Raw genomic sequence first — 282,249 nt, forward strand, 5'->3', positions numbered from 1 at the left:
GCTGCAGCGACTCCATGCCCCAGCCAGAGGAACACTCACACCATCGGCCTTGCTGATTGAGACGTGAACACTAACTGCTCCATCGTTAATAATGTCACTAGGGGAGAACCAGCGCAGAGACTGATGGCAAACCGCTCCTCCTGGTGATGGAGGTGTTTTACCCCGGTGATAGAGGTGTATCCCAATGATGGAGGTGTTTTATCCTGGTGATAGAGGTGTATCCCAATGATGGAGGTGTTTTATCCTGGTGATAGAGGTGTATCCCAATGATGCAGGTGTTTTACCCCGGTGATAGAGGTGTATCCCAATGATGCAGGTGTTTTATCCCAGTGTTTGAGGCATTTTATTCCCATGATGGAACCATTTTAGGCACAAATCTAAAGTGTGTTTCCCCAAAAACCATTTTGTTCCTCTCCAGCACTCACCCTGCTCTCATCTGCCTTTATTTCCCCCTTAAATCACTGCACAGCAGAGATTTGTTGGTATTTAAAGCTATGCACCGGCCTCTTGCAGGCGAGGTGGGGTCCCTATGGTGCGCACTTCCCTGCCTGGAGGAAGAGCATCTCCCTGGCAGCCCCTGATAGCAGAAGAGCTCTGTTTGCTTGCACAGGTTGCACACCAAGCAAGACACAGGCGCTGCCGTGACTCCAATGGGAATCACCGTGCGTTAATCCCCGCGGCTCCACGTGCCCTATCCCTGATGAAGGCACCAGCACGGGAGAGCATCACCGGAGCCGGGAGCGTGGCCACGTCCCAGCCTCCGCTGCTCTTCCAGGCTTTACCTGCTGGTGCTGTGCCAAGAGGAACCGCTGCTTGGAAGCTGCTGTTATATTAAGAATGAGGAAGGGCTGGAGCTGTTGTGACACGCGGGAGGGGATGTTTCAACTTCCAGGTTTCCCAGGGATTTTGGATGCAAGAATCGCCTTCAAATCTCCTCACAGGAAAGCCTCTTTGTTTTTACCTTCCTTGGCTTTGCCACGGAAGCAGGATCCCTCCCGCAGGCGCATTCCCAGGTTGGGATTCATTGGAGAGCAAGGAAACAAGAAGGAAAAGCTTCTTGGGGCTGAGTTTAGGGAGCTCTGCAGAACCCCAGCCTCCAGGTTGGGAGGCAAAGCCCAAGGAACTGAGCTGCGCTCAGGGCCGGGAGCTGAAGGGCAAGTTCTGGGCTGGGAAGGGCAGAGCTGGTGCAGGCAGGAGGATGGATGGGGCAGAGTAAATCCGGGTCTATCAGTAGTAACAGAGGGCTGGGAGGAACAGGGCATCGTCAGCTGTGGGACTTGCACCTTGTGCTTCCCCATCTCCTGCCCCTGCTCTTTCCCGGCTGTGTTGGTGCATTTGGAGCAGGCAAAGCCTTCCTCTGTTTAAACCAACTCAAAAATGGGTGCAAGGCGATGAACCCTGCATTCTGGTGCAGAGCAGCGCAGCCGTCACCCGCTCTCAGCTGAAACCAGAGCCTGAGGAGCCAATTGCACCTCCAGCGCTGCCAAACCCGGAGAGCCACCCGAGGAACAAAGCCGGCCCTGTCCTCAGCTGGAACTCCTCATCCGCATCCGCATCCCGTTCCCCTCCCTGCACCGGCACAAAGGCTGCAGGAGCACAGAGCCAGGGCTGGGCTGTGCCAGGGAAGTCAGCGCCCTGCACTGCGCATAAAGACCCCGCCACGGTCCTGCATCTCCAGGGATGGAGAGGAAGGTGTCAGCTCCTTGCCGTGCTTGGTGCAGGGCTCCCGGAGCACGCACTGGGATGACACTTGCACGTTGCTGCGGTCGAAGAGCTGCTCTTCAGGCAGCTGCATTCAAAGGGGGCCTTTCCCCAATAGACGAGGTGCTCTCACCCCAATCACCCTCCGCTCAGAGCATCTGCAAGGAAGAATGGGCTGGGCAAAGGGAATGCTATTCACAGCCGGCACAGCCCTTGCCAAGAGAAATCAGATGCTGCTGCTGCTGCTGGGATGGGTTGTTTTGGCACGCCGGGGCTTATTGTTCCGGTGCCAACAACGAAACGTGCACTTGCATGAGGTATTTGTAACCTGCAGTTTAACTGCAAGGGGTTTCTCTGTGGTTCCAATGGCAATTGCTGTGCTTGATGAGCAGAAGACACGTTGGGTTCCTGGGTTCGGTGTCACCCCGTCAGCCACATCCAGGGCTGTGCACTCCTGTTCTCCGCACCGGTGAGCAATGGGAAAGGCGCTCTGGTGATTTAATAGAGTTATTTCCACCTCAAACCTCCCCAGTGAGGTACCCAAAGGCCGTCCAGCCACCACCTCCCCACCATAGACCTCTGCTGTGGCACAGTTCAGACCTCCTGCAGTCAGATCCCAGCCACGCTGGGATCCAAGGGGATTTGGGGGCTATTTCCCCAGCTCCTGGAGGAGTTTGAAATCCCAGTTCTGGAAAGCATCTGGCCTCTGACCCAGGTTCGAGCCGGCCGTGCAGCCCTACTTCTGCTCCTGCCAGCTACATTAATCCATCCTCTTCATGAGCAGTGGGCATTAAGCCATTCCCTTCCATGGAATGGAAGCCACTTGAAGGCATTTTTATGTCTTTCTAGGGACTTGGGAACAGCCATGGACTCGGCAGGTTTAGCTCCCTGACCCACAGGGGCTTTATGGGCACTTAGGAAGTATCAGCATCGAATTTAAGAGGGGAAGCCAAGGGAAGAGCCCTGCACGGGTGTGCTGCAGGTACGGCCGCTTCCTGGTCCCCCATGGAGGACAAGGAACGTTTCCTAGAGCTGGATGAAAGCCGTTTGTGCCTTGGCCCTGCGATGGGCACGTACAACACGAGTGTGGATCCAGCATAACAAAGCCATGACCCAGCCGGCAGCGACTCCGGGTGCCTTCGGCTGAGCCCTCAGCCCATGGCCACTCACAGCATCCCCGAGGATGTGAGGAGGGGACCCCCTGCTCCAGCCAGCGCTCAGGACAGTTGTGTTTGGTGGTAAAGATGCAAATCGGGCAGCACCTTCGCTCTGTGACAGCAGGGACCTGGCCTAGCACACAGCACAGGACTTGGGTCCAGCCAGAACATCCCTTCAGCTCCCTCTTAACCTTGGGACCGCTTGCAGTTTGCCGGCAGACCAGTGTACTAGCCACATCCCAACCATCCCATTGCGGGTCCTAATGAGTGCCAGGTTCTAAAGGAGTTCGTGAGATAAAGCATTATTTGATCTCTCCCTCCCTCCCTCCCTCATCCCATCGCCAAGGACCAGCACAGGAGCAGGTCACCCAACACTGGCACCACCGTTGCCTCCCCAATCACCTTTACATTCCAGCTATTCTGGGGCAAAGCTTCTAAGAAGAGGTCCATGGTGAGGCCAAAGCTTCTCATTTCTCACTCTGCGGACCCCCCATCACTGCTGCCATCCAACCGGCGCAGTTTGACTCTAACAAGCATAGAAGAACCTTGGAGTCTTGACTAACTTGGAGCTTGCTCAACGGGACCAGACCCAACCTCCAGCAGCAGCTAGCAGAGGCGGGCAGGCCCCGGCGCGTTCTCCATCGCAGCCTTTAGCAGCGTGATTAAAGCTAACAGTTTGGTGGGTGCCAAGTGCATTGATTTGAAAGTTCTTCTTGCATAGCAGGGTTTTCTATATATTGTCTCTGTATGTACTGTACAAGTAACTTATTTCTTGAGTAATGCAATTTTACCGTAATATAAAGAAATCTGCTCTTAATAAACTGTTTCTAGAACGTTGTTTCTCACTTTTTAGCCTCAGTCTCTCGAGGTGCCTGGGTGCTGTGTTTAACAGATGCTGGATGCTGAAGAACTCTCCCTTAGCTATGAAAGGCAAGAGGCAGCCTGTGTGAGGGAGCTGCTCCCTCCTAGGAGCCTCATTCAAGTCTGTGAAGGTCTCATGCCCCCTGCTGCCCACCTGAGCATTAATTCGTTCCACCTCACCGCACTGCTGACACGGAAGGAGCGAGGATGCAGCAGTGTCTATAGCATTCCCCAGCATGTTTTTCACCAAGCCACAACGTGCTGTTAACTGCTGTCCGTGGCAGTTTGTGCAGTTCATTTATCCTGCCTCCAAAGAGCTGCTCTGTCATCACCCAGTTTAACCAGCATCACCTCCCAGTGCCTAAAGGGGCTCCAGGAAACCTGGAGAGGGGCTTTGGACAAGGGCCTGTAGGGGCAGGCCGAGGGGAATGGCTTTAACCTGCCCCAGGGGAGACTGAGATGAGCTCTTAGGCAGAAGCTCTTCCCTGTGAGGGTGCTGAGGCGCTGGCACAGGGTGCCCAGAGAAGCTGTGGCTGCCCCATCCCTGGCAGTGCTCAAGGCCAGGTTGGACACAGGGGCTTGGAGCAAGCTGCTCCAGTGGAAGGGGTCCCTGCCCGTGGCAGGGGTTGGAGCTGGAGGAGCTTTAAGGTCCCTTCCAACCCAAACCAGGCTGGAATTCCATTATCTTTGGGCTCACCAACATAGGATGGAACTGCACACATCAGTGAGAAACACCACAGTGCTTTAGAAGCAGCTGTAATTACTCTGTGCATTACTGCAGGAGGTGGTAAACAGCTCCGTCCTCCAACCCTTTCCACCCCCTTTCCCAGCCATTTTCCTATGGAATGCTTACCCCAATTTCCTCCCTTCTCCAGCAGTAACACTGACCTGTGTAGCTTTCTCATCCTAAGCCCCAAGGCCCAGCTCCGACATCTTCAGTGTAGAGCTGAGGTTTTAGGGACTCCATCCCAGTACAAGAAACCTGCACAGAACCTCAAAACCCTCCATCACCCTGCACGTCAAATATCAAGGGATACGGTGCCATGGGGGGGGGACACGCACAACAGCCAAGCTTACCTGATGCTACCCAAGTCCAGAGGAGGCCACGAGGATGATCAGGGGCTGGAGCACATCCTGTACGAAGACAGGCTGAGAAAGTTGGGGCTGTTCAGCCTGGAGAAGAGAAGCTGAGTGGAGAGCTCAGAGCAGCTTCCAGTATCTGAAGGGGGGCTATAGGGATGCTGGGAAGGGACTCTTCATTAGGGACTGTAGTGATAGGACAAGGGGTAATGGGTTAAAACTGAAACAGGGGAAGTTTAGGTTGGATCTAAGGAGGAAATTCTTTCCTGTGAGGGTGGTGAGGCACTGGAATGGGTTGCCCAGGGAGGTTGTGAATGCTCCATCCCTGGCAGTGTTCAAGACCAGGTTGGATGAAGCCTTGGGTGCCATGGTTTAGTGTGAGGTGTCCCTGCCCATGGCAGGGGGTTGGAACTGGATGATCTTAAGGTCCTTTCCACCCCTAACTATTGTATGATTCTACCTAAACCACTCGCTCCCTTTGGGCTGGAAAGCTGCAGGAGGCGTTAAGGCAAAGCAGTGCTAACACACACGACACGCACGCTGAGGTCAGTTTTTAAAACTTTTTTTATTTTTTAATTTTTTTTTTAAGTTTTTATTTTATATTATCTACAAAGTAAAAGTTTTTCTTAACTTAAAAGTTACATCACTGTCTCACGATAGTGATCCTCTCATCAAACGTGATTTATAAATAATAACTCATCAGTTTGACGATTAGAATGCTGGGGTTTGGTGGTGGTGGGTTGGTGGTTTTTTTTTGTCTCTTTTTCTCTTTTTTTTTTTTACTGAACCTGTTTCAAGTTTAGTGAGAAGTAAAAGGGATCTCCGAGTCTTGATTTTTAGTGAGAATAGCAGCAAGAATCACTCTTGTTACTTCTTTCGCTAGCTGATGAGTTCGTAACTTTGAAGGGTCATTAAAAAATAAATAACTTCCAGTTTTCAGCAAGCAGAGTTGGGGCACTTGCAGGACTCAAAAAGATACAGTGCATGGGATTATGGAATAGCCCACAAGTTCCTACATGCCTCTACTCAGTCCGAATCTCTCCCACTGCAAGATGAACTGTTAGCATTCCTAGTGGATGTTACAAGAAATCAATTTCCTTTTTGTGTTTTGTTTTTTTTTTTGTTTTGTTTTTTTTTTTTGTGATGGTTTGGTTTGTTTTTTTTTTAAACAAAATAAAATGAAATTCTAGGTTTTCTGTGCTTCCAGTTGGCAGAAGCAGTAGAAGGAGGGTATTTGGCCTACAAAAGGTATCCAGCCTTTCAGTTATTCCAGATGAGCCTTACAACTGCTGTTGGTGGTGGGCTTGTACTGTAAAAAAAAAGTTCAAATGTAAATAATAAATTGGCAAGCCACACAACAGTTTGCTATTAAGTTGGTCACAGGACAACAACTGAGCGCAACTTTGTCTCTTTTCCTTTGCTTCCTTTCTGGTTTTGCTCTCCTTTTTGTCTTACATTAGAGAACCAAACAAAACCCTGCATAGCAAGATGTCCTTTGGATGGTTTCGCTTCCCTACCTAACCCCGCAGACAGCAGCTTTGTTCTGCTCACACATCCCCCAAGAAACAAGAGCAAGGTAACTACTTCGCTACAATAGTTTAGAGGCTGTTTGGAAATGAGTAAGAAAGAAACCTAAAGGTAAGGTTAAATTTAAAGCAGAAAGAAGTCATTCAGCACCTCCTCTTCCCCCAAAAAAGTAAAGCTGCAGAACGTTACTCTGAATTAAAGGTTAGACTTCAGCTGTCACTTTATTCAGGCTAACAGCTCTACCCCCAAGCAATGTTTTCACTCGCATCCTCACGGCCGATCCCTTTGCATTTAATAAAAGCTCAGAGCATTACAAACAGGCTACACAGACAGTCCATCCCCCACGGCCAAACCATGGCAAAACCTGGAAGAACTCATCCCACAGCGTCTGCAGTTAGCTTCTCTCTAGCTGGAGTAGAGAAGTCTTTGCTCAATTAGCTGCATCTCGTAACGCTTATCTAGGCTCACATTTGGGTTGGCAATGCACAAACGCAAACGCAGTCTGCCTTCAGCACTCTACCAGGACATCTTTAAGGTTGGTTTTTGTTTGTTGTTCCTTTTTCCCCACATCTGGTTTCTAACAGTTCTTTTCACTACTACGACCTGGCTCAGTTACGGTGCAGGTCTCCCGGGCACACACTCCTCACCTGAAGGGTGCGTCATATAGGGGAAATGTGTTGTTGTCGAGACTGGAATGGGCTGTAGTGCACTTTGAGCGATGGCGGCTTGGGGACCACCAGGTGGCTGTGTCGTCATTAGCATCATTGGAGCATGGGCAGTTGGGTGAGAAGGAACCATTCCTGACTGTACATGAGCCTGAAACAAAGAGCTCTTTAGTATAATGGTCACAAGGAGGCATCACTCCTGGCCACATGACTGTCAAGTTTTTCTCCAGCTGTAGCAGTAAAGCTGGAGATTTACTCCATTTTAACTAGATTAGCGACAGGGATTAAGTCAGAGATCTTAACACAAAAAATAATAACAAAACAACAACAAAAAAAGGGCTTAAATCTTTACTGCTGGCTCCGAGTCACAGTCTTAATTTTAGCCATTTGGACAGTGAGCGCTGGGAGAAAGTGCCAGCATTAAACAGCGGGGTCAAAACCAAAACACACCCAAACAAACAAAACCTCAGCAGCAAATCTTCAACACGTTTCTGTTAGTTAACCTGGATCAAAGCACTTCCTACGCAGAGAATGCGACGGGTACAGACACGAACTTCACACGCGCTGGGAGTCTGGCATCCCTTCCTCATTGCACAACTCCACATTCTTTGGTGGCTCCCTGCCCTGGAAACCACTCTCTCCAGTGACCTGTGCCCACGTTATCGTTCATCGAAGCAGTCCTTCTAAGATGATTTAATCCCTTTATACTGTTAGGGCAGCTTTGTTCTGTTTCCAGTTAAGCTCATCACAGTTAAAGTCCTTGTGTAATCTAAAGCAATCAGAGTTAAGTCTCAGAGGAAAAAAGAGATTACTCTTTAGGATGGCTGATCACCTCCTGGCAAACAAGTTCAGTAACTTGTCAGCTGGCTTCTTTAGCTCAGACTAGGACTCTAGAGGTCATCAAGTTTTTTGGTTTTAAAAGCTAGTAAACACTAGTTTCTTAAAAGCACAAAACATTAAGGAACTCTTACAGCTCTCAGGGGATTTTCTCCTGGGGGTGGGCGGGGGAAGCATTTATTATCTAAGGCTTGCTTTGTCCTTCTACCATATCCCATCAACAGAGCACCACGGGGCAGGAACCGCAGTCTCCCAAGTTTCACATGCCAGTAAAGACAGATAGCAGGGTGGTGGCTACAATTTTATTTCTTCAAGACAAAAAGGGTTACTTGACTCATCACAGACATTCCTCAAACTCTTTATCAGACTTGCGCTGGACTAGTAGCACTCAAGAAGCCTTTAAAGGCAGGAACTGCAATTCAAATCTCACTCTTGCTCTAAAAAAGGCTTAGAAGATAAGGCTGTGAAACAGAAATACCTTTCAGGATCAGCACCATTTTTCCTTTGACAAACATGCTATTATAGCAGCCATCGTTATAAAGCAGCTATTCATATAGCAGCTGCATTCGATACACACATTGGAGGAAAGTGTTCTGCTGTGGCTCAAAACGCTTTGCAAATTGGCAGCTGACAGGACTCTAATGAATTTTAAAGTACTGTTTCTCAAGTGAGATATCTAACAGCTCCAGATTCATCTGTTCACTTAAAGGGACATTCAACCCATCCCCTGTGTTAGCCTGACTGAGATTCCTACCACATGGTAGTTCAGAGTGGTGTTTGGAAGTTGGAAATGAGGCTGCTAAGGAACTATTAAATCCAGTGATTAGTTTCCCCACCATGGAATAATTACATGCATCTAAAATTTCTTAACACAACTGTAGTTGTTCCTTCACTAGAGATGTCTGAGGAAGCCACTTTGTTTGATAAAGTCAGTTAGTTTGGGGTCAATCTCATGGAGGATAGATCGTAGTTTTCATCCTATGAAAACTACAGCAGAAGAGACTGCGTAAGTCAAAAACCCAGGGGGAGGCAGGCATTCCTTTTAGCAGGCATTGCTAAAAATCCTGACTGAACAGACTAAAAGTTGCATCTGATTTGCTTCAGCAAGGTTTGCTTATTAAGTGCTTGGCACACAGAAAGGAAGGCAATGGTCGCATCCGTAGCGCAGGCACGGGCCTGGCCGCGATGTGTACCACTAAGCTGACCTTGAAACCAACATGTTTCATGTTGCAAGGCACAGCACTGAACATGCCACTAACCCAGGAGCTTGCAGCAAAGACCCTTCCCAAGGGTTGCATGCAGGGCACCCCGAGAAGCTCCTACAATCTAGGCATTCACACCAGTGTCATCACACCAGAGCAGAGAAAGAAATCTTGTTCCTGGCAGAAACCATAGCCTGGGAGGACAGGGCAAGAGTAGTCAAGTGTGGACATCCTCCTTATCCTCCCAGAGTAAAGAAGCAGAGATATTAAAAGCCCAACAGAATAAAAAAGCTCAAAACTCAACATCAGTAAAACAATTCCTAAATAACTAGAGGTTCATTGGCTTAATGAAGGGACCAAAGCAAAGACTTGATCAGAATTCTGCAAGGGACGGGACACCTATTAGACTAACCTCCCTAATTACAGTTAGTCATGATATCCCAAACTATTGTTAACCTGTATAAGAAGGCATAAGCCACACACCAAGTACCTGGTCTGAAGAAGAAACTGTGCAGGCAAATTCCCAATTAACTGTCATTCCTTGACAAAGCACACTAAATCCATGAGATTTAGATACAAAGAAAATCTTTGTAAGGCTGCTTTACGCAGAGCTCTTTATTAATCAATCATGTGCTTCCCTTCCCAAAATCCAGGGTTTTTTTTTCAGTGAGTTGACCACAAGGGAGCAGTTTAGAGAAGTGGGTTTCTGATCCTGAAGCAAGGACTGTCGCTAGGTTGCCCAACAAATACCAGGGATCTTCTGCCTAAGCAGGTCGTTTAGAACCACACACAGACATACACGCACACACACACACACACGGAGGCACACACTGTTTTCTCTTTCAGCAAGGATTGTCTTGCAGTCATCTGAACTGAATCTCACCTATCTCCCATTGCAGTGCCTTGCTATTCCCTAGAAATCCTGTGTTACATCCTTTACTGGATGTACCTGTATATATTTGACTACAATGCAGAGCCTAAAACTGCCACCAAAAGCAGCAATTCAGCCTTCCTCCGCTCAAGCTCTCACCTCCAACCTTTCTGTATGCCAGCTCTTCCTGTGCTCATGCAGTGAACCTGAGTAGTGAACTGATCTGACTGAGGAATAGCCTAAAATGGGGGCAGGGGAAGCACACTTCAGGTGAATCATGTCCCCAGTCTGGTTTGCTGCATGGCCAAAGAGTTCTGTGAGCAGAATGGTGGGGCAGGGCAGGGATGGGAGCCGAGTACTGGGAAGAGAGCTCAATTTCTTTCAGTAGCAGTGCCAGCTTAAGATGTCTTCATTAAACTACAGTTGTAGATGCACTGTGTGTTGGAAGCTGAGGTCCAAATCTCTTGTAAAATTCTAAATAAAAGGCAATGTACAGACAGAAAACCTAAATAACACAACAGGTAGTCTGTGCTGAGAGGTGACAGAATGGAAATCACTTCAGCAGGCCCGACTGTCCTAACTTTTGTGGCATTAAGACATTTAGTCTTGAAGGTTGTTAAACTGTGTTTACCTGGGGGACATGGGCCATGTGTGGCGGATTGGTATATGCAGGTTGAACATGGGAGGGATGAATGGTGAAGACTGTTTGTTGTGCTGTAGGAAAACTATTTTGTGGAGACTGCGTATTGGAGCCTGGCGTCATGGAAGGTGGGGTTGGAGCTAGACCTGCGTGGTAAATTGCCGACTGCTGCTGTGGGTTTGCCAGGTGGAGTGCCTGAGCAGCCTGGTGCTGATGATGCTGCAAAGAAAGACAGAAGATGGTTTAGCTGATGCTCCAGAAGCGAGACACATCTGTTCTGTTAACTACAGTAAGAAAGGTCTGCACAACCGCTCTCAAAAGTGGCAAAAGGGTCACCACATCTATGGGCATGTGGAAACTCATCTCAAATCCAAAAGGCTCACTTTCTCCTTGCACTAGGAAATCATGTAAGCACAAATCTGGGAAACAGAACCTACACTGCCAGGTAAAACCAAGGAGAACCTGCCACCACGGAGCTGGGTGTACTTCAGATTTGCACTCAGCAGCCCAAAGTCACTACCAGTAGGTAACTCAGGCATGCAGCACTATCACAAGGACTGTTTCGTTTTCAGCTGCTTGTCTTTGACAAAATACAAGCAAACAATTCTTAGCATTGATCTGCTGTTTCCCATTGTAACTCCACTCGTATTAAAGCTCTGACAGAACTCTGATCCCTCCTTAATGGTTAACACAGAAACAAGCTATGCCTCAGCCCCTGCGAACAGGGAGAAATGGATGCTTGGACTCTACGATGTTAGTCCTTACTAAGGAAAAAGGACTTCCATGAGTTTCCCTGCTGGCTTATCTAAGAAAACTACATTATAAGATAATCACCTTGCCACTGCAAGCAGAGAAAGATTACATTATACAGCTCTATTTCCATCTTTCAGAAAATAGAGGGGAATCTAGACAAGTCCCCCATGAGATCTGTCACAGGCAGTTTGTTTCCTACCATTTCTCCTCTCAAATAAATCAATATATCAATGCCAAGCATCAGATGCAATACCTTCCAGCAGAGCATGTCAAACACAATGCAAAAACATTCACTCCCTCAATTACCTGCACGGGGCTAGGAGCAGGGTGGCTTCCAGCATGTTGGCTTTGCTGCTGGCCAGTTGGTGTGGCAGAAGGCTGAGGATGCGGAGGATGCGGATGCAGGGTAGCATTAGGGTGGGCATACTGCTGAGCAAGTGAGCCAGTGGAAACTAGGATGAAAGAGAAAAACATTTAGCAACAGATACATGACATGCATCTCATCAAGCTACCATCTGCACTTGAAGGTTGCACTACAGCTCAAACTATAAATACTGTAAATATATTCCCTCCCCCTTCTATAAAAAGTATTTATCTTGCAAATAGCTGAGTTCTTACCTTTTGTGTAGTTTGGTTTTGCAGGAAAGTCTATAAATAACCATAATTAGACAGTGCATCTTCCCTAGTTTGACAATGTAACAGATACTACACAGAACAAAGCAGCATTTTGGTTTCGTTTAAAATATCAAATTCATCGTTTTCATACAATTTAGTTTTTCCTGAAGCAGACTTTTCAAAGGTCTTACAAGCCATTTTTATTTCCACCATCCAAAAAATTCTTTGGCCTTATACCTGGCTAACCTCACCATGCTACTCTTCTGGAACTTGCTCACAGTACAGTCAGTGTAAAGTATATGCACTGCATGTAGAAGAGCTACAGGGACACACAGTATATACAAGAACAGCTGAGAAAACTGAGGCTGCTTGAGCATCAAAGTTTTGCTGAAGCCAGTATCTTGTACTACAATAACGTATCTTGCCTTTCCCCTCAAGGCCAATTAGAGCCTGGTCTGGATCTTCACATTCTATGAAATCCTTAATTCCTTGAAACAGTAGCAAATAAAAAAGGAATAACACCACAGAACTTTCACACCAGTAAACGCACATCTGTCGCTACAGCCATACCAGTCTCCAACAACAAACTAACATCAACAAGCTCCTCCTTGAAGAGCCCTGCTCTGTTCTGCTTCGAAACGGGCCACGTTAGGTAGTTTAGGGTTTTTTTCTTGAGGGAATCTAAGTATGAAAAGCCATACTGATAGCAAGCCTTCCTTTAAACACAAAACATGCAACCAGACAGCAAGGCCCTAAGGAAATGAAGATGCTTTGCCTGTTCCCCTCATTGCTTTTAGATCTTCTGCACCAACCAGTCCAGTTTGCAACTACACTTCTGCACGTGACAATGCACGCTACCCTCTCCTATGTTACAGCTTGCCAAGACAGAGGCTGGTTTTACTGACAAAACAGTCCAAGCAAACTATCAACCTGCTCCTGCTACTCTTCTTTATTTCTTTTTGTAGTTGTGGCTGAATTTAATTACTGCTTACTACTGGGTTACAGCTTATTTAATGGGGTGTGTATTAGACGAGAACTTGATGGCCAATGAAATGCCTGTCTGTTGCATACCTTTAGCAGCAATGGGTTTTCTAGTGGTGTTTCCTTCCCCTAGTAAATAAACTTGAAAAGCAGGGCACAGGGAGAAACCTTGAGTTACGCTGCAGCCATCTGCCTGGTGTATTCACAGCTAGTGAGGTGTGGTTTATCTCCCTTTCACAAGGAACTGGGTGCTGCAGCTCCTGAAGAGTGTCACTGTGCTGGCCTCCAAGTTCATGAATACACACAACTGCCTGACTGCATAGAAAGGATGAAAGGCAAGATGGGTGGAGAAAATGGACAAAGATGGAGCTGCATCTGAAAGCACAATACTGTTCAGCAAAAGCAAGTCTCAAAAAGACAGCAACCCTACTGTGCTCCATTAACCAGCCCTGACACAATACTACCCTGTGCAAATACTTGTTTTCCTCCAGTTTGGTTTGCTATTAAGCATACAAATGCTACTTCTAACAATCAAACTTGCCAGAATACATCCAGACAGCATCTTTTTGCCTAACTGAGATTCCTCTCCCAGGCCATTATGAAAGTCTCTCCTTTAGGAAATAACTGCCTACCACATTTCACTTAATCCCGCCCTGCTGTCTTGAAAGCTCCATTAAGTCTTCACTGAGCAAATGGTCCAACAGTGATGTGCACTGCAGTTTCAGGCTATTAATGCAGATGAACTTCACATATATTTGTATCCCTAAACTCCTATAGTCTGGAGGTGATAGTAACATACATATGCATGAGCATGTAAGTGTACTTAAGCACGAGTGCACATACTCATACACCACGAGCACCTCTGAGAAGTGTTTGAAAACATCTTAGCGTTTTCTATGCATATTGTCAAAACCACCAATATTTTCTTCCACAGCACTTTGTTAAGCTTTCAAATGCAAGAAAAGGCTTTATATATATATATACATATCACTACTAAAACTTATTTTGCAGCAGCATCCCCACCACGCTTCAGTCTGGCGTTCAAACACTGCTCCTTACAATGACGGTGTGAAGATCATCAATGGACACACTGATCATTTTTACAGCATGAAGTTTTTGGTTTCCCAGAGCAGGCAAATTTCTCAACCTCGTTATTATCCACACTCTGCAGAAGGCCAGAAGTTATTACCTCTGCCGAAGTAATAGAAATAAATGCAGAGAGGGATTGACTTGCCTGCCAAAGGGCACTGCTACCAGCAATCTTCCTCAGCTCTCATCCCACTGCCTCAGCCACAGGCATGCCTGACTACAAATTGACTTCGACTCCATTCAAGAGGCTTTAAAATGTATATGAAAATTTAATTCCAAGTTGTAAGACATTCAAGGCTCCCCACATCCTGCCACATTCCTTGTTAAGAGCCACTGAAATAATGCAGTGCTCTCCTCAACCATTCCTGCAATTCATCCTTCACGTCTTCATAGCCGAGAGAATAATAAACTGAGTTACTGTGAAACAGATACATTATACAATAAAACTCCACAAAGAAGAACTTCCCTCTTAAGAAACCACTTAAACCTAGGAATAGTACCCTAAAGAACAGATACAGAAGCAGGGGGAGGATGAAGGTTTTGTCAGAAAGCAGCTCTTCCATAACCTTTTAACATCTTTTATCTATAGCTTCGCACTGGAAATACTGGGTATTTCACACTGAGGCATTTTTATTTCCTTAGCTTCTCCTCTCCCCCATTTTCTCCTTAACAAATTACTCCAATAAACTCTGCAAGTTTGGTTAAAACTACTTCAGATGCTGCTGCAAATCATGTTTTAATAGTAGTATTAAAAGTGCCTTTCAAAAAATGCTATTTGGACACTTATCTAAATCCTGGACTGAGACTGCATACAAATGAAGCAGGGCTCAGGGCGAGTGGCAGCAAGTCTGACATACATGCACGGATCTTTGTTAGCTCAGAAGCAGGGTTCAAACTTCAACTCCAGGGATGTAAAAGGGTTTCCACGTTGAGCTAGTGCAATTAATAGTTCGTGACAAGCCAGTGAGCTCTATGAGACTAGCAAGCCTGTGAAAGAAGCCCTGCAAAACAGCCATGAGAAATTCACCTGCTTAGCTGCAACTAAAGCACTTTCACTGTGACTCATGTCAAGGATTTTCGCCTGTTCATCACACCAGCTCACTACACGTATCAGAGAGCAAACAAGGTAAGACAGGAGGTGAAGAAAAACCACAATAAATCACCAATTATCCAACATTTTCTCCCAATTCTTAGTGCTTTGGACATTTTCCAAATGGCCATCTAGTATCCAAGAAAGTGCTGAGAAAGCTCTAGGAAAGGACAAAACAGCTCTGTGTATCTCCTTGCTGCAAGTAGCCTCAGCTCACTCCAGTACAAACACACTGTTTTTCTCACCCTTTCTGCCTTAAACTCCCTCTCCCCCTAAAATACTCCCTGGGCTAATAATCTGCTTCACTTTAGCATCTTTTTGATCAAGCTGTTTCCTACCATGAACTATTCAACTGCACCAACCTGGCAGGGGTAGATAGTGAAGGAAAGTGACTGGGTAATGAAGTGAGCAGAAACATCAGATGGACTGAATTACTGAATTCAACTCTACAAAAGTGCAACCCATTTCTCTGAGAGGCAAACAAGGAGCAGGCAGCCATCAAACCCACAGAAGGAGCTGAAATCAAAAGAGGTCAGAGCAGCAGAAATCAAGCAGAACTCCCAGCTACGAGGGTAGATGCAAAAAAAAACCAAAACCCATATCCTGTAATTTTGTGCTTGCCCTGGTAGGAATTTCAATGGTGCCAATGCTGGTCATCGTTGGTCATCGTCCAAAGATGCACTGAAGAGCCTATTTTCAAGAACTGACCAGTGAACAAACTTCAAAACTATTGCCAGACCCAGTAAGATGGTGAGGATAACTACATTTAAAAGACCTGAATGGTAGGAAGCAAAGAAATAGCAAATGTTTCTTTCATAACACAAACATTTCAAGAAGTCATTTTACACAGGTAGAGTGGACTCCACTTAAAAGATTACTCATGAAAGGAACGAGCTTAGTAAAGTTATTTCAGTGCACCAAACCAAGAGGCATGAAAACAGGACAGGTCAGCATCCTCCAACACCAGCTCACGTAGAACCAGGGCTGTACAAGAACCACAGGGAGTCTGTTCCAGAAGAGATTTTGGGAGAACAAGTGGTATTTCTCACATCCCTCTTGCATGAGCTAACTCAAAAACCCCCAGGAGAGTGCCTGGCATGGGCTGCATGGACTTGCAGACACACACAGCAACGAGTCTCACTGCAGGACAGGAGCAAGCACGAAAGTACCCTGAAACTGCAAGTCCTCCCTTCCCATGTTTCAGGTGACAGCGACAGCTCATCCTGCAATGACACCCCCAAACCCCAGCTTCCTCAAAGTGCCACGATGAACACCAACAGACAAGGCAGTGGGTATCAGTTAATCTGCCTTTCCCAGCATACGTACGTAACTGATGGCCGTGTTAGCTGTGGCGTACCATGAGCGTGGAGGACATCAGCACCTCTCCCAGTGCTCACACTGATGTAGGAACCACCACGCAGGAGTGCTGGAGCCAGGTAACAGATACTGTTCATCGGCCAAGGAGGAAGCATCTGATGCAAGGAGCCCTCATCTACTCACTCTTGTCACAATAAAGACAAAGTACATTGCTCACAGCTCTCCTTCCAAAGCAACTCTACAGAAAGCTTCCTTCACCTCAGCTGCAACTCAAGTTATTTCCTCCCTGGGGCTCTGAACTTGAGCCACAGCGTTTTAAAGAGATGAGGCACAAGACACTTCTCCTTTTAGGACGATGAATAACTTGTGAAGTTTTAAAAACCCCATTTGAGCCATGAAAGGAAGGGAGTGAGGCAGGTCAGTCACGTTTTAAGGAAAGGCCATCCACATGCAGTGCTCACTTTGGGTTGTGGATGAAAAGGCTGGGTAGTCAAGTCAGATTATTCAACATGCAAAACCAATTTTAAAAGCCAACAAATCAGCCTCCTGTGCTTGTATCAATCTGCTTCACGCCCCTGTCCATTGAAAGGAACCTTCCTGAGTTTTCCACACACTGGTTTGGTGCAAGGAAACTTGCTCCCTCAACACGTCCCATTCCTTTAACATCTGTTCTTTAGAAAGTGCTTTTTCTGTACAATCAAAATTAGTACAAAAAACCCAACTCACTGGCAAAGTAGAAAGAAGGGCCTGTCTCCTTGCTGTATGGTATTTTGGGACATGCTGAATTTGGGAAATAGAAAGGTAAATTAGCCTCTTGCCACGTGCATACTTCCCGTCTTCTGGAAAGGTCAGTGTCAATGCTTTAAGGTTTTCTTTTTTAAGCTTGTAGAACCATGCAGATATTTTTATTTACTTAGGTGCTATCAGAGGTGGATATTTAGTTTTACAAAGGAGTGGAGATGAAACAACACAAGTCTCAAGCAAAACTTCCTTAACTGTGACACTGAGGTCTTCAGTTCTTACGTCACACAAAAATCAACTTTATGTCAATTAATGGTCTATTACAGTCCACTGTAATAAGAAGGTTAAAATGGCATCACACTAAAACAGAAATTGGCCCCCTGCTTTTTCAGCTAGATCACTGTCATTCTTAACAGTTCCAAGACACCTTTGGTGACTGGTTCACTCTTAGTCCCTGGAGAATCCTCTGAGGTTTATATTATATCCACCATTGTACTATCAGGGTAATAGAATTTACTCTACTGCTGAGACAGAAACCAGATAAAAGTTAGAGACAACACCAGACCAGTAAAACATATGCAGAAAGGGAAAGGGGAAGGGAGAATGGGGACAGGAATGAGAGCACAAAAAACAGGGAATGCATCTGTATAAAACCAAGGTCTGGTTTTACCCAAGTTTGGTTTTAAACACAAAAGGTAAGCTTTTCAGAGGACTCCAGTTATCTGAAAACACAGGCAATTCAGCTACACGGTAAAACTAACACAAGGTCATTGTCACAGGAATGAACATATCCACCCTCTGCTGAGACACCCACATTTTCTCCTAACAGCACAAGACAAGTTTGGGTGTTTGTGCAACACAGACCACGGAGTCAAACTGCAAACCATGGCCAGCAGGCTCCAGCCCAAGGACATTGGTATCAGGGAGACCACACAGAGCCGACACTTCTGAGACAGACAATACATTCTGAAACCAACATGCAGTTAGGTAGGGTGAGAACAACAACTCCATGGCCAGGTATGTGAGTATGGCTGTTAAAGGTGTGTGTACTGCTCTGCTTCAGCAGTGCCTGTGTTTCAAGCTCTCCTTGGTAAGGACATCTAAGTGGCTCACGTCTCCAGAAGTTACAAGCTGAAGTGTGTAATTAGACGTGTTTAGCACCTGGCTGGTAGATGGGAAAATAGATGCTTGAATATTGTCCTTCCCAACTGTGTTTTGAGGGGAAAAACCCAATGGTTTATACACTCCTCCATCACAGGTTTAGGTGGGTCTACTGGTGACCACGCTCCTCTGCTTCTCTTGAGCTCTTGTCAACAGCGGGTTGTCAAACAGAAGCAGGACACTGTAACGACTGGCAAGGAAATCCCAGAAGTGCAGAAATATCCCATTAAACAGCATTAGACAAAAAATACTTTTTCTTTAAAGTGGAAGAGTGCTTATCAACAAGTGTAGGTCACAGCATGTGTTTTGGATTCAGCTATCTCTCGCCAGGACAGGAAGGAAAACAAAACCCAAACTCTGGCAGCGAGGGCAGTTCACTCAATGGATCAACAGGCATTTCTCTTCGCTGGCAGGCTGTAACTGCTTGCCACAGACTTGCAACTTGTCCCAAACCATGGGTGGAGATGGGAGTTTCAGGTCTCACCAGAAAACATTTCACACCTTTAAGAATGCTCCATAAGCAGTGCCCCCCAACCCCCAGGTCTCAGTAATGTTGTCCTTGCAGACCTCTTCTACCACACATGCAGGAAAAAAGGGGAACGTTCCAAGAGTCGTCTCAAAGAAAGCACTAGCACCTTGAAGGATAAAGGGGCAGTTATAGCCCACAGAATCCTGGTATCAGTGGGGGCAAAAATGAATTTAACCATAAATAATACATATTTTTAAAATCAAACACCAATTTTAAAGAGCCAAAAGGAAATCTGAGAACTTGTTGGAGCAAGTGCTCCAGAAATCAAAAGCAGTGGTTGTTGCTCCTCAGGAAGTTGTTATTCTCTCAGATTACGTTTAGAAGAGGACCAGAATCAAAGTGCATTGGTATTCTGAGGCCAAACATACTGTGGGCAAACTTAAGATTCCCAAAACACAGAACATAAGTTATGGATACGCTCTTACAGTCACTCAATCAGATGTGAATGATTCCAGCACGTTGTTCTTTAGCAGTGTACTCCACAAGCAGCTTATATTTATCACCTCAGGCATTTCTATGCTTTTCCCAAGAGTTCACATATTGATAAATGGAAGCTGAAGTGCATCTGTTACAGATGGACACATTTGGAGGAAACACAATCCATACAGGCAAGGTCTTCAAGTACTCAGCACATGGAAGACTTGCAAAAGGCTGAATTGAGACAGTGCTGCACTACATCAGAAGTCAGCTCGTGTGTAGCTAACAGTAAACCTTGTAGGTTAAGGGCACATTTGAGCCAATTCATGCTCACCAGGCAATAAACACATCTGCACATGGCAAGAACATACTCTTAAAAGTGTCTCATATGGAGTTCATGATCCAGCTGCGTTGAACGGTTTCAATAACAAGAATTTCAAGCACTTGATCGTTTACTGGGAAGGTTGGAGAACACTTAGAAGAGTCACCAAGTAGCTATTTGAAAGAACACAGGAGGACATGCAACTTCTGTTAAATTAGGTGCTCTTGGAAACGTAGTGTTTAATTACATGGCAGAAAATACCAAAGAATTCGAGTTTGACCCAACTTAGTTGTTTGCACTGGTAGGTAGTCACATACCTACAACAGACAAGCTGCAAAACCAACACAGAAATGAGATCTAACAGTTGTAAATGAGAGTATCAGTGATAAAACTATACAGACATCTACAGATCAAAGCCAACCAAGGGTGCTGGGCTTGTACTTCAATGCTGTAGAACCCACTGGCTACAGAAGAAAAGGATGGTGCACAATGAGAAATTGCTAGGAAGTCACATGCAACCATTCTGAACCGTATCTCAGATTATCTCATGTTTGGTTTTTATTTTCATTAGGATTTGAGAGGAGAGTTTTCACCAATAAAGGTCTGAAAGCCTTTGATCATTCACTCTATTTAATCTAATGAAAAAGAAGATCTGTTTACATGGACACCTCAAGCACAAGAGTAGAAAAGATCAAAGTTACACAATTAGCAAGGACCTGTGAAAGACTTAATCTCTACCAAGTAACTTCCATTTCAGCTTCAGCGCAAATGAGCTGAAATGTTCTTCCTCCAAGTGTCAGAAAAGGTTTCTCTCTCTCAGTTTGGCTTCTCAGCTCTATTACCATCCCACTGCTGAGATCTGACAGGATGTTTTCAGATGGGCAAGACACAGACTTTTTAAAATCAGGATTAATTCCACACTAAACTTCAGATTCTCAGCCTTTGTAAGTTTTCATGACACATCATGGACTTCCATTAAGCAGCAGTGTAAAACTAAGCACTGGAACACATACAATGATGTCTAAAGGTACAGAAAATCTTTTATTAGAATCTAAGTCAATAATATACGTGACCCAATAAAAGGCTTCTTCAGATGCTATAACAAGTATTGAAATGCCATGTTTTCAAGAGACCATCTGCTGTTTTGACATTTTATGACAATTTCCAAGCCTTCTAGCAACCTTGATTCTACCTCTTTCAATAGCATGTTTTGCAGTGAGGTTTTTTCCTCCAAACTGGGCATTGATTTATCATACATTTATAATGCTTTAGAAGTTCTTTCACATTTTACTCTGTAACAAGGTAACCCACATTTTCAGCACTTCACTGTATGTGAAATACGCCCATCTGGTAATGCTGGAGAATAACTGTCAAAGTCAGAGCAATACATGAGCTGTTTCATATATCCTTGACTTACCAAAAAAAAGAAAGGTAAGCAACACATGTTTTATTTTGCTTAAACAGCAGTGTTCATACTGTTAATAATGCTAGTAGTATAAGGACAGCATTTCACTAGTTGTCAGAACTAAAGTCAAGTTTTGAAACTGAGGTCATAGCCTTGCAATAAAACAAGTCCTAATTATAATCAAGAAACAATCAAGGGATGTTGTGTCAAGAGCATCAAGGGAACTTGAACAAACTTCTTTCGGCAGATATTCTTTAGCAGCTCCCAGGTTGAAATTTCATCTTGGTCACTGGCATCCTACTGAAATCAGCATACTTGAGTTTTCATTTTAACCCGGTGGCTCAGTTTTCAATGCTCTCTGCTCATCATCTTATGAAATATAAACCACATCTACTGGTGTAATCTGAATGAAACCCACGTTTGAAGCTTGAGATTAAATACATCCCTGCACAACGTTAAGAACTTAAAAAGTTACATATAACACAAAACGTTTCCTACCATACATAGCATGCGTCTGTTCATGCGCACCATACTGTGTTGCAGAAGAAGATACTAAACCAGGCTGTGCGTGTGTTGGTGGTGCCATCATTCTAGCGTTGCCCTGTATTACAGGGCTATAAACATGAGGATGCTGCAGTCAAGAGAAAGAAGAAAACAGTTAATTGGAGGGCTATTACAAAGAACCTACTGTCATCTGAACAAGTATGTACTTAGTAATAGCAATAGCTTAGCTTTACTAAAATACAGAGCAAACTACAGATTTCATACTAGCACCATTATCCCAGTTGTTCCTAAAAATTAAAGGGTATTTTCTGCAGTGGGCTAGAAAGTACCAAAACCCACTGGCATATCTGACTTTTGCTACTCGAATTATGTACTAAACTTATGCATCTAATTCTGTATTTATCCAATCATGTCTATTTCAAAGCTTTTGAAGTAAGAGCAGTACACCGAACTGCTTTAGAACACCTAACTAGGAGCTGTCCTGGCCTTGACCTGGAAAGAGCTAAAAAGGTAGGATCAGTAATAAATGCCAACTTCTAAACTGACCTTACAGTCTGTTACAGGCTTTGAAGCACACCATGACACCATCAGAACACAGAAACTGCTCTAAGTGACTTCTTATGACTGAAGACAACTTAGGACTGAGCCATTTAATTACTTCTGGTTTGACTTACCACGTAGAGTGAAAGGACTCTTACCTGAGATTGGTAATGTGGCACATGCTGCACAAGAGGCTGATTAGGAAACTGTTGGGGACTATATGCAACATATTGTGTTGAATAAGCAGGTGGCGTAGCTACAATTGGAGGGCCTGCTGCTGAGGCAGGATGCATCATGGTGCTCTGATGATGTTGGTCTTGCCGTTGCTGTGGCATATTTGGTACTACAAAGCAAACAGTGCCTCACATTAGAAACACAGGACAACGAATGACCATCTTCCTGAAGGGTTTTACATTACAATGTCACTGTGACCAAGTGGAACACCCTTGCCTCAGCTTTAACCACATATTAGAGCTCTATGAAAAAGGAACAGCATGAAAAGGAGCTCCTCCAACAAACATCTGATTTTCATCACCGCCTCTGAGCCGTGTATACATGCACAAGCCCAGGCCTGCTCTTTTTGTGAAGGAAGGAACAAAGGTGGAGGGAGAGAAGGACTGTCAAGAATAAGTAGAGAAGAGAAAGGTTATATCAGCATACCTACGTTATTCAAATTTGATCCTGTCCCCTTCAAAAGGCTTAATTCACCCTCTATGGGAACTACTCAGCAACTGTTCCATCAACTGGAAATCTGAGTCTGTTAAAATTGCTTGTGCTTATGGCTGAGGAGAGCAGAATGAAGGTCTCCACACAGCCACAATCTGAGCTATTCACATCTTTTAAGCTCTGTGCTACCCCTCAGGATAGCAGAAAGCAACTTTTAGGTCACAGTCAACACTGAAGGGGACAAATCAACCTACAAGAAGAAAAGGAGTAGGAATAATTAGAGGAAAGAAAGAGTAAGAGAGCAGAGTGCTGTAGTGTGGGACCACCTGGGCTATCCTGGTAAGACAATCAACCAAACCACAGCAGCCAGGCACTGAGCACAAACTAATTCAGCCTACTAAGCAATAGGGCATGAGAGTTCAAGGTGAGCTCCAGCTTGCTGCAGCGAGACTGCAACTAATAACTATGCTAACCCAAGCACCTGTGAACTCCACTGCAGTGCGCAATGTAGACAGAGCCCTTAGAGAGAGGCAAGGAGGGAAATGTTGAAGATGTCAGTAAATTCCCTCAGTGATGACTGTATTTACACTGAAAATCAACAACAGAGAAGAGTAAATACAGGATGGAACTGGGACAGTGTAAAGGCCCTGACCTTCAACCCATGCAGCTCCGTCAGGACTGTGCTGCACACAGGATGGATATCCAAAACTAATGGAACTTGAGAAAGGAATTCAGAACAGGAGAGCAGCCTCATGCAGCAAGTGGGTACCCAGCAACATATCTCTGATTAAAACAATCAGTGTCACCAACCAGAAGATTTCCTGGTCAGACCACAGTGAAGTTAGTGTGGTTTAAAACAGAATTACATTGTGGGGTTTTGTCTTCCCTCCATTCATAAAGGCTACTTGTTTATTTCCACACAGCAGAACTGCTCTTTTAAACAATTTCCTCCTCCAGTGACTGGAGCTGCAGCACTGGAACCTATCATCACAACCCACTGTATAAAACTGCAAGAAAGCATGCACTGTGTAGAATCAGAGCATTATGTGAAATACGACTATCAAAACAAGACCAGCATTTTTCTGCTTCTTCACTGCACTGCCCAGAAGAGAGTGCATCTCAGCACACATGTTCTCCCCTCCACAGCCACAGGTGTCACTTCTTAAAACCATGGCATTGTTAGTCCAGCTGTTCAGTTAGTGTTGCAGAAGGAATGCAAAGGAACAAACTGGAACCAGCAGTAAGCGCCTTCCAGAAGAGCAGCATCACATACTCTTTCTGAAGTATTTCCCTCTTACTCTGAATTTCTCTCTATACTCTGAAGCATGAACTCTTTCTGAAGAAACAGTGATTTTGCTTGTTGACCACAACAACCCCCTCTATTAAAGCACTACTGAGGGCTCTGCTGCAAATCAGTGGAGAAAACTGGTGCAGAAAGGTTCCCTTCACACAAACCCATGATGTTTATGAAATATAGGAAATGATCACCTTACCCTAACATTCCAAGTGAGAGAGACATTTTCCTGTTTGACAAATCAGATTCCAAACTAAGCAACTCCCCATTACTCCAACTTAGCATGTTTTGGCTGAATTAGTTTATCTAGATTTTCCACTTACTTCTCTTTATTAAAAATAGCATTTAAAATAGCAATTGAAAGCAAATTAACACAGATTTGAAAACACATAAACATCTGTAATGTATTCATGCTGCATGCAGACTAAGAACCAAACAGGCAGTATTATTCTCACCTTTACCTGCTCTATATGTCTTGGCTTGGTTCACTGGCATGGGCGTCATGGGAATTGGATACAAAGGCTGAAACAGAAGGAGGTGAAGCTGTGATATGCCTTTAAAAAGTGAATGTGTGTCAGGGTGGGGGCCCCACTCAGCTTTGATGTGTTTTACTCGGTTAGGTTACATGGTTTAGCGAACTCTGTCTAACATAAGGTATTTTCTTGGCTCACCGTGATTAATCTGTGTGTACAAACAACTAAGGGCATATGGTTTGCAACAACCACTTAAGTCATGCTACTACTGCTGCTTCAATGTACTAAACCAGTCTGCTTTATAACAGTTAGATTTGTTATTTTAGTAATCCCTACAATGACCAGAAACCAGTGGGACCCAGCTGGAAGAAACAGTTGCTTAAAATTTAAGAGAGCTTGGAGGAAGGGGAGGAAGTCTAGCTAAAACTTAACAACAATGCAACTGTGCCCGTATTTACAAGAGTATTATAAGCTGTACCATCTCCCTGTTTTAACTTAGAACTCCTAAGTGTCCTCGACTTGCTGACACCCATCTGAGAAGTGTAAGTTTGCATCTTACCTGCACGCCTGGACTCACTGGAACCGGGTACATCATATTTGGTGCAAAACAAACGGGCTGCGTGTACACTGGGGTTGGCTGCTGATGACCCACCATGGAGGGGCTAGGCTGAGCTTGTGGACGAGGGGAGGTTGGTGTAGTAGAAGGTTTCGGCTACAAACAGAGTTCAACAAGGCATAAGATCAGTTTGATTACCCTCCAAGTACAAGTTTTACTTAGAAAGCTCTACTCAAAAGCAACAATAAACAGTATCAAGTAACTTACTTGAGCAAAAGATCGAGGGTTGAACTCTTTTGCATTAGGATTAAGTGTTGATTTTCTAACTTGCCTAAACATAACAAAAAAATGACATTCAGCATTATTCTTCTATAAGCATATCTGTAAAACTCCCTAATGGTTAAAAATTTAGAGATTAAAAAAACTTCATTTCCATCTGAGAGTCAGATTTCTGAGAAGTCAAGCAACACATGGCATGCAAAAAGCCACCCTTGGTGACAGCACTATTACTATACTCATCCATAAGAAAGCTTTCCTGCTGTTGATACTACAGCTCACATGAGCCAGGAAAACATTCAAATAAGCATTTAGATATGAATTAGGCATCAAGAGTTCTACATGCAGCTCTGCCACTGACTCATCAGATGACTTTTAGTAGTCACTTCACCTGCTCTCTTCTCTGTGTAACAGAGTACTAGTATCAGTATATAAACAGTAAGATATTAAACATTCATCACAGCTTTATCCACAAATGGCTAAATGCTAATAACAGATGTGCTTATTCTAAAAGGCATAATTACTCACTCAGAAGTATCTTTCTTCTCCTCTTTATCCTCTTTATCTTGTTTACTTCCAGGCCCAGATGTCTGTACACCTTGTGAAGTTACCTCAGGCCCTCGCTTTTGCTCAGAACTATTACTTATTGAAGGAGAAATACTTGGACTATTAGGTTTGCTACTGCCACCATTAGAGTTAGTATTACTGCCAGTTTCTATGATAGATTCTTTAGGGGTTGATTCTGTCTTTTCTTTAACTACATCTCTCGCTTTTTCACCTTCTCGGGTTTTGTTTAGCAGCTGATCCACTGCATCTGAAGAGGAACTCGACTGTAACTGAAAAGGAAGAACCCCAAGGAATATATTCAGTAAATTGATATGCAAAACTAGGGAGAGACAAACCCAATGCTATCACATACACAGAGTAAACCACAGTCCCACAGGCCTCAATCATCTGGAAATGACCTTTTAAAGCATACATTTCCATCTCTACTAGAAAAGAAATCTATGAAGCAGGATGATGTGTTAAGCCTACACTGTGAAAGAAGCTATTCAGCTACTCAAATGACCTATATGTTGATTAGGGAGTGACAGGAAACCTTAAGAGAAACCTCTGGACTCATCCCCATGTGATTTAACAGTAACACTTGAAAAGCCAACCTGATTTAATAAACCAATATAACCATTTTCAATTTGCCTCAGCAAATCCCTTTACTTAATTTTCAAACAGCTCTTCCACACGGAGTTTAAATGTGATAATTATTTGCACCTAATAATCAAACAGGCTTCAAGTACTGTTTTCAGTGTACAGTCAATATGCACATTCACATGTATTAGGCAATTCTACTAGCAAGAGTCAGCATTGATTTTATAGTATCTAGCATGAATTCTTCTGTTTTCATAAATGAAGCTCAAGTGGTAAAGACCTGTTCTCCTGTTAACACATGCAGTTTATTCAGTTCATTAAAATAGTCTGGATGCACACGAGTTAACATCAGTAAGTTAACACACAGAGAGACTTACCCTAAAGTCATTCTTAAATTTCTTTAAATCATCAATCTGTTTTCTATGTTCTGAAACAATTGGAGATACACCTGCCAAATATAAGACCAACATTGTCCAGGCATTTCTAATACAAGACTGATACACAACACGTATACATTACTGAGTTTGCAAAAACGTTTCACATCTAAAAATGAAAGTGTTATCACTTCATCTGTAACTTGCTGTAATTCCATGAACTACGTGTATGAGCACACAAAAATACACTGCTGAAACCACAGCATTACATAACTGCCATATCTGTAGTTCTAATGCGTTGCACCAAGACAGAAGCCCTGAGGTGCAGGGACTGCAGAACTCAGCTGAACACAAAGCAGCATGCAGCAAAACCCTCAGAACATTAACAGACCAGAGTTTCAGATCATAGCAAGTAAAGGCAAACGCTGAACATGGTCAGGTTTACAGCTGGACTTGATCTTAAAGGTCTTTTTCAACCTAAATGATTTTATGATTCTAATTTCAGCATGAAAAGATGTTTTGGAGAACTAAATGAACAAATGATGCTGCAGAGAGGGACAAATTTAAGGCATAATAGGAAGAAGCACAGCTACAAAACCTATGCTGACCACGATGCTCAGGAGTACAGCTCTAAGCAGAAACACTCATTTAGTCCAGACAGCTAAAAACCAGCTTTGTGAGCAGCAAAAAGAACCACCAGAGGAAAAGAAAGCCCACCATCCACATGAGCATCTCTATACTGTGTTGATAAAATGAGTCAAGAACACCACGTAAAATTGCAGGCCTGCCACTTCACACCTGCATGACCAAGCTCTCGATGTAGAACACCCCAGTCAGACTGCCTCCAAGTCTTCCTCAAAATGCTAACTAAAGCAGTCAGTACAGCAGGTTTAGTGGGTGGAATTCCTATATTACACAAGAATAGTTGAAAGCTTGATACAAACCTTTGTTTTCAGGTTTAGAAAAACTAGGAGAAGTCTCACTTGGCTTTATATTCTCCTTGTTTCCAGTTGCTGAATTTTGCCTCTGGTCTTGAAGCCTAGTATCTTTAGCTAGGAAAGAAATTACCAAAGTTATTCACTTACACACAACTCAAACTAACCAAAGAGAGACAGCAAGATAGAAACAGAACTGAGATTTAACCATTTTAGCTTACAAAAGAAAACACTGGGGTCTGGAGGGTTATCCTCCCTCCTTCCCACTCTACTGCCTTTAAGCTGAAGAAGTCCCTGTCAAACACATCCCTCCCATCATACACAGAGCCTTAACTAGTCTGGGAAATGAACTATAAACTGAGAGTGGACTATTTTCACTAGTCCATTAGACAGTGCTAGAATGATTAGAGTTCTCAGACATCTTGACTGTGCTCTTGAGTCTTTAGATTATTCCCCTTCCTTCTGCTGTGTCCAGAATATTCCTTGAAACCAGCATCCCATGTTTCTTTAAACAGCCAGGAACTCAGTTTGAAGAAAAAATATAATCCTCAATTCAAGTCAAACACCTATAAGCCCATTCTCCTAAAAGAGCAGAAGAAATCAAGCATACAGACTTACCAAAAAGCTTTTCTCCAACCTTAGTTTAAAGCTAGCATCATGACAAAAGGGGAACTTGCTACACAGTGAAATCAAACGCATCAAAAGTTTTCCTATCATTTAGGAAGCAGCTCTGTTCTTGCAGAGGCACATTCTTTGTCAGGGAGTAAGGAACAGGAGCATTTGCAAGCAGCAAGGGTAACTTACCTTCACTGGAAGGGGTAACTGCTCTGTTGGATGCAGGGCTGGCAGGTGTAGGAGAGGCAGCTGGAACAGGCATGGCAACAGATTCAGTGGGAATAGTTCCAGGCTGAGGAGAAGGCAGAGCTGGTCCCATGGGAGTGCTGCTCTGCCTTGGAGACCTAGGCCTGTGTGTTTTAGGGGATAATCTCGGAACTAGAAACAAACAGGGAAAAAACAGTTATAGGATTAAGTTTCCTCATCTGCTCAGCAGTTTGCTTCTTTATAAATCACTAACGACATGCTTTAAAATACTTAGTGAAGCATTATATAGTAATTGAAAACCTGTTTACCTTTCAGGTTCATCTCCTAGTTCCTTACAATGCAGCATTGCAGATAAGTGGTGCAATTAATTCTGCAGACTGTCCCCTAATACACATCACTGTCCTGTAGTGCCACCATGAAACTGCAATATTCTCTGCCCAGCCCCCAACAGCTCACATTAACACAGAAAAGGTGGCCAGGTCTCCACACAAACAGCTGTAAAACGTTTAAAAGGGCTGAAAAAAACCCACATCCATTTTACAGCGTCCTCTTTTGGAGGTTTGCCAGCTGGAAGAAAAACAATATCCTATTGAACGAAGATGGTTTGATGTATGGTTTTGCCCTGTGTAAAGCAGTGAGGGAAGCTGTATATTCTTTGAATGGTAAGTTGTACCTCCTGCTCACCCCACCGTGGCTAGTTACGTGCTTTACATCGCATATTAACATCAAGTGAGCCAGGAGAAAGACAGGTTGTTTTAACAATCCTACTTGCATGTTAATAACATATAAAATGGGGAGGGAAGATGAATCAGACATAATGCCATGACAGAAGAGGTTAAATCTTTTCCACAAGGCAACAGGTCTGAGAGGGTCTAATTCCTCCCTTCTTGCTGAAACATGCATCCCCACTGCCCTCCTCTAGAACTCTAGCACTGCTAACGTGGACCAGCCCTCAATCTGCTGCTCACTTGCCCTTCAATTCAAAGAGAGTGCCCAGCTGCTAACAACTCACTAGAACACAGCCTCAACTACAAAAGCTTGAGACTAGGGCTTGTGTCATGAAGTATTTAAGAAACATGTTAATGGAACCAAAAAAGAAGAGACACTGACTATTATCTGCTGCTACAGCACTGAGACAAACACAGAATAGCCACTTAAAACCTGACCAGTTTTTAAAGGAAAAATACATCCAACTTAACTTGAATATCATTTCATCACCCTTCCAACACCAGCCTTCCTCTATCCAAACACCTCCTCCATTGTAAACCACAACTCAGTTACACTGCCATTAACCAAATTCAGTGATGCAATGGAACACAAAGAACTTTTCCTGTCTCCTTCAATAACTTCCCTGAAAACTGCTTTTTTCAACAACCAATTCCCACATTTTTCCTTCCTTTCATACAGCATCTGACTTACCCTCTCTGCCGTTAGGTCAATACTGCACCTGAAGGACCAACTCACCAACTAGTTTACTAAGCTACCTGGGAACATCCTTGTCCCACATCATCTGAACAGGCTAAGTTAGCAGACCAGTGTTTATTCAGAGGCTGAATTGTCTAGAAACGCAGTATTCTGCTTAGCATTCATACTCCAGAGTGCCCCTGGCAAGCCATCTGCAATAAGCCAAGCTTTACCTACCCCCACTGACAACTGATGACCACGTCCCACCTGAAGGGCTGCCTCGTGCCACTGCAGTAGTAGATGCTTCCCCTGGTGCATTATGAGATACAAATTCTAAGCCACTTGAAATTGTACCCCTACCAGTAGAGACTCTGTGACCTCGAGGGTGCCGTTGTGCCTTAGGAGACATCCGTGGAGGCCCTGAGGAAAAGAAGACAACCCCACACAATAAGTACTTCATGTCCACCACTACGAGTACCCAAACATACTGCTTTTAAAACTGGATTTAAGCTAATAACTCTCAGTATTATAGTCAAGCAATTTACACTGACATCAACTAGAACCAGGGATCCATGAGAGTAAAGAGGCCAAGTCATTGGTCCAGCCAGACTACCAACACTCATCGCCTTGCTCTGACAGCTCAAGTTCATTGACATTTAGAAGCTTTATCAGAATTAGAACAGGTATGCAGGTCCTGGATGTAAAAGATTTGAATCCAAGCATCCAATATTGCTTACTGCCAGACATGCCAAAAAGGTGAGTGGCCCAGTTCCCTCTGGATAAGCACAGCTCCAGGCTATCAAAGGTTTTCCAGAAAAGAACAAATATCCATTGCTTTTGTCAGGTGGTGATACCAACCATATATTTACAGTGCAGTCATCACTGGCTGACCAATGCTCTTGGGGAATTTCAGCAGAGCATCCTGCATTGAGGCTGAACTGCCTGCAGCACGTCGCAATTCATTTACAAGTCAGCAAAATTGCAACCAAACAAGTTATTGTTATCCCCAGGTTCAAGTCATGCATGTTGTAACGCCAGAAGCTAAAGTCAGAAGTGAATACAGTGACTCCGAACAGCTTATACCACTGCCACAGAACAGTTATGCTCAAGTCTAAGCAGCAATACAGTTCCTACAGCCTAAAATACATTTCTCTGTACAAGATGAGACTGAAATGTTGATACTTCAAAGGAAAAACGGTGTATGAACAGAAGACAACGTGGCCGATTACAGTTCACTTTTAATGTAGGTCAATAACAGTGAAAAGTTCAGATAATGGCTTTCTGGTTTTAGATAAAGTTCTAAAAGATCAAGTACCTCTTCTGGTTACATAAATCTTTAAATGACAGCCTCCATTTTAACCATGACTCTCAAGCACACTTCAATGCAATTTATCTACAGGCAAGTCTTTTAAAGAATACACACTTTGTCCAGCAATGCCCTAGTCCATGTTGTGCAGGCTACTTTTTAAGTGCACTTAAAGAAGATTAAATAAACATTTGAGAATGTGCTCCCTTCCTGTACCCTCAGAGGACAAATTTAGCTCCGATACTTCTGCATACAGCTATGGAGACTCATGGGTTAGCCTTTCCCTGCATATTCCTGGCTGCTAATGCAAACAGATCTAAAGTCTTCTACAGATTCACCTACAAAGCAGCTTATCCTATCCCATTCCACAGTGCACTTCTCCAAACATTGGTTTTTAACAAAAGGAAATTCAATGATTTAGTTCAATTTGGAACTGCTTTTTGTGGAACAACTGTATTAAAATATCTGATATGTTATATAAATTCATACTGCTAAGAAGGCCCTTCCAAGTTATCAGGTCCTGCATGTTGCTGTTGGTTAAGTTAAGACACTGAGCAGCGTTTACAAAGCTGAGTTGATTTCATACCAACTTGGGAAATGTCACAGCTTTATTTTGTTTTTGTAAAGCTCTTCAAATAAAAAGGTTAATAGAAATAGTCTGATAAAACTAAAGTTAAACACAAAATATAGGTTAAGTAATGAAGAGGAAAAACAATTTTGTAATTAAACTCACAAAGGAGTTAAACAAAGACAAACAAAAACATGAACAAATCGTGGTATTGTACCTTCTGAAGACATGCGTTTAGGCATAGTAGAGACAGGAGCTGGAGAACCATGAGCAGAGGGGTGAGACGGGGGCCTGGAGGGCCGCGAGGGGGGCCTGGAGGGCGGCCGTGTAGGGGTGGCTGCCCGAGGTGGAAGAGAGTTGGGACCTGACTGGTAGCGAGAAGGTGGGCGAGAGGAAGGAGATGGGCAAGGCGATGGCCAGGGAACACCTGACAGAACAAATGATATGAAGGAAAGTATAAAAACTAAAGAAAAATTATGGGGAAAAAGGTCAACAGAAAAAAAAAAGTAAAATATGACAAAATGATTTTTCATGTTTAACCCTTTGGGGATAGCTCAGTTTAGCTCGGCAACCGAGAAAATCGGTCTCTGCAAGGTTATTTCCTCCACCTCAGGTCAAATTTAACATCTGAATGTCAGAAACTCCCCAAAGGGTTAATTAGGATCTACAAATACTACTAAGGAATAGACAGTAAAGTTTGATCTGTTAGCCTATTATATATATGTTCTACAGTACGCACCACTCTTGACAAGGTCCTTAAATAGCTACTAGAGGTTCTCAAACAGCGGTTCACATATAGTATTGACTCTACAAACTGCTACTTTCAAACCAAATGATGAGCAGTATCAATTCTAGGAACTGTATCTTTACAAAAAGCAGCGGTGTTCAGTGTCTGAATCCTGCCATTAATGCTTTTAGCAGTTATCTGAAGTATTAATGTCGTATTTTAATCTAGGATATAGGGCTCACTGTTTCCAAATCAAAGAGATTTAATTCACAAGCCATTCTGAATATTTTAGGTATACGATGTTCATTCAGCAGACTAATAGTATGACAGAAACCACGACTACTATGAACAAATGTCAAGGTTCGCACTGTTTGGGCAAGACTCAGTTGTTCATCCTTTATACAGCTGACTGTATTTCAAAAGGAAGTCTCACTTACCTTTAGATGGTTCTCAGACTTTCTCTCCAGATAGAGGCACTTGAGTATTCGACATTTATCATTTATTCACAGCCACCTCTTGTAATAGCAGTTTTAACTTTGAAAAAGAATGCCTCTAGGATAGGCTACTGCTGAAATCCATCTCGGCTATGTGGCGTCTGGTTTACAGAACACCAATCCCTGCTATACGGTGACTATGTCTGTTTATAAATATTACCCATGTGTATAGCAGCAAATACTCAAATAGCTATTTGGAGAGAAGGCTTTGATTCCTCTTCCCCTAACACTTCTTTTGATTTATCCTTTTTCATGGGAAAGAGAACTGATCCATGCACCAGAAAGGAAGAAAGATGCCTTGTCGGCTGCCACCTCCCTTTCACTAGGCGTCAGCATTGCAGCATTGCTACTCCTCCACGTTGAGCTCAGCAGCAGTACTACACAAAGCAGGTTTTAACCTTTAAAACCTGATACTGCACCATCATCTAAGACAAAGGTGACTGAGAGGGAAAACAGTGACATTTCTGCTCTGAAAACCTTCGTACAGCGCAGCCAAATGCGTGTTCCATCACAAATTAAACCCAAATCAAAATCACAACCTCTGAGTTAAATGATGGGTGCTAATCTAGCTTACAAAATACACATCCAAAGACCACACGAGATGCAGTTGCAACATAATTAGGTAATTGACTGCAATTTTATAAAGCACATTTGTTTAGACTTCAGATACTTGCCTCCGTTAACTACTCTTTGATCTGCTCCAGAGTTAGGACTGAATTCTGAAGTATGGGATCCAGACCTTGAAATTGGTGGGCCTGATCCAGACTGGCCCATCCTTGGCGAGTTTTGTCTTCCACTTCCCCAAGACAGGACATCTCTGTTCCTCTGTCCAGGTGGAATGTATTTATTTTCTCTGTAAAAACAGCAAATTTCTATCAGTGTCAAGACAGAACAATGAAAAGGACCTGACCAAGTGCTCTGCTGCCATTTTCTGTCCTTCTCAAATCAAGCTAAAGGAAAATTCTAAATACTATCAGATGTTGACCTAACATTCACCTCCTGAATTGGCTTTTCATACTGACCACAGAGTCCACTTTCTATGAGCTCACAGACACTGAACGCTTTAGTCCTAATGCCTGAAATTCCCCACAACATACCATAACCACTGCCTTTTCCTGTAATTCGGTCTGAATTCACCACAGAGATAATACGGGCCAGGCAGAGGTGCACAAGTTAGTGTGAGTGCCAAAACCAGCACAGGACTGTTTACACAAGGTTCCTAACCTCATGAGCCCTGCTGAAAAAGCAGTTTCAATGAGTAAATGGTACCAAAACATGTACATCACTTAAACTACTATCGACAGTGTATGCAAGTACCTAGTGTTCACACCGTGGCCTTCTCGTTCGTTAGCATTTCTCTGAACAGCAGTGTATTTTTCTTCTTCTGTTCTTTCATCGTTTTCCAAGGCAACCCGAGCTTTGTATTGGGCACTTGATTCGATTTCCTCTGCTAATTGAGTTGCTCTGGCTTCCCGTTTTAAAAACTCTTCTGAATTATCTCTTTCTAATGGCACCCTAAAAGACAACGAAGAGAACCTCTGAAATGCATCCAAAAGCACAAAGGAGCTACAAAAATGACACTGCGTTAATTCTAACCAAGTCAAGAGGAAAGCAAATTGCTTTTAAGCCAGCAGACTTGCTGTCTTTTTTAGTATGTTGATATTCCTGGACTGATTGGATACTTGGTGTGAATTCAGTGCTATGTACCTGCCTGGAGAGCTGAGGTCAGGCTGCAGAGCTCTTCCATAGGACTTGCAAAATCCCCAGTCCCTAAAGCTATGCAAAAGCTCCAAATTTTCACATGGTTGAGTACATTAGTAATAAAAAGCCCCAGCCTGTTGTTTAGATAGGAAGCTGCTCTAAAAGACCACATTTGAATTTCTTTAGCTATTTACACATTCCCAATGGACACAAGAATCCCCAGTCCTACTGAAATTAAACAGTTACATTCCTAATCCTTTGATAATTCCAGCATAGAACTGCAGCTCTTCCTGTTACGAGGAACTGCAGAAAAGATGAATGCAACACATTAGAGCACAGGACCAGAAACCCATGACTCACTTGCCATGTCCTAGGACCTCAAACTTGTTCATTCCACGTATCTCTATTAGGTAATGGCGTGTTGCAAAAAGCATACGTAGGTTCCATAGGAAAGCCACCAAGTATTAAACACAGAAGCAATGAAATACTGAAAGATGACTAGGGATGGACATCACACCCTGCAACTCCTTCTGTCGACCCATGGTTTTGGTTTTTACCTCTTCTAATTTGTGTTTAAGAATCAGGATTTACAAAGCAACTTTGCACTTTTTCCCCAGTTCTAATACTGAGTTCTAGAAGTCATTTCATCCAACCTTACTTCAGAATAAACTACATAAAGAACACAGCTGAGGCTTGGACCACGCTATGCTGGGCATTATAGAATCACTACTGCACGTACTTGGAATAATACAAAAAAAGAACAAAGAACGTAGGTGGAGACACAAGCCAAGTATGTACTAACATATGCAAGATTACTCAAGTGTTGGTGGCACAACCAGGAAAACAAGTGGCTTTGCCAAATCCAAGCCAGCACTCAGCTACTGCATCACACGTTTTTCCTCATACACTTCTGGCCAGTCATCTGCCGGCCTTATCAATGGGAGCTTCAAGGATATGAAATAAACCCCTTACCCTTCAGCGTAAAGCTTTGGCTTGGCTCAAACAAGCTATGCAAGAACATAAAGCAGACAAACCTGAAGTCACAGGCCTTGCTTGCCCTGTATTAAGCTTACACTTAAGAACACCCAATACATCCTCATTAATTTAAAGTGACTGAAACAAATGAAGGGATGTATGGTAGCAGGGATTTCGACCTAACCAAGCAAAAGAACTCCTGATGGAACTTACGGATTTATGTTTTCTAATGGAGAAAAGCTGGTCTGAACCCCAGTGATGAGAGAAGCATGTACAGCAGGTGATGAACATGCTAATGCAGTACACTTGCTAGAACACAAACTTGCACCTTCATGCAGTTTGACAAACTATATGTGCTTAGCTCTAGGAAGGGAAAACAATCAAACAATAAATCCTTCACAATCCTTCAGCTGCACATATACTCATTTAGCTATGCTGCTGCTCATCACATACTTGGGAGAACCAGGAAAAGAGCTTCCCAGTTTAGCAGCCTGAGATGCAGAGCAAGTTGCTTGACAATGGCATTAATTTAAAGCCACCTTTGTGGTTTTAATCTCTTTCCATTAATATCCACAAAGCAGAAAGATGGAAGACTAAAGTTCAAAAGTACAAAAAGTACTTAGAGCAGTGAAGTATATGAAAGAGCAGCTTCTCCAGGATTCAAAAGTAAGCCGATTAAAGCACTTAGATGATCACCCTGTCACAGGTCAATTTTAACAAAATAGTAGAAATAGAACTGTTGAACCAAGACCTGCAGACTAGTAAAAATCAAAATATTCCCTACAATTCCTTGCCATTCAAAACCAAGTTTACACTTTGGGGGTTAAAAGAGTGGGAAAACATTAAAGACATTTCACAATGGCTGCTGAACATCTGCAATTGATTTGTTTTGCAGTTGCAGTTAACATTATAGCTGCAGACTATTGGGAACAGGTCCACGCTGCCGAAGTAGCCAGAGCAGGCTTTATACTACTTCTATATTCAAGTTGTTATTATACTGTAAGTAAAACTTTACTTTAGATCTGGACAAGTCTGCTAAACAAGTCACAGCACACAACCCCCCCCCCAGTCATCAGCAGCATTCCAACATCACCCAGATCAACTGGCTCAGTAAAATCAGGATTGAGTGAAACTGCTCTGTTAGGTTAAACACAAACTATAGATACAGCATCTATGCAAAGTTTCACAATTCGGTATTTTCCACCTTATTCATAAAGGGTTTTGTGAGAAGCAAGTATTATAGCATGCCTAACTTCAGAAAATGTTGCAATAGGAAGGAATTGTGTCCATTTAAGGGAACATATAATGATTACTACATCTAACTATTCACAAAAGGCTGGCAAGGTTTCTTAAGCACTATTCATTCACTGCATTTTCAGTTACTCGATTCCACAGCTTTAGAGAGTATGCAAAATTCTCTTCAGAATACAGTTTGTTGAAGCAGGGAGAACATGAAATACAAATCTAATAACAAAATATTTTGGAACTTACGTATAAGAAGATAAACTGCTGTCATAAGTTGATACTACACCATAATTTTCTTCATTGTAACGAAACATGTCATTGGGATCCCATCCATTAGACTAGAAGAAAATGATGTTTGTTTTTCAAAATGACACTGGAAACACAATTCCCTCAAACTTGAGGGCTGATGGCAGAAACGAAACCTTTTGCCCTTTTCCTTGGGCCTATAAATTCACTGTCCAGATAGCAAAGTTACTAAAGCCACAATTTATTTCAGAGACATTTGTTCACCAGATGCACAGATTTTACCTTCAAAAGCCAGGTTTTTCTTGTTTGTTGTGTGGTTTTGTGTTCCTTTTATGATGGGTTTTAAGTACCATGCTCACTCTGGTACCAGAAGATTACTGGCTAGCAGGGAATACATAGATGAATGCCTTTTCCCCAAGTGCAAACCGATGCTTCTGAACGTTAGAAGTGTCCTCTGCTGTGGCAAACGCTCCAGCTTTTCAAAGGCACTATTAATGCAATTATGTGAGCCACACACCCCACAGGCAGAACACCCCTGTTGATCTGCACAACTTCCCCACTTTAGTAAAATTGCTATTACAGCACTCAAAGCACAATGGTAAACGTTGTGAATGTTTTATAAAAGCACTGACAGTCTTAAGTATTCTAATAAATCTCAGCTGTACAATATGTACACTAAAATTGACAGGATAACTGTTCTACCCAAAGTTAATAAGCGACACAGTAATATGAGCAGATTCTCCTGTAATCAGAAATACCATCCTTTTTCTTTAATATATTGCAGTCTGAATACCTTACTAAGAAGAATGAATGGTTGAGTAAGAGCTGACTGCTATGGTGTATAAGGAAATGTCACTTGAGACCATACTCTTCATCTAACGATTCATAATCTACTGAGATTGTATCTGTGCTTATTAAGTCATGGGTCATACTTCCATCCATTTCCTTGATCTTAGCCCAGAGACAGTTAGCTAAGCACAATTTCACCATAATTTCCAAATGCAGTGATAGTCAGACAGGAATGCTCTGATTAAACGTAAATCACTTCAGTGTACTGCTGAATTTGGAGTCCTTAATCAAAGCTCCTCTTTCAGCCAGTCCATGAGTCAAACACATCCCTTACCACAGCTGCTGCCATTTGTCAATATTTGCCAAAACTGGCATTTGAAATCCAGCTATTCTTATTGAAATGGTAAAAACCTACTGTGGCAGCTGCCAGCAAAGACTGAACATCAACCCATACAATGGAGGCAGCAGTTTCAGTCCAAAGTTCATTACTAGATTAAGATTAAGGAATTGTTGCAACACATGTGCAGAGAATTAGCTGATCTACAGGCTGCCATACATGATAAAAAGCATTACTTACAACATCTGTCTCTAACGCCTCAAGCTCCTCCGTAGCGGTGTTCTCTCCTCCATCCCATGGTTCAAGATCCTTTTCCTTGTGTTCACCATTGACTTTAGCACTGATGGCTGAATCAGTAAAAGCATCTACAATGGAGAGGGGAGGGATGGGGGTGAAATTAATTTGGTTATGTACAGGAAACATACACATTAGTTTCTCTGAGGAACAACCAAATACAGCTGAATCACAAGCACATTAAGTATCATTCACCTTATCTTGTAGTTGCGGTATTCAACAGGACTACGTTAGAAAGGCACTTAATGCTCAGAACAGCTGTGAAAGTACAGGCTCAATTCTAATGTATCAAAAAATAGCAGTAATTACTTTCAGTTATTTCAAGAGGCAGTACACAAACTACATGTATGGTTTTTGGGGAAAAAAAGAACAAAAAAGATGACCTGAGGATCCCCATTCCTCTAGCAAACCCAATCCTCGTAGTAAGCACTTTCCGAACAGCCCAAACTGCACACTAACATACTATGCAAATGTCAAAGAAGCGTGAGTGCAACCCAGTCCCTCTCCCTTAAATGGGTAAATTACAATTTTCTCTTCAAACATCTGAGTTTCTTCTATTTCTACAACTCCTCAGCACACCAGCATGCATGCACACGCTTCTATTCCCTTTGCAGTGTAACTCAATTATCCATCAGCTTGGTGCACCATCCACTGTGAGGTGAACAGAGATGACTTCCTGCCTGCAAGAGCTTTCTCAAGCAGCAGCTTACCCAAATCCCACAGCACGATTCAGAAACTCTCCACCTCTTGTTCACAGAATCCCAGACTGGTTTTGGGTGGAAAAAACCTTAAAGCCTATCCAATTCCAACCCACAGGGATGCACACCTTCCACTAGAGCAGCTTGCTCCAAGCCCCATCCAACCTGGCCTTGAGCACTGCCTGGGATGGAGCAACCACAGCTTCTCTGGGCACCCTGTGCCAGTGCCTCAGCACCCTCATAGTGGTTGTGAATAACGTATGAAAATAAATAGGCAGAAAGGGTCTGCTCCTGTTTAAAAGTATATAAAAAAATAACGATCATGAGCTTTGATTTTCACTTGTTCACGTTTCATTCAAACCAGACTTAGGAAGGAATAACACTAGAATGTTGAAGTGCTGTAAAACACGTACAGAGCCATTCATCAAGGAAGCCAAGCTTTGTATTTGTAAGCAACCAGATCTCAGAGCTGGCACACTTCAAGAGAAGGAACTTTAGAAAACAATATAGGCTTGTTATAAGCTTATAAATAACAAAATAAGCCTAAAATAAGTAAGCCTGCAATCTACAATTTCCTATTATCATGCTACTGCTACAATAAGGAGTAAACATTTCAGACCTTTAGCAAGGATGAGATCAAATCACCAGGCAGTGCCAGATATAGAAGAATGTGGCTTAAATTAACTTTTGGCAAGATACAAAGATCTTACTAGGGAAAATGAACTTTAAAGCCATCATGAAAAGAATTCACAACATATGAAGCCGGCCACTGATGTTCCAGTTTTTAAACCAGCACAGGAGACTGCTGACATAGCTCCTTATTCCTGTTTTACCCAATTTCACAGTGAGGTTCTGCACATATATTGGTATGATCTGTCATTAACGTGAACTGTGCTCAGTCTGTCTAATGACATTCAGCACTGTCTCATGAAATGCTTGCTCAACACAAAGACCAACTATGGGTAAGGGATTAAGCACTGTTAATAAGCTCAGATGGAACAAAATGTTATAGAAGATGTATGAGAAATAAGGAGTTTATTAGCTAAGTATTAATTTCAAACATAGAAGAATCAGTAAAACAAGAAAGGCAAATGGAGGAAGGACACAAGAGGAGGCACAACACTGTTAGGGCTCACATGGAATTCCATAAACCTGCATCCATCACCTTGTGTGATGTGACCTGGGACAGCACCAACACAGCTGGAGGCCAACACTTTTAACTGAGATTGTATTTTAGCTCATCACTAAACGTGATGCCTTTAGCAGGCAAGTTCTGGGGTCACTTGTTAACTGTTCTGAAACAATCACTGTACCATAATACTGCTACCTTTGTGCTGATGCACAACCCCAATCCTTGTGTTTTCAACTGCTCAGAACAGGTAAAAGTCAAGGGTGAGAAGTCACCAACTAACTGCAGGATACTCTATAAACGATTCTGGGAAGTTACACATGCATGTTTTACAGTGCCATAAATGTGCGAGCAAAGACAGTGAGTTTCTGTTACGTATTATGGTAAGAAAAGCAGTACAAAAGGCAAAATGCAGAGACACAGAGTGACTGCCAAGAAAGTTACCTGTTTCTGAAGGAACTACAACAGATATGGAGAGAGAAAAAATTGGAAGACATCAGATATAAATACAGATGGGGTTTTTTCTTTCACATTATATTGCTGAATTCAGGCAATGCTTAGCTATTTCAGTCCCTCTCAGACACGTTTAAACCAATTATACATCTCCCACCCTGCAAAAATCATTTCCATAGTAAAATGTTCCCATCTATTAACAGCCCCACTTTCCTTCACAAACCACCCCCTTCCAAATAGCCTACAGAATTCCAAGATGTACCAACTCAAAAGGAAACATCTCTTGGTTACCTTCACACAACCAGCTTTTAAAATACTCTATATCATGTTTAAATGTCCTCTAAAACTACACAGCAACACAGTGCTACCTCATTCCACAGTTAAGGAGTAACTGAAGAGCGTAATTACCAGGAAGGTAAGGCACATGTATTTGGAAACTCTACATCTACCTTATCAATACCCCATAGCTCACGCTGCCACAACCCAGACAGACCAAGCTGCTGCTGTGCCCAACACCAGTGTTTCCTGTTTGATCTGCTCATGTTGGACACTTTACATCAAACGCAGGTTGGAGGCTGCTTATGTCACTCAGGGAACTGAAATTTGCTTCTACATTACTTCAACGAGAGCACAGGGAGCTCTTCTTCAATGAGATGAGATAAATATGAGTTCGAAGGACTGGTAACAGCACCTGATGGAGATAATCTGTATTTCAGCAGGGTGTTTCCTTAGTTTCTGTTAAATTACTTCAAACTCCACACAAAACTGTGCCATTTTGGATAAAGTGAATAAAATACCAGCTTAATAAGACACATCTACTCAACCCACTAATTTTCTTATTTTAAAAGCCACATAAACATTAAGCAGAGTGCTGTTAAAAATCATAGTGATACTGTGGGGAAAAAACCAACCCAACTCAAAACAAAAGCTCCACTATCTAACAAATGCTACCGATCTGAGTAAGACCTGTAGAGTCAGTGCTGTTTCCCAGCAGAATCCACTGTACCATGGGGCACAGAAGCTCCAGTGCTCTTCATTTCTCTCTCACTTCAGAATGAAAGCCACAAGAAAGACTGCAACAGCAGTTTAACCTCTACGACTCAAAGGAAATCCAGAAATACAAGCTACAAAGGCAGACTTCTAGTCAGACAATATGGTCTCAGGAGCACCCAGACAAAGTTTAAGTGAGGCAGAATGGTACCTCAAGGCACACATCCCTATTTTCCTGGAACGAACAGCCAGGTGGGGACATGGGACACTGAGATGAAAAATACTGGAAGTCAAACAAGGCTTTACCAAAATTCATGAGCAACAGAATTCGGAACATATGGAAAAAACCAAATCCTACAAATAATGGTTTCCAAGATAAAAACACTGCTCTTAACGTTAGTGGCAAAGTAGAAGCTAAACCATGAGTTGCTGCTACAAGTGCTGACTGGCGGAGTAATAACAGACAGGATACTGATTGCACAGGCTCAGCCTCTCCTTTATCTGGTGCCTCCTATCTCTGAGCTGTTGAATGAGCAATTCACAGGACACCTTGACATGGCCAAAGTTTTAATCAAGTCCTTTTCTACATGGTAATACCCAAGTTAAAGAGCAAATGAAAACTGGCCAAAGAGCTCAAGCTGTAACACTCAATCAGCCCCCCATCCCACCTCTGTACCTGCCTAATGTGACCTCTCCTAAGCAAAGGAATGTGATATCAAAGACCTCACTTCTTGTTTTAAAGCCTGCTGACCAGGGCCAACTCTGTGCAAGAGAAATTCACATTAAGGCAAATTAAACAGAAACACTGAGATAAAAACTCTGCTTGGGCAAAGTCTTCAAGTATTGAATGAGTTAAAGAAAAAATGGCCAGAACAGAGCAATTAAGAGCCTGAGTTTAATCAGTTTCAGTGGTTAACATGCATGTTTGCACAAACATATACTGAGCTACTAATGGTGAAGAGCACAACTATGTAATTAAGTGCAACTCTGCAGTTCAAATGCTATTTAGGCAATGGGCCTCACGTGTCAAAGGTGCTCGTGCAGCACACTGCAAGTTTAGGGTCCAAAGTAAACTGAGCTTTCATCTTCAAGGTTTCAACTGTAAACTCTCATCTGGTTTGTAACTGCTCAGTACTGATTTGAAACATTAAAACCACTTACCACCAGCCCTGCAGAGCCAACGTTTCCTTCCTTTGTTCATAATATGCCTACTGCTATTCCCCCTGCAACACTTTCCCTGGAAAGATGCCACTTTCAATGCTAATTCAAGGAAAAACTTAAACAGCCAATTCTCTTCTGCCTTTTTTCATTGGATTTGTAGTATTTTTCTCAGAGTGCAGTAATGGTGCCAAAACCCCAATAAAAACATTGTAGAAGCCTTTTACTTTAACAGTAGTTATGATGTTGAATTGCCTTGTCTTTAAAGAGAAGCCAGGAAGGCAACTCTGAAGCCTTACTCAAATCCGAATCATATGCAGACCAGCACTGCTGACTGATCACTGGTTAGGGCTAGAGGAAACACTGCTACAACCTTATTCTGCCGAACACAGGAGAAACAGAACCTCCTATTTCAATTACCCAGCCCAAGTAATCTACAACAACAGATGCAGGCGCTTCACCTTGGCTTCAGAAGGTGAAGCAGGAAGATGCTATATGCCAATGTACAGCTTCCACATGAGAGAGGGTTTTTAGCAGCCAATTTCCACTGCCACATGCAGAAGACAGAGCCTGTCCCTATTTAAATGCAGACAGAGTAGTCTGAAAGGGGGGTGAAGAATCTAACACAATTTCACCTGAGTTTCCCAACGCATGTTTCATTCATCAGCTTGCCTGTACTGCAGAAAGGCCTAATTCCACAGCGAGAGACCCTCAAGTGGCTCATTTCCATTCATTCCAAAGCCTAACAGGACTCTGCATGAGCAGGAAGGTCTGTGCAGGCTGGAAGAGTTGCAAATAAGGGCCCAGGAAGTAGAGACAGATTTAAACATAAAACACTCGGAACATCCCTATCTACACAGACCTACTGTTTTTTATCCCAGGCCTTCTAGTTTCTACAATCTGGGCAGGCACCACACTTTCACCACTGCTGTGCCTAAAGGTGCAATGTCATGCTTGGCACAAGCAAATCTAACACTGCTGCTCCCAAACAGGGTGTTTTCACCCACCCCGAGCCTATACTGACGTTACCTCCCCTGCCCTTGCAACACTGGTGTAGCTGCAGGATGAATTATCAGCTCAGCACTCCAAAGCTGCACAAGCATGATAGTAATGAAAGGCCCTTGGTAGACTATTTCAAATGGTTCTTTCAAACACAACTGTGTTTTCTACTCCTCTGAAAGAAGAATCCAACCCTCCCCTTTCTCCCCACCGCCTGATCTTTCCCAGTACTCTTCCAGTCTCTTCTGTCTGCAGTGGTCTCACAACGGAGTTAACATCTCTGCTATTCAAGTCAGAGGGCAAGTCAGAAGATCAAGACCCAGTCAGGAGCACCATTTGTCCACACTCCTCCAGCTCCACAGAGAAGCAAAAGCCAGAATAAAACTCCACCGAACTCCAGACACTTGTACTGAAGCAGGAAACCAGGATGCACTAGAACTTCCAAACCAGTATCTTATGCAGATAATAAGTTTGCTTCAAGACCTTCTCAAAGGCTGAGTAGCCTCCTAAGAGGTAGAAGAAACTACCTACAAAGACCCCAACAAGCCCTACTCTCTAGGTAAGCCTCTCTTATGGCAACAGAATGCTTGTGAAGAGCCCTTTTGTTCGGCTACATGCTTAAAGAAGCAAGAGCAAGCTGCCTTTCCAACCATCCATATCCAAATTGTCTATTAACTTGTCTGTGAAAGCCAAGGCCATTGAGGGCTAGGCAATTTGGAAGTATTTGGTCCTGAATAGGTGCAAGACTGTCAAACTCCTCTGGACACCAGACAGTGTCAGGAGCACCACCTCCTCACCTAGAAGTTCAGCCTCAGTTTTTACTGTGAATCACACAGGCTTACCATGAAGATTTGGGTTTGTTTATAAGAACACAAGGCAAACAGTTCTTGCACGCACATTCATGTACTTGCATTCTATTGAATCCTTGCTTATTTAATTTCCCAGGAAGCAGAAAGCCTTTCATTGCTCTAATTTGCAGGTGTGATCAGGGACTGACGTGCGCTTTCAAGTGTCATTTCAAGACAATACACTTTTGAGACAAAATGGAAAGCAGATTCATTTACCCACTACGAGTTATGAGTTTTGCAGCCTTCCAGTTTATCTTGCTCCAAGCCTCTACAAGCTTTATTTCAGCTTTCCTCTTCAGCTACTTACTCATGAGATTTAGATTCAAAGCCATTCCACCTAATAAAGGGAACCGAGTGACTGTTCAATCTGAAGCAAACGTTTTCTTCTAGAAAACTTGCATTGAGTAATTATTCCTGGAAGTAGCAGAATATTCTTCATTCCATCTGCTCCAAATCTATAAATATTGGGTAATGGAGAGCCCGGTTTGCATTTACATTAAAGTGATGTTCCTAGCAGACCCGTTATAAAACAGCCCTCGTGTCATTTAAATTCAAAGTCCCATCCAGAACCTGGGACTTATCTGCATTTCAATGCTACATTTGCTCTGACATTATGCATCTTCTTCTGGGAAAAGCAAATTCCTTGAAACAACAAGCCTCTCATTCTGCAGCTTTAAATCAGGCAAAAACACATGCACGTACAAACACAAGGTGAAAAGAGAAAGAGCTCATTAAATGCCCATCAGTCCCTACGCATCTCTACGTCACTGCTACAGGGGAATAAAGCACGTGTGTTACAATAACCACTCAGCTCCCAGGGACAGTTGCTGATCAGCCCAAAAATGCACACACACAGGCAATTTCACCCCATGGCACAGCAAGCTATGCATTTGCTATGTCTTTAGCCCAGCAAATTGGGAATATAAGCATAAAACCCCTTGAGATTTGCTGCTCCCCCCTCTCCCAAAATCTGCAAAGAACTAGGCTTATAAACCTTTTAGGTTCCTGCAAAGTCATTAGGGTGCTGAGGTCAAGCATTAGAAGGATAAGTGTGAAGACTGCCTGTAAAACTGCTTCACTCTGACAGTTTCAAGACACATCTTCAAGATCTCAAGACTGCTTGCCTGCTTCCTCACTGGGCTCTTCTGTAGTTTGTAGAGCTTTACCTACAGATCTGCACGTTGTAAAGCAGGAATTAAAACCACAAAGAGTGGATTTTCTAAGAATATTTAGCTCCATTTGCAGTACTATTTTTAGATTATTCATATGAATGCATGTTTAGAGACAAAAAGTTACTTAACTAAATATAGACTTTATATACATCAAGTCTGAACAGCAGTATTTTTATAAAGAATATGTGTATTCATGGAGTCTCATAGAACATAAAACAGATTAATTTAGAAAGACATTTAGCAAAAAAACCCCAACCTCCCACCAAATCTGTAAAATGTTTTCTAACACCAGTAGGGATTTGCTTTCCAGACACCAAAACCAGCCTCGCAAAATGCCCTCCCAAAGGTTCTGCAACCCACTTGAAATATTCTTACTAAGTTCCAATCCCAGGAGGTGCTGAGCATCCATCAACTTTAATGGGATATTTGCATGTTTCACACTCAGTCTAAATGTGAACTTCAGTTTTTGGATTCTAAAGCATCTACTTTAAGAAACCCTGACTGATCATTTTAAGATACAGACAACTTTAAACCCAAGTATACCTCTTCTTGCATAATTGGTATCCATATCCTTAAAATGCACCATCACAAAATCTGAAGACTTGAACAAGATACTCTCGAGTATGTCTTCACGTTTTGGCCCCAAACTGGACTCTGCTGTTTTCCGATGAGCAGCATCGAGCACTAAATCACACTGTTAGAGACAGAAAAAGAACACACTAACTTAATGCACAGTAAGCTCCTCTGTAACCTCATGTACTGGCAAAAAACAAACACTTAACAACAGTTTTTCTGTAAACCCAGACATGAATAGGCAAAATAATAATAAATATTAATATTTTAATCAAACATTAGGCTCTTTTAAAATAGGGACGAGTCGAGATGAACTTACCTTAGGACTGTAGGTTTTAAAAACTCCTTCATATATACCACCATTTTTCACCTGTACTTCACATTTGGATCCCTAGAATGCAAGAAAAACAGAAACAGAGCTTTCCACCAGCTTGACAAACGGCATTTGAGTGTTCCTCTCAAAGATGTATTTTCTATGTTTAGTACAATGTGTAAAACTACAGCTCAGTTTTTAGTCAAACCATCTATTCAACACTTGCCCATTTCTAAACATGCCACTGTGTTCTGCAGATGCAAACAGCTGGGTGTGCAGCACCATTTGTTCTGACAGGATCTAAAGATACTCACAGAAGCACATTTGGCGCTCATCAGACTCCTGACTAGTTAATGCACACAAACAGGGGGGTCTGTACGAAAGCAAAATCTGTGCCTCTGTGTGTGTACATGCCAGGATGAAAGCTTCTCCTGGCTCAAGCAGATGCAGGACAGTCTGCCTTAGTTAATTTTGGCATGCTGGGACTTCCCTTCAAATCTGGGGTTTCCATTCCTTGCACAGAGACTCACTTTATTTAGCCATAACCTCTATTAAGGCACAAAACCTCAAAATATGACCAGTGCACCTAAGAAACCTGCTGGAACTCTGCAAATTGTATTTGAACCTTTCCAAGCCACAAATACAGAACGGCTATTACTGTGCTTCTTTAAAGATCAACCTGGCAAAAGATACCCACTGTTAGATTTTAATATTCACTCCATTATATCACAATTAGTGGACTAGTTAACAATTCTATGTCTCTATGGCAACTGTTTCCCCCCCTTCTAAATAGGAAGACTTACAACAACTGATGTCAGTATGTGAACCATTCTCATGTTTGCATAGATGCCATCAAAAGAAATCTGAAAAACAGAAAAAGATATAGTCATGAATACAGGAGAAACACTTGTAACAACTCAAAAAGCAAAATACGGCAGCTTTTCATCAGTGTGTGCTAATCCCTAGCAATACTGGTCCCAAATCTTACTCAAGTCAATATACATAGAACTTAGGTCAAAGGAGATTTTGAGATGACTCTTACCCCTTTCTCTGATCAATTAAAGAGTTAACATTCTTCCAAACAAGATAAATAGCACAGAGTTTCCCTAATGTCACCCAATAAGGGAATTCTCCTGCTGGTTGAGTAGCTCATATGCACAGGCTCCTAAGTGAAAACCCTGCTAACAGCCCTCACTGGTTTAAGAGCCATCAATAGGATAAGGTACTTCAACTGCTGTAGAAGTAAAAAGAGGTGCTTTCAGGGCCTGCTGAAGTACATCCTTCCATCTAACTGACCTGGTCACATGCACTAACAGGAGCTGAAGTCATCAAACTGTGCAATACCAAAGAGCTGCAAACCCATCATGAAATTAGTCACAAGTAATTCACTGCAGAACCAGGATGTGTGGTCCTACACCAGGAGAGCTGACCAACTATCACCCAGGTTGCCAGATGATACACTCACACAGGCATACATGAAGTGGTCAGGATGTCTGCGTTCTGTGGCAACATCTGGTATCTGTCCTTGTCAAATTCCTGCTTGTAAAACAAGAGATGCTGAAACATGCAAGGACTCCACCACATTTTGAGCTTTTTAACCAGCAACATATCTTTTAAACTGTCAGCTGCTTAATCCACTTACTCCTCCTGCACCTTCCTGGTCTGAAAAGACATGTTTAAGGACACTCCTATGCTCAGCACTCGGTACGGAGGTGATGATTAGTGTTTGCATATGACTTTTTTCACCACCCTTCCTCAAAGCTTCTTTCTTTTTACTGAGGCGTCGTGATATATCCAATAAACATTTATGTAAGTAAACTCCAGTCCTTTCAAACCTTCCTACTTCTGCCCCATTCCCCGAAATTAGTCATCCTTGAAAACCAGGCCAGTAACATTAGCAAACATTTGATTAGTGCAGTTCAAAGATTCACATCTTCAGCTTCGATAAAACTATGTTCTACAAGTCAAGGCACACCTATACTTCAACAACATACAGCCTTGACAGTAACTACAGCTACACATTAGGTTACTGGTTACCTATTTTATAGTAAAGCTAAACAAAATTGTTATTTTTATTTGACTGAATGTTGTCTTACTGTCACCTATTTAAGGAAAAAGACAATGTTACAATCTTCAGATAGGAACTAATTCAAAAGCAGTGCCTTCAGTTCAATGTTACATTGCAATACATTGCTAATATATCGCTATATATTGCTATAACTGCAAGAAAATGCAGACAATTTATACTGGTGCAATGAAAAGTGGAAGTGAGCCTTCCCCCCTTCACCCTCCCAGGAGTTTTAAAAGAATGCAAGATGCTACATCCTTAGAAAATCATAAAGCAGTCCAAAATATTCATTATGGTATCCAAAGGAAAAATGGAGAGGATAACCCCGTATCTGCTATTCTTACACTGATACTTGGGTTCACTGTACGTTAATTGTTTCCTTATGTGTGTCTATATATATATATATATTCCTTATGATACCTAGAAGTGGTAGAATGAGGAAAATATATACTTACAGTAGGCTGAGGCGGTCCTTTGCCACTGCTGCGACCTCTGAAATTAAATACATACATGGGATATGGTTAAAAGAACTGCTGAAACCAGTAAATTTCTTAACAATTAAGAATGCAAAACCTCATCTTAATTTAATGTGGAGAAAGGGATCAGAGAAAAACAGAGCTCCCCTCCAGCAGAACCTGACAACTACAGGGCCCGCTGCATCTATCCTCCAAATTACTGACCTACAAGCAAGTAACACTGGTTAGTAGGCAAGAGGGTTACCTACAATGAATTAAAGCACAAATGAAGAAAATACTAACCCTGGGTCATTACAAAAACCTAAAAATATCATCTCTTAATCAGAATCATAGAATTATAGAATGGTTTGGGTTGGAAAGGGCCTTAAAGCTCATCCAGTTCCAACCCCCTACCACAGGCAAGGACACCTTCCCCTAGAGCTGGTTGCTCCAAGCCCCATCCAACCTGGCTGGCTGAATCCTATAACTAAAGCCAATTCCAAAACTTACTGGCACCAAGATCCACTTCCAGGCCCAACCCCTACACAGCCCAGGGTCCTCTCTTTAAGACCAGAGGCTCAGTACATTGTCAAGATCCATCTGATTAAGGGCCACCCAAACAGCAGAGCCCGGATGCACGCTGCAGAGAAGCCCTGACTGTAAGGCCCTACCTCCAGAGCTGGCTTGCAGCTACTACAACCCCAGTAAGGGAAGCTAATGGAGTCTATCCATCCCCTCAAAAACACTAACAGCTTTTAATAAAAATCAATGTGCAGCACTTGGGACACTTCAAAAGGCTTTTAAGTTAACCTATTTGCCCTTAATTCCTTGCAAACAGATGCAATTGTCCCCTCCACCTCAGACATCTGAGTCCCAACAGCACCCTTGCAGCCAAGCAAGTCCCCAAGAGCTACAACTCTTCAACCTCGTAGTATTTCTCATAGTGATTTAGATTTGTTATTGCAATGACTTCAGAAACGCACACCATAATGTGAGGCAAAATGAAGTCTTCGACAAAAAACAGACCCATCTTACAGATTAAGAACCATTTAATTAAAGCAAGTCACCAAAGAGTCATGGTCACATTTCATAACACCCAAACAACGCTGAAACCTAAATCCAACTGAATGTCAACTGCATTCAATGGCTTTTGTGAACACAATTCAGAATACAACCTTGCTCTCAAAACAACGTGCCCTTCTCAACAGGGCTCAGGGCTCAGTCAAAAAATCAAATGAACTTCTCCCATTGAACACAGACATCCCACTAAATCGTGCACAAATAAGTCCATCGGAGAACCATGAAAGGCTGTAAGGAGGTAAAAATGAAACCCCACTAAACCTTCACCTGACTTGCTTAAGAAAAGGAGCTTCTGAAACAGCACTATAGTCTCACAGAGCACCAGGCACCCGGTGACATTTGCTGATTGGCACTAACTGCAGATTTCGGGTGCCTAGCTGACATTTCAGGATACTTGCAGAGCACTCATCTCACAAAAGGGAAAAAACCCTAAAGCAAATAGCCTTTATTTAACTACCTATCAGCCTTAACTTCCCAACTTCAGGCTTGCTCTGGAGACAGGCAAGCCCCACCATTTATTACAGCTGCCATATCTCAAATGGCTGCCTATGGCACGGTGCTGCAGTGAGCCCTGCACCAGCCTGGAACATCATTTTCAGACAAATGATCTTCTTTCTGAGAGTCATTTCACCAGATGTGAAACGCCCAAATAAGAGAGAGGGGCAGCCCAGGTCTGATTTCTCCTTTTCTTACAAGCAAAAGTGCCAACAACACGGTCTTTGAAAGAACGGGCTTTAAGTCAAGCCATTTCACCAGCTCCCTCTGTTGCTCTCACAGATTTTGGAAGATGCTCCTACATCAGCTATAGAAATGGCCAAAAGTGAAAGAGTTCGGTGTCTTTGACATAAAAAGCCCTCCCATTTTTAGTGACCGGTATTCTTAGAACTTAAATAACTGGGTTGCTAGACTGGTCAGAAGGTTTGGAGTATTCCCTTTAAGCATCAACGTAAGTGTTCCGGATTTTCCATCTCCTACCCCATCTCCAAAATCACCGTTCCTACCCACATTTCTTTAAGAAACAATCAGATTGTGCTCATCCACGTTGGCAAAAGGTCTTAACCTCTACATCAGACCAAGAGTTAAGCCACTTGAAGAAATACTACACGCTGTTCTGGTCTCTTTACAGACTTGACCTCTTGTTTTCCAGCTACAAGTGTTAAGAACAAACCATTAAGAACAAAAGGAAAGGCATTCACTAAGATGAAAAGGAAAAGACATTCGCCAATCCTGCCAGTGCTATGTTCAATCAAAACCGTGTTTCTTCTGCTAAAATCAGGACCATCGACTTGAGGCTCGTATTCCTACAGGTGAAGACTCAAGTTCGAAGCACCCCTCGACACACCTCTGATGTATCATATGGGGAAAAAGTGGGACCTTTACAAGGTGGGAAGGAGATGGTCCTTGCCAGAAGTTGACCACCATTTAAAAGAGAGGTAACACTAAGAAACGGTGGGAGAAACCGGAAGGGTCAGCGGCAATTTGGTGCTGCCACCTAAAACCACATCTTGGAATACACCAAGTATGGTAAATAAAAACAAAACCCCAATGTTTTGTATTGCAGAAATGTGGTTAAAGGAGGTGGGAGGAGGCAGAGCAGCCTGGCAAATTCAACGTGTTAATCCTCTGCTTTGGGGCAGCAAAGCCCCAAGTAAGGAAGATGCTGCACCAAACAAAGCAACAACCAAGCAAGTAAACTTAGCAGCCAACTCAGTGCAGGCCAGCAGCTACACCTTTAGAGTGAAAGTCTCTGTCAGGACTTAATCCCAAATCCTGCACCATCAACATTCTTCCCCAGGAGCAACTTGCAATCCTTTTTCTATTTTTATGAGCATTTACTATCCTGCTCCTCAGCATCCCTCATGTTTACATGCCAAGCGGAGCATTTGTATAAGCAAAACAAGGTCACACATCTCTATTTTCCCAGTTAAGTGAAAACTAATGCAAGGTTCACAAATCTTCCCAGGATGGGAAAGGAAGTCTCGGGATTTCTCTCCAGCAGCAGCTTCACTTTGAGACTATGAAACAAGCACAACCACACTGCGATGTCTTGAGCAGAGGTGCAGCTACAAAGGCTTGAATTTAACAGCAGTGAAGAGATGTTTCTGGAGCACTGGTGGACATTACTATGGCTTTGGAAACAAACGTACAGGACACTTGAAAGGACTTTACAAATACAGAGAGCTGGCAAAGCTTTCTTCTAAGGGAGAAGGCAGAAATACAAGGGTTTAAGAGCAGCACTTGTCTGTACTAGTCAAACGAATCAAAGCAGCCAAATTAAGAAGTCCTGCAGCGTTGTTTTCTGTAGTTTCTCCCCAATACTGACATTAATAATGTCAACTCCTGTCTTCTTACAAGATGACAACTTCTGTAGCGTCTGAATATGTAAGTAACCTGACTCAGGTCTGACCCAGTGCACATCTGTAGCCTGCTGGTGGACTTAGTCATTGAAGATCCTTCTCCATATACATTGCCATGAACCAGTTGTTAAATTAAAACCTACTCCAAAGCACATCTATAATATCAGACTAAAGTGCATTAACGACAATAAAGAAAGACCTGCAGGTTACCCATTCATTTTGCTCAGCAGTTTAGCACTGCTGCATCAAAACCAACACACACACACAGAGATGTCAGAAAAAACTAGAAACCCTGAATGAACCGTGTTGATCAAACCTCCAGAACAGTCCTTTCCATGAGAGCAGAGTGCCTCGGCACGCCATATTCCCAATTACTTCTACCTGAGCAGAATGGACACTTCTTTTCTGCCCTTTCCTTAAGCCTTCAGTTAGGCTAGTGAAAAAGGATGTCAAGGGAAAAGGAACCTAAGAGTAGGCAAGAAGTGTTGAGGCTCAAAAGCAGCTACACAACATGGGATCATTTCAGTTTTAACTTTCTAATGGCCAGAGCCATTTCTAAAAGGACAGTAACTGAGACTACCCTTTAACAGACTTCCAAGTCCAGTTAGGCAAGAGAATTACCCAATAAAAAAGGAAAAAGACCTTCTGCCACAACGTGAACTACACACGTAACCATCCAAACCTGGCCTCTGAGGCGCTTTGCCTTCAAGACAAGGTAACAATGGGGAAAAACTGAGAACAAAAATGGATGCAGTGCTTGGAAGAATGCTGGGGCAGATGCACTTCCACCTCCTGTGCTTCTGGAAGGGCAAAATGGAACTAAACCCCAAAACGTAGGTACTAGATAACGTTCTGAGCAGCACAGCAGAGCAGGTCTGTGTATGAGGTCTACTTCTCCAATTGCAGCTCTATGTGCCATTGGCATCTCCCAACAGCCTCATTTCCCATCTGCCATATTGCACAGGCACTTGCTATTGCATGCAGTATTTCACTTAGGGCTTCTTTATAAAATGAGGTATTAATCCTTCTTGTTTTTCTTGAACACCTTTAAAGAGACCTTCATTGGTCATTTTACCCCTTTCTGTAAAAGAAATTGGTATCATGAAAACAAATACTGCAGTATCTTAGTTGTCGACACAAGATTTCATCTTTTCTAATAGGAAGTATGTGTACCCATCATTACAAAACCATGGAAGCAGATGCAGTGAGCAAAGCTGACCCTGCTCTCACTATCAGCCCTACAAGGCCCAGGTGCTTCACCCACCTCAGTCTTACAGTGCCAAACACATAGCAGAACATCAGGTCCAGGACAGTTCACTATCACTGTGTTTTCTACCCAAACCTGAGCCTTTAAAAGCAACTTAGCCATGAAACGTAACATTTTTTGCATCTCAAGACTAAAATGTTGGTGCTGCAGGGAAATTAACTGCTACAAAGCAGGCATGAAATTGAGATGCTTAAGTTTATATTCAATAATACAATGCTTCAATTTGAAGCTAAAAGGCAGGCCAGCTGAAAACCAACTGGATGTTTCAAGCAGAAAAACCACTTGGCTTTTCATTTCCATGGACACGTTTGCAGCATGAACCACCTTGGGATCTGCACTCCCCAACAGACCAGACTTTCCTTTAGGACAGCAACAGGAGCAGATCTCTGAAGGGGCTCCATGGGGCTCCAGCAGCCCAGGGGGCTGGGATTTTATAGACCCTTCATTCAGAAGTAAGTGGGAAAATTGATTAACAAACAGAGGGGAGCATGAACACCTCAGAGGGAACATGTCAGCTGCTGAGCAGCCCCACTGGAACTCCCCAAGGAGCTCTGGAGTGGAATTTATACAACAAAACTAGAAAGGCAACACTGGGAGGAGAAACCCAGTGGCTTTCACCTTTAAAACGCCAAAATTGAAGCCCACATCCTCTCCTGTGCAGGGCCAAGGGCTCACTATTGTACTGTACCTAAAAAGAAAGCTGTAGGTTTTGTTGCCCTTCAGGTTAACCTCTACAGTGCCACTGTGTGTTGGCAGGGATAACTGTTTAAGGAAGCACAGTAAAGATCACGTTCAGTGTAAACAACAATATGTAAAGATTAGTAAATCCCTGCAGTGAGCTGCTGGGGTGTTACTGGTATTATTTAAATGTATTTTGTCCTTTGCAACCCGACCAAAGCTTTCCTGCTCCCAGTTCCACAGACGGGCACCAACGTAAACCCCTATTTCCAATGATGTCCAACAACGGGAGCACCGTAAATTCTGTTTTATTGCCAGGGCACAAAACTGAGCAGAAGGATAAAAACCAAGTTAAAGAGCAAGATGAATAAAACTTGAGATGGAAGTGCTCGGAGTGCCTGTGACCTTCAGAACCGCTACCGTCCCGCTCTGATTGTTTGCCCTGACCCCCGCAGCACGGGGACTATTCAGAACGCTGGGAAGTTTATTCTTTCCCTTCCCTTTTCTCCCTTCAACGTGTGAATCCGCAGAGCCCGGAGCAGGAGCGGGATCTCCCTTCCCAAGGCGCTCTGAGGCAGCGGGGCCTCCGCAGCCTGTGCGGGCAGGGCGAGAGGCGAAGCGGTGTGGGGGGGACGACGGGGGACGGGGAGGGACACAGAACCCCCCCTCATAGCCCTCACCCCCCCACATGTGGGGAATAAAGCGAAGCCGTGCTTGGAGCCGCCATCCACCGGCGAGGCCAACGGGCGCTGCCGCGGCCTCCCTTCCCGCGAGAGTTTTATCGCGATTTAAATCAATCACATTTATACATCTATCGGGATCAATAAAAACGCGCCCCAGTGCGGGGATGGGGCTCGGCGCGGCCGGGACTCGCTGCTTCCTCCCCCCCCCCTCCCTCCCCGCACCGATCCGACCTCCTCCCCCCCCCCAACTCCCGGGGCCGGCCCCGCCGCCCCCCGCCCGCCGCCATCGCGGCCGGCCCCTTCCCGCCGCCGGCCCCCCGCACACGTGCGGCCGCCGGCTCCGGCGCCTCGCCCCGCCGCCCCCCGCTCCATCCACCACCACCACCACCACCCCCCTCCATCCCCGCCGCCGCCTCCTCCTCCTCCTCAGCAGGCGGGTCACGTTGGCCCGGGGGAAGCGGCGCCCCCCGCCGCAGGCCCCCGCCAGGCCGCGGGGGGCTTCACCCGCTAAGCCCGGCACGGAAAACGGAGGTCCCGCCGTGGCCTCCCAGCCCGTTCCCGGCCGCCTGAAGGGCAACCGGCCGCGGCCTGGCCTCGCGGCCTCGCCCCGGCGGCACTGCGGAACCGGCGGGCCGCTCGGCGGGCCTGCGTGCGCCCCGCCCGCCGCCATGCCGGCTCCCGCCCCGCCGGGCGGAGCCCCCCGCGCCGGACCGCGGCCCCCGCCGTGCAGCAGGCCCCGCTCCCGCCCCAATCCCCCCCCACCGCCGCCGCCCATGGAGGCCGGTGCGGGAGCGGCGGGGGGGGGCGTGAGGGGGGCGGCGGGGGAGGGGGGAGCAGCACCCGCGCCGGGCGCTCCGCAGCGGGGCCAAGGCCAAGGCCAGGGCCGGGGCCGGTCCCGGTCCCGCCGCCGCTGTCGCCGCGCACCCACCTGCCCATGTTCTGCCTCCCGCCGCCCGCGGCTGACGGGAGGCCGGGGCCGCCGCCGCCGCCGCCGGGGGGCTTGCGGTTGTTGCCGGCGGCCTGCGGCGCCGCCGCTTGCTTGAGGGACATGACGAGAGGGACGAGAGCCGGGGTGCGCGCCGGGGCTGGGCGAGGGCCGGTCCGCGGGACCTCGCTGCGCTGGCGGGGCCGGGGCGCCGCTGGCTCGGCCGGTTGCTCCCAAACAGTGCGAGCGGGGCGGAGGGAGCGGAGCGCGGCGCGGAAGGATCCGCGGAAAGAGGGGAAGGGGAGGGGGGGAAGCTGGGGAGGGGAGGCCGGAGCGGGCCGGCGGGTGAGGGTCGCGGCGAGGCCGAGGGTGGCAGCGGTCTCCCCCGCCGCCTCTCGGGTACCTCCGCGGTGCGGGCCGGGGGGGGGCCGAGGCGGCTGCGGCTGAGCGGGCGGCGGCAGCCGCGGACTCTTTACGGGAAGTCGGAGGGCGCCGCGGCGGTGCTGCGGCGGGTGAAGGGGCGGAGGCGGGAGGCGGGGAGGGGAGGGCAGCGGAGCGGAGGGGGACACGTGAGGCGGCGGCGCGGGACGGCGGCAGCTCCCGCTGCAGCCCCGCCGAGGGGCCGGGCCGGGCCGTGAGGCCTCCCGGGAGCCGCCCCGCAGCACCGAGCCCGGTGTCGTTCCCCGCCACCCCCCCGGGCTCACACCCCGCAGCGGGGAACGTCCCCTCGCACCCGGCGGTGCTGCGGCCCCCGGGCCTGGCGCTGCCTCCCCTCCCGCCCGAGCCGGAGCGCGGCGGGCTGTGAGGGCGAGCCCGACATGGAGACACCGAGCTGAGGGGAAAAATGGCCGAGGGTGCGAGAGGCGCCGTGGAGCGCCCCGGTCCCCCCCGCGGCCGGTAGCCAAGCTGCAGGCCGGCTCCTGCCGGCAGCCACAGAGCCCGACTGCGGCCGCTGAGCGCTTGAAGCCATCGCGCTCGGGGCCGGCTGAGGGAAGGCAAGATGGGGCAGAGGGCTAGCGCATCCCCCTGCTGACAGCCCGCCTGTACCTGTGGGGTGTTTTCCCCCCTCCTAAATCGCTGCAACCCAAAGGAATTATAAAATTAACACTGAATGTTTGAGCCCTGCTCTCGCATCGCTCCGTGTTGGACCCAGACACCAGAGAATCAGGTTGGAAAAGCCCTGTCAGATCAAGTCCAACCCTTACCTCAGCACTGCCCAGCACTAACCCATGGCACTGAGGGCCCCGTCTCCACGCTGTGTGAACGCTTACAGGGACGGTGACTGCAGCCCTGACCCGGGCAGCCTGTTCCAATGCCTGAGCACCTTCTGGGGCAGGAATTGTTCCTCAGCTCCATCTAAACCTGCCCTGGTGCAGCTTGAGGCCGGTTCCTCTTGTCCCATCCCTTGTTCCTTGGGAGCAGAGCCCAGCCCTTCCTGGCTCCATCCTCCTGTCAGGCACTTGTAGGGAGCTATCAGGTCCCCCCTGAGCCTTCTCTTCTCCAGACCGACCCCACCAGGTCCCTCAGCCGTTCCCCATCACACTGCTGCTCCAGGCTTCCTGCAGACATCCAAGCTCCAGCAGCTATCCAGCCCTGCCGCGTCCGCGGTACCCACTTCACGAAGTGGGTTTCACCAGCTCAGTCAATACACAAAAATAAAGCCTGGTCTCTCCTATTAAAAACCCCCACATTTATGTACATACAGGATTAGTAAAAGCAGATGTAACTTGAAAACCAAGAGCTAAATTGATTTATAGCCATGGTTACTCCAAATGCTCAGAGTTTCATCTATTCATAGAAATGCTCTAGAAATCCCACAGGATTCAAACGGAATAAAAAGGAGCGGCATTATTTATACACCTTGCTTGTAAAGCAACAGCTTTCCGTGCGGTCGGGATTGCTGTGGGTGGCAACGCACAATGGTGAAAAGATAACGTATTTAACAGCTTGCTTAAATGAGCAGGGTTTGCACCCTACACTTCGACTCAAACTGTTCTGCTTCACCTCACGGGCCCCAGTTGTGGTTAACATATCCAGAGCCAGAGGACAGCTATAGCCCAAATGGTTAACACATCCAGAGCCAGAGGTGTTAAGGACACTGCCTTTTCCCAATCACTTCAGTGAACTCGCTTTGCTATTCCACAGCTACGGAGCAGAGAGAAGAGGGTATCAAGGACTTCTGCTGTCCGAGGGATTCTGAAGGAGACACTACCACCTGCAGAGCTGAAGACAACTCACGCTAGCACCGGCATGGATTTTAGCATCATTTACTGTAAAAGCAGAAGTCTGCTTCATTGCAGATGATGGGATAAGTGACATTACCTAAGAGAAGCCAAAAAGACCTTTTATATGTATATAAGTGTATATATATACACACAGGCAATATATACCTAAGAAAAGCCAAAACAACCCCCTTATATACCTATATATACACACACAGAGACAATATATACCTAAGAAAAGCCAAAACAAACCCTTTATGTACATATATATACACACAGAGACAATATATACCTAAGAAAAGCCAAAACAAACCATTTATGTACATATATGTACACACAGAGTCAATATATACCTAAGAAAAGCCAAAAAAAAGACCCTTTTTATACAGACAAACAACAAACACGGAGGTAGTACACAAACACACACGCACACACACACATATATATATATATATAAAATGCACTAGCATAAAAAATAACCAAACTCCTTAGCGTGCTGTTCAGAAGGTTTCTATATTACTTTGTTGGTCTGCTAGCCCTCAAGCAGAGGGCCTCCAAGTGCTACCACATCAGAAGTACAGCAGGAAAGGAACTTGAAGAGCCAAAACATGCCTTGAAACTGAGATTTCTTACTCAACAAGCGCGCTTCATTGGTGGGGCTTGCATTTTAAACCCAAGTGACCACGAAAAAGCACAAGGAAGACTGATAAAAGACCGAGGGCAACGTATCCAGCTCACTTCATGGTTTGTTTTTCTTAAAAGGCCATTACTTCAATGCTTTTTCAGCTCAGAATGTTCACGGTGCACAGCCATTAGTCACTCTTTATGCGGCTAAAGGTTAAGAACTATTAAAGAGCCTGCAGCATTTTGAAGCGACAGCCACGCTGCAGGGTCCTGCTGGCAAAGACAGAGGAATGAGTGCCATGGGCAGAGGTGGCTTCTAAGGCAGGATGTGAACGCAGTAAACTACGTTTTGGGGTGATATTACACGCTTGGAAAGCAGCGGATGAATAAGACTGGTGTTCACGTCTGCAGTAATGACTCAAGCGCAGTTGCCGTTTGACTTGTTTTCTCCTTCAATGTATTCTTTGTTTTGTTAAGCTCTGTTTGGCTCCCATCGCACCCTCCCTGCTCTGTTTGTCCAGCATCTTCGTCAAAAACACATTAAAAGTACATAGAGAAGTGACCAAATGAAAGCAGCTCCGGCAGTGGTGACCAACGGGGAACCTGCAGGTTGGCTTCCAGACGGATTCCTCTGTGCCCACCAGCAGGCACTGCTCCTCACCTTTGTGTTCTGAGCACACTTCTGCAGTGGACTACCCACATTTCCAATGTAATGGGATTACACTGCGGTTAGAGCACGTAATTCCTTTTGCTTCTACCTGTATACACTCTGCTTTGATAGCCCATCGTTCCCAGTATTCCATATTTACTATTTTATGGCTTGGCTTTCTCAATTCCTCACTTTTTTCCTGCTGTTCCCTACCATTATATCTACTAATTTGGTTGCAAATTAGGTGGTGACAAAGAACAGCCAATGCAGTGCTCTAGCTGTAGCACTCAGAGCTATTCAGGATTCCAAGTGGCCTGCTCCATGGTGAAGAAAGAAAAGCAACAGAATCACATCCTGGTGTGCTCTTTCTGTCCATGTTCCAGGTTAGAGCTGCTCTTTTCCCCCAAGACATCTCTTTGCATTCAGATCTGTGACTCTATGTGCAGGCTCTATTTGCATGGGAAGATGGATGAGCCTGATAATACCATTACTTACCAGGAAGTGCTGCATGATGCAATGTTTCCTTGATCTAACCTGCTGTTAGGTGCGTGCTCTCTTCCTGGAGCTACCCAGCGTGATCCTCAACAGCGTTCAACAAGATAAAGCACGCATGTCCCCACAGAGGGACAACTGACTCAGGCACGCAGCATCTATTTTAACCAAATCAGCTGTTACAGAAGCCCTGAGCATGTGTTTTCCCTTCCCTTAAGGCTTTCGTTGTTCAGCCCCATTATCCTTAACCCTCTTCCCATAGACTAAAGCTCTGTGAACAGTGCTACGGGCACCAGGATCTCCAAACTCTTGGAGGGACATTAGGAAGACAAATGGGGTACTCTAACACACAAGAAACACTTCCCAGGGAGGGATGATATTAGCTCATCAGGAAAGCTGCCTTCAGTTCTAACTGGTGAACACACTACTGGGCAAACCAGGAACAGGTACATACACCACAACAAACCAAACCAAAGCCCAAGCTCCAAACCGACTAGATGGGACAATTGTTGTCTTCCCTTCCCTTCCCTTCCCTTCCCTTCCCTTCCCTTCCCTTCCCTTCCCACCCTGTGCTCTGTGTGCTGTCTCCTCATTGTGGGCAGCCCCTTGAATTCACAGCTCACTTCCAAACAGGCACCAGCTCCCATCAGATCCAGTTTGTGATCCACAACTTGCGCTTTTAGAGCTATTCCACCCCAGTTCCTCTCAGCCCACCAGCATCCCCCTCCAGCTCAGCTCAGACTGGGCATGGATGATGGATGTGCCTGCAGAGCCAACTGCTTCCGCTGCAACCAGGAGGAGGCGAAGGGAAACGCCAACATCCACAGAGCTCAGAGGAGAGCAGCAAAAGCGTCAGGGCTTGTTTTACCTATAACCAACCTAGCCACGAACCTTGCTCTCAATCCCCACTGGCCTCAGCCACTAAACAAGGGCATTTCCTTCCTCACACAGCAAAGCTCCAAGGCCGGTACAAGGATGCTGTAGCTCCACAGCAAGTGCTTGGGGACGGAGCTGGAACAGAAGACAGCACCTCTGCCCAGCAAGCTGCCAGGCAATCCAGCCAAGCACTTTATGCTTTTAGATCACACATTTCCAGAGCAGGAAGGGGGGAGCCCGGCCCTCAGCAGCAGCAGCAGCAGCAGCAGCAGCACTGCACAAAGCAGTCGTTATGCCAAGATTTAGCTCTTAAATCCCTCAAGATCTGGTGCTCACAGCGCATAAACAACCTCTGCCTCACGGAGCGGTACCTCCACGCTTCCCAGGCAGCCACACAGACCCACCAATACCCATCCTCTCCCCATCCCTTCGCTGAGGCAGGCGTGCCAACAAGGAAGCCAGTTGCCATGGCATCTTTTCCCCCTACAGACAGATGTCCATTAAAAACCAAGTCAGCCTCAGGTCTGCTGCACAGAGCAGCTTTCGGGTATTATTACCAGCCCACAAGGAATTTCCAGCGTGCCCCTTCACCCTGGGTGTTTCAATGCACTCCAGTATTAATCCCTAGGGATTAGAAGGGAACTACGGCAGAATAGGCACAGGTGTGTTCAAAGGACACATTTAGTGTTATGATCTTGGTTTATGCTTTTGGCGGATGATGACCCCATGACTACGCTTGGAAAGGGTTGGATTTGTTACCTCGGGCTCTCTTCCCCTTGTTCACTAAGGCTCGGTGCTGAAATCAGCAGTTAAATTGGAAGGGAGACACAGATCTCTGCCCCTCCGCTGCCACGGTACAGCTGGGGCCGGGAGTTTGGCTTTGGGAAGAACCTGCCTGCCCCAGCCAGGAGCATCATCGGAGGCTCCATCTATGGAGGAAGGATTGCCACCCCTCCACAGGGGAACCCCGGCAGCCGCTGGGAGCAGGGCCAAGTGCTTCCAGCAAACACACGTGTGAGAGGAGCGGTGTCTTCTTCCTTGGATACAAGACCACGGTTTTATTGTGGAACAAAAGCCTAATGGATTCCATACTCCCTCTCAACCCATCCTGCCTGCAGTGGGGCTAAGGGCTCCTCAGAGGTGTCCCACGGGAAAAGCAGGGGAGCTTCCTACTATATCAGTGCATCCCCAGCATCTCCACAGGACTGAGCATCAGAGGGAAGGGATGTAGATCTCCTGGATGGGAGCATGGGAGGCATTAGTGCAACTCAGAGCGCTGCATCCAGGCTGGCTCAGGGTGAGTTCTCCATAGGAGCCTGTGTCTTTCAGGGAGCCAAGTGCCACCGCTTCAGCCACAGGACAACTCATAGCCCCGAAGCAGGCAGGTCTGAGCACATTCCCAGATGCTGATCCCGAGGGAGCGCTCCCTTCCAGGCTCAGAATCACTTCCCAAGATGAAACATTTGGATTTCTCCTCCTGGATACCAGTAGCACAGCTGCAAATATGATCAGAAATATCCAGTCCTCTTAAGTGCTTCTGCAGTTTGACTCCCATGGCTGCAGAGGAAGAGCCGGGGATTCAGCGTGCTGCCTGCATTCCCACCCGGCTGCCCATAGACCTTGGCTGAGCACCACTCTCCATTCCTCCCCATTGATTTCTTGGAAGGAGGAGAAGGTGTTTGGCTCCTTGCAATGAAGCTGCAGGGGGATGTCAGCAAGGGGTGAAGGCCAGGAGCTCCCCAGGGCTGTGCTCACTTCTTGGTGCTCCTTCACTGAACAAGCAGGATCCAGTTGGGATTTCTCCTTCACTCCATTGAAACCAGAGCGCGTTTGAAAGGTGCCAAGGAGAATTGCTTGGGAAAAGTCCTCTTTGCTCCTCATGAACTCCTGCACTTGCAGAGGGAAGCTCTTGGCATGGCTGTGCTTGGAAGAGACCGGCTGCTCCTGCTGCGTCAGCACAGCATCCCCACCTCCTGTGGAGAACTGCAGCTCACCCATCACGCTGGGCTGCATCTCCCACTCAGCTCCTCCAGCCCTCACAGAAGGTTTTCCAGCTGGGACTCCGCACAGACCATGGATCCAGGCCAACAGCACGAGGAGTTTCTCCAGCCTACGTTAATGCTGCTTGGACTGAGCCTACCAGCAGCACAGAGGAATTGTTCTAGGGGATCCAGGCACCTTTTATGTGCTAAACAGATTTGCTGTGGTTGTATTGTAGAGCTCAGACACGGACACCATGAAGCCGGCTTGCAGCCTCATTCATACCTGTAATGGGAGCCTCCCACCACCCAGAGAGAAAGAGCCCACCAAGGTGGGCTTTATATGGCAGTGGGATGCACTTCTGCACCTGAGAGCATCACGCATCAACTAATATATATCACAAAATCACATAGAGAGACATGAGGCAGGAGGGAGGCAGAGGCACGTAACGTGTTGAGAACATCATCTTTGCATCCAGCAAACCAAGGTACGTCCTACCCTGACATTGTCCTGGCTGGTACCACCACACAGAACACTGATAACAGCAAGAAAACCAGACAAGTTGCTGTCTACCCTTAGGAAAAGCCTTCCTTACATGTATGAAGGCAGCCTGAATGCCCAGGCAGGGCCAGCCCAGTGGGGTTTGTGTTTTTGGTCGTCTCCACCAGCATTAAGGGGAGCCCCCACACCCCCCAGCATAACCACAGAGGCTTCACAGCTCGACTTGAGCACCCTGGGGAGCACAAGCACTGCAGCCACTGAAGAGCCATTCAGGCAAGGAGGAGCAGGCAGGGCCCTGCACCAGGGGCCAGCACAGCCCCAGGGATCTCAGGTGAGGAACAAGGCGCACACTTAACACAAGCAATACAAGAGCGCATCCTCCCCCTGCCCTCAAGCCCAGGTAACCTCTACAACCACATCATCACATCACCAAGAGACCAAACTCCCAGTGTCGGGGTGAGCTCGGACACCTCTGCTCATTGCACAGCCCCACCAGTGAGCAGCAAAGCTTCCCCCTGCTTCCCAGCATCAGGAAAAGCCCACAGCTACCCCAGAGCGTGCTCCAGCTCCAGCAAAGCAGCAACCCCTCAGGTGCAGCAGCTTTATAGGAGCTGTTGGCCCTGAAGAAGCATCAATAGGGACCGATTTCCTGGCGGGGAAGGAAGCGCAGCTCCCTCTGGGGTGTCTGATGGGTTTAACCAGCTTGGGGTGGAAGGAGTTTGGTTCCCTGCGAGGAGGTGGAAGGAAACCATGCGAGTGTCTTGGGGTTTGTTGTCTCTCTCGATGAACCAATTGCTTCCAGGTCAAGAAGGGGCAAAACTATAAATGCTGCTTGCTGCTATAAATAGTGTTTGCTCAGGGGTGGTGCAGAGCAGGAAGCTTTAGGTGTGGGGTTTAACTGGGCCTTGGAATGAAAGCAAACATCCCCAATTGCTTCCTGCTCCAAGCAAGCCCGCTGCTGCTCTGCTGCTGCCCCTGGGAGGATGAAGTGAACCGGTGCTCAGAGCCTTAGGACACGTATCCAAGAGTCCAGGCTGGGAATGGATGCACAAACATCCCCCCCGTGCTGCAGAGCTCCCCTCCAAACAGCGCAGACTGTCCTGCTGGATGGGGCTGCCTTTAAAATGCCATTATTAGATCAAAGTGCCCGTTTATGTAAAAGGAGAAGGGGGGGGGAAGCCTTGGAGAACCTGATGGGATTTTCTCAGAGCTCAAACGAGAACAGACAAGTCAGTTGGTGCAGATCAAGGCAGGAATTTTCCACTGGGCCTTAGGGAATTGGGCTCTGGTCAAAAGGCAAACGGAGCAGAGAAAGGGTGGTGGGACAGCAGCGTGGTCCTTGGAGGGACCATGGCACAGGGAACACAGCGTGGCCATGTGGTGCTCTAGCTGCTCGGATGGATGGATGGATACCCATGGATGTTTGCTTGTGGGGTGACTGTGTCCATCCACTCTGCTACAGGCACTGTGCAAGACTGTTCTAGGGCACAAAGCAGAGAGACACCACCTCATCCAGCACCTCAAAGAGCAGAACCAGTGTCATAGAGGGGATTAGTTGCTGTTAAGGGCCAAGTTCTCCCCAAAGGGCAAATTAGCCCACCAAAACATTAGTGAGTCCCAGAACTGTGTGAAGCAGAGCAACATCAACCAGGTGTCTAACCCCAAACTGTGCTACCAGGCTGCACGGGGACGGTTCTGCTGGGCTGGCCCAGAAAGGGCTCCTGGAGCCCATCAACAGAGGGTTTGGGGCTGCATTTCCAAGCAGGGGATCCCTTTGTCCACCCGACCCCATGTAACCACCTCTCCCCTCCCCTTGCAGGGAGCAGCTGCTGGAGTGAATCATTCCAGCATCCTCAAAGCTCGGGGGCCTCTGCCAAGCTTCGTGTGACTTCTGGCCGTCGCTCTGCTCCATCTGGGTTTGTCCATGGCTGGTTTGAATCCCAGAACCTTCCCTGTGGTCCCTCTGGAGCAGGTGGGTGCTCCCACCGCAGCGCTGCTGCTTCACAGCCTCCTGGGCCGCTGCCTCGGGTGGTGTTTGTGACCGTCCTGCCCACGTGTGTGCGATCACGAGTCACTGCTGTCCTGCTCCCTCGCTGCCAGCCTCCAAATCAGGGACCCTTCGCACAGAAGGAACGTGAAGTGAAGGATCCAGGCCCTTTGGGGGAGAGCAGGTGCCCCTTTTCTTGCTGCTGGAGCATCTCCTCTCCATTACTGCCACGTAGCCCATGCAGCAAGTGCCAAGGCAGGCTGTGTCCCAGAGCTCTCTGATGCTGCTCCAGCACCCAACGCACTCAAAGCCCGTTGCTGTTCATCGGGGGGAGGAATGTGCACTGCTTTCCTGATTTAACCAAAATAAAGTCAGGCTATTTTAAGGGTTTTAATCATAGCAGGAGCTTGGCCAATCTCAGCCGTCCAGTGCTCTGCTGCAACCTTCTGCTGCGGTGCTACTGAGTCATCAGCCACAGAGCTGACCTGCAGCTCCGTGTCAAAACCTGACCGCTTTTTCCAGGCACTTGGGTGTCCAGATGATGGCTTTGGAAGTGTCACGGATCAGCCTTTAGCAGGACTTTTCCCTTCACCACGAGCAGGCTCAGGCCACGTCAGCGCTGCTGCCGCTGGTCCCACCACAAGGGACATCTCAACCTGCCCCAGCAGCACTGGATGAGCACACTGGAGGTCGTCTTGGCTCCCTGGAGAAGCTCAAGGACTGATTTAGTTCAACACCAAAGCTCTCAGCAACCCTGGGCTCTCCTGCATGAGCTGCCCACGTCTCAGGAGGTAATTCATTGCCTGCCTCATCTGCTTACAGCAGCTCAGCTGAACCAAACTCCCCCCAACTCAACCGTGACAAAGAGCTTTGCCTTCCAGTTCTAAAGCAGAGAACTTAGTCTGAAGTTGCATGTTCTGTTCTCCCCGCTGCAGGCTCCTCCCTCTGCTTCCAGCCGAACGCAGACAGCAGTCCTGTGATGCTGGTTTAATCTTCAGTCACAGCTTGTGGAACTCCAGGGTTCAGCATCTCGGTGTCCTACCCAAGGCAAGCTTTTAGCCAAAGGCTCTTAGATGGTGTAAAAAGAGATCTTAAACGAAACAGTTTCTATGGGGGTGCAAGCTGTGGCGTGCATCTCTAGGTCCTGAGAGTCATTTACAGCAGGCAGAGGCTCTGTTGTACAAGCCACATACCAGAGAATAGTACATTCCCATTACAAAGTCAGAAAAGACCAAAGATGAATGGGGCAGATCTCCAAACCCAAGCAGGGGATACTGCGAGTGCACTGACCAGTGCCCTGTACTCTAGTGAGGAAGCTGCACACTCCCGGTCCATAAAGGCAGGAAGTGGATTACAGCGACCTTCCGAGTTCTTCTATTTATTGCACCTCCTTTCTGTTGGCCAAACCCAATGGCCTCTAGTAATAAGGGACCAGCTGGTTCAGTTCCCTGCTCCAGTTCGGAGCTGGGAAGGCAGAGCTGCTGTTAAGGACTAAGATCATGGCTGCTCCTGCAGTGTGAGCAATGAAGAAGGATGGTGCTGCAGTCTGCAAGGACAGACACAGGACGCCCCTGGCCCCTTCCCAGAGGATTTACCGGGGATATAGCCTAAGTGAAAAGCAACAATAAGAGAAAAACAACCCAGGTTTGCCCTTAGAATCCCCTTAGAGATGCACATCCCTTTGGGGCAAACACCACGGGTGTTTTGGTGGCCCAGCTTTGGGCCAGTGCCATGTTTCAGAGCAGGATGGGCAGCGCTCTGGGATCACAGGAACTGGATCCGGACCCCGGCACATCAGCCCTGTGGTAGCAACTCCTTCAAGGTCTGTGTACAGACAAGGGAAGAGGTTCTAAACTGGTGCGTTACTCCTCTTCCTCACCTCATGTTGGGAGAGCAGCACTGGAGCTTGTGAACACACACCCTGCTCCAGGAGGATGGGAATGCCTGACAACACATCTTCACAAAGGATTTATTCCGTCTGTCAAAGTGCCTGTAAAATAACCACATTAACCAGCACCCAGGATACAAACCTGATGCTTTCTGCCCCAAAGGCAGCGAGCACTGGCCTTTCAAAGGCCATCTTTGAAATGAAGAGAGTAGAAAAGTCCCTTAAAGCATTTAATACCCAGGCTGGAAGCCCTTAGGACTTGTTCAGTTTCTTACACCACTAAGAAGGTTTAGTTTTCCATACCTCACTCCTTTTTATTTCCAGACTACAGCTCTACCCCTGCACGAGCAGTTCTGCAGCATCAGGACTGCACATACTCAAAGGAGATAGATATCATCTCAAATTGACACTGTTTATTAAATAGAAATCACTTCTTAACTAAGAATCCTTTTAATCCAGGAGAGCTGGAGAAGCCTCACACACTGGGCCTAGCCTAGACCGCAGCATCCCCATGGGGAATGTGGTACTGCGCAGGTAACACATCCCCCCCAGAGCAGCCCACTCTCCAAGTGGAAAGTCAAATGCATGATTTCTGAAAAGGTAGGAAGGCAAAACGGGCACTAGGATCTGCCTAAAAACAGCTAAATAGTGCAGTGAAATGCTTTTAAATACCACAGACACCTCCACTGACCGGCAGCCGGTTTTACGAGCAGCTCTGAAGACAATTTTCTAGCTGAGCTTTAGTGAGCTGGGCATTCCCAGCCAGAGTGCCAAGGGGTGAGAGCCTGGCCTACACCAGCATGGCCAGTTTCCATATGGGAGCAGAGCATTCCAGTGTTCATTTGCCCCTCTTGCCACGGCCTCTCCTGGAGGAGGGTTTGCCTGTGCCCGCTGTGGAGGAGCTGGCAGAAGATGCCACGGCGATGTTGATCTGTCCTTCCTGAATCTCCTGCCGGGTCTCAGCTGGGAGGTGGTTGATTTGCTGCTGTGTCTCCAGGTAGAACATGACATCCCGCAGCTGCTCCTGGATCTCGGAGATCTGCAGGTCCTTCTGTTCACAGGTTTCCTTCAACACCCTCTCCTCCTCCTTCAGTTTGTTCTGAAGCAAGGCTTGATTTGCTCGCAAGCACTTGTTCAGCTCCTGCTCCTCCTTCAGCTCGTTGGAAAGTTTGGCCACTTTGTTATTCAGCTGAGAACACCTTACAAAGAGAAGCACAAGTCAGGAAAGCAGCACAGCACACAGAGATCAAACACTAGCACATCTTTTTGATTTCCAGTCCCTCAGGACAGCCCCAGCACCACCACCACCACCTGGAATTCATTTTCCTGGCAAAAAAATCATAGAATCCTGGGCTGGTTTGTGTTGAAGGGACCTTAAAGCTCATCGAGCTCCAACCCCTGCCATGACAGGGACACCTTCCACTAGAGCAGCTTGCTCCAAGCCCCTGTGTCCAACCTGGCCTTGAACACTGCCAGGGATGGGGCAGCCACAGCCTCTCTGGGCAATGAGATGCTCCCACAAGGGTATCAATAGCCTCGTGTTTCAGACAGTGCTTCCCTGCTCCTAACAACTCATTGCCTTTTGCCCTGAAAGTTTGCTGGCATCATATATGGACTCCTTTCCACTGGGGAGGAAAGGAGCCCCAGCTCACCAGCCTGGACACCCTGCTCCAGCTGGGATAGCTGGACAGGCAACAGCACTAAGGGCCTGGTGGGTGATGGGGAGTGGAGCACCCAGTCCCACCTATGGAGCTGGCACACAGCTTGACATCCTTCATCGAGGCAATTCCTAAGAGCCACATTTTCCCCTGTGCTGGGTGAGCTGCCTTTCTTCTCCCTGGATAAACCCACCAATTGCCAAGCAGCCTGGCTTCTCCTTCGGAGCAGGCAAGGGGAGGGATTACTGAATGCTAAATATGCAGACCATGTAAAAGGAGCCAAGAGCCCAAACGCTGTGCGCCACTCGACAGGCACTTTCAGTTTGTGAACACCTACAGAAATGAGAGCTCGGTTTAAAATAAGCTGCGTTCTCAGTCTACCAGTTTAAATAGCCCAAAACTGCCCAGGAATAGCAGGAGTTTTTTCTTGCTGGATGTCAGTGTGCAGAGTTTTAATGGCTGCATGGAACTAAACCTGGCAGCGGTACCCACTTCCTTTCGACAGACTGCTTTTCTTTGAGCAAGTCATTGAGCCTCTGTTCCAGACTGTCACACTTCTCAATGGTCTCTTTAAATTTGGTCTTCATGTTGTTAATCTGTAAAAACAAACACAGAGGCATTTCAAACAGATCAAAGTCCTCAGCACTTCCATTGGGACGCTCAACTTTCCGAAGCCCTGTCTCGACTCTGACCAATTATTATATGTAGAGAAGCAAAAGCTTCGAGCCAGGAGAAGGCTTCATTTTAATGCAGACCCTCCCCGTTACACTTTGCAGCACCCCAACAAGGAACCACGTTGCCGTGGGAGCTGCTCACACAGAGCAACAACTCGGGCTCTAAATCCGTGCCAGGCATCCCATTCAAAACCAAAGCTCCATTGGGTCCGTAGCTTCTCCCTGGCTGCCATTCCCATTCATTGCGCCATTCCCTCAGACGGTTTTGTATCCTCAGCAAACTGAAATTCCCATCTGCAGGCTTTGTCACGCTGGACTTTTGCTCAGGTTAAACCAAACCTCAAAGAAGCATGGCCAAAGTCTGAAAATGAACATGCTACCTTGCTCCACACTGACTCAGCAGCTCGCTGTCATAAGGCAGTGACCTACTGACACCAATATCTTACTCATGCAAAACACAAACAGAAACACGCGTCCATTGGCTTCCTCTTTCCCTTTACCTCACAACTCGAGGCTGTTACTGCTGAAGAAAACCAAGCTTATTCTCTCCGCACTGCAAAACCTCTGATGTAGGACTGACAGGATATTTATGGACAGAAACACTTGTTTCCCTTATATTAAGGTCAAAAGCTTGTGGTGGAGGCAGGAATTTAAAGGGAAAATGCTTTTTTGGAGGAGCAATCTGGACAAACGTCAGTGTCAGCACACATGGTGCCTTCACTGATGCCATAGTCGATGCAGAGCAGGTTTTATCCCTTCCAGCCCTAATCCCTGGATGTTTATGCAGCTGATGGTTGATTTGGGGAAGTAGCCTGAGCACTGATAATGGAATACACTGCATGGTGGCACTGATCCAGCCAAGACTTACACAGAGCAAGTGCCATGAATAAAACTGTAAGGATCCTTAAACATGAAATCACATTTGGGCATACCTGATAGTCCTTTCACTTTGAAGTCGCTTTGTGGATCATGTTTCCTCACCATGTGCAAGATGATTTTTCCTGCATCTTTTCCTTTTGTGGGGCCCTCCATAAGATTTCTGGACTGCTCTTTAGGCCAAGGTCAGTGACCACTACTTCAGCTTCACAGTTTCTACATTTATAATACCACTATCAGCAGATACTAAATGGTTAATTAGAACTCATGTAGAAAGGTGAGTTAAGGACTCAACCCTAAACCCTGACTCACTTTAAAACCTAGTTGAAAGGATCTACGTAGAGTGAGAAGCATTAAAATATCCTCACTGGACTTTTGCTGATGGTGTTTTGAAGCAGTCCTGCTTACAGGATGCTTTGTAGGAGAAGACTCTGAACTTTTCCCAAAGGGTGCTGAGGAGAGATAGGGGATCAAAACCAAAGGGCAAATCAATATGCATTTGGAGCAGAAAGACAGCTCCCACTTTCTGCAGCCCAGCAAATTAAAGTCATACTGTCTATGCTACACTAGCCTTCCCTGGAGACACACGTCAGCGTGAGACGGATGGCATCAGCAAGCGGGGATCCTGCAGCACCACAGACTTGTTTTCACCACTGCTGCAGTCTCCCCAGCAGCCCATTTAAATCAACCTTCAATCGAGGTGGCAATCTACCTACTTCTGCACCACTGAGCAGCAAATTGCTAGATCTGAGCATCGAGATAAGGGATAGAGCTCAGAGCCAATTTTCTCAGCTGGCAGTGAAACAGGCTGTGCGAGGCCACGTCACGCAGCGCTGGAGCTGTAGGAGACTGAGCAGCTCCATCTCCCATTGAGCACAACAGTGGCCAGGGGTCTGTTCTGGCAGTTTCACACATGCCCAGAGCTCACCTCCTCGGCTGTGTCCTTTTCTATCCGGACAATCTTGTTTTCCCAATAGATCCGTTGTGATTCCAACTGGCTCGTCAGCAAATAGGAGTACTACAAACACAGAAGATACGCACACAAGAGTCAGCTTTCCCTATGCTGATTGAGAAGCCCAAAGGGCTCCAAGATACAAATCAACTTAATCAAAGCCTTCAGAGCACAGCAACAAGGATCAAGTTCCACCCAACCATAGCCAGTATCATGTCAAGAACTTGTTGAAGACCTTCTGTTGTAGTAACAATAAATCCTTATCGGTTTTACACTCTGCAGGAAAATGAAGCATCAACCACCCTGTCATGAGAGTCTGAGATCCCAAAAGCTGAGCTCCCCATTCACATCCCAAAACCCAAGGCAGAGGGTGCATGTATCTGGCTTCGCTAAGAATAACTCTGGGAAAACACCCTCAGCTGTGTGTAACAAATCACAGCTATTCTTCTCCAACATGTACAGCCCATTCCAATGGTATTTTGGCATCTGAACAAGGATATGCCTTACATCCCTTCTTTTCCCTTCTGGCTCTTCAAATGAGTTATGAGAAGGGTGGAAAACGTCATCATTTCTTATCATCAGGCTAATATGCACCAGATCAAGCATTCACCATAGAATTAAACACTTGCAAAAAGCCTTGCACACTCAGTAATATCTGGGTGCTAAAATACACTGCCAAATTCATTCTCTCTAGGAACATTTACATCTTGTCAGCTAGATAGAGAGGTCTCCCACACTTTAAGCATCAACCTCTCAGGAATGGAAAGGGTTACAATTACCTGGTTCAGCATCGAAGTGTTACTCAAAAAATTCCTGGTAAGGCAACTTAAGTATTTATTCGAGCAATAGGCTTATGAAGTCTGGTCTCTGTGCGCTGCTCCTCCTCAGATACCCTTGTGTCTAATGCAGCTGAAATCATGCTGCAGTATTACCTGCTCAGTGGAGCAGTAATTTGGAGTTTCTGTCCTTTACCCTTCTGGTAAGGGAGGAGAAGCTGGTCAACAGGTACAAAATCCACCCCCAAAATCAGTATCTGCTCAAGAGAAGGGAGCAGAACAGGGCTGGAATCAGTGGAGCCTGTCAGCTTCCTTTGATAGCCAAGGAAAGCACACAGCTAGGAATTCTTCCATTCTTCTTCATTTTACAAGCTAAACTACTCAACCTGACAGCTCTGCACACATCCTGGCTCTTAAGCCAAGTCACAGACGCACTGGGAAGGTTCTGTTGGGTGAGTCTGGACATATGGACCCATTTCAACCTCCAGTGCCCCGAGTGGAGCAGCGTACCCAGCTCATCTTCAATCTAGTGGGGAACACAGGACGAAGCTGCAGCCAGCTTCCCCCGAGCTGCATTGGCTCTGCAGAGCCAACAAGAGCTTGTGCTTTTTTTCAAAGGAGAAAAAAAAAGGCAGTAAAAACATCCTGCTTGTGCCTGAAGATGATTGCCTCCACGCAGGGAGCAGGGCTGCTGCATAGGCTGATGTAATTGAACTGTAGTCGTATCTGGATTTGAAACGCTTCCACCCAGCAGCACAATGCAGAGTCCAACAAGGCAAAAATATTTACCTCTAATTGTAAGGCATCAATTTTCTCTTCCTGACACATATCTCCCTCACACTCATACTGAACTATCTTCCCATCAGTTTTACTTGCAACCAGGCGATGGACGTAGTTATCTGAAGAAACAAAATCCAACCACAGGGAGTTTTAGCTTAAGAACACCCAGGTTGACCCCAGTTATGCAGCACAATTAACCATGCAGACTGCTGCAGCAGCACATTAGCAAGGCAGGAAGCCAACATCAGATGTATTTGTTATTTAGCAGACTTCGCAGAGACACCTTACAGGATATTTATTACAACAGCCCGTTCCCATTCCTCAGGGCAAATAGATGGAAAGGGATTAAGAAATACATTCCACAGAGGCTCCAGGACCACCCCTGATCATTAGAGAATCCCATTCTCCCCCTTCCATCTGCTGCAGACCCATGAAAACTGCTATTAGAGAGGAGATGGATGTTCCCAAAAGACCAGGTATTAGTACAGATGCAAACTCCTTACTCTCCAAGCAAGCTCTGCCTCAAGTACTCCTCCTAAGGAGCCCCAAAAGCTGCTTTATAAACAAGGTCATCCTCCAAGGGGGGAGGACAGAGCACTTACCTCCAGCATAGTCCCAGACCCTGTGGTTGGTCAGCTGCATTGCATAGGTGTGCTGGGTCTCCTCAAAGTGCTTGTAAGCGTGTCTGCTCACGTACCGGCCGCAGCCGATGTGCCCACAGATTAAACAGATCCAAAGGTTCTGCCAACAGAGGAAGAGAGCTCTGTATATACAGTGCTGTCAAGTGGTGGTGTCAGTGCTTTGAGGAAGCGTGGTCGGGCACTGATGGCCTCCTGATGCTGGGTGCATCCAGTCTCTTCCTTAGAAAGCAAAGGCTTTGCTTCCCCCCAGCCTCCTTCAAAGCCTCGCTCAGCTGGAAGGTTAAGGAGGAGGAGGTACCTGCTCATTCGAGGCAATTATGAGGCTGCAGGCGCTGGACACGTTGATGTAACATCACAAGATGCATGGAAGAATGGCTTTGGCTAATGAATGAGGTGCCTCAGCAGGACCACAAAAGCAAGCTCTGAAGAGCACAGACTAGAAGGGACCCACAAGTTCAGTGTTAGCTTAGCGGCCTGCTATCAAACTCACCACACCCGCTCTGATCAGCTCACATGCTAACACCTTCTAAGAAAGGTTTGTCAGAACAGGAAACCTGGGAGCTGAGATTCCTTCCAGTACTGATTCCAACTCAAAAGGAAAGCAGATGCACCACTAACAGGTAAAATCAACCCCAAGAGCAACTAGAGCAGCTGTGCAGTCAGATTTAGTCTAGATCTCACTCACCATCCACCCACCTACTTACTTCTTGAACTCCACACTCAAAGCACTTGTTCTCTTCCACTGGCTCGGGTGTTTGGCAGTATCTGCAGACAGGACACCTAGAGGGCAATAAGCATCATGATGAGACACAAGCAGCTCCATTTTAATATTACAGTAATTAAAAAGAGAGCCAGCAAGCCAGAAGTCAATGCCTTGTGCAAGTGGGATGCTCCCTGTATGTGTGCATCTCTTAGTTCACGTTTACCCCACTCACACTGTCCTCCATTCCAAACAAGGCTGTTCTTAAGCCACTGAGTGACAGAAGAACAAAGAGCAGTTCTTCCAAAGCCATTTCACACTCTCAGCTTGATCTGGGTTTGCTGCAGTCCAACCGTAGAGAACATCTGCAACCAAGAGCACCAGTGGGGCTGCCAGCAACATCAGCCTCTGCCAGTAAGCAAAAGAGCCACGACCGAGCTCAAGAAACACATCCCTGCCATCCACAGACACTGCAAGAAGCACTTGTATAGATGTGTTACACATCTCTAAACATTGCTCCTCCAGGCTGCTGCCAATTGATATCTTCAGTTCTCCACCACCTGCAGGGTTTCACACAGCAGGTACATGTTGTTGTGGAAGGAGGCTGTAACTACACACTGCTGAGGACAGCCGAGTACCAAAGGGAGGTACTGCCTCTCTGCAAACATACCTTGGTACTCAAAACAACCCTAAGGAGGTGAGGAGACGCTTCAATTTCAACCCCAATGGAACCCATCTCAGGCCTCCCAGGCAGAGCATCCCATAACTGTACCCCAAAAGGATCAGTAGGAGGGACTCTGCTCTGATTTCTTTTGAAACAATACCAAAATGCTGAAAGAAAGACAGGAGACCCACAACCAGCTTCTGTCCAGACCCTAAGCCCTAGAAGTTCAGCCAGGGAACAGGGTAACTGAGGCTCAGCATTCTCTTGCCAGGACTGTTCTTATGCATTTTTCATTAGCTGCTGGATAAGCCACAGAAATATCCAAGGGAGGAGACAACTGGATTGCAGTCAGCTCCCCATACAACTTCAGGCACTTCCAGCCTCCGTGGCGCCAAAGCAAAGTGGACAGGGATTTTATCATCCTTCTAGACCGGGAGTGTAAGCTCTGCTTAAACTGTACATTAGATATTTAAGTGCTGTTTTGGACCCTGCTCCTACACTGGCTGAGCTCCACTGCTTCAAATTGAAACCGATTTTGGAACAAAGCAGCCCATACACTTGCATAGCTACGAATGGCATTAACCTACGTGAGGTTCTGTTACTTTGGCTTATAAATGATATAGAGAGGGGTAAACGTTTTCCTCACACTTGATCAGAGGGAATCAGGTACTAGTGATAAAGAAGAACAGAGCGAAGCTCAGCAGCAGCCTGCTACAGGATCTACAACTGCCTGATGTGCAGTAGAACGACGGTGTCCAGAGGATGCAAAACATGCACCACTGTGAGCAGCACCCAGGTAGCAGTCAGGGCTCTGCAGTCAGACACTCAGACACATGGAAATCCCCATCTACAGGGACGGGGAGGAAGGTAAGAGGAGGAACAGGACAGAGTTGGCAGAGCAAAAAGCAGAGCTGCTGTAAGGTCAGATGCAGATCTGAGCCCCAGCCCTGCCTAGTGCACTGGGGTGTCTCCCTGAGCCCTCTCCCATCACTCAGTCCATACCCACCTCGAATCATACAGCCTGGCTAGAGCAGCTCCCTCCCTGATTTACTCAGTGATTTTGCCATTTCCTCCTTTCTCCTCACTCTCCTGTCCTGTCCCCCTGCCTGCCTTCTCTTACCCCACTCCTCTTCATCCCCATCCAGTATCTAAGACAGGAGGACAGCAGGGCTCCCCAAAGGACTCCTAAGCTGCAGCCAGATGTGCAAATCTACAGCACACCCTCAGCTACACCAAGGAAACAAGTGACTGAACAGACACCTAAGGCTGAGCGAAGCATTCTGTCTGTGCATCCCATGCTGTTTACCCCTGTGTTTTTATCCTATGGTATTTTAAAACAATCAGCATTGCTCTACAACTCCCTCCCTGCCTCAGCAGCGAGGCCCATGGGAAACATTGTTCAATTACTTTTGGCAGGAAGATTTCTCTCTGGGAGTCCCTTAATGGGAAAAAAGCAGAGCATTAGAACTTGCAGTAATTCCTGCCCCCACACTCTGATAAGCAGAACCAGTCTTGTCAGCACACATCCACCACGCTCAAAACACGGAGCTTTAGATGTGGAACTAAAGCAAAGGCTCTTACGTGGTGTCCTCCCACCGCTGCAGACACTGGCTGTGGAAGCTGTGGTTACACAGCGTGGTGAGGACCCCGTTCACGGACTCATCCATCCTCTCCAGGCACACTGTGCACTTGGGGAGCTCTGTCAGGTCCATCACGGGCAGGCTGGCCCCCTTCAAAAGAAGACAGGGAGACAAATTGCTCAGCACCTTCCAACCACTGTAAGCAAAGCACCCACATAAGGAAACATCAAACTTCTCTCCCATTACTGCTGGCACCAACGTACAAAACCACTAAAAGTATCCCATGAGTCTACACAGTGGTTACAACTGCCAGGATCCTCTTCACATCACGGGCTCGGTACAGCTGCAGCACCTGCAGCCAGGCCCATTCCGTGTTCTGGATTCACTGGATCTACCCCCAAGGCAGGTTTAGGTTAAAGACACTGCAGCAATGAGGCATGAAGCCACAAAGTCACCAAACAAGCTCTCCCAAGTCACACTGGGATGGGATAAAGGGCTTGGGCTGACACAGTGAAGCAATTCTTGCAACACTCTGCCCAGTCCAAATGATCCTCTTAACGCTCTCTGCTGTGCAGGGAAACCAAGCCCAACCAAACTTACATCTTCTGATTTGAAGACTTCAGCCCTTTCCACATACACCAGCTGGCAAACATCCTCCTCTATTGAGTTGAACTGCCGGCCATTGCATGCCATGTAAAAGCTGTCTGCATCAGCCTGTGCACAAAGCAAAGGAAGCCAGTTAGAAAGCTCACAGTTGATACAACTGAGGAAGAGCAGTCTGCTGTAGCCTCTCCTCTCCCTGCCACCAAGCCCTGTAACACCAGAGGAGGGATTTCATAGCCAGCTCCTGCCAGCAGGCATTGCATTTTGGCACTGGGCTTAGCGTTACCACTTGAAGACAAGCAGTGAAGTTCACAGCAGTGACAGCTACTCTGGTACTTGAACATTCAGCAGGGATAACGGGTTTCCCTTCAGCATCTGTTTTGCCCTTTGTCAGCAATTTCAGCACATTTGCAAAGCAAATTTGGTCTCTGAAAATTTCAGAGGGCCATGCTGCAGGACACTTGTGTCAGGGGAAGGAACAATTCAAGTGTGGGCACGAATCCATGTCACTGGTCACAGTGGAGGCATGCTCTGGATGTACTGAAGTATGCTGGGAGCCTGCGAGTCACTTGCAAGCAGGCAGAACCAACATAAAACCTGAAAACGGATGCGTTTGACACACAGAAACCTCCCCAAACCCTTTCTCTCACAAACCATTGCATCAGATTGAGGTGAGTGAGCTGAGTGAACCTTCCTCTGTTCCTCGACACTCCAACCAGGAGCATAAAGGTCCCTAAGATTTCCTTTGCTACCTACAGAAACACATTTTAGGGGTCCCTGGGGAACAGGGCTTCAGGGAATGTCCTAGGAAACAGGAATTGCAGGGTGAACAGAGTACAAGCATATGGATTTGTGCAAGGCTCTTTAGCCCAGGGTCATTAGATGCAGCAATACACAAAATGCACCTTGGTAATTACTGCACAGAGCACAAACCACAAACAAGCATTGCACCTGCACAACAACACGGCAAGGACCTCACACAAAACTGACAGCTGGGGAGAACCCCTCCAGGAACCCAGAATGAGTCATTTTCAAGTGGGAGAAGAGAAGGTACAAGTGAGAGGGTCCACAGAGGAACAGGCAGGGGGCAAAATACTTATAGCTACATAGAAGATCTGCAAGCAGCAAACTGCTGTGTGCTTATCCATCCATCCCCTGGGCTCAGTTGTGGGGTGAGTGCCCTTTTCACACTGTGCTGGCAGTGGCTGTGAGACCAGCCAGCTCCTTGGAAAAGCAGAACAAGTCCTTCCCAAACTGCAAGCAAAGCCCAGCTGGCTGGGTCCTGTCTGCTCAGCACAGCGCAATCATGGAATGGCTTGGGTTGAAGGGACCTCAAAGCTCCTCCAGCTCCAACCCCTGCCACGGGCAGGGACCCCTTCCACTGGAGCAGCTTGCTCCAAGCCCCTGTGTCCAACCTGGCCTTGAGCACTGCCAGGGATGGGGCAGCCACAGCTTCTCTGGGCACCCTGTGCCAGCACCTCAGCACCCTCACAGGGAAGAGCTTCTGCCTAAGAGCTCATCTCAATCTCCCTTCTATTAGTTTAAAGCCAGGGAGCCCTTCTAAAGAGCAACCACATACAACAGTCCCTACAGCAAAGGGACTTCCAGCTCTTACCTGCGAGCTGAACTTTATCAGCACCATGTACTGGTTTGGAGTGGAATCCCGGATGATTTTCATGTGCTCGATCACTTCGTAGAAGGAGGCCACAAACTTCATGAGGTCGTGGCTGGTCATGGTAGCAGGGACGGTGAGGATGCAGAGCATGGCGCTGCGCCGCACGTCCTCCTTCAGAGAGGTCATCTTGCTGAGGAGACAACAGGGACACAGCCTCAGCTCCCTCCAGAGAGGGCAAAGGCACGGCTGGACACATTCCCAACAACTGACCCTGATAACTCTGTTCTCAACCTTGTCCTTCTTTGTATATATAAAGAGAGAGAAGCAAGGGAGTGGTGAGAGTCTGGTGTGCCCACACGGACCTGTGACTCCTTCCCAGATTAAACTGGGCAACTCCAAACGCCCATGGTTTTGTCAGGAATAAGTTGACATCTGTTTTCCTATAAAAACCATTGAATTTGGGAAGCCGCAAAGGCTCAGAACTATTCCTAGAACACGTGAGCAACATTTGCTACCAGTTTAAATGCTCACTTTAATGTCTCAGGAAAACCTGACATGGCACTTCTCATGTGATTATATGGGAATGGCAGGGAATAATCATCTCTGAAACGCAGGAGGAAGCCTCCTGCCCCGACAGCTCCTCAGGCCTGCTGCCACCACCTCAGAGCCCACAATTTACTCATGGGATCCCTTCAGAAGCTGTTTCCAAACATCATTTTATAGGAACCTGCATTCATCTTGCACCCTTACATCTGGAGCAGCATCACCCACAGCTGGTGGATGGGGCCAGCCTCCAGCTCTAACATCATCAGAGCCTTTCTGCCCTCCTGCTTTGAGTCACCTTCCTGTTTGTCCCAGCTCAGGAGCCACAGCCCCAGGGTGAGCAACCTGCCCTTCCGGGTGCTGGCATTACTCAGGAGCAGCATTCCCACCGGAGCTGCAATTATCCAAGCATCCTTACTTTGTTTTGTACAGGTGCATGATGCCATGGACGATTTCAACCGAGGGGTTCCCGCTGAAGAAGGAGATCTGGTCTGGGAGCTGTTTTGAAGGCGAGTCGGGAGCAGCCTCATGCTCTTTGCTTTGCTCATCAGGTTTATTGTTGTCCTCAGCAGATGCAGCCTCTGGAGCTTTCCTTCCTTCCACAGCAGCTTTGGTTTCATCTTATACAAATCAAAGGTTTCCACATTACTAATGGCGCAACAGAAGCATCTCCTGCTCCCCAAGCACAGCCTGCATGTGCACAACAGCTCGGAGAAGGCAAATTCCAACGCTGGAAAGCAGCAGAACGACACACAGCTCCTGTCTGCTGTCCCACAGGGAACTCCAGAGCTGCCACACACCCGACACAAGCCCCTGGCAGGACCCAGTGCTGTGGATCAAGCACAGTGAGTTTTGTGCCAGTCAAACCCCAACAGGCACCCATGTCAACAAAGGACAAGCAAGACAGGTTTGCTGAGCAAGGACTTGGAGAAAGCAGCTCCTCCAACAGCAGCCTGGACATTTGGCTTGGAGCTTCCAGCTTGAAATTTCCTCTCTGTCAGGGAATTTAAACATCTGCAGCACTGAATGCACTCACTGCTAGGGAGCAGCAATGCTGACAAGCAAAACGCTGACCAGCCTGTGGCACAGCCCAAAATAAACTCATAGAATCCCAGCCTGGTTTGTGTTGGAACGGACCTTAAAGCTCCTCCAGCTCCAGCCCCTGCCACGGGCAGGGACCCCTTCCACTGGAGCAGCTTGCTCCAAGCCCCTGTGTCCAACCTGGCCTTGAGCACTGCCAGGGATGGGGCAGCCACAGCTTCTCTGGGCACCCTGTGCCAGCGCCTCAGCACCCTCACAGGGAACAGCTTCTGCCTAAGAGCTCAGCTCAGTCTCCCCTCTGGCAGGTTAAAGCCATTCCCCTTGGCCTGTCCCTACATGCCCTTGTCCCAAGCCCCTCTCCAGGTTTCCTGCGGCCCCTTTAGGCACTGGAGCTGCTCTCAGGTCTCCCCTTCAGGAGCCTTCTCTTCTCCAGGCTGCCCCAGCCCAGCTCCCACACCAGAGGTGCTCCATTAAGAAATAAACCTTTATGGAGCAAGGAACGCTTGCCAGGAATACCCACCCCTCTCTCTGCACATCCCCCAACCTCTCTCCTTGTTTCCCAGACCACAGGAGTGCCTCCGGACCTGCACCCCCACACCGACAGGCACCTGTCACCCGCGGGGCCACGTCCCCTTCCCCCCCCCCCCCCCCCCCCGGAGCGGGGCAGCACAAACCGAACCTCCCCCCCCCCCCCGGAGGCCGGTACCTGACCGCGGCTGGATGGTCTCGATGATCACATCGGTCATCTCCCTGCGGCCGAGGTGCTGGTGCAGGATGGCCGCCCGCTCCCCGGGGCCTTTCCCCTCCAGACAGGCCGGGACAGCAGCCGGGGCCGCGCCGGTGCCCTCCGCCGCCATGTCCGGAGCTGCGCAGGAAACAACGGCCATTGGCACACTGCGGCGGGGCCGGGGCCGGGACCGGGCCCGGAACCGACCCCTCGGCCCCCTCCCCGGGCGCCTGCGGGCCTCGGCGCCGCTTCCTCCTCCCCGGGCCGCGGCGGGGGGGCACCGGAGCCACTCACCAGCCGCGCTGTAGGCGAAGGCCGCGGGCAGCGCCGAGTGCTCGGCCAGCTCCAGCCGGATCACCACCAGCGACACGCTCATGGGCCCGGGCTCCGGGGGCCTCCGCCGCTTCCGCGCCTCTCCCCTCTGACCCCGGCGCGGTGACGTCAGACGTACGACGGCGACAGCGGCGGAAGGAGCAGGGAGAGGAGGAGGAGGAGGAGGGCGCGGGGGGGGGGCTATGAGCGGTGCCCCGCTGCTTCTCGCGAGACTTGGAGGTGAGCTCTCGCGAGAGCGGGGGGGGGGGGCTGTGGGTGGCTGGCCAGGGGAAGCCGGCCCCTGCCTGGCAAGGGGCCATGGACCCCGTTACCATGGCGATGCAGCCGGGATGGAGGGCTCAGGCCGCATCCGCGTTGGCTACAGAACACCCCCATAATTAATTAAAACCTTAAACCCCCTCTTCCTTCCTTCCCCCCCTCCCCCCCGCACCCAGCACGTTGGTATGTTGCAGCTCAGGGCTGTGCTATGGTTCATGGTGAAGGAAAAGAAACGAAAAGCCCAGCCATGGAAATAAGGACTTTGCTTCATGGCACAGAGGTGTCCGTGAAGGGTGAAGGATGCCCTGGATAATCAAAACAGCAGCATCCTATAGCCTCTGTAATACGTCTTTGAAACCCTCCCAGCATTGCCTGGCATCGTAGATAATTAACTTGAGCAACACTGGCTTCATGGGCTGCTGCATCAATAGAGAAGCAGCAAGGATAGAGTCGCTTTGCAAAGGTTTGCTGTGATTTGTAATCAGTAGTGTGTTGGTGATGTGTGCCAGCCATTAGTCAAACCATGCTGTGCCTTTGAAGGGCACAAGGACCCTGTGTAACGCCACACAAGTGAATAAACACTTACCCCTGTAATTCAATGCTCTGTGTCCTATATCCCATCTCCTCGGTCCATACAGGCCAGCTGTAGTTTTCCTGCCACCCTCAGCGTGGTTCCCAGGATGTACCCATGGAGCGTCGCCCGCGCCGCCCCGTGCCTGCTGCGTGCTGGGATGCGGCAGCACCTGCAGGGATCAGTCCATCGGAGCCGGTCTGCTTGGTGCCGTTACAGAGCCGTGATCTTCCACGCTGCCGGCGCGCTCCTCCCATCCCCTTCCAAGACAGCCGCGGGTCTGTATTCCCATTTGCTCCTGTCGCTTGCAGGCGTGGAGGGAAAGTAGATTCCCGGTGACCCCGTGGGTTGCTGCTGGTTCTGGTGAGGTGCTCAAGAGCTTGCCATGACGATGATGATGATGGTGGTGGTACACCATGATGATGATGCTACCTCTGGTGTCACCAGAAGTACCAAAACAGCCACCGGTGACAGTGCTGACAGCTCCAGGTCAGCGCCTGAACCCATTTGGTGCTGAACCTGTCCTGTAGTGATGCTGTCTGATACCACCCAACGTTACAGCCCCTCAGCACGCTTTAACAGCTCCATGTTTTCACCCCAAGGTACCGCACCGAAAACAGAGGTGAGGTGCTTCAGCTGGGGGAATGTCCAAACCTCCTGTCTGTGTCTGGGTAAACTGCACTGGTCCACGTCAGTTCTCATGGGTGCTGGTTGGTGGATCAGACCCCAAAGGGATTCCAAGCTGATTTCCCAGTTCTGATGATGCCAAACCTGCTCTTTCCTGGCTTTCTTCCTATGTAGACTGGGAGGCCCGGGACTGTCTCCCAGCTGGCACCATCCAGCAAGCTATGTTCTCTGGAGGAGAGAACAGCCTCTCCCTGAAGTACACGAGAGGAGAGCTGACAGCTGTGGAGTTTCTGCAGGAACTGGGCCGGCAGTGCTTTGGGATTGTAAGCCAAAACCCCCTCCTCTCTTTGTGCTTCCTGACTGCAGGGGAGTGGGATCCAGAAGGGAGGGAAGAGCAGCTTTTTAAAGCAGTCCTTTGGAAGGGTCTGGATGTAGCATCCAGGAAGCATCGCTGTCTGCTCAGGGCAGACTTTTCCCTGCTGTCATCATTCTGGTACCCAGGCTGCGTGTTCAGCTGAATTTGCCTCTGCTTCCACCAGCCTCTTCCTGCATGTTTCGTAATGGTTTCATTTCACAACACCTCTAGAATCAGTGGAGGTGAGAAGTCGGGGCCAGAAACCAGCTGAAAGGCTTTTGCTGTTACTTCATACACAGACCATGGTCCTTAGGATCAGCAGAAGCCCCTCCAACACAGCTTTAGGAACCCTCTTTTGAACAGAGCTGTTCCAAACCAGCCCAGTCTAAAATGCCAGTTCCTTTCCTGCCTGCAGGATTTCTCTCTAACCCACCTTGATTCCATGGCAGACACAGCCCTGGTGTGTTTCTCTCTCCCCGAATCAGCCCTTGATCTCTGCTGCTGCTCCTGCAGTATGAGTAATGTGAGAACACTGCTTTATTTGGTCTCAGCAATTTAGCTGGGAGCTTCAGTGCCTGCCTTCTGCTGCCAAAGGAAGCAGGACCCCAAGATAAGATGATCGGGCAATCTACCTACCCAAGCACTCTGCTTTTCCTCCCTGCTTAAAACCAGTCTCTGGGTAATTACCATTCTTGGGGTTTGCTTTCTTAGGCAAACATCCGTGTTCCAGTGGACTCTTTGCTCTCGGCCTTAATCAGAAAGGAGATGATAAAACAGCTCCCCATAATGGCAGAAGCAGTACAGTGTATCCGTGCAGAAGGTCTTAAGACAGCTCTTCTGATGGACAACTTCTGCCTGCTGAATGGGAAGAGCTTCCTGCCCCTACAAAAGCACTTTGATGTGGTAAGCCTGGATGGATCCTAAAATGCGTTCCTGTAGGTTTCTAGGAAGCAGCAACTGGAATTCTTTACAGGCAGGTACCAAATGACGGGCAGCCAGCAGCACGTGTTAGCAGCTGTAAATGTAACTGCCTGTGATGGTGGTTCCTGGCAGAATTCATTGCAGTGGCTGGGCCTTGGAGAGGGTCTGAGTGAGGGGCAGGTACTTATGCATGTGAGAATTCACTGCACAATGCCCACACAACCACAAGTATCCGTGTGACAGGCATAGGGAGATAGAGGTTATAGATATAGATATAGATACATGTTTATATAGATAATAGGTTAATAAAGAGCTTAGGAGTTGGAACACTATACAAGCAATAAATGTCATTCCCCAATGTCTCTGCCTGCTTTATGTTTAGTCCTTTTAAAGCCTGTTTCATCCCAAAGAACTGGGAATCCCACAGCTCCAATACGCCAACCTGCCTGAGCTGCTGAGCAGGCAGAGGCCCCTCTGCCAGCACACTTCCTGCTGCAGAGATGAAGCAGATCAGCTGTGAGCCTCCAGCTGGTTCAAGGGGCTTCGCTTTGACAGGCAGCTATGGGGACTCAGCTCTGCGTGACAGAAAATTGGCTTCTTTTATGTGCCCCAGCTCAAACCTTCAAATTCCAGGAGTTTATTCATGACTTAAGTTTGGTTTATAGCCTTAAGACAATAAAATCTGCAAAGAAGGGTCACCTTGTCACCGTTACATCATTACACACTCAGCTTTCTATGCGGTGACACTGGTGCCTGTGAAGTTGTCATAGCGGAGTGATGCTCTGTTGGGATGCTCTGTGGTGCTTCTTTTCATCCCAGACTGTTTCAAAGCCCTTCACTAACCATCACCTATCTGGTGTCATCACTCATACAGCTTGGCTCTTCTGTAACAGCAGGCAACAGCACTGCACTGTAATTAGTAGGGGAAAAAATTAATTGAATGTGGATTTCCATTAGCATAGCTTTTATATCTATGTAATAGATTAATTTCTGTTCCTGGAGTGTCTGTCAGTGCCAGGGTGAAATACTGCTTGAATTGGTTATGGTTGGGAGGGCAGCATGAGTGTTCCGAGACTGACTCAATACTTTGGCCCCAATGTGAGCAGGTGATTGTGGTCAACATCTCTGCTGCTGTGTGGTCAATAGGTGTAGTGGTCAGGACATCACTTTCCCAGATCATTTGGAAGGAGGTGCAACCCAAGGCTTTCTTGGACAGCATTGAGCAATTGGTTCAGCATGGTCTGGGATATCCAGTCCTCTCTGGATATCTTCCATCTGAGGACTGGCTCATCCTGTTCAGCTGGTTTGGCCTGGAAGAGCCACAGCCGTGGCACCCATGCAGTCACTTGAATCATGTCCTATCCAGCCCTCCATGTCCTTTATTTCACATGCTAATTAGACTGGCAGTCTCCCACCTTCCCATCCTCCATTTCCAGCCCTGCAGATGAATGTGGTCACAGCAGGCTCATGCATAATCCGTTTGTTGTTGCTGTAGATGGTTGAATCCTACCGGGAAGGGATGGGCAAGGCAGACCCTCAGATCTACAAGCTGTGCTTGGAGCGCTTGGGCACTCAGCCCCAGGAATCCATCTTCCTCGACAACAACAGCCAGAACCTAAAAGCAGCAGCTCAGCTTGGCATCAAAACGGTGCAGGTACAAAGCAAAGCAACGACAGTGGGCTTTGGTGATGGTTTTTAAGTCCAGAAGCTGTGTTTGGCTCGAATGGCTCAGGATTTTCAAGTGGCAGTGGCAGACTCGTGTTGCCAAGGCCTTTTGTTTCAGCCTGTCCTTATTCCTGCAGGATGTGGTGGGGTTAAGAGGGAGGATTCCTGGCGGGCTGCACTGTTTCATTCACAGCTCTGAACCCTGCAGCCAGTGTAACCCTGGAGAAGTCACTTCCTTACAGATCTCAGTTCCCTATTAGAGAAACAGCCCCAATGTATGGTTGAGATGGGAGAAAATGAGACATGTTTAATGGATGTCTAGAAGCTCTGAGGCATCACGGATCTGTTAGTTGGGGACTGACTGGTTAACCTCCACCTTTGGAGACAGTGAGCAGGAGGGGTTTACTGCAGTGAGGGGACCCCTGGGGGAAGCACGGAACTGATGGGAAGAGTGGACTCTGCTCCCCTGGACTGCACACAGGGAATTCCAGCTCTTAGCCCAGCCCAAGCTCACAGTGCCTGTGCCACCATAACAGGTATGCCACCAGAGCAGAGACCATGGTGGGAGGCTCAGTGAGTATTAGCAATGGTGCTCCATGTTGGCAGGGAATGACCTGTGAATCCCCGTGTGTCTCAGTGGATCAGTGCTATGGAACTCACGGACAATCACATTGCAAGTGTGGAGAGCTCTTTCTTTCCCAGCCAATTTTATCTGCTGCTATCACCCCATGTTATACTCTCTCCCTCCTGCTTTCAGGTGGATGATCCAGAAGTGGCATTCAAAGAGCTGGAAATGTGTCTGGGTTTCCCTTTGCAAGGGTTTGTTCCATATACCCGTGCAGTCAGACCAAGCATGGATATCCCAAAAGACAATCTGCAGAAGTACCTTGAGGATGTCCTCAGTGACCACACCACAGGTATCACAGTGCTTCCTGCTCTTCAGCCTCAAAGCTCACCTGTTCTGGAGCCACTGGCTCTTTCCATCATACAACAGAAGGCTCCGAACCTCCAAGCAAACAGTATGGACACTCAGTGTATCCCAGAAATGGGAAATGACACTTTAGGACTTCCTCATCTGGGAGGGGTTCAGCACAACAAATGGATGCCAGGAGTGTTCCTGGCCTGTGAGCCATCTATGAGCTATTGCCATGCTCCCCAGGGGTTTGGGACACAGGTGCAGGGTCCTGATTGCAAGGAAGAGATGTAAACCCTATAGAAGCTCCTGGCTCTGCTGACGCCCTGCTCTCTCCCTGCAGGCCCGTTGGTGTTACGGCAGTTTGGCCATGGACACTCCTCCCAGACCTATTCTGTCAGGTTTGGAGATCACTTGCTAGTGCTGAAGAAGGAGCCCCCTGACAGCCCACATCCCTCAGGCTCTGCCGTCAGAAGGGAATACAGGTGAGAAGGAGTCTGCTCCTCCTTCCAGCTGAGCAGGAATGAATCCACTCCTGTGGATCCCAAACAACCCCATCCTAGGGACAGTGCTCCATTCCAGCCTGTTCCACATCAGACACACCGCTCTGTATCCCAGCCTGTGATCTCAGCAGAGGGTCACTTGTGTGGGAGCAGCTGGGCTCTCCCTTTGGTCTTCCAGAGTGTGTTGGATAAGGTCTCAGGGCCACATGAAGGTTTTGGTGTGCTTCTTTTGCCTACCTCCAGCCATGTTGCTTTAGTGTATTTAAAACTGAGGACAGGACTCTAATACCGTGTGTCTGCCTGGCAACACTGCTGCTCTAGTACCGATTCCCTAATGCCTTTCTGTGCTGACACAGCTCTCTGGCTCGCCCTGGCAGGTTACTGAAGGCTCTTGCTGAAGCTGGTGTTCCTGTTCCCTCCGTGCTTGCCCTCTGTGAGGACAGAAGGTAATCTTGTCCCTCACCTTCCACTCTGCTTGAAAACCTCAGCCAGATTCCTGCAAAGATGAGGAGAGAAGAAGGAGCCAGACCTCACCGAGTGCACTGGGCTCATTAATGTGTGTCCAGTCTAAGGCCAGAGGAGCCTCTGGAAGTTCAAAGGACAGTAACACTTTTGTTTGGCTTGGTTCAGGTGTGTCCTATTTAGCAGTTGAGCAAGTGCTGTCTTTGAAAGGCAGCTCTAAAGCAGTGGTTAGGGCTTCCCACTGACTCCATACACTCAGGGTTCCAATAAGGAGGTGATGTTTCTGACTGCCAGCCCTCAGACTTGCCCCAAGATCCCCAGCTGTGACAGCAGCAAGCCTGCAGGCAGGACAGCCCGTGCAGCCTGCAGTCAGCACAGCCACGCTCACATCCCTGCTGCCTGCAGCAGCAAAGCCTCTGCACTGCAGTTAAATGTGTGCCCATCATCTGTGTGCGGTCTGAGAGCCCAGCTCTGCAGCCCACAGCAGCCTAAACCCAGGTGAGACTGAGGCCTGGCAGGTAGCAGGATTGACCTCAGCCCTGCTGCTTCCCCTTGCTCCCCAGCACCCTTGGCACACCTTTCTACCTGATGGAGCACTGTGCTGGCCATATCTACAGCGACGTCTCCTTTGCCGCGCTGCAGCCGGGCCAACGGAGAGCTCTTTATGCTGCTATGAGCCAAGTCCTGTCCAAGATCCACAGCGTAGACCTCAAAGCAGCCAAGCTGGAGGAGCTCAGGGAGCACGGTGAGAGAAGCCTGTGTGTCCTCTGTCACTGTAGATCAGCATTTCAAGGGATGAGCTTGGGTACGGGGCTTGAGCTGAGCTTGGGGGCAGCTGGGAGAGTGCAGACAGGCAGCAGGGAGCCTGGATGCTCAGGAGCGGTGTGAGGGTGTGGAGAGCTGCTGTAGATCCTGCAGGTCTGTGTTGCCTGTCAGCAGTCCCCAGAGCTTCCTGCTATGAGCAAGGGCTGGGTGTGGGTGCAGGAGTAACTTGCTTGCTGCTGCCTTTGACCAAGCTTCCCCAGCTCCTCCAGTCTCTCTGCAGAGCTACATCAGTTTGGACTCTTGGAGCTTGTGGCAGGGTGCTGGATCTGTTTGGCCATTTTATGTTTTCTTCATGCATCTTCTGTGCGTCTCTTTTGAAGCCTCTTTGTGCCAGTCCCTTTCCCTCAGAGCCTTCATTCCTCTGTTACAGGTAATTACATTCAGCAGCAAGTCGAGACCTGGACGAAGCAGTACCGAGCTATGGAAACTCGTGTTATCCCAGCCATGGAGAGACTCATCGAGTGGCTGCCTCTGCACTTGCCTGCCTCTCAGCAGACAACAGTTGTGCACGGGGATTTCAGGTACTGCTTGGCTGCCAGCACTGCCCTGGAGCACATCCCAGGCACCAGAGAGGGACACAGAGTGTAAAGCAATATATAAACACCAGAGAGGTGCTGAGCTGGGCTGGCACAGCAGCTTCAGAGCAGTCCAAAAGGTGGGCTCTGGGTCAAGCTCAGCATCCCACAGGTGATGAGATCTAGAGGGCCACTGCAATCTTGTTGCCTCATGGGTCTTGCAGAGTTTCTTTGCCCAACCGCTGTAAACACTGCTCTAACACTGGGGGATCAACTCTTCTGCACCCTGGCAGGATGGTGCCCTCTCTGTTTCCTCCTCAGTAGGCTGCTGCCCTCAGTAGGCTTTACTACACTTCATCAGGGACATTCCAGTGCAGGGCCTGGAGTCGTTGTGTGCCTTGGAAACGACCAGGAAATCCCCTTGGACAGTGATTTGCCTGCCTCACTTTTTGGCTGTCCTGTCCTGTAACATCTGCTAACGCTCTGAGGCTCTGAAGAGCTTGGTTTCATTGTTCACAGCACGGCTCAGTTCATCATTAATCAGGGAGTTCACTATGGAGTAATCTCCATCCTCCCTGACCTGTGCCTGCAGAAATCAATGTTTCACTGGTGCAGCCTCCTGAAGGACTCAGCAGCTTGTGAAGAGCACTGGAAGCACCTACTGCTGCTGAGCACTGGGACCTTCTTCCCCGTCTTGAGACCTTTCTGATCTCTTTTTCCCTCTGATACAGGATGGACAACCTGGTCTTTCATCCAGACAGGCCAGAAGTCCTTGCTGTCCTTGGCTGGAAGCTTGCAGCTCTAGGAGATCCCATCTCTGATTTGGCGAATAGCTGTATGGCCTACTTCCTGCCACCTCACTTTAGTGCACTGAGAGGTACAGAGAGGGGCGAAGCCACATCTGACACACAGAGACAGGAACTAGAGTCCAAAACCAGATTAACTCTTGCCCAGAGATCTCAGCTGATGGCTGGGCTCATTGCAGCTGGGAGGAGCTGTGGGTCTTATACCATATTCCCTGCTCTCCCATTTCTCCCTTCCCTAAAGAACCCTGCAGGGTGGAAACATCTCTCTGCATGTGCAGATGGGTCACCCCATCCCCAGTTTGTTTCATGTCTGTCACCCATTTGTCCTGGTTGGTGCCATCACCCAGCCCCTGAGCAGGGACCTTTGTTGGTGGTGATGTCAGGGCCTTGCTCCACAGCTTGCAAAACTGCATTCAAAGCTCAGTTTGGGTTACTTTCCCTCTCACTTCAGCTGTGAAGCTGGGGAGCTGTGACCCAGGGCAGCCCAGGAGGAGTTTGTCCCCAGTTACACACTTGTTAACAGTATAAGGTTAACCCCAGAGGAAAACGATTCCAGCATTAGGAGGAACATCTGTCAGTCAGAAAACTGCCCCATCTGCACTTCACCTCCGTGGGCTGGTGCTAAACCCATTGTGTGTCTGCAACCAGGGCAGGTGTTGGATGGGGGAGTCTCCACAGCTCTATGCCCCTGCCACCAGCCTCACATCATCCCTAGAAACCTCGGAGCTCCTCACTGCTGACTCACTGTTGCCTCTTCGCACCTTCCAGGCTTGAGGAGGTGTGATGTGGGGCACGAGGGAGTGCCCACGGCAGAGGAGTATTCCCAGATGTACTGGGGCCACGTGGGAGCCCAGCGACCGGAGAACTGGAATTTCTACCTGGCCTTTGCCCTTTTCCGGCTGGCTGCAGCGCTGCAGGGACTCTGCAAGCAGCCTGGGGCAGGTGAGGAGCCCACCCCGCCGGCGCTGCACGGGCACGCACGCACAGGCAGGGCTGCTCTGACCTGGGTGCCTGTTTGCTCCTCACACAGAGCTTGCCGGGTGCTCCCTTTCATGAGGGGACTGAGCAGAGTTCAGAGCTCAAGGCTGTGTCCCACAGGTGGAGCTCCCAGACCTTCAAACTGAGCACCGCAGAGACCCAGAGGCAGGGGGGTGCTGTGAGCTCTCAGTGCTGTTTTATCTGCACACAGCAGGCCTGGCCTGGGGGTCTTTAGCAGAGAAAACCAAGGTGTTACTTTCATATTCCTTAGCAAGGAGTTTCCCCCGGTCCTGTTGGGCTGGGCCGGACCAGGGCACTTGGTGCTGCTTGGGATGTGACTACAGAACAAGGGCTCTTGCAAAGAAAAGTGTCCTATTCTTCTCTCCTCCCCAGGGAAGCCAGCCCCATGTGGAAGCAGCCCGCAGGATGTAGAGTTTGTGGCTGACCTGGCTTGGGATTTTGCCATCAAAGAAGGATTCCGTGTGTTTGACAGCCTCCCCAGCACACGACGTTACAGCACCTGGGCCAGGCGAGGGCTGCTCCTCAGCAGGAGCTATGGTACCTGCTCATGCCCCCAAAGCCCCCCTGGTCACTCCCACCACCCGTGTCTTGGGTTTGGCCCAGAGTCTTTACTACAAGCTGGACAAGATCATGGGCATCCAGTGGGGTTTGCTGATTTCCCAGCCCAGATGGACTCCACGTCCTCTTCTAGAACTGACGGTGAGACATCCTGCTTCCTAAAGTTGCTTTGCATCACCTGCACAAGGGCAGGGGATTGTGGCATGCCTCTGAGTCACATCAGACATGTGGCATTCATAGAGGCCAGTGACTTAGACAGAGGGGAATGGGTTCCTGTTGCTGCTATGCTGCAGGAACAGAGTTCATGTTCTGTGAAGCAGCAATTCAGGCGCTGGCACTCCCTTCCAGGGTGAGCAGATAGAACCAGCCCAGCCGTAATCGCTAGTGCTGCTCCACCAAGGTCCTGCCGTCAGTGAGGATAAGAGTCCATCCCAGTGCTTCTTTGGAGGTCCCTCAGATAGAGCAGGGACATACTTGCACCTCCACAGCTTCATTCCCTCCTTTGTGCTCTCTCCCCATGTCAGGGGCTGTCCCTGAAGACACCCCCATCAGCAAACAGTCCCTTGCCCAGGACTTATGACCCCATCAGGCGATAAGCTGAGGGTGATCAAGCAGTGCAGGCTCTGGGGCACCACTTAGACTTTGGCCCAGCCACTGTCCTGGCTGGGCTCTCCTGTGCAGAGCAGCTGCTGCTGCAGCCCTGAACCCTTGAATGGAAGGGCATGAGGCACTCCTGGTGTGGTGGGGAGGAAGCAGACACCCGCTAGAAAAGGAATTTGCCCATGGTGAGGGGGCAGTGGCAGAGAGGGGAGTAGCAACATCTCTCTCCCTCTGCCAGTGCAAGGCAGGTCAATACACGGGTATCAGGACCCCTGCGTGCCCTGCCCAGGCTCTGGTTTCTCTGTGCTTCCAGTGCTGGTGGCTGTGGCTCAGGAGCTCATGCCTCTGTTGGCTGGTGTTGCAAATAGATTTGCTGGGAACTGTGTCATGAGTAATTGCTCACAGAGTGTGTCATGAGAGCAAGCCTCCCCATCCTGGAATATACAGATTATACTCGGTGTGCTCTAGTGACCACAATCTCTACCACATTTTAGGGGATTACTCAACCACCTTTTAGCTGCCAGGAAAGAATCCCACCTGTTGTTTCAGCCCTTTGGAAGCATTTCCTTGTGCTCTGGTAGAAACCAGCAAATCCCAGCACTTGAGGGTGCTTAGGAGCTGATCCACTGAGGTGGTGGACAGGGAGGGGGAAGGAGCAGCTCTGGGGAGTTTGGAAGTGCTGAGCAGAGCAGATCTCCTCATCCTCCTCAGAAACACTCATCTTCAGAGCTGGGAGGGAATCACCAAGTCTCCAAGCAGCAGGACTGCCACGCTCCCTGCTCCATGCCTTGGCCTTGTCTGGGGGCCACAGAGCCCCCACCAGCCCTGCCACCTCCCCAGCTGTCCCATTGCTCTTTCCCTTGGCATTGCCCCTGTTGTGAAAGCCAGGGGAGGAGTCTTGCTGCCCGCAGCAGAAAGATAACACAGTTCAGTGCTGAACAGCCAAAGAGGCTGGGACTGCGAGCTGGGCAAGGGCCAAGGGGAAGGGTGAGCTCTCCTTGTGCCAGCTGGCACCGCAGGGCAGAGGTTCACCCCAGCACATTCACTCCCCTGAACAGGGCAGCATCTCAGCTAGTCCTGCCCCAGCCCACACAAGCAGCCAGCAGACTTTGGTCTTTGCCTCTTGGTCCTGGAGGTCGCCCTTCACCACAGTTTTCCAGGAGACCCTCTCCATAGGAGCAGAAAAGCTCAGTTTCTCTTTCAGAGCAAGCATAAATTTGTCTGGCCAAAGCACTGGGCACAGCATGGAGCCTGGGAGGGAGCCAGGGCTGGTTACTGGAGGCCAGCACCAGGGCAGAGGGATGCAGGAAGATGTGATGTGTGAAGTCTCATCCTCTTCCACCAGGCACAAAGTGGCAGGAGCCATGCAGTGACTGACAATGACCCTGCAGGCCATGGATTGGGATAGCCAGGTGAGCAGGCACATGCACCTAACATTTGTCCCTTCTCTGGCCCAAATAAAGCAGCACAGGGACACCTCCCTGTCCCTTCTGGGCCTCCTCCACACCAGGAACGAGTGGGGCCCATGAGCGTGAGGGATGACTTGTCCTGTCTGTTGTGGGATCCCTGGTGAGGCCATTTCCCCAGCACCACATTCCCCAGGGCATCTGAAAGGGGCTGGGACATTCTGCTGCCACCTCCCCTGGTCCTGCAGCCCCTCACATGCCCCACATGAGCTTTGATCCTGCTCTCACACAGGTCTCTGGAGCAGAACGTCTCAGCAGTGCAGCCCCCAGCCCAGTGCTTTGCTCAGGCCTGAGCTCCACGTTGGCTGAAGGTCCTGTATGGTTCACAGCACCCTGCACACCACGGCTGAGCCACCACCTCGGACCTGAGACTGAACCAGCCTGGGAGCTGCTGAATTGCAGTGGTGTTTGCTGTTAGCCCATGTCTGTATCTTCATTGCCAGGCTCAGGAAGTAGGCAGCAAAATCCATCCTTGGATCCTGAGGCTTGCAGGTCAGGAATGACCAGGCTAGGGGTGCAAGACTTGGTGGTGGGGATAAAGAGGATGGAGTAGGGTGACTCTCCTTCAGCACAGCTCCAGCGACCTGCAGACACTGCAAGAGTCCTTGGGGATATCGGGAACTGAATCAGGTCCTCAAGGAGCTGGGAGGAGCTGCGGCGACTCCTTGGGCCGATGACTGCAGAGGATCTCTCTGGGTTTCTCTGGAGTCCATGAGATGCAGACTGCATCAGTGGGGGCTTTCAGTGCTCCACAGAGGCCAACAGCAAGGGGAGAACTGTGGGAACAATTGTGCCACTTCCTGGGCTCTTTATGTAAAGCCTGCTATTAACTCAATATTAAAGTGATGGGCTCAATATTAATTCAATATTAAAGTGATGGGCTCAATATTAATTCAATATTAAAGTGATGGGCACACTCCTTGGAATCCTTCTCCAGTTTCCCCAGCGTGGGCACAACCTCACAGCTCACTTTCACACAGCCACATCCATCTGCCCAGCATCCCCAGCACATCCCTGCTCCCGGGGCACAAGGGGTGCTGCAGAGGAGCCGTGCTGGCTGCCCAGCACCAGGACCACGGGCTCTAGGGAGTCCTTGTAACCTGAGCTCCAGTTTCTCCCAGGCTCCAGGCTGGAATTCTGCCTCGGTAGAATTTCAGGCACTTGGCGCTGCTGCAGAAGGAGGAGAGCCTGGATCCGAGCCTGGATCTGCCCTGTCCACAGAGGGGACGATTTCCAAGCAGGCACCTGACCTTGGCACCTCCCACCCTCTCATCTCAGGCAGGCTCAACCCCAGCCAGCTACCGCAGGGCTGAGCATTGGATCTGCTGTGAAGGTGTTTCCTCCACTACACGTTTTAGTGCTGCTGCGTTTGTCTGCTGAGCCCCAGGGAAGGGAAGGGTCCTGCTCAAGAGGAGCAAAAGCATTAACACAGGTGAGCTAATGCTCAGTGTCACCATTGAATCCGGGTATCAGCAGAAGACACGAAGGATGGCGTATGGAGCTCAGCCCTGGGCAAGACTCTGCTGGAGCTCAGTGCTGAGATGTGCCCTGTGGATACGCAGCCTGACCCGGTCCCTCTGGCACAGACAGTGCACACAGGCACATCTCCAGTGGGTAAAACAGGTCTTTCTGGCACCTGAAAGTGGTTTAGCACGTGCAGGCCTGTAAGAGGAGAGAGATCATGTTAGAACAGGTATTTCACCGGAGGGCTACCTCCTGAAGAGCTGCCCAGGCCCCAGTCTGTGGGGTGACAAAGCAGAACCAGTCACCCTGCAGGGATACGGGTGGATGAGAGCTCTAACACAAGAGGATTTCTTTTTGCTGATGGAGGAAACACATAGCCTAATCCGAGCCCTGCTGGATAACCTTGGGCACTCCCTCTGCTTCTCTGGGCTTTGTGGCTCCTCCCTGCAAACCAGGGCTGGTATTCCCCTCCTGAGTGAAATACCCAGGCACTGTCACTGTGCTATCAGTTCCTTCCCGGGCAGTGCATTAAGCTACTTCTGAATTGACATATTCCATCTTTTTTCTGGCCTCTTTAATAAATCAGAGCTATCCACCCCCAGTTACCCTTCACCAACCCCTCACCAAGGGAGCCAGAGGTGCTGTCAGACACAGGGTTATTTTGGAGGTTAAAAACTTCATGGTTTTGGTGTCTGCCTTCCTCAGTGACAGTGATGATAACTTGAGAACGTCTCTCTTTCCTTCATGTGCATCTGCACTTGGACACACTGAAGCTGCACAAGGCTTCTTGTGCAGAAAAGGCCTTTAGCTGTTGTTGGGAGCAGTTTTACAAAGCCTCTCATTTGTATGCACCCAGTGATGTTCCTGTTGTCGGGGGCTCTGCTCTCTGCTGGTTTTGTTCCACTTCCCCTGTACACAGAGGTTTCTTTATTAGATTCCCATGTGCACACTAAGGGCATGTCCAGGTAACAAGGGGTCCCTGAGCAGTCCATTGCAACACCTTCCCCACAGAGCTAAGCAGGGACAGGGGCAGCCTGTGCTGGACATCCCCGGAGCACCAAACCAAGCCGTGTTGATGTGAACTGAGCCGGGCTGACCCGACCCGAACGGCAGTGAGCTGAGCTGCGCCCAGCTGGTGTGAACGGGCCGAACCGAGCCCATTCCATCCGAACAGAGCCACGCAAAGGCCGCCGAGTCGCGCTGATGGGGACAGAACCCAGCCCGGCCGCGCCGGATGAAGCCCGGAGGAGCCCTCCCGATGCCGGGCCGGGCGGTCCCTATGGAACGGGGGCGGACCCTATGGAGCAGGGCGGTCCCGGAGGAGCGGGCCCGGCCGGCAGCGCACGGGGCAGCGCAGCGCAGCATGTTGCGGGCAGCGGTGCTCGTCTCCCGGCTCTGCCGCGGCCCGGCCGCGCTCCGGGCGCCCTTCTCGGCCGCCGCCGCCGCTTCCCCCATCCCGGCGCCCAACCCGCAGCCCGACATCGCCTGCAACAAGGTAGGGCCGCGCCGGGGGCCAGCTGGGGCCAAGGCCCGAGGGGCTGCGCGGTGCGGACAGTCCCGTTCATAGCGCGGTGCGGACAGCCCCGTTCATAGCGCGGTGCGGACAGCCCCGTTCATAGCGCGGTGCGCGGGTTCGCTAAGGGCAGAGCTACACGAGGGGGCACCGGCCCCGCCGCTCCTTCGCTCCCAGCCGCCATGCCCGGGCTGTTGTTGGCTCCTGGCCGAGTGCTCGGGAAGGTCTCGGTGAGCACCACGCTGCTGACCCTGTCCCTATGGACCTGGATTTGCCCCTGCGCAGCTCCAGCCGGGCACCGCGGGCTTGCAGGGACCTCCTGAGACCGGAGCTTCCCGGTGAGGTGCTGGTTGCTGAGGGGTGAATTCTTGTTGTGAACTTGAGGGTGTGTCTGTTGTTGCTAAAGGATCTCCTTCGTACTGGTGCGGATCGGGAGCCTGCACAAGCTGGGTCCCTTTTAACGAAGCAGCTAAGGTGCTGTCAGATGCTCTCCCTGGCTTCCCCCGGCTCTGGTGCTGAGGCTTTGCTTGTTTCCGTGCAGATTTTCATCAACAACGAGTGGCACGATGCAGTCAGTAAGAAAACCTTCCCGACGATCAACCCGGCAACAGGAGAAGTCATCTGCCAGGTTGCAGAAGGGGATAAGGTAACGTTCTCTTGGGATTGGGTTGGCTTCAGTGTTTGCAGGTACATGGGGACGACAGGGGAAGACACCGATGCAGTGCTGTGTTTGCAGCAGTGTCTGAGCTGTACCAGTGTCAAGAGGTTCTTGTGCTCTTCCTCAACTGTTGCTTTCAACAAAACCCTCTGGCTTTGCCTCTCACCAGTGCCAGGCTGGGGCTGGGAAGGGCCAAAAGGAATAGATGAGTTGGGAGGTGTGAGGACAACCATGATTGGAGCTTGAGGGAGAGGGAGGGATGAAGGCAGGCACTGTGGTCCTGTGGGTGCTATGCTGGCAGCGTGAGCCGGAGCCACAGAAGCAGAGGAGATAAAGGGGCAGGATTCCATTGGAGAGCTGAGACCGTCCCCATCCCAAGGAAAACAGAACAAGAGGTGGTGGTGAATAGAGTCATGTAATCATTCCTTACGGAAGGCCCTCCGTGGGGGCTGTGGCAGAGCTGAGCTGGTGTTTCCCAGCAATTCTGGATTCTTTCTATAGCCTGGAAGCTTGTTAGTGTTCCCCACAGGAGGGGTGGGGAAGGGAAACTCTGTTATTTGCTTGTCCACGGTAGACTGGCTTGTCCTGGCAAGACCATTGCAGCAAGCCAGGACAGGGAACCAACGAGGAACCACTTAATGCCCTGACAGGACAAAATGATGGATTAGGGGTGTCTTATCAAGGACAAAACCCCTTTAGACTGTGCTGGTGCAATCAAAACCCGAGTGAGCGTGAGAAGCACACTTTGGGAACTTTTCCTTGTTCTGGGATGCAAATATTAACCCAGCAGATGACGTGGTGGAGATAACCTGGTGGGATTTGCACTGTGCGTAGCTGAAATAACAATGAGTGCCCAGGTTGATGCTCATGGGGTGAGCAGCCCAGGGGATGTAGGTGTCTTGCAGTGAGGCAAGTCAAGGCTGCAAGTTCTTGCCCCAGCAAGGCTGATGTGAGCAGCCGTGTGTGCCAGGGGCTGTTTTCTTCTGGAGACCAAGGAGAGCTTTCAGCTGTGTTTTGAAAGAGTGAGTGGGGGCTGGCTGCTCCTTCCTCACCCTCGTGCCTTCCCTCCTCTGCAGGCAGATGTGGACAAGGCCGTTCAGGCAGCCAAGGCAGCCTTCCAGCTGGGCTCGCCCTGGAGGAGGATGGATGCTTCTCACCGGGGGAAGCTGCTGAACTGTCTCGCTGACCTGATCGAGAGGGACCGGGCATACCTGGCGGTGCGTGCTGAGCTCCGGCTGAGCCCTCTGCTGCGAGCGGGGAGGGAGAGGGGCAGGGACGGGTGGTTTGTGCCACTGGGTGCGATGGGGAGAGATGGGAAGTAGTTTTGGGAAGCTGAAGGCAAAAAAAATCCAACACAGAGCAGATCCGAAGTGCAAACTGAGAGCTGAATCGAAATCTCTTTGTGTGACTGTCCCCACCTTCTGCTAATCTCACTGTGGTTGGTAGGCGCTGGAAACTCTGGATAATGGCAAGCCGTACTCCATCTCCTACCTGGTGGATCTGGACATGGTAGTCAAATGTCTCAGGTAAGTGTGGAGGCTGCAGTGACTCGTCATGCTTAGCTGGCCTGTGATAGCCAAACCTCTGCATGTGCAGAGGCCAGATGCCTCCAATGGCAGGGCTGCACTGGCCTGCTGGTCCCATGTGGTCCACAGCAGGAGATAAGACACCCATTGTCCTTTATTTTTTGCTAAGAATGAAGCTGTAATTCCTATGATTTCCCAAAGGATTTTCATTGCATGTATGTCTCTTGCTATATACAGGACTGGTGCTAGTGGAGGTGAGCTGTGTTACAGCACAGGGATGGCAGGATTTATGTTATGCTAAGGCAGGAGAGAGGAATGTTTCTATTTATTGTCCATTCTTAAGATCCCCTGTTTGGGAAATACTTGTAGTGGTGACTGTTCTACAAAGTGAAGAAGGGAGAAAGCAAATAGCTGGAGGGAGTCTCTCTTCTCCTGATGGGACACTTGTTATTCTAAATTCACTGACCAAAATGTTACTGTCGGTAGATACTTTGCAGGCTGGTCAGATAAATTCCATGGCAAAACCATCCCCTTAGATGGAGACTTCTTCTGTTACACAAGACACGAGCCAGTGGGAGTTTGTGGACAGATAATCCCGGTGAGTAAAATGCATCATTACTTCCTGCAGCATTCCAAGAATTGGGTGTTATCATGAAGAGTTGTCTTAAAAGCGTTAAAGTTACTATCTGTTGCTCACCACTGTTTCCTTCCAGTGGTAAAGCTATGGTTGCACCAGCTGGGAGGGCTTTTAGGTTGTCCTGGCATTGTAGAACTATTGATTTCATAAGCTCTGAGTAAGACTCACTTTGTATCTGCTGATTTAAAGAATTTAAACCCCTTTAGAGGAGTTACCTGGCTCAGAACCACGGTTAAGTTTAAACTAGTGTTTAAAATGCTGTGTGATGAGGAAATAGCTGCAAAATTCAGCTTGATGTACGTGATCTTTGGTAACTAGCAGCCAGCATCGGGAGGTGGTTGGTCAACAACCAAGTCATCGTTACGCAGTGACCCGTGGATAGTGTTATCTCTTTCTAGGAGCAGCCACATTCTGATTGCCGGGTGCTGTATTCGCCTGGTTTTCATGTTTACATTGAGCAGGAGCTGAATGTGAATGCCTCGCTGGGCTGCATGCGCTGCCACTGCAAAGAGACTTGCTTTCCAAATACCTCAAAAGAGGGTTTGATGGCTACATTGACAGTAAAGATTAATTTACATGGGGTTTGCAGTGGTGCTGAGACACCTCAAAGTAGAGTTTCCCTGGACAAGCAGAAGGCAGTGCTTGAAAAGGAGGCAGGCACTGGAGGGCAGCAAGAGAAGGGTCAAAGGCTGCTTCCGTAGGCACTGCACTGGTTTGAATGGAGCTTGCTGGTTACTTACTGATTAATTGGAAACCCTCAAGCTCAGAGCAGTAAATTCCTCCTTGTTTTTCAGTGGAACTTCCCGCTGTTGATGCAAGCATGGAAACTTGGGCCTGCCCTGGCCACTGGGAATGTGGTGGTGATGAAAGTGGCAGAGCAAACCCCTCTGAGTGCTCTCTATGTGGCCAATCTGATCAAAGAGGTGAGCAAAAGGCTGGGTTTCCACTGCTGCTGGGGTACAGCCAAACTGGTGAGCTGCAGAGCATGTGTGGCAGGAACAGAGAGGGGCTGTTTGGTCTGAAGAAAGGCCGGATTGTCTTGGGTATCGTAGCATTGGGTTAGCAGAAAAACCCTCTTGTCCTTATAAATGTGTATGCAGAGGACATAGATCTTGATTAGGGAAGGACTCTGAGGTTTAGGTTACAAAAACAAACTTCAGGGTGATTGGGAAGTTGACATCTATTGCTCCAAACTATGCCTAGGGTGTGGGGTGGGGAGCGGAGTTGTCCTGGTGGTTGCAAACTGAACGTTAACACTAAAGTGAGGTAGAAAAGGCTCTGCTCTTTGTGGGAGGCCTATTGAAATGTTACTGGCAGGGGAGGGAAGGGGAAATCCTTGGTTTGTAGAGGACTAATGTTGCTCTCCCCTGTGGTGAACCGGCAGGCTGGATTCCCACCAGGAGTGGTGAATATCATCCCTGGCTATGGGCCCACTGCAGGGGCTGCCATCTCCTCCCACATGGATATAGATAAAGTGGCCTTCACCGGCTCCACGGAGGTAAGGGAGCACCTTAACCTGCAAGCCCTTGGGATACAGAGAGTGTCTCATTGCTGTAATACCTTTTCTGTATAAAATACTGGAGGTGCTTTGCCTTCTAAAAGGAAAATAGAGCTGACTTCAGGGTGTGACATTTAGTTTTACTCTACCTAAGACTCTTCTAAGGTGCCTTCTTTAGAGTACTTCCTCTTGCTTCCTTTGAGCTGCTTCAGAAGATGTGAAACTGTGCAGGCTTCAGGTGTTCCCCGAGGGCCCTGACAAGGAAGGGATTATTGTTAAAGTGCTGACAGACCTGAAACCAGCCGCCCTGCTCGGTGCTGCAGACGTAGGAGTTAATTCCTAATACCTGTTCTCCTCACCACGCAGGTTGGGCACCTGGTCCAGAAGGCTGCAGCAGAGAGTAACCTGAAGAGGGTGACACTGGAGCTCGGAGGAAAGAGTCCGAACATAATCATGTCTGACGCAGACAGTAAGCACCTTTCAGTGTAGTGCTTGAGCTGTCCCTTTTGCATTGGCTTTCTGCAAGCAGAGCTGGGGGGGAGAGGAAACCTCTCCTGTGGGTGTGAGTCTCCAACTCTGACCATACCTGGATGTTGTCACCCAGTGAAGTGCCTCTTGCTGTAGCTGCTGTATTTGTGTAGCAGCACTTCTTCACTCCCACCTCTTCCCCTGTGCTCTGAAGTTCAGTTATCAGCAAATGAGAACTGGATCAGTATCTTCCTTCAGTCTTACTTCCATTTGGTTTTGTGTCTTTCTCTTGGTGTGCACCACTCTTTTCTACTCTTCCTCATCTCTTGCATGCAGACTTATTGTTGGTCTTGAGGAGCCAACACCTGTGCTTTTATATGGCAGGAAGGAAATTAGATCTAAACCAGCTTGTCCTTAATACCTCATAATGTCAAATGAGAACTGTATTCTGCCTCAGATCAGATTGGTTTTCTCTAGTGTGGGCTGCTTCAATAGACCCCCACACCAATTAAATCTGTATGTAACTTCTGCCCTACCAAAGCATGGGAAACACCCTCAGCTGAAAGGGCTTTGTGTCACTGGTCCTCCATCAGTCTGCATGGTGATTGTTCACAACACTGCTTGGGTTTGTTTGCTGATTTGTGTTCTCCCCTCTCTCCAATCTTAGTGGACTGGGCCGTGGATCAAGCCCACTTTGCCCTCTTCTTCAACCAAGGGCAGTGCTGCTGTGCCGGATCCCGGACATATGTCCAGGAGGATATTTATCAGGAGTTTGTGGAGAGGAGCGTTGAGAAGGCCAAGAACAGGGTGGTTGGAAACCCCTTTGACTTTAAAACTGAACAGGGGCCTCAGGTAAGAGCAGGAAATGTCCTAATCTGTTATCTCCTGAAATAGTCATTGTGTATCAACAGACTGGAATGAAAGGGATCCATGGGTCTCTTGATTAAATCTCCTTTGACTTGTGGCTGTTATCTCCTTGCTTGTGCAGGAGGGAGAAGTCCATTAACCCTTCTGAGGGTTCCAAACCCTCCACTTGAAGCTGGCATTTAAAAATTACCACCTCCCTTTGAAGCTGACTCTACAAGCTGTTGAAGTGAGGAATTGCTGGAGCACTGTCACATGCACAGCAGTTTGTAGTCAAGTCTTTTGCTGCCGGTAAAGTGAAGCTGATCTCTCTGTCCTGTGTCTCATAGGTAGATGAAAAGCAGTTTAAGAAGATCCTTGGGTACATTAATACTGGGAAGCAGGAAGGAGCCAAACTGCTGTGTGGTGGCAACGCCGCTGCAGACAGAGGCTATTTCATCCAGCCAACTGTCTTTGGCGACGTGCAGGACAACATGACGATAGCCAGAGAGGAGGTGAGACTGCAGCACCCTTCTGTCTGTCGGCTTCTCCCTTCTTGCTCATTTTGTCCCCTCTGATTCAAAAACCTGGGTCTGGGCATTTGTGAACCACAGAACTCGATGCTGCTTAGAAAGTGACCGCATTAAACTCCCTCCAGATTACATCCAGGGTTCTTTGTAATACAGGGAATGATACTTTGAATTTGATGCCCATGACTCCCACATCCATACAGTAACTCCAGCATCAACCACAGCCCTCTCCATGCTCAAAGCACACAGTTTCACAACCTCTCTCTGGATTTTGCAGATATTTGGGCCGGTCATGCAGATTCTGAAATTCAAAACCATTGAGGAAGTGATCGAGAGAGCAAACGACTCCAAGTATGGCCTAGCAGCAGCTGTCTTCACAAAGGATCTTGACAAAGCAAACTATGTGTCACACGGCCTGCGAGCTGGAACAGTCTGGTGAGCATCCACACTTTCTTCTCCCTTGGCTGCTGCAAGCTTCCTTGTGTGCTGCCGTTTCTCTATAAGCTTGTTCTTTGATAGCCTGTCTCTGGATCCAGTACTTCACTGAATGTAATGACAGGCCTTCAGCTGTTGGTAAAAATTAGGTCTGTTAGGCTTCCATGTTCCCACTGGGAATTAATGTATGGAATGGGGGGGAAGAAATCCAGTGCTGCAGCTGGGAATGAGAGTGGCCAAGGGCTGTGAGGGCCAGCAATGATCAGATCACTGAGCACATCTGTGTGGCTGCAGTTGATGTTGCTGTGTGTTCGGAGGCCATGCAGCAGTGCCAGAGTAAGTTCTTCAGCAGCAGTTTCCTGCTGCAGCAGGGGGGTTTGGAGAGCCAGTATCTCGCTGTCTGTTTGGTTTGTGATGGTACTGAGGGAACAAGGCGGTGTCGCTGGTACCTGTGCTCTGAGGGAGGTGTGGGTGGCAACCTGGGCGCTTGGTGCTGTGATAATGCAGGAGGTGAATGGGTTTGATGTCGTTTCCTGGTTGATGGGGATAAGGTGTCGGTATGGATTAACTCCGTTGTCTGAGAGCACGGACAAACAGGGAAATCCTGCCTGGAAATTCTCCTGCAAACACCCTTTCACTGCAGAAGGCTCTTCCATTAACCAGGTCTGAAACTGCAGGTGCTTAAATCTTGTTTCCATTGCAGGGTAAACTGCTATGATGTGTTTGGTGCCCAAGCCCCCTTCGGTGGCTACAAAGCCTCTGGGAATGGGCGAGAACTGGGAGAATACGGCCTGGAGGCTTATGTAGAAGTGAAAAACGTGAGTATCCCTGTATCCGAGGAATGACTGCCCTCTGCCATAGCTCCAAACTGGCTTTGTGCCTGCTGGTCTGAGAGTTGCAGTTTGTCCTTCTAATGCTTGGAACAAAATTGGAGCTGCACTTGGGAAGTCACCACAGACACAGCCTCATGGAACTGAGAGCTCCATCCCTGGCAGTGTTCAAGGCCAGGCTGGACACAGGGGCTTGGAGCAAGCTGCTCCAGTGGAAGGGGTCCCTGCCCGTGGCAGGGGCTGGAGCTGGAGGAGCTTTAAGGTCCCTTCCAACCCAAACCATTCTGTGGTTCTAGAGGAAAACCTAGGTATGTAACCTAATAGGTTTTCTAATGTATACATATTTCCTATGTAATATGAAATTACACATATTTTCTATGTAACCTAAATAGGTTTTCTAGAGGACAACCTGTTAGATATGTAATTTAACAGATTACCAGCTGCCTGCACCACTTGTTTAGCTGCTTCTCACTGTACAGAATGCAAGTGTGTAGACTTCCCCATGAGTTTGCTTTGTGGGGAATGGGAAGAGATGGGCAGAAGCTTCTGCAGGTACAAACAGGCAGAGGAACACTGAGCACTCATCACCCGAGAGCAGGAGTCTGGGCAGTGATCTTATAGAGCTTAATACGGCGCTATTGAGCTGATCCCCGCGTTCCCAGTGGTAGGAAATCCCATCCCCACAGGCTGATGGACATAACTGAACGCTGCCTCCAGGTTAATAACCTGTGTGTGTTCTCTTTCCAGGTGACGATCAAAGTTCCACAGAAGAACTCCTAAAGGAGAGCGTTCGGGAGCGTCTGTGCTGCTCCACGGGACGCAGAGCAAGGAAAGCTCTTCTTAACACACACAAAGCATAGGTGGAAAGCCTTTAACTCTGCGTTAAGGATTGTCTCTTTAGAAGGTGCCTGAAGGAGCTTTTGTTATACACGCTACTTGGCTTTCTCTTTTTAAAGTACCAAATACAGCCACTGGAGCCCTAATGCATTACATGGGGGTACTCTCGGTGCATCAGGATCTGATGATGTTCTTGCCAGGACTCATTTCAATGCTTGTCTGCAGTAGGTTGTATAGGAAGTCTTTATGGGCTTACACAGCTCTACCCTTGTCCTGTGCACTCACCTATGGCCTGAACTGAGAGCTGTGGGACCCAGCAGAGCCTGAACCTGAGGTAAATGCTTGTTCTTGCTGCTCTCATTGTTATCTACTCCCAATAAACACCTCTTAGTGACGTTAACCTGGCTTTTACCGGAGCAGTTTGTGGGGTGGGAGCTCCAGTGCGCTCACGACTTGGATTTACCCCCTCCCTCGAACTATTTTAAAGCTTTTTGCTCGCTGTTTGCACTGCTTAGCCCCATATTGCCTTAACGTCAAAGGCGGCTGCGGTGAGGGCACCTCTGTGGTGTATTGGTTACTGTGAGGAGGAGCCGCGGCCCTGCGCCACCTGACGGCCGCCATTACCGCCGCGGGGCTCCCCTCACGGGATCTCGCGAGATCTCGCGCCCTCCCGGCAAGGGGCGGGGCAGAGCCGGACCCCGCCCCTTAGAGGGCAATGGTCCGCCCCTCTGGTCGTTACGTCATTAGGAAGCACCCAGCGCCTCGAAGGCCCCTCGGGGGGCTTTGTTGGCGATGTCGCGTGTTTAAGGGGTGCCCTTGGCCGCCTGTAAGCCGCGACACCGCAGCGGCGGAGGCTCCGAAAATCCCCCGGTGTGAACGGGGAGGCGGCGGGGGCCGCGGGCCGCGCTCCCGTTCTGGGCGCGGCCCGGTCGGCGGTGCTGCGCCTGGGCCCGCCGCCCGGCGGGAGTGCCCGTGTCAGGGTGCCGGCAATGCCTGGCTGCCGGGCGGCGGCGGCTCCGCGGCGGCGGCGGCTCCCGGGCTGAGCAGCGGCTCCGGGCCTCCTCCTCCGCCTCCCCGCGAGGTCCCGGCCCGCCCCGGCCTGCCCGGGCGGGGATGAGGCGCTGCGGAGGTGGCACAAAGGCTCCTCCGGGGCTGCCCGTTGCCTAACGCGGCCCAGCGCCCCCCGGGCCGGCCCCGCCGCCGCCTCCCTGCTTGTGCCCTCGGCCCCCGCAGCCGCGCGGGAGGATGTCGGAGGATCAGGACATGGACAAGATGATCAAGGTAGGCGGGAGGCAGCGGCGCTCGGGGTCTCCCCGCCGCCGGACCCCGCTCGTCTCCGGCCCGACGGGTCCCGCTCCCCGCTTCTCGTAGGGTTGCGGCACTACCGGGGCCCGGCTGCGCTCAGGGCGGTCACCCGCAGCGCCAGGCACCGGGCAAAGAGATGGGAGCTGCGGGCGGAGGCTGCGGCGGGGTCGGTGTTGAGTGGGGAGCAAAAGCGGGGTCCCCGGTGTCTGCCTCGCAGCGGTCCGCGGCTGTGCAGGGGCAGCGCTGTCGCCTCCGTGCGTCTCCGAGTTCCTGTTGGGATGCTGCCGTGAAAACAAAGCTGGTGTGGGGAATGTTGGTGCTTGGAGCGGGGGCGGAGGAGCTGAGCGCAGCCGGGGCTTCTGTGTTCACAGCGAGGATCAGTGTGCGGCTGAGTGGGGCCCCTGAAGCAGCTGGGGAAGCCCTTTTGGGATGAAGTGACAATGAAACAGTGCTTTAAAGACTCTGCACGCGCCTTGTCTTGTGCAAAGCCTTTGCTGTCACTGCCTGGATGTCTTCATGTATGCTTGTTTTAATAGGATGTATGAATTCCTGGAGGATGTAGGTAAAAAGACCCCATAGATCGGCATTTGGATGGATGCCCTATCCCTGGCAGTGTTCAAGGCCAGGTTGGACACAGGGGCTTGGAGCAAGCTGCTCTAGTGGAAGGGGTCCCTGCCCGTGGCACGGGTTGGAATTGGATGAGCTTTAAGGTCCCTTCAACTCAAACCAGTCTGGGATTTGCCACCTTTCCTCAGCCCTGTTATCTGCCATGGTGGGATTTGCCTTTGCAAAGCTCACTTGGGATAAAAATCAGTGCAGGAGATGTCTCAGCACAAGTTTTCTATTCTTGAAACCTGGATTGATTTAAAATATGAGGAGTTTTCCTTTTGAACTAAAACAGTCCAAAGTAGAAGGAAGTCCAAGCACTGTGTTCAGCCATCCCAGCCTATTGAAACGATCTGCTGTCTCCTCCTGCCTTGTTCAGCTTGGCGCAGCGGAGGTGAAGCAGCTGTCCTGAAGGCTTTCAAAAATAAGGTTTTTCAAGTATTTCTGTGGTATTTCATGGGAAAGTGAAGATGTGCATCAGAGCTCTTGAGGTTAAAACCAAGCCAAATGAGCTGAAGTGGTTGTGTAAGTGTACGGACCTTCCGCCCCTCTGAGCAGGGAGGGTTTGATTGAGAACAGATTCTGGGCAAATTCTTGGGTTTGTCTGAATCTCAACCTAATTTAGTACTTTTATGCGTTAACGCTGGTTTTCCTACTCCTCAGATACTTGGTGATTGTTCACTTTGATTCATTTCCACCTGCATCTGCAGGTTTAAGGTCTGTGATTCCAGGCAGCGATCGCTGTTGGAGGCAGAGTAGTTGCAAGGCTGCGTGTTGGAGCAGTGGAGCTGGAGTGACGCTGCTGTTGGCATTTCACTTGTTGAATCCATGGAGCTTGTCCAGGCAGCAGTCTGTGGACTTGTAATTGCCTGGAGTGGATACACATGAAGCACCTTATTTCAGACCTTCTCCCACTGGGATTCAGTGGAGGCTGAGAAGCACCCGCATGTTCCCCTGAGCGGTCCTGATGCGTGTCCAACCCTGCTGGAAAGCAGATCAGGCTGGGAGAAGTCTCCAAGCCCTGCCTTTCCAGGCTGTTAGCGTCCCAGACTGCTGACTCTGCACAGGAGGATGCTCAAACCTTGTTGGTTTAGGTACCCTGAGCTTGCTGAAAGGGAATTGCGCTACTGGAGAGCGCTCTGCGTGAAACTTGTGTAATTCAGTACATTTCAAATCAGTTTATTCCCTTTGTCCGCTGGAAATTAATATGAGGAGTGATCAGAAGTTTCAGGTTCCTTTCACAGTGGGATAAAAAGGTTTCCTGTAAGAAACACTGCAGAGTTGCCTTTGGAAAGTGCTCTCTGGCACTGTTCTGCCTCCTGCGTTCCCAGCAGCAGCGGATTAGTTCCAGCTGACCTGTCAGCCAGTCTGAGCACAAGTTCAGTGCTGTGCAGCAGTGCTGCTGGAAGGCTTTGTGTTCTCCAGATGTGGAGTTCAGTGCGGGATACCATTCCCTCTGCCACCAGCATCCACAGGACATGAATCTAAATGAAGAGGCAAAGCGTTCAGTGGCACCAGTTGGAACAGCTTTTGGTGTTTTCACAGGCAGTTTTATATCTGCACGTTTTAGGTGTCTCACTCTGAGTGTTATGAACTTGTGTTGATTTGCAGCTGTGTAGTCTTGGTGCTATGTTTGGAGCTGCTGTTTCTAAATAGGCGATGTGAGGAATTCTGTACCTTGATGGGCATCTGAGGTCTCAAATACTGTATTTCATATCATTAGGAACTGGTGAATGGTGTTTCTTGATCAATAGATGATTCCTTTTTACTTCCGAGTTGTAAAACTGCTTGGGAGTGAAGATTGGAATCCAAATAAAAATGCAGAAAGCACAAATGTTGGCTTTTGTTATTTAAAACAATGGTAAATATGCAGAATACAAAAGAGGAAATAAATTGTTATTAAAAATGGACTTGTTTGTAGTGGTTGCACTTGTCCTTTGGGAGTTGAGAACTAGCAGATCCTATTCTCACTCCATTTGATCCATAGATCTCAGGCTTTCCAATTCCCACCCAGCTTCTCTGCTGGGATGAAGCAAGTAGTCTCCATGCCCTCGCAGAAGCAGCATGAGGCAGCAGAAACTATAGTCAAGACTGGGCTTGTGTGTGGAGACAGTACCTCCTTTTAGCCCAGCCTGTGCAGTTGAAAGGGCTGGGGAGGTTTGGGGGCAGGCAGGGCCTTTGGTTTTGGAAGAGGACCAGCACACTTCAAAGCTCTCTATAAAAGTAATGAGGAACTATTATCACTCAATCACAGTGTTGCTCTGGAGTCCTTTGGTATTTGCTTCTCCAGGTCAGCGGTTTGGCTTAAAAACTTACCTTGAAAGCACGTGCTGAGGATGTACTCCCCAGTCCAGAGAAACCCTTTCTCCTCTTGTTAATGCTCTTCTGCAGGTGTGGTTTCATTCCAGCTCTGCCTTCGATTCTCTGTATCTGGACATCAGGAAAATGAAATCAGCTCTTCCCCAGTAGCTTCTCACAAGTAGCGTTTATATTAGTTGAATTGGTAAATTCTGTGTGTTTCTACTTAAAACCAACAAACCACGTGTGATCCACTGTGCTTTTCTTCCCCTTTGCTTTAAAACCCTTCATAAAACCTCCCATTAACTGAAACTTTTCCCTTCACGCCATTCACAGGAGCCACGTATGATTTGTGTGATACTGCAGACTGCAATAACAGACAATTTTTCCTTCCATATCTGTCTTTTGCAGTCTCTAATCCCTTCAAATCTCGCCTTAAATATCAGCTTTCCTCTCTTGCTTTGTTTTCCAAGCCGTGTGGCTTGAGGTCTGGCTCCAGCCTGGCAATAGTGTTAATCCACAACTATTGCAGCGGAGGCGGGTGATCCCAGGTCAGGGACTGCCGTTCCCAATGAGTTGAGAGCAGGAGTGTTCTCAGTTTCCTCCTCTGTAGGTTAGTGGAAGGTGTCCCTGCCCATGGCAGGGGGTTGGAAGCGGATGATTTTTATGGTCCCTTCTAATCCAAACCATCTATGAGTGAATATAGAATGGTTTGGGTTGGAAGGGACCATAAAGCTCATTCGGTTCCAACCCCATGCCAAGGGCAGGGACACCTTCCATTAGAGCAGGTTGCTCCAAGCCCCTGTGTCCAACCTGGCCTTGAACACTGCCAGGGATGGGGCAGCCACAGCTTCTCCAGGCAGTTTCTTGCAGTTCATCAGGTTTCTTTATGTGTGTTTTGTTTGGTGGCTGAGCTTGCCCACACTTCCAGCGTCAGCCCTGCTCTGTTGGTGGATCCCCATCTGTGTGACAGCACATGGCAGCAGCGTTAATCAAAATGTTCCACACTGGAGCTACGTTTACATCCTGCCTTGTGACATGTTTAAGCATGATAGCCCTTGTCATAATGAAACCAAACCCTGTTTGTATGGATTTAGACAAAAGGATTACAAACATGAGCCTGGTTCATTATCAGACAAGCTAAAACTAGTCAGGCAGGGTTTAATTTACAGGGTAATGATTCCAAAGGGCTGGAAACCCAAAGAAAGCAGCAGAATAATTTTCCATTGTACTTTATGACAAAGAAAACACATAATAATGCTAAAATTGGGCCATTGTGTTCAATTGTGATTGATCATTTATAGATAGAAAGCTGGATTTAAAAGCTGGGGTGGGAATTGCTGTTGATATGCTTCCTATATTAAAGGTACAAGATCCCTTTTACTGTTGCTAATAATCCATTTTCCAAATGCTAAGTGAGCAGTCTCAGCTGCACAGAAATAACTTCAAACTGTGATATATTCTTAGGTGAACATTTGTATTTATGTTCAATTTTTCTGGTGTGAAGCAAAGCTCCAAACCAGGCTCTTTCTGCACTCCGATCTTGCAGATGAGGTCTGTGAGCTGGGTTCTTTTGAAGGGATGTAGTAATTCATTTAGTTTGATTTATTTTCTTTACTCTCTTTTTCCCTCCCCCTGCTCCTTCTTGACTAGGAAACCTCCATTTTAGAGGAGTACAACATTAACTGGACTCAGAAGCTGGGAGCTGGGATCAGTGGTCCCGTTAGGTAAGACCATACACCTCGGGTTTGTGTGTAATCTCAGCCTGTTTCATTAGCTATGTGAGTAATAAGTGAGTACCTATTGTAAGTGTGCTAACAGCAGATGTGTTACGTGGAAGACTCTCATTATAGACAAATAAATGTGTCTACCCCATATGGGTGATACCTGATGTGCTATTGTCTTTTCTGGGCGTGTTTCAAGTCAAATCTCTCTTCCTCTCTCTGCGTTATCTCATCTCACTGCTGTGTTCCTGAAGCAAAGGGGGAACAGGAGTTGGTGGTGAAATGGAGACAGCAGAAACTTCTGCTCAAACACCTTTGTCCCTTTGGTACTAGTGTCAGTGTGGTGCAAAGGTCGCTGCTCCTGTCTAAGGTATCATCACTCGGGGCATTGGCACTGTGTGCCCTTAGCTATTTTTACCAGCTGTTTATTCATATCCTCATGTGAGGCAAAAGCAGATAGTGCCGTGAGCTCTGCATCATCTCCAGCCGGGCTTGCCCAGCATGAATTTCTAACCCTGCAGGAACTGGATGCTTTCCATAAAGCAAAACATACATCCCCTTTTCAATAAGCACTTTTGGGAGCTGGAAAACAACTGCCTGCACCTCTTGTTTCTGGGTGCTTGACAGGGCGATTGTCTTTTGTGACCATTTGTCTTCTTGTCCAGGCAATTGGTTTATTCTCCTCATCCATTTTGTGTTGCCTCTGATCTTTACTAAAATATCCCTTTGTGCTTTCTTCCTTTAGCTGCCCTGTTATATGTGGGCCCTTCCCTCTGACGCAGTTCAATTGTGAATGTTAAATGGGGGAAAGAGAGAGAAAACCCGTGTGTGTGACACAGTTGGTGGCCTTGCCAAAGCAAGGGTTTCCATTCAGAAGCACTCTATGTACTGCAGCCTACACCCTCCACTGGGGATGTGCAGGCTGCCTCTGTGTGGTTTGGGGTTTTTCCATCCAGGGTGTCCCTTCAGGCTGGATGTACAGAGTGTGTTCTGCTTGTCTGCAGTTCCCATTGCTCTGAAGTCCTTTTTCTGTGCTGCTGAAAATAGAACTTTGTGTGAGGTGTTTCTACGTAACCTGTTTGTTGTGGGAGGCTGAAAACTGAGGCTTTCAAGCTGGGACGTGGTGACAGGTGCCCTGTGTATTCCAGATTGCGGGCATTACTGCTCATTCCCATGCGGAGAGCAGACTCGTAACTACACATCAATTGCTTGAAGTGTCTTTTTAACGTTCTTGCTGACTGAATGATTTTATTGCTGTAATACCAGAGTCTGCATGAAAAAAGCCTCTCAAGAACGCTTTGCACTGAAAATCCTTCTTGATCGTCCAAAAGCTAGAAATGAGGTATAGTTCCTGTTTATACTGTCTGCTTCTCACACAGCACAAGTCTTGCCCTTTTGCTGAATTGTTGCCATGGTTTAAGAGAGGAAAAACCCCACTGATCTGCAGATCTTGCTATGCAAGGTTCCCTGGGTTTGCTCCTCTGGCCTCGCTGAGTTCAGCTCCTGTAGGATGAGGTAGTGGGTGAAGGAAGGGGGGTTTTCTAACACTGAGTTTGCTGTAGGTGTTAGCTGTATAGGTACCAGTGTCATTTATAGAGCTGCATTTTAAAGCTGGTGTTCTCCCTGCGTTCCATGTAATCTGAACAGTCCAGAATGAATTCTGTTTCTGTACATCTCACTCCTGGGTGTCACTAAGAATTGCCAGGAATGCCTCAAAAAGTGCTCCAAATGGTGTGGGTTTATCCATGTCTGAGAAACTAAAGAAGCTCATTGATGCTTTTTGTGACTTACTGTGGCTGGCAAGAGGCGTGCCAAGGTACCAGACTGTCAGTCAGTTGACAGGATGTGACGTGACATTGGCGTGACAGTCATTCAAGTTGTCCTGAAAGGGAAAGAAACATTAATTGTCCTCAAGGTTTAGGCAACTTCCATTTCTTGTCACTGAGCAAATTCTCACTTAAAATTTACAGGGAGAAATATTCTCTTTCCAAAGAGGATCAAACCTCAGCTTGATGTAGCAGTTCCAGGTAGCTTTAAACTGGGGAAAGCTCCTCTTTCAGAATGTTGGAACAGGAGATGAGGTTTCTTGTGTTGCAGCTGCTGGGTCATTGGGCCATAAAAGAAGCCAGATATGGAATTTCAGGTTTTACTCATGAATTTTTGGTTTCAATCATATCTCTATTGCAACTTTAAAGCCAGTTCTAGCTTGAAATTTACTTAAAAACCCCAAAGAAATCAAAGACTGGGCTTTTTCTGGAGCTCTGCTGGGTTTGTTCCATGGTCTGTAACAAATAGGTTGGCAGTGTATGATCTTTGTGCCTTACCTGGTCTAAGCAACGTTACGGCCATTCCTGTAAACCCTTGTAGGCATTTCTTATTGCGTGAATAGCTTTAAACTGGGTGTGACTGGTGCTAAGCATTGGTAGCAGCACATGGGCCCATGTGTGCTGCAGTCGTGGGAGCAGAGGGACTGGTCAAGTGCGTGTCGCTGTGTACAGTAACGTTTCTTCCCTTCTCTTCAAGGTACGTCTGCACATGATGTGTGCAACACATCCCAATATTGTTCAGATTATTGAAGTTTATGCTAACAGTGTGCAGTTCCCACATGAATCCAGCCCAAGGTAAGGTTACATAGGGTGATTCATCCCCACAGCTTGCTTTCCCTGCTTAGGCCAAGGTATAGTGGAGTCTGCTTGGTTTTTTTTTGTGACCAAAATGAACATTTATGAGGGTTTCCAGATATATTTATTCTTCAGGGTAAGCAAACTTGGTTTTCACCCTTTCAGTGCCCAGACCTTTGAGGATTTAAATGAATTTGCACCGTTCATTGCTGGTTTTGCATGCCTCTTCATTTTTCAGGTGTTTGGTTCAGTCTGGGACATGTGCATTGTCAGAGACAGTATATTAGCTTCTAGCTTCTGCCTTGTTTCGGTATTGCTTTAGGAGCTTGAACTGAATTGATTGTAACCTTTGAGCTCCTTCTGCTTTCAAAGCACTGTTAAAGCAGGATTAGAGCTGTGACTTCTGTTGCTACCTAGAACAAGTGAGATCCTTTTACATGGTGGTGTTGCCTGTGAGCCACTGGGAAACTCAGAGTGCCAGTCTTCATTAAACACATAATGGAAGAAAGACTTGTTTCTAAAATGCTAGGTTCTGCTCTATAATCTCTCAATACATTGTCCTGCTTAAAGTGAACACAGCCAAACATGAAGCAAGCTTATTTTTCATACCTTAATATCACTTGGGATAAAAGTACTGTCTTCTAATTGGATGTTAGTTGAGAAGAAAATATCAGAGCTGGGAGGATTAAAGAGCTGAGACCTGTCTTAGTCTCTGATATACCTGATTTTGCTGTGTGGCAAGAAGAGCAAGGGGTTGGTTTGTTGAGGATCTAACAGCCCTGATCGCCACTCTTTCTATTCGTTATCCTTCCTAATTATGGCAATAAAACTGTAAATTAAAACCAGGAGGTGCAGTGGAGGATCCAGACTCAAAAGCATTAACGATAATTCCTCAACCTTCTGCTTCAAAGTTGCCGTGATCGTCTCCAGCACCCAGGCAGACAGCGAGGCAGGTCAGCACGTCTGCAAGGATGGGTGCAGGCAGGTATATGCTGAGCTCTAAGCCAGCTCCAGCCTGGAAGCTGTTCAGCCTATTTAATGCAAGACTCTACCTGCTGGATTATTCTTTAGTTGTGTCTAAATGGCTTCCAGGTCCAAACTGGCTTGCTGGTGGAAAGCGTGGTTGGACCATGCATCTGTCTAAATGCATCCATGTAGACATGTCCATGGTGTTTGTTCCAGCTGGATGTGGGAGCCCATCATGGAGAGGGAGCTGTAGATTCCTGGCTGACAATCAATGAGTCAGATGATGCAGGGAGCTAGAAAATCCTCCAGTTTATGTGCTTAAAGGCAAAATTACAGAACCAAAATAGCCCTAACAACTGTAGGAGAAGCGAGTATACATGTCTCTTTTGGCCTGCATCAGTAGATGTGAAGTATGCATTATTAGCTTAGCAACTCTGTTCTTTTTTTGATTATTTTTAATATAACAAAATGAAATGCTTTTGAACAGGGCTCGGCTCCTAATTGTAATGGAGATGATGGAAGGGGGAGAGCTATTTCACAGAATCAGCCAGCACCGGCACTTTACTGAGAAGCAAGCAAGCCAAGTAACAAAGCAGGCAAGTCAACCCCCATGTATAAGCAAATCCATGAATGATAATGGCTAAAGTACTTAACAATTTTTGGGTGGGGAGGGGTGGTGGGGAAAAAGGAAGCTAAAATAATCCTCAGTTCTGATCCGATGATCATTGCCTGCTTTGTTATAACCTGACAATGCCAAAGTTTGAATAGAAGCAAAGGATTTGAAGGTGTGGGCTGGTTGTTCTGGGTTGGGACCTTGGGGTCTCTGCTGTCTTTAGCAGTGGTTTTCCTGACCTGGTCTACAGAACCCTTCACCTGAGAAAGCTCTTCTCTTGCACAACCTTTCTGCTGTTTCCTCACTGTTGTTTTAAAGGTGTTGCCTCCAACAGCTCTCACAGACCCCGTGCGGCTCCTGAGCTCCAGTTTGAGAATCGCTCTTGGCCATGACACAGAGCTGGTGTTTCTCTCACCTCTTGGGCAGCAGACAGTAACACGTGTCCTGGGCCAGTGGTTTTCAAGCTGGGTTCTGTATTTGGTGTTATGGAAGATAACAAAAGGAATGTACCACTGCAGTGCATGTTTTCTATGCTGTTTGTTCCAATGTTTTTTTTCCCCTCTCCATTTCTCTACATAACTCACTCTTGAATGTTGTATTTTATAGCCTTCATGGGATTTATTGTTAGAGGTTTTGGTGTCCATCAGGCTCTTTCTTGCTTAGCAGTGTGTCTGGTGTGACTAGCTTACGTCCTGCTATAGTAGGTAGGAAGATGAAGCAGAAGGGCCTCCATGAGATTCATTCCCAGTGTCATTTTGGGGTGTTTCATTCCGTTTCACTTCCAAGCTGTTGGATGACTTGTGTTGTGCAGTCAGAAAGCTTGGATCAGTGGGAGGGTTGCAGGAAAGATGGCTGTGTGTTGTGGTAGCCTTTCTAGGGAGCTACAGCAGAGGACCAGCAGGTTGGTGTAAGGACCCACAAGGCAGAAGGATCTTGCTATCAAAATGGCACCATGGCATGAAGCTGAGGGCTGGAGTTGCTGTTGTTTGCTTCTTGCAGAGGTTACATTGGCATTCCAAACACAGGATACGTGAACTGTAGGTGAGAAGCTACACTGGAGATAGCAATCAGTAAATGTCTCGCTCCCACACCAGTGATCACTGCAGTGAATAAAGGAAAGAAGATGTGAGACAGGATGGTGCAGCGTTTGTTGTAAATTGACGTGACCTTATGAATATATCCATATCTTGATAGCTTGCTTCTCCCTAAGCTGGGGAGATAACGTTTGGTACTGAGGCTGAAGTATTGAATCTTACTTTTGTGGCTTGTGCTTTGAGTGGTTTCTAATGAAATGCTAATTGTGCTGTTCCCTTTTTGGTGTCATCCAACAAAGAAATGAGGTGGAAGTGCAGAATTACTCTTGACAGTTTGTTTTCATGTCCTTTGGGCTGTTTGATTTTGACGGTGGCAGTCTCCAGGATGAACATGTTGGGAAAATCTTGTCAAACTGTACCAAAAGGCAAGACTTTGAGTTGAATTCCGACTGTGTGAACACTTGGGTTATTCAAGCTGCTCAAGTAACTCTTTGCTTTAATGTTTATACAAGTGAAGTTTGAAAGCAATGTTAAAGTTATATTCTTTCATCTAATGGTGGTTCATCATTGTCTTGAACTGGGTCTTAGTTCCTTGTACCAAGTAATAGTTAAACGTTGTTTCAAAGCTATCTCATTTTCTCTGGGAATGTGCTTGTGTTTGGTTCTAAGTGAACAGTGAAGTTCTCATGTAAGGGTAATTTACAGTCTCCTAAGGACTCAGCACTTCACTTAGAGCTCTGTGTTTGGGTCGGATCCTACAGAAGCCAACAGGAACACTTTCAAATAAGGGTTGTGTGGCTCTGCCTTACTTTCAGTGATGCTGTTTAAGTATTTATGCCTTGTCTTTAAATGAATTGCACTTTGAAACGTACAGTCTGTAGAGCTTTCCTGGCTGGGTTCCAGGTTTCTAAACCACAGCAGTATAAGAAGCCGTCTGTGAACGAATCAAGTAATGCATTTCTATGTAGTGTCCCATGAAATGAGTAGATTCCAGGCAGTACCATCAGGAATTAAAGATTAAAACTGCCTGAATGTTGACTCTTAAGCCAGAAACAAGTGTGATAAAATACTCACTGAAATGTTGAACCAAGAGCTTGCTGCTCACTGTCAAACAGAATGTAATTGCTAGAGAGGGTGCGAGCAAGTGTAGTGACCTTGTAAGTCTAGCATAGCATGTAAAAGGATCTGTGTCACTTCTGGGGGTTAATAATACCCAGAGTTAGTCAAATTGAGATGGTTGGGAAGCTCAGTACAACTTAGCTTTTATTTCCTGTTTGTTTTCAGTGGTGGGTTTCATTTCCCAGTCGTGGCTCTACTGCACTGGTGTGCAGGATGGCCAGGCTTGTCTTAACTCTGAGTTGTACCCAAGTGGAGTGAGCAACATTTGGGCTCTAAGCTATGTTTGCAGTGTCCTTTTTAAAACTAAAATAAGTGTCCAGGCTAATGGAGGAGTTCTGTAATTGTGGTTGATTTATTGTGCCCTTTTTCAGATAGCTTTGGCTTTGCAGCATTGCCACTCACTAAACATTGCACATAGAGACCTCAAGCCTGAGAATCTCCTCTTCAAGGATAACTCTCTGGTAAGATGAAGCCTTGGTGTTCTTTTTTCCTGCTGAATTCGGTAAAATGGTGGTTTTCAGAACAGTTGCAACATGACATCAATGCAGTGTTGTGGTGACAAAAATTAGGGAGCTTTTTCGGCTTTGTGCTTTTCCGTACTCTGATCTGTTTGGAGTACAGCCTGTGCTGCTGCTGCTGCTGCTGTTAAATATGGCTCAGGTTCTCCACCCCAACACAGAATCCTGGTTTGATGATAAGAAGATCCACTCTGCCACATTTGCTCCCTGGGTGTTGTCGGGGTGTTCTAACATACAGTATGGATGCTTTGATGTATCCAAGCTCTTGCCCTTTTCATTCTTCTGCTCATAACCACCCTGCATATGCAGTGACACCCCTACAATGTGCTTTCCAAATCAGAGGGGGACTGCTTTAGACCCAGTGCACCCAGGAAAACAAAAATGATTGTTTCAAAGATCAATTTATGATCTTCTGGCTGCTCTGTGGAATGGCGAGGGTGTAAATACAAAAGAGGAGTACATGTGGCAAAGGCAAGGTGAGCACAAAGTGAAGAAATATATATTAGAAAAGCTGATACAATGAGATTTTGTAATGAAGCCTCTTCTCCTTGTTTCAGGATGCTCCTGTTAAATTGTGTGACTTTGGATTTGCCAAAGTAGACCAAGGTGACTTGATGACACCACAGTTCACTCCATATTATGTAGCACCTCAGGTAACAAACAATTACAGTTCTGGGCTGAAGGGGAATCATGATCTTACTGCTTGTGTCTCCATAACCATGTCATTTTAAAAGCCTTTGCTGTCCTGTTAAGGGCTTCTGGGCACAGGCATCTTGAGTAATTATATGGTAGCCAACTTTGAAGGTGGAGTGCCACAGTGCTCCATTGATTGCAGCAGGAGATTGTGAGGCACATCTCCCAGACTGTGTCTTTAGCACTGACTGGTTGCTGGTGCCTCCTGACTTTCCCAGACCCAACTGCCACCAATGAGACTACTCCAGGATTTGGGCAACTGGCCTTTAACTGCATTAAGGCAGTGGGTTTGGAGAAGTCCCTGCTTTGCAATCCTTCCTCCAGCTCAGACTTGTTCAAGATGACATTAAAAAAGACTACAGTGAGACAAAAAGGTTCTGTAAAGGCAGTTGCTTAAGAGAGCAGTGCCAGAGGGTTACCTGTTCACCTTGGCTTGCCCCCTTTGTCAGTGTGCATTGAGATATAATCTATCATTATAGCAGGCTGGGTTTTGTAGTGCTTTTTTCCCCACTCTCTTTTGTGCTTTGTGTTGAGGTCCTGAAGAAAATGAAGGGAAAACTGCGGATATTAAATTGCAATACTGGGCACGTCAGCAGCCTTTAATGACTGGGGAGAGAGATTGCAGGGATCAGACCATGCGGCCACAGTTGAGTGCCCTGAAAAGGCCTCCTCAGCTGGAGCCTGCTGGTGAGGGGCCATGTGCACCACAGGCAGGGTTTGTAGAACAAGTGAACCACCAAACCCACAGAAAGCTTTTCCCAAGCATGTTTAAAAGGAGATTTTTGTAGAAACACAGATTTGATCAGCAAGGGATAAATTTGATGTGATGTGTTTGTGGGAGAGGCAAAAAGGGACGTCTCTAGAGCTAAGGTTACCCTCCAAACAGGCTTTAGGTTCTAGTGCCAAAGTAGGGAGGTGTTAGGGGTTTTGACCAAACGAGGTGTGAGCAATTGCTTTAATTCAGAAAAGTGGAGGTTTCACCCAAAGCAGCAAAATATTTTACCTGAGATTTTCCCCACGTGGAAAGTTCCAGTCTTTCTGAGGAGGAGCAGTTTGATTTTGGCAGAGTCTTCAGTAGCTGGAAGAAGTCCACCGAATGGAGAAGCGTTGGGCATCTTTGGCATGGGCATTGCTGTTTGTGGTGCCTGTAAATGAGATGGATTTGGGATTTTGGTCTGTTTTTTCTCTTGTGGCAACAGGTATTGGAGGCACAAAGACGGCATCAGAAAGAAAAATCTGGTATTATCCCCACCTCTCCAACACCTTACACTTACAACAAGGTAAGCTGTGAAACTGGCCACAAGTCAATGTCTTTACAGCACAATGTCTTCCCAACCCCACCAATGTGTCTGCTGTAGGAGCAGTCTGTAGACACAGTTTATCACCTAAGGCAATAAACTTGATTGCCCTGAAAGTGCGCACTTATGGCCAGCAGCAATACAGTTGTTCTTACCTGAGGAATACATCTAACTAGTCTCACATTGAGTCAAAAGCAGGATCTGCAGGGAGCAGTAGGGAGATGACATCTTGCTTGGTGGTTTGTGTACCCATGTTAGAAAGTAGTATTTGTAGGGTTGTATTTCTCAAAAGTGTGGTTCCTTTGGCTTTCCTAAAAGGAGTGACCAGGCAGCCAGTGGTATTTCTTCCCTTAATTGTATTAGGTTCAGACCAGGCTTCATTCAGTTGAATGGGCAAATTAGAAGATAAGGATCTGTGCAGGTAGTTGTCTTTCTCTGTTTAGAAGTGACAGGCTTTAGCACTTCTGGCTCTGCGTGCCTCCTGATAGAGTGAATAATGAAATGCACACTTAGTCCCAGCTTAATTAATGATCCTTTAATTAAAGGGAAATGCACAAGCACTGTTAAAGGAGCACTAAATATTAACAAGATTTGGGAGAGATCAGAATGGTTCTGCTGGAGTGTGACCATGTGGGAAGTTCTTTCACCTCCACAAGAGGTTGGCTCAAAGGAAACCTCTTCCCTGCTGCTAGGCAGAGTTTCTGGGTGTGCAAAGCACTCTTTGGGGTATCTTGTTCAGGCAGTCCTGGTGGTACCTTGTCTCTATCAGGGTTCTTCTGCAAAGTGACCAGTTTTGTGTGCTGTGTGGTCTGTAGCAGTGGCCGTGAGCAATAACAAGTGCTGTGAGAATCTTGGCACAGCTATGACAGAAAGTGTCCTGCAAGGCTGTGCTCCTTTTTGCTCATTCCAAAACATTTTCTTCCCTCTCATCATCCGTGTCTCCTGCTGGCTGAGCAGTGTTTGAACCACTGAGTGTTATTTCAGTGTCAGTTTTGATTAAAGTTAGCTGGTTTCTGATTGCAGGGCTAAGTATCTACCCTGCTTCCAGCTTTAGGGATGGTGGTTTAACCCACCACATGCTAGAGGGGGTAGTATGATATATAGTATTGTGTTTTAGTAGCCTTCTATAGGGAGACCTATTGTCTAGGGTTTCCTATTTGTGAATCTGCCTTCTTTATAGTTAAGATCATTTCTTCTCCGCCCTGGAGAAACCAGTTGATGATTGCAGGCAGACACTGATCTGTTGCTCTGAACTGCTTTCAGCCACAGTGGCACTAACTGGACAGGCTGCTGAAAGAAGTGGCCTCATCCTTACCATGCCAAGTGTGACTCACTGCAAAAGCAGCATCTGGCAAACCCTGGTTCCCCAAAATAGACTGTGCTAGGCTCCAGGTACACTGTCCTTCCACAGCCACACTGGGTGGAAATGCCTGTGATCCATCTTCATGATCAGGATTGCTCTCCCACTGTTTTAAATTGGAGGAAAAAACCCATATCTTTGATTCTTGAGTGGTTTTACGAAGTTGTGTGTGTGTGTTGGGTCGAATATGAGTGTCTATGTCGTGGCTGGAGGGGTTGACTCTTGAGATGTAGAATCTGAGAACCCTATCGATGAAGTATTTAGACATGTTTCCTACTTACATGCCTTAAGTTCCATTGATTTCATTAGAAGTTACCTCTGGTGAATGGAAAAATGATGAGAATTTAGGTACCTAAATAGAAATTCAGACTTCTGGAGCCATCTGAGATTGGCTTAACTTCCTGAAAAGCATCCATATGGTGGTAACTCCTTGGAGTTTCTTTTGTTATCAGCATCCACATGTGATCCAGATGAGGAATAGATGTGGCTTTCAGCTTCTTCACTGTGCTGGTGTTTAGCTGGATCCACCTCCTGGATGAACTTGGGGTGTATCACACCAGCAGGAACACTATTGCAAGGGCAAAGGAGGGAGCTCCAGGCTGGAGTGGGAGGACAGGGGGGAGCACAGTGTGAAATACTGCTCCTGCTTTGCTGAAGCTTCTTCATCTCCTGGCTTCCAGGATGTGCGTTTTCCATTACAGATACCTCTGCTAGCTCATCTGCTTTTTAGTCTCACATTCTCCAAAATGACTGTATTCTGGTTTATGCTCTGGTATTGAGAGAGTAGGATTGAAGGATCCTGAGAGAGGTACTAAATGTGCAGCTTACTCACACCACTGATGCACTGGCTGTTTCCATGCAATTTACCATTGCACAGCCTGGAGTTACAGCAGTTCTGTCAACAAGCTACTTTTGGGTACTGGAAGTAGTTTAACTTGGCAGCACGGAGTTACCTTGTGCTTACTTATGTGCCACATTTACCCATGAAGGTCCTCACATGGGCCTTTAGGAGGAGGCTGAGCTGTGTTTCTGTTTCCTTAGGGAATCCCATAGAGCTTTTAATGTAGCTACACCACTGCTTGCTGCAAACTGCGCCCCAAAGTGATCATTTCCTTGCTTTCAGAGCTGTGACTTGTGGTCCCTGGGTGTCATTATTTACGTGATGCTGTGTGGATACCCTCCGTTTTACTCCAAACACCACAGTCGGACAATTCCAAAGGACATGCGGAAAAAGATCATGACAGGAAGTTTTGAATTCCCAGAGGAAGAGTGGAGCCAGATCTCAGAAATGGCGAAAGACATTGTGCGAAAGTGAGTCAGTTGAGGAGATGTTGTGTTGCTCTTATATGAAACTGGAAAATCACTTGGAATTGAGGTATCCCAAAGGGCTCGTTTTCCCGAAGGCGGGGGGGTTGTCTGCAGCACGTACAGCTCCAAAGCTTTCTGCCCTATTCAGCACAAATGAAGCCTGGTAAATATTTCCCTCTCTTTTTCCTCCCCAATTGTTGTGTTCAGTTTTTGCTGTCTCTCGTCTCTGAAGCTGCTAGAGTGCAATTGTGTGTTTAGTCTTTAGGGAAATGGGTTATGTGGCCTTGATTTGGAGCAGTATAGACAGCTGCCTGCCACATCTGCAAGTGCTCCTTAGGCACGTATCTCCAATGGTAATGTTTAAACTCCTGTTAGAATCAGGGGGTAATTAGGTGGTATCATAGGATCTGGTAGATCTGTCCCATAAAACCCTGTTCATGTAAGGCACAGTCTGAAAGGAGTTAGGAGAGAAGCATGGAAAGGGAGGTTAAGCTCTGTCACAACGTGTCAGACCATGAGATAAGGTTTTGCATTGATATTTTAACTCTAAATGCTACTGGGAACTGTTTATCATGCATTGCACATCTCTGGGTTGCAAGTGTTTCAAAGACTGATCCCATGGTCGTGTTTGAAAGCAAGAATGTGGCTCTGATTAGGTCTTGACCCCACTTGTGTTTTAAAATGTGTGGGGGACTTTCTGCCTTTGCTTGGATCAGCAGAGGAAGTGGGAGGATAAAAGCAACATAAATGGGAAAAAATCAATCTGTTGAATAAGTTTAAACTGTCACTGTCTCCTCTGCCATAGTGTAAAATCTCCAAGGACTTGACATTGTTTGGAAAGGGACCTGTTTCTGCCAGTGCAGGAGAACCCACAGCCTTTCACCAAAGAAACTGCAGATTACATTGCAGTGAAACTTCCATTTATACCAAGGTCAACTCTTTATTCTCACTCAGAAGCTCCACAGTCAGTAGGTTTCATTGTCTTTTAAAATGGCCATGAAACACAGCTCACAGAATGATGTTGTTTGGATTCAGTTCATTTAATTCTCTCATTAATGTTATCGGGACTCCCTTTCCTGCTTGTCTTTTCCAGCCAGTGGGTCTGAATCTGTGTTTATGGTGCAGGAATACATTTAGACTTCATATAATTCTGGATAAATTTACTTTATATAGACTTATTCAGATGGAGTGTTGCTTCTGGAGGTCATATTTGGCATTCAAGCAGCTGCTTCCTTTCAAGCATGTTGAGCTGATTTCTGACCTTGAGCTTTAGAAGCTGGAGTGCTTGGTAATAGGTTAGGACTTTGAGGACCCATAGGAAAGGAATGCATGTGTCTTGGGTCTTGTAGCAAAACTGACCTGGTTTCTGAGCTAGCCCGTGGTCCTGCTGGCATTTGGTGAAAGTTATTTCCACTTTCTTGGTACATTAAACAATTGTGCTCTGCAGCCAGGAAGCTGATCTCGAATATTGGCTGCTGAGCTCATCGAGTCGCTCTAGTTTAAACCGGTGGGATGACTTGTCAGCACTCTGTGTGAGATGGCACTGGTTTATTAAGCAGTTGTGATTATCATGAGAGCAGCAGTTTATCGGCAAAATCTCTGCCCAGGGTTTTATTCTAGAGAATAATTCCAAGGTGTTTTCAGAGATCTCAAAGTTCCGTCTCATTTTGAGAAGGATTTTTTTTTGCTGTATTCTGCCAGAGTGGCCATTACTTGAGGTTTTGCAGAGGGAGAAAAGCGAAGGAGTTGCATGGTAAAAGCTGCTAATTCAGTAAACAGGTTTCTAACTTGGAAGCTCTGCCTTACTTCACCATGCCCAGAGTCCTTGGTGTGAGCATAGCCTGTTACATGGATGAGCTCTAGATGTGCATTTCCAGAGAGTCTTGGTCTGGGTCATTTCCAGTTCAACTGGAAGGTGATTTTCCCATCTGGGAGGATGTGAATGTAGAGTTCAACAGTACACAGGTATTACTGAAATGGCCCTCAGTGCCTTTCTTTTATACTGAGTTGCTCAGTGTAACTGAATGAGTTGTTATAGCATTAAACTATCACCACAGCAAGGGTGGAAAGTCAGACTGCTTTTGGGTCAGCTTAGTGTTTTAGTTGGTTTTAGCCCCTCTGATGCTTAGAGATGGCTCCGTGCTCTGACCCTAGACAGAGCAGCACATTGTTAAGCAACAAAGACTCTTTATGGACTGACTGATTTCTCTCCCAGGCTGCTGAAGGTCAAACCTGAGGAGCGTCTGACCATCGAAGGTGTGCTGGACCATCCCTGGCTCAACTCCACCGAGGCACTTGATAACATCCTCCCCTCTGCCCAGATGATGATGGACAAGGTCTAAACAACATTTTAGTTTATGAAGAATGTTGCATAGGGAAGCTGGGTAGCTTTGGGATGGTTTGAGTGTTTCCTTTCATGTGGTGTTACGCAGATAAGGAGCATCCTTTCTGCCTTAAGGAGAGCCCGAGACCTTTGTAAGAAAATGGAAATGGTTCCACTTGAAATTTGGGAAATAAATCTGCATAATGCAAACCTGATTGTTGTTGTGCATCTCTGAAATCAATAGGATTCTTTCATTCACACAGAAGCTAATTAAAACATCAAGTGCAACTCTTTCATTGTAGGCAATGGTAGCAGGGATACAACAGGCTCATGCAGAGCAGCTTGCAAACATGAGGATCCAGGACCTGAAAGTCAGTCTCAAACCCCTTCACTCCGTCAACAACCCGATCCTGCGCAAAAGGAAACTATTGGGGTAATTGTAACCATGCTCCTGAATACCTCATGTGGTTGACACGCTCTTCATGTTGAAGTGAGTAGTTGGAGTCAGGTACTACTTGCACAAGGTGATGTGTCTTCCAAGATATGCCAGTGAGGGCAGGAAGGAGTTGGATAGAGTTATTGTATTATAGAGGAAGCAAAACAGATCCCCTATGAGAAGTTGAGTAAGGTAAGAGAATTCCAAGATTTTTTTTACTGATCCTGACACTTATTTACTGAAAAAGTCAGGTAATCTGTGTCTCTCTCTTTGTTTTCTATCTGTTTTCTATTTGAAAAACAGGATAATGCATTTAGGATTACCCTTATTTGAATTAAATTAAAGGGACATTTATTTTTCTTCATATTTAAAGGGTATTATAAGAACATTATTATAATTGATACTATATCTAGCTCCCATTCCCAGCTTTCCAGGCAGTGAAAGAGACCATTATACTGGTGCAGTTATGCAGTGAGTAACAGACTTGTTGCATTCAAACTGTAATTGTTTCCTCCTTGTTCTTTTGCAGCACTAAGCCGAAGGATGGTGTTTATATCCATGACCCTGAGAATGGAAGCAACGATTCCAACGTGGCTCTGGAAAAGCTGAGGGATGTGATTGCTCAGTGCATTCTACCACAGGCTGGTAAAGGTTGCCACTTTTATCTTAAAAGTTGCATTCCTAACACATTTTACTGTGCTTCAAGATGAGTTTGTGTCAGTGGTGAGGGAGGATAAACAAAACTCCTGTTGTCCTAATCAGTCTGGAGGGGAAAGTGTTGTCTGTAGGCTGTGATTTTGGTGCATGCATAATGTTAGTGTCAGAAGTGACATGCAGAGCTGTTAAAAGAACTTCCAAAGAGGAGTGTCTGATTTCAAGCTATTCCTTCGTTTGTGTGAGGGGAGGAGGGATGTAACTGCACGGAGTGTTTGCAGGCAGAAAGGCAAACCTCCTGTTTATCTCTGATCTCCTAAACAGGAGAGAATGAAGATGAGAAGCTGAATGAAGTGATGCAGGAGGCATGGAAGTATAATCGAGAGTGTAAGTTACTGCGAGACACTCTTCAGAGCTTCAGCTGGAACGGTGAGGAAGTGCTTCTCTTCCATGGAGAATGGTGCTAATGCTGGGTGAAATAGGGGAAGCAGTCACCTTTTTATATGGAAATAACCCCGGTTGCCTTGAATTTTTGCCAGGCTGGTGCAGGTTTTGACACTCTTTCAGCCCTTCAGCTAGCTCAGGTGTTCTAGAAATGAGGTAGAAAGTTCTGCTTTAACATTTCTATCTGAGGTTCAGGGTAGAGTTTTCAAAGGCACCAAGTCAAGCAGGAACATAACAGCATAAGTGGATCATCACTTCAGAAACTGCGTTAGCAGTTTTCAGCTGGTTTCCTTCCAGCTGTTTATTACCCTCTTTCTGCTGGAGGCTGCTGCCCTCATCTGTGTCAGCACATCTGCTTGGATAGGAAATGAAATTGAACTAGGCCAGCTGCCTTGGGAGTGTTGACAAAGCCAGGGGGGCAAAGGTGTCAGCCCCACAAGCAGATGCTGATGAATATAAAGGAAATAGGGGCATCAGCCAGGTTTGTGAGGGCTTGGTTGTGCTTTTCCGTCGTTCTGTTTTGCCTGGGTTTAATTCAGGTTTTTAAGTACTCAGTTTTTTCAGTGGAACTAGAAATCGTAACTCATGTTCTCCTGATTTTTGTATGAACCTCAATGTGTAACTCGCCCACGATTGCTTTCCTCCTTGTGCCCAGCACCAGCTGATGTCCTGTTCTTCTTCCTTTCAGGCAGAGGATTCACAGACAAAGTGGATCGACTAAAACTGGCAGAAATAGTAAAACAAGTGATCGAAGAGCAGACAAACTCCCATGACTCTCAATAGCTGGAGCTTCTTAATCTTATTTTTTTTACCATTTAAGATTTATTCTTTAACTGTAAAAAGTATTTTTATGTAAATTAATAAATCATAATTATTTCATTAAATTTCCATACTGCTTGAAAATGCTGTATAGTTGTAGATAACAAAAAAGAAAATCATTGGTACTGTAATATTTTTTTAAAACTCACTTCCTTGAGGTATATATGATCACTTATGTACTGTTAATCATGAGCCCTCCTCAGATGGGGCAGATTATATTGTTAAAGACCATTCTTTTCCTTACTAGCCAGTTGCAGAAGCTGCCTTCCACCTGCTATACATACAGCCAGCTGCAATGACTATGTATGTGAACGAGACAGCCACAGTTTCTCAACACCCTGCTCAGTAAGTACTTGAAGCGAGTGCTGCAGAATACAAACCTCATAGCTGCCCTTTGCACCGAAATCCCAAGTCTTTCTGTAGAGGCAACTACATGGCCTTCTGTTTCACTAGCTGAGCCTAGAGCCGTGCTCGGCCTTGCCAAGGGCACCTCAGTCCATATGCTTGCTGTATTTCAGTTCTGATCAGTAGCCCTCTTCTTTCTTCTTCCTCATCTTCCTCAGACCGTCTTTAAGGTTTAGTCCACTTCTTCTCCATCTTCCTCAGACCTTTTCTAAGGCTGAATTGGCCATTCAGCTCAAGACTCCTCTTTTATCATGCTGTTCAACAGCAGAACAGAAGAATGTTCTAGTTACTTACGTACAAGTTACTTTTATTTTCGTGGAGGGATCTTCTACAAACAAAACCAAGTATGGGGTTCATTTGCTTCACCCCCAGATCAGATGTTGTCTGTGTTCCACCTGTATACTCCATTCTTTCCAGCACTTGGTTTCAAACTTGTCTTCTTGTTTGAAAGAGATCATCCTGGCAAGGGTCATAGTGCTGCTGTGTGAATCCACTGGTGATCCTTCTGTGTCACCCTCTGCAGTCTGAGCTCCCTGTCTCTGATGCCTTCGAGCTCCTCCTGGGGAGCAATAGATGCAGGGCTGCTCCTTGACACACGTCCTAGTGCTGCCTTGACCATCAGGGCAGATTCTTACACCAGTCTGGAACATTGGCTCCAAAAGCTGCTTTTTTAATCTTGATGAAACAAACAAATGAAAAGAATCTGTACATATTTCTAGTTTTCTACCTTCTGATGCTTTTCTTTCTTTTGAGACCGGTCGAAGGCTTTTTATAGAGATATTTTGGTACTAAACCTGTGCAGACGTTGAACGAGTTTGGTCTGCAGACTGAAGTGCCAATTCAGGGCTATTAGTAATGACTCTTGAACATTATTGTTATATTTCATAGCTCATTAATTTTGGGTTTACATTTACAAACCTGAGCCATGAATCTCCCAACTTCCTCTTCTGGCAGTCCAGCCTTGTTCTTTGTTGTCTTTTTTCTATACCAGACTTCCTTGCAACCTTTAGCTTGGATGGCAAACCAGTGTCTGACTCTTTCTATGAACTTTTGTAAGCAGTAACTTAGTTTTTCTACATGAAGGAGATAGTTCATTCCCGGTTCTTTGTCAGCACCTTGTCAGCTTGCTTTTAATCCTGTTGACAGTTTTCCAATGCCTGATTTATTGCAGAGTAAGAACCACAGTCCCTATGTAACCATCGCTTTTCTGTGATGGAAACAGGGAGTTCTTGTGTAAGCCAGAATTGTACCTCTGACACTACATGGAATATTTGTGCACTGAATTATATCGATGACAACTGTGGAGAATTAGCAAGAGATGAGTATTTGCCAGTTCTTGGTGGTATCAGCAAGTTTGCAGGCCCTATTATATGTATTTCTGTCCTAGCTGTAAATTCTAGGTCATGTCAACATCCACACAATTTCAAATGCAATAGATAATTTCCTTTTTAACTTGAAATCTGTGGGATATTTTCTGAGAGATCTTATTGTATTGAAACTTTTAAGTATGGCAAATAGAGAAATGAACAAGGAGATCACCTCTGTCTCAATGGGAGTGCTAAAAATTCCCTACAAAAGCACTTTTCAACTCTTCCCTCCAAGGAGGAAAATACTCAGGCAGTTTCTTGGGAGCCCGAACTTGTTAGCAGTAAAATTGGATCAGATTGTAGCTACACGCATGGTCCATGCACAGTCCAGTCAGCAGAGACTAGGGATACAATCCAGGCACCTTGAGTGAGGTGGATGTAACACACCAGGACCTGTTTTGTCTCTGTTGGATTCTTTAAAGATGCTTGAATGCTGTTGTGTCTGTAGGAGATGGCTCCAGCCTGCTTCTGCAGTACCAGCATTTGGTACAGCAGGGAGCACGCTGGGGTGTCAGAGCTGCTGCAGCTCGCTGACATCCAGGTGGAGAAGGTGGGATCTGACTGCATTAGAGGGTCCCTCCTCCTCATGGCCCCTTACCTGACACAACAGGATCATTCCACGCTGCTGATAGTGAGGTGGGTGTGTTTGTGACTGACTGCAAAGTGTTCTGGTGTCTGGAGGGAAGTCAAGTTTCTAAGGGCTTCTGTGATAAGGAGCTGCTTTTTAGGGATTTACTATAGATGCTATTGTCTGTGGTGAATAAGAATGGTCTGGTCGAAAAGGGAGGTAGGGAGGGACAGATGGAGAAATCATGGTTTGAAGATTCAAGGTCAAATGGTTTTATTTCTATGAGAAAGTTTATTTTGGGTTGGTTTTTTTTTTCCTCTTTAAAAAGTTATGTTTTACATTTCAAAATGAGTGGATTCTTTTACATATATGAAAGTAGGATTTTACTTTCTCCTTCCTGTGTTTATCCTTGTTGTTGTTATTTTTCAGTTGAGATAAATGCAAGATACCTTGTCCTGATTACGTGAGGTTTTACTTGGTGATAAATCTACTGATCCTTTATAGGAGACTGTGAATACTGTAAATATCTCGAGATGGAAGGGTTGTGTGGGATCAAAGAAGACATTCTTTGTGCAAACACTAAAAGGATACGGGAAAGCTGTAGGTTGGGTTGGTTTTGGTTGGTTTTAGCATATAATTTAAGAGAAGAATCTCTGAAATCATTTGACCTTTCCAAAATTTTATGTGTATCTGACTTCTCCTGTGACTTGATTATTTGAAGCTCTATGTCTGTATTAAAGAGTTAGAAAACTTTGATTAGGTGAAAGAGTTTTCCATTGGAAATAGCAACATGTCAAAGTTTTGCTGTCACTACTTTAATTTGAAATCCAAGTCTGTCCTCATCTGCCATGTTGAACTTCTGTGTATTCAGATGTTTTCATTTCTCCTTTTCAGTGTTACCTGTAAGGTGTTAGTTTATTTTGGATCAGTATTATATTGTAAATATTACGCATCGGTGTATATAAATGATTTTACTAAACTTAAAAGTTAACTGGCTGCTTTTTTTATGGTTCCCAAGTCCCTTGGTACAGAAGGGGGGAAGGAGAGATGTGGCTTGGGAGGGAACAGCACCTTCTAGTTCCCCATCCTACCTGCCTTACAAATGTGAATAAGCATTTTCCTTTGTATTTTGCAGGAGTTGCCGTGGGGCTTTGAGGTGAAAGAATGACTGACAGGATGAGCTAGATAAAGGGCTCTCTGCCTGGCAACATAACCTGAAATTGCCTCTTTTCCACACTGTTTTCCATTAGATGGCAGCAGTACATGCCCAGTGCTAGCAGTGAACCCCGTAAGGTCTGTAGGATTTGTCTTGTAGTGATGACTTTGGGCAGTCAGGGAAGGGAGGGATGATTTGTTCTGTGTTCCATGACATTTCACCTGTCAGGTATAACAGCTCCTCCATCCTGCCAAGTGTGTTCTTTGGGGCAGGAGCCAGGAACCTGTTTCTTCAGGATGACCATCATTGCAGGGCACTGGGCTTCACCTGAAGGCAACAGAAGCAGGAGCCCTGCAGGGATTTGGGGCAGGAGCAGCAGCTTGGGAGTCACCAGGAGGTGAGAAATGGGTTGGCCTTTGCTCAGGCTGGCAGTGCACTTGGCTGGAGAGTGCTGGGGTTCTCCTCATTTCTTAGGCAGTCAGACTTGTGCCACCAAGCACGGCACTATATGCTTGCTGGCTCTGGAAATACTTTTCTTATCCTTAAGCATGGTTTGACTTGTTGGCAGCAGCCAGACAGTGCCTTGTCCCATGAGCATTTTGAAACAAAAGTGGCAGAGAGAAGAGGCAGTGGGACAGCTGTGAGTGCCCGTGTGCCCCTTCCTTGTAGGAGTTAAAATCCATCTGCTTGGTATCTTTGAGGAGTTAGTAGCGCATTAGAGAGTCAGTGACCCTCAGAGCATCCATAGGATTGGGAAGGGGAGTCAGAGCAATTTCCAAGCATCCTGGGAATATTTAAGGCAGCCAGACCAGCTGCAAGGGCTCTGTAGGAGTGGCACAAGAAAGACTCCCTCACCCCCAAAGAACGCTTCTCCCTTTCCAGCAACAAACCTTCCTTCACTAATTAAAACATTCAGTGATGTGTTCAGCTGAGTGAGGAGCAAGGGTATCTTGTCAACAGACACTGAAGGCTCTCGCTGCTGCAGCTGAAGGTCCCATTAGCAACCAGATCATTGTTTCCCTGGTAATCTCCCATCACTTTCCACTTAATCCCCTTTTAGACAAATTGCTGTAGCAGCACTGGCTTGTCTGGCTCTCAGCAAACGGGGTCAGCACAAGTAGAGTACAGCAGTGATGAGGCAGGGCATATTTAATGTCCTGTTGTTCCTGCCTGTACCAGGGCATAGGTCCCACCCTCCTCATGGAATGTTTGTGTTTGAAGCGGGGCTGGGGAAACGGTTGCCCCCCTGGCCCTTCCACTCCGGCCCCAAGGGCAGCTCTCTGGGGCTTCCCACCCTGTGCCAGGTCTTTCCCTGTGCTGATTTGCTCTGTTGCAGTTGGGTGGTGTTGGATGGCAGGCTGGTTGCCTCCTGGTGTGTCCTACCTCTCTGGTGGACAGGTAGCTGAGGAAGAGCTAAGAAAAGACACATTGGATGAAGGGCTTGAACCTGGCTGCAGGCTGAGTGGGGAGGACAGGTGGTGAGAAGGGATCTTGGTTGCTGAGTTAAAAGTAGCTTTTTTGATGTCTCATCATCCATATTTTCTACCCTTTCCTCCAGCCAGGGAGGGAGTGACCATGGCGCCAAGCTGGACACAGCCAAGTTGCACCCCAATGGGCAGAGGGGTTCTCCTCCTCGGCCTGGGCCTCTCCTTCCTGCTGCAGGGGCTCCTGCTGCCCTGCACAGACTGCAACCCCCAGACCACTTGGGACTACGCAGTCTATGAGATAGTCATTCCAAGGAAACTTGCTCCCAGTGCAGGGAAGAGCAGCAAGGAGGAAGTGTCCTATGGCATCAGCATTCAAGGGGTCAGTTACACACTTCGCCTCAGGCAGAAAGACTTGATAATAAAAGCCTTCCCTGTATTTGCTCGTGACTCCCATGGGAAAATGGAGGCCAAGCAGCCCCAAGTGCCAGTGCACTGCTATTACGATGGCTACGTGGAAGGCATCCTGAACTCCGGGGTGACTCTGACTGTCTGCTCTGGGCTCAGAGGACTGCTGCAGTTTGGAAACTCAAGCTACAGCATCGAGCCCTTGCCAGGTGCCACTGAGGGTCAGCATCTTCTGTTGCGGAGAGACGCGGCGGTTCCCGGAGCCATGTACGTGTACGATATGCCCATTGAACGTCAATGGTTTCCTCGGCCTAGTAAGGAGGCAGAAGGGCAGTTCCAGCTCCGGGGACACACACGGTATGTGGAGCTCTTTGTCGTGGTGGACAAGGAAGGTTTTGATGCCTTTGGCAGAAGTATCACTAATGTGACTTTGGAAGTTATTGAAATACTCAATCTGGTGGATGGGATGTTTAAATCTTTCCACCTTCGTGTTATGGTAACTGCACTAGAGATTTGGGTGGAGAAGAACCCTATCAGTATTACCAAAAGCATAAACAGGGTCCTTTATGACTTTAATCATTGGAGGAAGCAAAGCCTGAAGTACGCCATGCATGACATGGGGTGTCTGTTTGCCTCGATGGACTTTGGTCACGGTACAGGTGGATTGCACGTGAGTGGCAAATCCAACCTGGGCAGTGCTTGTGATAACACCCGGGCCTCTGCTGTTGTGTCATTTGCCAGACAGCCTTACGTGGAGACTGCTGTCAGCGTCGCTCATGCGTTAGGCTATGCCCTTGGCATGGAGCATGACCACAGCTACTGCACGTGTGGAAACAGCTCTAGGTGCATCATGAGCGTGAACAGCACGGTGAACTATCAATTCAGCAACTGCAGCAAAAGGCACTATTATGATTTTATATCATCAGGGCGAGGATTCTGCCTTAATAACGTCCCAGAATCGGTAATGACATCTGCGCTGAGGCGCTGCAAGAATCGTGTCCTGAGGCCTGGGGATATGTGTAAATCAGACCCTTGTTGTGACATTGCCTGTCAGAGAAAGGGAGCCCTTTGCACTTCTGGACGCTGCTGTAGGAATTGCAAACCTCTTCCAGAGGGAGAAGTGTGCAGGGAAAGTGCTGGACCCTGTGACTTGCCTGAGTATTGCAACGGGACATCTGAGCATTGCCCAGCAGATGTGGCCAAGCAAGACGGGACTGTGTGTGCTGAGGATGGGTACTGCTACTCAGGCACATGCCAGTCTCCCACATTACAGTGTGTGAGTATCTTTGGGAAGGGAGCAAAGCCTGCTCCGCTGTCGTGCTTCCAGGAGGTGAACATGAAAGGGGATCGGTTTGGCAATTGCTTCGGGGATGGGGCAGATGTCAGCTTTCAGAAATGTAAGCTAGAGAATGTCCTGTGTGGAAGGATGCAGTGTGTGAACGTGAGACGTCTGCCTCGGCTGGAAGACCACACAACCATCATCCAGACCCCAGTGGGTGATAGCTGGTGCTGGGGCACAGATTACCACTTGGGTGTGGACATTCTGGATCCTGGCCTTGTTAAGGATGGCATGCAGTGTGGGGAGAAGAAGATCTGCATTAACCGGACGTGTGTGCCTGCGGGGAGGTACTTGACATCCCGCTGTTCTGCCAAGAAAACCTGCAGAGGAAAAGGTGTCTGCAACACCAACGGGAACTGCCACTGTGACAGTGGCTGGGCACCTCCCTACTGCCAGTACGTTGGATTTGGAGGAAGCATTGACAGTGGGCCTGCACCCGTCACTAAACACGGGCTTTGGAGGTTGCTCGTTGGGATTACTGGGATAATTGTTGCTGTTTTGGTGCTTGCAGCAATTGGCATTGTGCAAGCAAGAAAGTTTGGAGTGACCCAAGCATTACACACGTATGTTGGATCCTTTTGGGTTAAAAAATGCGCTTCTGAGGGCAATGTAAGTGACCAGGTGGAAGAAGATGACTCAAAACCAGCTGAGAGTACTGTGTAGGACTTTACATGGCAGCAGTGGAAAGCTGGACTCAGCCACCAGATTCAGACTCCAGTTGAAGTGGACTCATTTAAAATTGATTCAGATGCAAGTGCAGTTATAGGGGACCTGGCTTTTATTCTGTACCATATCAAAATGAAATTGTTTTGCTCGACCTCACTCTGTAGGAGAAGTCATTGACAAAAATGACAGGGGAGCTCAGATTAAAAGTCTGCCTGCTGGTTTACACTGATAAGACACAGGCTGGGCAAGATAAGCCTGGGGATGGCTGAAGCAGAGCCTTTTGCAAGGCAAGAGTGACAGCTGTCTCCCAGCCCAGGGCATGGGGGTCTGCAGCAGCGAGCCCCCCTCTCTACTAAGCAGGCAGTCCTCAAAGACATCTGCTCTTCCCTCTGAGCAAAGAAACTTCTGGGTTACAGACCCTCTGCTATTGCTCAGGGGAACGGGTCCAAGCTGTCCACACCACTGTATAGGACCTTAACTTCACACCCTATAGTCACCTCCTCCTGAGCTGGAATCCCAGGCAGAGTGCCCACCTTTGAGCCCATCCTGGGCACACCTGAGCTCTTCCTCTGTGGCACTGCAGCCCAGGAGCAAACATGAGCTGCTGAAAACATCAGGAGACAGGAGGAGGGAAGAAAGGGCTCTGAGGCTTGGTTATGAGACAAGAAGGTGGGGAATATGTCGGGAAGAAGAGGGGGGGAATCATTACTACTCACATCAGTTGCCTCTATCAGAAGTACAAAGCTGGTAGCATCATTTAGACAGAAGCTTGCAGGAAGGCTTGGAGCAGGTAAAGAAGCTGTCAGCAGCATCCCATCCGTGCCAGGCTGAGCTAACGAAGCCAGGCTGCTGTGGAGGTGTCCATGGAGGCAGGGAGCAGCAGGGAGCAGCGCTGGAACGGAACAGGTATAAAAAGCCCAATTAAGACATCATTGCAGCACCTCCCAGCTGAACCCTGGGGAGCAGGAGAGCTTCGTGCTGGAAGAGGTATTTTCCACCTGGGTGATGTTAAATTCAGCCCTGCAGACGTTGCTGCCCAGCTGATGCTGGGCACGTGTCTATATGAAATGGGGGGGGGGGTGGTGGTGTATAAGGAGCTGTGCCTGATGTCTGATGGCTGCGTGGGGGTAACCACCAACTGATGCCCTGTGGGTGGTGTTTATAGCAGGCTTCCCCAAAGAAAATACTAGAACAGCGTGTGGTTTATAGATAACTGAATACTGGGGGGACATGCTCAGAGTATTTGGGTGCTGGGGATGGACTCTTTATCAGGACTGTAGCGATAGTGATGGGTTTAAAGAGGGGAGACTGAGATGAGCTCTTAGGCAGAAGCTCTTCCCTGTGAGGGTGCTGAGGCGCTGTCACAGGGTGCCCAGAGAAGCTGTGGCTGCCCCATCCCTGGCAGTGCTCAAGGCCAGGTTGGACACAGGGGCTTGGAGCAAGCTGCTCCAGTGGAAGGGGTCCCTGCCTGTGGCAGGGGTTGGAGCTGGAGGAGCTTTAAGGTCCCTTCCAACCCAAACCAGTCCATGGTTCTGAGTTTTACTGCTGGGGGTGTCACTGAGAAGCAGAAGTACCTGGAGCCACTGCTGAAGGAGGAGAGGCGGTGACCGAGGGCCATTACAGTTTGTGCAGTTAATTTATTGTGGTTAACTCCCAAATTCCTGACCCACAGACAAGCTTTAGGGATTTCCACCTGAGGAGCAGGGGGAGTGAGGACACGTGGCTCCCACATCCCATTGAGTGACCGGGGAGCACCTATAAAGACAACCCCGGCTCCCTGGCCATGACGGGCACCCCAGGCGAGGGGAGCACAGCAGGGCCGGGTGCTGTTCATCCCCGTTAGCTCACAGGCGCCGCCATGCTGCAGCCCCCGGCCCCGTCATGGCAGCTGGCAGAGCCTTCTCAACGGGCCCTGAGGGGAATGGCTGCCCCTGAGGGCAGCAGAGTGCCACGTACCTTCACCTGTGCCAGCCCGGAGGGGACAGCCCTGGCCTGGCCGCTGCCTGAGCGCCTCAGGGCAGACAGGGTCCAGATGCCCATGCCAGGGTTGGCAGCGCGCTCGCTGAGGTGTTTCGCCGCCATTTTGAAGGCGCTGGCGATGAGGTGGCTCCGGGCACATCATGGCGGCCGGGGGGAAGCCCTTCTCCTCAGGCTGGGGGTCTGGGCACTGTTGGGGGCATCTCTCCTCCGTGGGGCGAGCGGCCATCATCCACCGGCGGGCTATGCTGTCTATGAGATCGTCCATCCGAGGAAGCTGGCCCCTAAGGCAGGGGCAGCCGCGGGGGCAGATGTGTCCTACGTGCTGAGGGTGGAGGGCAGGAACCGCATCGTCCGCCTCACCCGAAAGAGAGGGCTCCTGGTGAAAAACCTGCCCGTGGTCACCTACAGCCCGGGGGGGAGCAGGGTCACGGAGCAGCCCCACATCCCCCAGGAGTGCTTCTACCGGGGCTACGTGGAGGACAGCCCCGGCTCCGCCGCCACGCTCAGCGTCTGCTGGGGGCTGAGGGGGCAGCTGGAGATGGGGAACCGGAGCTACACCATTGAGCCTGTGCTGGGCTCCCTCAGCTTCCAGCACCTTCTCTATCGGCGAGAGGAGACCCAGAGCAAGCCCTTGATGTGCGGGGTGACGAACGAGGCGATGCGAATGCAGCTGCGGGAGATGGGACCTCAGGTAGCCTTGAGGAAGAACGTTTTGTGTCAGGGGCTGAAGCACACCGCCTACGTCGAGGTGTTTGTTGTGGTGGATTACTCCCTGTTTTCCTTCCAAGGGAGCAACGAGACCTCCGTGATGCTTCTGGTTATAGACACCATCAATTTAGCTGAAACCTACTTCTATAGCCTGAGGATCCATATCTGCCTGACTGGGATGGAGATCTGGACACACAGCAACTTCATCAGGCACAGCCCGGATATAGAAGACGTCCTCAGGAGTTTTAACCACTGGGCAAACGGGGATCTCTCTCAGCGGATGGCGTATGACATTGCCCACCTATTCACGTACATGGACTTCGGGCTCGTCGTTGGGCTGGCGTATGTCGGAACCATCTGCTTCCCGGGGTACCGCTCGAGTGTTGTCTCGCACATACGGAGAGACTTCACTGCCTTGTCGCTTATTTTCGCTCATGAGCTGGGTCACAACCTGGGCATGGAGCACGACAAGGAGAACTGCGCCTGCGGAGCAGCCCCCAGGTGCTACATGACGGGCCACTCGCTCACCGGTGCCAAGGGCTTCAGCAACTGCAGCACGCAGTACTACCTAGACCTCATGAACAGAGGCCACGGCCACTGCTTGTGCAACATCCCCGAGCCCCACAGCCTCTTCCACTTTAAACACTGCGGCAACAAGGTGGTGGATGAGGGAGAGCAGTGTGACTGCGGGGGGCTGAAGGGCTGCCAAGGCAACCCGTGCTGCCTCCCCAGCTGCAGGCTGAAGCTGGGGGCTGTCTGCTCCGTTGGGCAGTGCTGTCACAGATGCCGTTTCCACGCTGCAGGACACAAGTGCAGGGTGGAGGCGGATGAGTGTGACTTGCCTGAATATTGCAATGGGACTTCGGCCTGGTGCCCGGAGGATTTGTACGTGCACGATGGGACACCCTGCAGCAACAACGGCTACTGCTACCACGGCAAATGTGCCACTCATGATAACCTGTGCAGAAAAGTCTTTGGGAAGCAAGCTCGTGGTGCTCCAATGAGTTGCTTCCAAAAGCAGAACATGAGAGGGGATCGATTCGGCAACTGCGGTGGTGATGGCTCCAAAATTCCTTTTGTGGGATGTAAACCCCAAAATGTTCTGTGTGGAAGGCTGCAGTGTGTCAATGTGAAGAAGATACCCATTCTGCAGAGGTCTAAAACCATCATTCAGACACCAGGGCCAAACGACTGGTGCTGGGGCACAGCCTACCATGCCAGCATTGATATACCTGATGTCGGAGGAGGGACTGATGGCACCAGGTGTGGGCCAAAAAAGATCTGTATTAACAGGACATGCATAGATGCCACGGTCAAGATGAAGTGCGATGGGAAGGTTAAGTGTGGGGGGAAAGGGGTTTGCAACAACCTTGAACACTGCCATTGCGAAGCTGGCTGGGCTCCTCCGGACTGTCAGTTCCATGGCCTGGGAGGGAGCATGGACAGTGGCCCTCCACCAGCTCTCATGATGACCATGGGGGAGGTTGTCCAAACTAAAGTGTTTAAGACAGTAATGGGGATCACAGTTCCCCTAATGGTCATTGGGATTGCTGTTGGCATTGCTGTAACCAAATACAGAAAGGCAAAAGCTGCAATTGCAGAAGGAAGTGAGACTTCTGCAGATGAGGAGCAGGGTAGAGAAGAAGGAACAGAAGGAGGAGAAGGAAAAGGTGAAGGAGGAGGAGAAGGAAAAGAAGGTGAAGGAGAAGAAGGGGGAAAAGGAGATGGAGGAGAAGAAGGAGAAGAGGGAGGAGAAGAAGAAGAAGAAGGAGGAGGAGAAGAAGAAGAAGGAGGAGGAGAAGAAGAAGAAGGAGGAGGAGAAGAAAGTATGTTTAAAAACCCGTGAAAGCAGTGGGAATCCCACCAGCTGAGGTCTGGAAAGGACTACAGGCCCTGTGTGTGTGCCCCTGCAGCTGGACTGCTAGTCCTAGGAGATTTTCCACAAAGTGATTTACACAACGTACCTGTGTAAACTGTACAAAAGCTAATTACACCAGACGTCAGTATTTCCTCTTCTTGTATTGCCTACTATGTAAATAAATTAGGGTTGGGCCCCAAAAGTGAAGCTGTTAGAAAATAAAGAGTGTAAAAGTTAAGAGAATTGTTTTCAATGCAGCTAAAGATCTGTTTTATTTGCCATAGAGTGGTGGAACCTTAGTAAATAATTCACTTGAGCAGTTAGAAGAGTATAGATAGACTCATGCAAAGTCCTTCTCACCTGGTTCCTAAGAGATGCTCCACCATAGGCTTATTTTGCTGAGTACTGGAGCTGAGCAGGAGTTGCATGAGAACAGCAGGGAAATGTGCAAGAAGTCAAGGCACAGAAGTGAGCACTCGTTTTTTTATGCTACCTTGCAATTCTTCATTCCCTGCAGTTGGCTATCAGCATGGTACATGTTCTTATATAGTGGATTAGAAGTCAGAGATTGAAAATACTCACTTTTGCTTTACTGTTAATTTGTAATGGCAAAGACTCAGAGAAGTGCAACATCCTTTGACCACCTCCCCTCAGAGTAGCTGTACCAGATCTCTGAGCTGTTACATACAATTTGCTGCATTTCTAGGGATATTTCCATGAGGAGAAAGTCTGTACTAAAGATTTACCACGTTTAAGGAATCCAGTTACAGTCCTTACAAACCTGTAAAATAAATAACTCTCTTCACTGAAGGGTCTGTCTCTGACAGATTGCCCAGGCTCCTCCAGCACTACAGCTAACTTTGCTGTGGCACAACAGTTGGCAGCAGACAGCCCAATGCCAGGTCTGGCTGATGTTACTAAACCACGATGAGGCTTTCCTAGGATGTAGGGATCCATCAGAGCAGGGTGGACGTGGAGCTCTCTGTGTCCGGCGGGCTGATGGGGAGCGTGCTGGAGTAGGACTTCTTCTGGGAGCGCAGGAGAGGAGTCTGAGTGTCAACGTCCCGGCAGGCGTTGCGTTTGAGGGAGAGGAAGATGTGCTGTGTCCAGCCATACACGATGCAGTTCAGAAGGCCCTGGGAAGCTGCTGTTAGAGCCTGGGAGAGAGCACAGGGGAGAGCTGCGTCCTCTTGTCAGCCAGCACTGCACAGCAAAACGCAGCTCCCTACCAGGCTGTCAAACCCAGCACGTTATGCCAAGCCTCTCACTTCCAGCATGCTTTTATCAATGCAGATCCCCCTGTGATAGAGGAATCTCACGGTTATTTTAATACTCTTTGCTAAATGCTGCCTCAAGAACAGCAAGGAGCTGGCCAAGTGTTGTGGAGGAACTGCATTTGGACACTTATAAAAGTCTCCAAATGAAAGAGACTTATGGAAGTCTCCTTTTTATGAAGAGAGTGGAAAAAAAACCCTGATTTCTAGGGATCCTGTCTAGTTCTGTTTTCTGTAATTGCCATGGTGCTGTGATTTTGGTTACCGAGACCTTTTCAAGCCTTTGAAAAACATAAAACATCTAATAAAGATCTTTTCCAACCAAAAGCATAAACCAGACTTGGGCTCATACAGGAGTGCTATTTGCAGCTGGAAGCATGCTTTGTCCAGCAGAGACTAGAAGCAGGCAGACACTAGTATCCCTGTGCAAGCAGAGAAGGCAAAACATAGGAGGTTGCAGAGGAACACATTTACCTGTAGAATGAGAAGAGCCATGTAGACTTTGCTGTTTGTTGAAACAGTCAGCTTCATTATTCCAAGAAGGACAGCTGTAAAAAAGGATGGAAAAGAGGCTATTGCTTTAATCGCACCTCTTCCAAGTTCCACTGCCAGGCTCTGTGTCCTGGGGGAATATCATGAGAGTAACTCAGCTCCCTGCTTACCTGGGGTCCAGCAGCAGAAGAAGGCAACAGGATAAAAAACCACTCGTTGTTCTACCATCTTAATCATGGCCCACTGCTGATCCCCCAGGAAGCCTGTGGAGTTCACAAACCTTTTGTACAAGCCTCGGGCTTGACTGAGGATAACCTAAAAAGGAACAAGCACACATCATTGTCTGTACTTGGTGCAATGCTCTGATCTGCCTTGTTCATCTAGGACAGAGTATCCCATTTCAGTCTGTCAAACCTTTTCATGCAACAGTGTGCTGCCTGAGGGAGAGCAATTGCTTTGTACATGACCTTCCTTGTCTGAACTGGTTTGGGCTCTTGTTGACCCATGCAGTAGGTGATCTGCTGCCATGCTCTGAGCTTTCTCTACCTGCTAAATCCTTTTAGAGATGGGTTGACAGAACACAGGACTCCAGATGGATTTATATGGTGGCATAATGATATTTTCCCTCCCCTGCCATGCCTTCCAATAGGGCAGCAGCACCATGCAATCCTTCCCCCGACACTGCCTGGCCTCTGGTACCACCCAAAGATGTAAAGATGAAAACTGACCATCTGGATGCCATGGCTAGTGTGCAAGGGCTATGTTTCTTACCAGAATGGCGATGAAGCTGACCAGAAAGGAAATGAGGAAGACCCCAATGCCATAGAAATGCATCGCACGGCAAACAGAGCCACTCAGGGCTTGCGGCTCGTTGGTGGGCACGGCTATTTCCGTGTGCATCAGGAGACATCTATGGGAGAAAAGGAACAGCCCGAGCTCCTGCCATGGCTCATAAACAGCGGGGCTGGTTCAGAGATGTGTGAAGCTTACCCATGCTTCTGGCTGAAGTTCTGGTAGCAATTACTGCTGTTGCCCAGGCAAAACACAGGTACCATGAGAAGGAAAGGAATCAGGCTAAGGAGAGAAAGGACAACGGCACAGTTAGTAGTTATTAGCACTACGCTGTTCCCATCCCCAAGCAAACATTAGCTGCTTCTTCTCCTGTCACTAGAGAGGACTTACTTAAGTACTGGTTTTATTAACATTCATGCAGACAATACATTGGTAAAGGGACCTCCTCCTTAAAAACATACATAGTTAATATAGTTCTAACTAACTTGGTTAGAGAAGGACCCCTACCTCCAAACCCTCCTACTCTGAGTTTGTTAGGTGACTCTGCTGTCACAGATGAGCTTTACAGGTTTTACTAAAGCTTGCTTCAAAATAAGCAGGAAACAGAGATCAGGAGATCAGGGCACTGCATTTTACCAGAACCACATAATTCTGGCCCAGAGACTCACATCTTACCTAGACGAGATCGTTGCTATTCGGCCAATGCAACTCGCATAATCTACAACCTGCAAAATCCAAAGAGCTTTATTAAATGAATGTTTCTGCACAGCCTCTGGTTCCCAGGACCCAGCTCCCACTTTAGCAGCCAAGGGCTCTTTGAATGCTGATTCATCCCCAGACCAAGTACAAACGTTTGTTTCCACTCTGCACTGAATCAACACCACTGAGTTCAGTCTGTGCTGATTTGCAACAAGAACAACTGACGCTTCCACCCGCTCACTGCTTTGTTCTCCTTCAAAACTAGAGGATTTGAGAAAGGAACTTGGAACTGGACAAGGAGCAGACACTTGATGAGCTCTCTGGTGTAACTTACTCATTTTTTTGTACAGCTTATTCACTTAACCTAGCCCTGTTCCTCACTAACTCCATGTTCTAGTGGAGAAATAAAGGCAATTTGGAGTGTCCTGGTATGTACTCACCAGGAAATGTACTTTGGCAGCTGGGATCCACACAACAGCTATGACAAAACAATGTGGGCGCAGCTGTAATGGTGGGGAATTATGGTAGATGCTGTGTTTTCAATGGGAGTCCAGCAAGAAGGAAACCAGTCCTACAAGTGGACCCAAACCCTATGGACAAGAGCCCTTGAAATACAGACTGATCTGCCCAGCCTGCTACTCCTGAACCAAGCAGAATACCTGGGATACAGTTTGCTGTGCACAGTGAATGCCTAGGGAAGAAAAAGGCTATATAGATAAATGTGAATAATGGGTTGTATGGGAAAAGCTGCACAAGGAATCTCTTATCTTGCAACAACACGTGAGGAGCAACACCCAGGTTACAGCGGTGGTGGTGCCACACTGCTTAGCCAGGTGGGAAGAATGAAACAACCCCAAGGAGAGATGTTGGTCATGAGGTATGTGAAGTGTTTGTTTAGCCTGCAATGCAGAGAGTGGTTTCCTGACTACGATGTCCTTATCCCTCAGTTCCCAGCGATTACCAGTTCCCCAAAGGGCTTTTGTAAAGGCCAGCGATGATGAAGTGAGGTCTGGCTGCTCTTCACAGGGCCAACTGCTGCTTTTATCACTGGCTCACTTCCGTCACACCTCCTACCCCAAACTCTTACAATATCTTACTGACGCTCTCAAACACTGTATGACACCCGGGGAGGACAGAAACTGTCAGCTCTCAGTTCCAGGCAGCCCCTGCTTTCCTGCCCTCTCTGCCATGCCCATCTGGCAGAAGGCAGTGACAGCACTGAGCCAGTTACTCAGCTGCTGCAAACTGCTGTTCTTCTACCTGCAGAACTTCTCCAACAGACAGTCCTGAGCTTTCTCTCCTCTGAGATGTACACTGCCATTGCCTTTGCTTTAGTCTTGCAAGCCTAACCTTCCACTGAGATCCTACAGCAGACTCAGCAGTAACTCTTCCGACCTCAGTGGGCAAGATACATCAATTCATACAGCCATGGGGCAGAAGGGCCTTCAAAGTCCTTATGGTGAGATTTACTGTTACATATGCACCTCCTAAACCCCACCACAACCCCACAGTTAGATCTTGGTACTCAACAGTTGCTACATGCTGGTCCTACTCACCTGGGGGGGTATCCTGAAAAGGTTCTGATTGTATTTCATCTTTAGGTCCATGTACAGATGCCAGGTGTAGTTGACAGTGTATAGAAAAGAGGCCATGTAGAATATCTGTGAAATACAGACAATATTTCAGTCCTATAATAGTAGTTCCTGTAGCACCACTGATGAACCCAAAGCCCACAGGCCAGAGGCAGGATACTAAACAGCATAGTGAACTCCCAAAGGTGAGCGTCCCTGTGCTCGTGTCTATTGAGTTGCAGTGGGACACCAAGTCCCACCTCAAACTGCACAAGGGCAGTTTGACTTTGGCCTTAAACAGGGGACAGGAGAACTAATGACAACAGGACTGTCTTAAAAATACAAATATGGGTGACTTGGCTCATTTTTTGGCCCAAATCCTGGCAATGAAGGGTTCAAAGGCACTTGGACCCTCCCTATGCTACATCCATTAGGAAACACAACACAAATGCAGCACTTAGATTTGCTCCTGGCATCATGAGCTCACTACACAGTGAATTCACGGAAACAGAAAACAATGAGATATTAAAGAGGAAAGCAGGGACAGAGAATATCTGCACTAAGCTTCAGTTAACACCTCGAGAGCCTTTTACTCTCCGTGGGAAAAGGGAGGAAAGGAAAAACTACAGAACTCTTTCCCACAGATTTTCCCAGCCCTTGATTCCAGCTTGAGACGAGACCAAATATGTAAAATTCCCCATAAAAACTCCCAAATCTTTCTTGCATTTCTTTCTGCATCCCAGGTTGCTTCAGGCAGGCGAGTATAAACAGCGCTGCCAAAACAGACTATATATATGTGGGTGCTGTGCTTGTTACAGGAAACACATGCTTCCATGGCAAAGGCAAAGAGGAAGGGCTGGACAAGTGAATTTTCAAGCGGCTTTGCTACCTCTTGCCAAAGAGGCAAGGAGCACAGGTTTGCCACCCTGATAGCATCTAAGTCTGGGAAAGCAGTCACTAAATAAACTTGGTCTCCTTCAGGTTGCAAATGCTCTTAGCTCACTCAAGAGGCCGAGTCCAACGAGCTGCTACATTGCAGCAGGAACATTATACTAACTTTCCAGCTCATTAAATGAGGTTTAATGAGGGTTTGTTGCCCTTTTTCATTTACTTCCAGGGAAGGTCACCAAAACAGTGCACAAAGAGCATTCTCTTCCACTTCAGAATGCCTTAGAGAGGCTCACAGAATGTCAGCACTGCCTTCTTTTTGGAATAGGGAACCAAAAGCCACTTGTGAAGATACCAGCAGAAAGTGAAGGGAGCTCTGCTATCCTGGGATCCAGCTTTGGCACTGTTGACAGTCCTGAAGTGCTCACCATGAGGAGATAACATAAGGGCTGGAAAACATGAGAGTCCCTCATTATAACCCTTCTGTGGCTCCCCATTGTGCTCATCAGCATGAGCAGGGCCTGCCAGGATGTTATTAGGCGACTGGAACTGAACTGGAAGAATGTGGGGGAATTGTGCAATTATAACCACAATCTCTATTCTGGACTTTATTATTGTCATGCAAAGGCAAGGCAGGGAGGAGAACAAGCTCAATGGGCAGCGGAAAGGAGCAGTATTTACATTTACATCAAACAAGAGGCTGGGGCTGAAATAGGGAGAGTCCAAGAAACAAAGCAATATCCTTTATGACACGGTATGAACATTAGGGAGCCCTTGGTGATAAAGTGATGGTAGACAGACTATAAAGCAAAATACTGTCTTGCTCCTAAGGCAATCCCTTGAGACAACCACATCCCATGAACTGGGGTGTGAGCCTCTCCAAAGGCTGCCATCTGCAAACACCACTGCTGAGCAGCCCTCAGCCTGCTCTCACCCTTGTTAGTGCATTTTACACCTTCCAGGTCCTTGGGTACAAAGAAGCCGCTCATGTTTATGAAACACGCAGGGCTGAAACCTTTACATGGGGCCAGGAGACATTTAACTCATTTTATTCAGTTACAGATGACTCCTACCCCACAGAAGCTGCTGGTTAAACCTGTTACCAGCTCCTACCTACGCACAAGGTGTTCCCACCTCGCCAGGGCACAGCTGGGGTGTTAAGTGAGGAGGTGTCCTGCTCCGTGTCACGTGCGGGCACGGTTGCTATGGCAAGAGCTCCGTTTGTTTTAATTTCTCCCCGAGCAAACAGCAGCCCCAGCTCTCACCAGACACAAGCCAGCTCTGCCACCTCGGGCAGGGGGGGGCCTGCTGGTGGCACGCAGGAGAGAAGCCCGGTGACGCCGTGGCTGAGGTTGGGATGTGGCAAGCACCCTGCACACCCCACCACAGCACCCTGACTGCTCCCCGCGGGGCTGAGGCAAAGGAAAACGCTGTAAGGAGTTGTCCAAGGCCAGCTCTGCCCTTCCCAGCAGTGGAAGTAAAGCTCCCACCTTGACCCCAGACCTTGCTGGTGTCCCTGAGAAGCATGGCCACATGCAAGGGCAGAAAAGAGACAGAAATTGATGGGAGCATAGCATGCTCTCGGTGTCTCCACTGAGAAATGATGGTGTATTATCCATATCCAACCTACTGCTCCTCTAGCAGTGCAACCTGTCTTCTCCAGGCCATAAAAAGATCACAGCAGTATTAAGAACTGTCCCCCAGGCAAAGCTGCAAGGGAAACAGCTCAGAAACATCCTCAGTCCCACATGCTCCTTCTACCTTCTGGCTCTGAAAAGCCTCTCCAAAGCTCTTCCCCTGATCATTTTCCCCTGTTCCATCATCTAAAAGTCATCTTTGATACTGTTCTGCATCATTCCCAAGTGGCCATGTTACTCACCCCCCACCGTTTCCTCTCCCAACGTGAACATATTGCGGTGCTTCCACAGCGGAGCTACAGAGACCAGAGCTAAGCCAGGAGTGGAACAGCTGCTCTCACCATCACCAGTAATCTGCTTTTACCCACCAAACCAGCTGCTGAAACAACCCTGGGCTGCAGGTCCCCATCCCTAGACACACATCAGTGTGACTGCTTCCATACCAGCTACCTCCCTGCCCTCTCCGAGGTATGTGGAGAACCTCTCCAGCTTCATACACTGCCACTGAGTGAGGAGGTTCCCATTTGTGGGTACCCACCATGCTCCCGCACAACACGTATCAAGGCTTCAACAGCCACGTTTTTGTGGGTCCTTAAAAAAACCCTGTTAAACCCAGAGCTCACCACTTGTGAACCACCGCCCTGGCCCAAGCTTGGCCGTATCCTGCAGAGTGTTTTGAGAGCAGTCATTTGCAAAGCCTAATGCTGGAATGGGAACTTGGTGGGACAAAAGCGAACTGTCAGGGAAACAGTATTGCACTCACTCCACTCCAATTAGTCTCCAGCACCCAGAATCAGCTGGAATTCAGCCAAATCGCTGGGGCATGGGGCTGAGCTTGTGCTGATGGAGCAGCCCCTAAGAACCCTTGGGATTGTTTGAGAGAGCCAGCAAGAGCAGGGATGTATATATGAGTAATGTGGTAAGTCTGAGCTCAAGCCAACCACAGAGTGTGTCTGTTCCTGCCCAGGATGGAGGAAGCATGAAGAGGAATAGAAAAGCTGCAGTGTGAGAGGCAGAGATCATTGTCGGCATGGGCCCAAGAGGAAACAGATATAGACCCATCTACTCACTTTACACAAGCAACCCAAACACAGCAACCACAAAATCCCATGCTCTCTTTGCCTTCCTCGTTGCCTCTCCCACACCAGATGTACCTAAACCCAAGCATCGTTATCTCTGTTTTACACACAAGGTGAAGAGATCTGATAAGTCGAGTTCACACGGGGAGTCTCTGCCAAAGCCTGTCTAGAAACAGCCCCCAAGGCCACGCTCTGACCACCAGCGAGGCTGGTTACAGCAATGGGTGCACAGTGAATGCACCAACAGTGGTGCCAAGGCAACTCACCTGTCCTGTGGCTTGCAGGTTGTAGCAGACGAGGTCCTGCTTGGAGGTTGGTGTGCTGTAGAGAAGCGCCCCAGCGAGCCAGCACATGCCCAGGAAGAGGTCAGAGAGGCTCAGGTAGAAGAGTGGACGAACCTGGGGAAAGGGATATTGAGCAACAGGTCTGAGTGCTGGCCACAACACTGCCATTACCTCCTACAGCAGCAGTTTCACCCCACCATCTAAGCACACCTTCGTCCTCCAGGGCAGCTCCCCTTGCACACAAACCCCATGCTGATTCCTGCTCTTAGGAGCTGTTCCAATGCAGATATCCCATTCTAATCACCCTTTCTGCCACTACAGCAGCATCCAAGAGCAGCATCAGTTCTTACAGAAAATCTCAAAGATCCAGAATGCTACAGAATGGGAGAGGCTGGCAGGGAAAAATTATGCTCTTTGTTAAATCAGCTGTGAGAGAAATCAAACTCTTGGTAACCACAAACCCTCCTTCAGGTCTGCAGTAACTCAAACCAGACGTTTTCCCCCGTGTTTCATGTCGTTTCAGTTGGTGACTAAGGCTGAATCTATTTCATATGCCAAGATTAATTTTCACTGTGAAAGCCATCACTCTGTGCTTCACGCTGCACCTTGCTGGAACAGAGTCGCGTCCCCCCTAAAGGCAGTTTCCAGCCTGTTTCCAGTTTGCATGCACTGGCCAAAAGGACCTTAAATGCTGCAGGAAAACATCTGTACAAAATCCTGGCCAATATTTTGCTGTTAGTGGGAGTGCAGCCACTCTGGCAAAGCAGCTCATTATCTACAGTCTTAATTGTAGCCTTTGGTAACTCATTTTCAGCATCCTGGAGAGAAAATCATGGGGTTTTTCCACCCCCATCCCCTCCCCCCAGGAAATTATAATGCTAACCACAGCATGGAAACATTTCAGGAGGCCTTGATTTTTAAATTGAGCTTTTGGTAATATTTGCCTCAAAACTGTCCTTTAAGTAAATGTTTACCACGTTGTGTTACTCGTGTCTTGCTCCTGTGAGCAATGAGAAAGAGCTGAGTGAGACTGATAAGAGGTAAAGTGGATCTGATTGACCCAGATGTGGCCTTGTGGCCTAGTTTGATGGAGATCTGCCTGGTGTGTTCTTCTCCTCCACCTTCTTCAGGATTTGTCTCCTTCAACATCCTTGTCTTTTCAGTTCCGTATTTACCATCCAACCAGCAAACATGGTAGATCAATTTGCTGTTGCTAACTAAATATCTGGAGCTAGACTGTACATCATTACACTCACAAATGTCTTTTTCAACCAGGTTTATCCTTGCTGGTGCGGAACTGAAGCCCTGACAGGCAGTCACAGACATGCCAGGTTGTGACAGCATCCAGTTTGTGAGCATGGCAGGTGAAAACCAAGCAGCTCTGAGAGAGAAGCAAAGCAGCACCTTTTGCAATCAAACAGGTGACCCTTTCTCTAAGCAACAAGTGTCCTTGCAGTGAGGAGACACAGTTTGGTTGAGGAGCTGTTTTGGCACAGACCTAAATAAAGTAGGTGGCAGCGTTCAGTGAAAGGCAGCTTGGATGTTACTTGCAAACAAAAAACCCAAATGGTATTTATAAAATAGAGGAGGGGAATGTAAAGATGTGACGATTCAGAGGAGCTGCCAGGCTGGAGCATACATGTTGATTTAGCTCTGCCTGGCCATGGCCCAGGGACATCTGCTGGCACAGAACCTGTTGACAGGAGGGGGAAATTCTTTGTTCCTTCCCGTCATCTCTTCTGAATGATTGAGCTCAGGCTGCAGTTTTATTGACCCCGTAGAAACACAAGAACCAGCTTCAAGAATGCAATATTTGATTTCCTAGGCTGGGGGCTGGAGGGGAAGTGTTTATAACATCGCTCTCCTCCCAGCCTCCAGAGCTGTTTATTTTTAAGCAGTTTACTCTGGAGCCTCATGATGACTCAGGGAAGAAGCTGTTTGTTGCAAGCTTTGATATGAATCTCTTCCAGCCCCTTTGTTTACAGATCTCCAGTTAAGACCAGACCCATGAGGATGAGGCGATGGGGAAGTTACTGAAGGTTTTGCTGCTTTTCAAACACCAGCCCTGAATCTCCCCAAGGCAGCAGAGCAAGAGCCTGGGAGCCTGATGCAAAGGAGTTGCTCCAGCTGGTATCCATTGCTCCTACATGGATATGCAGAATGAGCTGAGCAGAAACATCTGGACTCCCTCAAGCAGGACGGGTCCATCTGTGACGTGGAGCCATGTGTGGCTTACAAGTGTCTGGAGTGCAGCTCCTAAGCCACAGCCACAGCTTATGACTAACAGCAAAAGGGTTCCTGAGTAACACAGACTTCCAACCGTGGAAGTAAATGGGAAGAGGCTGTGGAATCACAGCAGGACCCCTGCCAGATCCAGATCAATATACCAGGGTGGAAGACCCTGGGAGAGAACTGTGTCTGGAACTCTCCAAGTGCAGGAGATGGGGTAGAATGACCCCTGATATATACCTTGTGCAGCACAAGCTCAGTTTTCCATCCCAGAACCAAGGTGAAGTCCCAGCCTTCGCTCCTCCCCAGGAGTGCCTGGAGATCTGCACAGCTCCTTCTGGATGTGCTCAGCAGAGCCCTTCCAGAAGGCTGCTCCTGGGAGCAAGGCTGCCCTGCATGTTGTAGGGGCGCAAATTTGCCCTGCAAACCTGGACTCATATTCTCCTTCCCACCCTGCTTCATCCAGTGATGTGCCTGTCATTAGCCTGACTGCATGCCTTCCTTCTCTGGGGATAACTCACGGCATTCCCTGGAAGTCCTGTTCTCTGCAGATCATATCCATGATGTACCAAGAACATTGAAGATGAGGGAAGTAATACAGCTTTGTTACAACTTAGCTGCCAGCTCAACTGTCCTACTGCCCTTAGCAGTAACCTGTTACCAGACTGGGCTGCACATCCTGGACAGCAAACCCCACCTGCACATGGATCAGCTCTGTGCACTGCCTCCAGCACATCCTGCACAGACAGAGGGACCATGCGTGGACAGCAAAAGCCTGCCTTGGGATGGAGATCTACAACTACTGAGCACACACCAGTGACCTGCTCAGCACACCTGATCTACCCCAGACACACCGGGCTCCCTGCACGTGTGAAGCACTTGGGATGAGCCTGGCACCGTGTTCATGGCAGATCCACAGTGCACGCATGGACAGGCTCACCCCAGGCTGAATCACCCAAAGCCTCACTGCAGCATCCAGCACCACAAACTGTTCTAGCCTGGCCTCTGTGCTTGAACTTTGCAGTGCCTTTGAGCTGTATCAGTTTTAGTAGCACACCTGCCTCCAAAAGCCCTCCGAGATTCCCAAAGACCACCACCTATGCCTTTCCTACAGGGACATCTCCAGTTTGCAGCTTTGTGCACAGCTCCACAGCCCTTCTGCCCCGCAGAGGAGGGCACACGAGCAAATCCCTGTTCCCGGGAACAACCAGAGGACTTTCCTGGAGCAGCAGGAAGCTCAGGGCTAAGAAACCTGCTTCTCCTTGGTGGCTGCAGCTCAAGGTTAGTCCCTCCACCTCCTATCATAGACAAAGGGGCAAACTCTTGGCAAGCCCTTTGCCTCCCAGACGAGGTTTAACCACAGAAGCCTGAGACCTGCAGCTGCTCCAAGGAGAGCTCCTCACCTACCAAGGTCTTTGCTGCACACACACAACCCATCCGCAAGGTACCAACCCCTCGGCTCAAGAGAGGGACGAGGAGGCGCAGACCTTACCTCGGGGGACCTCACTGCGTTCTGAAAGACGGCATAGGCAATAATTGAGCTGGAACCTACAACGCTGAGAAAGCAAAGCACAGGTTGGAACAGGAGCACGTCTGCCTACCTGCGATGAGAGATTCCTCTTTACTGCCTGTCACTGTAGCGGGAACCTTATCCCGGCACCCCGGGGATACGGGTTTAGGAGCGCTGTACCTGAGCATGGCCATGGTGAACTGTATCCACTGGAGAGCCGAGAAGACCTGAGGACAAACGGGGGAGCTCAGCACCACATGGCCCCACAGGACACGGCGCTGGGGCACAGCCGCTGCCCCCGCGGGGTCCCGGGGCCGGCGGGGCTCGCTCACCTCCTGCCAGTCCCCGTCCAGCCGCGCCGCCTCCGCCGGGAGGGCCATGGGACCCGCCGCCGCCGCCGCACCGCTCCCGGGGCAGCGGGCACCGCCCGCGCTCCGCCCCGGGGCCACCCCGCGCCCGGCCCGCCCCGCGCCCGGCCCCTGACGGTCAGAGAGAGAGGGGACCCTCCGCCACCGCCGCCCAGCCCTCACAGGGGGGCTGTGTCCCTGTCCCCCCTCCAGGCGCTGACCCGAACCGACCCTGCTTAGCTTCACAGGCAGCAGCCTGGCAGCGGGCTGCTCACCCGGTGGCGAGGCCGAAGGCGCGCGCGGGCGGCCCGTGAGGGGGCGCGCGGCGGTGGCCGCCATGACGGCTGCTCCCTCAGGAGCCGGGCGGGACGGGACGGGGGGGCCCGCCGGGTCCTTCCTCCTCCGCTCGTCCCGAGGAGAGGCCGCTGGGTCCGAAGGACGCCCTCCAACGGCCCCGGGTAAACGCCTTACCTCTAGGGCATCCCTTTCGCCTCCAGGTGAAAGTCACCATCCGACTGATCTGCCTTCACCTTCCCCTCCAACCACACAAGCAGCAGCAGCTCCTCCAGAAAGCACCTTAAGAAGCAGCTATTAACTGGAACAACCTTTTTTATTATAGCATCATTAATACATTTTACCTGGCAGCAGTTATCTGCTCCTTGTACCCACCCCAGGATTCAAAAGGCAGCAAAGCTCCCACCGGAATCAGTTTTGCTCAGCCTAAAGCAACATCTTCAGGTAAAACACACACATGGGGCTCTTCTCAACTTTCTACAGCCCTGACCAGGCGCACAGCATCTTCCAGTGGCCATCCGAGTTCCACACAGCGTGAACAGCACACACAGCATCGAGTTCCGACCACGGACCTCATCCCTGGGCCAGGCGTCGCCATTAGGATAACACAGATGGGATCCTAAGGACACAAATGCTTCCTGAAACAAGACCTCACGTTCAAGTACTCCAAACGACCAAATACTGATGAAGCTTTAGTTTGAGTGTCAATTGGTTGTGAAGGGGAGGCTGGAGAATCGTGTTCGTGTGCACTATGGCTTGAGACTCCAGTGTCTGTACTGGTCTCACCCTCTTATTCTGAAGCTGGGAAATGAAGCTTGCATGGGAAGGCCAGGCAAAATACTCAGGCCTTGCATGTGCTCTTCAAGCATGAGGAGACTCACCCACATGCACCACTGAAACAACATGATTCTGCATGAACTGGCGAGGCTGAATGTAATAGCACCTCAAGGAGCCTCTGCCCTTGCTCAGAGCAAACACCACGCGCTCTGTCACGGTACCACCATGTTTGCTGAAATGGGTGCTTTGGCCAGCAGATGAGGGGCAGGTTTTGATGCATGGAGGACCCGTCTTCACTGCCAGCACTTGGCTGATACCTAACCCAAACAGAGACAGGAGCCACTGCAGGAGAAGGCAGGAAAGGGAAGCTCCGGGTCTCTTGGTCAACAACAGGTAAGGAGAACAACACTCAGAGAAGGAGCCCTACAGGGAAGACAAAAGGTGGGAGGAGGAGTAGACTAATGAGCATAAACCCCATGGACACTAAGGACAGGGGAAGGTGGAGATGCGAGGGGCACCCAACCTGTACCTTTAACAACATGGAAGATGGAATGAGACCAAACTTTGTCATTAATTTGCCAGGGAACAGGTGTAAAAACCACCAGGAATGTGCTTCAGGCCAATCTAGTGCTTTTCTTGTCTGCTTTAACACTGTTACTGAGTCGTATTACACAATAATAGCATGTTGGTTTAAGGTGATTTTCCCAACATTTAGAATACTGTGGTTTTAAGGAACATCTTCCTCTTGATCTTCTAAACTGAGAATACCAGAGGGAAATCTGCTGCTCTCTTGAAGTCAGCGGGAAGTTTGCTTGCATAAGGAGAACTGGTTGGGACATCATTTCACAGCTTGTACAAAGTTCTCCAGCATGTTAGAGCTCATCTTTTTCATTATTCTTCTTCAGGAAAGAAGCAAGGATATTGAGGCTTTTCTGCAGCTCCTCCTTTTTCCCATCACTCATTTTGTTCTTCTCGATCAGTTTGGTGATTCGGACCACTTCATTAGCAGCAAACTCTTCTCCCTGCTCCAGTATCTTGCTCATGATTTTCAAGTATTGCTCAGCTGACTTCTTCTCGCTTTCTTTTGCCTTTTCTAAGCTCTCCTGCCCCTTTTTGAGGAGGGACTGGCGCTCTGACTTCTCAGTGGTGCTCACAAACTTGCTGGCCAGCATGTCGTACTCCTTCAGGCAGCCTGGCATCCCCAGGTAGATGCCGTTACTCTTCAGCCAGCGCTGAATAGCTCCGGCCTTGATTTGGCCACTGTAAGGTAAGGGATTGTCAAAGTCACCATCCTGGAACAAGTGAAAAATAGGGAACTTCTCCTTATCCAGCTTGTACTTTTCTCCCAGCTCAGTGTTCAGTTTATCACCATAATCTGCCATGGGAAAACGAAACACAGAAAAGCAGAGTGTGTTAATCAAAAGGAAAAGTTAAATCAGGATTCTCTTCTACACAGATAAATATTTATCTCCAGGTTCAACATGTCCTAATGACCTTTTTGCTAAGAAATGCCACACACTGAAACAAAATCACTTCTGCAAGGCAAGCCATCAATAGGTTTTCCAAATACAAGATTCTAATGGTGCTTTGCTGTGACTTTGATATCATAAGACACTGGTAGGACCTCTGTGTACAAACACCATCCTTCTTATAGGAATTAATAGTCATTTTTCAACTTGTGTTGCTCTATCCATTGATATTATTTGATTTTACAGTTAAACAGACTTTTTTCCTGATCTGTGTGCAGACAGCATACTCTTACACATTTTAGTTCTGACAGTATGCCAAGTTACAAGATGTTTGCTCATCTTATATAAATTACATTTATTTTTGAGGACAGAAAACATAACTTAAGAGATTTCAACTATGTTACTTAGCTAAATACATGTGTGTTGAGAAATGTCAGTGGGTGTGGGTGAAACCTCCAGTCTGACAGTTCCTAGAGCTTAAATTCTTCATTCTCCCTACAAAGCAAGAGTGAGAAAGGTGATAGTGATCCGATCCTCACTCTTTTTCTCTTAAAGCCAACTGCAAGAACTGAAGTTACACTAGCCACAGTGCACTAAGGACTTTCTTTGCTTCACCAGCAATAGAGGGATGAATTAACCAGATTACATATGCTTTGCTTGACCAGGCTTGTGGCTAAAGCATGATTCTTGCAAAGTCTCTTCCCTGGAAATAGACAGAAAGGTTTCTCTCAGCAAAGACAGAAAAACACAAAGGCAGGAAGTGCTAGGCATGAGGAGGAGGGCATCCAGTTTAGCGGCGTGGGCTGACTTGCTCCATTAAGCAGCCGGAAGGAGATCAGCAGCACACCCACACAAGTGGCAGGAGGCAGAGCTCAGCCACCAGGCAGAGCAGGGACCAGGCCTCTTGTTTCACACTGTCAGGATTACCTCGGAGCCTGTTTCCACCAGAAATCACAGTGTTCTTTCCCCCACACCAACCCACACTGTGCTGAACAGCCCAGAGTTCCTCACCTGATATTCCCACTTCAGCCACCAGAAGATCCCCACTGGAGCCTGAGCTCTCTGCCAGCTTTTTAAACTCATCCTGTTTCTCGCCATAAGGATATTGAGTGTCAAACTTCACAAGGACAAACTTATGCTTTGGAATTACCTAAAGAAAAGCAAAGCACAAAACTTTAGCATTTGGGGTTTGAGCAATCCACAAGACATATAAAGCTGCTGTCACTTGTCCTCCTGTGCAGCGAGGAGCTGCAGAGGAAGAATGGAAATTTGCTAATTATGGCTTTTCAAAACTGACTCACTGCAGTGTGGAGGAAAGACTGAGCTTCGGCTCTATGTGCTCCTACACCAGATGACATAGATGGTGCGTGGTAGGTTTGGGGGATCTGATAAGGTCTTTAATCACACATGATTTCCTTACTGTAAAGCTGATTAGCACCTTGAAGGGAAGTCAGCTCAACAGTTTCCAGGGGGACATTAAGAGGAGAGAGGCTGAACCCAAAGGCATTCTGAGGTGTCCCAGCATGAGAGCTGCAGCTCTTGGGGGGCACAGTGAGGGAATGGAGGTGCTGCTGGTGCTGATCTGGTTCCATCAACAGAGAATTCCTCTTTTAATTCATTTCTCTTCACTCATCCTGTTGCTTTTGAATTTTGCTCTGCCCAGATGATGTCCTTTCAAATGAGCTCAGAAGTGGAATCTGTGCCTGCTTTGGGATGTTTTTTGTCCTGCCTTGCAAAATCTTTTGTCTAACAAACAGGGTCCGATTGCAACACTGTCCCCACCTCCAAAGTGTGCTACAAGCACTGCTCAGGCATAGGCAGAGCAGCTGACTGCAACAGTGAACAGGATCCTTCAGTCCTGGGCCTGCTGCTCACTGTATTTGCCATCCTGGTAAGGGGTGAATGTGGCAGGTATCACACTTTGATATTTCTGCTGGTCTCTGCAGGTCCCTCTTGCAGTGTTCTGCCAATCACTTCAAATTGTTGCAGAAAAGCTGGAAGCTCCTAAAGGTTCATGAATTGTATCATAGAATGGTTTGGGTTGGAAGGGACCTTAAAGCTCATCTTCCTGCACAGGGATCAACTTCTCCCTGATGTCTAATCTTAATCTCCCCTGTCAGATTAAAGCCATTCCCCCTTGTCATTCTCAACCTGTCTCCAGAGCAGAGCGCTCCAGCCTCTAGACTCACTCGCATGTGACACGAAACACTTGCCCATGCCCGAGCAGCCAGGCCGGCCACACGCAGCCTCTTCATCTCTCCCGGTGCAGCACATGCTGCAACGCCACCACACCAGGATTCCTGGTCTCAGGTGTCTGCCTCATGCTGGCCTGCGACACCGTAGATCAAAATCCCGCCGTGCTCCGGCAAGACCCCTTCATTTCAGTGCACAAAAACCTGCGAGACTCCAGTGTGGCAGCAGCCTGTTGCTTTGTTTCACGAACAGGAGTAAAACCGGCCCGGGCAATGAGCGCTCACGGCCCGGGCACGGTCCTGCCCCGGCTCCACCAGAGCAGGACCGCCGGGCGGCGGCTGTCCGCTCGCAGGCAGGGCGCGGGGGCCCACACCGGCGCTGGGCCGCGGAGCCGCCGGCCGGGCCGGTTCCGCTCGCCCCGGGCCGCAGCGCTGCCCAGCTCCACTTGGACCGCACTGATTGGCTGTCCGCCGCGGCTACCGCTCCCCTATTGGCTGTGGCGCGGCGCGCCCGCCGCCCCGGCCATTCCGCGGGCCCCGCGCCGGTAGCGGCACCAACGGGGGAGGGGGGGGGGGGGCGGCTCCGCGGCCCGCTCCGCTCCCCGGCCCGCTCCCGGCCGGCGGGGCTGGACCCCCTGCTGCTTTGAGCCAGGGGTGCACATGGCCTCTGCGCCCCGGGGCCGGCCTCCTAGCCGTCCTCCCCCTCCCCTCCCCAGCGCTCCGGCAGACCCTGCAGCGCCCGCCGGGCGGGCCTGTACCTTGTAGAAGGTGATGGAGTCGAGAGGCACGGAGCCCTTGGTGTGCAGCGCGCTGCCGCCGGGCAGCGCCAGGCCGAGCAGGCAGAGGAGCAGGGAGCCGGCGGCGGCCGCCGCAGCCATGGCGGAGAGCGGAGGGAGCGGGGCTGCTGGGGACACGTGACCGCGCTGAGCCCGGCGCCGCCGGGGGCTTGCCCCGCCCAGCGGCCGACCGGGGCAACCGGGTACGCGGGTATCGGGCGGCTTCCAGCTGCAAAACAGGAGCGATGGAGGCAGGAGCGGGGGCAGAAGGGAGGAGCTGGCTCTGCAGGAGCCTGCAGCGCTTGGGGCCATACAGGAAGAGGAGAGAGCAGCGCGGGTGTCTGTATTGATTCACGGCAGCAGGGCACCCGCTGCATGGCATGGCCGCAGCCCTCTCAAGCCCATGTTACCGTTCTAGTAGAGATTTCTGTTGCACCGCCCCCCTTACCTTCCTTACAACTCAAAGCTAGGCTGAAGTGCAAGCAAGCACTGCCCAAAACCGGAGGAGCACATCAACATGATCACCTGTCAAAGGACACACCGGAGCTCCAGCCTCTGCAAACATCATTCTGCAGCCAGTCCGCGGGTAAAAAGCAACGGGCGTATTTCCCCTTTCTCTCCTCCCTCGCTGTAGGCAACTTGATTTTTTGCTTGCCCAGCCCGGGATTATCTAGCTTCAGCACAAAGCCACAAAACACAAGTGAGCACGTCAGTAATTGCCAGACCATGCAGACAGGAAAATGAAAGAGGCATCAATACTGATTTGTAACGAAACTGACTTTTATATAAATTATAAACCCATCCAGTTTAAAGCAGATCAGTTGCAGTTGTGTCACTTAAGTCCGTAGAAGGCTGAGGCAAACATATCTCCTACACTCATAAATTAACAATGAATAATCCAGGAAGAGAAAGGTCAGGTAAGGCTGCAGATACAACAACAAGAAGAAAAAAAAACCCTCTAAGGTTACTAGCAGTTAAAGTCACGATTATCAATGATTGCAAAATATAAATGCAATTTTTGAACAGTTAAAAAGTACAAAAATGATGGGCAACACAAACAGGCATTGTAGGGTTTGTCCCGTGTGTAGACAAAGCAGAACAGGAGACTTCTGACCTTTATCTACATCATACACAGATTTTAAGCAGTTGAGGAAATCAGTAAAAGGATCGTAGCTCATGATCCCAGTAGTATAAAAGCAGTATTTTTCAGTCTGTAAACAGTAGTCTTGGTAGCTTCTTCTAGGTATGGTTTCAATTTATCACCTCCCCCCCCAAAAGAATAAAACCAGAAACACACAAAAACAAGTCCCAAGAGTGGAAAAGGGGGAGCAGCAGCAATGGGTTACAGCTTCAATTTCTTATCCTATCCCTGTGGGACATATTCTGGAGGGGAAATGCTCTTCTGTAAGAAATATATAATATATTTAACTGTACACAATACATAGGGGGAGAGAAAGTCTCCCACAACCAAGCCCCAGTCAGTCAGTATGGAGTCATTATTGTACACCATTTCCTCCTATGGAGAAACTACAGCTTGTAAAGAGATGGCATCTGGGTTTATAAAACACCACGTAATCAAAAACCTATTTTTTTGACAAGCTGATTGTTTGCCAGTATCTGGAACAGGGAACAGGGCAGTAGCCAACACTGTGACAGTGAGTACTGCCCCTGAGCTGGCACAGGGCTGGCTGATCTGTGCCACAGGAAGCAAGAGCCAGCCATGGATCCATCTCCACTCAGCCTCTGCTTCAGATGACACACGTTCCCCCCGTTCTAGCAGTTTCAATTCTGCTTTTAAGGGAGCTGATGCAGAAACCCTTTTTAAAAAGCAAGTTCTGCTTTCAGGCACATGGCAGGGTTTTAAAAGCCTGTTTATATTAACCTTACACTCGACCTATTTTCACCCTTGCTTACTGACACAACTGGTTGAGTTCAACCTGTTGTAGCAGCAGTGGAAAGAAACTCCAGCATGACCCAGGCCTCTGGATGAGAGCGCTGCATCCACTTTGCATTCAATGCTGGTATTTGAAGCACTGCCATGGGAGAGGGACGGAAGGGGGCACCATCAGTCTCCTGGAAGGAGAAGGGGCAGAGGATGGATTTCTGGCTCAGTGCTTCTCTCTGAACTGCATCAGCTCAGGAACAGGACTGTTTTCACTTACCCTACACATTTGAAAGCATCAACTTCAGTAATCAATCTTGCTTTAATTTAAGAAGCATACTCTTCTGTCTTTCAAAAAAGGTATTTCTATACAACATGTAAGAGTTCACTTGGTTCTTTTTCTCTTTTTCTTTTTTCCTTCTTCCCAAGGAAAAGTATTACTATAAAACAGACTTAATACATTTTGGTATTCCTCCAGCCCAGAGCACTTACCAGACATTGCAGTTAAACCAACCGGACATCTACTACAATTCTAACAGCCTGCAGACATTCTTCTTTCCCTTTCAGGATGGGGAAAAGCAAAACTAAACCCAGCAAGAGCAGCTCTGTCAAATTAGTTTTTTTTTTCTTTTTTTTTATACAGGGGATTTATTTAAAAAAATACTCTCCTCAACATTCTAACATCACTAATAAAACAGAGAGAGATGACAAAGGCAGGATTGTCAGCTCTTAAAACTTTAAATATAGACCTCAGATACTAGCTGCTTTAAAACAGAAATGAGGAATCTGTAAAGTCTGACCTGCCCCTGTATTGCAGGTTCACATAATCTCCTTTTTGCCTACAATTTAGGCTGCATTACTCCTTTAAAACGAAGAAAACCCCTGGCAGAAATGCAGATGCAGTGGGAGCAGATGATGCGACTGCACTTTCTAACAGAACACCTAATGAGCAAGTACTCAAATCATCAAAGATCAACTGCAAAAAGCAAGCAAACAGTTACAGAAAGTATTCTCAGCCTCATACCACAGCGGAAGCAAAAGTTACCTCTGCCAACTTAAACCCAATTCAGTTGCTATTAAAATATTGACGTCTTAAAGTTTCAGTAATCTAAATACACTTTGTAAAAGTCATGATGATTGCCTTGACATCGAACCGACATGGAACCAGGCCACAGCGTCAGACTTCACTGCAGCCATTATATACAAGGTCTCTGGTTTTGTCTTGGTTGCTGAAACACCAATTCACATCTCTCTCTCAAGCTTAGTGGCCAGGTTCGCTCCTCAGCAGGTTTGCAGTTACTCCAAACATGGAAACAACCCACGTACACACCACCACTGCCACCTCTCCCCTCCAGCAGCTCTCTCCTTAGAGGAACCTGCCTGCCACCGGGCCCGGCTCACTCCCACCCTTGCTGGCTGGCTGTACACTGAGAGTGTTCCTCCAGCACAGCCTCACCTCCCCTGTGGGATCACCACACTGAATTCATTCAGTAGGACCCAGTGGCTTGAGGACACAATTGCTCCAAAACAGGCTCATTTCACTGGAGGTGGCCGAATGCATCTACAAATTCTGCATTTCTAAGGCAAAGACCATACAAAAATTATAAACACTGTATGGTGATGAAAATACAACTCCTTTGAGATATATGCTTTACACTGGATTTCTATTGCTGCTTCTAAAGACCATCTCCAGTTGTTTCTAGAGATTGGAAGGGAAGAAAGTGAATTTTCTCCTGTTGCAATATGCTTATGAACATGTATAAAAAGTGGTCAAACCCCCATAAGGGTCCCTGCTTCTCATTTATGTACAATAATTTAAATCACCTCAATACATCTGTAATACCTAAAAAAAACTGATTTATGATTTGAAGTCCTTCATGCATTATGAGGAAGTTCTGGATTAAAGTGATGGTATATTGGATGTTGCTTCTGTCTGGGACTCTGGTGTCACCCCCCTGTGGAGTCTGTCAAGGATGCAGTTCTCAAATCTTTAGTTTTTTAATGGTATCGAGTCTCTTTTTCAGCAGCTCTCCAATTTCCTGAACTGAGTGATGGTAACTGCTCTGCACTTTCCCTTGCACAGTCTTTGTAAACTTTTTTTCTTCCTGCAAAAGGCAAAAGAGAAATTGTTCACCCCACAGCAACTGCTTAAATCCTCCCTTTACCTTTCCCCCACCATCTCAAGTGCTAACAAATTCATGAAGCCCACAGTGTAAGTTTACAAAGGGAATGTCGTCGGCACAGAATAAGCAGCACGAGCTCAGCAGTAGTAACTCCTGCAAATACTGGTGCTGCCCAGACAGGGGTGGTAACACATTAACATTTCTTCCTAACTGCTGAAAACATCCTTGTGCAAAATATTTGTGGCTGACACACAGAGAGCAAACCCTGAGGCTAAAGCATGTAACAGCCATAAGCACTGCTCCATCAAGGGGTGACCTGATGCCAGGATGTCTTCTGCAGACACAGATAATGCCTGGGAGCCACCACCCAAGTAAACCAACCCCATGTCAGAAAACCTAACACCAGTGGCAGGGTTCAACTGGCCCATCACCAGCATCACCACAATTTAATCCTAATATCTGAATCTGAGGACTTCTTCAAAAGCATGTTTTAGCTCTAAACACACAGAGCTTCAAACCCAGCTTCAAATCTGAGCAGAGCTACAGACACTGTGTTCATCAGGATTTACTGTCACAATGTCAAACACCAGGACAAATGTTCTGAGCAAACACAGGAGAAGCTGCAGACTCCCCTAGATGCTTCTGCTCAAATCCACATGCTAAGTCATTTCTTCCACATCTGCCTCGTGCAGTAGCGTGGTGCCAATCAAAGGGAAGAAGAGGAATTTGCTGAGTCAGTGAGGAACCAGGGAAATTAGAGACAGATGATTAAAGTGTGTTATCTTTAAAGTGAATCTTGACTTTAAAGTGAAGATTCTTTGATGGCATTAAGAAAACATACCACATAGTTTTTATTCATATTTGCATTAAATACAGGAAGGCATTTCTCTGCTTTCTATCAGTTTTTGCAGTTTCTTTTATATATGTGTGTGTGTGTATATATAAATATATATATATCTGAGATACTTCTACATCAGCCTCATACAGCAATAAGGGACATTTTAAATCCTGTGCTATGAAATAAACAGGCCAATTCAAGTGAAAAAGATACCAGCTGGCTAACGCAGGTTCTGTGGGCAGATGTGCAGCTCTGAAACAGATGGGTGTAGCATTTAAATCCTTCCCAATTCAAAGCCTCCAGATCTCCCTTCTAGACAAACCCAAACACCAGTGCCCTGCACGCTGAATTTCCCATTTGAGATAAATATCCCGGAGACCTGGTTTTGTGTTCTCCCACCCCACAAACCAACGCTGGCAAGGACACAATTCCCCTCTCAAACATTTCACCTGGAATCTGCAATCCTGCTTTGAGAAGGAACAATGACTCCTCACTCCCCCATGTATCAGATGATGCCTATTCCACCACTGTGCTACGCTGCACCTTGTATCTCCACCTGCCCTTCCAGAGCACCATCAACAAAACCCCAATTCTATGCTTTCCATCACTTTGAGGCTTTTTAGCTGAACTCTGTCACTATTTCAAAGATATTTTTAGTGTCTCACCCACTGTTTTAAACAAATACATTCCTAGTAAACATCAAACTGTTAGAAAGTATCATTAAGAGTTAAACTTTGCGATAGGCAAGTTATCTGACTGCCATGGCTTAAAAACTCCCAAGCTTTCTCGTTAAGCCCGTGTTTCACATGTCTAAATGCAGCATGAGGTTTGTCATATGTAGCACCTATCACTCCTGCCTTTGGTTTTCCCTATATAGCTAAGGGCAGGGGAGGAGCTGCCACTTGTTCTTCCATAAAGATCAAGAAATTGTTTCCAGGGAAGTGACTAATCTGCAGTAGGTGAATCTCAAATGCTTCCGGAAATGTTATTTGCAGCCATTCTGCTAAAACACAGATAACAGAATAACTCATATCCCAGAGAACAAAATAATGTTAAAGTTTTAAGTTTTTCTTCACTATTATACAACACAAAATGAAAGGATTTTAGAATCCCCGTGTTTAGACCTCGTTTTCTGAGATCATTCTGTACAGTGAGCTGGAGCTGATCAGATGGGACAAAGTCACTGTGTCACCATGAAAACAAATCCTAACTCGGCACTCTAAACCTCAGCTTTCCAGCAGTCCGTCCCTAACCTCTGGTTAAGAGCAATTAATTCAATCATAACAGTTTTTTTATTATTTTTCCTCTCTTTTCTTCCTTCCAGTAAATCATTTTCGTGAAAAACAGCTTTCAACAAAGCCACCCCGTAAGCGTGTACATACAGGTCATTATCAGTCACACACAAACACCACCACAAGCTCTTACCTGTAAAAGCAGAGTGTCCTTGAGGGACAGCTCTTCAAGTTTTAGTGCAGCCAGAATGATTTCAAGCCCTTTGATGTGATCTATAACATTGGAAGTTAACGTCTGTAGCTCAGTAATGTAATCCAGGAAATGTGTAAATACAGGTGGCTATAAAAACAAATACACATCTTTAGTTTATAAACATGTATTAATGCCCATTCCAATGATGATTCTATATGACAACTTTATCATTCTACTCCTTCCCCCAGTGCTAAGCTATAACCCACCTACCCAGACAAGTTTACTATACTGCGTTCAAGGCAGGAAGGCCTCTGATGCTCTAAACTCTGCTTCCTATTAAAAAGCATCTCTGACATCAGAGACGTGGCACATCACCATTTAAAAGAGAAAAGGAGTTACAGAAATGAGTAATTTCTCTCAGCAGCCTCCACAAGGCAAAGTTTATGGAAAACACTTTATTAACATTGTTATCTGTCCTGATTTTCTTTCAGTATAGCTATGCCATTGGATTGGGGTGGGGGAGAACAGAAAGGAAGACGGTCTCTACCATGGCTAAACTGCTTTCTTTTTTTTTCTTCTTCTTTTTCTGCAGGTTGGATTTAAAAGGTCGGAGGACACTGTCACAGTAACTCGATACCCACAGGGTGATGGAGATCGTCTGGAAGAAAGGTACAAATGTTACACGCTGCATTTACAACCTCATTTCAATGCTCCTACTGGTAGGACATGCAACAAAACCCTCTGCTTTCATGAGTGACTGAGATCAAAGAAATTTCACTGTGTTTTAGTCCCAACATTTCTCCCCTAAAGCATTCCAAAGGAAAAAATACCTCAACAAAGAAGACCAGGTTTTCTAACAGGCTTGGGTGAGTTTTCAAGGTGCCATCTCTGACTTCAATCAAATCACCTTTACATTTATTGAACAAGTCTGAAGAGGAAAAAAAAGCAATATTAAGAACACACAGATCAACCTGAGTGCGTTTTCTGCACAAAAAGTATCTCAGTGTAGTGTGCAAAGCTGTTAGAGGACTGACCACTAAGCAGTTAATGATAAATTCAGCCAAAGCCTCTCAGGAAGGTCCAGCTCTCAAGTTTTCTCTGAATTATATTTCATTACAAACAGTATCTCCACACCATTTATTAGCACACCTGGATCAAGTACCAGGGGGGGACATCAGCTGTTAAGCCTAGGTTGCAGGGTAAGCAAAATGATAGGACATATTCTGTGGCATGCAACAGCTTGGTGACCAGTCAAGCCAAGGGGATTCTCAGCCTTGTTCTCAAGTATCATTCAAAGGGGTGTGCAGCTGCATCAACACACACACTCCATCATATAACTGCAGCACACTCAGCAGCACATCCTCAGAGCACAATGAAGCACTACCTTAGCTACCAGTGGTTATTCTCAAGTTACCATTTACCTGTCAGTCGTTCTACTAAAGACTTGAAACTATTCCCTATCCTCTCCTGGATTTCTGCTGAATCTTCTGGGAAAAGAAAAAGAAAAAGTTATAAGCTACAAGTCTGTATTTTCTGCTTCCAGAAAACCAGGAGGCATTTAAATATAGTGTTAGCAGTCAAAAGCAAATGCAACTGCTTTCACAGAGGATCCAGTATTACACCAACATGTATGTACTGTACAAAAATGAAGACTTGCATAAACATTAAATCAAGGCACCATCTCCCAGGCAACTTAGTGTCAGTCAAAAAATTAACAGTCTGGGTCCACATCATCCAGTGCCTGGCAGTGTTCAAACTAAACAGAGACATGTCTCGCTTGCTCCCTCCCACCATACACCATGACAATCTGGTTCAGCCCTTCAAACACTTACCTAAGCCATTGGTATCTAGTTCATAAATATCACTAACAAGATAAAACAAGCTAGTCTGGCACTGACAGCTGCCATTGCTGAAGAAGCCAGCCATTCGGGTAGGAGGAGGGCCAAGGACAGGATACTAGGCAAGAAGCAAAGAAAAAGATAAAGGTGTTGCAGCTTTTCCTTATCCAGAACACAGTGTTTTGTCTCTGGCACATCTCTCAGTCAGATTCATACACTACAAACTCAAGGTCACTTAAGTGCATTCTGCAGCCTGCTGGACGTTACAAGATGCATTCAGTTTCTCTGCTTGCATTCACGTTCACTTAATATTTGGGGATAGCTTTTTCCTTAACGGGTACCTGAATATTTTGTTCTAGAAACTTCTTCCCTGAATCCACTGCCGCTTCCAGCTGCTGGAGCAGGGATCGGATTGTATCAATCTTGGATGAGACGCCGTTCTCTGCAGTCTTTTCAGAGTTCTTTGGTTGAATAGTGTGACTAAGAGTTGGGAGTCCGCTTACTAGCCTTAAAGTTAAAGACCGGATTCGCAACCACATGGTTTCTTCCTCCAGTGAGAGTTTCTTATGTTCTTCAGAAATGTTCCTAGAGAAAGGCACCAAATGTTTTCAGGCAAATGCTTCAACTGTGCAAAGCAGCTAGCTTCACTCAGGCACAAAAGCCTTCCCAAAGTTATTTAACATTGTATGAAGAAGAAAGAGTGGGCAGAAATTCAGAGAACTGTATTAATATGTCAAAAGGCAGCACTGCTGGAAATGATGAGTGATGCTTGGTAAGTGTGCAGGTAGCCAGCCCAGGGAACATTCCAATACAGCAGCTCCCCTCAAAGGATTTTCTTTGCCATGTGTAAGGAAAAGGTGTGACTCTAGAGCTGAGGGTGTTTCTACTCACCTGTCTTTTGGATCCCAGTTAAACAAGACTGTCAGGTCTCTGTTGTCACGCAGATCTTTCCAAGGAATGTCATCCTCCTCTGGGCTCAGGCTCATGGACTTTATACTTTCTTCTAAACTGGTTGATCTGCACGTAAGAACAAGAGACATGAGATCAGACATTGGATCACTGGAAACAGCTCACTAGCAGAGCACATTCTCTACACTGTTCAACTCTTCTGATGTCAGAAGTGTTACACATACATGGTACGAGCAAGGACACCAAAGGGGAGAGCAAAGTAGATGCAGAAAGAGGCAGCACACAGGTTTCTACCCTTCGAGCTGCAAGTGCAACTCACTAAGTCCCACTTGGCCAGTGATCTACTTAGGCACAAATCTCCCAGTTTTTCCAGGTTCAAGGTGCTGCACTTACATGTTCGCTTCAAGTAAGAGGTCCAAGAGCATCCTCTCTGTGCGAACTTGTGCGAAGTGAAGGGAAGAGTTCAGCCTGTTTCGAAACGCAATGAACTCCGGGATCTTCTCAAACGCACCGTACTTGTAGGCTTGAATGATATATTCTGAGGTCTGGAAGAGAACACACATTGTCCCTGTATTAGTGACTTGCATACATCCAAAACAACCAGAGTTCAACAAGGCCACTGCCAAGAAACTGCATTTCTGTGGTTGTCATTACCCCAGAGGCACAGAATCTGGCACTTCTGCTTGTCCAAGTCACCCCAGCAGTTTTGCTATTTTGAGAACACCCAAATACTCTACCAGGCAGGTGGTTTAACAACCAGACCAGCACTAAGGTACATCACATTGCTATCACCACTGAGACCGATAAATGCTTAGAGGGGAGAGATGATTTTGGAAGGCTTTTTTTTCCTCTCTCTCTCTCTGCGTTATTCAGATGATTAAATCATTCTTTCATTGTGAGAAGTACTTCCAGGCAAAATAAATACACCCCAGATTTTCTAGCACTGACCTGCATGTGCATCACGTTACCACAACATAGATTAAAAAGAACTACTCACACATTTGGTTTTTTGTTTCTCTTTTTTATTAAGATTTTTCAGTACAGCATCACAAGGTAACATCACGCAGTGTGTACGCATTACAATACAACCTAAACACCAAAGGAAACTGTCAGGGTCCATGGGACAGTTTGCTTCCCCTCTGATGAACTGCAGCAACACAAGGCACACAGCTAGTATTTCACATCAGCCCAGTGATGTGAAGCAGACAAGCACTAGGTTTTAATGGAACTTTCTCCCTGTAGAGACAGAGTGAACTATTCATGCTCCCAATCAAGACAGACAGCTGCATTTCTTACATCAGAATTACTCCACAACTGAGAAATTCTGGCAAGTATTTCCTTCTGAGCAAGACTATGAAATGCACTGAGAAGCACAAAAAAAGGCCTTTGCTCAACTCAACTTTATATAGTATTAAGAGACCCAACCTATCTGGAAGGCTCTGAGACACCAGAAGCTAGCACTCACAGATGAAAGCCACCTTTTTTCCTTCCCTCCAAAATCAGGAATGGCCTTTAGGTCTGCTCTATCTTTTTCTTTCCCCTAAGAAATTTGGTCATTTGCACTGTATGGAAAAAATATGCCAAATAGTCAGCAACGTACCCTGTGATAAACAGCCTTGCAGAGTTCATTGTCAGGCTGAGGGCTGCGCTATGGGTGCTAAGTCAACTGCATCCACGTGGTTTTTAAATCCCCATGGGACACGTTGGTGCTCTGTGTGCCTGCAGTATCTGGAGAAATTAAAGACGGACGGACACAAGAAAATTAGAGAGATTACTTGTGATTCTGCATAGTTAAAGGAGGACTATCTCGAGAAAGAGAAAGTTGCCTTTTTAGTTTTGCTTAAATATAGCAATACTGCCTTCTCTCTCCTCCCTGTCCTTGGCATCCTCTCCCAGAGCAGAAATACTGTCAGGACTGCACAGCATCCTAGATGGCTGTTACTCATGGGACCTACTCTTAAACAGGATTCACTTCAGGCTGTGAAGTTCAGCAAGTCAGAAGGAAAACTGATTTCTCCAAAGCAAACAGTCTGAATCAGGAGCTGTATTTTTATGCCAGAGCACTTGGTTTATACCCCACACTTCCTGTTGTAGGCAGAGTCCCACGCACAGTGTGCTGCAGGACATGTTCTCTATGCTGCAGCAGACATTTCAGCTACCTCCAGCATCAGCCTCAAGGGGAGCAGGCAGTATCTCAAATGATGTCAAAAGGTAACTTCTGAAGGACAGTCTTCCTTTAACACTGCAGTTAGATGCTATTATGGGACTCAAATGGGAAACTGCTATCAGGACCCTCAGTACAAAGGGGCAACCCCAGTAGAACCACAGCAGCACAGAAACTGGTAGCAGATTCTGACCTGGTGATACGTGGGACGTGTTTTATGGTAAAGAACCCCTTTTTCATCTCCACTCTTGTCATATCACCATCCTTGGTGAACAGTACCTTGAACTAAGCCCTCCACTTCCTGCAATTTGCACCTTACAGTGAGCTTAGAGGACACTCGGTATTTGCTAGTTAGTACAGGTTTTGATGCATTTCCCAATTAAAATGATCTTAAGGTGATACTGGAAGCGTCCAAAACACAAGAGATTTGGCTACCCTGGTCTTTTGGTTGTAATACTCTGTCTCCAAGATGAAACATGATGCGAGCCTATTCCAGTCACATCCTTATCTTGCAGCATGAAGTACATAATGCCGATTGCACCCCTTTGCAGTTTCAACCTTTAAAGCTGTAGTAGTGAGGCAGGTCAAACCCCTCAGGATTTCTAGAACACAAATTGAGCAGCAATTTCCTGGCAACAGCACTTGGAACGTGGCTGTCTTCATCTGTGTGCAGATGTCGAGCTACTGGAAACAACCAGCTCTTCTCTGCTACAAGCACCATCATTATTCATGCCAAAGGGAATACCCTTCTTCCAAGGTAACCACACCTGACATTACTTCAGCTTGCTTTCCAGGAAAAGATGATTTCTTGATGCTTTACAGCGCAGTGTTCCCAAGAAGACAAATCACATCCAGTAGTTTTTTTGGTTCCACTTCTTCCATATGGCACCCAGCAGTCATGCATTTCATTCTGGCAGTAGGTTCCAGATATGCTTTTCATTAATATCCACCAAATAACTTTTAAAAAAGGGGGGTAAAAAGAAAACCCAACAAATATAAAGCCACCACTACTGCAACAGACACGTAGGAGAAAGCTGCCTGGATCCAGGGCTTCACGATAGCACCCAGGAATCCAAAGACTCTCAGCAAGTAGAATGAGCACTTAAAACAATGAGCAAATGAGGAATGCAGACAAGAGTGAGTTTCCATTGTACAATCCACGTGCTCTTCCTGCTCACTATAGTAAAATTTGTCAGACACAGGTAACAGCATCTACCTTCCAGGCACAGACAAATGGCAGCTGGTATCTTGTACATAGGAATAATGTGGACTGCCAACATAGCAAGGGTACTTTTCCTGAGGGATTACTGTGTCAGCATCTTTGACATCTCTACTACTCAGTACAGACAAGTCCTGTGTTTCTATTTATTGCTGGGATAGTGGGACAGCAAGCTGTATGGCTGCAAAGCCTTAAGAGCAACTTTGCTTGTGGCTGACAGGCAGAGTTACAACTGGATTGCACCTTTAGGTCTTACAAAGTAAAGAAAAAGTCATTTTCTTCACCTACCTCTCAATAGCATTCAAACTGTAAAATATAAACATAGAGGATCTAGACCCACTTCTCAGAATGGAACTGCCTTGCAAGTTTTAGGGAGATTGTCTGACATGCATATACTTCCCTGCCACAATTCTGGACTATTTCTGTTCCTATCTGCTCAATTAATTTCCACCAAGCCTCAAAAATGTGTTGTTCTCCTACCTAGCCCATTTTTCATGGATTCCATGGGAATTCTGAAACAGAATCGATATTTTCCCTATGAATGGATCAGGATGTACAGAGTGTAGTTCCCAAATAAGATTACTGACAAGTCCAGTTACTAATCAGCAAGCTGAAGCAGGAGAGATGCCAGGGCTCAGTGTGCATTTTAGGAAGCACCCCATCTCTTTAGAGGAATTCAGCTACTCTCCACTATCTCTTCCATTCCAGTGCTAAGACTCTCATTCAAGACAACTTGCTTTTCATTCACATCACTTTTAGGGGTGAACTGAATAAAACAGGTAGTTCCCACTAGCTCAAGGCCAGGTTTTGCAGTTCAATCCTATCACTTCAAAATAACGCAGTTAGTCATGGGCTCTGCTCTGCCTTCAGTGAAGCTCAGACTTCCAGACTGTTTTCCCCCTCTGAAATCCTCCCACCTTGTTCCTCCTGCTTTCCCTGCCTTTTAAAAGGCATGTGCATTCCCCACTATCCCTGTGTGCCCAAGACGGCCATCACTAGAACATGCAGCTTCAGTGACTGAAACATAAAGGATTCATACGTATGCCACAACCACCTTCACCCACTATCCCTGGCTGCTGTATGCCTTTTCAAAGAGCTGTAACACCAGGACTTATTTGCCACATGACATTTCACTTCAATTATTGCATAAAATCACAATCCATTCATTTAAAAGTCATCAGATCTGGGTTTTTTTTGTGAGGAGTATTAAGACTGGCTTTTAGAAATAGCAAGCTAAAGCGAAGCCCCATGTAACAGTAAGTTACAAATCCTTGTAACAAGAAACACAAGTTGAGGCAACCTTTACTACAAAGTTGCACATATATTATTCCTCTTTGTTATCTTGTTACCAACCACTACATTTCTGTAAGCCCTTACATGAGGCTTCTGTAAGGCATCTTGACACACTGCTCTGCTAAAGGACACAGGTTTCTTTCAACTTACATCTTTCTGGTTGGAGTGGAAAAACCTGAGTGCAAAATTGCAGGATTGGGATGCAGCAGCGTAGTGGCCCAGTGCCTCTGCATAGCGCGTCAGAAGGTAGCTGCAACACAACACAGCACAAGTCAAACACCAGCGCACACAGCCCTGGGGAAACCTGAACTTCAAACACAGCTCTGCAGAGCCCAGCTTTAATGCACAGTCCGGAGATGTAACAGAGATATTAACGCTCAGGTTAAAATTCAGGCTTTGAAAACCAGTATGTGGGGGTTCAGAGTTCCTCCACCCGCCTTAAATGTGCAAGAGCTTGACGTAGATACCCACACCACACTAAGCAAGGCAAGGCCATTTCATGTGTTTGCTTTCACTAGCATCCCCAAGCTCTGCTGAGCAGTAACACAAGCCGGAACACCAAGCTATGACTGGCACTGAGACATAAATTTCACAAGCTTCTTTCATATACCCCCTAGTTAATACTCTGAAAACCCAAACCCGATCAGAACCACACAGGAAAGATCCTCCACAAGAAGGGGAGTGTATACAGTAGATGTATCTCTCAAAATTCCAACACACTTTTACAGCACACTGTATGAAAATCTATGATGTGCTAACTTTGGGGAGCAAAGGAAACTGCAGATCTCAGGAGTGATCACTGGAGGGTCACCATCACCAATTATTCTCAGTATATACTACCCACCCGATGGTGTCGTGCTGTATGTGCTTCGCATCAAGGCTGGAATAGAGCTCTGCAACGGGTTCAAATGCACCAAGCCTGCAGTAGATTCGAATGAGCAGCAATTTAAACTGAGCATTAGAAGGACTATGAGATAACCCTTCTTCTAAAAGGGTCAGGCACTGCCACACAGCTGTCTCTTCACCTGGTGACAAAGACAAAACAGGAATGATGAGAGAGGCACTGAACAGAGCACCATTCACTTTGGCATTGAAGCTTCCTTACGTTACACTCCTCTCATAATGCATTTAAACATGCAGATGGCATTCATCAGCCACACTGCTGCCCTTGAACATAACACACTACAGCTGCTCTCAGAGGGAAAGGTGGAGGAATAACTTCACAGGGAATATCTAGCTCATATCTCTGCAGAGTACAGCCCTCACACATGAGCTCACTACATTAAGGGACCTTCTCTGATGAATCCTGGACTGTTCAGGATTTCTATCCTATACATACAGAGCACTCCTAAGCATCATGCAAGAGAGAAGCACAGAGCCAGGAACTCAACACTCCACTGGTAGCCTGCCAGGAACCTGACCATGGATTTACTCAGGTTAAAGACTAAATCTTGCTCAGGAAAGAAAAGCATAAATGAAAACTACATTGAAGGATGGGAATACAAACAGTGCCCATGGACAGCCACCACTGGAGACTGACTGTGGGACTGAGAGACTAACAGGCAAAGCAGACATGGAGTACAGGAGTACTCAACACAGGGCAACAGGTCCCAGCAGGAGGTCTAGAAGCAAGGGATCCAAAAGACAAAGTATGTCAGGGAGGGAAAGAAATGCTCTCAAAACACCTTCAATTCCAAAAAGGAGCTGTCAGCATAAGCTGTGCAAAGGCAGAGAAAACATTCCCTACATGGGAAACTCGGAACAAGCTTCTGAAGACAGCCAGCACTGAGCTACAGGAGTCAAGGCTCTGCCAGGGCTTATATGAATTAATCTGAATAATTAAATCCCTTTAGAGGTCAGTGAGATTCACATCAAACACCAATCTGATAGAGGGACTCCTGAAATACCTTGTATTGAGGGAAAAACCCACAAAACTACAGGCCTAAACAAGCCCTACCAGGTACACATTGGCCACGGGGGGACAGCCTCCCTGTCAACAGCCATCCAGGGTGGGATTAAGCAAGTCACACTTTTAGGAACATACCTTCCAGCCACAGGTCAAGCAGCAGGTGAACTGCAAGCAGGCAGTAATAGTCTGAGAACTGCAATTCAGTTTTCAAACAAGACTTCCCTAAAAAGAAAGAAGAAAGTTCCCCTTGAATTACTGACCGTGCTGTCAGGTGCTTCTCACACTGTCAGCGTTACCAAATGGCAGATAACCACAGTTTAACATATAAAATCCAGAGCTGTCTTAAAAACTTAGACAACTCTACACACATAATGCATTTGCTCATCACATGAGTGGACTTTGGGCCACTTCACATGTTGACATCTGCTGGAAGAAGAAAAGACACTCCTGTAGCTGCAAGATTTACAATATCCTTGGGGGTGTATTTGTCCTATGTACACCAATGGTTAAGGCTGGCTTTGCTTAAAGGCACAGGCAGCTTTGCATAGATACAAATGTACCCCCTGAACGACCCAGCAGTGTCTCATCTTTAAGACATGTGACTAGAAAGTAAAACAATTAAAGGAAAAAGATAATTCAGGTTGTCCCAAGGGTAGAATCATACAGGAGAAAGCAAAGCATTATCAAGCAGCACAACCAGTGCCACCAGCGTTTGTGCTGCTCCATCCCCATGAAAAAGCTCTGCAGTGAACGGCAACATCAGCTGCAAGCTTTTCCTCACCAAACTCCAGTCCATGGCGGTATCTCAACATCAACTCCTGCACCACAGCCAGCTTCTGCTTCTTCTCCATGGCGTGATAGATACCGAGCAACCTGGAGAGCTGCACCACACACAAGTGCTGCTGCAGGGCCTTGATGTCACTCGGCAGTGCGAGTTCACCCTCTGCTGCTGCTGATAGAGGGATTACTGCCAGCAACTGGCTGATGAACTGGAAGAGAAACACTGCTGGTGAGTCTGCAGGGCAGCTGGGCACCACTTCCTCCCTTAAATCAAGGTGGAACTGTCAGCATCAACCCCGCCATCACACTGAATTCATGGCTAAAGAGCTGGCTTCAATGCTTTTTATTTATATATAATTTGAAAGGTGCTGAGCACACAGTTCTGGCTGCATTCAGTAGCTTTTAGGGCATTTCATCAAACAGATGGAGGGGAAAAAATAAATCCCAGGCAACTATCCAATCCACTGACACACGAGGGAGTTCAAGCACCTGTTAACACTCTCAGTAATAACATATGCAATTAAAATAATGAGTTACTGAACGGCTTCCCAGCACACTTCCAGGGAATGGTGGGTTTCTATGAGCTGCTACATTTTCTCTCAGCTCTGAAGTTGTGCGCTGGCCCCAGTGAGGTCAGCTTTGATTCACGACTTCTGGTTTGAATTCACTTGTAGGAAAAGCAGCCTCTCCTTGTTTACAATGTTAATGGGAGGCAGGACAGTTCTCACAACACAGAGCCAGTGCTGGACATTGCCCTAAAATCCAACAGTGTTTACAGACTTCAAACTGAGTTAAAGCCAATGAATTCAGCTTTACTGAAACACAAGAACGGCATCGAACGGATGCCTGAAGAAAAAAGCATGACAAAAAAAGCTAGCTAGGAGGAGCACCAGGCACCATGCAACAAATTCCAGTTTTCCCCATAGCCTTTAACGTAGACTGTGCTGACAGATCTTTTCAGTTTGAGATTCTGCCAAGCTGAGCAAGGTCAAACAAATCACTGGGCCACATGCTCCAATTTATGCCTCTAGGAAATCAAGACTGATAGTCCAGAAATAATCACTGCAACATCTGGTGTGCCTAGTGGCCTTGCAAGATCCCCATATTCTCAGTATGACACAAGATGACATATTCACTAAATCAGCAGCAGGTTTAAGGCCAATCAGAACATTTTAGAGCATTTATTCAAAGTCATGGTTTTATGAGCACTGTGACAAAACTGCTGCCTCAGCTTTTAGGGATAATTTCCCTCTTTCCTCCAGGTTTAGGATTTGTATCTTGGAAAATTAGGATTAAATCTATTCAGTACTTCAGGACTACCTTGCAATGGCATCACCATTTCCAGAACTACAAGTTAAATGTCCTTCTGACCACATCTCTTGCCAGTGGGGTAAAACCACACCTTTTAACACAAAACAGCATCAGCAACCCATACATACAGGGACTACCATTCTCACTAGCAGTGAAAAGTATTCTAATAAACTAAGATAAACACCACCACTATCTACATTCCATTTCCATTTTATCAGCCGCCTCTGGCTGATCCAGGATTCTGTGTCCAGCCCTCCCCAGCTCTAGTAACTTCACATAATGGCTCAGAAAAACAATGGGGTGAGTGGCAGGATTCCCAATGACTGAAGTCACTCAAAGAGCTGCTCATGACTCTGCACAAATAGGCTTCTGCACAAAGAGGTTCTGGAAAAGCTGCCACAGGTCTCTGGGTCACCCCTTGATCAGTATCAAGGTGTCCACTCTTTAGCACTGCAGCAGAACCAAAACATCTCTGTGAGACCCTGTCTGCATGGATGAGGGAGCAGATTTTTCCCATTAAACATGTAACTTTAACGGGAAAAACAAGTGATGGATGGGATGGGAAAGAGGAGGATGTCTCTGTAAAACAAGTTACAGCACACAGCAAAGAGAACCCAGAGGGATGACCAGGATGGGCTTTCTGTAGTGTTACATTACTCCAGTTTGTAAGTTGTGATCTATAAACAAAAGGTGATGAGAGATTACTCATTTAAAATGAGTTTATCAGGCAGCTCATCAACTGAACTGCAATTCCTAGAGAGCTTTTCACTACAAGATATGAGAATTCAACCAAGACCACCCCAAAGCACCCTGACACCTTCGAAGGATAATAAAAAGGCCAAATGAATATGACATTAGGTCAGAGAACCTGCAGGATCAAACTCAGCTTTTAGTCTCCAGTAGAACTCCTTGGAATGAAATTGCTCAGTGTATTCAGATGTTCATTGTATTTTCTACATTGCAAAGAGTTCTCTGAATCTCAAAAGAAGGTAAAAAAATTGATGTTTCAGGTCTCTGAATATGAACCACAGGTACTTTAAGATAAAGGGATCACAGCACAAACAAGCACTGCAGTTCCTGCCACCACTTCTTTAGCTTTCCTTACCTTTGTGTATTGGCTGGATGGGAGGAGATCCACAAATACTTTGAGATCAGTAAAACAGCAGGGTTTGTCCCCAAATTTTCTGAAGTATTGGAACATTAGTTCTTCTGGATCTCCTAGGAAAAAGCCAGTTCACCTTTTTAATATGCTGTGTTAAAAGGTGAATCAGTAACATCACTGAACATGAGAAAACTCTGTTAATGCCTTTCCCCCCCCTCTTTGAGAGTACATAGTGATTAGATAAGAGAACTGCACTACTGCAGATTTTGAGAGGCTCAATGTCTTTGGTAACCAAGGACACACGAAAAGAAACCCCAAGAGCTTCATTCAAGCTACTCTGGCAGATAAGAGCTCAGCATAGCAGGCCTCTGCTTATCTAACAGCAACTTATTGCTGGATGGAAATACAAAAGGAAGTAGTAAGCAGCACAGATGTGGCTCTAATCACATTCTGTCCTTTACCAATTCCCTAAATGTGATTTTTTAATGCAGCGTTTTCAAAAAGGAAAACCTGGTGCTACTGCCAAAAAGTTGAACTGAAAAACTACCTTGAGACCACAGCGTGACAGCAGGGCTTTCTACAAAAGCAGTGCAGCAGGAATGAGCTTTTCATTGCCATATCAGTGACTGTGTGCTCTTTAGAAAAGCCCTTTAGAAAGGTCCCCTGCTTGCTTCTACAAGACCTGGAGTAGTTGGAAACTACCTGCCCTTCTTCAAAGCTCATCTTCTAATGCTTTCAAAACTCTACATACGAACAACAGCACATGCATTTCCGTAACAGAAATTGTATTTAACTCAGTGATTTAGCAAAGAGCTTGTTCTGAGTTTGTGTTCTCTCCAAAAGATCAATTCACCACCCACTTAAGTGGCTCTTACCTAGTTTATACTCATCATTACAACCTCTGTACCGCAAACGTCTGATCAGCTCCAGTTTAGCTAAATATGGTCCCCGAAGAGGCCGAGAGCTCTTAGATTCTTCTGTTATCCTCTCTTCTATGAATTTCACAGCTTGCTCTATAGAATAGTGTACCTCTCCTTCCAAAGAGCTGTGCAGGTAAAGAGACAAAAGGTTCTTTGATTTTCCCCACTGACAACACGTGTTCAGCACATTCCTCTTAAGGAAATCTGGCATGATGGATTCTTTAACTTATCACCAGGAAAGCAAGCACTGGAAGAGTTTTGTAGAGTACAAACCACTATTTAAACAGTGCTTTCCAATAAACTATTGCCAGTATCCAACACAGAGTAGGAAGGACACATCACTTAGGGTCTGATGTCAAGAAGTCATCCAAAAGACACAGACAGTGTGGTGCTGAATATATGAATGGAAACAATTCACTGTGGCACAAAGGGAAACCAAACCAACAGTAAAGCTGTCAACTTACTGCTCTTCTTCTGGTGGAGGTGTCCAGGATTCATCAATGAGTTGAAACACCGAATCAAAGTAAGTTATATAAAACTGCCAATCATCTGAGCTGAAACAAACATCAGGCACAGGACAAAGTTTAGGGAATTGCCAAAACAGTAACTCACTGCTAAAACTGCATTCCTTGCAAAAGCTGGATTTAAGGAATAGCCATATTCATAATAAGAAAAAACAACTGTAAAAGAACCATTTCTCCTCAAAAAGGTCTCGCATCTTATGAGCCATCTTCATCCTGAATTCTTGAAGCGTATTAAAGGAAGCAATTTCAACACAGAACTGAGGCTAGCTACAAACTCTCCTCTTAACATTCATATTCCAATCAGAGCACATTAATATCCCCAAAATGCTAAGGCAAAAATTTCTCTTCTGTGTTTAACTCACAACTAAATACAAAAAGCAAACAATGCATCTCTCTTGACAGTTCCAAGAGACAGATTCATTCATATCAGTATGCTCCTTCCCGATGCATCTGCTCAAAGCATTTCCCAGGATGAAGTCTGGCCAAGTGAGAGAAATGAGGTTCCAGAAAATTAAATGTAAATGCAGCTCTCTTCCTTTCCCACCATGAAAGACAGAGCTGCACCAGCAGTACAGACGTTAGAAACAAAGAGGTAAACACAGTTTGACTGCATTAACATGTTGCTAAAGTCAGCCTTCAAAAAGAAGCAACTGACCCTCCCTGTCACCACATCCTTTAACATTCCATCCTTCTGCAAACATTTGGAAATGCTTTGAGATCCTGCGATGTTCTCCCGGTTTAACCACCCTTTACAAACCCACTGAACAAGGCAATTCACAGCCAGGCAGGAATTTTTTCTCCCATGTTTTTGGAATAGAAATATAATCTCACTTTTTCAGCAGCAGCCTTCTCGACAGCGCGTTGCACTCTGGCCACCTACACAGCTTCTTGTACATTGCCATACACTTGTTCTCACGGCTTTGGAGCTCACTTGTCAGCTTCTCTACATTAAAAACAGAAGGGCAAGTTTGATTTAATCAATGCATTTCCTTCTCTACTTTCTGCAGAAAGCTTCTTATTATAGCCCAGGATGCAAATCTGTAAGTGTAAAAGAGAGGCCCTCAGAGGACAGAAAGGACAAATCTCCTATGGAAGCTTTTACATCCCAATTCCTTAAAACTGCAAGTGCATTTTAATCACCAGAAAACCCTCAAAAAGGTAAGATATTAGCAACCTCTTTGGAAGATGGCAGCTACAAACGAATATGCTATCAATCTACTACTGTTAAGCACACTGCTGCTAAGTTCATCAGCAAATAACACTTAGAATACCATAATCAGGTGGGTAAAACCAGCCTGCACAAGAGCACCTCCACAGTTTGCATCAATGTTTGAAACTGATGCCAAGAGTCAGGCTTCTTACAGCTTTCTTACTTTTTTTGGGCAGTGGACAAGCCTGAAGCAAAGGAGAACTTGCTGTGCCCTCCACACAAGTCTGATGATTAATGGACAGAATAAGTTACCTCCCAGTTTTCCTCTCACAACATCTAAGGCTTCCTTATACTTCTCCAAACGTTCCAGGATCATGTAGTACAGCTCGACCTTAAAAGAAAGATTAGACTGCAATGAAATTTGCTAGTAAAATAAGACTCAGGTGTGCCAAGAAATAAAGGGGCTTGTGTTCCTGTCATTAGAAGAGGAGATAGCCAGGCCTGCAAAGCTATCTTTAGCATCCCAGAGGGTGGAGCATTCAGGAATTTAGGTCTTTTTCCATTCTTGGTCCTGAAGTTTCTCCTGGGGCCTCCCAGGGAGCAAAATCAAATACTTCATCAGTCAAATCAAGTGCCAAAATACTTCCTTGGCCACATGATTCCAAATCCCTCTCAACCTCCTGCTCCTTCTGTCCCACTACATTCACATTGACTTCCAGAAAACTACTGATTGTTATCTTGGAAAACTGTTACAATAATCAACTCCTTTTAACAGTGCATTCCCTCAGTAATGTCCAAATCAACCTGAAAGTATCTGCAAGCCTTACTTCAGCCTCAGCTTCAATCTTATCCTCCTTCACCATCTTCTCCACCATTCTCTCAGCTAGTGGTAAAAACATTGTCTTTGAGAGGTTTTCATCCTGGGCTGAAATAGACTGAAGAAGAGAAGAGTTATTGGACCAGCTCAGCAGCTTTGTGGGTTGTACCTTTCCCATTGCGTTTTCCACATTAAAAGAGGAAAAAAACCCACCCAGGTGCTCCAGTTCCCCTCTCCCAACCCCACACACTCAGAGCTGCCATCTGCCTCTGTTAGAAGGCAGCCCTAAAACTACTGACACACAGAAAACCTTACTCTTGATTTCACTGTCCACACTTATGCATCCAGGCACACAATACCCATGGCAGGTAACATACAGCAAGAACACAGCATTGTTTTCCATTCCATGGTGGTTTAGAGAAGGTGTTGAATGCCCCCATGCTTATTTTGTATTTGGCCAACACTTCTGGGCTGTCTGAACAGTGCCCAGATCTGCTGTCACCAGCAGCAGCACAGCCAATCTGCTGTCTATTCCTGCAGACCCTCTGCAGTCTTAAAGAGATGCTAAGCTCAGAGCTCTCATTTCTTTCCTCCTAGAGCCTTTGTAACCTAGTTGGAGAGGAACAGTTCTGACTCAGGAGCTGCAGATATCTGAGGTGCTATTCATGAGCTAACTAAAGACAGTCCAGAGAGAGGAGAATTCAAGTTACATAAATGCGGTAAGGCAGACCAGTCATGTTGCTTTATTAAAACACTACAGCATTCATTTTGGACCACATCAATAGTGCTACTTGAGGAGGGCTCAGCCCTTCTCCCAGCATCATACAGATACACTCAACCACACATTTTACTTCAAATAATCCCCAATATTTCCACTCAGAACTTTTCTATATTTGCACCTGCAGGAAAAGTCAACTCATTTGCAATTCTGTACACACCTGCATAATCAGGCTCATCACAGACCAAAAATAGTAAGGATTTTTGGGTACAATCTTATAAAGTGCCATTCCAGCCTGAAAAATATAAGGCAAAATGTTCATCATTCCCGAAACATCTCTTTTCACAAGCTCTCATGACAAACACAAGTTAAGCAGCAATGATGGCAGGAGACAACACAGAACTAGCAACTACATGGGAGGACTTTTGTCAGCCTGTGAGCCCTTCCATCCTAACACACTTTGCTAAAGAAGGAAACAGGGTGAAAACGTTTTGAAGTACTCTGTGTAGGTCTGACAGGGAACAGCAATGAGCATGTGCATGTACGACTGCCTAAACAGATGCCAGCTTTAATTAGAAGTGGTATCTACATGAGGAAGCAGAAAACTTACTCTTTAGGAAGGGGCTATTTCCAGTGCTGATTTGCACTAGAATGTTCACTCAGTGCTAAAAGGCACAGCAAACCACACGCCTCCCTCATGTAAGCAACAGACCCTTAATGCTCATGTCATACATACGCATACTCAGATACCTGAAACATGAGGTCACCTGTACATGCAAAGCTGTGGTTAAAAGCAAAGGTTGAGCTGAAAGCTTGGATGCATCAAAGCAGAGCCAAAGAACTAAAGATTTCCTAGCCTAATATAGACTTATTCACACATTTTTTTCACAAATTTCAGTGCCTGTATATAATGAGGAACAACACTTTTACCTATATAAAATCTGTATTAAGTTTGAGAAACTACATGTAATACAGTACACTAACACAGACGGACTTGTGTGCCTATCTCCTGACTACAGACTGCATTTTCCAGTCCTTTCAAATGAAATACCCTACGACACTAAGGTTTATTTTCACTCTCTGATAAGTCAGCATCCACACATTGTTTGCATCTCTAAGTCCTTCAGTTAAGTGCACAGGCCAGTCTGGGACATCCTACTCTGCCAGTGTCTGGATAACTTAACTAGATACATGTTTATATGACATTTTAAACATACAGCAGATCATATAAATGTTAAATATTGTTATTTATCTGTGTAAGACGGGCATTTTTTCCACTTGTGGTTGTAGACAGGAGCACAATTAACATAGTCCCATCTCTGAAATTTATATTGTGTTACGAGGCTTGTCATTCTATGTACATTAATAACTTAGCTTCCACCTACAGCTTGAACTCAAACAGCATGCAAGCTGGGCTACAATGGAAGGTAACACTTCTGCTCAATACATTCCTCTAGTTATTTGCACAAAAATTCAAGTCACCTTAACACAGTGGGAACAAGAGGGAGTTTAGGACTTATTTACTCAGCTCTCTGTGCTTTCTTATGCAGAAGAGTGAACACACATGGTTTGAAAACAATCTTCCATTTATAAGCATTCTCTAGGCACCTAATTTGAAAGGTATGAAAACAAAACTAACCAGCATGACGCTGTTCTGCCAGCTGAGATGTGCTTCAAGGAAGTGCTTTTTAATTTGCCTTCACTGAATTACAACCAATACAAGCCTAGTTAGATATTAGACTACAGAGGTAAGAGCATGAGCAACATTCCTCTTCCCAAACGTAAAACTAAGGAGTAAATCGTGTCTGAAATATGGATCAGAAGATCTAGCCACATCTTTTTCTATCTACTCCAGAATTCCTTTATAATACACTGCTCATATGTAACCACTGGCCTGTTTAAGACAGACCGATAAAAACCTCCCCAAAATAACCAAGATTTTCTATCAGACTACACACACAAAAGGCACAACTTTTGTCCTAACCCACACAAGGAAAAGAAGTCATTTGTCTTCAGATAAGCCACCCCTCAAATAACAGTATTTTAAGCCTTTCAGTAAAAAATAAGAGAGTCTAACCTTTGCATTAACCCAGCTGAGCTTTCTGGAAGATGACTTGTGATTAACATATACAGAAGAAGACACCTTAAAATGACCAGAACACAAACTGTTGATCATACCTGTTGCATCTTCTTGTATTCACCAACCCTGGCGTAGGCCATGAAGAGGTGGGAGTGATACTCTTCACTGTTGGGAACCTTCTTTACAGCTGCCTCATAAAGTTTGGTTACCAGTTCCGCTAAACCAAACCCAAATGCTCGAGTTAAGACAAATTTGGGAGTAATTTTAAAGCACAGCTACCTAAAGATAATATCAGTGATACTCTGAACTGTAATTACACCCATCAACCACAAAAATGGCTCTCCCTCCCAAGACCCCAAACACTACATACATCAGGCAAAGGAGGAAAGGGCTCACAAAACCCAAACAAACCAACCTCAAACCAGAGTTAACAGAAACAACTGAACGGCTCAGAAGCACTGAAGTCTTTTTCTTAAGGAAGTGAATCTATTTTGGAGCATTAAACTGAATTAAGATGCTGCTCCTGGCAGAATGACTGCTCCACATGAATTCTGTGCCTAAACACAGAACATTTTCAGAACCTAATATCAAATCAGTTACTCTTATCACAGGTTTACTTATGTTAGTCATATCCTGTTATTTCCCAGTTGCCTATTTTAGCACTCTTAACAAGTAAAATACTTTTTAATAGTATATTTTAATAATAGCTCTGTCATGACTAAGTTCTTATGGTATTGTAATACACAAAACTTTGACATTTTCATCCTTCCAGAGTTGTTTTTCTTCTACAATCATATCTCAGCGTAGTATTCAAAAACTAATGTCTTTCACACATTTTACATATCCTCAACACACATACATAAGCCATCTAATCACAATTTTCTTGCAGGACTGAAAGTGGAAGTGCCTGACACCCACTACTTCCTTTCTGAGTTATAAACCTAAAAGTTAGAAATCCGAGCTTAAACTTTATGCAAGTTTAGAATCACCAAAAGGCTTTTGACATCTTTATATTGAAATCACACGTACAGAGGAAACATTTCACATTATTCAAGAAATGATGCTTCAACTCTACATATACCTACACACATAGAAAGAAGCTAGGAAAGCATGAGCAACTGCTGTACTGCAGACTGATATCCAACAGCCATTTCTAAAGAAGTTGTTTCACCCCATTGCCATTGCTCCAGCGATTCAACTACAAAGGTTACTACCACCAGCAAGAACCACAAGAAGCTGCCATAAACAACTGTTTAGAGCTGTAGATAAGCAGTACATAAGGTTCAAAAAAAGCCTGTGTGATTTGTTATCTCTGCTACGTATACAGACAACAAATTCCAGTGGCTTTCATTAAAAAGTGAACTCACAGGCTGATAGTGATGGATTGTTATTACCATGTCATTCATTTAGGAACTATGTACACAGTAGTGTTAATGAGAAGCCTAAACAAGGTTCTTTGCTATATCATCACTGGAGCCTTAGAGGCATTTATAACAGGCATCCTTTAAATCCCGAGTATCCTAACACAAATCCCAGACTTTGCACGTTTCCCATGAAACTGTGGGTGACATACTTTTAGAAGCATATAAATAATTCTGATTTTTAAGAGAGGGAAAGGAGAAAGCTTACGTCTGTGCATCTCCCGGTAAAGGATGGTGAGGGCCTGCAAGGAATTATCATCTGTGGGCTCAAGTGCTGCCACTTCTTGTGCCAGAGCATACGCTTCATCCTGCTTGCCAGTCCTCTGCAAGCCAATTGCCTTCAGAACCTATCAACACAAGGGAGAGGCAGCTGTTAGGAGCACAGTTGGCAGTTACCAGTGAAAACCCTCTCATTCCTGGTGGGGAGAAGCTTTGCCCAACCACCTCATTACTTCTCCAGACCTTCAGGTTTTATTAGGCTTCTAATCCATATGGCATTGAAGAAAACTTCCAAATGCAAGCTGTATCAATAGTGTGGCTTTCCATTTCTTTAACAGACAGGCAGGCTGCTCTAAGGCATCAGCCACCACTCAGCTCTCCCAGCCTGCAGACTGAAAACTGACCAGAGCTGCCTACATGGTATGGTGTGGAGGAGAACAGCCCCAGATGTTCCTGAGGGCTCAGGAAACACGCTGGTCTCTGGAAGATCCCGGACAGCATCACGCCTCAGAGCTCTGCTCACCAAAGGAGGTCTGCACCACAGTCACACTTACCTTTGCACAGTGAAGATCCTTGTGTTTTTTGAGCAGCTTATCTGCTTGCTGGATTGCCATTTTATTATTGCCATTGTCCAGATAATCTGCAGAAGAACATACACAGCATTACACCAGAACACAAAGACCATTCTGGAAAGCTACCTCCAATTTTACTGTGGAGTATGTGCTGCAGGCCAGTAGTGCAAACCCCATTTCCCTTGTACAATTACTACTAAGCCTAACATTCAGGAAACATGTCACTTTGTAGATGAAGTATTCATCTGCTGTACCAGTTTTAGTCAGTCAAACAAACAAGCTTTTGTAATTACTCCACACAGATCATTACAACAACAAAAGAGACATAATAGAATGGGTTCTGCAGCAACAGCTCTTTGCTAGCAATGATGCTGAGCCTCTTGGCTTCAGCCGAAGCTGGAATTCATTTGGTGTGCCTTTGGGAGACTTTCAATGACTTTTAACAGGCAGCAGGTTGGAAACTAAGCACTCAACATCTATCAAAGCATTAAGTGAGTAAACCTACTTGTCCACAAGATTCACACCTCAGGCAGAGCCAATGTGTCCCCTAACAGAGCATCACTATCTTTCACCAGAATGGTTTTATTTCCTGGGGGAGATCCCAATGTCAAGTAAAGCTTCAGCTGCAGAAACCCCAAACCCCAGCCTCAAGTCTATTTTCTCCTGTATTCAGCTCAGTGTTCACCACTGAGCACATCATCACGTCACCGTACAAGTAGTTTTAGATTAGAACATGAGCCCTATATGCCTCCCCTTCCTCAAAACCTAACCAAAACCTACCAGAAAAAGCTTAGCTGCACCTGAGGTGCCAACAGGGAAGGGTCTGCTCGCATCGTCCTGGCCTCTCCCCACCAAACTGAACAGAGCCAACACCAGTTAACTGAAATTACACTGACATCTTTTTCTCATCAAGTCTGTAGTTCTCATTATGAAAAAAACTCTTTTACCGAGGTGACCTTAGTAATTCCTAGGATATGGCACAAAGTGTGAATCTATACTGATGAGATTTATAGCCAGCAGCTTCAACATTTGCTTCCACGGCCGAGTAAGTGCTGCAGATTTAATGTGGAGCTAATTGGGCTCCTGAGACCATGCAGACAAAACCTCAAACAAGGCAGCCTGCCCACACCAACCAAAACAAAATGCTGCAGCATGAAATATAGTTTGATGCTGTAAGACAGTGACTATCCATGGGTTAGATGGCTGTTTTAACTTGAAAAAGCCTGTGCATCACCTTCAACATCAAAACTTAAGCAGGGATTTCTCAGGGAAAAGGGTCCAAACCCATGGAATACAAGGTTCTGGTCATGTCTTCATGCACCAGCAGAGACTTTGTGATTTAAGGATCTGTGTTGCACAGCTCACACACAAATTATGCTCACACACGCTGCACTGCCTGTCTTGGATTGTTTAACAACTGCACTGATAACATCTCCACTTCAGCCGTCTAAGGTAAATCAAATAAACCACAAACTTCTCTAAACTGCAGCAGAATAAAGAGACTGTATTTTGCTAACAACAAGTAAGTTTGTTGGAAGCCAAAGTACTGGCAACTTCCAAAGGAATTCAAGGGAAAGGGAAAGCAACTTCAGCCTACATTAGTTGCAAGTCTGGAGGTGAAGATGTTCAGTGGCTGGAAAGGCAACATGTGAATGAACCTCCAGGTGAAGGGAGAACAGGATGGAAGATAAACATAGCTGTCGAGGAAACCTGAGCAACCACGCACATGGTGCAAACCCACAACACCGCTTTAAGTCAAGAATCAGACCTTCAGCCTCACGCTGCACACCTCCAGGTTGTGACTTCTGTGAAGTCTTGTATTTCCCTCTTGAGGACACACACTTTGTTTTGGGTTCTGCAGCACTAAAGCCTGGATGCCAACCTTACACTGCAGATAATCCTTTCTAGAACTAGCAGAAAGCTCTTTCAAAGCTGCCTCTGAAAGGAATACAGTGAAATACATCTCAGCATCATCTGCTTTAATGTCGGTTGAGTTCACCAAGTTTTTTCTTTTAAGGCAGCTTAAAGATGTCACACAGGTTACAACACAAAGAATCACGTTACTAACAATGGCATGTACAGAAAACTAAGGAAAACTCTTAAATCTGTTACATACAGACAAACCACACTCCTGCACTCATGATTAGATGAATTTTAAGACCGCTGCACGTTTACTCTTTTAACCAAACACAACTATCCCCCTCCACCTCACTGGAACCATCACGAACGCAAGTCTATAACCGCAATATTCTCACAGCATAGGACATTCCTGAAGCATCCCAAATGAGGGCAGCTCTCCACCTTCAGAGGAAGAGTTATTTTCTTCTAATGTTGAAAGAAGTTGAGAACATCCTCCTATATCTCTGTCCAATCCTCAGTTCTAGAGAATAAACGACACTGTAGCCTGGGGAAGTCTTTTTCTCCTCTCTTTCCCTATATTTGCATACACAGAGCCAAGCTTGCCTCCAGTCTCTTAAGCAACCCCAATTACATGTAATACCCTTGGAAATACTGGGGAAAGCTTAATACAGGAGGTTTCTTAACAAGACCACCTTCTAACTACTTCGCTCTTGTCTCCCAATTAACTTCCATAACACCGTAATTAACCTGTGCCACAGCACTTCAAAACACAACTTTAAGGTACCCGCGACTGCCCCTGCTCCTTTTACGAACTAACCCTTTTCCAACTTCTCCGCAGCAAGAAACAAACGCCGACCAGAGCTGCATTGACTGAAAGAGGCGCAGAAACCCCCCTCCCCATGGGTACTGCCCCTCCGCGCATCACCCCGGACCCGTGGGGGGGGGTGTCCGGATGGGGATCCCCTTGAAGGAAGCTCCGCTGCCCGCAGGAAGACGCGCAGCGGGGACGGACCCCGGGTGCCCCCGAACTCCCCCTTCCAGCCCCGGGTGGGAGCCGGGACCGACCCGCACCCCCACGGCGGAAAAGAGGCTCCTCCGGAGGGAGCAGCCGGGACTGGGGCCGCGCTCCCCGCCACCCCCCGAGCGCGCTGCCCCGGCGCCGGGGATGGAGCGGGAGAGGCGGGCGGGCGGCGGGGCCCGCCGGAGCAGCCAGCGAGCGCTCGCCGGACCGGGCCGGGCCCCTCCGCGCCGCATCCAGGGGCCGCCGGACGGGTCGGGGCAGCACCGCGATGCCGCGGCGGCAGGGCCGGGAGCCGGGCCGGGGGCTCGCGGGGTCCGTACCGTAGATGGGCCGCAGGCGCCGGTCGTTGGGGTCCTGCACATGGCCCCGCGCCGCCATGATGAGAGCGCAGAACCGCAGTGCGCAGCCGCCGGCCGGGCCGGCCCGGGGCGGGGGTGAAGGGGCCGGTTGGAAGCACGGGGCGGGGCCGGGCCCGGTGTCGGGAGCCCGGGGAGCTGCGGGAAGGGAGCGGAGCGGGGCCGGGCCGGGTGTGCGAGTCACAGTCCCAGTCCCACCCCGCCGTGCCCAGGGCGGGGGAGCCCCAGCCCGCGCTTCGCCTGAGGGGAGGGAGCCCGCGGCCCGGGCCCCGGGAGCGCCCTGCCCGCCGTGAGGGGCTGAGGGAAGGGGGGCCCTGGCCTGCGGCCCCCGGGCACAAAATGGCCATCGCGGCGGTTACCGAGGCGGAAACGCGGCTCTGCGGGAACTGGTAAGAAACGAAACCGAGCGCTGGTGGCGGCTCCGTGCCGCCGTGGGCTCCCTCCAAGCGCTGTGGGACACTGGGACGGGCGGGCGAGCCGTGAGCGTATGATCCTCTGGAAACGGTGGGGGTTTGGGCTTTACTGTGCCTTGTGATGTGCCCAGCCTTTATTGAACAGCAACCACAGGATCCGAACCAGAGCGTTCGGATAGAAATGAAGATGTGGATTTGTGAATCCAAGTTTTCCTTCGGCAGCCCCACGGCTCAGGCGCTGATGTACAAATAGAGTCAGTAGGAACATATCGCCGTGGCCTTGTTTCTCTTTGATAACAGTTCCCTCCGCAGCGGCTCCGATGTCGGTAATGCATTCACTGATAACGCTGAAACCTCGGGAGTGCATCTGGAACAGAAGCAGCTATAGAAACTCACTTATTTTTTCCCTCAGAGATACCAGAAACCGAACAAGTTTCTTGCAGCATCGGGGGAGTTGGTTTGCAAGCAGCCACTTTGTGCAGCTGAGCCACTGCTGTTGCGCTTTGTTGCTTTGCCAGGGCATTGGCTGCTTGGGATCTGACAAGGGAGAGAACGGAACGTTTGTTCATTACAGAAGGCTTGTAATGACCTTCCTTTGTGATACGGAAGGCACTGAGGAATAGGTTATAAAGTTAATGATGGTGTTTTGAAGGCTGATTTCTTTGGGGGGAGAGGATAGAGGATAGATCCATCTGGAAATGCTGCTTCCCTGCTTGAGGCAGGAATAAGAACAAAGCTCCCAGTGCCTCGGTTCTTTTTGTACCCTTTGTGTTTGTAAGCCGTGCATCCTCCTCAAGATAGGAAAATATGTGTCTTAGAAATGAGTTGGGAAACTTTGACCATGGAGTAAATGCAGTTACTGCTCCTTCACTGAGCAGATCTGGCCTGACAGGATCTGATATTCATATTCTCCAAGCAGAGCTCTGTTCAGCCTCATAGCCAGGTTATTTCAGGAAGAAACTTTTTATCTTCCCAGATTAGTTCATTCACTTAAACCTGGCAATGGCTTGTTTATGATTCAAAAATTGCCTTTCACACAAGGAAATGAATCCACTTTGATTTTATCTTCATGCGGTGTGAAAGTTGTGACTTTTTCATGCTAATATCCCACTATAAAGGAGCACTGAGGCCTGGCTGGGCTTGCCTTTCTTTTTAGTTACCCATCTCTCTAAACCATGAATTCATAGAAAGCTTTCTTAGGATTTTATTCTCCTTATGAAAAACTGCCTGGGACTATTATTATCAGTGTATTTTCTGCAAAGTGACCTCTGTGACTTTCTCACAGCAAAAAGGACATCCCTGCTGTTAATTTCATCATCCATGAAATCCACTGTAGCAGAAATCTTGAAGTATGCTGCTACTGCAGCGAATCCATCCCGAAGTCCGAAATGAAGAACCACATTGAGTCCGAGCACGTGCAGGTGAGAAACGGGTGTCTCCTCTGACATTGCTGACTTCTGGGGCAATTAATCTAACGAGGTTTTGTTTATTGTAGGTTACCTGCAAGTGCAGGATGAAGATAGAAAACAGTCTCCTGAAGGATCATGAGGTTGGTGGACTTGATATTATTAGACACTTGGAGGGGTACTCTATGGTGTTTCCAAGCTCTGATTCTAGAGCCCAGACCTGGCTTCCAACCTGTGGTTGGAATCCATTTTATTGACCTGTGCTTTCTAAATTCAAACCCTCTGACAGAAGGTGATTGGCAACTGCCTGAAAGTGGTGGAACCTGCTCAAGTCTTCCTATCAAAGGGGTACCCGTGATAGTTGGTGATTTTGTCCTTATCAACAGTCAAGATGAAAAATGCTAATTCAGAAGTACAGAACATCATCAACTTGACTTTTCCCATTCCTTCAACATCACACTGTTCTGACTCTGCTGCACTCATTATGGGAGTTTTAATAACTCATCAAATGAAATCATGTAAAATGAACTAGACTAGGACACAGTGGGATTTCTGAGGTTCTGGATGCTGCTGGCTGCTGTCACAGGCAATCCTGTGAGGAGAAAAGGATAAGTCCAGTTAAACCTTGCAAGCAGTTTATCCTGCACGCTTGTGTGTAGTGCTTTTAGTTTTGTTTGTAAAGCAAATGATGATGCATTATTGCAGCATCTGCAATTATGACGTGTATTTAATCCATGTTTAACCCCTTTTGAAGGGCAACTTAGCACTTACTTGTCACTCAGTAGGGTAAAGAACATAGGCCAGCAATTCTTGTTGAGTAGCAAATGAGCTGTAAATCTCTTCCTTAACAGAACAGGCACTGACATGTTTTTAGCAGTGCTAAATGAAATGTGATTTCAAGTCTGTATCTGTAACAAGTTCAGGATTGTAACTTCAAAAAGCACAATGTGAATCTGCTGTCTAAGCTATACAGGTTAACAAAACCCCATCTGAGTATTGGGAGTGCTTCACTTGGCACCTTTATGACTTCACAGGTTACACAACACATTTTTCTTCCATTTCTCACGTCCTATCTTTTTCCAGGCTGTTCTTCAGCCTAGCTTTGGGGCTGGCTAAAGAAACAATGGAGCACTCAGCTCCTAAGCAAACTGAGAAGCTCCCTTCACCTCTGCCTTCTGTAGGTGAAAAATAATCCCTCTGTTCTATTCCCAGGCGTCAGCGTGCCCTCTGCGTCCTGCCCTCTGCCAGTACTGTGATATACAGCTTACGTTCAAGGAGCTGCTGGACCATGAAGTTTACTGTGGGGCCAGGACTGAGCTTTGTGGAGGATGCGGTCGTAACATCATGGTGAAAGATCTCCAAGAGCATCCTCGAGTCTGTGGGCAAGAGGTGAAGCAAGTGAGAGGAGTGGCTCGCTTTGAGGATGAGGCTGTAGTTTTGCGTGCCCTTCAAGATGTCAGAAGGCAACTCGGATCAGGTAACTACCCTGGGCCCTTGTGGAGAATGCCCCAGAAAAGCACATTTATAGCAGCTCTGTAGGAGAGAAAACCCTTGGGGACATTAGCAGAACTATTTCAGCCGTAAAAAGAAAGCAAAAGGGAGGTAAGGTGGAGAGAAGAGCAATAACTGGCTTCTAATGTGACATTTGCCACTTGATCCAAGTGTAAGGTCTTGTAATTGCGTTCTGTGAGAACAGGGGATCATGGAAGCTCCAGAGGCACTGTGGGGCTGTTCTGCCAGGGAATAGATCTACAAAGGTGTAAGCCAGCTGGATGCAGGACTCTGAGGTACCCGGGGTGAAAGCCCAGTTCACTGCCTGTTCTTTTGTCTCTAGGTGTCTAGCTTAAAAATGAAGTTGGAGTTGTTTGCTCACTGCAAATTCTGTCCATTTTCATTGAGCAGCTGCACTGCTCTTTCCTTCAGTTGTGGGTAGGTAAGAGCTGGACGTGGGTTCCCATGTGTAGTAGAGCACATGTCAGCAGGAACATCCTGTTTGGCCATCACTGAGACGATTATCAATGCCTCTGCCCTTTCCTAAGCCTCTAATCTCTTCCCTCCACTTGCATCACACTTCAGACCCAGCTTTTCCAGGAGCTGAATTCATGTTCTGCTGTGGGCCACGTGGAGGGTTTCACAGTGCAGAGTCCTAACTTACAGTCTTTGCTCAGCTTGTAGAAATAACTTCTGGGCTTGACTAATAAAGCTGAATAATCTGTGGAGCTGTAGCCTGTAGGCTGCTTACAATAACTGCTAAAGAGTGTTCACAGGGGATATTTTTATGCATGTGGGAGCTGTATTTAAAATTCTCACATAATCAGTACAAATGAAATACCAGAGAGACTTGAAATAGGCCAGCATGGGTGAGGAGCACTGAGCGTGTCCTTAGGCATCATCGGCTGAGCCTTGGGCCTGGTTTCCTTTTCAGTGGGGCTTTCCTACCAGAAACCACATTATGGTTTTCTTCTGGATGTGTTTAATCCCCACTGTTGTCAAGGGTCATGTCAGTAAAAGGAATTTGTTTTCTCCTTGAGATACTGAAAAAAGTGTTTCAGCCTTGTAAAAGGGATGAGACTACAGGCTGTGGGTTGGACCTTGTTCACAGTGTAGGTCCCAGAAGGTTCCTCAGCGACTCTGTAAGGCTCCCAAGAAGCTTAAGTTCAAGCTTTTGGAGTAAGAGGAACAACTTCCTTCTGTTTCTCCTTTTGGCTTATTACAAACAGAAGTACGTTGACTGTTCATCACCTTCCTCCTGAATCTGATACAGGCTTTGAGTGCTGAACTCTGAGTGTGCACATGTGAAACCCTCCTGGTTGAGCTCTTCTGGTGTCCAGGAGGGTGCTGCTTGTTGCTGGCTTAATGTTCTCTCAAACTCGTCTTTTGAAGGGAATGAACTGGAGCAGTTGGGGAGAAGTGAAAGTGCCCATTCTGCACTAGACGAGGGGTGGAACCCTGACTTAGACTACGCCTTGGCTCTCAGCCTCCAGAATGAGGATCATCAGCACAAGAACACTGCAGCTGAAATTCCCAGTGACTTCTGGGAAAACTGCTACACCAGAGAGTCTGTGTCATCTGCCTATCGTAACGATAGAGACGAGTTGGATACCTTCTGTGACTCTTTCGTGCCTTCTAGCATGTCAAACATCAGTAAAAGTAAGTATAAACGCTGTTGTTCCCTTAAAGTTTGAGGGGAGGGAGAAGGAAAGAGAGGATTCCTGGACTGGGAATGTCAGAGACTTAAAATGCAGAATTAGCCTCTTTGAGAGTCCCTCTAAAGCAAGACAGCAGGGGAGGAAGAAATCAAAGCTGTAGTGAATCTCTGACCTTGGTATGTGGCGGGAGCTTCATAACAACTGAGTAGGTGATAAACATGAAGGGAGGACTTGAGGGAGGCCTGAAGTGCCAGCTTGTGCTGAAAGAAGAAATAGTACTAAAGGGTTTATTAAAGGCAGTAATAGGCTTTTTTACAAGACTATTTGATAGATCTTTGACCCCAAAACATTGTTCTCATTCTGAGTGATGTGAATTTGCTCATGTGGAATTCAGCGAGTGGGACCAGAGTGTTTCCATAATGTTTGCTCCAGTTGCTGCCCTGGTGTTAGAGCCAGGGGTCTGCTGCTTAGGGATTTTGAGGGTAAGTCAGTCCAGCTGCATCAGACTGCCCCATGGTTGAGGGTATAACTGTTCCTTTGCAGATGAGATCATCATGTTGCCGTGTGAGTTTTGTGAGGAGCTCTACCCTGCTGAGGACCTGATTCTTCACCAGGTTTGGTACTTTCTTGGATCTAGGGGTCTTTGCAGAGCATGGCTTTTCAAGTCAACCTGTGCTCAGCAGGAGAGCTAATCTTGCCATGTTCCTTGCATACAGACAGGTTGTAACCCAGCAAGTGCCTTTGCCTCGTTCAGTAAAAGAAGTTCTTCTCCGAATCCATGGGAATACGATGGTCTGCGTGCTGGTGGGTCCAAAGGCTTTGGGTCTCTCTCCTCATCCCAGCCCCAAGCTGTGCAGGCAGAGGAAGACATTATCATTCCCTGTGAGTTTTGTGGCATCCAGCTGGAAGAGGAGACACTCTTCCATCATCAGGTACTAAACTAGCCAGAGCTTGATCTGTTGTGTCACATCCAGTTGTTCAAGGACTGTGGCAAGTCCTTGTTGTGGCATGTAACCATCCCGTGTCAAATCTTCCTAAACAAAGCCTCTTGGGTCCCAGCTAAAATGTTGGGCTGTGCTGAGGCTCTCACTGAAAAATAACTATTGTTCTGAAAGCTCAAAACTAAACAGAAGGCCCTGAAATTGCACAATATAAATGTTTGATTTGAACATAGAAGTGATGTTGAAACCAGGATGTATGAATCAGCTCAGGTGGGAGAGGAGCACAAGTGTGTAACCTGGGGAAGGAAGTAGAGAGTACAGACTGCAAATCTAGGAGGGTAGATGTGAAGAAGAGGGTGGGTAAGGTGTGAACATACCTGAGGCTCGGCCGCAGGGTGTGTTGAGAAAGTGATGGGTGGTGCAGAGTGTTCCAGTTCCTCATTGTCTGGTACTTCCCATGTGGAAAGAACACCGGGTCCCGGCACTGCTGAAGCTGTTACTGCTGCCCCAGAACACTGAGCAGGTACCAAGGTGCTGCTGTAGACCTGAAGAGCAGATCCGGGGGGTGCAGGGAAGAGTCAGTCCTCTGGGATTTGCTCCTGTTCCAGCCAAGTGATGCAAACACAGCTCTCACATTCTTACAGTCCTAACTAACAACTAGTGAAGCTGTTTGGTTTGCTTGTTCTGGGCCTTTCTTCTCCTAGGGCTTAGTAAAATCACTACTAATAGGAATGAGAGCTGATGAAGCTTATTTAAAACCCACTCCCTATTACAGTTGGCTCTTGGAAGGCTCTTTTTTCCCCTCACCTCTCTGGACATGCAAAAGCTGTTTTCTCTACCAGCTGCTGCTGCTTGTTAACTCTTAGTGACTGGAGCAGAGTTGCAGCCATAGGGTTTGTTTGCAGACCACATAAAGGACACCCCATGTTTAAAGTTTTACATTCCATGCAGTGATTCCTGGTACCTGACGAAGGTACCAGATGGGTTTTCCTGTCTAGTTCCTGGTTTTGCTCTGTCCCTTGACTCTCCTCTCACTTTGTTGTTCCTCAGTGTATTTCAGTTGTGACTTTACAAGTGCAGCCAGCAGGGGAAGTTGTGTGGGCAGCGTACTTGGAAAGCGCTTTTAACTTGCTTTTTGTCTTTGGAGCTATCGTTTAAACACTCAGATGTGTGTTCTGCTCCAGCACCACTGTGACCTGCGCCCAGCCAGCCCTGCCACCAGCTTCCCATCTTGGCAGCCGCCCTCTCCACAGGCCAGCAGAGAGAGAAGAGGATCAGCAGAGCTGGCTCGGCAACGGGCCCGGCCCCAAGGTGAGGGCAGAACAGAGGCTTAGCCGTGCTCTCCTTTACGTCTGCAGGGGCACCGCGTGTCTCAGGCTCAATGTCTCTTGCTGTGTTTGCTGTTCCGATTCAGTGCTGTATTTTGCCCTCCCAGGAGATGGTTCTGCTTGGAGCACAGGCGGCTTTGGGCAGCAGGAGTTGAGCTGTCCTGCACGAGGGACCACAGCCCGGAGTAGCGCGGCACACGCCAGGAACGCACCCCTGGCCTCTTCCCTGAGAGCTGGAGATGCTTCTGCCTCCAGAGGGAAGCCCAGGAAGGCGTCTGTCAATGAGGGGAGGCCGAGGACCAGAGCCACAGGCGAGCCTGCGGGTGGGAAAACACCACATGTGAGACCTGCTCAGAACTGCCATTCAGAAGGCTTCACATCCAGCATCTCCAGAGCTTCACCAGGCCAGCCAAGGTACCACCGTTCCCATTTCAGGCCTGCCCTTAAGGGGTCAGTGGTGCTGGAGGAGCAAGCTTCGCTCTAGTGGAAGTAGGGGCACCACCTTAGGTCTGGTGCATTCTGAGCTGCAGCTGACAGTGACAAACCCACTCCCGTCCTCAGCCTCACTTCCCCATGGTCCAAATCTGGATTCCTTCCTGTTTATTTGCTTGTGACTGAACGGGTTTCACTCAGTTTAACTGGGCTGGGGCTTGCCTGAGTTGCAAACAGCAAACTCAAGCTTTTGTATCAACACAGAATGGAGAAATTGGTCACTGGGAGAACACATAGGATAATGCTTCCTCATCTGTCGCCATGCTCTCAGCTTTGCTTCCCTCAGTGCTCTTTGCATAAGATCTGGTTCTGTTGCTGCCCAGTCAGGGTGCAAAAGCATGAAGGGCTTCCAGAGGGTCCCTGCTGGGAGGGGCCTGTGTCTGCCTGCAGGGAGGGCCCTGCAGCTGGGGGTAGGCTTCCCTGCCTCAGAATGTGTCCCTGTTCACCCTCCAGGGCCAGCAACGGAGGAGGAAGGAGCCCTGGGGCATGGGAACGTCCAGGCAGCCTCAGGTGCAGGAACACCAAGGTGAGGCTGGGGCTGGGAGGGCAGGGCCTGGCTGTTACCCTCGTGGTGGCTGCACCAGGACCATTTAGCCCTTCCATCGAGGGTTTCACCACCTGCTTCTGACCAAGAGCTCTTTGACAACTGCATTTTTACTTTGTTTTCTCCCCTTTCCTCAAGGCCAAAGCCCAGAGCCCAGCACGTGGACAGCCAGAGGAGCAGAGACCCACCACCAACGGGAAGCACGTTTAGCTCTACACAGTTACTGCACCCTCTACTACTTACTTCTCCGAGCGCAAGTAAACTCCTCTATGGCCGTGTCATTGAAGGCTTTCTATGAGTTTAAATTTTTATAGGCAGTGTTTTATATATATATATATATAGCTGTATTTTTGACAGTGTATTATAGGCTTTTACTGCTGTGCTCTGCACTGGACCCCACCCCAAGACAGCAACGTGGGCAGCACCTGCATTATGTTTCCATGGGGGCTCATTGTGCCACCCAGTGAAGGAGGTTTTGCTGTTCAAGGCTGGGAGCTCAACCAGGTCCTTTAGAGGGCAGGCTCTGGCTGTCACTGCACAATGGGGTCAGGGGTGGAAGCCCAGAGGCTGGCTCACTGCATCCCCTGCACCAGCCCCTGATGCTCCGTCTTGTGTCTGCCTGAGGTGCCTGGCCATGGGTTCTGGGTGTTACAGGACAAGCCCCAAGCCTGTGGGGTCTTTGCAAACGCTTTCCCCTGCTCCGTTAGAGTCCAGGCTTTTTAAATTCCCTGTAATAAACTTTATCTGATGCTGTCCCCAAACCCTGTGCAGCAGTGATCTGTTCTGAGGCGATGTGTGACCATCCACGTTGCACTGTTCTTACCTGTGTTAGGTCCTTGCTGGTGTTCACATCCCTTGTGCTGTGGGAACAGGTAATGGAAAAGCTGGAGGTCTTAAATAATGACCATGGGCATCAGCCTAATTAATCAGGTAGCACAGATGGCATGAACAGGGCTAATGAGCCCATCACTCATCTGGTGCTGGAGGCCTTGGCAGTGCCACGGAGGCCACAGCACAAAGAGTGACAATGGTTGGAGGGAATCCTGCTTCTAAACTAAAGAAGCATCCATTTTGTGGATGCTTCCACCAAACTTCAGGGTTTATTTGTACAACAAAAGCAGAATAAAGGTATTTAAACCCAGTGGCAGCGCTGGGGAAAGCCACTGTGGCTCAGCAGAGGGCTTCTGGGGTGGGTAAAGAGATGAACGAGCATGATGGTGCAAGACATTTCCATTTCTGATTCAAGTACAGCATCCTGACCCCAGAAAGTGGGATTTCAAAGCAGGGAACCTGCAGCCCGAGCAGTGGAGGGTTTCTTTAATCATCTTTACTGATCTCCAGCCCCAAAGAAGGACACAGGACAGCCGAAGGGAGGGCAGGAATCACCTTTATGCAGTGTACACTCCATGGCCAAGAGCACTGAACAGGTTAACGCCGTGTGCAGGACCGAGGTGGACACGCGTCCAGCTGGAACCACGGCCCTGCTCCAGCAGTTTGCCATTATTTATGGATAATTTTACATTCTGAATGAATATATATTAAAAAATAATAATAATCATCACAAACCAATCTTCGCTTTGACAAACAAGCCTATTACAGACAATGTCAAGTTCATTTAAAGCACGAGGAAGTAATGATGATTAGAAAAGCTTTAATTAAAAGGCCATTTGAGCGACAGTCGAACCGCTGCAGCGCTTCCTTCCTTGGAGCATAGAACCCTGGAGCCGCCCTGCCCCAGCACAGCTCAGCTCCAGCGCAGGCGCCCTGCTCCTGAAGGAACTGAAGTCCGTGCGGGCTGGTCCTGGCTCAGCAGCTTCGTGGTGTAAACGGCGTCGACCAAGAGTTCGTTATTTGTCATCATAAATAATTACTGTAATAAATACGGATCAAGTAACGGGACCGACGCTCCTCGAGGGCAGGCAGCGGGCTCGGGCTGCTCCGACTCACGGGAAGGAGACGGGCAGCAGCAGTTCCTTGCTCACGGCAGCAGCCGCGGTGGGAAGCACCGGCACACCGAGCTCCGTGCCCACCAGCCCCCCCTGAGCAGCCCAGCCTTGGGACGGGAGATTTACATCCGACACAAACCAACCCTCAGAGAGAAACCCACCCGACATTCCATACACATCCCGGCAGCACCGGCCCGGGAACGCGCATCCCGACGGGACTAAGCCGCTCCGAGCCCTTCCTTCTGCTTAGCTTTGCCCCTGGTCTTTGTAAACTCCACGTCTGCGCTTACTCCCAGTGACTTCTCAGCTACATTTATGCTTCTACCAGGAAATGGACAAGAATCAAGAGTAAATATTCCTCCTCTGTGCGCCTGGTCCTTGGCAGAGGTAGGACGCAGCAGAGGGTGACAACAGCGTTCCTAACCACGGGAGTCGGAGACTCCACACACCGCCAACTACCTCTACAACTGGTGCACACACGTTCCATTCGCTCACAACAAGAATACACACACCCGTGCAGGCTTTGCTCCCTTACTCACGCTTTATCTTCCACGTACCACACACGCGTCATTCCCGATATTCACAATAATATACAATAAATACAGCTTTTCCACTCCCGTTACCACCGACGAGCCCCATCAGTGTACGGTGTCTTTAAAGAGACGGGTAACACCAACCTGGAGGTGCAGTGACACCCGCACCAGCGCTGACCTTCACGTCCTTGATGTGTGCTGAGCACGGAGGAAGGGACGGGCCGATCCTGAGCTTCACTCGCGTGGTGCTGAGCCGAGCAGCAACGTCCATCATCGCTCCTGGGTCCTGCTTGCGCTGGGTTCCAGGTGCTGACCACAGCAACGCCATCCTTGTGCAGGGCAACACCGTACAACGGGTTTATGCAGTGCCTTGAAACCGCCCCTGACCGTATCTCACCCCGTACAGGAGTTAACTGAAGGGAGCTGTTCTCTCTCCACAGTCTGCTGTTACAATAAATAGAAGCTTTATCTCCAACGGAATGAGTCGGTGCCTTCCCCCGCCGCATCCTCCTCTTGGTGCCACTGTGCCAGGGGGATTTGTTCTTGGATCATTTGTGAGTACAAAGTGAGCTCCGGGTGCCTCGCCACGCGCTGGTCCTTCCTTCAGGATGAGGATGAAGTCACAGAGCTGGAGCTGGGACCGTGCCTCTCGCCCCGTACAGAGAGGAGCCATTTTGTTCCTCATGTTTTAATCACAATCAATTACTCTGTTACGAAGCCAAGAACATCAAGGGCAAGAACCCGACCCAAATCACAGCCCTTTCACTGTCCTCTGTTACAACTCCTCCTCATCCCAGTGTCCAGCTGGAACCCCCATGGACCCGGCAGCGATGCCTGTGCTTGCTGCTTGGTTAAATGCAAGTCCAAGGCAGCGGCAGAAGCGACCCAGCCTGAGCACAGAAGCTTCTGCCAGACGTTGCGCACGGTCTCTGCCCGCAGCAGGAGCGGCACCAGCCCCGCTCCCGAGGCGGTTCCCTCCCAACACCCCGGCTTTCCCAAGTTTTAAACTCAAAACACGCTCCAGGGGGGAGCGATCCAGGAGCCTTCACTTCCCAGCGCTCCTGGGTCTCGGCCCCCCCTTGCTTGCGTGGTGTTGGCAATGGGGTGATCTCCTTCGAGGTTACAGGATTAGAAAGGTGCTATGGGGAGAGGCGGCTCGGAATTCAATCAGACACAAACTGGTCTTTACTGAGCTATCCTACAAATATTCCACAAACAAGGCAGCGAAAGAACCAAGTCCACCACAAAGTCTACAAATACAAAATGTCCTCCAGGAATCAACGGGAACAGAAAAGGTCAGGAAATAAATTAACCTCCAGCTCCTCCCCCAGCGTCACAGGAGGCGTCCGTATGGGAATCGAGGGGTTTCCAACGGTGGCGGTGCCTTGGAACCATCCCACAGGCCCCTGCGGCTCCCTCAGCCGCTGAGGGGGTCCTCGCGGTAGTGGATGGCGTAGCGGAGCTTCTCCAGCATGATGTCCAGCGAGGAATACTGCGGGAGCTTGATCATGAACATGCACGTCTCGACGCGGATGTACCGCGAGTCCGGAGAGCCTGCGGGGAAGGGGCCACAAGGGGTTGGATGCACCAGCACTGCCCATGGCTGCCTGAGCCCCCGGTGACAAACAGCAGTGTCAGACCCCAGCCTCTCATACGGCCCCTGTGCTGCTCCGCAGCCCTCGAGCCAACAGCCTTCCCAATCATTTTAACAGCAGCCCAGACAAACACTGTACCAAGTCTCTCAGTGTCCTTAGAAGGCAATGTTTTACATTAAAACTTAAATAAATTTAAATTAAATTGTATTTTTACATGGTTTAAACCCAACTTCTCTCCTTATTTACAGCCGAAACAACCTGCCACTCTTTTCACAGAATTCCAGCCTGGTTTGGGTTGAAGGGACCTTAAAGCTCATCCAGCTCCAACCCCTGCCACGGGCAGGGACCCCTTCCACTGGAGCAGCTTGCTCCAAGCCCCTGTGTCCAACCTGGCCTTGAGCACTGCCAGGGATGGGGCAGCCACAGCTTCTCTGGGCACCCTGTGCCAGCGCCTCAGCACCCTCACAGGGAAGAGCTTCTGCCTAAGAGCTCATCTCAGCCTCCCCTCGGGCAGGTTAAAGCCGTTCCCCTCGGCCTGTCCCTGTGTGTCAGTCATTGCACATGAAACACCAGTTTGAATGGAGAACAGGGGAGCTGTGAACAGGACGGATTCTCTCCCGGCAGCCCCTGGTCACTCACCTGCAGCTCCATCAGGGGGGGCGATTTTCATGGGGTACGGGGGGACGTGGGCAGTGTCGGGGCCCCCGTCCTTGCACGGGCACGTGAAGGGGATTCGCTCCTGGTTACAGGCGAACTTGATGAACTTGCAGAGCTCCTCCTGCGTGAACATCTCCAGCGCGCTCCAGAAGAACTCGATGTGCTGGTCGGTCTCCATCAAGCCCACCTGGTACATGGTGTGTGCCTGGGGGGAAAGGGCAGGATGTTCCCTCCCTCTCCCTTCGGAAACCTTCCCCTCTTACACTTCAAAGGTTGGAAGGGGAGGGCAGACACCTTTGGCCACAGAAGCTGCAGCTCTTCTCACCTTGAGGAACTCCAGGTTGATGTAGGGAAGCCCACAGGTCCTCAGCTCCATCTCCAGAGGGGTCAGCGTGGTCAGGAGCTGCAGGGGGATGATGGAGCCCAGGCCAGCGCGCACCGCGGTCATGCACTCCGGTGTCTGCAGCTCCCGCATCCGCAGGCTCCGGATCGCTGTCGCGTACACGTCCTTGTTCTCCCACCTGCAAGGGCAGGGATTCAGGCTGGGAAAGGGGAGCGCCTCGGAGCCCTCCTGCCCTGACCACTGGTACAGACAGGGGCCTCATGGGGAGTCTCTGCTTGTGAATAACGAGGAGCGAGCATTAAGGTTAAGTGCATCCTGATGCTTCCCAATTCAATTCCTCTTTCCTCCTCTCCTCTCCCACTCACCCATTTCTCACACCCCTCCTACCTGTGGGTGCTCACTGACACCTGCACAAGGTGGAGCAGCACTACCTCTACAGAGCAAAAGGCAGTAAATGGCTCCAGTGCTCCCACATTCCTGCCAATTGTAAAGCCTTCCCAGATCCTTCCAGCCTTCAGCTCGTCATAAAAGCACCTCTGGAGAGCCTGGTGCTTGGAAAACAATTCCAGAGACCCTTCTTTCCCACGTAACCCAGTGCAGCGTCCTGCCAAGGAGGACACTGCTGTTTCTTACCCCACTGGAATGTGCCGGCCTCGTGGACACAGCTCCACCTCCTCCCCTGTCATGGTCAGGTAGGTGAACTTGCAGCAGGGTTTGTTAGGACAGTCGGGGCTCTCCGTTGCCAGGTGCTGGGAAGCAATTTCTGCACACAGAGCTTCCAGTTCTGTCTCGTCATTTATCTGTCATGAGACACAGGATGAGGATCTGCCACCCGGGCTCACTACAGTGTACAGAGTGCACTCGCTCCATCATCTGGAGGCACCGTGGACTGCGAAGGCCGGTGATGGCTTTGGTGGCTCTTTACTGGTTTAACATTGCCAAGCTGCAGTAAACGCTTGATAAGCCTGAACTCCACCGTGCCGGGCACTGGAGGAGACTGAGCAGCTTTTCCAAGCCATCAGGATGCAAAATCCTGCATCCAAGAGGAGTCAAAACCCTTCAGGACCCTGCTCACAAGAAAAGCAGCCACTGGCTGTGAAGCCAATGGCTTCCACACTGGGCAGGCAGGACCATCAGCGCCTGCTGGAGCAATGTGCTTGCGTGGAAAGGAGGAGGGGAGAGGAAGACGGTGACTTACGTTCTCAAACTTCTTGACGTAGTTGTAGGTGAGGATGTCGGCTTCCTGGAGATCAACGTCTGCATCCAGAGGCTCTCCCACCAGGGTCTTCCAGAAGGAAGGCAGGAGGTCAAGCGGCAGAGGAACGTCTGCTCGGATCGCAATACCCAAGAGCTGCCCGAAGAAGTGGAAGAGCTGCTCCTCCGCATAGGTGATGGGGCTGGGAGTCAGGATGTACTTGCCCTGAGGGAACAGAGCGGTTACCAGGCTTGTGAAACCCTGACCTGAACGTGGTGAACACTGCCCACAAAAGGACATTGCCCTTTTGGGCCACAAATGGATTTGCTCAGTGTGGCATGGAGCCTGGCTCACTTCTGCAGTGAGACTGTATCACGTTATTACCATAGAGCTGGTGTCCTCAAGAGCCCCACTGTCACAAGCTGTTAAGCAGCAATCACAGGACTTCTCTGTACTTGTATTATCAGTTTGGTATCGAAGTATTTTAGCTGTGGGATGTTCCCAAGATACAGCCTGGACATGCAAAGCCAGGTTTGCGATGTAGTAGGTCTTAAGCAGAGGGCACTGATCTGTTTCCTGCTCTGAGTATCCCTAGGAAGGAACTATACCTCAACTGCTGTAAAGTCTTTGGGCCATCAGCTTTATCTTGTTTTTGTGATACATCTAGTGCACTAAATACGCATTAAATAGCTCAGATGGAGCATCTTAGTCTACTAGCAATGCAACTGACTTCCCTGGTGACACTACAGAGTAACACCAGCAGAATACTTCACTAGTTTGGGACAGATAACCTCTAACTCAGAGTGAATCTGGTTCAGTTGTCTAAGTGAGCTTCACCCAGGAGTCTTAATTCTGCTCCACTTTGCAGCTTTGACTCCATGGCTGCTTCTCCAAGGACCTGCAGGAGGAGGTGAAATGGACTTGAAGCTTCTCTCTATCACCGACTGAATGTGTTCTACTCCAGTTCAAACATGTGCATTCAAAGAGAGAAAAGCAAGTTCATTTCTTGCACTGAGATTATCACACCTTATTCTTGTTGACTGCAGAGCTGGGGCACAAGAGGAGCAGGGAGAGCGAGGAGCTCTGCAGCTCTTTACAGACTTGCCAAAGGAAGTGACGGAAGGATCCACCTGCAAGAGAGAGGAGCAAGGTCATGAAATGCCCTCAGCCTCATTCACTGCCTTTCAGCCCCAAATCTGCCATTCCTGAAATCATGTTTCAAGCCTTAGATCACACACTTCACCTCTGGATGCACAGACATGTGGCTGGGGTAGATGCCAGCCACACCAGCTGCTATTCACGTGCAAGTCCACATGTAAATGGTCTAAATACATGTAATAAATACCCGTTGAACTGCTTCCTGCTGCACTCCTAAGAGCTGCTTTGTCTTCCAGCACCCTGTGCAAGATTAGCTCCAACATTTGTTACACCAGTTGGGCCGCAAATGGAATTTGTTACTTGATTAGAAGATGAATGGTGCTGTCTTCATCACAACAGAGCCTTTCCAAGCTCACAGCACTGCGGCAATGCCTCAGAACTCATTACAGATGCTGAGCTGTAGACGTAACATTTATCTCCATATATCTACTGTCAATAAGCACTACAGACCTTAAAAGAACAGAATTCCCCTTGGGAGAAGGCATCAAAGAGCCCCTTGTTCCGCTAATGGGTGCTCACAGAGGAGCTTTCCTTTACACAACTGACAGATGACAGTAGATGGCAACACAAAACTCATTTTGGGCTTTTCTTCTCTAACCCCATGTGCCCCCATGAATCTCCCTAAAGAAGCTCTTCCCATCAGCACACAGAGGCTGCACTAACTGGGCGAGCAGCAGTCCATTTCCCGTGACACAGCTGGTATTTGCTTTGATACCCTATCAATTATTCACCAGATCTGCAAAGCAACGTTTTCTCAGCTCCTGTTTGAATTGAGCCTCTTCCTGGAGCAGGTCAACCCACGTTGATGCAAGGGAGCCTGCAACCCCGCAAGGAGTTGGTATCTAAAGGGAGCTGGACAGCATCCACGTCGAGATTATCTTGTAAAATGAAACCTCACAAATGAGAACAGTGTCTTTATTTTTATGTATCTTTAGTCAACAAGATACAATAATCTTGTGGAATAAAGCACGATTCTTGCTCAATGCTTTCTGTGGCAGAGCAGTGCTCCTGTGTCACAAGAGGCCTGTCCATGCAGGGTCAGTGAAATCAGGGCAGTTAATGGGCTGTTCCTTTATGAGGCTCATTATTTCAACCAGTCATGTGAAAGTTATTTATATGATTACAAGAAATGCTGCACATCTCCCTGTGAGAAAGAGGAAGATGCACAAATTAAGGGCAGTTTCAAAAGCAACAACCTCCTCCTCACACTCAATTCCCATTTCCGTCTCTTCGGCTCGGCTGGGACAAGCAGAAGTTCACGCTTCTGAAGGCACGTTGAAAGCAGTTCTCAAAGCCACCCTGCTTGGGCATGTTTAGCTGTTACTGCTCTTCTATGCCCTGATGGCTACACTACATAATGCACCTTACACTAGTACCTAACGGCACCTTAATCTAGTGGCTACACAGCCTCACATCACTTCAACCATGAAAACCTCAGTGATGTTACCCAGCCCACTGCTAACAAGAAAGTGCTTAAAAAACCCCAATCATCTTTGTTGTTAGCACAGTGCAGGTTTACCATGGCCAAGCATCAAAACCACCTGAAGAGACGTTCTTACTAAATGCTTTTAACAACTTATTATTGCTCTACTGACTCGCTGCAGTCAGAGCTGCAGCCACACTCCCTGCTGTATTAGCAAAGATGGAAGGCAACCACCTGGCTGGCCGAACGCTTGGAAGCTTCGCTATTTCCACCTGCAGGACTACAGACACCACAACGGTAACGCTGCTCCTGAGTTAACATGAGCCACAGTGTGGTGAAGACTTGGTTTCCACCTGGAGTCAGTCCACCAACCCCCTGGATCTCAACTCACTCGTTCCATGGACCTCCTCCCCTGTGAAGCGGATGTTGAAAGCATAGGTAGGGTCCCCCCCGCTGGCCAGTTTGACGCAGAGCTGGGAGGACGGCACGCAGGCGAGCTGCCGCGCAGCCTGGCAGAAGTAGGAGTTCTCCGAGGAGCGGATCTCCCCTGCTTGCAAAGGAAAGGTACGGTTACAGTCCCCGTACTCAGAGGAGGGTGCGTTAATAACCGAGCTTGGTTAAACCAGACCCAATCGTTTGCAATGGGTTCAAAGGGATTCTGAACGGGAGCAAGGTTTCCCGTACCTCCAACGATTTCCAAGGGATCCAGGGTGATCTCTGGAGCTGCGTGATCAGCAGTTCTTTGCACAGTGGCATTCAGCACTCTGTTCATTACCGTTACTTTTGTGTCATAAAAGATTAAACCTAAAGAAACGAACACGTTTCAGTGCAGTTCATTTATCCTTCTATCCTTGTTTTCTGAAACCCTCTAATGGACAACAGCAGAACAATGACTCCACCTTCATCGGGTGGGTGAGATGTGGCTAATCCACATCTTTTTTACTTGAAGCATGTGCTACTGATGTTTACTGGAAGAAGTGCAGTGGCTTTGAGCACTGCTGGACACAATTCTAAGGGTACATAAATAGATCCCAGAAACCCCATCAGAAAGCAGAGTGAATTTCTGTAAATCAGAAGCACTTTGCCAAATAGCTCTCACGAATCCAAGGTGCTTTGACAGTAATGGCAGAGGCAACAAAACAGGACAAAAACCAGGGCTGTCACACTGCACCATAAAGAGAGGCTCTATAAAGACAAACCTTGGAATATTCTTCACTTCCCCTTGCTGGGTTTATAAGGTGTTTTTCTAGCTGGGCCAATGTAAAACCCACTTACACACATTGATACCTCTGGTGACTTCTGTATCTACTTCTCCAGAAGAAAACAAGTTTGGGAAATGTAATGACCTAAATCTTGGTTTTGTTGTTGATGGAGGCTTGTAAAAATGACTTTAAATGCTGATGCTTGATAAGGATTTTCGCGATCTAATTCTACAACTTCAATGACAAGGAGGATGCCAAGAGATGACGTTCCCCAGGACCTGACCTTTGGCCTCCTGCAGCAGTGCGGCGATGCTGTTCGCGTACATCTCCGTCTGCCGAAGCTCCACCAGCGGCAGGAAGAACGTCTCCAAGGTCGTGTTGAGAGACTGGAGCAGTGCAAACCGCAGGCGTAGGCTTTCAACGGGAACATCTGGGGTGGGAAACATCCAGTCAGAAAGAATTCCCTACCTGCTGCAAAGCCCACCTTCCCAGCAGGCTCGCTCCGGGAGCCGCGCAAGCCTCCTGCTGATGCCTGCACATCAACAAGAGGACTGGAGATGCAAGAACAGCCATGATCCATGATGTTCCTTCCTGGATTTGAGTCTCTGGGTGTCTTTTAGCATCACTGACTTTGGATTATCTGCAGATTGTTTTAAAGGAACTTAGTGCTTAGAGCAAGACTTAGGTGAATAAAGCCTGCCTAGGTCCAGACTTGAAACCCAGCCTTTCTTCCCTCTCCAAGCTGAACTCACCAGGTAACTTCCTCCTCCACCCTGACCTAGGATGTGTGCTTGGAGAGCAGAGAACAGCACAGTGTGTTTCTAACAATGCTGCCAAAGGCACCACAGTGCCCAAGCACACCCAGGGAAAGAGAAGACCCAGACTCAGTGCTCCCCTCGGCCCACGGAGTCCAATCTGCAACCTCCAAAGGAACATTTCAGCTGCCTGAGCGACAGCCAGGGTGTTCAGGAGCACTACCCAGCTCTTCCAGTGAGGAAAGCCCCTATGCAAATCATCCACACATACTCAACAGACAGGAAATTCTAGGATCTGCTGCATCAGCTGGATCCAAATAAACTTCATGGGGATGGAGTCGTGCTGGTGTAATAGCAAGGTGACGACAAAGCCTGTTAATGTACTGGACAAGGGCTACATCCATTTCCAGGGTCCATTTGCGGGATGCTTTCTGAGCGTGTCTTGCATCAATGCAGGCACACCTGAAACATAAAAGGTGTAAGACCTGTTGAAACCTAACTGCAGTACTGCTTACTAAACATATGTTGAGCACAACACCAGGCTTGTTCTGCTTCTCTCCCTGTTTCTTAAGCAGAGCTGTTTCCTTACAGAAATTCCAGCTTGAGAATAAGAACTGATTTATCATCTGCTTTGCCTCATTGTTATTAATTAATAAGACAAAAGGAACTGCCTATTAAGCTCACTCACTGCACTATGTTCTTTATGTTCTGAAGCAGATAAAGGAGAAGGGGATGTGGCAATTAGCTTGTGGCTTGACACAGGGAGATAAGGAGGATTCATTTAAGGGACTTTCTTCCTGTACAACATTAACAAGGAAATAACTGTGCCCTCTTCTACATCACTACTGACCCAGCAGCAGCACTGCCAGTTTAAACAACCACCCGGCACACAGAAGAGAAAGCTGTTGTGGAAGAAAAACCAGAGACAGATGGCTCTACAATGCTCACCAGGCCCATGTATTGTCCATTTGGAAGCTATGAAGGACAGCGTGGCATATGATTTTGTTAGCTGTGTTGTGTACAAGAAAGTCAGAACCTGCATTTGGACAGCAGTGACTTTTTAAGCGTGTTTTAAGAAAACACCCACACACTGGTTAAAGCTCCTCGGAGCAGGAACATTTGGGATTGAGTCAGCACAATCAATCAGTACCACCTTTGCAAAAAGACTTGCAAACCCCACCTTTCAAAATGCAGATCATATCCACAGGACAGAATAGCTCTCCACACACTACGGATGTCCTGTTTCGATCGGTCAACCACAAATCTGTGAAATCCATCCAGGGTCAAATACTTCTCCTCAGGAACTGACAGCAAAGATAGAACCATCAAAGAGTTAATGACTTACTACAGAGTTTACACACCACACAGGGAAATGGCTGGTGTCTGAGGTGTCACCTGTCAGCTTTCTCCTGGTTCTACCCATCCCACCATGGCTGCTCTCTCCCATAGTTCTAAGCATGTTATTCAGGTCCAATCTGGCCTTTGGTAAACGCTGCTCATTCTTTCCTTTCAAGGACACCAATTCCTCAGCTGCCCTCTGGAACAGCTCCACCGATGCACCTAACCAGGTATATCAAGAATCCATACTTGGCTGAATGCTGAAATTCCTTTCTTCTGAACTAACCTGGCATTTCCTACAATGTAGAGCACAGTCCAAGCTTGTGTCTATTCACTCTTCTACCTGACTAGAGAAACAAATACCAAGCAAGAACCTGGAACTTATCTCTGTCATGGCATGACTGTGCCATTTCCTCCACAGACAGACTAGTTACGAGGCACCTGAAGCTTCTCTTTCATCCAGTTTTCCTCTTGTAACTTTATAATTTTTCCATCTGAGAAACATGATTTAAACCCACCTAGTTCAAAAGCCCCTAATGATATCCTAATCCCCCACTGCACAAAACAAGCCTCTAAACTACACCTCTTGGGAAATCAGCTCTCCACCAATTGCATTCGCATGGCCTATGCACACTGCTGCATGAATGACATGAACATGGTTTGCCTTCACTTACACCGAGTCCAGATTTAGATATACAAATCAAAGCAGCATTTTAAATCACTAAAGTAAATGAGTTAGCCTCATTAAAACCACGGACAAACCAAATCTCTCATGACATCATATAAGCATACCAACACCAAAAAAAGTATTTCTTTACTACGATGTAATACCACGGAAGAACTCCATAGAGCTGCTACCTTCTGGTTTCTTTGTGGGAGACTTTTCAGGGTCCTTCTCTTCAGGTTTGCTCTTCTCAGGAGATTTGGGCTTTACAGTAGGTTTCTTCTCACTTAAGGCTGTCCGGCTGAGGGACAAATGGAATGTTAGGATGCAAGCTTTCTTTGATCTCTTCAAGAAACCAAAATGTTCCTTGAAGGCCTTCTATAATCTCAAAGTTACATTTCCCTCTTCCAATCCATAAATTGGAATACAGAGAGAGGGAGGAATAAAAAACTGGATTCCTAAAGGGAAATCAAACGTGTTGCAACTGCCAAAAGGCTGAAGGCACCAACCTGACACTGTTGAGCATAGACTTCTCCTTTGTAGGTGGTTTAGTAACCGGGCGCTTGGTGCTCACAACCTTCACTGGGTGCTGTTCTTTGCCTGCCTTGTTGTACTTGCTCTTGTCAAATTTCGGCTTGGGCACACCGTATTTCCTTAAAATCTTCCAAGATAGAAGGTGAATAATTACCCACTGCTTTCAAATAACACAAGAGAGAGGCTGAAAAAGCGTTTTCCAAGCACTACCTGAGTAAGCTGGTCCTCCAGCACCTTCTTTGGAGGGCGGACATTTGTGAAGAACAAGTGAAGAAGGTTTCCAGGGGTCTGAGAATTTATCTGCTCTTTACTAAGATAGATATCAGCGACCTTAATGGGTTTGGCTGGAGTTAGGCTCAGCATTTGCTCAGAATGGACACAACTCTTGAAGATTTCTGTGAGGACCTCCCGAGCTCCTGGCACCAGTTTCTCACCTATGTATTAAAAACAAAGGCAATATGGTACAAAATGGCACAGACAACTGCTTAGAACTTGAAACGTGAACAAACATTTTGCGTTGAGCTGAATGCCACTGGCTCTGAGAACATCATAGAATCATACAATAGTTCGGGTTGGAAAGGACCTTAAGATCATCCAGTTCCAGCCCCCCTGCCGTGGGCAGGGACACCTCACACTAAACCATGGCACCCAAGGCTTCATCCAACCTGGTCTTGAACACTGCCAGGGATGGAGCATTCACCACCTCCCCGGGCAGCCTATTCCAGTGCCTCACCACCCTAACAGGAAAGAATTTCCTCCTTATATCCAGTCTAAACTTTGCCTGTTTAGAAGTAGTCCTGCAGCCCTGACCTTTCTGCAGTCTAATACCCTATTTATGAAAGAGAACTGAATGCTTTCTCCTGCTTTGGCCACATACTGTAATTGTTATTTGAGTACTTCAGTGGTAATGAAAAAAGCAGATTATTTATGATGCCAGTATAGAAATGATGCTGTGGAGGTAACACCCTGACTACCAACTGAACAAGCAGCCAACAGAACTTCCTCTAACTTAATCCTCCTCTGTTCTCTGACTCAGGATCCTGGCCCACTCTAGGTGTATTGGGGCTGTATAGCTTTCATGCTGTTAAGATAAAATGCTAACTGTTCTATTGCAACAGTTTCTACTCTAAAATTATGCTGTGTCTAAAAAACGCTACTAAACAACCCAGTCAGTAGATTTTGGGGGGTTGTTGGGGAGGTTTTTGTGGGGTTTTTAGTTCTGTTTGATTAAGCTGTGAGGACAGCTGAGCAATGCTCAGATTGCAGATAGCTGCTTGCCAGCTGATGAGAGGGAGGAAACGTGCTGTGAAATTAAACTTACTCCTTGGCTCCCCCTCAATGTCACCCATCAGTGAGTGACTCACACTGGATTTACAGTAGGCAGGAAAATCTGAGCCCTGTATGTCCCCCCCTCAACATACGTAAATGAGATATATGCCAATATGAAAACCACCTACCCTTTATTGACTTATCATTGAAATAATCTTCTAGTGCTGGGCTCCCTTGTGTGTCAAATAAGCTCTGATTTACAGTAGAAACAGTTAAAATCTCTTCAGTTGACATTTCCATCAGTTCATCTTCACCATCCAGACTTGACAAACCAATGAGGTCACTGCTATTAAACAGACTGGCTCGGATCTTCTCTATTTTAGCTCTTGACCTTATCTGTACAAATAATGAAATGAGTTACCAGGAATTCTGACAAAGCAAAGTAACTTCTATTTATATCAATTTGGGTCTTATACATTCTTCCCTTCCCAAGTAAATAATCACTATTACATCTCTTCCAGCATTCTTCTATAGCAATAATTCAACACCAGAATTCAGGGTCAGCCAGAAAACATCATTTTAAGAACAACACCTGGCAACTGAAATCACCATGCTATGAGTTAATCAGGCACAGCTCTGAACCAGCTACTCCATCTGTCTGGAGACATCCCTTAGAAATAGCAGATAAGAAAGTTGCAGGTAGGTAACCTGTCATTATCTGCAATTCTGCTGTCCTGCCTTTGATTCTCCACTTAGAAAAGTGTATTTAAATTAGCACAGGCCTTGAAGTCTCAGCTGCACAAATTGGGAACAGGAACAATAACATCCTTTGATTCCAAGAATAACCACCATGAATCATTATCAGAGCAGCCACAGACTTGGAGTAGGTTTCAACGTGAATAAGCTGACAGCTTTCTGTACACACTTCATGGTTTACTTCAAGTCTGGTGTCTTCATGTCAATTAATAGCTCAAGAATAGCAGCTGAAGGTTTTCTATCTGAATAAGCTCCTTTTCTTCTAAAAGGGAAACAGATACAATCCCAGACTATGCAGAAACGTCTCTCCACATTCACAAGCTATCAGAAATGGCTGTGCTTTTGTGAGCTCCAGATAAAGCTGCAGCATGCAGTCTGTGTAACAACGGAGAGGAAGGGTTCTTGTGCGTGGCTGAAAACCTGGAGTGATCTGGCATCAATGACAGCACTCCCAGTGCTTTGAAAAATTAATTTGGAACCAGCCATCAATATAATCATGTCTCCTAAAGTAACTTCATCGAGGAATCTGTAGCTGGTTTAATATGCGAGAATGTAGTCATGAAACATTAAATAATTGCCTTGCTGGTCAAACTAAAGGGCCACTTATCTCTAAATTAATCTCTAGTAATGTCCAGTAGCAAATCTTTGAAGCAAGTTTTATATGAAAGAGGAAATTAATACATCTTTTCCTTTATATATTCTCTCAGCCTTCAGAAATCAGTTTAAAGATTTCCTGAACTGAAGGCTGCAGTGACTGCTGTGCTTAATAGCTTCCAATTTGCACATCCTCCATGAACTTAATCCCTTAGGGATTAATTTATACTCTTGGCTTCCGCAACAGCTTGTGACAACAAGCTCTACAGCTTGGGACATGCGGGAGCGCTTCCTTCTGGTTTTAAACTGCCACTTGGTAACTCCACTGCTAGGTCCCCTCCGTCCTTTGAGAGGCAGTGAATGCTCCTGAGATGACTGGTACAGAGAAATTCAATGGAGAATGAAGTTCTGTGTCCCTCAGCCATCCTGACCAAGATGAGAATTCCTGGTCTCCTTAGTCTCACATGCACGTATGTGTATTCTGTACCCATGACCTCTGCTGAGCTGCACCTCAGCGGTGCTAACAGAGCCTTTCACTCTCCATCACTCAAGCTGTTGCCTCAGTCAAGCAGAAGAACCTTTACAGAAGGAAACACACAACACTCAGCTCACAGTGTTGCACACAAACCACAAAACTACAGTGCTCCCCCAAACCAGAGGTTAAAAAAACAGTTACTAGAACCAGTTCTTACTCTTTCAGAAAGATCTAACCCAAGACACCCCTTCCTGACAGGAGCCATTACCTCCACTACAGCAAAACCTTTGATTGGCCGTGACAGCAGTGGCTGGTTGTCCAGAGATGTGACTGTGTACATGGATCCCACATCAGACACAGACGCTGTTTCTACATTGTCCAGTGGCTCCCCGAGGCTGCCGAGGCTGCCAAGGCTGCCAGTACTGCAGTGGGAAAGATCCAGACTCTCCTGGCTGGAAATGACGTGTGGCTCTAGCAATCCTGGTGGGATGGCCAGTTCCAACCCAGCTTGAAACTGGTCAACTGAGATATCACTAATGGTCCGGGATATGCCCTGTGAGCTGCAGAGGGAAGCCTGGCTGGTGGATGCGGAAGCACTGACACTCATGGCAGGGGTGACGCTGCTGGAGCTGCTGATATCCAGACTGTCTGCACTGCTGGAAACAGTTGGTTTTTCCAGTTCAGTTCTGCACTCTCCTCCTTCTGCTTTGTCCTTAATCTTTTTGGGATCCTCCTCCTGCAGAGGGATGTAGATCTCATCTTTGAAGACTCCACCATGTGCATTACATGCCTTTCTGATGGCACTTCTGACAGTGCTCTCCTCCAAGTGAGTTGGTATCCCAGAAATGACGAGCAAGCGGCTGTGAGCTGTGGGACCTACCAGTGCCTGACATGCATCTGCTACAGCATCATTTGTCACTCCCAGTCCTTGTGGATCCTTCTTCGTTAGGTGTCTGAGAATTATAAGCAGAGTCAGCGCTCTATGAAACCATAACATATCCTCAGGCTTGCTTCCTCCTATACTGAGGATTGCAGCATCTGTGTCAGCTGCTCTGGATGAAGACCGTTTGCCTGAAGACGATGTCTTCTCCCGCTTCATTTTGACCTTCTTCCTCTTTGACAGCAAGCTTGGACTCTGTGGTGTCTGTCCTGGAGAGGATGAAGAGGAGGATGAAGAGTCACTAAGATTTGGGGCACTTGTCGAAGACATCACATTAGCTGTTACGCTCATATTGATAGGTAAGGTTACTTCTGCTACAGCAAGGCAGACTTCCATCAGAGCATGGAAGTAGGTTGAAAATCTTCCCTGGTCAGCCACTCCAACACCAGAACCACTGCATGCATTTCCAGACACCCAGTTTTGTGTTTCTTCATCGTACAGCTTGTGAAGTTCTGACTGCAGGGCCATCAGCATAGCCAGGCAGGGGTTCAGCTGGAGGGCAATAGAAGATGACAATCCTGCTGGATTCTTCTTCTGCTCCAGATTGTGAATTTTACGAAGCAGCTCAGCCAAGAGGTGAAATATTAACTCCTTCACACATGCTGCCATGTCAGTTGTCCAGAGAAAGTTGCCTGTGTGTGGAAGATAAGACATGGGAGTCAGCAGTATTTCACTGTTAGTAGCTTTATAATGAGTCGCAACAGTAACATTAAGAAAAGCACAAAGAAACGTGATTTCAGCGGCTGCATGTCAGCAGCCAGCCAGCCAGAAAGGCTATTCCAACAAGTGCCTATCAACAGGGAATAGCTGGAGTTTGAAGATAATTTCAATATTTGCTGCAATTTTTCATTTTTCCCCAAACTTTCTGTCTGAACCAGCACATTACTGGTGCTTATTACTGAGTACATACTGCAATCTCACCTAAAAATTCCACTACTTGCAACAGAACTGAAGCAGGAATAGTATCCAGCTCGTCTTCTGATTTTCCATCCCCATCTTCCAATTTCCAAGTTAACAGCTGCTCTGTGAATGCCATTGCCAGGGGGAATTCAAGTGGAAGAGAATGCAAGACCAGCACAGCTCCAGGAGGAGGTGATACTCCTAAGCAAAGAAGTCAAAGACAATACTTATCATGACTCCAGGCATTTGTAAAGTAAAAGCAGTAACACAGCTTTTAGGATTTTTTTTAAGGCTAAATTTATGCTAAGTGAGAATTTTCTCTATTAAGTACCTTATAATAAACAATTAGGAGTGTTTATCTATAATGCTACACTTGTAATTAAGTATAATAATTATAAAGGTACAGTTTGTTTACACAACATACAAAATAGATTTTCTTTTAGCCTGTACATATCTAAATACATATAAGACTTTCACAAACCCATTTTTTGTAGTATGATGCACATGATCAGTACTGAGAAAAGCATCAGAGATGCTGTCGTTCAGCAGAAGAACTTAAGAACCTCTGATGGAAAGTTCTAAGAGCTTATAGCCCTCGGTCACCTTCACTTCTCTACATAAATCACGCTCTCTCTCCCTTATGCTGGAAGAGTTAAAAGGGTATTAATGGTTGCTCCCACTCAAGGAGCTGGCATGACCTATGTGCTACTATACTGCACATAAATTACTCTGCATATGAAAGGGCTCTACAATTACTTACAAAAAGCAGATCCTGACAGATTTAACAGAACTACCAAAATCAGTCAGATGGAATGCAAAGTCTACAAAACCATGCTTTGCTGGTTAAGAATGAGTGCATATTTCTGTTAGGACATGTTTCTTAATACCTTGTACAAAAATGCTGTCATAACCAGTGGTGGGACTGGTGATAATATAGGAAGGGCCTACAGATATAATGATGATGCTTGTTCCACTCCTGAGAATACAGCGAAAAAGGGAATTTAATTTAATCTTATTGTTTTACCTAGTTTGATGTGGACCTTGTCCGTAGGGGTGATCACTGAGGGGTACTGGTTGGTTGTTGGGGGAGGTGTTAGGCCTGTGTTGGTTGGAGAGGCATCTCGAGGATAGCACACTGCCTCTATTAGGTTTAACTGACCATTCCTTTTGACTTTATGGCCAAGCCCATAGACAAGCACTCGAGCCCAAGGAGCTTTATACAGGGATGAACTAAGGAAAGAGCAAGAAGAGTTTGGTTAGACTGTAACTAGCTACTAACAATCCCAACCCAGTCACAGAAGATGGAACACTCTGAGGCATTTATCCCACCACCCAGAAAATGAGCCTCTGAGAAGACAAAACCAACTACATAACTCAGGGTTCACAGAGGCTCAGTAGCAAATCTTTCATCTTGGCCCCTCAATTACTCACTCTTTGCGGAATCCAGACTGACTTTCCTTACAGGACACAATTACAAATGCAGCCCCAGGAAAATTAACATCCATATTGACCTTGGATTCTGAAATTGGGAATTCTTCAGCAGGAAATTGTTCTGGTGCTGCCTGTAACATAACATTTCATAATGAAAGCTCCCAAGCAGCAACAGCAGCAAACCACCTCCCTGTTCTGTTTTCAAATAGAATACAGCATTCTAAATACTGACATAGTGTGAGGCCACTTCATTTTAATATGATCCAGAGTATTGCTCTTACTTGTGTTTTCAGTGTGCCCACTGTCATCAGGATAGGGATACAATCCATCCAGAGAAACAAATCAGCATGAGGGATGTATTATGGAAGTTAGAATCACACATAAAACAAAGGCTGCTCAAAAAAGAAAAACACTGCTCATAAAACATTACTAAGTGTTTTACCTGCAGAAAGGAGCAGATCTGTTTAGTGAGGTCTAACAGACTCTCCTCTCCTTGATGCAGCGTCCGAGTGATGGCAACAGTGAGCCACTCTCTGATGGCTTGTGAATTGCCCTGGTAGAAGAGGTCTGTGGCAGCACAGTTCTGGGAGTGGACACAGTGTTGCAGGGACTGGGCCAAAAGAATAGAGCTTGAACTGATTGTTCCATCTGCAATAACAAGTAAGATGTGACAAATTTGGAGATCAACACGTTTATGTAGCCTGTAAAACAGACAGCGGAAAGAGAAGTTTTAAAACACTTCAGGTTACAAAGCCTCTGTTTTCACTCCTGAGCAAACGTCCTCCCAAAGGTCAGCAGTAGAAAGGCTAGACTTGCACCCCTAACAAAGCTGGCTGCAGATGGGTTGGCTCTCTAAATGCCAGCTGTGCTTTTCCTCTGCCTCAGGCTAACCCTTGGGGAGGTTTCTCACACGCACAGAGCTGTGGGCTTACTTTGTCCCACCTACGAAGGCAGATGTCTTGCAATTTACTGCGAAGTACAATGAGGACATGGAACCAGAAAAACCCTCTTCCCCACTCATTCTAGATGAGGTAAAAGCAGCTTTATCTCCTCTCAAGCTTTCCCCATATATGAACAAGATAGCCTTTGGGTGACCGCAAGTGGGTCGCAAGCCCTGACATCTCATGGCTGCCACCCTGGAGCTAATGGGAGAAGACAGAGAAAAGCAAAGTGTGGCACACAAAGGAGTGGGCAGTTCACCAAAACACCAGTTTGGAAACTGTGGATAGTGGCAGGATTTGAATTGGACAGATTGTAAAGAGGGAAAACTAAATAAAGTCCATGCAAAGTAGTGCTGTACTCTGCAAGAGGATCTTTTACAATGTGGCATCAGTTAGAGGTAGCCAAGTTTCAAAGAGGCTGGAGGAGGGAACAGGACTCTTTCCAATGGGAAATAATTACTTTCAACTATTAATAGCCTATATTTAGCACTTCCTCCTTATGCTCCAGCCACACAGATTTCATTGCATGCAGAATAGCTTCGTCACGATAACAAGTCTTTGTTAACACTCATGAATTAGCCAAAGATTCTTTTCCATGATTCATCACATGCATTCCCTAACCAGATCTGTGATTCCAGTGGGAAAAGGACAAACCCCTTTGTGAAATGAAAGGAGCTGCATTTTGAAAACTGAGACACCCAACTGGTATTTAGTTTTACTGCCCTGGATTGGAACTATAAAACACTCTCAATTCCTTATCAGCATCCCGTATGAATGCTCCCCCCACTCCCCAATAAACAGAACATTATCAGTGACAGAGAAACAGAAGGACACTGCATGGAATCTTAGGGAGGACTCTGAACTCTCTTGAGCACTTGTAATTAGATCCTTAGCAAGAATTTCAGTTTAGTACTTTATCACTAAAGTTAGGAGCACATTGAGACATTTTCCAGACACCATCAGTATTTAATTAATCAGTAAGTGACAAATTCATTAGACTTTTCTGTCCCCAGAAAACTATGGTACCAGAAGAGAGCTGGGACAAAAACCAGTGTTTACCAGGAAGAGGTGGTGCAAGCAGTTGATTGGATAGCAGCTGCAGGTGCTCCAGAGTGATATCACGGATAGCAGGAATATGGAACAGCCGAGTAAACATATGTGGAGATTTGGGAGCAAAGATATTGAGGAGAGCCATGCGGCAGTACAGCTTGGCCAGGGAAGCTTCACTGCGCAAAAGCTCTCTGCAAAACACAAACATCAGAACATAAAATTGCTTCATCACAATTAAAATAAGCCCTAACCAGCAGCCAAACATACATACACTTCATTATTTAAGGCTTAAGTAGACCCAAATCTTTCTTGTTTGCTCAAGATAGCACTCAGCCCATCGTGATACCAAATTAAAGCACCTGAATTAGAAGCCAACCCTCACAGTCAGTCAAGAGTTCTTCAGCTTCTAGATAGCAACTGACTGATAGTACAAGAAACCCAAGCTTCAAGGAAGATACCTGTTGTACCAGCACTTATTAAAACACTAGCACATGGCTAAGTAAAATCCTTCCAAGAAGACAATTGTAATACATTTCCTTTACTACAAAAGCACCCCCAGAAAACTCAAACCCCACTACTCATTTATACATTCAGATTTAATGACTCTTTGTCAGCTTTAATCCAACAACCCCAATAAGATTCAGAAGTTTCCAACTGCTTAAAACAAGGCTGTAGTAGTTAACTGTGCTATAGGAAATGCTATAGATCAAGTCAGATAATACAAATGCCTTCTAACTCCATTTCTTTTCCTTTTTTTACCTGTGAATTTGGATATTGGTATTATCCAGGGTAACCAATCCATTTGTTGCAGTCCTCCTATAACCAGCTGGTGGCCTTTCCAACATGTCAATAGGATACCAGTATCTCACCAGAACTCCTTCACTTCTGAGATAAGTCTCTACTTGGACCAATTCATTTACCTGGAACACCAAAACCAACACTGTCAATAAACAGTCATGGTAATACCTGTTTCCTTCAGAAAGAGCACCACATCAGCATTCTAAGCAGTTCAGTCCACTTAATCACATTTGCTCACAGATGTGTGAGGCTGGTACATTAGAAGTCCTCCCAGAGTATCTTTACTCACTGAATCAACATCCAGGACAACACCATGAAGACCAAATGTCTTCAGCATCCCTCGAATAGCAAACTTGGGTAAAGCTGTTCCCACAGCACTGCTGGTGATGTTGTTACTGTCAGGAGAGCGAGTCACCACTGTGAGACCTGGTCAGAAAGGGACAACATGATTTTTAGGGTGCAGCTTTTTCCTCAGATGGGCAATTTATGCAGTAGATCCCAAGTACCAGAGCCCCTCAGTTGCTATTTTCCCCTCAAAATCCTTTTTCCCGATCTTACCTTTTCGTACTTTATCAATTGTAAATTTGTTTGCTTCATCTTTGATATCCTCGATAGTGGGAAGGTAGAGGTCTCTTGGGATGCCACCATTTTCCTCATAGAGGAATTCTACGGTTTGTCGTGCTATATCAACCATTCCTGGTGGACAGAAGGGAATGCCTGTTATTTCCCCAGCCATCTGAAGTAACTTCTTATTCTCATTAACATCATAAGCTGTCAGGCTGACAGACAGGGGGTAGAGCTTTCCTGAGATACTTGTATACTGCTCATCGGGGCTCAGAATTCCTACTTTGCTCTTACTGTGGCTTCCCCACAAAGAGGTGGTCATGTTAGACCTGTGTTCATTTACAAATCCAAATTCTAAGCACCTGATGAAAACACTGAGTACTTTTTTCTTCAATTTAGATTTTGCAGCCCTTAATATAGTAAAACATAAAAGAAACGCAGGTGTTGCCTCCATTCACTCTTACTAACATCGTACAAGACAACATGCATTGAAATAAACATGGCCATACCTAACTGCAAAGCTCCTTTAATCTGATCCAACCCAGACTTCCTCTCAGCCTCATTACGGAATCTTCTTCTAATTGTAGGGAAAACTTTAGTTTCCCAGGCTTTAACCAACAGGGCATAGTGATCCTCCTGAAAAGACAGAAGTTACATAGAAAACCAAGAAGAAATAGAAGTTAACAGCCACTATATTTTCCCTAAGGAAGCAGGGAGAACCTTTGTGCAGCGAAACTTAAAAATGTGAGTTACAAGATCTGCATTTAGACTACAAGTTACAGCAGGCAGAGCTTGCCATGTTCCTCACCCGGGGAATGTCATCGTCATCATCATCATCACTTTCATCATCTGCAATAGGAGGGGGATGAGGATCGGGGCCTGATGTGATAAAGTTCTCATAACTTAGCTCCATTTTATAGTGGCAAGATGTGTCACTGTCATATTCTGCAAAACACACAGGGAAATAGCGAGATCATAAGGCACTAGAAGACATGCTACAATATCCATGCAGTTTTTGTGTTCCATGGTCTCCAATCAGTCTATGGAAGTCTAAGGCATTTTGACACAGCATAACCAATTGGCTGATTCAATCAACATCTTATTGTATTCAGAGCCCTGATAAGGTAATTTCTCGTTATATTGCATTAACTGAGAATAATTTGTGCATCTCTACAAAAGAAAGACCAAAGAAAGATCTTTTTAATTGCCTTGTCTAAAATCTAGTCAGTATGCAATGCCTATCATACTTCTTAACCTGAACTGGCAGTATCTAAGGACTGCAGCAAAGATATGCTTAAACTCTATTTAACTGACTGTAATTTCCCCTGAAAGAGATTTAAAAGAAGTTAATCATCACTTTACGTTGTTGAGCTGTAGCAACGGCTGCAATTCTACATGGAGGTCCATGGGTCCCAGGATCCGAAGCGATGCTGGTGCCAGCATCATTATCACTATCAGAAGCCATGGCAAAAGGCAATGCTTCAAAATTGGCACTGATTTCTTCAGCGAGGTCAATGCAGAGATCAGCAGCGTTCCTGTGAGCCTGTCCTTCAGCATAGGCAAACTGGCGAGATCCAAAGTTCGCACGGACCTTTGTGTTCTGGAAGATGAACATAAAAGCATTGAGATGAGCTGTGGATTGTTTTGATCCTTCTCTTTGCTCTTTTAAAAACCTCAGCCAAAAGGAGAAACTGATTACATCTCCATGCCATACAGCTTTCCCAGCAGCACTAGCTATAAAACTGGCTGCAGCAGGGAAAGCAGTAAGCTTCTAAACACAAACTTCAAACTTGCCTTTCTTCTAGCTTCAAGATACAGCACAATTAGCTGGTATTCTTTGAAGCAAGGTCATTGCTGGGAAGGAATACTAATAGAAAGGCTACTAGCACAGAATAATGCTATCTTGTCAAGCCATTAGTGGTCTGATGAGATGGCATTTCTGCTCATTAGTGTCCTAACAGGAAGGTTGAAAATGATGGCAAAGCATCTATATGCACCTAGGAAGGGTAAAGGAACACCTCAACCTAACTCAGTAAGGGTAAAAACTACCACTCTACTTTTTTATAGATACATGAGCAGGCACAATACTTTCTATATAATTTTAATATATCTGAAAAAAAAATATGTATGAAGCAATGTATTTCTGTTAAAAACTCACCTTTTTCTGAATGTGGACAACTGGCCACATTCCACCAGAGACATCTTCTAGATAGGGCCCAAGTCGCTGCCCACAGTATGTAAAATAAACTCTGCCTTTAGCTGGCTGCCCTGGAGGGGGTGGAGTCCCTTCTGTTCTTTCCCACCCAATTCCTGCTACATCCCCTGCAGAAAAATAGAATCATCCAAAGAAGAACATGGATTTAATCTTTTTTTCTCATCCACTGTTTCCTTTACATTTAGAGGATTTGCTTATCTGGTAAATCAGGAAGTTAGCTGTACTCTTACGTACCAGGAGAAAGAGTCACATCCAGTCTAACACTCTTCCACTGTAGCAGGCTGGAGCCATTGTAATGCACTGCTCGCCCATTGCTGAAAAGTAATGCAAGGAGAAATTAAGAAGAGCACTGAAACGCACGAGGATTACAGCTCACTATCTACTGAAGTCCAGGTAGCTGTGATACTGGTAACAGGCAACTCAACTCTCCTTATTTTGATAAGGAGAGACTCTACTTCACCATTTTAACAATGAAAACATACATGTTGCCTACTACAACATGCTCACAATCCTCTTCCGTAAGGAGCTTACAAATGTACTGAGCAAGACCGTGATTTCTGATGTACATCTCCAACGTACTTGTGAAAGAGACAGGTGCCCACGGGGTTTGTCCAAGCACCATCCCGTTTTTCAGCTTCTGTAGCAAAGCCAAATGAAACTATTGGTCCAGTGTCATCATCTGTATCTCCATAGGAAACTATTTCAATTTCCCAGTAGAATGATGGTGCCTAGAAACAAAAATGATAATTATTTTAAAAACAATTACTTACAAATCTTAGGTAAAACAGGAAGTTTTCTTTCTCTTTTTGTGTACTACTGAACGTTAAACTACACACACTGTTGTACAGGTTAAGTTCTCACCTGTACTGGAACTGGTGAAGTGGCATAGATGAATGTGCCCCGAGGAAGTCCCCCACCTGCACTAGGATCAGCCAAGAAGGTCACAGCAGTGAGATGTGATGAAAACATGCATGCTCGCACAGGAGGAAATACTCTTGATGGGCTCCAAGTGATTTCTTTGGGCTACAAAGAGGAACAGAGAATTTTATTGTACCAATTACAGTTGATGTCTTCTACTGAAATCCAATAGCACATTCTTTTATGAAGTGCACATTTAATACATCACATACAATTACCACAACTGCAACCACAATAATTCCCATTACAGAAATTCACATTAAATGGTATGTTTAAACACAAATCCAGCCAGTTTGGCTCCAAGACCACAGGCAGACTCTCTGCACCCTGTGTCTGGCTTCATTTCCAAGGGGCTGTATGCTCAGCACTGTTTCTGTGCTCACCTGCCTTCTGTCTGCTTGGAGCGGAGGAGGGGGAGGCCGAGCACAGTCACGATACAACATCCGTAGCCTTTCACACTGCATTTCTACAACAAGGAGCCTCTCCCCTGTAACAACAAACCAAACAAAGCAAATCTAGTTACTGGAGTCCAACAAGGCAATCTTAATACCAGTAAACAGAAACAAATACATTCAGAGATCTGATCAAATAGTCTCACCTAATCAAAAAAATTAAGGACAAAATCTAATGCATACAAGCAATTGTTTTCCTCATGTTTAATACATATTTGGCTAGCAAAGACATTACTATGTTAATTAAGATATAAAATTCATTTTAGTGAGCAGGTTCATGACCCAGCAAAAGCAGGAAGTCAAAAGAATTTATGCCTGCTGTCAAAAAATCAGTACCCTTCCTCTTACACTGGAGATCATACTGACACCCTCATGTTCCCACCCTGACATCCTTCACTTCAGCCACTTTTCCTCTAATGAAAGGCTCTGACATGTTCCTAAAACTTGCCCTTGAACTAAGACTTCTGCTGAGCCCATTGCTTATCCTTAAACAGGAAAGGAAATCAAGAGCTCAATGATCAGGAATATAAGAAAGCATTGTAAATACTAGCAAAAAGGTTATAAAAAGAAAACAGAAGTGATAATGTCAGGGAATACAGAGTAAGTTACACTGGAAGCAAGAAAAGTGGAAAGGGTTTAGAAGTGTAGCAGTAGAGAACTACTCTCAGGACTTTCATCTTCTGCGATACACAGGATAATCATGTTCTGGTCTAACCTTTGTGCCTGATGTTTAAAATGATACAGGGTGATGACTAGCTACTTGTGTGATAACAGCTCTGCAGCTATGACAAGACATGCTGTACCGTGCTAGCTATCAAACTCTAAGTAGCTGAAAGACAAAACAAAGCGAAGTGATTTTAAAAGCTGTTATGTCTCTGAGTACAACAATGAAGCTTCAAGAGCATGTTGGATACCTACCAGGGCTGCACTCCTGTGCTACCAAATTAAGAACTTCTACAGCAGCTGGACACTGTTGAATGAATTCTTCACAGAATGAGCTGTCTTCTAACAGCTGAGCCATCACCAGGCATGCTCTTAATGGAAAAATGATAGGTTTAAAGCATTACAAAAGTGTACACAGAATTCACCTTTCCTCTGCTTCACAACGGTTACTTACATGAAGCATTTGCTACATGCATTGTCAGTATTACAGGGGGACTTTATTTTTGGTGCTCATTTTCACAACATTCGGACAATAAATGTACTTTAGGAAGCAAACAAGAATTGTTGCCTTGCCTCCTGCTGTCATATGTCAATGCCCACAGATGAAGAAAATATGAACCCATGCAATTTCCACCCCTGGCAGTGTTCAGGGCCAGGCTGGACAGGGTTTAGAGCAACCTGCTCTAGTGGAAGGTGTCCCTGCCCATGGCAGGGGGTTGGAACTGGATGAGTTTTAAGGTCCCTTCCAACACAACCCAGGCTGGGATTCTATGATTCTAAGTTCTCTTGAATCGTTTGTGTACACTATCAAAACAGACTCACAAAACCTGGTTCTTGCACGAAAACTCACCTGGTTCTTATTTCAGCAAGAAGCCGGACCACTGCCATTACTGGAGTTGAGCCATCTCCTGTTGCAGGAAGTGAGGTGTGAATAGATAGACTTCCCTCCTGAGGGAGCAACATGGACTGGACTGCCTGTACTACCTTCTCAGTAATGGACAGTTTATGAAGAGGCAATGCCTGATGGTGGGGGGGCACGGTAAAAAGTTAAATTCAAGTAGTTAGTTTCTAAGAAATAAGGGTGTTTTATTACCTGGAGTTAATTCTCATTTTGTACTACCACAAAACCACCACCAAACACCAGTCAAAGAAAAGAAAGTAAGAAAAAACAAACAACCCCCCCAAAAACAACACAGTATGTAATGAAACATCTTTAAGCACCAAGAAGATGAATATCCATGTTACTTGAATGAGAACTTACATATAGATATTAAGAGGCAATCTTTACAAGTAATCTTTAAGCAAAGATGAAGCAAGCTTTTTACATGCTGTAGATTAATTGTGACAAAAAAATAATTGATATTATACTTAATATTGGATTCTTAAAACTACCGTACCTCAGACCTTGGAACACACAGCCTAGATAATGGAATAGTTAATGTGTCTGATGCTTGTGAGGTCTTTCTACTGTCTATACTGGTGGGTGGAAATTTGACCGTTGCTATACCTTCTTGTTCATTAATAGATGCCACAACTCCAATGCTTCCTGCTATTCCTTTACCTAAAACCTACAACCAAAGAAGGTCTGTGTAAGATTTAAGGCTTTCCAAACAAGAAACACTGAGTGTAGAACCCCACACCCCAACTCAACACAGAGCTGGATGTTTTAGTAAACAGGAGCAACACACAGTAGCAGTCTCCACAAGTGTTATTTCAACTGCTTCACAACCACAGACAACCTGCACGCTGCTTCCCAAGTACGCCAGAGCAGGTAAGACACCATCAGAAGCACCAATTCTCATATCAGATATAAAATGTGAATGGCACTGAATTACCTGAACTTCAGAGCCTATTTTAATTGTCTCCTTAAAGCCACCCAGAGCACAAAGGGCAGCTACTGCCTGCCGAGCGATTCTCTGAAGTTTAGCAAGTTTCCTTCCGCTGCTACTCCCATTCTCCAAAATACTCTCTGCATATTTCCCAAGCTGTGGAATGTACATCAGAGCCCGAGACAGAACCTCAAGACAGAAGCAAAAAATAGGCAGAGAATGACTTCAAAGCACAATTCAAACAAAAACAATGCCCCAAGCCTCCAGCCCACACACAGCCTCAGAATTACTTTTGTTCTTTAAAAGAATTATGTAACTTAGAATATTCCATGTTCTCTGAAGTGCAAACATCACAGATCTATATACATCATCTTAGCAAAACTCTTTGCCCAAGGATCTAGCCTAAGCAACAGATTAGTTGCTACAGGTTTCAGAGGAACATAAAAGCAGAGTAGAGCCCTTTCTAGCCAACACTTTGGACCTTCAGAGGGTCATGGCAGAGAGGACTGATTAGCAAAGGTAGATTAATGACCCAGTGAAGGCAAGATAGCTCCCTAAACAAACAGCGTTACTAATTACTGAAAAGACTGACAGGTGAATTAGAGAATAACTTATTCTCTGAAGCTGGATAGTTTTTGATTACTTATTCTGCACCATCTACCAGAAAAGGCTGCTTTGATGCAATTATACATCCCAGTTTGAACTGAACTGGGAAGGAGTAGCTTAGGAAGTTGCTAATAATAAAGTCCTCTCAACTACTCAGTACATGCTTGGTGTATTATTTGATAGTTAATCTTCCGTTTGCTTACTTTTTCAGCAGTTGTTGTCCATATCTGAGCTGCATTTGATTCTGGTGCCATCAACAAGCTATGCAGCAAAGCGATGACCTCTGCTGCCATGCTGTTTGCAACATGACCACTAATGAATGGCCTCACAGGATCCGTCCTACGCAGGGTAAGAAAGTAATTTGCCCATTAATTTCAAAACAACAGAAGGAAAAGAAGCTTCAATTGTCAAGAATTTAGAGCATAAAAAAGGGAAGATTATTTTCTGGAGCACTACGAACACTGGTATATAGAAAAGCAGGATTTAGATTAATATAGAATCAAAGTGACCTACCTGGCAAGCTCAGAATTCCTCTCTCTGCAAATAGATGTTTGTGCAGTCTTCTTTTTGTCCCCAGTGGACAACCCACTGGTAGTTTCTGGATTGACAGTTTCTATGGGTGGCCCAACACTAACTATTAGGCCAGACTGTGCCCACTTAGTTGCCTTTCGAAGAGCTGCAGCAGCTTCTTCTGTAATCACTTCACAACAGCCGCTCTGCAAACAAAATTGCCGTGTAAGACAAATACTAATGTTAGCTCTATTTGGCCATACTGTGTGATGCATTTCATTGTCTTCCCTCTGCATATGTAAAAGTACAGAGAACACATCAAAACATCCTCCTGTGTATTAGTCACAGTCATAAGACAAATTCTTTCTGTTGCTTTTTCTCATCTAAAAAAAAGAGATCAGAGATCAATATAGATTCATTGCCTTTAACATTCCATTTTTAGCATAACAGTATAGTTTCTCTGATCAAAAAAGCCACATAGGAGTATCTCTGGTGCAAATACTTAGGAACTTGTCTGAAAATATACATGAAAGTTTAATTTAAATACTATCAGTGTGCATTAAACATCTCAGGACAGAGAATATTAAAGGGCTTAAAGATGACCTACAACGGTTGGAGGAAGCATTAGCCAAAATCCTTTTCCATCATTTAGCCCTGTTATTTACATCAATAACTTCATAATGCTAACAATACATTTAAAGTTATCTTTCTGAAGAGTTCTGTAAATTAAATAACATTAAACAAAGCGGATATAACATCAACAAAAACCAAAATTGATTTGCCATCAATTTTTACGATGTTGAGTAACTCTTTAGCTATTTCTTTCCTTACTTTTGTCATGTCTCGATCCATTTTCACCACTTTCTCCATATTGGCTCCAGTTCCCAGTCGGAATGGACGACCTTCCGAGCTACTATTGGAGTGAAAACAAAACACATCAGCTTTGTTTTCACTGATGTTAAAAACAGCTGAACTCTACAGTTCCATTTCATACATTATGTGTGGTTTTAAACTATTTGAAAGCAACCCTTGCAACTGAATTGCTCAAGAGTAGTAGAAATACTTCTACTTAAAGACAAACCCAACTGCACTATAATTTACAAAAGGAATTTAATACTATTGAATGTAGTCATTTGCACAGCAATTTAACCTTTCCCCGTTAAAAAGAAGCATCATGCAATGTTTTTTACTGAACACAAATGCCTGAGTTAATCTTTCTCCCACCAATACCCAGTAGCTGTACCTTTTAGTACCATTTTTAGGGCCTGGGTTCAAAACCAGCTTGGAGTGGGGGGATGAAACAAACAGTACAAAATACAAGAGGCGATGATGTTGGCTGTTTGACATTCAGAGATCTCAAAAAAACAAGTGTGCACAAAGAATACTAAAGAAGCTGTAATAGGAAATTATTATCCAGTGTATGCATTATTAAAAGCAATGCTTTTAAAGCCATTTTGCTTTGACAGATCTATTAGTTGGTCCTACATAGGCTACAATACAATAACAAGATACATTCAATTTTTTTGATGGAGTATTGTTCAAGTAGTTCATTTTTCATATCGCTGTTTTCAGACAAATCAAGATATTTTTATGCCCCTTTGCTTGTGGCTTACATGGCTTGTAAGCGAACCAAAACATCACACTTCATATCCTCCTCCTCCTTTTAGACGTGTGTATACCCTGCTCTTGTTTCAGCTTTGCTGCTCTCATCACTGCTAAACAGTCTTCCACAAAACAGACAAGTCCAGGAAGCACTGGGATTTAGTCTTTCTGCCTCACCACCAATTCAGTGTAGTGGTGTGCATTTTATCCAGGTAACAGGATGCTAAGCATCAGCCCCAGAAGCCATTTTTGCATTATGTTATTATTTTGCCAATAAACACAAGAAACTAGGAAGACATTTTGCTTATGTCTACAATGCATTTTTCTATACCTGTAACACTAAAAAAAAAAAAAAAAGAGAGGAGAAATGGAAATGACAAAATTGGTTGCTAATTCCAATCCAGTGAGTTAAGAGTACCTTAGTAATGGCTGAAGGACTTCATGGGATGACTGGTCTTCCCGTTTATGAATAAAAATAGAAAGTTTACCATCCACTGCCTCACTTTCTTCTCCAGGATCTTTATCACCTTTTATGGAATTTTTAGGGCTGGCTTTTGCCAAAGTAGTGTCTGGCTCAGAGGCAGTTGGAGAAAGAACTGTCTGGCACCCTTCAGTAGAAAGGAAAAAAAGAAAAACAAAAGGAATTAAAACACACAACCATGAGTTCTATCAACAAACTTTCCTGCCCTTGAAAGTAATGCTAACACACCCAAGATGAATCTAATACATCACTGTGACACTCAGTCTGAGAACAGTTAAATGAAGAGCCAGGTGGAAAGTCACAGATATGTCCCATCTTAACACTGACACATCATATACCTTTTCCTACTCGAGCTGTCAGTACAAAAACTCCTTGCAGAAACATGACCTGCTTGGCAATTTCTCAGATTAGCATGACACTAGAAAGATGCTGGTACCTGGGACGACATAATCTGCCAGTTTAGCCAACAGCAGAGAGGCAATCTTGGAGGCTGGGTCACTGGGATCATCCTGTTCGCTGTTCAGAGAGGGTACTGAGTAACTCCAGGGAGGCAACTCCACATTTCCACAGTCCTCAACACTCATGAGAGGCAGTGCAGCACGACACAACTGGAGGATTATAAGGACCAACTTTGGAGAAGGACGCTGATCCAAGAGAAGCGACAGAAGCTTGGACACACAGGCTGGCTGGCTCAGGATTGCTTTACCTATGTGACTCCTTAAAGGGATTAAACACCAAGACTGAGTAAGTGTCAGTTTAGAATGATTTTGAAAGTTATCTTACCTTCACTACTGTGAAATATATATATATACATAACCCCTACAGAACCCCCACCTGCTTTCATACACAATAAAAAATAGTCCAGAGGCAAAGGCCTAGTACCTTGACAGGTCATTAAGAAGACTGAGAACATCTTGTAGTGCATCATTTCCTGCAGCTTGGTTACCACAGCACTCTGTGGCTCGGGCAAGGTGGTTGGTAAGAAGGCTGGAGACCTGGCGAGCCAGACCAGAGTGAACAGCTTCTGTGGAGCCACCTTTAACAGCAGTGCAAGAATACACAATTGGAATTAACAAAATGAATGGACATGTCTACACATTCCTTACGCATAAACTGAAATTAGCAAGTTTTTGGTCTGCTATAGCAAAAAAAAAACATATAGAAAATGCCTTTAATTAAAAGTAAAACCTGATACAACATCTATGTTCCATCAGCCAATAGCTACACATGTATGAGTTTGTGTTATGGCTGAATCCTATCACAGACGAAACCTGTCAGGGACCACTCAGGGCCTCTGGTTATGTCTAGACAGAACCAAGTGACAGACTTGTATATGCAACATAAACACTCCCACGAAGAGGAAAAGAACTCCTAGAATTAAAAAAGCATCAAGAAAAATCAACTTATTTTTGTATCCACTTGTGTGTTCTGAAGAACCCACACAGTACTGAAGTCATGGTGAGCAAATGGCCTATTTTAAATACACTTACACCACATCTCAGGCACTTAAACAATTCTAAAGCACACAACAGAAACCTATTTGGCAGTGTTCCTACCTTCTTCCTTCTCCCATTCAACACACCGATTGGCCAGCACCTGGAAGGCAGCCCAAGCCATGGTGGCCACCTTCTGTTTCTTGGTCTGTTTTTCATTTGAACTGGATTCTGTCTGACTGCTTAAACTGCAAAGCCTGTCCATAAGCTGTACCAAGCCGCTACGTACCAAACATTTCTCTTCGCTCCTGTACGAGAAGAGATATTTGGATGTTACTTAAATAACTTTTCAGTCACCAAACAACAGACACAATGAAAATACAGAATGTGCTGTTAACTCAGCAATTAGTCACTTCACTTGGCAGAAAGATGGTTCTGCCTCTCCCTTGTCCTCCCAGATAAAATTCTGTACTCTAAGCAAATTTAACAGGATGTTCTCAAGATAATCCTCATTACTCCCCATCCCTGGAAGTGTTCAAGGCCAGATTGAACAGGGCTTTATGAAGAAAGGAAGTATGTATATACTAGGTAATATTTCTCCCTAAGGCAAAACCTATTAAGGATGCCCTCCTTCCCTTTCTGCAGGAAACACTTTCATACCTTGTGTAAGGTATAGTGCATAAGAGGCCAATGCTATTTGCACAAGCAATGGGGTAGCGAGCACATAGCGAGACCACAGACGTCATTGTCTCTCCAAAAGCTTCCTGGACTTGTTCCACCATCCCGCCACATGTGAGCTCTTCAATTCTGTTGGTAGTTAGAGATTTGAAATGGTAGGTTTTCTAGGTTAAATAAAATGAAAATACTTCCAAATATAGCTTTAAAGAAATAATCAGCACATATTCAAAATTACCCAAAAAACAGAAGTAAAATTCAAATCACTCCATGCTTTAATATCAAACATATGTAAACAAGATAGTAGGATCGTTTTATTTCAAACAGGACCGAAATTTGACCACAAACAACACAAAGTATTTATCAGATTTAGTATCAGTATCAGCCTAGTCTACCACTAATACCTAATTAATATGAACATAGAATTAAGACAGTAAGATACCTTTAGACATATCTGTGGACACATCATCCAAGTATGAAAGGAAAGTTCATCTACTATCAAATAAAAGCATTTTTTAGAAGTTTCTGCCTTTTAACCCGACAAGCACCAAGATGGTTGTTGGAAGTTTAGTTCTACAAACTGGAGCCCTCACAGCTAGTCACTCCTCATGGTTTTAATGTGTGCAAAGCAATTTGCTATCTTCTACAGAGACTGAAACAATTCTTTTCAGAGAAATAAACTAACCTTGGTCCTCCCTGCAGCACCATGGTCACCGGGCCTACAAGATGTGTCACACCTCCAACCCGAACAGCTGCTGTCAGCAGCTCTCTCATGTGCACCAGGGCTTGCTTCCTCGTGTTCCCACGTCGCCACCTCGTCTGAGCAGCAAGCAGAAAACTGCTGCTGGACACCTATGAGGTTGTGTTTGGTTTTGTGAATGAGACATGATAAAACACTTCACTTCCTTGTGAAAGTTTGAATTCGGAAATATAAGGATTTAGCACATTCAAAAAGACATACCGCTTGGTCAGGATTTGTCCCAATGAAAGCAAAGAGCTGCCCCAGCAGGACACTGTACGTAGGTTTATCTCTGCTGTCCTCGATGGTCAGTGACTGGAGAAGAGTAAAAGAGCTACTTCTGTGGCTGGTAACGTGGCGGCGCCTATGAGAACACAGGAGAGTTACGAGGGGCAGCAGTAAGCCAGGCTTTGTTTGCAAAGACTATGATGATTTTAACAACATAGGCCACATTACTGTAAAGCAGCTTAGTGGAACAAGCCCTCGCATACCTTTGACTTGATCTAGCAAACTCGATATCTTCATTACCAATCATTTCCAAGTCGGATGGTGCTGACATACTGCGAAGGAAGACGGGCTGGCGGACGGCGTGAGAGATCACTTTTGTTTCAGATGCTGATTTACAGGCTGCAGTGTTACACAAGAAGATAGAATGTCACTGCTGGTGTAGAAGTACAAGCTGGTTTTAAAATCAGTGTGGACATTCCAGTGAAAGCTGTTAACATCCACCAGGGAAAATGCAGCTTAAGCAAGAATTTGCAACTCAGTTCTGAGGACTTTCCTGTTTTCAGGTATTGTATCAAGTTAGATTTGATGTGACCAGGTTACACATTTTTCTGCCAATAATTCAGGAGACTAAAGTTTAAATTCCACTTATTATTAACCATACCTTAATTTACCATCATTACAGCAATCAGAAAACAAAGACACAACCTCATTTACTGTAAACAAATTAATTTGATAAAGTAAGAAAGAGAAAAACAATTAATTTTAATTTAAGTGAAAGAGGGAAAATAAGAGAAAAGGAAGAACTTATCTCTTCAGAAAAAAAGTAAAAAAGCACAATGTTGATCACAAGATGTATACCTGGAGTCTCTGCAGGGGTACCAGATATACTTCTTGTGATCCCAGACTGTGCTGCAATAGTGACGTGCAGCAACAGCTCTGCTCTGTTCATCAAGCTCTTCACAAGTGTCTTGGTTTTCGCTAGGGGATGAGAGGTCTTCTGTATCAGCGAATTCACCTCTTGAAAAAACTTCTCCCTAAGATTATGAAAGAAAAAGAAGCAAACTCAATTATGTTTTAATGGCTTCTGTAATAACATGCTACTGTGAGAAAGGTTCCTTTACAGAAGACATACAGCATCAATCTGTTCTATGCCAACAAAGTAGAAAGCAGAAAAAATGAAATAAACGATTTGTTAGTAAGTACCTGTAGGTACTAATATATTTAACACAAATACTCTACAGCTGCTCTTTTAAGTACCTTTCCTAAATGGTCCACTCCACAGCCAGCTACCAACCTTAATGCCAGGACCACATTCTCCAGATCGCTTCCATCAAAAGAAACTTCTTTCATTGAACACAGAAGTTCTAGTTCTTTCATCTTGCTCTAAATAAAGTGAAGGAAAAGGATGAACATGTGTTGAGTGAGCAGCATGAAGCAGGAGCACACACACAGCAGCCACAATGCTCACCTCATTGAAGTGATAATCATAAAAGAATGGGACATTGTTCTCCAGCTTCCCATGCATGGCGTCATCTACCTCGTTCTGCCATTTCTGCTCCAGCTCAGCCACACTCTAATAAAGGGACAAAAATAACACTTATTGCAGTTGGTCACCTTAAGGAGCAGAAGAAATCTTAAAAGGAGAAATCTGAGTATATTCTGTATTTCTGCGTTTCTAAAAATGCTGTTAATACACCTTTATTCTCAAAAAAAGCCTTCTTGGTTTATGTATTTTTATTTTTACCTGCAATTGTCTCTCCATGGCATTTAGCTTCTTAAAGGTCTCGCCCATAATTTTACAAAGTAAATCATATTCTTCAGCATGTTCCTCCTGATACTGGAAATTTATCAGGGACTGGAGTGCATCAACCAAATTCAGATGTTTTATCACACATGAAACTACCATCTCCTCCATTACTTCTGGCTGAATCACATCCCTAGGGTTATAGGTAAAGCCAAACTGATTAAGCAAGAATAATGGACAAACTTTAACAATTCAGATTTACAATTCACTAGATGCTGATTTACAAACGAGCATTTATAGACTATTAAACTCATACCATCATACACATCAGACATGCCGCATCCTCATTTTGCTTCTTTAGCTCACTTGACACCCAACATTAAAACAATAAAAGTCAAGTTAGAGCAAAACAGTAACTACTTACTTTATACTAGGTCTAAATTGAGGCCGAGCACGTCCAGAAATTTCCCTGAGTTTGATCATGATTCCTGGAGGCAGCCTAATTCTGGGCAGATCAAAATAGTGTCCAACGGGAGGCACTAGAACATCAGAAGGGTATGTAAATTCTCTATCTTCATCTATAGTGAGAGGCAATGGAGAAGGACTTGGTGTAAGGGCTGGAGATATGACACCATTGGCTTCCACCTGCCACTGGCACCTGGAAAAAGAAATAAGAACAGATTGAAAAGGGCTTTTCTTTCCTCCTAACTCTTCCCCCATTCAGAATGATACACTACAAGGACAGATTACATATTAATATATCAAATCTGGCTTGTACCACGCATAGTCCAAACCTCCTCTATCTGCTCTAGAGAAAACCGCTCTTCTAGAGAGTATTCCCTTTGTTTTAGGCAACACAGAACTGCTGAACAAACCGCAGGAAAAATTATCACAACATCACCTTAAAACACAAGACTTGAGCACAACTACAGAAATCCCCTTCCATCAGAAAATAACCCACAATGGGACTCAGATCAAAGTTACTATCTTTTTACCTTTGTAACAGTTTAGATCTTAAGAGCTCTTGACAGGTTTCTTCATCTTTGGTAATTTCTGGTCCATTGTATAGTATTCGCAGCATAGAACAAGCTAACACAGAAAGGCCAAGTGCCAGGTCAACTAGGAAAGGCAACCCTCCTGACACGTCCTCTGAAGACTCCTGTAATAGGAACAGTGATAAGTTGCACTCAATCAACCATGAAGTCCTTCCCCAGTACATTTCAATACAGGTGATTTTATATTTATATATATGTAAGACTATATGTACATCTGTACATAGCTATCTTTTATATATCAATGATGTGTCTTTTACACAGAGGTATAATGAAAAAATGCTTAACAATTAAAAGCAACATATAAGAACAATCCATTATTTTCCTGAACCAAGAAAAAAGAAAAGATAAAGTCATTTTTGGTTCAGTCGTTCTTTGGCTGCAGGTCTGTCATCTCACAGGCCTAGTCCTAGCTTCCTGGTAGAAGGATTTGTTTCATTTCATTTGATCCCAGCATCCCTCCCCTCTCTTCTTCATAGGCTGGAATCATTATTCTCTTTAAATCCCTGATTTCCAGGTTGTTACAAGATACCTATCCCTCCAAAGAAATCATGCTCTACAAGCAGCAAGAGACACTACAGTGACTTCATCCAAGTCCAGCGTCAATGACAAGAGATTGATAAGATGTATTTGGTAATTACTATCTTCATAAAACCCTAAGCCATGCCACAGTCTAAAGTAAGTAATAAGAAACAAGTAAGCTTTGAACATTAACTTCCAACTTCGAAGTACATTTCTATTTGATCTGGAGTGTGTTACAGACAGAAGACAAACAAGGCTGAGCCTTTCCCATGGAATCTGTCATGTTTGAGTACCTGTGCTCGAACAGTGCAAGCAAAGCCCCACATGGCTTTGTCTGGAGTGTTGTGCTCACGACCACTCCGCATTTCAAAGGAGAAGGTGACTGTATCTCCTTCCACCTTCAAATTTTGATGGGGAGGAAGGAAAGAAAAAAGAAGAGACATTTAAGAACTGAGGCAAACAAACAGGTTTTTCATTAAAATGGTTTATTTTATGCATTCATGCTTTTAATGACATTTAGATAGGTATTATTTTCATCTCTGATTAAATGATCTAAAGTTCTTCCCTTTTTGTACGGATATCTTTAAGTGGACAATTTGATTTTAATTTTGCTGCTGGCTAGCTACAGTAAAACAGTAACAACCACTGCACTTGTAGAATTTATCAGCCTGTATTGCTTGGCTTTGATTTTCATCAGAACACTTCGATTGTTTGTCTGCAAGAACCCACACAATAACCAACAGTTCTCTTCCTGAGGGCAGACAGACAAGCTCTTCAAGGAGAACAACATCAACACATTAATAGAAAAGTTTGCTAAAAGGCCAGTATAAAAGTCTATGTCTGAAAAATAAATGAAATTCCATTAATTGTGAACAACTAAGTGCTTGTTGGAAACTGCTTTCCACTTTATTACTTTTTGATTTCTTTTTGAAATGATTTTTCATTATATACTTAAGGCCAGTTTTAGTGTGGGACAATGCAGCAGCACAAACATGTAAGGAAATAAATGATGCCGCATGCAGAGGGAACACACAGCAAAACTACTGAAATACTGAAGTTTCAAGAAGTTTAAGGGATTTTTCTGCCTTGCTTAACGGCCAAAAGCATCCAACGTAATTTTAAAAACCAACATAAATGCTACATTTATTACTTGTTATATTTGTGGGTTACTGTTCAAAAAAAGCAGTTATGCCCACAGACCTTCAGAATATATGCAAAACCTGAGACTGTGCAAGAAGTTCTCTTAGGAAGATCAATGAATGAGAACAGTATAGCCATTAGAGACTCCAGGACTGAAACATACCAGTAACGAATTCCAGTAAGACATAACAAAGCAAGATAAGCTCAAAGAGAAGCATCACACATAACACAGAGCCCAGTTTAAAGTTATTCCCCAAGGACATAACAGCCCACTTAAGAAGTCATCTCAGGATGGGTAACTATACACTTAAAAGCTTGGACTTCATTGTTATAAAGGGCTAAAAAGGACTCAACAGGGTTTCCAAAGGGGAATTTTCTATGTGAAATATTGGTGGATTATAATACTGTACCTTTACTAAGTCTTTCGGCCAACCAGTTCCTAAGACACTACGGCTGCCATATCCCAGTGTATTGCCTCCATACTCAGCAACCTTCCTACTGTTTGTGTTAGGACCAGCATAGATCACCAACTTCAAAACATAAAATACACTGTTAGACTGTAAGAGAAAAACAAGAAAATCTAATAATAATAATAATACTTAGCACTTCCACCGCGCTTTAGATTCTCAAAGCGCTTTATCAACATTAACAAATCCTCACAACAGCCCTGTGAGGAGAGTAGGCAAGTATTATTATCCCCATTTTACAGATGGGGAAACTGAGGCAGAGAGGAAATTAAGTGACTTGCCCCCGAGGTCACACAGCAAGTCAGCAGTGGAAGGGGAGCAGAAACTGGGAGATACCCAACTTCCATTCCTCATGCTGAACTAAATAGAACATACTGTCTCTCTACTAATAAACAGATTGATCCTGCTCCCATCAAAGTTTGTATTTTGCTAGATTAATGATTGGACTCCATGATCTTGAAGGTCTTTTCCAGCCTAAATAGTTCTATGATTCAGTGGGAACATGACGAGGTCCAAAGTTTTCTGGAGGAGTTTAATATTAACGTCACCCATTGCTGGTTAAAGACATTTATAAATAACTAATGGAAGTGAGTATCACAGGACTTGTCTATGTTAGAGAATATATGGCAAGAATTAGTAAGCAGCACAAGTAGCTCCCCAATTATACAAAGTAAGTGCTAGTAGTTGTGTTCTTGGAATTGAAAATACACATTCATATTAATCCATGTAAAAAAGGCATACATCATCAGGGAAAAAACAAAACACCTTTCTAGTGCTGGCCAGTTTAAACAGTCTGTGCTGATCGACATTGGAGGCAGCCAGATTAAAACTGGGGAATTAAAGAAAACTGAACAGCAGCAAAAATGAGCAGGAAGTCAAACTGTGACATTCTGAGCCACCATGAAATGAACTTGAAAAATAATGGAAGAGTTTGGTATCAATTTCTGAGGGGGAGAAAACCAAAACAACTCCCCTCCAGAACCTCTGGAGCACACTACATTTCTCCTATTCCATAACTACCACTACTTCCAACATCTTTTGAGGCAAGTTCCTAATTGCAGAGCCTAACCCTTAACAAAAGATCCTCACAACTGATAGGTCTTAAACACTGAAACAATCACTGGATATTATGTTCTGAAACAATATAAAAGAAGAATTAAAGACATATTTTTTTGATTGTTTCTTCAAGAATGATAGAAATTAAACACAAACCATTTACCTTCATCTTCCTGTCTTTTCATGTCAACGACTCTTTGTACATTCTCTATCATATAGCTAAGTCTTAAGATGAAACTCAAGTTATTCACACTTACGCCATGCAAGAAATAACCTGTCTGCATCTCTGTACTTTACAGCCAGACAAGTGGACTGTGACATTACAGTACACTAATAAGCTCCTATCAATAAAAATCTCCTGCATTATCCTGGAAATCATGGAAGACAAGGGGCAGAAAAGACAAAAATGGGAAGTGCTGCTGTGAAAATACAGACAAAAGAAAGCATTTCGGAATTGGCCCTTGCTTACCTTGTCGTAATCATATTGTGAAGAACATCTGTTGTCAAATCTAAGATATAAACAGCGGGCTCCTGGGATATGGACAGTTTCTTTAAATTTATAGTTATCCCTGACAGGATGAACTGTTTCTACAGTCTTCCCAGCAGCCCAGGGAGCTGGGATCTTCAAACCCGTCAGAAAACCGGGTTCTTCTTTCTCTTCCAGCATTCTGAAATCAGAGTAAACAACGAGTCCTACAGTTCAGCACACAGATTTCTACTATATATCATACTATAAATCACTTCTCAGTATTGATACATAGTGACACAAAGTACTGACTCCTCATTTTAGGCATAACTATATTCAGGGAACGTGCAGAACTTGAAAAGTATGAACTATGTGCATTAGAAGTAACTATGCCAAGCTCTAACCTGTAAGATCTGAACTTTTCCCTATGCTTTCCAATTTTCAAATTATGGTAAGCAATCTAAGTAGTACCATGGAAAAGTAAATAGTAGTATATATTATATATGGATTTTAACATGACTGAGAGCATAAAAAAACCCTTCCCTCCTGGAAGAGCACTCAAAACTGATTACCCTGTCATAAAACAACATGTTTCAGTGAAGCTTATTATCTGGAGGAAGACTGAAAATAAATTTAAGAGTTTTCAAACTATTTCAGACTGTTTTCAGACAGTTTATGGCACATTATCACAAGTTGTTTAATGTTACAAATTCTGCAACACTGCAAATAGCAATGATAAGCATTTTTATTTCATTTAGCTGCATGCTTCTGTTTCTAAGCAGAAGCTGTATCTCAGCTCAAAGCGATATAGGACCTAAATGTAAGACTTAAATTGTCTTCTCTATGCAAATGAAACCATTTAATATGTTTCCAATGGTTTTAATACTGTATCTCATGCTGCCAGAGCAATCTGCATTTTCTCCTGATGATCTTCCTTAGCCTAATTTATTGTAAGAGGAACATTTAGAATTAATTCCTAATGCTTCAGGGGAAGGGAAAAAACCAAAACAAACCATCCCCTGTGCAAACAACCTGAAGATACTATTAACGTAATTCTATATGCAAAAAAAAATTAGAACTAATTGCCTTTTGAAAAGGCTTATATATCTTTAACACAGCCTTACAAACTAGTACAGCTTTGCCTTTAATAAAACAAGGAAAAATTGGGGGGGGGGGGGGGGGATGAGATTGCTGCTTTCAGATTTATCCCTCAGCAATGGTTAAATGAGCAGCTAAGATATTTTTTCCCATGAAAAGACCCAAATGTAAAGGAAATCACCTCTCATCAGGCAAGAGCTTCCCTTTCTGTTCTGATGCACCACTGGGAGAACTGTTCAGTTCTGAGAAAACTGGAGACTGAGTTTTAAGCAGCAGTGCAGTCTGTGGCACAAAATATAGTGTTAGGAACATGCAAACAGTAAGTAATTTTAACATCTTGTTATTGAACTATATTAACAATCACTGTAAGTTGATTGTTGACTTTGACAATGAATCATTACTTAGTAGCTGTTGTAACAATTCAAATTTAACATTCAGCATTATCAGCTTTTGCAGCTGTTAAAGCAATTCTTACACTGTGATCTGCAGGAAGTTGACCAAGACCTCCAGCATTTCAAAATACACATATCACATCTATTTCCCTTTGTAGACAACTGCTGACACAAAAACCATACCTGACTTGTGTAAAGAACCAGCTGCACCAGCTGAGGCATCAAGGCATCAGCCATAGTCAGAGTCTGCAAATTTGGGTGCATCAGGGATGTCAGTAGGACAGGAAGCAGATGCCCAAGCATAGTAGCCTTTGTAATTTGCTCCAGACCTTTTAATCTGTCAGGAGAATCAAAGTTTGCATAGTAACAACTATTTCAATGGAGTATCACTACTATTTTTAGTAGTCTGTTTAATCTTGTAATAGGCTGTGTAAGCAGGCAATTCAAAATTCAGCAGAGAAGATTTGCATTCGTAAAACAACAAAAAAGACCTTTATATCTTGAAAACATTACAATTTCTCCAAAGTGAAACCTAGTCTTTGCTGTCAACTCTTACAAACAAGTAAGACCAGAAGACAGTAAAACCCAAGAGTTTACTACTTGGAAAATGGTAAGCTCCCATGGGCATGCGATGAAAGTCCACATCAAACACAACTGTATTTGTTCAGTATGTATACTAGGCTCCAAGCACACGCAGCTCAAAGTACTTTAAAAGAACCTGTATCTACAAAAATATATTTGAGTATGAAACCCATCTGAAAGTATCTCAAAGGAATTATGCACTGTCAATAAACAAAACTAACCTTGCAGGCACTGAAAAGCTTAGAAACTGAAACCTAAAACATGACTGGGAGAGGGAGGTGTTTGCTTAATACGGCAAAGAGGTTCACTGTTTTTGTCTACTTCACATTCCCAACATATATTTTAAGTGGAGACAGGGAAGGGCAAAGTGACTCTATCTGTTGAAATTCACAGGATATCACAACGTCCAAGACTTGTAATGGATAAGATGACTTAACTAGAGTTTTTTTTTTACAGTTACTTTAACTCATAAATAACATTCTAACTAAAACCTTTGCAATTTGAAGTCTCTATAGATTACCAAGCTATTAGTATTGACATACTTGTCTTACCTTTGCTCTCTGTCCGAAATGTCACTGTTTATTAGCGCGGTAGTGACTTGTTGCAGCATTTCTAAGACTTCATCGCATCCTGTCAGAATTTGTGTAGCAAGAGACAAAATGCTGGTCTTTAGCTCCTAGGTACAAAAAGAGTTAAAGGATACTTGAATTCTTAGAGAATACAAAAAAAAAGGGCAACAGAACAAAATGATGGATTTCCAAATGAGAATAATGATAATGTGACCTGGCAGGCCTGCAGCAGGAGATTCATCCAAGACTTAAATTTGATTAATGCTAAGACCCAAAGTGCTGGGAGAAACTAGGTGCATGTTTTACAGGATGCACATCCAGTTTCTAGAGGGAAGGAATCCCCAAGTCCAGCACAGCAGAGCAAGCTGTTAGCCAGCCAAGGTACAGCACTGGTGACAGAATGTCCTAGCAGGTATGAGGATCACTGTAGAGAGAGAAACTGAACAATGAAAACATGGGTGAATAGTGAGACAAGAAAAGTACTACAATATTTAGCATTTACTCAATGCGCCTGAACAAATAACTTCCAACTACAGCAAATTACAAGCACACAAAGTCTCAAAGAGTAGCACACAAAACCAGCTTAACACCACCAGAAATTCAGAAGTCAATGCCATTACAGATGAACTGTTACTGTTACAAATACTAACACAAGCTGCATGCTAAGACAGAACTGGCTTCTACGAGTTCATTCCAGACTATGCCAGCAGTAACATGAAAAGACACCATTTTAATAAACATACCAACAAAACAACCACTGTCTACAAGCCCTGTCCTCAGTTTCCCTGCCACAAACATCACTGCTGCTACTTCAGACAACAGATGTAGTAGGTGGTTCTACATAAGCTTTGTAAGTTAAAACTGAAAGAAAGCAGAAGCCAGAAAGGCAAACAGGAAAACTTTCCTATTTATGTCTGAAAAGTGACCACCCAAGTGATTTGGAGCAGAGGAAGTGGGGGGTAATGTCTCCAGAAGGATTCCTGGCACATAGACTTCTTTACGAACACGTATTAATTAAAGTACATTTTAAATCTCACCATATGTATATTTAGGAAATGCCAGCTCTTACTAAGAACATAGAACCCAAGCTGGAATCCTGAACACAGAACAATTGCAGCCTTGAGCTGGAGAACAGGAAAAAACTATCTACAATAACTTAACTATATCAAAAGGAAAATAACTAACAAAACAATGTCAGTAGAATGCACTGCAGAAACAAGAGGTGTCACAGGAACACTGACTGGAGAGAGCCATGCTAGAATAAAACTTGGCGTTTACCTGTACCTTCAATGTCTCTCCCTGCAAGGAGCTGTCACTGTCATCATTTTCATCAGGTTTAATCAGAATAGTGTTACTGAGGAGGTGGTTCTGTACAGCCATCAGATACCGCAAACACGAAGATGCAGCCTTTAACATAAATAAGTAGAACTTTACATTATCTAAACCACTTAACCTTGGTTCAGGCAATCCTTGTACTTTGAAATGTAAAAGAGGAAAAAAGTTAAGGGAGAGGACAAGCAAAAGCAGAATAATTTCCTTTGAACAGAACTGTTTTTGCAGATTTAATGTAAGCTTGTTAACACATACTTAAGAAACTGGTTGCAAAACACTGCATTTTGCGAAATAACTTGCAAAACAAAGAAGTAGTACAATTTTATTCAACTACGTAACATTATAGTAATATTCAAGCACTGTAACATTCATTAATTTTTAAAGGATAATGCATCCATAGAACTCAATTTAATTCACATTCCTCAAGGCAATGGTTCCACGCTACTTCTCCTTTCCCATCTCCCTGCATCCCTCCCTCCTCAGTGTTGAGACGCAAGCTCACCTGCCTTTGCCCTCAACCAGCTCAGGGAGCTGATCCTGCTCAAAACATCTCTGCATGCTCTTACCATTCAATAACGTCAAATTTTTGTCTGTAAATGCTAATCCTTTCTGCTTGTTTGAATCATTATGCACAGCTGCAGAAAGAGTTTGGTTTTTAAGCTGTTGCAATGCTTTGAAGACTGAGATACACAGATTTCTTTTCAATTCAAACAGCTACCAGAGCAACTGGAAAATGTATCCACATATAAACTCGGTTTAGCATTACTGTACAATTTGCTTTAAGAAATTCTTTTTTCCTTCCCTGCACAGCACTAACAAAAGAATATTTTCCTGTATTTGTTAAGAAACACAAGTATAGAAGCTTCACCTCTATACGCTCGGTGAAGATAATAGATTTAAAGAGGAAAAGAAGCCAAAGGCACGTATACTTTGATCAAAATACATTTTACTTACAGGCACAGTTGAAAGAAGCTTTTGAAAATCATCTTTAGATACAGTTTGGCACTTGGTGATTAAGACACAAGATTCTCGGACAACAATCTTGAGAATGTAGTGCAAAAGTTCATCATTTAGTCTTCAAAAAATGCAAGAAAGATGTAAAATGTTAACAGTCTCATTACAGTCTAATGTTTTGATTAGCTCATCTCAAAAGTCTCTGCAAGCTGCACCACTAATCATGTGAAACCAAAACAAATACCTGTTCAACTTGAGATTCAGACACAAAGAAAACCAAGTCTGAAATGTTAAACAACAATCACTGCAAGTGATTTCCTCCACTGTGCTCATATAAATCAAGGGCTTCTAATGACACCTAAAATAAAGAAAGGATTTTTCCCAGCTTGAACAGGTACTTGAGACTGACAGTTTTATTGCTGAAAAGTCACCTAATGTAGTGATATGGTGTCATCATACCACACTTACGAATTATCATTGACATTTACTGTATACATGGTAAGTAGCAGAGAATCCAAACCTAAGTCTGTGTACAGAAGTCTCCAAAGTTTCCCCTAAAATTAGTCCAGCCTCTCTCTCCTTTGTCCTAATGAAACTCTACACCCATTCCAGACACAAGGACAGGATTTCAGGGCACACTGCCAGTGAAATAACAAGCAATTTCAACAGAATTTTATGCAAGATTACCTAAAGCAGGTAACAGAAATATTATATATGGGGAGAAAGGGGAACATAATGTTGCATTTTACCTATAGTGATCATCATCTTCACTTCCAAATCTGTTGTTCTGAAGCTGTTCAGCTAAATTAGTCAGGATAACATCGCGGAGTTGAGAGAGACCACTATTTCTCTCTCCTAAAATGGAATGCAAAAACTTTGGCAAAACAGCATTTTACAGAAGTAATTTCTTTTTATTTCCTCACATATCTTGCTTAATATATGCTACTTCTCAGAAAGTATGATATTTACAGCATAGCCCAATTCCCTGTTGATATCACTGCCTGTTGAAACTTACTTTGATGGATGCACACTGTTCTATGAAGTAACATGTTACTATGCATCAGCTGCTTCTAAGCCCAGACCCCCATTTCATGGTGAATGCAAGTTGAACATTACTCTTTCACTAAGGATTACCTCTGGTCACTGTGTAATTGCCATGAGTAACACTAACTGTAGATATTTTAAAACACAATCTGGACAGGAAACATTACTAAGAGTGATAAAAGAGAACTTTAACCCTTTTCCATTTCAAACAGCTGCCCGATTGAGACCAACTTCCCTTTACCTCATCTACATTTGCCCATGTTTCCATTCAGAAGGAGCTTCAGAGCTGGAAGCATTCTGTAATTTCCTAGAAGTATTTTCACTTTCTGGTTTCAATTACGAAAAAGCCACCCACACTTTTACATGGCAAGAAGACATTCTCACCTTCAGTTAAGACTAATTTCAATAAATTATTGATTTCTGCTTCTCCAGGATACAGGATATTTAAACCAGAGCTAAAGACAAAAAATAGAACCATGGATTACTTAATGTACTTAAAAGCAAACAAAATCATTTCAATGGACATGTGAAAAATGGCTTTAGTATCTGATGTAACATTTAGAACAACCACGTAACAGCTTCTTCCAACTTAGAAAGGCATCCTCCATGTCTCAGCATTTATATTAGTCACAAAATAAGCAGCTGCTTTCTCCAGAAATCAGCTCTGATCAGCTGTATTTTATTGCTGTGGTGCCAAAGCTTCTTCCAGAGCTATTTGCTCCCCCCGAGAAACTCCACATTAATCACTTATATATATATATGACAGCACAATCATTTTTTCTAGAAATGGACAGATGTCAGACGAAATGGATGCTGGTTTAAGAGAACACCTCAATTCTGATGATGGGGGATGGCTTATCTGTGCTAAGAACAATGGAAAATGCAAAAGATGGTAAGCAAGAAGCCACCATTGTTGCAGTTTTTTACTTACTAAAGACTGGCTCCTTACAGAAGTCATAGATAAGCTGAAGAGTCTAGAACTAGTGTTTTAGAAACAGCACAGCTATGCATAAATACTCCTTGTGGAGATATTTTTCCTCTCTAACTTGCGATGAACTTTGTCCTTTCTACATGAATTACCACATCAAGATAGGAGAACACAGTAACTTAAAAGGAATACTTCATGATTGTCTGGAGCTTTGAAACTATTATGCAGACTTTCTCTTCTGCTCTTTTCCCTCTTTCTTTTTGAATAACATTCTCATAGAAAGAAAACTGGTTATGTTTTTCAGCTTCACACTGAGAGCAGAGATTATTGCAGCTTCCCTCCCTCTGGCTCATGCTGACCAACTTGTGATACAAACATTAGGAAGAGCTACCATATACTGCAACCCAAGTATGAGATTTCTGTTGGTATCAGAATATTCCAGTGTGAAAACAGGAGGAAGGAGATATTACCTAACCTCCACCTCTGATTTTTTTAGAAGGAATTGGAGGACATAGAGTTAAACACAGGGAAAATGCAGCATCTGTCCATAGAATTGACAGGATACTTGTTTCCCTGTCAAAAAACAAAACCCTGACAATGCCAGGTAATCATACTGAAAATACACAATTTTTCTGCACTCAGAGTTGCATAAAGCCACTGAAATTTGGAATGTCGTGATTCACACACAAAAAATGCAGGTTGATCTTCAGAAGATTTTGTTCTCAACCTTTGGAGCACTTCCCACTTGAAAGCAGATTATATTTGTACTTAGGACATTTGAGACAGCATTCCCTGTCCTTGAGATTTGCATTCTCTCATTTTCGTGATACACAATCACACTTTTTGCTCGCTTCCCTGTACTTAGTCATGCTGCTGTTTTGACAAGCCAGAGAAAGGAAATTACACAGCATCAGGTTCAAGAGATGTAGTCGCTAATACGATGTGGAGCTAAAGCAACCAGTCTGTTTAAGTGTTTGACGACCTGGTGTATCAGCCCAGACACATAATGCCCACTCTTCTGCCTAAACAGATTCCTGTTTTCTAAAGATAGACCTGAATTTGACAAGACATTCTTGTGCTTTCCCCTGGGCCTTCAATCTTACAGCATTCCTCAAGTACTATTTATTCATTCTGCTTCCTCTTACACTCCCTTTTGTTTAGGAGAATTTTAGTATTGTCCTTGAAACACAGTACGGCAGCTGACAACATTAGCTTTGCCTATTCCTGACCACCAGTACAGTATGTGAGCTATCTAAGGAAGTCATTCTTAGCCATCACTTTGCTTCAATTAATTATACTAAACATTAAAAAAATCTCTAAAGAAAGACACTAAAAAACAAGAAGTGAGAAGAATGGAAAGTAATTAGCACCTGTTACTTCACTGTCATCATGACAAACAGATTGTATTTCCCTTCTTCCACAGATAAAAATCATAATAATTTTATCAGACTATGTCAACCTTCATTTCATCCTATTAAACTGCTGAATACAATTTGAGTGTTCATTGTTCCAGCATCTTCAAGTAATCTAAAATCTGAGTTTAATTTGACAAAACAGATATTTACCTAATGGCTAGGCAAACCTCCTTCTGGATTTCAGAGCAAATCTGATCCCGTGGTGCCATCAGTAACTGCCAGAGCAACAGGCCAGACCTTCTAACAATATCTCTGTTTCTTTCAGTTTGTGGGCTGAAGAAAAACTTAAAAACCACCTAAGGAAGATTAAACACAACTATATTAAAACCTTAAACATTGCCTGTATGAATTCCTTTTCTGTCCAGGTCACCAGAAATCAGAGTTGGAAACTGATGATGGGTGTATGAGATACTGCAAACCCACTGCTAAGTCAATCTCCATTCAATTGAATGGAATGAATTAAAAAGAAACCCTAATAAAATCAAGTGGCTGCCTGTATTCTAAACAACCTCTTTTTCTCCCCTCAACTGCTGTGCAGTACATTTGAATTGCCTTTGTACCTGAAAGACAACAAGGATGCAGCGTATTATACAGGTATCTCCATTGACCATAGCTTTTTCCATAATGTCACAAATGCTGCTGAGGTGATGTGCTTCTATTGGATGTTGCTTGCCCAAAAAATTTGTTATGGGGAGATTGTTGCTGGCTGCGAGCAGGTTGAGTTGATGGATACACATGGCACCAACATGGTGCAGTAACTGGTTAATAACCTCATTTGTGCTTGTTGCATCCCCTAGAAGAACAAAAACTGTTTAAATGCTGTCTACAAACACAGACTATAGCATTAGTATTTGCTTCTACAATGCAATATACCATCATCATCATCTCCAAGACACACGTCCACAAGACAAACAAAGGAACTGCCCACTTTTTTAATGTGCTAAAGGCAGCAAAATCTGGAAACTTCCAAACACAACTTGCTTTTTGTTTTTTCCTTTCTTAAAGCAAAGAAACCACAACCAATATTTCTAAACACTTTCAGAGCTTTTAACAATAAGTTTCAGAAAGCAGTTTCTGTATATTTAGTCTATGATAATGTCACATTTCAATTCCACTTGGTATAAAAGCCTGACCTGTAGGTTTACTCACCTTTGGGCTCTGTAATGACATGACTCACACCCAGCCTCTGACAGACACAGTGGAATGCCTGGTTCCCAGGATTACACCACTGATCAATGTAGTCATTGGAGCACGTCCATATCATGTTATTCACAGTATCATAACAGGCACCTGAGAAAAGGAAAATATTCTGCATGTCAAGTTTTAGAACATTTGTTAGAAAACCAAGCTATTTTCATAGCAGATAGAAAGCCAAAATATTTGCTTTAGAAGTTGCTGTCATGACAGCAATTTAGTAACAGTGCTTTGGAATGAAAAACGTGAAAAAGAGACTCCTTAACAAAGGAATGAAGCAAATGCACATCCCTTTTGATGTTTCGAGGGTAAAACAGCATCTGCTTCAGGTAAATATTCCAGTGCTTGTTATAAGCACGTAACATATGCCATCCCTCCACCACTGATCACACACTGCCACAGTGTACAAACTAAAGGTAGATGAGTCTGGCACCAGATACCAGTAACTTCTAGAAAAACAGAGAAGCAAGCTTAACATTTGGTTTACTACGTTGACATCTAAGCACCTTAGAACTTGTTTTAAAGGCCTTGAGGTAAAAACAACAGCTTTAATAAAACTGACAGTTCACATTGTCCAGCTGCCAACAAAGTTTTATGCTTAGAGACTCATCTCTGGAAAAGCTCAAAGCCTACAAGTCCAAAACAGTACATGGAAAGGGATGAGTGGATTATGGGCAGGACTGTTCCATGCCAGAGGCCATTTACCATACTTTAGAAGTTCAAAACTAACCTATTTCTCCATGTTTCAAATGACTGAGGTAAATCTCCAGTATCAGCAGCCAACAGGTTAACATACAATTATACCTACCCATACGTAGCATTTAGAATTTTATAGCTATTTATCTCATGACAAACATCTTCCCAGCCAAGATACATTTATGTGTTTTTAAATATAGAGAGAAGATAGCCAGAACTTTGCAGCACCTGACAACATAAGCAGGATATTAAAAAAATTAATCAGACTTCTTTCAAGATTCTTTTCTGATGCAGAAAACCCTTTTCTTGAGCTTGCCTGAAGCTGAAGCTGCAGAAGCAAGATACTGGAAACTCCTGCAGGGAGTTCTGAAGTCTCAAAAATGTTGCATTTACAAAACTTCACCACAGACATGCAACCCCACCACGTGCAAAGCTGCTTACTGCTCAGTAAACCCCACAATTTACAGTCTAAGGGCTGGATATGTCTAGTTCTGAAATATTCTTAGAAAAGAGATCTATTTCTTACCAAGCCCTGGAACTAGAGCACCACGTCCAAGTGAACTTCCTGCAGCATCAATGAGATCTGCTCTGCTTGTGAACTGCCCATCCGAAATGTTGAACACCAAGCTGGAGGCCAGAACTACACAGAACAGAGTCTCCAATCAACTCCTGAGAAGTTTATTGTATTCCAGAAAGGCAAGGACTCAAAACTTGCCACAAATGGGTCCCACTTACTTTTTAAGGATGATAAAGCACTTGTTCCTCCAAAAAGTGAGCGTGTTGCTGAACTGCCAGATCCACCTGGGGGTGGGACCAGCATCACCAAGTATGTCCCACATGTGTATATTGGAGTCTTCCTTAACATCTTCAGTGGCAGCCCACAGCTAGTGTTTGCAGCTGAAACAGTCAACAGAACAATGCAGTATTTCCTTATAACATTAGAAAAATCACAACTACGGGCAGTAAACAAAGCAGTTTCTATTTAGGGCTTCAAATAAATCAATATGGAAATTCATTTAAGCTGAATTTTGCTGCATTTAGAAGTTGCTTTAAGAGGTTGTATATAGGGGTGGCCTCAATCCCACACACTCAGCATCAATCCCCAGGAAGATACAAAGAGTTCGCCAGGTTATTTAACTAAAGAGAACAGCTTAAACATTTAAAAAGACAGCAAGCTCTTGCTTCCAAACCTGGAAAATTCAGAAACCTAAGTTTCAGTATAAACAAAATTGTTTTCAGAATTCTGTGATGATAAACATATGGAAAGCAGCATCTTAGAGCTAAATAATCTTTTAAGATAGAGAGAGCATTTGAGATTCACTACGCATTTACTATTTTAAGTTCTCCTGCTCCACATGAAACATATACAGTCATAATGATCTAGCTCCTGTGACAGCCCATCAACACTTCTGAGCACTGACTAAAGAATTAGCCAAGAATAACCACTTACTCTTCTTCTTCTGTAGCACTCTAGTTGTTATCTGGCAAAACATAGCCTTTAAAATAGATCTTCAAGCTAATTCTTTGCCAGTTTCCCCTGTAAGCATATCTATTTCCTGTATAATTTATTTCTATGGAAATACCTTTAATTGTTTGAAACTGAAAGCAAACTCGTACATATGAAGGAAGAAGAGAAGTAATTCAGGATAAACTGAATAAAATCTTGAGACAAATCTTAACGCAGCTGCAGATCATTCTGAAAACCATCAATGCTGTTCATTCAAGATTCCCTAATTAACTTGCGTAGTTTCAGAGAGCTCATAAAAGAATACCCAAACATTGTGCAAATTACCTCAAAAAGGCAAAATTACCTCCCATTTATAACACTCAACTTCCTTGTGAAACAACAGTTTCATTTCCTAAACTGCAGTCTGTTTTTACCTAACAATAAGAAACCCAGTTGAACTGCCAGCAGATAAATGCAGTTATCAGTTTGATACCAGTTTGATCAAATGTGGCACAAACCAGTCCTGTAACTGAATACATGGGGAAAAGTGCTACAAGCATTTTGCCTGGTTTTCATTCTTACACTTTTCTTACAATACCTACAGGTTCCTGCAAAGGAACCTGTAATTCAAGCATTAAGCAAATACTATGTATTTCAAACACTTGTTTTGGGAAAAAATGCAGAGTTTTTATCACATATCTTAAGATATGCAATACGTACTATTTGAGCCAATACTATATGTTAAGAAACAAACCATGAAATGGTATTGAGAGTCAGTAAAACCTTTTCTGACCTGCTTGGTCCTCTTTCAATGTATTGGAGATTGTAGAGCCAGTGAGAGCAGCCAGTGTTGCTGATGGGGAGGCTCTGTACCTCGACAGCCTACTCAGCAGCATCTCATTTATACTCTTTGCAGACTCACCCTCTTTTCTCATTAATATAATTCGTTCCTGTAGAGGATTTGCTATACATATGCCATTTTCTACCTATTCAAATGGAGAAAAAACACTTTTACATACTGAAATCCATAGGAGATAAACTACCTTAACAGTAAAACTGAACACAACAACATATCAAGTAGGGATAGAAACTTAAACTCTGCTGTCAAAATTTCTTGCAGAAAAGGTGTCATGAAACCTAGACAGATGAGTATGTGTTCTTTGCAACTCTGTGGTTCAATAGAGCGTCTGCTATTTGGTCTGTCCTTAGACAGAACTGCTGGTCATAATCTAAGGTTTATTTATGGAACTCTGCTTAAAAGTACTCAACCCTCCTTTATATTTTCTTAGTGACGTTTCACTGGCAAGTTTTGCAAAAGGCCTTGACATCATTTGCCAGACAAAAACCATAACTGATTATTTTCTTAGACCACATGATGATGATGCTTCGTTGTCAAATAAAACATATACAAATGCATGTACGTATGTGCAAATATACACATACTTAAGCTGACGAGAGAAAAGGGAGTTCAAACTATTGATACACTTCTCCAGACTTAGTATTTTGAACTGCATTTGGTTGTACACTAAACCCAATGACCGTCATACAACATAAAAGACCATATTAAGCTATAAAATGCAGTGTAAAGAAAACAACTGTATTTGTAACTTGCTGGGCCTGATTAGCTTTTATCACAATGAAGCAGATCCACAATAAACAATGCTTTAAATCCAAATACACTGAATTACTACCCCAGCATAAAACTCAATTGCTAATAATAATAAAATACATTTTATATTACAGTTCATATTGCTAAATATGGTAGCTATATATCCTCTGAAGACATAATTGAACAATACACCTTCTGTTCAGTTAAAACTTGTTTTGTAAACCACATTACAGCTATCCAGATCACACATATCAATATTCAAACCTAATAAATTGCTTTGAAAACAATGATACTGGATCAAGCAGGAGTGATGCGACTGACTCCAGAGTCAGGGAAAACACATAATTTACTTACTATTAGTTCAAAAATATCCATAAAGACAGAGTGGCCTTTTGGTGTTTTTTCATTGAGGCTTGCAGGAGACCAAATCCAGTAGAAATAGGTGCCATCTGAAGAAAGATGCACGGTTGTCATAGTGCTGCCAACTGGGAAGTGATTTACTGGCATTGGGATTATTTGACAGACCTACGAGACAGAGAGCATCTTAACGGTTCTTATGGTGAAGCTTGTTCTTGGAAGTATTAATAATGTACTTGAAAATAAATAAATCAATCAAGATCAAGTGCAGTTAGTCCAGAAGAGGCTAATTATTGGACTAGTACTACTGCATGTATGTTACAAAGAGCTATGCTATAATGTTTGCCAAATGGATCTACTGCATAAAAACCAGCTTATACATCTAAATATTTAACATATCTAAAAGTAAAAGGATCATCTCTTTGCTAATGACAGCATTACCTACAGTACTATATGGAAAATCTACATGCTAAACAGTTATCTACTTTCTGCAACTTCTCTGAAACATTGCTTGGAACTGAAAGAAAAGGGGAATCCAAACATTCTCAGTATCAGGAAACACACAATAACGCGCATATCCAGTCTTAAAACCATGGCAGGAAAAAACCCCAAACTATACATTTTTACAAAGGATGACAGCTGTTTATCCACAAAACACAATCAGATCAGAAACAATATCTGAAGTCTGTTACAGTAGAAGAATAATGAGCTGTTCAGGAAGATCATGTTTTCAGCTCAAATCAATGTCCATTTTGCTACTGTTTTGACTGTTTTATAATGTGACCATATGATATTCTACCTCTTACAGCATTATCTTAACACAGTACAGTATAAGTCTGTATACCCATATACATACATGTGTGCAAGCACATATATATATACACATATTAACACACGGAAACAGAGTAATGTCTGTAACAATTTAAAAGTTCTATCATGCAACACTTTCAATGGGGACTTGCAAAAAGGCAGTTTCACAAAGTAAAAAGAAGAAACTTCAAGGACAAAATTAATTAAAGCTAGAAATGACTGTGACTCATTAAGAATGCTTTGTCACTCTAACTCTGCAATGAACTGTTCCTTTTACCTGAAGGGTATGCTGGTCCACAACCTGGAAAAGGGAGTGAGGCTTATTATCAAAAGAGACGGGCCGATGAAGAAGTTTGCTGCTGCCAAAAGCAACCCACCCGCTCTCCAGCTCCTCATTACGGCAGTACACAAAACCTCTGGCAAAAAAAGTAGGATATTAAAACCCTTCAAAACCCTGTGCTGGTTTTTTTGCTTTCCAAGAACAACTCACAACCACATTCTTGAACTTTGACTGAACTTGAATTCAAGTCGGCATAAGGCAGTAATTTCTGTTGTAAAAGACTTGAGGCATATGAAAGCCTCATGACTTCCAAGCAATAAAGAAGCAAGAAGGTTCAGTGAGTCACATCTGCACTAATCATTAATATAATGAATGACATAATTAGAAAACAAATACTTACAAATTCAGCAATTGTACAACTATAAATAAAAAGGTCATTAAAGTAGGCTATAGTATAACCCTCTCAGCAAAGAGCAAACCCATGTACATTAAAAAACCTGAAATCTAAAATACTAGTGTCCTGGTGCTACATAGTAGCTATTCAGCTAATGCACTTCTTCACAGGAGGTTGGATTAAAAGGCCTCCAGACATCCCTTTCAACCCGATTTATTCTGTAGTTCTAGAGAAAACATACTCAAGAAGAACTTCGGATGAGAAAACCAAACATTAAAATAGGATTTAATGCAAATGCATAACATGCCCCAGACTTGTTACATCTAACATGAGGTTTCCTAAAACAATAACTGCAGAACAGTAAATACTCAACTGCAACTTACCGCAAAGTACCATGTAATCCAGATCCTAATTTGCTTATTCCTCTGCCCACTGAATTAGTTGTGTAAAGATAGAGCCCATCTGCTGCAAGACAGCGCCCTAAGTCTGCATCTGAATTGGGGAGAAAGAACAGAGCGAGACCATCACTGTAACACACAGGACAAGGAATTCGCCATGGTCATTACGCTGCTGCAGCAGCTTCCACAGCAACTGAAACCCAGCAGATGCTCCTGACAGGTCATTACCAAGGGGTCAGAGCCATTTCTTTAATACTGAATTTATTATTCCATGTTTCAAGAGCTATTTGTGAACTAAGAGTCAAAGTCCATCCTTTTTACAGTATTTCTGTACATTTCTTTCAAGCCTTGCAGGGATGCCCAAGATTACGCCTCACTCACACAAATACTGGAGCTATTTAAATCTCTTACTGTTGCCAAATAAACTTAAGAAGTAGATGCTAGTCACCCAGCTTCATTTTGAGATAATAAATGACATTAGCTCTGCTTTATCATGATTCAAATATACATCACCCATTTCTAAATAATTTATTTTTCCTGTGTTGTGTTCTCATTTCACTATTAAAGACCCATCTTTGAGTATTACAGCCCAAGCTGCTGTAAAAAAAAACCACTGAGTTTGAACTTGTTTTTACTGCACACTATTCTAAACTGTAACTACAGTAGGAACTGACTATGACACCCAACCATGCTCAGGAACACAGGACTGCTCAAATAAAGTAATTTCAGGTGGAAAATTCCTTCACTTAAATCGGAAGCAACTTAAGCATTTGCTATTAAATGACTTCAGGATGATGCAAAGGAGCAGAAGACAATTATCTTCTGCTTTTGTAACAGGTAATGCTGTTCAGAACTCAGAACTGGCAGCAAGATGAAATACAAGCAAGACTTCTGACTGCGCAAGCCCTCCTGCTTGGGGCTGCTGGTAGAACACACTGTGAGGAAGGAATAACCTAATATTGAGCCTTGATCTAATTTCTGGTACAACTCTGCTTTTCTTAAAGCAGACCCTTCCATCTCTGAACACTGGTAAATTAAGACAAACAGTATTTGAAACATAGGTTTGTTGCTCACAGAGTAATTAATAACAACCAAGATGGGACTCAAGTCCAGTTGACCTATTTAAGTTCATGAAACCTGAACAGCCAACAGGGAAAGCAAAAACGATCTTGTCGCTCTCACAGCAAGAAAGCATCTTCAAAACATAGATGTCAACAATAAATTTGTAAATAGCCTAAAATGACAGCTCAGACTTGTAAATTCCTATGGCTTGCATTAAACTTTATGAGATGACATCAAAGCTTGAACTAATACGTTTATAGTAATGTGAACTTTCTTAATTTTCAATGATAACCAGCTACTCAATACAGCACAGGACAAAGAAATTACTTACTGAGGGACTAATGGGTGGGTAATACCCAAACTCAGTCTGACCTCTGCAAAACTCCCCCTGAAGGAGTGACTGTACAGGGTGACTGTACCTACAGCTTTTGATTGTTTCTTCCAGCCTGATTACTGGACAACTTAACATAGCACCTGACCTTCAGCAAACAAACAGCAACGCTTTCAGAACCCCATTATCTTGTAATTAAAAACCCGAAACATTACACCATATTATCACTGACACACTAGACTTGAGATTTAGCCTCTTTATTTTAATACAAACCAGGGTATTTTTTTCTAGCTGATCCCCAAATGAACTTTCAAAAGCAAGCCAATCATTCACATATCCTAACTGGATATAATAATCTAAGTGACTGAGAACGGGTATGGCAAACCAAACTATTTAATCCAACTATTAACTGGGTCCACGTTTTCAAAGCTTCAGTTCTGAATGTGCAGACTAAGACAACAAACTCTTTCTTAGGCAGTTGCTGCTCTCCCTTCTCATTATATATCAGGCTTCAAGGTATCAACATGCCTGTGATGTCCAGTTCTCCCTAAAGATGGTACTTCTAAACCTTCAGCTTTCAGTTATTTGCTCTGTGCTACACTTGCTTTTACATCCAACAGGAAAGGAGAAATCCTTTTCCAATTCTAAAGCTTTACATTAATTTTTAAACAAATATCCCCACTAAAAGCATCTTGACCTCTCCTGCTAATATTGATAGTGATGGAGTAATTCACCTTTACTTTCACTGCTGGAACTACTGTTGGCATCGGGTGCAGGTAACATGTCTTCAAAGCCCCAAGACACAATATGCTTCCCACCAAGCAAACAAGAGGGTGATCCAGGTCCTCCCTCCAAAAGCAACAACCTTTAAGCAGAAAATAAAATAAGATGCATAGAGAACAGTGATAGCAAAGATTGGCTAAATCAAAAATTAAGATGAAGATATATTTCGAGCAATTACTCTGTCAGAGTTCATTTAAAGGAATCATCAGTATTTGATTAAAAAATAAGAACACCCAAGAAACAATTAGTAGATACTTTTAGATTTGACTTCCTAATGTCCTTCTGCAATGGACTAAATTTTGACCTTTCCTAGAGCTCTCAATAACTCTAAGGCCTTTTAATCACATTGAAAAGACATTCATCTGTAAATGCGCTCACATTTTCACACCTGATGTAAAAGTGCTACAGTTTGAAAAGTTGCTACAAACCTGTATAATACATCAGCCACAGGCAAGGATCCCAGATCAGTCTGTTTCTGTAATAGATGCACTGTGTGAACAAAGGTTTTCAGCGACCCTCTAAAAGGATAAGAAAAACATGAATTAAAGATGTCTATTGAAACAAGACTGAATGCACACAGACAACAGCATCTATGTAGAATATCATATCCAGTACCATAAGGAGAGAACATCCAAGATATGTCATCAAGCTTCTTTCCTAATTTGCATTTCTTTTCTGGATGATTTTCATTCTTTTATAGAGGAAGTGAAAAGAGGAAGAGAGGGTAACACAAAGGAAGAATGTTGGTGAATTGCTTGTCTAAATCATGTTGTCTTTTCAGAAGAGGGAGAAGCACTGTGTGAGTAGGGAGAGCAAGCAACCATAGGCTGTGTCATAAATAACATGTAGGGCGAAGGCAATGTGGGCACATGATAAAATACCTCAAAACCTTGCCTCTATTACAGACAGCTACTTCCAGTATTTCTTGGAGCTGATTAAATGTATTTAGATCTCCAAATACAATCTGCAGGTCTTCCTGGGGCTGAGCCAAAATGTTAGTAAGAGCTGCTGCAGATATAGCCAGAGAACAGCTTTCTTGACTAAAATAGAAAAGACCAGACTAATTAATTGATTAGCAAGCTTCTGATTCCTTTTGCTTCCAAACATGTATTTGGAAGCTTTTCCCTTCTGAAGTGATATATTTAAATGCATATAAGGTACGTTGTAAGTATGTAAGACTAGATACTTCCAAAACCAACATTAAATCCAAGTAGAAGTTGTTCCTAATCTTGCCGAGAAGTGTGTTGCTTTAAAATTTTATTGTGGCATTCACAAACATATGGAGTTTGTAACTCTAATTAGAATTCTTCTTCATTCATTAAGTTGAACACTTTTTTTGGCAAACCTGTGAAATCTGTATGTTAATACAGTGGAAGATGACTGGGGTTTTTATTAGAAATAAAGAGAGGTAGAGGTCTTCAAAAAATCTTTCACAGTTTCTGTTCCAAAGGTCAGGGTATTAGGAAGAAGTCATTCTCTGAAAGACGTGGTGGTGTTATTTCCAGGCATAATAGCCTAACTGAGTAAGAGAACCTTGACTGCATCTTAGGCGTGACAGTAGTCAGTTATGAATCGGTTTCTTCAGAAGCATGACTGATCAATTGAAAGGATCTTTTCCACGCACTCTGCTGAATACAGCCTTTTGCTTGCTGTCACACATGGCCAGTCTTAGCTCCTTAACATTCCTCCTTCATGCCCCGAACCCTTTTTTTCCACTGCCGTTTTCAGCTGTATGCTTTCACTGATAAACCTCATCCCAGAGAAAAGTAACACTGAAGACATTCAAGCACATCAATAAATTATTTAAAGCAATATTTACCCTCTTGTTTTATTCTTAGGAATATGAAGCACCCAAGATTGCAAATACGAATCTCAATAATAGTCTCATTTTGCAGGCTTTTTTCTTTATAATGGTACCCAACATGACTTACATATTTAAAAGAAAAATTCAAAGCTTTCAAAGGTGAACAGAGCACATCGGAATATTACAATTCTGTAAGCAATGCAAGACAGATTTCCAAAGAAAATATAAGATCAACCTTCATTTCAAAAGCTCTATTTGAAATTTAGCTCTTTTACAGATTCAGCTGCAAAAGAACATCCCATACTTCCTAAAAATTGGCATCTGGGGAAAAAATTAATGAGATTGTGTTTATCGAATCCAATTTATCTGAGCTATGTTCAAGTACATTGCCTCTTAGATAAGGCAGTTGTCAATGCAGAAGAGTTTGCCACGAACTGTAGATTTCTCATCGACTTCATTAGAACAAGCACACTAGAAATTGAGTGTTTTACATTTGAATAAACCCATTTCTAAAGCAAATCATGACATCTCCTGAGAACTTCAACATCTTAAATCAGAGTTAAACTTGACAGACAAGGCTGCAATCTAAGAAACATTAAAGCTGGATTTTCAAAAGGCTACTAGTGATTTTAGACTCACATTCATAGAGTTTTCAGAGCTAAGTTTTGTGTATTCCTCCTCCTCTCCCCAAGCCCCATCCCCTAAAAAGAGTAAGCTTTTATTAAAAGCAATTACAGCTACTTCATCCTCAATAACCTGATGCTGTGCTAAACCCATGCAGGGCACACAGCATTGTTCAACCTATGCTGGTCAAACTCTTCCCCGGCAACAAAATGGAAAAAGGCCTCCAGATGTTTAATAGGCAAGACTGAAATCAAATCTGAACCTAATTACCCTGAAACTTGGCAGGAATGTCTTCTACAGCCCAATGAAGGTGAAAAAGCTACAGGATTAATGGGGCAGTACAAAGGGAAAAATGGGGTGATTTTCCTCCATGATAAAAACATTTGGAACCATTCCTAGAACAGATCACTGCAGTAGAGGCAGTAATATGCACAAGAGGCATTCCCAATCTAGATAATTCTGGTTTTACACATGCTAGACACATGCCAAAAAAAAACCCTAAAACCCACAATGCTTAGCTTATCAGTTCCACCCCTTCCAAATCAAAATCTAAATATTAGAAAGACAAAGACTAGTGAAAAAACAAAAACTAGTATCAGCGGTGTGGTCACATCATATTTGGTTCTTATGGTTAAACATAACCACTTACTAACAGCACCACCCACACCACGTCACATCAGTACAGCTTCCTTACCTTGCACAAGCCAAGGCAACTAGGGCAGCAGCAGCGTTTTCTTTTTGCTTATATGGAATCTGTTGGCCTGAAGCAGAAGTGTCTTCCAGCCAGGAGCACAGCAAAGACTCTATCCCGTTAAGACAGTCAGCTGGTTCCTTAGTCAAACTCAAAGGCTGGCAGTCTCGAAGGCAATTCAACAGCACCTCAGCAGTTATGTTACAGAGAGAAGGGTCTGTTCTACTTTGAGACTGAATGAGGGGAAAGACCAACAGAAGCCCCATCCGTGAAGTAAACGGTGCCTGTTCAGGCTGTTGTAACAAGCCTTGCCGCTTGAGCAAGGCCAGAGCTTCTTCATCCCCTGAGCTCTCCCGGTCATGCTGCTCTTCCAAGGCGAGCTGGCGCTGGGCATTCCAGAGTCCACGCAGGGCATTCAGGCGGTATTCCAGCAGCCGAGCATAAGCATTGCTCTGGTTTCCACACACCGACCGCAAGCGCTCAGCCAGCTCCGTCGGGTTCTTGGTCTCAAATGTTAGTATCTGAAAGGAGCGAAAAAATTGGTATTTATATAGGTTTTAATTTTCTGAATGGGAAAAAAAGTAGTAACATATGGGCGTAGTATGATTTCTAGACCAGCTCTCCTCTCCAACAGATTGTGGGATATTTTGCTTTACATTTCTGGGCATGAATAAAGTTAAATCAGAGGCCAAAGAGCATGCAAGTGGTATGGAGACTGCTACTGCTGAGTCAGCGCTGCCACTGAAGCCCGGGCTTGAGAAGTGCTGACAGAGATTTGCAAATCGTGATGGTAAACCAACAGTAATCTAGATTGTAAAGAAAAATACAGACAAAACAGTAACTTTGAAAATAAAGACTTGCCTCCCCAAAGCTTTTTCTAAAACCAAGAACTTCAAAAGGACTAAGGGGGTGGAGAGTCCCAAGGGCCCTCCTACAGAAACTAACAGGTCAAGAATATTCTGCAGTAAGAATGCATATGTTCTAGCTGGAGAGCTTTTCAAATCAACCAACCAATCAGTTCTCTAAACCGGAGTAAGACTTCTGTTGTTTTCCCCTGTTTTTTTCCCCTCCTCAATTTTATCATATCACACTTAGCTGCACCTTACTTAAAATACTTCCAGCTGCTGCCATAGCTTAAAAAAACTAAAAGTCTCATCGTCATCACTTCAGACAGAAGAAAGGGGCCTTTTTGGCACTTCTAAGTAAAACTGGAGACAAAGCTGGAACAACAGAAAACAAATAAATCATAACAGAAAGATACACTTATGCATTAGTAGCCAGCTTGGGACTTGAAAGAACTCACAATTTTAAGTAATTTACAGACAATTTTTCTCCCTACAGCACAGAACAACAGCCAAGATAGCAAAGTCACTGAAGCAATTGCAACCTCAAGGAAAATAACGAGCCAAACATTTTCCAGTACTTTGGATCCAGTGTCCAAAGGGCTTCTGCCTGCACATGCCTCATCTCATCCACTAAACACACTTTCTTTGTCCCATCTTCACACTGTAAAGCTGTCCCTTTCCTGAGCTTCATTACAAAAGAAAAGAAAAAAGAGAAGGGGAATGTGAAAGATCAAGAGATGCAAAAGGAAATTTCGTACAGGGTTGTTTGGTTTGGAGTTTTTATTGTAGGCAATGGTCACACAGAATAGGAAATAGATGTTTATGTCTAATTGTAGAATTTTGAAGCTTAGTAAAATGCTCCAGGCCAACTCACATCTGTCACTTCGACAAACACCCTTCCTGAAGTCAGTGAAACAGCTTTTCAGTAGAACACTTACCATTAGAGTCATGAAAAGTTCACTTTAAAGTAATTCACATAATAATTACAGTTGAATAGATGTTAGCATTGAGCTTGTTAAAACTAATGAACCTCTTTTAATTATTTTTTCAGAGAGATTAAGAATATTAATCCCTAAACCACATATTATACATTTAAAATAACTACCTCATGTTAATTTGAGTGTTCTGTTGTCTCAGAAGTAAGCTTAATTGTTTCCTGTTGTAGATGCAATCACTTTCTAAACCAGTTTGCTTTTGACCTTCTTGAACTAAGCTAAATATGTGACAGATCCTCAGCGAAGTGGTAACAGCTGCAGAGATGGAGGAAAAAGAGGATGTGTGCCTTCATCTTGAAAGTTAAATGCTGAAGAAAACATGTCTGTAGTCCTTGGCTATGTTAACAACAGACACCATCAAAGACAAGCTGTGATGCTTGGTTGGCTTTCCCTTTTAGATTGTACTTCCATGGCAGAGGGAGCTGTTCATCATCTTCTCCCCTTCCTTTGAACACAGCAGAACCCTGCAATTCAACCCAAGAAGTTGCACCCACCTAAATTATAAGCACACCACTATGTTAATTCCCAAGCTCTGTACAGCCTCATGAGGAATTTGAACCAAATCTGTACCCAGGATGCAGTAACAAGCAGAAGGTTTGAATATTCAAATACATGCAATTTGCTTTGTTTCAGCCCAGTCGCAAACACAGCCAAAGACCAAGTTCCACCTGCAACTGGTGACTGTTACTTCAGTGTCCTTCAAGTTACCAGTGCTGTGTGGTGGATTCTCACCAACAAAGCTGTAATCAAATTGTTAGTGTCAAACGTTTGCAGATATGCTGATGAAAAGCCTTTCCCTGAGGAACTTTTATTTTCTCACTGAGCTCACAGTTTATAACTTGCTTTATAAGCATAGTATGGTCTGTCTGGAACTGTCAAGAGAGTTGTGCTTTGGTCTTTCATAAAGGAAACATGCACTAATTTGGGTTAACAGTTTATGAAGCATACTAGATCCAAGAGATTTAGATGACGGCTCCAAAATGGGACTTAGCTTTTTGAAAATAAAGCCATTTACACCATCTAGCTTTCATACACAGCTTATGAAACCAGTGAAAAACTTGACCATTCAATGTCATTTGAAGGTCTAAGTAGGCATTTGCACTTCCAAATGGTAACAGGATATTAGGAGAACAGTGTAAGGTCACCTTCTATACAGGAATCTTCAAAGAATTTTGTTAAAGTGTGTTTTCCTCAAAAGATAATTTACAAACTAAAGGCAAGTACAGAGTTACCTCCAAAAAAGAGCTTCAGGACCAAGATTTCACAGTGACTGGCTGTGACAAACAACTCGGGAGCTTTCAGGGTTCAGACACTTGCTGCACACCAGGGGACCATTCTGGTTAGCAAAACACATGCCTTTCTAACCCAATGCTAAGGACAAAGCTTCACTTGGACTGTGCTATAGATCCGGCTTCCCTTTGGAGAGCCTAAAGACTTCACAAAGGAATCACAGCCCTTGCCAAGGTTTTCTCAGCACACTGACTACACATTTCTTGTATCTTCAGGCAAAGCTTATTATCTTGAAGCGATCTGAAGTCAAAGCAAGATAAAATACAATGCAAGAAGGAAAAACACCAACATACCACATTTATTCACAAACTGTGGAATAGACAACATGACTACCAGTGTTTCTAAAAGACAGGGTGAAGAAATAGAAAATCTATCCTAAAACAACATGTGCAAAGACTGAATCAGAAAGGGCTTCCCCATCCTTTACCCAGCTGATTCACTCAGCCACCCTGAGCATCTTTTGCCCAAGGCTGCAACCACTAAAGAGGGTTTCCTCAAGCTACCTAAGCAGGAGCATTCAGCCAAATTTCCCTTTTTAAATCCCCCAGCAAAATTTAATCATCATATTCCCCTCCTCCCCCCAAATTAGTTTATTCTCCTGCTATCTAGATCTGACCATTCTCTTTGTTAAAATAAGCACAGATTCACCATTTACACTTGAGTTTGAGCTCTGATTCAGAACTGATTTCCAGCATCCTCTTATTAGTGGTATTTGGGCACCTTGCCTCAATATTTACCTATACAACAGTCAGAGAGATCTCAGCAGCACAGAACCAAAAGCCAGCACACATCACAAGCAGTCACCTGAACCAGTAAATAATCACAGCACCAATCCATTTTTACTAACAAGGTTTAAACAGAATCTAAGAAGATGACAAGAATATAGCAACCACATTGCTTTGCCATAAAACAAGCTACCCAAGAACGTACTTACATCTCAAAAGACAATTTCTAACAGAGATAGCAGCTTAACAGAAACACTGTCAGGCTAAAAACACAAAGCATATGCTTAGAGGAAGAATACTAAACAGAATCTGAACATACAGATTATATTCAGAATTAGCAAAAGATAACTAGCCAAGCTACAAAACCAATGTAGATTAACATCCTATGAAAAGGAGGACATGAAAAATAGTTAAGATAGCATAGTCATAAAGACAAATGTAAACAGAATTGAGAAAAAAATATTCATTGTTCATTGGTAGTGTTAAAATAGTTCATTTGGTGCTTTTTATTAATGTTTTCCTTAAGAACAATCCATAATATTATAAAAAAAAAACTTTATATTAGAAATGTAGAGCTTTAAAGAATAACTTTAATGAGCAAAGAAAACATGCAATGCCAGCGCACAAAGTGCAATTCCCATGTAAGCAAGCTTTTTCAGTATAAATTCTGCTATAACCAGGACACTAAAATAAGGCAAAGAACTAAAAACAACACCACTTTTAAAGAAGATCTTTCTCTATATTCGATTTCCTAAGTAGGGTAAACATCACAGTGGCACTTTCTGCAAACGAGGAACTTACTCTTCAGTCACACTGCAATAATAGCGGATACACCGGGACTGTGATTGCTGCCTCTTCTCCACTTTGCTTACTTCTGGTTAGCACAGACTACCTTGGAAAACATTTTGGTGCTTAGAGTCTCACACTTCACAGCCTGAGGTGGCATTTAATTAAAAAATGTGTTAGTAAAAAGTTAATTGTCACGACTTTAATTGTGCAGTGTCTGGTCCTTAAATATAATTTCCTTGTTTAATATTTTCAATCCCTTTTAATAAATATCTTAACTAGAAAATGGCTGATGCAAAGTTCAATCACTCAAACTGGTCATTAACATCTTCAACATCAAGAGACACAAAAGGTTATCTCATTTTAAATCATCAGCTATGGGCAGAATGTCATCATCCCTGCTGTACCTAATTTTTTTCCTATTTCATTGTACTACATGACCTTAACCAGATACTTCTTTCCATTAAACAACATTTTTGGCAATACTGCTGCAGAAAGCAGTCACTGACATCCACTATTATCAGTGTAAAGTGTTTCTCTACTGTTAATAAATACTGAACGTTCTACAATTAAGATACCCTAGTCTACATGAAAAGTTTAGCCTGAGGTTTTTATGACCACATAGAGTAAATTCAAATGTGAGCTGCCACTGAAAGGCAGCTTTCTCCTCTGATTAAAATTCCTGTCCCCTCCTCATTCTCTCCCTGGCTCTCGCAGTAGTGCCTGTGGGTTGTCCAGGGGGCTTTTTTAAGCTACATTTTTGGTTTAGATCAGTTCCCTGGCCTGGAACAGCAGGCAGAATGGAAAAGAAAGAAGGAAACACATGGCCACCAACAGACATGAACAAGAAGGTTTTGCAATAGCTCTCCCTGCATCCTACCTTCAACAACAGTCTTGGGCTGAACATGGTGGTTTCACTGATCAGTTTTAACTCTACTACATAGGGGACTGATGAGGAATGAAGCTGTTCACAAAGGTGTATTTTCTCCTAAGTTGCATATTGCAAGTGGAAGCCTTTACATCTCCAAAATAGCATTTCATTCTTTCTCTACATAATTAAATTAGCTGAACTTCACACGTAAGGATCACAGCCTCCTGAAGGTGGTGGTACATTAACCAGTATCAACTAGATCCGTAATAGCCCCCTGAGTATTAAACATTATTCCTATCTCACAAGAGGATGAAACCATCCAGAAAACCAGAAACAACCTCAGAATCATGAAGTGTCTTTAACAGTGGCATAAAAAAATTTAACCACGTTACTTTCAGGGCCAAGCTACAGCTATAAGGTCATTCGTTCCTCTTGTACCACAAAGTTAACATATAGGGAGCATTACTTGTGTACTTGACTCTTTTATCTCTAGAAATACAAATAAAATCCTATAAAAAAAGAGACTGAATTATAAGATTTATAGATTATTCTATGAAATACCAGAATTGAGTTTTAAAGGTACCATGAAAACTGAAATATACACCAAAACATACACTGCTCTCGTAACAACACTGTACACATACTGCCAGGCTTTCACTTTGTGCTGGGTAAAATCCTTTCTGCTTCCAGCAGTTTCTAAAGCCACACAGTAGGACGCTGTCCTACTGCAAACACCGCCTTGGTTTCTTTCAAAACATTTTTCTAAGCCCTCTATAAGGCTTTTTTGTTTGATACACCCAAGTGTCAGTAAAATATATAAATATATGCAAACATTTTCATCCTGATGCTGTAGATATTGAAGTCTTACAGGTTCTTAGTAGCTGCTGAATACTTTATATTGAGCTTTTGGTGCTGCATTTGAAAACTACAAGTTTCAAGATTGTTCTTGAAACTGATTTTTTCTGCTTCAAGAAACTTTAACCATTTAACTGGTTCAAATGCTGTGTATGGCAGAACAGCTTTGTAACAACTCAGCTAAAAGCATGAGCTATTTTCCCCTTGTGACAGCACAAGAAATGTAATCACTTGCTCAGAAATAAGCACTAAGAAACCTGCATCTTTTATAGAGTACACGACACCGTAACAAACATCTTTTGTAACTGTATGAATTTACCAAATAATCTTGATATCTGGGATGAATTAGAGAGTACAGATAAGCTGTAAACACACATACAGAATTTGTGTTTAAAAGAAAGTGTTTCTTTATTTGTTCATTAAAGTATTTATTTGGCTCTTATTTAAGTAGTAGATGAAAACGTCTGTGGAAGGTGAAGTAAAATCTTTGTCATTTAAACATCTGAAAGATGAGCACTGACCTGATCAGTCAGTAAGAATTATATTTGGGAAACATATTTGCAAAATCCTCCTTTAGAAGTTTTCTAATATTTCTCTACTAGGATATGACTTTGGAGTTAAAAAGCCAAGAGGCAGGGTAGTCTGTATTATACAAGTTTAACAAATTCAAACAGGTTGTTTTATGACAACAGATGATAACAACAGCAACTCTGCTGGAGATCAAATCACAAAATACCAGTGGTTTCCACATTACCTAATGAAAGTGAGCTTGAAGGAAAAGCCATCAAGATTTCAGAATCTTCTCAAAGGCAAGTGAGAGACTTCTGGTGATGCCCGACTGTCATCAACTTCTGCGCACCGCTGACATTTGTAAGGTTCTCTTCCTGTGGAGAATTAACTTCAAGAAATAGCTTCATCCGGTGTTACTCTGAAAGCTACGAACACTTTCCAAGAGGAATACTGGGCTAGTTGAAATGGAAGAGGCTGCGAAAGGCAGGACCAGGAAAGGTACAAGGCCGACATAAATGCCTGGATCAGCAGTTCCCAAGCTAGAGGCCGTGACCCCAAGAGGGGTCATCCACTTAGTGAAATGTCAATTGTTTATGCCGGCATTAGGGATTTTTATCTTGACAGAGGTGAAGCTTGTAGATGGAAGTAAGGTCACAACAGAAAGATGTGGGAAGCACTGACCTATATAATTATAGAGAACTGCTCTTTCCTTCAGCAGTGAGGGAAAACAGACAAAGTGTTTCTTCTATTCCATGAGGAAAATGGGTGAAAGCTTCAAGTTCAGCAGATACCTTCAAGTCTAAATTATTTTGTCAGAAAACACACAGGACTGGCACATGCTGTTACAAGAGCACGGGACTTCAGTTGCACAGGTTTTCCCTCGAGGGCCAGCCCAGACCATACTGGAGGAAGAGGAAAGGACACCATTTTTTTCAATTTTATCCTATTTTTTACCTTTACATTTGATTATAAATAAGGACTTGTGGCGCAGAACAACGGCCCACAGCAGGCATCGCATACTCTGCCCTACAATAACAGCTTGACAAGACTCAAAACATTAGATGAGGGCAGGCATATACATGATGCAGGCAGCTACTGAGGTAGGAGCTACACTTCCACCTTCACGTTAAAAACGTATCAGAGGAAGAAAAATAAAGTCAGCTATTCAGAACTTTTCCAGGCTATGCAGAGCAGCAGGAACAGATCTCCAAATTCTCTCTGTTAGGCTGTTATGTAAAAGGTGGAGTGCTTACAAGTTAAGTGGAGTGACACATAAGGCTGTTCTACTTTATACTGTGACTATATACTGAAGATTTGTCTTTCTTCCCACTTGTTTCCTTGTGGAAAAATATAACTGAGCCTATCGCTAGTTAGCTGAATTGAAACTGCATGGTTTAAGGGACCTCCCCTTCAGACATCCCTCCTGCCCCACTCCGAGGAGTGCCTGTCTGTGGAAGATGTTTGTGGGGAGGATTCTGGCAGTGCTGCAGTTTCCACTGTAGCACATTAAAGAACAGCTCATCTTCCATATGGTTGTCCCTCTGGTGCAGCACTGACATCCAGGGCAGAGACTGGACGAAATGTCACGGCAACATCTTCAGGTGTTACTCACCTCAGGTTATCTCCAAGAAGCAGAAGACTTTGTACTTTAAAAGAAGTAATTTCTCTGTGTGAAAGGCTTTAAACTAAAGGTGCAAAGCTTGCATAATTGCTAACCAATCTAGGTCTCTCTTGACTAGAAGATTTTATTGGCAAATCCATACCAGGAGCAGCTTTTATATGTGCATCATTACAAACATCCATCAAATTAAAAAAAGAGCCCCCTTTCTTTTTGATCACACATATTCTTTGTAAATATACTGACAGACAGTCTAAGTTCCATACATCACTTACATCACAAAAAATAAGACCAAACCAACTCTCCACACCACTCTTTAAAGATACTCCTAGAAGTTACCTTCACATGAAAGGGAAGGCTAATACTTTTATAACCTAACATTAAGGAAAAAAATATATATTTATATATTTATAGATATGAAAAAATAGAAGTTGTATGGGAGTCAAGATAACAAAATAATAAGTTCTCATAAGCCTCTCCTGTTATAATACCAGTACCATAACACTTTTTTCCTCTGCTTTTCTTTCTACAGACAAAACCTTTGAACAGAAGGACAAAGGAAACACATCCAAATACACGGACATTTTTCAATAAACTCTTTGAAGGGATATTCAAACAAACCAGGCCAGAATATCAGCCTGTCCCCTAGAAAATATTCCATTTCAGTGTACTATAATCTTTAATTAAGTACATCATATCAGAAATTCAGTCAGGGTTCTGACCACCACTGATGAAGCACAAGAAGTATATTAGAAAAGTTTACTAATCAAAGCAGCAGCTGCAGCATCTCCTACCCTTGTCCAATAACATATCCCAAGAGACACCAATGTGGGCCATTTTCAAATATATTTATTACATTGCACATAGGAGTAGAACCAGTGCAAATGAGCTACTCAGTGAATTAGTCGATGGCATGGCCACACTTCAGCAAGATGTATGCACCCATTTCCACAAAATGGCTCCTCAAAGCCATGCCAGTTTACAAAGGAAGCCCTTTATTGAAAGGAATATTTTTTTAAAAAGCAGAGAAAAGTTCTGAGCTGAATAATTTACATTTGCACCACTTGAAATGTCACTTTTATAACCCTGCCCCCTTGATACCAACACCTATAAACTATTGTAGAGACAGGATCTGAAAAATGTCACTTGCAGTCATCAATTCTTTCAGTGGAAGGGAATAAAATGCTTCAATATTCTGTGGCTTAAGGCTATAGGTCAAAGTAAGCACCACAGCAAAAAGTCTTATTTATTTGAAAGTTTCATGCTGCAAAAATGAACAACAGAAAAAAAATCTCTGGAACTGGAAGAATTATGTGAATCAGTGGCACTGGGTTGCTGAAACACTCATTATACAAGTGTCACAAAGGACAAGCCACTGTAACACTAATTCCATCCCTATCTCCCCCAAAATAATTATAGTTTCACAGACATTCCTACCACTAACAAAAAATTCTCCAGAGGTGAAGTGTTTGTCAAGGTAGGTTGTGTGTCAAGCTTCATGCTGGAACATACTTCTGGCCTAGCTTGCAAGATCTTAAGATTAAGGCTTGGTTTAGATTTTTATTTGGATTTTTGAAGGCTATCTTCCTTTATTAGGCTATAACAGAAATAATGCTGTGGGAGCATGTATTTTTCTGATACAGTTATAAGACTAGATGCCGCTTCTAGAACTATGCAGAGAATTGCAATATTTTCTTCAATACAAGCTGCACTGAATGCCAAAAATCATTCCACGTTTCCACACAGAGATAAGTCATCCACCTTAAAAGTCTCTTTTCCTGCTCATATGATACTTGCCAACATCCATTTCATGGGAGCAGCTCCTGTTCCCATCCCAATGTCACATCACACGGAAAAGAAAACGCACATTCAGCAGGAAAATATCTTTCCCTAGATAAGGCTGGGGGAAGTTTTTCTAAACACCATAAAGATTCCACGTCATGAGGTGAACAACGATGTTGTCAGAAGTGCAAGGCTGGCTCACGGGCTCTTCATAGCAACACAACAGTGAGCAGCCAAAGCCTCACTAAAGGGTTTTTCGGCATAAATGCTCCTGACCTAACAGCACACAGATAAAGCTCCTGCTGAACCATCCCCTCTCAACTCACACCACTCAGCTCCTCTGACAAAGACCCTGTGTCATTGCAAGCCACATTGCTGGAGAAGAGGGCGGGGTGAAAGAAGAGAAGGGAGGCACACAGGGAGGAAAAAAAAAATGCAGTCTACAAAATAGATGCAACCTACAATCGGTGACATTCAGTCCTTCACCGGCTTCTCATGAGATAAAGCAGCCGTACCATCTGCCTGCAGCCACAACCACCAGCAGCTTTGAGAAGGTAAAAAAAGCTGGAATGAATCTCAGCAGCCCTCCTGGCTCTCTAATAATGATCCCTGTCAACAGCCTAAATAAAGCACCCACACCCCCCAGTAACCCTCAGTATCTTACTGTAAGGCTGATTAATTACAAACCAGCTGAAAGTAACGGCAAAAAGGTACAAAACCATGAACAGAAATAAGTGGGCCAAAGGCCACACTGGAATACATGACTGTGGGTTCGGGTTCCCCAACGCTGCTGATTCAAAACAAGGAGGTAGCGCCAACACTTCACCCTCCATCTTCACCAGCACCTCACCACCCTCCTGCCCGGCTCCACTTTCACCGTTATTTGAAATAAATTAAGATTGACTTAAAACAAGCAGACTGCCTCAATACCACTCGGCCCCACAGCCCAGAGCTTTCACCCTGCACCCGCATCCACCATTCTCCATCCCGGTCCCACCATCCTCCCCTAGTCATCCTCCCTGCGCCCTCCCCCGCCCCACAGCACCATCCTCCTGGCCTCAGGCCCACACTGCCGTCCTCCTCACTCCCCTGAAAGCATCCTCCTCACCGCTGCCTCGACCCTATGCCCCGTCCCTCTCCTCAGCGCGGGGAGCCGCGGGCCCGGCTCACCTCCAGCTCGGTGTCGCCGGGCTCGGCCACCCCAATGATCTCGCTGGGCAGCTCGGCCAGGTCGGTGACCCGGATCAGCCCGTCGTGCAGGAAGATGGTCTCCTCCTTCACCGACAGCCACTGGGCCGAGTCTGTGGCCGCCGCCGCCGAGGCGCCCGCCGGAGACCCCATGGCGCGGACGGCGGGGGGGCTCCGCAGGGCTGAGGCGAGGCGGGTGCCGCTACCCTCCCATGGCGGGGGCAGGGCGGGGGCTGGCGGGTCCCCAGCGGCCTGGGTGCCGGACAGCCGGAGCGCGGTGGGGAGCAGCGAGGAGCGCCGCGTTGCCACCGCGGCACCGGCGGAACGGGGAGCTCCGGGAGCCGCCGTGCCCGCCCGCAGCCACCACGTCCCGCTCCCTCCTCACACACACAGGTGACAGCGCGACGCCATGTTGGGGGCTGAGGCGGGCCCGGCATGCACCGCGCGACGAACAATACACCCTCCCCCCTCCCGGCCCCGCGGGGCTCCGCCTCCCGCCGGGCCCGGCCCTCGGTGCCGCCCCCCGCTGCTCCGCCCCTTGTCCCCTCAGCGCCTCGTCCCGCTCCTTCGCACCTTGGGCGCCCTCCTTCACCTCTCCGGTGCCGCCTTCCTCAGCGCCTTGTCCCGCACCTTGGGCGCTCCCCTCAGCGCCTCACCTCGGCCCCCCTGCCCCACGGAATGGCGGCTCCCCTCAGCGCCTCACCTCGGCCCCCCTGCCCCACGGAATGGCGGCTCCCCTCAGCGCCTCACCTCGGCCCCTCTGCCCCACGGAATGGCGGCTCCCCTCAGCGCCTCACCTCGGCCCCTCTGCCCCACGGAATGGCGGCTCACCTCGGCCCCCCTGCCCCACGGAATGGCGGCTCCCCTCAGCGCCTCACCTCGGCCCCCCTGCCCCACGGAATGGCGGCTCCCCTCAGCGCCTCACCTCGGCCCCCCTGCCCCACGGAATGGCGGCTCCCCTCAGCCCCTCACCTCGGCCCCTCTGCCCCACGGAATGGCGGCTCCCCTCAGCGCCTCACCTCCCTGCAGCCAAAGGCCGCTTCCCTCAAGCGCCGCACCTCGACGGTGGGGCTGTTCCCATCAGTTTCCCTCTTCAGCCCCAACTTGGATAGCCAGGGTCCCTTTGAAGCTACCCTGTTCCATCGAGGACTGATCCCTCTTGGTGCCTCGTGTTCCTCACGGTAGTTTTTCCCTGCCTGACACCTGTGGTCACCCTCCATTTTGACTGCCCTCCTCTCTTTCCAGAACGTCCTCTTTTTCCTTCCCTCGTCTGCCCTCGAAGGAATCCTGTCACCTCTCCAGGGGCCTTTTCCCAAAGGACTTGTGAACAAGCAGGTACGTCCATTAAAATCCATGCGTTATCTGTGTAATGAGGATTCCAGAAAGCGTGAAGCAAAAAGGTTCCCTTCACCAAAGTATGTGTGGAAAAAAAAGGAGATCTAAGCTAAAATTGACCCTTCTTTCCCCAGGCCTCTCTTAGCCATAATGATGTGCCCTTCCCCATTTCCCACCAGTCTGATTTCACACGCGGTTGCCTCCGACCTCCAGCCCGGGTTGAGAGCAGCACCGAGTGCCACGGGCGGCTGGCCCGCAGCGTTCAGCAGAGCACACGCTTGTGAGACGAAGCACGTTAATGAGAAGGACATGAGGAGAAATGTCAAGTATTTTTAGTGTGTAATTGCTGTGGGGATTCCCATTGCAAGCAGCTGCTTTTCATGACTCTGCACAGCCGAGTGGGGATGGAGCACTGCGTTTATTTGTTTGATCAGATTAAATTATTTACTCTATTGGTGCATTGCAACGAATGTGCTGTGGTAGTGGAGGAAAAGTGTATTCAGAGCTGTAGCAAAACGAGAGCTACGGCCAGTGCTTTCCATCCTATTAAATCTGGTTGGGAAGAAGCATCTTTTCCGTGTAACGGACCATTGCTCAACTTATGACCCACATAAAGTGTCTTTATAGCACTGATTCAGCTGTGTGAGCATTCATACAGTTGTGTAGTTTTACCTCTGAGGCTGGTTCAGGCAACATCAGATTCAGGTAAATTCATATGAGTGGTTGGTTGTGTGTCTGTGTGGGAGCTCAATACACTGTGTTCGGTGGGATATCACTGCCATTCATGTATTGGAGAGCAGAAGAGTCTCCAGGCTTGCTTTTATTGTAGAAATAGATATTATTTGTGCTAGAGAGTGTGATTTTGAGCAGGGAGAGTACAGAGACTTGGTATTAAAGGTTTCTGTAAGGCAGAGCCCATTGATGGGCATCTGTTATTTTTGGTCGAGACATGACACAGACAACAGCGGCTGCAGATGGACATATCCATAGATGTGAAATCACCCTGAACCTCCTGCAGGATGCTAATGCTCCAAAGTGAGTCAATGCTGAGATTTAAAGTCTTTGTGGCAGGTGGGACAAGGCAGCTGAGTTCCTGCAGTTGAGATAAGCTGTGCTAACAAGGCCTCCTTTGGAGGGGTGGGAAAGATGCTGAGGTTAGATTAGTCACAGTATTTCATTGCAAAATAGCGACTGGTGTTACCAGAGTAGGAGTTTTACATTGTTTTAATTCTTCACATCAGACTGGAATAGAGGAAGAAAAACACAAAGTGTGTATATGTTTTAGTGGGAGTAACACTTAAAACAACTTCTGTCTTCAGATTTTTTAGTACTGTCATGGTACTACTTGAGTATCTTCCACAAAATCAATACAAATAGCAGAGCTGGGGGGTAAAATGGGATGTTCACTTCACAAGCACCACTCATGCCAGGAATGCTTGTCAACAGAAAGGATTTGCTGTGTTTTGTAGAGGTGGCGGTGTTCTGGATGTAGCTGTTGTTCTCCAAAGGTCTGCTCCATAGCCTGGGTAACCCAGGATGAAAATTCTTTGTCTCCAGCTCTCACATGCTCTTTCCAAGGCCTTCTGGACTGCTTTATCCCAGAGGAATACGGTTGCCAGAGTAGCTCCCAGATGGAGAGTCAGGGTTTGATATAGCTGTCGATTTAATCCACTAATTGCTTTGAAATACAAACCAAGGCCTTGTATTAGAGTAAGGAGCTGACTCAGAGGTAAAAGAGAAGGATGTGGAGCTGTGGGTACGTTCATACCAGACTAAGCACAGAAAGAGCTGCATGGCTAAATAATGTACTGTCCAGAGGCTGCTTTTGTCATTGGACTGGGGTTGGTGGCCAGTTTCTCCCAGCGAGGGAGTGTTTTTGTGTGGTAAGTAACCTGAGCAGCCCCTGAGTGCAAAGCAGGAGAACTGTGAACTGGAGATTGTGCCAACGTTTCAGAAATCTCTTTTAGCCATATTGTGTGAGACATCCCAGACTGATCCGAGAGCGTATTTACCACTGTATAGTTATTTATTTGCTTATTTTGAGTTCTTCTAAATTTTATTGATTTGGCAATTCAAAGTTAAAAATCAGGTATTGATGTAGTCTAATGCTGTAAACTTGATAAATGTGTCCTATCCTGCCTCAGGTAAATAAAATCATTACTAGTAAATGTGAGATTTCCTAAGTTATTTTAGGTGCTTGTGATTCAGGAATTACCAGCATTTTGTACAGTGCATGTGCTTCCATAGCATGGAATGCTGACATAGCTTTCTTCATGAAATTTTCAATGGTAGGGCCCTGCAATGAATTCAGCAAATATAATGCAGTTTGTCTGCATCTGCTGCAGAAGATGTTGTATAATATAATGGGAAAAAAAATATTTTTGTTCTGCAAGTCACCAGAAAATGTCAGCTGGAACTTCAATGCAGCATTCAGAGGTACTGCAGTGACTACAAAGAAGTCTTGTACTACATTATGGGGATGGTGTAACTTAAAAAAAAACAGACTAGAATAACTTTGTGACGCAAATCATCAAGCTGAAGACATAAACCCCTTAACTTTTAAATAAACTTCTACAGAAAACCGATCTTCTGCAGATGGGGCAACTGCTGTGGTCATGTCTGCCTGTGGTGGCCGGGATCTGGAATGAAGTTCTTGATGTGCAGGTCTGTTGATCTGCAGCAGAATGTGCCCTTGTGCTTCTCTGCCCGTCACCATTACTGAGATTTAGCAGAAGATGCTCATAGTCCTGTGAGCTGAAAGTGAAAATTCACTCTTTGTACTTAGAATTGACCATTTGCACTCACATAAATGGAGCTTAAAGGAATATAGTCTCACCCTCCAGTTTAATTTTATACTAACAGCTGTAACATAGGGTGGAAATTGTTTTCATCCTAAGGCTTTGCTGTACATTCTTCTGTTAATTTAGAAATGGCAGTTTCAGTTTTAATGGCCATTGTGGCATCAAGAAATGTGTGAAACAGAAGAAATAGTTGCTATTTTTATGTGGTCTGCAATAACTAGATTTCCATACCCTGAATTCTGGCTTCTCTGCCCATTACTTGCTATTTAGAGAGCCCAAATGGCATCATTAATAAGACCTGTGAGCAAGGAATAGTGGCATTTCATGGCACACTAACTGTGATTAAAAAATACAGTTTCTACATTTTTCTTTAAGTAAAACTTAGGACTGAAGTGGAAAAAAATGAGTATTTGACAGAGGAAAAAGAACAAATGACAGTGAAATAGAATAATGCCAAACTTCAGAAATGTATTTTAATTTTTAATGCTTTTAATTGCAAAGGAAAAATAGTCACATTTTTCTCATTTTGATATGTTAGCAATAATTGCTGAAGAAGACTGACTAATAGCAAGGTAGAGCAAATAAAGGAAGAGCAAATAAAAAGAAGTTTTTATTAACATGAATAAGGATCATTTTATTATAGGAAACAGGAGTCTGAATCACCTACCTCACAAAAACAGCCTTAGTTGAATTGGCCATGAAACAAATGTAAAATACAGAATCATAATAAAAGTGCTGGAATGTTTTCTTAGAGGCAATCCAATCCTGTGTTGTTAGCCAAGCTATCACCACACTACTCGTGACGCACGCTTGTCCTGTCTGGAGGCTCCACCTGCAATCTCTTCCATTGTTGAATTGTCATTATGGCTGGGGAGTTCCCTAATGCTCAATTAAACTTGTGTTGCTGTAATTTCAGCTTTTGTAGGCACAGAGAAGAGTTTATTTCTTCCACCGATGCGCAGTCTTTTCCCATCATCTGCACTAAATAATCCCCATCCTTTCCCACTTTCTCTAGGCTATGTCCTTTGGAAGTCTGATCATTCTTGTGCTCTTTGGCATTTCTTCCAACTTTTCCACATCTCTCTTGAGCTGCTGGTACTTTAGATGAAGCCTTACTGGTGTGAAATGGTTTGGACAGATTCCTGTGTCTTCTGTGCGATACTCCTGTTAAGTGCCTTGGTATCATCTTTGCTTTGCAGCTGTACGATATTGTTGACTCACGCTGTGCTTGTAAATGAAATAACAACTTGGGCTTCAATTCTGTTTGTGGTATTTCACATGCAGAAACAAAGCAAGCTGGCATTTAGCATCACTCTTGCTAATCTCATGTCTCATTCTCCTACTCAAGAATTTAACGCAAGTAGCCTTTTATGGAGGGAAGTATTTAAATGCTGCCCATCAGTGAGGAAGAGTGTTTGGGAGCTCAACAGATCCCTCAGTGGTTGTCCTGAATTTCTGAATTTCTAATGTCTCAGAAGACTCATTATTAATACCCAAAAATAGGTAGGTTTTAAATACAGCTGTTCTGTACTGTTTTAAAATTCCATCTCCCTGAAAACTGGTGCAATGAAATGAGGAAAAAAAAAAAAATGAAGAAAAGTCTGCTACAACATCCTGCTCAATTTTGTAAAAATCTAAAGATAACAAGGTGGATTTATACGATTGGTATATATTATTACAAGGTCCACTTTATAAAGTGTTTCTCAGGGAGAATTTTTAAAATGAAGTGGCTTTTGTGTTTTTATTATCTTTGTCTTTTACTTGAATTCACAGATAAGTTCCTAGATCCTGTGAAGTCTTAAGGAACAGGTTTTCACAGGCGTTGTTGCACTAACTACCCTTTTTCCTGAGAAAAGGAAGCCAGGTCAATGAATCCCTGGCCTTAGTAAATGCTGTAGTCTATCCTGATTTTCTCTTCAATGGTGACAGGCTTTCAAAACAAACCTAAAACTGAAAGCCAGTAATTGAGAACTGAAACCATGCAGCAAATTGGAATGCCTTTTGCTCTGGGAGAACAATTTTGCTGTCTGTGTGGTGTGGTTTTGTAGCTGTAAGAGCCCACATCTCCAAAGGTGCTCTTCCCAGAGCACCTGTCTCCTCTTCCTTTCTATCTAGAAATATTTCTCTTGTTTTTCCAGTATCTCTTTCCCATAATTTCTGGACAATAATCTACTTTTTTTTTTTTACTCTTAAAAACAATTACAATAAAGACATAGCAAGTGAACAACTTAATAGCATATAAATGTGAGTGAGACAAAAAAGGATATAGGTATTGTCTGTGGCTCTGTTAGGGAAGGGATGTTGCTGATCTCTGTGAGAGGTGCATATTCCAATGCTCACTATGACTCACCTGTTTTTCCCTCTGTTTCTTACAGCCAGATGGCATGAAACAGTAAAGGCCAAATAATTCATCATTCTACAGACTTGCGATGGACTGGCCCCCAGAAAAATCCACAATGGTTGAAAATCTTTTCATGTGCTGCAGGTAAGACAGTTCCTTCATTTGTAACATTGCAGAGTTGAGTTTCTAAATGCTGCAGTGAAATGTAAACTGCTAATAAAATCCTGGTCTTGACAGGTAAAAGTCACTCTTTTCTGGAATTGTTTTATAAACCTTTTACTTTATGCTTCACAACATAGCAGTGTTTCTTTAAAAAGAATACCATCACAAGCACCCTACAGCTAAACCATGAAGAACAGTTAATTGCCCTTCAACTAAAATAACTCCATGAGCAATCAATCGATGAAGAACTGAGAGTAGCACTATTTGTCAGTCATCCACAGCCAGCTGACTCTTTGGAGGCCACCACTGCTGCCTTCATTGGATTATTGGGTCACAAATAGACCCAATAATCAGCCCAGCCATTCACATGCAACACAGCAACTACATGACACGTGTTGTGCTCATTCCTCCAGATTGTTGTCATATGGCTGTTGATTGTGCATGACAAACACATGAAAAAGCCATTTCTCAGGCTTGATGATCCAGTCTGCCCAGGCTTGGTTTGGTGGCCAGTTGAATGACATGAAAAGTTGCAGCTGGAGGTGACAGGATGGGAAGAATGATAGAAATTCTAATGAGTATTCTTACAAATCCTCAGGAGACAGCTCATGCTGGGGCACCCAGCTCAGGTGCTTGTGAAATCAGCTGTTATTTCATGTAAGCCCAATAGTTGTGGTGTTATTTGTATTATTTTAATTCTTTCGTTTCAAGCTGATGACCAGTTTGGAGGTTACTGAGTTGCCTGTGCTACATGATGGTGCTAGACATAGTCTTGATGAAGTCCTGTTTATTTATGAAGCATGAAAAAGTCTTCTTTCCTAGAATGCTGGGTTAAGTAAAGCTCAGACTTTGCACAGTGCTTTGACCAAGGCCAGTGTTTTGACAAATATAACCAGCAAAAGTGCACTCTCAAAGTTTCCTCTTGCATCAGCAGACACAAAAAGGCATTTTCCTTTCTCCCTCTGTCCCTGACATGTGCACGTGTTTGGGTTTTATCTCTCACACAAACACAAAGCTCCAGATTTCAAATGCCCTTTTTGCACTTTCTGTGTCAGCCTCAAGGGAAGCCATGCGAATAATGTGCAATGTACAGAAGCTTTGCTATGTGCCTGTCATTGTTTCAGCTCTCTGATTCTAGACAGATATTTGTTAGTCTTTTTGTGTTTATTTTAAGGAACAGTTATGGTTACCCACCAATTTCTGTGAATTTCCATGAAACAGATCTTCATTCCAGCTTAGCAAGACATTCACACCAGTAATTTGAACACTGTTTTTACCTAAACATTTCCAATAACACATTTTGAGGGTGCGTCGTTCTTTTTAGGGTCTTCATATTTCCTTGTTCTGAAAACCAGCCTTCCTCCCTGGTATACTGAGCACATATGCTTGCTGCCTGGACTGGTTTTGTACATTTTATCTTTGTATTTATTTCCTTGTGTGAAAATGGGCATTTTGAACAATAGGATACCATGTGTGGCACATGGTGAGATCTGAAAGCCTTAATTTTAAAAACAATTACATCCTAAATGCATCTGTCAAGCAAGTGGAAAACCTCTATGTCAAGTAGGGCTGACAAAAGAGATGAAGATGTAATTGCTTCTGGTTTAGTCTATTTTCTTCATGAGGTTTAAAGCCTTTCCTGGTGGTCCTTGGGTGGTTCCCTGCATCCCACTGACTTGCTCCAATGGACTGAATAAATCATTTTATCTTTGTGCACAGATAATGGCAGTTTTTACCTCCACTGGGTGTCAAGAGGCCAATGTGCACAGTGTATGTCAACTACAAGAAGTTGCTTATTATGGTCATTGCAGGCAAAATGCCAGGAGCTGCTAATTGGACAAAATGGAGAAACACAGGATGTCACCACTCTAAAGATGCTAAATCTTTTAGCTGTGCTGCCCTGTACAAATCTAATGGACTAAGTTCTGCAAAAAAAATGACAATTGATACATGGGGCTGTGAAAACATTCTTTCCTCATGTACCTGGGCCAGTCTTCAACACACTGTTTTTATTTTTTAGTATTAAGTGTTGATATCATTTCAGTAGGGGAAGATGGCAATGATGGAGCAGGTTCCCTCCTCAGTGTCATCCAAGCACAGATTTTTTTATTCTTTGATGTACTTCAAAGCATTGTTGTAAGTTGTATGTCTGCGGAACTTTAAAACTCTTCTTGGGACAGGATCTGAGCAATTATTTCTGCTGTTCTGCAGGAATGTGAACACTGACTTCACTGAAATGAAGTTATTTGCTCAGGGTCACATGAGAAAGAAAAACTAATTGCTTTAATTTCAAGTAATATTTTGACTCCCACACTTCTCTTTCCTTAGCATTGTTACCACTAGTAAGTGTTTATTCTGGTATACTGTGAAGTATGTGCAGGTCATAGTTGCTGGCTGTGTGTACAATCTATCATGCAAAGTCATTTCCACTGAGAAAAACAAACATTGAAATAATGGGGGGGGGGGGGGGGGAAACGGAACCAGAATAAAATGAGCCCCAAAAGGCTGTCAGCTACAAAAATGGGGTTTAACTGTTTATCTGTGAGAGGGTCAAAACTGGTGTGATCTATAAAACCCCTGAACAATAAAGAAGCAATGAAAAAGCAGCTAAACAAGGAAGAAATGTCCTGGCTGGTTGTTGGCAGGAGTGTTATTCACAGAGAACCATCACAGCCCAGCCCTCCTGTGTGACTCAGTGCAAAGGCTGTCTGCAGCCGGTGGGACTGGCTCCCTCTGCTCCATCAGTGGCTTCCTGAACAATGAGGGGAAAAAATAATGAGAACTAAGATGAATAATATCCTTATAAGAATACGAATTTAATTGCTCTAATTGCTTAAACAATGAGTTGTCAAGTGCTTAGTGCGGACTGTAATGCAGGAGAACTGGAGAAGTCAAATTAACAGGTTAATAGTTCCCCTTTGCTTGCATCCTCACATCCCACACTGGGAGCTTCAGAGCTGTCTCCAAACCAGAACAGGAGCAGGAGCTCCTCACAGGATTATGTCATTTATGTGACTTGTTGCATCAGGACAGTAATGGTGGGAGAAAGCGTAATGGGGTTTACATGACTCCCCTGTGCAATTTTAGATTTCTTAGACCAAGCTGCTCATGTGTCCAGAGTAATAGCTGATAAAATCAGAGGAACCACTGATATTTGTATATTGGTGTTATTTGCTTAATCCCCTAAACAGCAAAAGGGAACATTCTCTACAACCCAGCACTGGAAAGTACTTTGTCTTGCAAATATGTCTCAATTTCTCCTAAGGATCTTAATCCCAGAAGCAAAGCTATCATCTGCCTTCCCAGGACCGCCAACCAATGCAGCTGCAGGGATGGACACAGCCCCTGTGAGCAGGACTGAATCCACAGGTCATGTCGCAGAGGAAGCTAATAGGTAAAAATAGGTGTCTGTAGATAATAAGGCATTGCATCTCATTACCAATTCCCTGAGAAAGCCAACATCCCTCTATCATTCCTCTCAAAAGGATGCTTTCTTATAATTACATATCACTTTATTAGGCAGCTGAAGGAAAGAGCACGTTTGATGCTAATGAAGTGCTGCTGTGGTTGAGTCTGTCACTATTTTTGGAGCCACACATCTCCAGCACTTTTGATTGGGTGAGGGAGGCTTTGGATGTCTCCAGCTTCTGCTGTGGGGGCTGCACAGGGAAAAGCAATGACTCAGCGAGCCAGGACTGCAGAGCTGGTTACATGCTCAGAATGAGAAACGCCGTGGGACAGCGAGAACACACACAAAAGCTCTTTATGTGGTGGAAGGATTTTTCAGGTAGTGGATAGCATTATCTAGATCAAACAATCCTTCTGAATATTCACTTTGTGTCAGTTATCTGCACAGGCCTTGTTTTTCCACTTTTCCACCTATTAGCTCAGAGCATTTCAGAAAAAAAAAGCCAAGATTTCACAGAACTCCAGGGAAATATTTCCAAGGTTAGGGGTGAGACAAGTCACAGCTGTCCACCAGCACCAATCCTGACACAGACGAGGGCTTTACTGGCTCCATTTTCTGCAGCAGAGCTGAGGAGCTGCTCAGGATCATGAAGGCATCATTTAGTGTTAAAATCTGACTTAAGAGCAAGTACCCCTGGGAGCAGGCCTGCTCCCACCCCCCTTTGTGCCAGCACCAGCATTCAGCTGGCCCCACAGTGACTCAGTTCAGGATCCAAACAAGAATATTCATTCCTTCCTCTTCCTCCCCACCTCACAGGGTTGTTACTGGTCACCACTAGTCAAGCAATGTCAGGACAGGGGCAAGGGAGGCACAGGCAGCTCCCGAGACCCTTTCTGCACACCAGGGCCTGTTAAGACAACTAAATTACATTACCACATCACTTCCTGACAGCACTCTGGCAGCCAAAGCCTCCCCTTCTGTAAACAAGGTTAATGGTTCCAAGTGTCATTTCATGTCTTCTGATACACAAATGAGGAATGTGTCAGAGTAATCAATAATTACAGCAAATACCGCTGTATCTAAATGCCTTGTTACTCTTAGACTGCCCCACAGGGCTGTGTTGTTACTACAACCTCTCTGTTCCTGGAGGAGGAAGGGATGACTGAAGCACTAGCACCTCTTACCTGTTCTCTTAAGACTGCAACTGTCACCACAGCTTGGTTTGCTACAATTTAGATGAAGATGTTTACTTGCTGGTTTTGGACTTCACTTAAGTGTTTCCATATACAACTTTTACTAAAGTGAGCTTTCTAAGCATATTGGGTTAAGATCTTTTTTTGGTAGAATCAGTAAATGTATCTTGGTCCTGGCAGCGAGATGCACACAACACTTGTGTATCTTCTTAAGAGCTGATTTATGTAAACAGGCAGTCCCACCACTGCAGTAAAAGCTCATGTCAACTAAAGACACCTCTGACTATAACATTATCCATATCCAGCACACAATGTGCCTCATCACAGTCATAGTTACAGTAACAAGGAAGAAGAAAGAACACCCTCCCGGAGAAAGTACATCACAGAGAGCCACAGGAGACTTGCATCCAGCCCACAGGCCCAGAGCACTGCACCAAGCAGAGCTTGCTCCCTGGCTCCCTCTGCTGAACCCCACTAACATTTAATGTTATCGAGAGGAAGATGGTGGAAGAGTGACCAGTTTTGAAGACTTCTGTACTCTGCACCACCAGCCAGCATCAGCTCTGAAGATGACTGTAGCCCCTTGGTGCAGAAATCCATCCAGCTCAGTATTCTGCAGGCATAGGAGATTCTTCAGCAACTCTGGATCACTTCAGTTCTGATTCCTCCTCTCCACCGAGCGTGGCTGGTTTAT

At 45.7% G+C, this 282,249-nt stretch overlaps 12 protein-coding genes and 2 long non-coding RNA genes across 43 annotated transcripts; 8 read left to right on the forward strand and 6 right to left on the reverse strand.

Moving 5' to 3' along the window:
- Window positions 1–5,345: 5,345 nt before the first annotated feature.
- On the reverse strand, window positions 5,346–56,961 carry ATXN2 (ataxin 2). Of its 11 annotated transcripts, none has more exons than XM_062614632.1 (25): window positions 56,483–56,960; window positions 49,490–49,526; window positions 47,770–47,829; window positions 46,973–47,044; window positions 46,624–46,774; window positions 38,580–38,704; window positions 37,214–37,305; window positions 34,364–34,561; window positions 33,721–33,899; window positions 32,043–32,252; window positions 30,189–30,371; window positions 28,530–28,718; window positions 27,735–27,842; window positions 26,794–26,864; window positions 25,799–26,106; window positions 25,262–25,325; window positions 24,998–25,150; window positions 24,427–24,487; window positions 22,164–22,348; window positions 21,460–21,592; window positions 17,113–17,166; window positions 11,601–11,746; window positions 10,533–10,760; window positions 6,974–7,142; window positions 5,346–6,108 (listed from the first exon to the last, which is right to left on the reverse strand). In XM_062614632.1, exons 1-25 carry the CDS (start codon window positions 56,602–56,604, stop codon window positions 6,080–6,082), a joined length of 3,327 nt encoding a protein of 1,108 aa, XP_062470616.1. In that variant the 5' UTR covers window positions 56,605–56,960; the 3' UTR covers window positions 5,346–6,079. The 11 variants fall into 11 exon arrangements, with proteins under 11 accessions (XP_062470616.1, XP_062470600.1, XP_062470627.1 ...); XM_062614616.1 differs by having other exon boundaries at window positions 24,421–24,487; XM_062614643.1 differs by having other exon boundaries at window positions 5,346–7,142; window positions 24,421–24,487; window positions 30,219–30,371; window positions 56,483–56,961.
- Window positions 56,962–68,096: 11,135 nt separating this feature from the next.
- On the reverse strand, window positions 68,097–81,937 carry BRAP (BRCA1 associated protein). The gene is made up of 12 exons (XM_062614712.1): window positions 81,823–81,937; window positions 81,508–81,666; window positions 80,179–80,380; window positions 79,218–79,407; window positions 77,600–77,713; window positions 77,001–77,149; window positions 74,760–74,835; window positions 74,017–74,155; window positions 73,424–73,533; window positions 71,835–71,924; window positions 69,849–69,952; window positions 68,097–68,897 (listed from the first exon to the last, which is right to left on the reverse strand). The coding sequence occupies exons 1-12, from the start codon at window positions 81,902–81,904 to the stop codon at window positions 68,537–68,539; spliced, it is 1,776 nt and encodes a 591-aa protein (XP_062470696.1). The 5' UTR covers window positions 81,905–81,937; the 3' UTR covers window positions 68,097–68,536.
- A 53-nt stretch (window positions 81,938–81,990) lies between these two features.
- ACAD10 (acyl-CoA dehydrogenase family member 10) lies at window positions 81,991–94,540 on the forward strand. The gene is given in 17 exon segments (XM_062614698.1): window positions 81,991–82,080; window positions 82,758–82,968; window positions 83,492–83,640; window positions 84,384–84,575; window positions 86,089–86,247; window positions 87,016–87,175; window positions 87,515–87,656; window positions 88,052–88,120; window positions 88,700–88,881; window positions 89,332–89,482; window positions 90,208–90,353; window positions 91,051–91,224; window positions 91,654–91,831; window positions 91,833–91,980; window positions 93,785–93,810; window positions 93,812–93,851; window positions 94,138–94,540. Coding segments are annotated over 16 exon segments (2,271 nt in total). The 5' UTR covers window positions 81,991–82,080; window positions 82,758–82,799; the 3' UTR covers window positions 94,324–94,540.
- Window positions 94,541–96,572: 2,032 nt separating this feature from the next.
- Window positions 96,573–105,544, forward strand: ALDH2 (aldehyde dehydrogenase 2 family member). Its single transcript, XM_062614725.1, is given in 14 exon segments — window positions 96,573–96,656; window positions 96,658–96,864; window positions 97,424–97,528; window positions 98,617–98,757; window positions 98,987–99,066; window positions 99,553–99,664; window positions 100,498–100,626; window positions 101,088–101,201; window positions 101,568–101,670; window positions 102,337–102,521; window positions 102,863–103,027; window positions 103,320–103,477; window positions 104,181–104,295; window positions 105,055–105,544. Coding segments are annotated over 14 exon segments (1,731 nt in total). The 3' UTR covers window positions 105,088–105,544.
- A 384-nt stretch (window positions 105,545–105,928) lies between these two features.
- On the forward strand, window positions 105,929–127,352 carry MAPKAPK5 (MAPK activated protein kinase 5). Of its 8 annotated transcripts, none has more exons than XM_062614769.1 (14): window positions 105,929–106,425; window positions 111,007–111,080; window positions 112,344–112,419; window positions 113,601–113,698; window positions 115,152–115,264; window positions 117,806–117,891; window positions 118,506–118,601; window positions 119,841–119,921; window positions 122,423–122,610; window positions 124,823–124,943; window positions 125,233–125,363; window positions 125,896–126,017; window positions 126,345–126,449; window positions 127,153–127,352. In XM_062614769.1, exons 1-14 carry the CDS (start codon window positions 106,390–106,392, stop codon window positions 127,245–127,247), a joined length of 1,422 nt encoding a protein of 473 aa, XP_062470753.1. In that variant the 5' UTR covers window positions 105,929–106,389; the 3' UTR covers window positions 127,248–127,352. The 8 variants fall into 8 exon arrangements, with proteins under 8 accessions (XP_062470753.1, XP_062470801.1, XP_062470762.1 ...); XM_062614817.1 differs by having other exon boundaries at window positions 105,930–106,425; window positions 125,896–126,011; XM_062614748.1 differs by lacking the exon at window positions 105,929–106,425 and adding an exon at window positions 106,532–106,750.
- Window positions 127,353–132,252: 4,900 nt separating this feature from the next.
- LOC134161675 (disintegrin and metalloproteinase domain-containing protein 9-like) lies at window positions 132,253–134,848 on the forward strand. The gene has a single exon (XM_062614736.1). It carries the CDS (start codon window positions 132,301–132,303, stop codon window positions 134,611–134,613), a length of 2,313 nt encoding a protein of 770 aa, XP_062470720.1. The 5' UTR covers window positions 132,253–132,300; the 3' UTR covers window positions 134,614–134,848.
- A 1,661-nt stretch (window positions 134,849–136,509) lies between these two features.
- LOC134161709 (disintegrin and metalloproteinase domain-containing protein 20-like) lies at window positions 136,510–139,739 on the forward strand. Its single transcript, XM_062614830.1, has 2 exons — window positions 136,510–138,938; window positions 139,065–139,739. The coding sequence occupies exons 1-2, from the start codon at window positions 136,538–136,540 to the stop codon at window positions 139,148–139,150; spliced, it is 2,487 nt and encodes an 828-aa protein (XP_062470814.1). The 5' UTR covers window positions 136,510–136,537; the 3' UTR covers window positions 139,151–139,739.
- Window positions 139,406–152,064, reverse strand: TMEM116 (transmembrane protein 116). 3 transcript variants are annotated; one of them, XM_062614841.1, is made up of 11 exons: window positions 151,950–152,064; window positions 151,798–151,844; window positions 151,600–151,663; window positions 147,861–147,992; window positions 143,976–144,080; window positions 142,396–142,445; window positions 141,919–142,002; window positions 141,700–141,838; window positions 141,099–141,243; window positions 140,911–140,984; window positions 139,406–140,319 (listed from the first exon to the last, which is right to left on the reverse strand). In XM_062614841.1, exons 1-11 carry the CDS (start codon window positions 151,995–151,997, stop codon window positions 140,119–140,121), a joined length of 1,089 nt encoding a protein of 362 aa, XP_062470825.1. In that variant the 5' UTR covers window positions 151,998–152,064; the 3' UTR covers window positions 139,406–140,118. The 3 variants fall into 3 exon arrangements, with proteins under 3 accessions (XP_062470825.1, XP_062470840.1, XP_062470834.1); XM_062614850.1 differs by having other exon boundaries at window positions 140,205–140,342; XM_062614856.1 differs by lacking the exons at window positions 151,600–151,663; window positions 151,950–152,064 and having other exon boundaries at window positions 151,709–151,847.
- Window positions 152,065–152,555: 491 nt separating this feature from the next.
- On the reverse strand, window positions 152,556–157,642 carry ERP29 (endoplasmic reticulum protein 29). Its single transcript, XM_062614881.1, has 3 exons — window positions 157,455–157,642; window positions 155,516–155,654; window positions 152,556–154,410 (listed from the first exon to the last, which is right to left on the reverse strand). The coding sequence occupies exons 1-3, from the start codon at window positions 157,572–157,574 to the stop codon at window positions 153,908–153,910; spliced, it is 762 nt and encodes a 253-aa protein (XP_062470865.1). The 5' UTR covers window positions 157,575–157,642; the 3' UTR covers window positions 152,556–153,907.
- Window positions 157,643–159,657: 2,015 nt separating this feature from the next.
- Window positions 159,658–188,033, reverse strand: NAA25 (N-alpha-acetyltransferase 25, NatB auxiliary subunit). The gene is made up of 24 exons (XM_062614869.1): window positions 187,888–188,033; window positions 184,669–184,754; window positions 184,104–184,242; window positions 182,573–182,691; window positions 180,615–180,689; window positions 179,687–179,794; window positions 179,172–179,250; window positions 178,541–178,652; window positions 177,650–177,739; window positions 177,141–177,310; window positions 176,269–176,381; window positions 173,854–174,061; window positions 173,208–173,294; window positions 172,008–172,188; window positions 171,314–171,413; window positions 166,881–167,032; window positions 166,470–166,595; window positions 165,920–166,163; window positions 165,573–165,696; window positions 165,162–165,227; window positions 164,571–164,668; window positions 164,288–164,398; window positions 163,741–163,887; window positions 159,658–161,459 (listed from the first exon to the last, which is right to left on the reverse strand). The coding sequence occupies exons 1-24, from the start codon at window positions 187,943–187,945 to the stop codon at window positions 161,337–161,339; spliced, it is 2,916 nt and encodes a 971-aa protein (XP_062470853.1). The 5' UTR covers window positions 187,946–188,033; the 3' UTR covers window positions 159,658–161,336.
- LOC134161752 (uncharacterized) lies at window positions 164,250–167,487 on the forward strand. Its single transcript, XR_009964075.1, has 2 exons — window positions 164,250–164,409; window positions 166,861–167,487. It is a non-coding gene; the product is annotated as an uncharacterized LOC134161752 (long non-coding RNA).
- Window positions 188,034–188,096: 63 nt separating the features above from the next.
- TRAFD1 (TRAF-type zinc finger domain containing 1) lies at window positions 188,097–196,838 on the forward strand. Of its 4 annotated transcripts, XR_009964076.1 has the most exons (12): window positions 188,097–188,312; window positions 189,622–189,757; window positions 189,832–189,885; window positions 190,955–191,219; window positions 192,626–192,892; window positions 193,435–193,505; window positions 193,608–193,823; window positions 195,017–195,143; window positions 195,247–195,574; window positions 196,106–196,178; window positions 196,335–196,471; window positions 196,554–196,680. XR_009964076.1 is itself a non-coding variant. In XM_062614903.1 (11 exons), the coding sequence occupies exons 1-11, from the start codon at window positions 188,263–188,265 to the stop codon at window positions 196,404–196,406; spliced, it is 1,659 nt and encodes a 552-aa protein (XP_062470887.1). In that variant the 5' UTR covers window positions 188,097–188,262; the 3' UTR covers window positions 196,407–196,524. The 4 variants fall into 4 exon arrangements, 3 of the variants coding, with proteins under 3 accessions (XP_062470887.1, XP_062470901.1, XP_062470907.1); XM_062614903.1 differs by lacking the exon at window positions 196,554–196,680 and having other exon boundaries at window positions 196,335–196,524; XM_062614917.1 differs by lacking the exon at window positions 196,554–196,680 and having other exon boundaries at window positions 195,268–195,574; window positions 196,335–196,524.
- Window positions 196,839–199,831: 2,993 nt separating this feature from the next.
- HECTD4 (HECT domain E3 ubiquitin protein ligase 4) lies at window positions 199,832–270,766 on the reverse strand. 8 transcript variants are annotated; one of them, XM_062614959.1, is made up of 77 exons: window positions 270,297–270,766; window positions 258,853–259,370; window positions 256,159–256,248; window positions 255,682–255,812; window positions 253,540–253,648; window positions 252,760–252,898; window positions 251,670–251,840; window positions 250,629–250,692; window positions 248,995–249,156; window positions 248,786–248,899; window positions 247,519–247,659; window positions 246,930–247,162; window positions 246,520–246,665; window positions 244,411–244,481; window positions 243,732–243,837; window positions 242,983–243,103; window positions 241,975–242,103; window positions 240,679–240,803; window positions 239,729–239,882; window positions 239,335–239,435; window positions 238,059–238,257; window positions 236,477–236,623; window positions 235,220–235,324; window positions 234,348–234,511; window positions 233,777–234,010; window positions 233,353–233,545; window positions 233,077–233,181; window positions 232,903–232,991; window positions 232,467–232,642; window positions 231,872–232,007; window positions 231,603–231,744; window positions 231,327–231,493; window positions 230,627–230,773; window positions 230,090–230,274; window positions 229,416–229,569; window positions 228,970–229,250; window positions 228,471–228,660; window positions 227,282–227,363; window positions 226,454–226,656; window positions 226,144–226,279; window positions 225,341–225,523; window positions 224,903–225,073; window positions 224,356–224,525; window positions 223,761–223,876; window positions 222,774–222,877; window positions 222,334–222,495; window positions 222,052–222,200; window positions 221,707–221,786; window positions 221,416–221,579; window positions 220,620–220,857; window positions 220,066–220,202; window positions 219,767–219,893; window positions 219,252–219,389; window positions 218,983–219,119; window positions 218,655–218,815; window positions 217,905–218,086; window positions 216,347–216,552; window positions 215,905–216,035; window positions 215,498–215,703; window positions 214,495–214,674; window positions 212,902–214,205; window positions 210,997–211,204; window positions 209,750–209,973; window positions 209,515–209,666; window positions 209,200–209,306; window positions 208,399–208,563; window positions 208,184–208,307; window positions 207,275–207,465; window positions 206,532–206,678; window positions 205,731–205,850; window positions 205,438–205,593; window positions 203,492–203,595; window positions 202,469–202,690; window positions 201,904–202,070; window positions 201,253–201,448; window positions 200,910–201,132; window positions 199,832–200,229 (listed from the first exon to the last, which is right to left on the reverse strand). In XM_062614959.1, the coding sequence occupies exons 1-77, from the start codon at window positions 270,465–270,467 to the stop codon at window positions 200,093–200,095; spliced, it is 13,320 nt and encodes a 4,439-aa protein (XP_062470943.1). In that variant the 5' UTR covers window positions 270,468–270,766; the 3' UTR covers window positions 199,832–200,092. The 8 variants fall into 8 exon arrangements, with proteins under 8 accessions (XP_062470943.1, XP_062470932.1, XP_062470937.1 ...); XM_062614948.1 differs by having other exon boundaries at window positions 241,981–242,103; window positions 250,500–250,692; XM_062614953.1 differs by having other exon boundaries at window positions 236,477–236,596; window positions 250,500–250,692.
- Window positions 270,767–271,505: 739 nt separating this feature from the next.
- On the forward strand, window positions 271,506–278,791 carry LOC134161815 (uncharacterized). Its single transcript, XR_009964103.1, has 4 exons — window positions 271,506–271,649; window positions 275,466–275,953; window positions 276,826–276,935; window positions 277,552–278,791. It is a non-coding gene; the product is annotated as an uncharacterized LOC134161815 (long non-coding RNA).
- Window positions 278,792–282,249: the final 3,458 nt, after the last annotated feature.

The sequence above is a fragment of the Pezoporus occidentalis genome, unplaced genomic scaffold (genome assembly GCF_034315485.1).
Source record: "Pezoporus occidentalis ecotype Australia unplaced genomic scaffold, CSIRO_AGI_Poc_V1 ctg102, whole genome shotgun sequence".
NCBI classification, from domain to species: Eukaryota; Metazoa; Chordata; class Aves; order Psittaciformes; family Psittacidae; genus Pezoporus; species Pezoporus occidentalis.

Coding starts and splice junctions, on each gene's coding strand:
- ATXN2 (XM_062614610.1), bottom strand. CDS start 56,604: ATGTCCCTCAAGCAAGCGGCGGCGCCGCAGGCCGCCGGCAACAACCGC. Junction 34,562..37,213: donor AGCAGTTTATCTTCTTATAC/GTAAGTTCCAAA, acceptor GTTGTCTTTTAG/GGTGCCATTAGAAAGAGATA. Junction 25,151..25,261: donor ACCCTCGATCTTTTGCTCAA/GTAAGTTACTTG, acceptor CTCTGTTTGTAG/CCGAAACCTTCTACTACACC.
- TRAFD1 (XM_062614903.1), top strand. CDS start 188,263: ATGGCCATCGCGGCGGTTACCGAGGCGGAAACGCGGCTCTGCGGGAAC. Junction 189,886..190,954: donor GTCTCCTGAAGGATCATGAG/GTTGGTGGACTT, acceptor TTCTATTCCCAG/GCGTCAGCGTGCCCTCTGCG. Junction 191,220..192,625: donor CAGAAGGCAACTCGGATCAG/GTAACTACCCTG, acceptor CGTCTTTTGAAG/GGAATGAACTGGAGCAGTTG.
- ERP29 (XM_062614881.1), bottom strand. CDS start 157,574: ATGGCTGCGGCGGCCGCCGCCGGCTCCCTGCTCCTCTGCCTGCTCGGC. Junction 155,655..157,454: donor ACTCCATCACCTTCTACAAG/GTACAGGCCCGC, acceptor GCTTTTCTTTAG/GTAATTCCAAAGCATAAGTT. Junction 154,411..155,515: donor GGCTGAAGTGGGAATATCAG/GTGAGGAACTCT, acceptor TTCCCATGGCAG/ATTATGGTGATAAACTGAAC.
- TMEM116 (XM_062614841.1), bottom strand. CDS start 151,997: ATGGCCCTCCCGGCGGAGGCGGCGCGGCTGGACGGGGACTGGCAGGAG. Junction 151,845..151,949: donor TGGACGGGGACTGGCAGGAG/GTGAGCGAGCCC, acceptor GTTTGTCCTCAG/GTCTTCTCGGCTCTCCAGTG. Junction 140,320..140,910: donor TGGCTCTTCTCATTCTACAG/GTAAATGTGTTC, acceptor GCTCTCTCCCAG/GCTCTAACAGCAGCTTCCCA.
- MAPKAPK5 (XM_062614748.1), top strand. CDS start 106,586: ATGGGAGCTGCGGGCGGAGGCTGCGGCGGGGTCGGTGTTGAGTGGGGA. Junction 115,265..117,805: donor CCAAGTAACAAAGCAGGCAA/GTCAACCCCCAT, acceptor TTTTTCAGATAG/CTTTGGCTTTGCAGCATTGC. Junction 117,892..118,505: donor TCTTCAAGGATAACTCTCTG/GTAAGATGAAGC, acceptor TCCTTGTTTCAG/GATGCTCCTGTTAAATTGTG.
- BRAP (XM_062614712.1), bottom strand. CDS start 81,904: ATGAGCGTGTCGCTGGTGGTGATCCGGCTGGAGCTGGCCGAGCACTCG. Junction 74,836..77,000: donor CAGCGGTGGGAGGACACCAC/GTAAGAGCCTTT, acceptor ATTGCCCTCTAG/GTGTCCTGTCTGCAGATACT. Junction 74,156..74,759: donor TTGAGTGTGGAGTTCAAGAA/GTAAGTAGGTGG, acceptor CTCTGTTGGCAG/AACCTTTGGATCTGTTTAAT.
- HECTD4 (XM_062614938.1), bottom strand. CDS start 270,467: ATGGGGTCTCCGGCGGGCGCCTCGGCGGCGGCGGCCACAGACTCGGCC. Junction 256,249..258,852: donor GTTGCCTTGGCTTGTGCAAG/GTAAGGAAGCTG, acceptor TTATCCTTTTAG/AGGGTCGCTGAAAACCTTTG. Junction 233,182..233,352: donor CCATGGAGAGACAATTGCAG/GTAAAAATAAAA, acceptor TCCCTTTATTAG/AGTGTGGCTGAGCTGGAGCA.
- LOC134161709 (XM_062614830.1), top strand. CDS start 136,538: ATGGCTGCCCCTGAGGGCAGCAGAGTGCCACGTACCTTCACCTGTGCC. Junction 138,939..139,064: donor TTCTGCAGATGAGGAGCAGG/GTAGAGAAGAAG, acceptor GAGGAGAAGAAG/AAGAAGAAGGAGGAGGAGAA.
- LOC134161675 (XM_062614736.1), top strand. CDS start 132,301: ATGTCTCATCATCCATATTTTCTACCCTTTCCTCCAGCCAGGGAGGGA.
- NAA25 (XM_062614869.1), bottom strand. CDS start 187,945: ATGGCGGCGCGGGGCCATGTGCAGGACCCCAACGACCGGCGCCTGCGG. Junction 178,653..179,171: donor TGTGAGAGGAAAACTGGGAG/GTAACTTATTCT, acceptor TTTTTAATGTAG/AGAAGCTGACAAGTGAGCTC. Junction 161,460..163,740: donor AGGACACTCTGCTTTTACAG/GTAAGAGCTTGT, acceptor TGCCTTTTGCAG/GAAGAAAAAAAGTTTACAAA.